Genomic DNA, 257544 nt, shown 5'->3' with positions numbered 1-257544 from the left:
CTCCGGGCACATAGGGTCATGTGACCAGAGCATGTGACAGCATGTGACCGGGGCTTGCCGCACTGTCTCTGAACTGTAAAGTACTGTAATGCCCTTGTGCCGGATCTGCGAGTGCGGCAGAATACCACTGATCTGAAACGGCCCTTACATTACACTAGTAACACTGGTCAACAACAAAACAAATTTCTTTCTGTATCTGGTTTGAAAATGGGTGGTTTTAACTAATTGTGGTGCTAATTTCAGTGGAAAAGTCTGATTCTTTCTATCACGTCACATTTAAGATACACAGCATTTTAAGAAACAATAAACTATTAGGCCTACTTAAAAGCTACACTATCAATGTCAAAGTCATAATGATGACTCAGTCATAATAGCAGTAGCGCTTAAATTATACACTTTCAGCTTAATTGCTATCAAAATCCAAATTCTAATCTGTCTCCCTACGCAACATCCAGCAGTAGTTGCCCATCGTTGCAGGATTCAAGTGTCCTATGTAGTGTTTCTCCATTGTAAGAATGTCTTGGTGAAAACGCTCACCTTGTTCGTCACTAACAGAATCCAAGTTTTCTGGAAAATAGTCAAGGTGCGAATGTAAAAAATGAATTTTCAATGACCTTCTACAGCCTATTTCTTTGTAGTTTTGCAATAACTCGGACTATGGAAGCAGTCATCATCTTCATTGTTACCCAAGAAGCCATCAACAATTGCCTTGAAGGGAGACCAAGCAGATGAGTCATGCTTCTTGAGTTTTGACTCGAACGTTTCATCTTTTAGCAATTTCCTGATTTGAGGTCCAATGAATATACCTTCCTTTAACTTAGCTGCACTCAATTTTGGAAACATAGCAACCAAACGATTGAAAGTGTGACCCACTTTATCAAGAGCTTTTACAAAGTTCTTGATCAACCTGAGCTTGATATGTAGAGGCGGCAGAATTATTTTGCTTGGATCAACCAGTGGGATATATTTGACGTTTTCTTTTCCAGGAATGTACAATTTCCTCATAGGCCATTTTTTGACACTAGTGTTTTTTTGGTGTCTCGACTGTTCCACAGACACAAAAAGCAGCATAATTTAGTAAAACCACCCTGTAAACCTAAAAACAGAGCAACAACTTTTAAATCACAGCAAATCTGCCATTCATGATCTTTATATTTCACAATTTTGTTTGTTTGCTTTTGTTGGAAACTTTCCACACAAAGCAGAAGTTATCAGGATGGTTTACGCAACAACGACATTGAGCACTTGCTGTTTTGCTGTAATTAAATAAGACAAGAATTGTAAAAGGGTCTCACCAATGCGAAGAATCTTAATACACTAGAACTCTGATTTCATTTATATACCGTTCAGACATTTCACTCATTCCCAAGCTTTACATATCGCGCAATACTATTTCATTGAGCAATAACTCGGAAGCCCGCTAAATCATATTACGCAATATCAATCATATACCGTATTTTTCGGACCATAAGACGCACTTTTTTTCCTCCAAATTTGGGAGGAAAGTGTGGGGTGCGTCTTACGGTCTGAAGCTGCGGGGTAGGGAGCTGTGGAGGAGTCAGCGCTATGCAGTGGGATCACAGGAGGCAGGGAGGGTCGCTGCTGCAGGATGCCGGCTGCTGGAGAAACCACGTGTGCCCGCTGCTTAAAGTCAGTGAATATTCATTAGCTGCTCCCCCGCCCACCTCTCTCTGCAGTCAGCGGGTGTGAGGAGCAGCTAATGAATACTTGTTTAATGTAAACAGCGGTCACACTTGGGTTCTCCAGCCCCCGACTTCCTGCAGCGGCTGGGGAGACTGTGTGTCCGCTGTGTAGCAGGCAGGAGCAGGGTGCCGCTGCACTCATGTATGGCCCCGGGGGAAGTGCAGATCACTGCAGTGTCCGGGGCCACAGCATGGCATACCTTCACAGCACAGCCGCAGTCTCTGTGCTGAGAGCTCAAATTACTTTCACTTTGCTCCTGCCTTTACACTAGAAACAGTCTCCCGTAGCTGACAAGGACCTACAGTGATGTAATGCAGAGGGGTGGGCCAGAGCAGCACAGAACAGCACAGTGCCCTGCCTCTTCATTACATCACTGCAGGTCCTTGAGATATGTGAGACTTTGTAATGCCAGGACCAAACTGAAGCATTGATGAGCAGCACAACAGTAAGGCTATGTGCGCACGTTGCGTAAATTCATGCAGTTACGCTGCGCTTTGTAGCGCAGCGTAACTGCATGCGTCCTGCGTCCCCTGCACAGTCTATGGAGATTGTGCAGGGGCCGTGCGCACGTGGCGTTTTAGAGCGCAGCGATTCGGCTACTGCTGAAGCGCTGCGCAAAAAGAAGTGACATGTCACTTCTTCCGTGCGCTTTGCCGGCAGCTCCTGCTCTGTCTATGGCAGGAGCTGCAGGTAGAGCGCACGTTCTCGCCGGCACCATGCGCTTCAGAACGGAGCTTTTCAGCTGCGCTCTGAAGCGCACCTTTTACGGTGCTGGGCTAGTACGCAACGTGCGCACATACCCTAAAAGTAAGGCAATAAATAGTATAGTATATAAAGGCATTACTGTACACCTGGATGGGATATGTGTGTGTATGTGTATATGTATGTATGTGTGTGTATGTGTATATGTATGTATGTATGTATGTATATGTATATATATAATATATATATATATATATTGTATATAATCTTTACACACACACACACACTATATAACTATATACACACAGACACACACACATATACACACACACACTATAACTATATACACACACACACAATCCAGATTGGAGGATCACACACATAATGATGGGGAACATGCATATTCCACGATGGGGGTCATATATACCTGGAAGGTACCCAGAATGGAGGATATGAGGACAGAATTTGGGGATATTATTACCTCAGTAACACTATCAGCAGTAAAATAACAGTGTGTCATGACCACATTCTTTCTTCGGCGCTCTATTGGGAGACCCAGACGATTGGGTGTATAGCACTGCCTCCGGAGGCCACACAAAGCAATTACACTAAAAAGTGTAAGGCCCCTCCCCTTCTGGCTATACACCCCCAGTGGGATCACTGGCTCACCAGTTTTCTGCTTTGTGCGAAGGAGGTCAGACATCCACGCATAGCTCCACTGTTTGTAGTCAGCAGTAGCTGCTGGCTCTATCGGATGGAAGAAAAGAGGGCCCATATGGGGCCCCCAGCATGCTCCCTTCTCACCCGCGGTTGGTGCTTGTAAGGTTGAGGTACCTATTGCTGGTACGGAGGCTGGAGCCCACATGCTGTTTTCCTTCCACATCCCCTGGGGGCTCTGTGGAAGTGGGATCTTGCCGGCCCCCAAGCCCTGGGGCCGGGCTCCATCCACAGACCCATAGAACCTGCTGGATGTGGAGCGGGAGTGCCGTTCAGGGACAAGGCCCTGCAACTGTCAGGTACTCTGTGTCCCCGGCAGGCACGGACACTCTCAGGGCTTGCTGAGCGTTGTAGTGCGCCGGGGACAGTGGCGCTGTACGCTGGGGGTTAGGTCACTGCAGCTTTGCTGAGTGACGTTGTGTATTGGGAACTACTGCGCCGACCGCTCCTGGAGCGGCGGCGCAGCTGCGACTTGTGGTGCGCCGGGGGCTTTGCGCCGACCGCGCTTTTACGGCGGCGGCGCTTCTAACTTTAGCCCCCGGCTTCTGCGGCCTAGCGCCGCTTCGTTCCCGCCCCCACCCTGTCAATCAGGGTAGGGGAGAGACGCTGCTCAATAGGCAGCGCCGAGGGCTGGAGCTTTATTTACATGCTCCAGCCCTCTCACTAGGCACAAGGGGAAGCAGACTTCCCGCTCTTCGTCGGTGTACGCCCAGGGCCCGCCCCCCCTCTCCACAAGGACGCCGGCAGCCATTACACATGCGATCTGGCTGGGGAGAGGCAGCAGGCTCTGGGAGACCCAGACTAGAGGGATTTCTGGCGTCCACACACCGCTCCTAAGCGGGCGGTAAGCTGCACAGTAGTGCTGGCCCCACTAGTGCCTCAGTGATATATAGTGTACTTTTGTCTTGGTACCATATATATATATATATATATATATATATATAGTTGCACTGTAGGTCGCTTCTTGGCTGGACACCCTGTACTGCTCTGAGGAGGCAGCAACATGTCATCCGCAAAACGCAAGGCTGCCAAGGCACGGGCTGTGTGCACTGTTTGTGCTGCATGTGGGGCTGATCTACCGGCAGGCTCCAATGATTCACATTGTGTGCAATGTTCAGTCCCAGTGGCACTTCGTCAGCCAGAGCCTATTGTGGTGGTAGCCCAGGCAGAGACGCCTGTGAACCCTGCCCCGGTGACGGGGACAGACTTTGCAGTGTTTGCTGGTAAAATGTCTGAGGCTATGACAAAAATCCTGGAGACCTTGCAGGCCAGGCCAGTTCCTCAGACCATAGACACTGCTGTGGCTATGCTCTCTGGTCCCCCTCAGTTGGAACTAATCCGTACTTCAAGGGGGTCTCAAGCATCACAAGCTGAAGTCTCTGACTCAGATGACAGTCCCAGGCAGCCTAAGCGAGCTCGCTGGGAAAGACCCTCCACGTCATCACACTGCTCAGGGTCTCAGCGAGAAGAATCTCTCTGTGATGAGACTGAGGAAGGTGACCAGGATTCTAATCCTGAGGCCCCTCTCAATCTGGATGCCCCTGATGGTGACGCCATGGTTAATGACCTTATATCGGCGATTAATAGACTGTTGGATATTTCTCCCCCAGCCCCTTCTGCAGAGGAGGCAGCTGCACAGCAGGAGAAGTTCCATTTCCTGTATCCCAAGCGTAAATTAAGTGCTTTTTTGGACCACTCTGACTTCAGAGAATCAATCCAGAAGCACGACGCTCATCCAGACAAGCGTTTCTCTAAACGTTCTAAGGATACCCGTTATCCTTTTCCCGCTGAAGTGGCCAAACGCTGGACCCAGTGCCCAAAGGTTGATCCCCCAATTTCCAAGCTTGCGGCTAGATCCATAGTCGCAGTAGAGGATGGCGCTTCACTTAAAGATGCCAACGACAGACAGATGGACCTTTGGTTGAAATCTGTCTATGAAGCTATCGGCGCGTCGTTTGCTCCATTCGCGGCCGTGTGGGCACTCCAAGCTATTTCAGCTGGTTTAGCACAGGTGGATGCTATCATACATCCAGCAGTGCCACAGGTGGCGTCCCTAACTTCGCAAATGTCTGCGTTTGCGACTTATGCTATCAATGCTGTCCTAGAATCTACGAGCCGTATGGCATGGAGTTTCATACTCTCTCAGCGATAGTGAAGCTTCCGCTGAGCAAGCAGCGGTCACTACAGACAGGGGTGCAGGCTCTCCTTCAAGGTCAGTCGCACTCCTTAAGACGCCTCATGCACTTCCTCGGGAAGATGGTGGCGGCAATAGAGGCGGTTCCGTTTGCGCAGTTTCATCTGCGTCCACTTCAATGGGACATTCTCCGCCAATGGGACGGGAAGTCGACATCCCTGGACAGGAAAGTCTCCCTTTCCCAGACGGCCAAGGACTCTCTGCAGTGGTGGCTCCTGTCCACCTCATTATCACAGGGAAGATCCTTCCTACCACCGTCCTGGGCGGTGGTCACGACAGACGCGAGTCTGTCAGGGTGGGGAGCAGTGTTTCTCCACCACAGGGCTCAGGGTACGTGGACTCAGCAGGAGTCCACCCTTCAGATCAATGTTCTGGAAATCAGAGCAGTGTTTCTTGCCCTACTAGCCTTCCAGCAGTGGCTGGAAGGGAAGCAGATCCGAATTCAATCGGACAACTCCACAGCGGTGGCATACATCAATCACCAAGGAGGGACTCGCAGTCGGCAAGCCTTCCAGGAAGTCCGGCGCATTTTGATGTGGGTGGAAGCCACGGCCTCCACCATATCCGCAGTTCACATCCCCGGCGTAGAAAACTGGGAAGCAGACTTCCTCAGTCGCCAGGGCATGGACGCAGGGGAATGGTCCCTTCACCCGGACGTGTTTCAGGAAATCTGTCGCCGATGGGGAAGGCCGGACGTCGACCTAATGGCGTCCCGGCACAACAACAAGGTCCCAACATTCATGGCACGGTCTCGCGATCAAAGAGCTCTAGCAGCAGACGCCCTAGTGCAAGATTGGTCGCAGTTCCGGCTCCCTTATGTGTTTCCACCTCTGGCACTCTTGCCCAGAGTGCTACGCAAGATCAGATCCGACTGCAGCCGCGTCATACTCGTCGCTCCAGACTGGCCGAGGAGGGCGTGGTATCCGGATCTGTGGCATCTCACGGTCGGCCAACCGTGGGCACTACCAGACCGACCAGACTTACTGTCCCAAGGGCCGTTTTTCCATCGGAATTCTGCGGCCCTCAACCTGACTGCGTGGCCATTGAGTCCTGGATCCTAGCGTCTTCAGGCTTATCCCAAGGGGTCGTTGCCACCATGAGACAGGCTAGGAAGCCCACGTCTGCTAAGATCTACCACAGAACGTGGAGGATATTCTTATCCTGGTGCTCTGCTCAGGGAGTGTCCCCCTGGCCATTTGCATTACCTACCCTTCTTTCTTTCCTCCAATCTGGGTTAGAAAAAGGTTTGTCGCTCGGCTCCCTTAAAGGGCAAGTCTCGGCGCTATCCGTCTTTTTTCAGAAGCGTCTAGCACGACTTTCTAAGGTGCGCACGTTCCTACAGGGGGTTTGCCATATAGTTCCCCCGTACAAGCGGCCGTTAGATCCATGGGATCTGAACAGGGTACTAGTTGCCCTCCAGAAGCCGCCCTTCGAGCCTCTGAAGGAGGTTTCACTTTCTAGACTTTCACAGAAAGTGGCTTTTCTGGTAGCGATCACATCTCTTCGGAGAGTGTCTGAGCTAGCAGCGTTGTCTTCCAAGGCTCCCTTCCTGGTCTTCCACCAGGACAAGGTAGTGCTGCGCCCCATTCAGGAGTTTCTCCCAAAGGTGGTATCCTCTTTTCATCTTAATCAGGATATCTTTTTGCCTTCGTTTTGTCCTCATGCAGTTCATCGGTATGAGAAGGATTTACATTTGTTAGATCTGGTGAGAGCACTCAGAATCTACATTTCCCGCACAGCGCCCCTGCGCCGTTCGGATGCACTCTTTGTCCTTGTCGCTGGTAAGCGCAAAGGGTCGCAGGCTTCTAAGGCCACCCTGGCTCGATGGATCAAAGAACCAATTCTTGAAGCCTACCGTTCTGCTGGGCTTCCGGTTCCATCAGGGCTGAAGGCCCATTCTACCAGAGCCGTGGGTGCGTCCTGGGCATTGCGACACCAGGCTACGGCTCAACAGGTGTGCCAGGCAGCTACCTGGTCGAGTCTGCACACTTTCACCAAACATTATCAGGTGCATACCTATGCTTCGGCGGACGCCAGCCTAGGTAGAAGAGTCCTGCAGGCGGCAGTTGCCTCCCCGTAGGGGAGGGCTGTCTTGCAGCTCTAACATGAGGTATTTCTTTACCCACCCAGGGACAGCTTTTGGACGTCCCAATCGTCTGGGTCTCCCAATAGAGCGCCGAAGAAGAAGGGAATTTTGTTACTTACCGTAAATTCCTTTTCTTCTAGCTCTTATTGGGAGACCCAGCACCCGCCCTGTTGTCCTTCGGGATTGTTGGTTTGTTTGCGGGTACACATGTTGTTCATGTTGAACGGTTTTCAGTTCTCCGATGTTACTCGGAGTGAATTTGTTTAAACCAGTTATTGGCTTTCCTCCTTCTTGCTTTTGCACTAAAACTGGTGAGCCAGTGATCCCACTGGGGGTGTATAGCCAGAAGGGGAGGGGCCTTACACTTTTTAGTGTAATTGCTTTGTGTGGCCTCCGGAGGCAGTGCTATACACCCAATCGTCTGGGTCTCCCAATAAGAGCTAGAAGAAAAGGAATTTACGGTAAGTAACAAAATTCCCTTCTTTACTTTAATTTTATTTTTTTTTCTATTTTTTCCTCCTCTAAAACAAGGGTGCGTCTTATAGTCCGGTGCGTCTTATAGTCCGAAAAATACAGTAATACGCCTGCCCTCTGGTGATGGTTTATAGCTTTTTACACTGGCTATTACACCAAAATGAATATGATCACATGCTTAGTTTGTGATTCAATCATTTCAAACAAAAAACAAAAGATGGATTGCGATGACAAAGCAAATATACAAAATACATTTAAAAAATCTACAATATCAGCAATATCTAAAACATCTTATGTGATACACCATTTCTTACAGTATATTTGGAATCTGGAGGCAAAAAATACATATGATTTGGTATATTACAAACCAAATGCAATTTTGTTGTTGACCTGTGTAATTTGCAACAGTATTTTGGAGCACATTACATTTCAGATACCTTATCACGTAAGTTGAGGACCATGTCGAAACATTACATACAAGATAAATTTGGTGCACATCATTTAGAAGTTTGTTTTATTAATGCAAATTGAGGCTGAAATTTGGGATGTTTTACATTTAGTAAATGCTTATAAATACTGAATTGTAAAATAAAAATTACTCATACCCCCCTATTTTCTAATAACTAGACCTGTGTGAATATAGTGGGCAGAAATTTACACACCCAGGCTACTTTTAGTTGTCTCTTGTATGAACTTGGGGTTCATCAGATTCATTTTTATGGATTTGTTTAGCAGCTACAAGGAATATGTCGATCTTCATAAAGATATTCAAGAACTGATTTATGCTTCCAGAACCAATACACTGCACCACTGCAGCCATGGACATCTCACTCTGAAACCTAAGCTGTCCAGGGAGAGTGACACTGGTTTCACATTAGCGGTATTCTGCTGCACTGCCGGATCCGGCACAAGTGCAGTACAGTTCACAGGCATCGCGGCAAGCTCTGGTCACATGCTCCAGTCTCATGACCGCATGTCACCGGAGCTTGCCCATTGTACTGCACTTGTCCCGGATCCCGCAGTGTGGCAGAATACCGCTAATGTGAAACCACCGTGACTTCTGCATCTGGCAACCATGCACCCCAGATGACAAGCCCAAGGACAGGCCACTCTGTAGCTCCCTTGTTTTCTCTGCCCAATAGGTCCTTCCTCTTACACACACACACACGCACGCACACACGCGAAGAGACCTTGCCAGCAATGGGATGTGTAGAAGCCACTGAGGATCTACTGTAGATAAGCCATCCCAGACCGAGAACCCAAACGCCCCCTGCAAAAGCTAATTTTCTCAGAAAATCTGCAGTTTCCCAGAGTACAATACATGACTGCAAAAATGCATCTGTTGCCAGATTTAGGCTGCCCCTGAGGCCATTGAAAAATTCTTTTATTTTTAAACTGATCTTTATTTAAGCGTTTGAAGACATTTAGGCCCTGTGCACACACTGCATTTTTCCCCGCGTTTATTTTGCATTTTTGCTGCAGAAATTACTTGAGAAAATGGTTGTAATCTTTCTGCAGACATTTCCCAGCAAAACCTATGGTCGAAAAAATTAGCTGTGTGCACACTGCGTTTTTCTTTGTCGCTCCATTGGGAGACCCAGACAATTAGGGTGTATAGCTTCTGCCTTCGGAGGCCACACAAAGTATTACACTTTAAAAAGTGTAACCCCTCCCCTCTGCCTATACACCCTCCCGTGGATCACGGGCTCCTCAGTTTTATGCTTTGTGTGGAAGGAGGCACACATCCACTCATGCATTCTCAACTTCGTTATGGCGGTTGGAAGAAAAGAGGGCCCCCACGGGGCCCTCGGCATGTTCCCTTCTCACCCCACTATGTCGGCGGTGTTGTTAAGGTTGAAGTATCCATTGCGGGTACAGAGGCTGGAGCCACATGCCGTCTCCTTCACCATCCCTTAAGCGGCTCTGGGAGAAGTGGGATCCTAAGCGGTCATCCATTTACTGGGACCGTGCTCCATCCGCAGCCCCTGTGGGAACCTGCCGGACCGGAGCCTCTTCAACCTCAGGGACCGGGCCCTGCAACTCAAAGGTACTCTGTGTCCCCATAGGGGACTGTGCAGGGAGCGCACCTTCTTCCCGGAAGCCGCGGCGGCTGCTGAATTCAGGAGGCCAGTGGACTTCCGCGCCGACCGTGCCTGCTTGTCGGGCGCGGTCTCAAATTTAGTCCCCGGCTTCATCGCGGCCTACTCGCAAAAATCCCGCCCCCGGGCCTGCCTGTCAGGGGTAAGGGCGGGATTACCGACCTGACGTCGGATGTGAGGGCTGGAGCATCCTGCATGTTTCCTCCCCCCTCACTGATCACTGTGGGGACCCCAGATTCCTGCACTTTGCTATCGCCGCCCACGGCTCCACTCCTCCCCTGAGAGCTCCGGCAGCCATTTTTTTTGGCATTCTGCCGGTGGAGGATTCTCAGTGAACAGCTCTGCAGCCCCGGGGGATCCAAGGCAGGGAATCTGGAGGACACACTCCGCTCGTTAGCGGTCGGTAAGCCACACCGGTCACCCGCTGCTGGTCCCCCTAGGGTGCCGGATTAGATACATATATATCTATAGCTATCTGTTCGGTGGGCTGTATACCCTTTCCCATATACCCTTTGTGATCACTCTCCTAGGAGACAACAGCATGTCGTCCACAAGGAGCAAAGCTGCTAAGGCACAGGGTTTTTTTGCGGCCTGTACCTCTTGTGGGGCTATGTTACCTGCGGGTTCCACCTACCCTCACTGTGAGCAATGCTCGACCCCTGTTTCGCTTGCTCAGCCGGAGCCTCGGACACTGGTGGGCCCCTTGGCTCATGTAGACCCCCCTGCTCCCCCTGACCAGGCTGCAGGGACAGAGTTCGCCTCTTTTGCTGAGAAACTCTGAGTCACTTTCTCAATCCATTGCACAGTCTATGGACAAATGGTCTTCTAAGCTGCTAGAGGTTTTGCAGTCCAGACCGGACCTTTCACAGGTCCAGGCCCCTCTCGGTCCGCGCCACAGCGCGCTCATAGGTTGGCCCCTCGGTCTCAGGCGGAAGACTCCTGCCCGGACTGTAGTCCTAGACCGGCTAAGCGGCCTCGCTGGGACTCTTCCCCGACTTCCTCTCGCTGCTCGGGATCCCAGCTTGAGGACTCTCTGGAGGACGAGGCGGACGTCGCAGCTCAGGGCTCTGACCTTGACGTCGCCCTTAACCTTGATACACCTGAGGGGGACGCCTGAGTAAATGATCTTATCTCGTCCATCAACCAGGTGTTAGATCTCTCTCCCCCGCCTCCTCCTGTAGAGGAGTCGGCGTCTCAGCAGGAGAAACACCAGTTTCGGTTCCCCAAACGTACACGCAATACGTTTTTTGATCACTCTAACTTCAGGGACGCTGTCCAGAAGCCCAGAGCGGTCCCGGACAAGCGCTTTACTAAGCGCCTCACTGACACGCGTTACCCCTTCCCATCTGAAGTCGTTAAGGGTTGGGCTCACTGTCCCAAGGTGGATCCTCCAGTCTAAAGATTGGCGGCTAGATCCGTGGTGTCGGTTGCTGATGGCTCATCGCTAAAGGATGCCACTGACAGATTGAGCTCCTGGTGAAGTCCATCTATGAGGCCACGGGCGCGTCTTTTGCCCCGGCCTTTGCAGCCGTGTGGGCACTCCAAGCTATCTCGGCTTGTCTGACTGAGATTAATGCTGTCACACGTAATTCTGCTCCGCAAGTTGTGTCTTTGACCTCTCAGGCGTCAGCCTTTTCATCCTCATTTCATCCTCAACACGTCAGACTATCCCCTACTCTTGCAAACTTGAAACGGAACCTGAAAACGCACCTGTTCAGAAATGCCTACAATCTACAATGAACTCGCTGCCGCCCGACCACCGTGCGCAGCTGCCGCCCGACCACCGTGCGCAGCTGCCGCCCGACCACCGTGCGCAGCTGCCGCCCGACCACCGTGCGCAGCTGCCGCCCGACCACCGTGCGGAGCTGCCGCCCGACCACCGTGCGGAGCTGCCGCCCGACCACCGCGCGGAGCTGCCGCCCGACCACCGTGCGGAGCTGCCGCCCGACCACCGTGCGGAGCTGCCGCCTGACCTACACCCCACCTATTGTCTCCTCCCCATAATCCTATAGAATGTAAGCCCGCAAGGGTAGGGCCCTCTTCCCTCTGTACTAGTCTGTCTACTGTAACTTGTATACGTATTTTGTATGTAACCCCCTTCTCATGTACAGCACCATGGAATTAATGGTGCTCTATAAATAAATAATAATAATAATAATAATAATCCTACGCCATGAACGCCGTCCTGGACTCTGCTAGCCGTACAGCTGTAGCATCCGCTAACTCTGTGGCAGTCCGCAGGGCCATGTGGCTGCGCGAATGGAAGGCAGATTCGGCTTCCAAGAGGTTCTTAACCGGTTTACCGTTTTCTGGCGACCGTTTGTTTGGCGAACGATTGGATGAGATTATTAAGGAATCCAAGGGAAAGGATTCCTCCTTACCCCAGGCCAAACCTAAGAGACCTCAACAGAGAAAGGTTCAATCGAGGTTTCGGTCCTTTCGTCCCTCCGCCAAGTCCCAATCCTCCGTTGTGGCGGTCCTGCATTCTCAGGGCCACTCGGTGATTCCCTACTTCAGTCAGGGCCCCGTCTCGGGTGGCGTGTCAACAAAGTCTATCAGTCGCTCTGGCGACTCTCCAGCAGTTCGGGTGGATCATCAACTTCCCGAAATCCAAGTTGACACCGACCCAATCACTGACGTACCTTGGGATGGAGTTTCATACCCAGCAAGCGTTAGTCAAGCTTCCGAGCGACAAACAGCTTTCTCTGCAGGCAGGGGTGCAATCCCTTCTTCGGAGTCAGTCACACCCCTTAAGGCGCCTCATGCACTTCCTGGGGAAGATGGTGGCAGCTATAGAGGCAGTCCCGTTCGCGCATTTCCATCTTCGGCCACTCCAATGGGACATTCTCCGCAAATGGGACAGGAGTTCGGCTTCCCTCGACAGGAACGTCTCTCTTTCCCTTGCAACCAAGACGTCACTTCAGTGGTGGCTCCTTCCCAACTCTCTGTCGCAGGGAAAATCCTTCCTACCCCCAACCTGGGCTGTGGTCACCACGGACGCGAGCCTGTCAGGGTGGGGAGCGGTTTTTCTCCACCACAGGGCTCAGGGAACCTGGACTCCGATAGTCATCCCTTCAGATCAATATTCTGGAGATAAGGGCAGTGTATCTAGCCCTATTGGCTTTTCATCGGTGGCTGGAGGGCAGGCAGATCCGTATCCAGTCTGACAACGCCACTGCCGTCGCATACATCAACCACCAAGGCGGCACTCGCAGTCGTCAAGCCTTCCAGGAAGTCCGACGGATTCTGCAGTGGGTGGAAGCCACAGCTTCCACCATCTCCGCAGTTCACATCCCGGGCGTAGAAAACTGGGAAGCAGATTTTCTCAGTCGTCAGGGCATGGACGCGGGGGAATGGTCTCTGCACCCAGACGTGTTTCGAGAGATCTGTCGCCGCTGGGGAACGCCGGACGTCGATCTCATGGCGTCACGGCACAACAACAAGGTCCCGGCATTCATGGCACGGTCTCAGGATCACAGAGCTCTGGCGGCGGACGCGTTAGTTCAGGATTGGTCGCAGTTTCGACTGCCTTATGTGTTTCCTCCTCTGGCGATGCTGCCCAGAGTGTTACGCAAGATCAGGTCCGACTGCCGTCGCGCCATTCTCGTCGCTCCATACTGGCCGAGGCGGTCGTGGTACCCGGATCTGTGGCATCTCACGGTGGGTCAACCGTGGGCGCTTCCAGACCGCCCAGACTTGCTGTCAAAGGCCCGTTTTTCCATCTGAATTCTGCGGCCCTCAACCTGACTGTGTGGCCATTGAGTCCTGGCTCCTAGCGTCTTCAGGGTTATCTCAGGATGTCATTGCCACCATGAGACAGGCCTGGAAGCCTACGTCCGCCAAGATCTATTATAGGTCTTGGCAAATCTTCCTATCCTGGTGCGCTAATAACGGTTTTACTCCATGGCCGTTTGCCTTACCCACTTTTCTTTCATTCCTTCAATCCGGAATGGACAAGGGTTTGTCACTTGGCTCTCTCAAGGGCCAAGTATCGGCGCTCTCCGTGTTTTTTCAAAAGCGCCTAGCCAGGCTTCCGCAGGTCCGCACGTTCCTGCAGGGAGTTTGCCACATAGTCCCACCTTACAAGCGTCTGCTGGAACCCTGGGATCTTAACAGGGTGCTAACGGCTCTTCAGAAACCACCTTTCGAGCCGCTGCGGGATGTCTCTCTATCACGTCTTTCGCAGAAGGTGGCTTTCCTAGTGGCAGTCACATCACTTCGGAGAGTGTCTGAGCTAGCAGCACTGTCATGCAAAGCCCCCTTCCTGGTGTTTCACCAGGATAAGGTGGTTCTGCGTCCGGTCCCGGAATTTCTCCCTAAGGTGGTGTCCCCTTTTCATCTCAATCAGGATATCTCCTTGCCTTCATTTTGCCCTAATCCAATTCACCAGTGTGAAAAGGATTTGCACTCTTTGGATCTTGTGAGAGCACTCCGGCTCTACGTGTCTCGCACGGCGCCCCTGCGTCGTTCAGATGCGCTCTTTGTCCTTGTCGCTGGCCAGCGTAAGGGCTCGCAGGCTTCCAAGTCAACCTTCGCTCGGTGGATCAAGGAACCGATTCTCGAAGCCTACCTTTTCTTTGTCGCTCCATTGGGAGACCCAGACAATTGGGTGTATAGCTTCTGCCTCCGGAGGCCACACAAAGTATTACACTGAAAAGTGTAACCCCTCCCCTCTGCCTATACACCCTCCCGTGCATCACGGGCTCCTCAGTTTTATGCTTTGTGTGGAAGGAGGCACACATCCACTCACACATCTCCATTTTAGTCAGCAGCAGCTGCTGATTGTATCGGTTGGAAGAAAAGAGGGCCCCCACGGGGCCCCCGGCATGCTCCCTTCTCACCCCACTAAGTCGGCGGTGCTGTTAAGGTTGAGGTACCCATTGCGGGTACGACGGCCGGAGCCTCATGCCGTGTTTCCTTCTCCATCCCTTAGGGCTCTGGTAGAAGTGGGATCCGAAGCGGTCATCCAGGTTCTGGGACCGTGCTCCCTCCGCAGCCCCTGAGGGAATCTGCTGGACAGGAGCTTATCTATCCTCAGGGACAGGGCCCTGCATCCACGAGGTACTCTGTGTCCCCATGGGGACTGTGTATGGAGCGCCTGGTTCCCGGACGCCGCAACTGGCTGCTGAATTGTGAAGACCGGGGACTACCGCGCCGACCGCGCCTGCTTGTCGGCCGCGGTATTAAATTTAGTCCCCGGCTTCATCGCGGCCTAGTGGCAAAACTCCCGGGCCTGTCTATCAGAGATAGGGGCGGGACAGCCGACCTGACGTCGGATGTGAGGGCCGGGGCATCCTGTATGCTCCCTCCCCCCTCACTGATCACTGTGGGGACCCCAGATTCCCGCACTTTTCCTAACGCCGCCCACGGCTTCACTCCTCCCCTGAGAGCTCCGGCAGCCATTTTTCGGACATTCTGCCGGTGGAGAATCACAGAGAACAGCTCTGCAGCTCTGGGAGACCAAGGCAGGGAATCTGGAGCACACACACCCCGCTTTTTAGTGGTCGGTAAGCCGCACCGGTCACTCGGTGTTGGTCCCCCTGGGTTGCCGGTATAGATACGTATATATATACTTATTTCTGTTCGGCCGGGCTGTATACCCTTTTTTTCTATATACCCTCAGTGATCACGCTCCTAGGACACAACAGCATGTCGTCCACAAGGAGCAAGGGCACTAAAGCACAGGGTTTTTTTTGCGACATGTACCTCTTGTGGGGCTATGTTACCTGCGGGTTCCACCTACCCTCACTGTGAGCAATGCTCGGCTCCTGTTACACTTGCTCAGCCGGAGCCTCGGTCACTTGTGGGCCCCTCGGCTCAGGCAGACCCCCCTGCTTCTACTGTCCAGGTGGCAGCGACAGAGTTTGCAGTTTTTGCTGAAAAGCTCTCAGAGTCACTCTCACAATCCATGGCTCAGTCTATGGACAAATGGTCTGCCAAGTTGCTAGAAGCCCTGCAGTCCAGACCGGTCCTTACACAGGCCCCGGACCCTGTTAGATCGGCGCCTCCAGGTCCCTCTCGGTCCACCCCGGCCGGGGTGGGCCCTAGGTCTCACGTGGAGGACTCCTCCACGGACCACAGTCCCAGACCAGCTAAGCGGGCTCGCTTGGAATCTTCCCCGACTTCCTCACGCTGCTCGGGATCCCAGCTTGAGGACTCTCTGGAGGACGAGGCGGAGGTTGCAGCTCAGGGCTCGGACCCTGATGTTGCTCTTAATCTTGATACACCTGAAGGGGACGCCTTAGTAAATGATCTTATCTCGTCCATCAATCAGGTGTTGGATCTATCTCCCCCGCCTCCACCTATAGAGGAGTCGGCCTCTCAGCAGGAGAAACACCAGTTTCGGTTTCCTAAACGTACACGGAGTGCATTTTTCTTCGGCGCTCCATTGGGAGACCCAGACGATTGGGTATATAGCTACTGCCTCCGGAGGCCACACAAAGTATTACACTAAAAAGTGTAAGGCCCCTCCCCTTCTGGCTATACACCCCCCGTGGGATCACGGGCTTGCTCAGTTTTCAAGCTTTGTGCGAAGGAGGTCAGACATCCACGCATAGCTCCACTGTTTTTAGTCAGCAGCAGCTGCTGACTGTCGGATGGAAGAAAAGTGGGCCCATATGGGGCCCCCAGCATGCTCCCTTCTCACCCCACTTTTGTCGGGTGTTTGTTAAGGTTGAGGTACCCATTGCGGGTACGGAGGCTGGAGCCCACATGCTGTTTTCCTTCCCCATCCCCCCTCAGGGCTCTGGGTGAAGTGGGATCTTACAGGTCTCCAGGCACTGAGACCGGGCTCCATCCACAGACCCAGAGAACCTGCTGGATATGGAGCTGAGTATCGTCAGGGACAGGGCCCTGCTACATTAAGTTACTCTGTGTCCCCGTACACATCGCGCACACACACACCAGCATTGCTGGGAGTGCTAGTGCGCCGGGGACAACAGCGCGGAGCGCTCGTGCTATTATTCACGGCAGCTTTGCTGTGTGAATTTATGTATTGGGAACTGCCGCGCCGGGCCGCTGCTGGGTGTTTTTTACACTGTGGCGCGGCTGGGACTTGTGGTGCGCCGGGGACTCCGCGCTGGCCGTGCATAGGACGGCCGCGCTTATTACTCGAGTCCCCGGCTTTGCGGCCTAGTTTTCGTTTTCGTTCCCGCCCCCAGCCCTGCCAGTCAGGGGAGAGGCGGGACGCTGTACAGAAAGTCAGCGCCGAGGGCTGGAGTCTGCTTTGCATTCTCCAGCCCCCTTCACTGGACACAGTGGGACGCCGGTTTCCCGCTCTTGCCTGGGGCACACCCACGGCCCGCCCCTCGTCACACGAGCTGGAGAAGGACGCCGGCAGCCATTCCTGCAGTCCGAGCTGGATGGGGGTGGAAGACCAAGCTCTGGGCAACCAGTCACAGGACTCTGGCGACCACACACCCGCTTATAGGCGGGCGGTAAGCAGCACCTGAAGTGCTGACCCCACTAAATACCGTTGTGTCCATTTGTATTTTATGCTTACACTGCACTGTAGGTCGCTATTTTTGGCTATATGCCCTCTTAGATGGCGAGACAACAGCAGCAAAAAAGCAAGGGTGCTAAGGCACAGGCTTTCTATGCTGCTTGTATTGCATGTGCTGAAGTGTTCATTTGTACTTATGCTTGTATGCTATACATTGCACTGTACGGTCGCTATTCTTGGCTATATTCTCCTAGAATGGCTAGACTACAGCAGCAAAAAAGCAAAGGTGCTAAGGCACAGTTTTTCTAGGCTGCTTGTATTGCATGTGCTGAAGGGTTCATTTGTACTTATGCTTGTATGCTATACATTGCACTGTACGGTCGCTATTCTTGGCGATATTCTCCTAGATGGCTAGTCTACAGCAGCAAAAAAGCAAGGGTGCCAAGGCACAGGCTTTCTAAGCTGCTCATATTGCATGTGCTGAAGTGCTCATTTGTACTTTATGCTTGTATGCTATACATTGCACTGTACGGTCGCTATTCTTGGCTATATGCTCCTAGATGGCTAGACTACAGCAGCAAAAAAGCAACACAGGCTTTCTATGCTGCTTTTACTGCATGTGATACTGTTCCACCGGCAGGTTCCACTGACCCCCGTTGTGTGCAATGCTCCCCTGTAGCACTTGGTCAGCCGGGGTCTCTACTAGAGGTGGCCAAAGGAACCACCTGTGAACCCTGTCCATGGACAGGGACGGTGTTGCAGTTTCGGCTGATAGATTGTCATGGGACAGTGACTTGCAGTCCAGGCAGGCCATGGGCAATCTTGATCATTGCTCCCTGGCCACCCTCATTTGGAACAAAATCAGTGCTCCGGGGGGGTCCCAGGCATTCCAGGGTGAAGGCTCTGACACGGACGACAGTCCCAGACAGCCTAAGCGAGCTCGCTGGGAGCGGCACTCGGCCTCATCACTAGTCAGGGTCACAGCAGAGGACTCTCTGTATGATGAGGCAGACGTCGCTGATCAGGACTTTGATCCTGACACCGCTCTCAATCCGGATACACCGGATGGTGACGCCATGGTGAATGATCTTATAGCGTCCAGCAATGGCATGTTGGATATTTCTCCCCCAGCTCCTTCAGTGGAGGAGTCAGCTTCACAGCAGGAGAAATCCCATTTCAGTATCTCAAGCGTACATTGAGTACTTTTCTGGCCACGCTGACTTCAGAGAAGCAGTTCAGAATCACCACGCTTACCAGATAAGCGTTTCTCCAAATGTATTAAGGATACATGTTATCCCTTTCCCCCTGACGTGGTCAGGCGCTGGACCCAGGGTCCAAAGGTGGATCCCCCAATCTCCAGGCTTGCGGCTAGATCCATAGTTGCAGTGGAGATGGGACTTCACTTAAAGATGCCATTGACAGACAGATGGACCTCTGGTTGAAATCTGTCTATGAAGCTATCGGCGTGTCGGTTGCTCCGGCATTCGCAGCCATATGGGCACTCTCAGCTATGTCAGCTGGTCTTGCGCAGCTGGTCTTGAGCACAGGTACATCTGTGCCGCAGGTAGCGTCCTTATCCTCGCAATGTCTGCATTGCGACTTACCCTATTAATGCTGTCCGAGAGAGACAGTCGAGGTTTCGGTCTTTCCCAGGCTCGGGCAGGTCCAAATTGTCCTAGTCCAAAAGGGCTCAAAAGGCTCAGAGGGGCTCAGATTCCAGGCGGGCTCAATCACGCCCAAGGAAGGCAGCCAGAGGAACCGCTTCCAAGGCGGTCTCCTCATGACTTTAAGCTCTCTCTCTCTCCGCATCCGCATCCGCGGTTGGTGGCAGACTCTCTCGCCTTGGCGACATTTAGCTGCCACAGGTCACAGACCGGTGGGTGAGAGACATTGTGTCTCACGTGTACAGGATAGAGTTCTGTTCTCGGCCTCCGGCTCGATTCTTCAGACCTTCCCCACCTACCCACCGAGCCGATGCTCTTCTGCAGGCAGAAGGAGTGGTAATTCCTGTTCCTCTTCAGGAACAAGACACGGTTTTTCCTCCAATCTGATTGTGGGGGACCTAAAACTGCTCAACAAGCACGTGAAGGCCAGGCAGTTCCGGATGGCATCCCTCCGCTCCGTCATTGCCTCAATGTCTCAAGGAGATTTCCTAGCATCAATAGACATCAGGATGCTTATCTCCACGTGCCTATTGCTCCAGAGCACCAACGTTTGCTACGTTTCGTTATTGAAGACGAGCATCTTCAGTTCGTAACCCTGCCCTTCGGTCTGGCGACAGCCCTACGGGTTTTCACCAAGTTCAGGGCAGCAGTGGGAGCAGTCCTGCACTCTCAGGGTCACTCGGTGATCCTTCCTTGGACGGTCGACTTGTCAAGGCACTCTCTCAAGAGGCATGCCAACACAGCCTGAGCGTAGCGCTGGAGACTCTCCAGAGTTTCGGGTGGATCATCAACTTCTCAAGGTTAAATCTGACACCGACCCAATCGCTGACATATCTGGGCATGGAGTGTCACGCTCCCTCAGCGATAGTGAAGCTTCCGCTGGACAAACAGCGTTCACTACAGACGGGGGTGCAGTCTCTCCTTCAAGGCCAGTCACACCCCTTAACACGCCTCATGCAGAGGCAGTCACTTTCGCGCAGTTTCATCTGCGTCCACTCCAATGTGGCATTCTTTGCCAATGGGATGGGAAGTCGACGTCCCTAGAAGGAACGTCCCCCTTCTCAGACGGTCATGGACTCTCTTCAGAGGAGTCCATCCTTCAAATCAATGTGCTGGAAATCTGGGCAGTGTATCTTGCCCTGCAAGCCTTCCAGCCGTGGCTGGAAAGCACACACGTCCGAATTCAGTCGGACAACTCCACAGCGGTGGCATACATCTACCACCAAGGCGGAACACGCAGTCGGCAAGCCTCCCAGGAAGTCCGGCGGAGTCTGATGGGGGTGGAAGACAGAGCATCCACCATATCCGCAGTTCACATCCCGGGCGCAGAAAACTGGGAAGCAGACTTCCTCAGTTGCCAGGGTATGGACGCAGGGGAAGGGTATCTTCACCCGGACGGTTTTCAGGAAATCTGTCAACGCTGGGGGATGCTGAACGTCGACCTAATAGCGTCTCGGCACAACAACAAGGTTCCGATTTTCATGGCGCGGTATCACGATCAAAGAGCTCTGGCGGCAGACGCCTTAGTTCAGGTTTGGTCGCAGTTCCAGCTACCTATGTGTTTCCCCCTCTGACACTGCTGCCCAGAGGGCTACGCAACATCAGGTCCGTTTGCCGCCGCGCCATCCTCATCGCCACAGACTGGCCGAGGAGGTCGTAGTCCCCGGATCTGTGGCATCTCACGGTCTGCCAACCGTGGGCACTACCAGCCCGGCCAGACTTACTGTCCCAAGGGCCGTTTTTTCCATCTGAATTCTACGGCCCTGAACCTGACGGTATGGCCTTTGAGTCCTGAATCCTAGCGTCTTCAGGATTATCTCAGGACGTCATTGTCACCATGAGACGGGCTAGGAAGCCGACGTCTGCCGAGATCTACCACAGGATGTGGAGGATATTCTTCTCTTAATGCTCTGCTCAGGGAGTGTCTCCCTGCCCATTTGCATTCCCTACTTTTCCTTCCGTCCTGCAATCTGGTTTGGAAAAAGGTTGTCACTCGGCTCCCTTAAAGGACAAGTCTCAGCGCTATCTGTATTCTTCAGAAGCGCCTAGCACCACTTCCTCAGGTACACACGTTCCTGCAGGAGGTTTGTCACATTGTCCCTCTGTACAAACGGCCGTTGGACCCATGGGATCTGAACAGGGTACTAATTGCTCTCCAGAAGCCGCCCTTCGAGCCTCTGAGAGATGTTTCACTCTCTCGACTTTCCCAGAAAGAGGCCTTTCTGGTAGCGGTCACGTCTCTTAGGAGAGTGTCCGAGCTAGCAGCGCTGTCATCCAAAAGCTTCCTTCCTGGTGTTTCACCAAGGCAAGGCAGTGCTGCGCCCGATTCCGGAGTTCTCCCTAAGGTGGTATCCCCCTTTCAACGGCTCAGCAGGTGTGCCAGGCAGCTACCTGGTCGAGTCTGCACACTTTCACCAAGCATTGTCAGGTGCATACCTACGCTTAGGCGGATGCCAGCTTAGGTAGAAGAGTCCTGCAGGCGGCGGTTGCCTCCTTGTAGGGAAGGGCTGTTTTACAGCTCTAACATGAGGTATTAATTTACCCACCCAGGGACTGCTTTTGGACGTCCCAATCGTCTGGGTCTCCCAATGGAGCGCCGAAGAAGAAGGGAATTTTGTTACTTACCGTAAATTCCTTTTCTTCTAGCTCCAATTGGGAGACCCAGCACCCGCCCTGTTTCCTTCGGGATTTTTGGTTGTTTTTCGGGTACACATGTTGTTCATGTTGAACGGTTTTCAGTTCTCCGATGTTACTTCGGATTGAATTTGTTTAAACCAGTTATTGGCTTTCCTCCTTCTTGCTTTAGCACTAAAACTGAGCAAGCCCGTGATCCCACGGGGGGTGTATAGCCAGAAGGGGAGGGGCCTTACACTTTTTAGTGTAATACTTTGTGTGGCCTCCGGAGGCAGTAGCTATACACCCAATCGTCTGGGTCTCCCAATTGGAGCTAGAAGAAAAGGAATTTACGGTAAGTAACAAAATTCCCTTCTTTGATCACTCTAACTTCAGGGATGCCATCCAGAAGCCCAGAGCGGTTCCGGACAAGCGCTTTACTAAGCGCCTTACTGACACACGTTACCCCTTCCCCGCTGACGTAGTTAAGGGTTGGGCTCAATGTCCCAAGGTGGATCCCCCAGTCTCCAGATTGGCGGCTAGATCTGTGGTTTCGGTTGCAGATGGCTCATCACTAAAAGATGCCACTGACAGGCAGATAGAACTCCTGGTGAAATCCATCTATGAGGCCACGGGAGCGTCTTTTGCCCCGGCTTTTGCAGCCGTGTAGGCACTCCAAGCTATCTCAGCTTGTCTGGCTGAGATTAATGCGGTCACACGTACGTCTGCCCCGCAGGTTGCGTCTTTAACCTCTCAGGCGTCGGCGTTTTCTTCCTACGCCATGAACGCAGTCCTAGACTCTGCTAGCCTACAGCGGTGGCATCCGCTAATTCTGTTGCAGTCCGCAGGGCCATGTGGCTGCGCGAATGGAAGGCAGACTCGGCTTCCAAGAGGTTCTTAACCGGTTTGCCGTTTTCTGGCGATAGATTGTTTGGCGAACGATTGGATGAGATTATTAAGGAATCCAAGGGAAAGGACTCCTCCTTACCCCAGTCCAAACCCAAGAGACCTCAGCAACGAAAAATACAATCTAGGTTTCGGTCCTTTCGTCCCTCCGCCAAGCCACAGTCCTCTTCGTCCAATAGACAGGACAAAGGCCAGAGGAACTCCTATGCGTGGCGGTCTAAGTCACGCCCCCAAAAGGCCGCCGGAGGCACTGCCCCCAAGGCGGCCTCCTCATGACTCACGGCATCCCCGAACCGCATCCTCGGTCGGTGGCAGGCTCTCCCGCTTTCGCGACGCCTGGTGGCCACATGTTCAAGACCGATGGGTGAGAGACATCCTGTCTCACGGTTACAGGATAGAGTTCAGCTCTCGTCCTCCGACTCGTTTCTTCAGAACCTCTCCGCCCCCCGCGCGGGCAGACGCACTTTTTCAAGCAGTGGACGCTCTGAAAAAAGAAGGAGTTGTGACCCCCGTTCCCACTCAGGAACAGGGTCGCGGTTTTTACTCCAACTTATTCGTGGTGCCAAAGAAAGACGGATCATTCCGTCCCGTTCTGGACCTCAAATTGCTCAACAAACACGTGAGCACCAGACGATTCCGGATGGAATCTCTCCGGTCATCGCCTCGATGTCACAAGGAGACTTCCTCGCATCGATCGACATCAAGGATGCTTATCTCCATGTGCCGATCGCACCAGAACATCAACGCTTCTTGCGTTTCGCCATCAGGGACGAACACCTTCAGTTCGTGGCATTGCCCTTCGGCCTGGCGACAGCCCCACGGGTTTTCACCAAAGTCATGGCATCCGTTGTGGCAGTCCTGCATTCTCAGGGGCACTCGGTGATTCCCTACTTAGACGATCTCCTAGTCAGGGCACCTTCTCGGGTGGCGTGTCAACACAGCCTTACCGTCGCTCTGGAGACCCTCCAGCAGTTCGGGTGGCTCATCAACTTCCCAAAATCCAAGTTGACACCGACCCAATCTCTGACTTATCTAGGGATGGAGTTTCATACACAGTCAGCGGTAGTCAAGCTACCGCTAGACAAACAGCTGTCACTGCAGGCAGGGGTGCAATCTCTGATTCAGACTCAGGCACACCCCTTGAGACGCCTCATGCACTTCCTGGGGAAGATGGTGGCAGCGATGGAAGCAGTGCCTTTCGCGCAATTCCATCTGCGCCCACTCCAGTGGGACATTCTCCACAAATGGGACAGGAGGTCGAACTCTCTCGACAAGAACGTCTCTCTTTCCCTTGCAACCAAGACGTCTCTTCAGTGGTGGCTTCTTCCCACTTCTCTATCATAGGGAAAATCCTTCCTGCCCCCAACCTGGGCTGTGGTCACCACGGACGCGAGCCTGTCAGGGTGGGGAGCGGTGTTCCTCCATCACAGGGCTCAGGGAACCTGGACTCCGTTAGAGTCTTCCCTTCAGATCAATGTCCTGGAGATAAGGGCAGTGTATCTGGCCCTATTGGCTTTCCAGCAGTTGCTGGAGGGCAGGCAGATCCGTATCCAGTCGGACAACGCCACTGCCGTCGCATACATCAACCACCAAGGCGGCACGCGGAGTCGTCAAGCCTTCCAAGAAGTCCGGCGAATTCTGCAGTGGGTGGAAGCCACAGCATCCACCATCTCCGCAGTTCACATACCGGGCGTAGAAAACTGGGAAGCAGATTTTCTCAGTCGTCAGGGCATGGATGCGGGGGAATGGTCCCTGCACCCAGAAGTGTTTCGAGAGATCTGTCGCCGCTGGGGAACGCCGGACGTCGATCTCATGGCGTCACGGCACAACAACAAGGTCCCGGCCTTCATGGCACGGTCTCAAGATCACAGAGCTCTGGCGGCGGACGCATTAGTTCAGGATTGGTCGCAGTTTCGACTGCCTTATGTATTTCCTCCTCTGGCGATGCTGCCCAGAGTACTACGCAAGATCAGGTCCGACTGCCGTCGCGCCATTCTCGTCGCTCCAGACTGGCCGAGGCGGTCATGGTACCCGGATCTGTGGCATCTCACGGTGGGTCAGCCGTGGGCGCTGCCAGACCGCCCAGACTTGCTGTCGCAAGGGCCGTTTTTCCATCTGAATTCTGCGGCCCTCAACCTGACTGTGTGGCCATTGAGTCCTGGCTTCTAGCGTCTTCAGGGTTGTCTCAGGATGTCATTGCCACTATGAGACAGGCCAGGAAACCGACGTCCGCCAAGATCTATTACAGGTCTTGGCGGATTTTCTTGTCCTGGTGTTCTGATAAAGGTTTTACCCCCTGGCCTTTTGCCTTACCCACTTTTCTTTCCTTCCTTCAATCCGGAATGGATAAGGGGTTGTCACTTAGTTCTCTCAAAGGACAAGTATCGGCACTCTCAATATTCTTTCAAGAGTGCCTGGCCAAGCTTTCGCAGGTCCGCACGTTCCTGCAGGGAGTTTGCCACATAGTCCCACCTTACAAGCGCCCGCTTGAACCCTGGGACCTTAACAGGGTGCTAACGGCTCTTCAGAAACCGCCCTTTGAGCCGCTGCGGGATGTCTCCTTATCACGTCTTTCACAGAAAGTGGCATTTCTAGTAGCAGTTACTTCACTCCGTAGAGTGTCGGAGCTTGCAGCGCTGTCATGCAAAGCCCCCTTCCTGGTTTTTCACCAGGATAAGGTGGTTCTCCGTCCTGTTCCGGAATTTCTCCCTAAGGTGGTATCGCCTTTTCATCTCAATCAGGATATCACCTTACCTTCATTTTGCCCTAATCCAATTCACCGCTTAGAAAAGGATTTGCACTCATTAGATCTAGTGAGAGCACTCCGATTCTACGTGTCTCGCACAGCGCCCCTGCGCCGTTCAGATGCGCTCTTTGTCCTTGTGGCTGGTCAGCGTAAGGGTTCGCAGGCTTCCAGGTCAACCTTGGCTCGGTGGATCAAGGAACCGATTCTTGAAGCTTACCGTTCTTCGGGGCTTCCGATTCCTTCGGGGGTGAAAGCCCATTCTACCAGAGCCGTGTGGGCGTCCTGGGCATTGCGGCACCAGGCAACGGCTCTACAAGTGTGTCAGGCAGCTACGTGGTCTAGTATGCACACTTTCACAAAGCACTATCAAGTGCATGCCTATGCTTCGGCAGATGCCAGTCTAGGTAGGCAAGTCCTTCAGGCGGCGGTGGCCCACCTGTAAGAGGGAGTCGTGTCGGCTCTTGTTATCGAGGTATTCTTTTACCCACCCAGGGACTGCTTTTGGACGTCCCAATTGTCTGGGTCTCCCAATGGAGCGACAAAGAAGGGAATTTTGTTTACTTACCGTAAATTCCTTTTCTTCTAGCTCCTATTGGGAGACCCAGCACCCGCCCCTGTTCCCTTCAGGCTAGTTGTTCTTTTGTGTACACATGTTGTTCATGTTCAATTGTTTCATGGTTTTCAGTTCTCCGAACATCCTTCGGATTGAATTTACCTTAAACCAATTTATAAGTTTCCTCCTTCCTGCTTTTGCACCAAAACTGAGGAGCCCGTGATGCACGGGAGGGTGTATAGGCAGAGGGGAGGGGTTACACTTTTCAGTGTAATACTTTGTGTGGCCTCCGGAGGCAGAAGCTATACACCCAATTGTCTGGGTCTCCCAATAGGAGCTAGAAGAAAAGGAATTTACGGTAAGTAAACAAAATTCCCTTCTTTTCTGGGCTTCCGCTTCCTTCAGGGCTGAAAGCCCATTCTACCAGAGCCGTGGGTGCGTCCTGGGCATTGCGGAACCGGGCTACGGCTCAGCAGGTGTGTCAGGCAGCTACGTGGTCTAGTCTGCACACTTTCACGAAACACTATCAAGTGCATACCTATGCTTCGGCAGACGCCAGTCTAGGTAGGCGAGTCCTTCAGGCGGCGGTTGCCCACCTGTAAGAGGGGGCCGTTTTTTCGGCTCTTTTTATTGAGGTATTCTTTTACCCACCCAGGGACTGCTCTTGGACGTCTCAATTGTCTGGGTCTCCCAATGGAGCGACAAAGAAGAAGGGAATTTTGTTTACTTACCGTAAATTCCTTTTCTTCTAGCTCCTATTGGGAGACCCAGCACCCGCCCCTGTACCCTTCGGGCTGGTTGTTTTTTTGTGTACACATGTTCATGTTGAATTGTTCTTTTGGTTCATGGTTTGCAGTTCTCCGAACATCCTTCGGATTGCATTTACCCTAGACCAATTTATAAGTTTTCTCCTTCCTGCTTTTGCACCAAAACTGAGGAGCCCGTGATCCACGGGAGGGTGTATAGGCAGAGGGGAGGGGTTACACTTTTTAAAGTGTAATACTTTGTGTGGCCTCCAGAGGCAGATATTTAATTGTCTGGGTCTCCCAATAGGAGCTAGAAGAAAAGGAATTTACGGTAAGTAAACAAAATTCCCTTCTTTTCTCAAGAAAATTCTGCAGAATTTCTTGAGAAAAAGAATGAGCATGTCACTTCTTTTCTGCAGATACCTGTGTTGTTTTTTTTTTGTTTTACCATCGATAATGGTAAAAAAAAACCTCAGGGACCAACCTGCGGAAAAAAACGCATCAGAAATGTGGTAAAAACGCAGATGCGTTATTGGTGCGTTTTTTTCAACGCAAGTGCGCTAATCTTTCAGACTAAAGAAATTTCTTGAGAAAAATCCTTTTTTTCGGGCTCATTGACTGCTTATTTTTTTCGTCTTGAGCTGACGTTTTTAATGATACCATTTTTGTACAGATGCTACCCAGACCATGGGTGTTTAGCTTCTGCCTCCGGAGGAGACACAAAGTACTACACTTAAAAGTGTAGCTCCTCCCTCTGAGCTTATACACCCCCTGGTAGCCAGTCCTAGCCAGTTTATCGCTTTGTGTTCAGGAGGTCATACATCCACACATGCATTCTCATCTGATTTGTTTGACTTTTGGAAAGAGTTTGAAGAAAAGCGGGTCCATGTCTGGACTCCCGGCATGTCCCTTCTCACCCCACTGTGTCGGCGGTGTTGTTAAGGTTGATTTACAAGGCTGAAGCCTTACATGCCGCGCTCCTTCACCATCCCTTCTGGGCTCTGGCTTGAAGTGGGAGCCAGCACGGTCTCCATGCCTGGCAGGAGTCCGGTCTCCATCCACAGCCCCTTGAGGATTCTGTTGGACCGGAGCACTCATCCCCAGGGACATGGCCCTGTGTCTCAGCAGCTAAGTACCTGAGACGTTTATGTTGGGGGTCCCGGTTCTTTATTGTATGGGGAGAGTATGCTGTATGTGATTGTTTTTAACTTTTCCGGCGGGTTCTCCAGCTTTTGCCAGAGAACCGCACCGATGGTGCCTGCTTGTCGGCCTCGCCGATTAAATTTAGGCCCCGGCTTCGCCGGAGGCCTAGTTTTGTTTTCCTGCCCTCGCATGGCACTCATGCAGAGGGACAGGTTCGGCTCCTCCCGGCGGCCGTTCTACACAGGGGAGGGACACTCCCCACTGCTGGGGCGTCCCTCCTTCCCTGCAGGTCTCTATAGCCCTCCAGTTCCCGCTCTTTTATAGGAACGCCCCATTTCTCAGACAGAGTTCACTCTGCTCTGGGACATTCTGCATCTCTGCTGAGGTGCTGCGCACTGGGGGCCGGGCTTCGGGATCTGGAGGGCACACAACACCGCGCTCAGCGGTCTGGTAAGCCAGCCGGTCTCCGGTTGTGGACCTCTGTATATTCTCCCTGGGGTTCATTCTCTGCAAAGCCCCCACTCCAGCAGCATGTCTCACACAAGGAGCAAGGCTCCAAAGCTTTATGCTGCATGCACTGCATGTAAGCTCATGCTGCCTGAGCCGAGCATTTATCCACACTGTGATGGTTGCTCTAACTTGGCGGTGCCACAGCCTGGAGTCTCACCCCCAGTGGTCTCTCAGGCTGCTGCTGCTGCACCTGTGACTGAACCCCCGGCCTGGGTAGAGTCCTTTTCTAGGTCCATATCCCAGTCATTTGCTGAGTCCATGGGACTTTTGTCCAGGACTTTGATGAATATGCATCAGCCCCCCTCACAGGGTGCCTCTAATACTCTTAACAGAGGACTCCTATCCTCTGACCTCCGTCCATCAGAGCTCACGGAGGATTCATCATCTGATCCCAGACCCCGTCCTTCTAAGAGAAGGTGCAGGGTTTCCTCCCCCTCCCCATCCCACGGCTCTCTCAAGAGCTGACTCTCAAGATGAGGAGGATGCCCTCACTGGGGGCTCGGAGGCTATGTATCCCATCGATTTCTCTGAGGGTGACTCAGACCTTAGTGATTTGATTGCTTCTATTAATTCTGTGCTGGATCTCAATCCGCCAGTGTCAGAGGAGCAACTCTCTTTGGCAGAAAAACATCAGTTTACCTCGCCTAAGAGAGTGAAGAGTGTGTTCTTTTAACCACTCCAGTTTTCAGACTGCTGTGACCAAACCCAGGGCCTGCCCTGACAAACGCTTTCCAAAGCGTGGTTCTGATGTCCGGTTTCCATTTCCACCTGAGGTGGTCAAGGAGTGGTCTCACTCCCCAAAGGTAGACCCCCCGGTGTCTAGGCTCTCAGCCCGGACCGTTGTGTCGGTGGCTGACGGCACCTCACTTAAGGATTCCACTGACCGTCAGATTGACCTTCTGGCCAAATCTGTGTATGAAGCTGCGGGGGCCGCGTTTTCCCTGACTTTTGCAGCAGTGTGGGCTCTCAAAGCCATCTCTGCTTCTCTAGAGGAGATGCATTCCCTCACCAAGGAATCTATGCCTGAGATGGTTACCTTAACTGCTCAGGCTTCAGCTTTTTCATCTTATGCCATGTCTGCCATGCTAGAGGCTGCTCACCGCACTGCGGTGGCTTCAGCTAATTCTCTTGTTATCCGCAGGATTTTGTGGCTTCGAGAGTGGAAGGCAGATGCTTCTTCCAAGAAGTTTCTTGCTGGGCTCCCTTTTGCTGGTTCACGGCTGTTTTGTGAACAGCTGGATGAAATCATTAAAGAAGCTACTGGCGGGAAGAGTACTTCCATGCCACAAACCAAGACCAGGAAACCCGCCCAGGGTAGGAATCAATCGAGGTTTCGTTCCTTTCGTTTTTCCAACTGGTCATCCTCTAAGCCTTTCGCATCGTCCGCTAACTCAGCCAAGGATCAGAAATCCAACTGGCGCCCAAAAGCGCGTCCGCAGAAGACCGCAGGAGGTTCTGCCACTAAGGCAGCTTCCTCATGACTCTCGGCCCGCTCCAACCACGTCCTTAGTCGGTGGCAGGCTCTCCCACTTTGGCGATGCTTGGTTAAAGCAAGTCTCCGATCAGTGGGTGAGAGACATCATATCTCACGGCTACAGGATAGAATTCTCTTCCAGCCCTCCAAACAGATTTTTTCTCTCAACTCCCCCCTGCTCCAAGGCTGCCGCCTTCTCGCAGGCCGTGGCGTCCTTGCAGGCAAACGGAGTGATTGTCCCAGTTCCCGCTCAGGAACGGTTCAGAGGTTTTTACTCAAATCTCTTCCTAGTTCCAAAAAAGGACGGTACCTTCCGGCCCATCCTGGATCTCAAGCTTCTTAACAAGCATGTTCGGGTGCGGCATTTTCGCATGGAGTCCCTGCGATCAGTCATTGCCTCTATGACCCAAGGGGAGTTCCTGGCGTCCATCGACATCAGAGATGCCTATATTCATGTGCCAATCGCAGTGTCACACCAGCGTTGGTTACGTTTTGCGATAGGAGAGGATCATTTCCAATTCGTGGCTCTCCCCTTCGGGATAGCCACGGCCCCTCGGGTATTCACCAAGGTCATGGCGGCAGTGATTGCGGTCCTGCACCTCCAGGGGTTGGCAGTGCTCCCTTACCTGGACGACCTTCTGGTCAAGGGTCCATCCAGCGCAGACTGTCAGCGGAGTGTTTCGCTCACTCTCGCCACCCTAGCCCAATTCGGGTGGAATGTCAATCTTCACAAATCCACTCTGACTCCGACTCAGAGTCTCACATACCTAGGGATGCAGTTCGAGACTTTGCCGGCACTTGTGAAGTTGCCCTTAATCAAACAGCAGTCTCTCCGGCTAGCGGTGCGCTCTCTCCTGAGGCCCCGCCGTTATTCCCTCAGGCGCTTGATGCAGGTGCTGGGTCAAATGGTGGCTTCCATGGAGGCGGTTCCCTTTGCCCAGTTCCATCTGCGTCCTCTGCAGCTGGACATCCTCAGCTGTTGGGACAAGCGGCCTTCCTCCTTACAGAGGTTAGTGGCTCTGTCGCCACGGACCAGGAGCTCTCTTCAAGGGTGGCTTTGACCCCTCTCCCTGTCCCAAGGGCGCTCCTTCCTGGCTCCGTCCTGGGTGATTCTCACCACGGATGCCAGCCTATCCGGCTGGGGAGCGGTACATCTCCACCACAGAGCTCAGGGCACTTGGACTCTGTCCGAGTCAGCCCTTTCAATCAATGTGCTGGAAACCAGAGCTGTGCTTCTAGCTCTCCTAGCCTTTCACCACCTGTTGGCAGGCAGGCACATTCGAGTCCAGTCAGACAACGCGACAGCGGTTGCCAACATCAATCACAAAGGCGGGACACGCAGCCGCCTGGCAATGTTGGAGGTCCAACGTATCCTTCAATGGGCGGAAGACTCCAAGTCCACCATATCCGCAGTCCACATCCCTGGCGTAGAAAACTGGGAGGCAGATTATCTCAGCCGTCAATCCGTGGACGGTGGCGAGTGGTCCCTGCACCCGGCAGTGTTTCAGTCAATCTGCCGCAAATGGGGCACTCCGGACGTGGACCTATTGGCATCCCGTCACAACAACAAGGTTCCGGTATTCCTCCTGAAGTCATCTCCATTATGACCAGGGCCCGTAAGTCTTCCTCCGTCAAGATCTATCACAGGACTTGGAAAATTTTCCTGTCCTGGTGTCGCTCTTCCGGCCATTCTCCTTGGCCATTCTCGTTGCCGACCCATCTGTCTTTTTTACAGTCCGGTCTGCAGCTAGGACTGTCCCTTAACTCTCTCGAGGGACAAGTCTCAGCTCTATCAGTGCTGATCCAGTGGCGTATCGCCTGGCTGGCTCAAATCCGCACCTTCATGCAAGGTGCGTCTCACATCATTCCGCCTTATCGGCGGCCCTTGGATCCCTGGGACCTTAGCTTGGTTCTCACGATATTGCAGAAACCCCCCTTTGAGCCTCTTAGGGAGGTTTCTTTGTATCGTCTTTCTCAAAAGGTGGCCTTTCTAGTTGCCATAACTTCTCTCAGGAGAGTCTCTGATTTGGCTGCGCTCTCCTCGGAGTCACCTTTTTTGGTTTTTCACCAAGACAAGGTAGTTCTCCGTCCGACCCCGGACTTTCTTCCTAAGGTGGTCTCTCCCTTCCACCTTAACCAGGATATTTCCTTGCCTTCCTTCTGTCCGGCCCCTGTTCATCGCTTTGAGAAAGCGCTGCATACTCTAGATCTGGTGCGTGCTCTCCGGATTTATGTGGCTCGCACCGCTGCGCTTAGGCGGTGCACCTCTTTTTGTGCTAACCACAGGGCGGCGCAAGGGTCTCTCTGCTTCTAAGCCGACCTTGGCCCGTTGGATTAGATCGACCATTTCGGACGCCTACCAGAGTACTCAGGTGCCTCCCCCGCCGGGGATCAAAGCACACTCGACCAGAGCTGTCGGTGCCTCTTGGGCTTTTAGGCACCAGGCTACGGCTCAACAAGTCTGTCAGGCTGCCACTTGGACTAGCCTGCATACCTTTTCGAAGCACTACCAAGTGCATGCTCATGCTTCGGCAGATGCGAGCTTGGGCAGACGCATCCTTCAGGCGACTGTCGCCCACTTGTGAAGTTAGGCTCCGCCTACTTCTTAGTTTTTTCTGTTTATTCCCACCCAGGGACAGCTTTGGAACGTCCCATGGTCTGGGTCTCCCAAAGGAACGATAAAGAAAAAGAGAATTTTGTTACTTACCGTAAATTCTTTTTCTTATAGTTCCGTATTGGGAGACCCAGCTCCCTCCCTGTTGCCTGTTGAAAAATTGTTTAAAAGAACAGAGAGTCCTCAGTGGTTGATACCTTTTAATGGCTAACTGAAAAGATGGTAATAATTGCAAGCTTTCGAGACTACTCAGGTCTCTTCATCAGGCATGGTATAACACAAAATCTGAAGAGTCACGTATTTATACACAACAGGACTTAGAATAGTGCAGAAACGCGCACAACTGGACAGCGACATATTTTTACTGCACTATTCTAAGTCCTGTTGTGTATAAATACGTGACTCTTCAGATTTTGTGTTATACCATGCCTGATGAAGAGACCTGAGTAGTCTCGAAAGCTTGCAATTATTACCATCTTTTCAGTTAGCCATTAAAAGGTATCAACCACTGAGGACTCTCTGTTCTTTTAAACAATTTTTTTTATCTCTACTGGCTAACACGGTACAAAGATATATTTTACTTGTTGCCTGTTGGCAATTTTCTTGTTCCGTGTGTTATCACCGGCTGTTGTCGTGGACAGAGTCTCCGGTTGTTCCGGTTCTTACTCGGTTCTACTTGTGGGTGGCTATTCTCCTTCAGCTTTTGCACTAAACTGGCTAGGACTGGCTACCAGGGGGTGTATAAGCTCAGAGGGAGGAGCTACACTTTTAAGTGTAGTACTTTGTGTGTCCTCCGGAGGCAGAAGCTAAACACCCATGGTCTGGGTCTCCCAATACGGAACTATAAGAAAAAGAATTTACGGTAAGTAACAAAATTCTCTTTTTTAGTCACAGTACACCTATAAGTGCCAACTCTAGTATTTGAGGTGACAGCCACAGTGTCCCATAGATGTTAACTATTTTGCCCCATAGCTACATCATCCCCATAACTGAATTTATAATAGTCTATCTCCATATACAGTGCGTTGAAAAAGTATTCATATCCTGTGAACTTTTCTACATTTTTTCACGTTACCCCCACAAACTGAAATGTATTTTATTGGTATTTTATGTTATATATCAACACAAAATAGCAAAGATTTGTAAAGTGTAAAGGAAATGTAACCTGATTTCTAAATGTTTTAAAAATCTAAATCTGAAAATTATGACGTGTATTTGTATTCAGACCCCTATAGACCGGTACTGTTAAGTAACCTAATTACTAAATTGAATCCATCTGTGTGTCATTTATTCTAGTAAAACTACATCTGTTCCGTGGAGGCATCAGAGGTTGTTTGAGAACATTAGGGATTAACAGGATCATGAAAACCAAGGAACACACAAAATGGCAAGGATAAAGTTGCAGAGAAGAGTAAAGCAGGGTTAGGTTATTTAAAAGATAGCCCAAGCTCTGATCATCTCAAAGAGCACTGTTCAATCCATCATCCAAAAATGGAAGGAGTTTGGCACAATTGCAAACTTACGACATGGCCGTCCACCTAAACTGACATCCCAAACAAAGGGAGTACTAGTTAGAAAAGCAGCCAAGAGGCTGATGGTCACTCTGGAAGAGCTGCAAAGATATACAGCTCATATAGGAGAATCTGTCCACAGGACAACTATTGGTCATATGCTCCACAAATCTAGCCTTTATGGAAAAGTGGCAAAAAGAGCGTTTTTAAATCAAGCCATAAGAAATCCTATTTAGAGTTTGCAAATATCCATGAAGGATACACAGATAGCAAGTGGCACAAGGTACTCTGGTCATATAAGACCAAAGTAAAACTTTTTGGGTAAAATACTATGTGTGGCAGAAAACAAACACTGCAAATCACCCTGAAAATGCCATTCCCACTGTAAAACATGGTGGTGGCAGTATCCTGGTGTGGCAATGCCTTTCTTCAGCAGGGACTGGAAAGCTAGTCAGAGTTGATGGGAAAAATGAATGGAGCTAAATACAGGGTAGTCCTGGAGAAAAACCTGTTAGAGGCTGCAAAAGTCTTGAAAATGGATCATAGGTTCATCTTCCAGCAGGACAAAGACACTAAACATACTGCCAGGGGCTACAATGGAATTATTTGGATCAAATTAAATTCATGTATTTGAATGGCCAAGTGACAGTCCAGATCTAAATCCCATTGATAATCTGTGGCAAAACTTGAAAATTGCTGTTCACAGATGCTCTCCATCCTATGTTGCTGAGCTCAAGTGCTTTTGTAAAGAAGAATGGGCACATATTTCAGCCTCTAGATGTGCAAAGCAGGTAGATACATACCTCAAAAGACTTGCAGCAATACTTGCAGCTAAAGGAGGTCCTACAAATAGTGACTCAGGGAGACATTGTACATAGAGAACTTGGTGTGGGCGGGGCTAACTTTCTCAGCTCTGCTGCATGCTAAATCTAAAAACTGTTACAACTGCTGCACTCAGCAAACTAAGTGATACATTATTGGAATCAGGATCTGTTTTTCTACATTATGCTGCTCTGAGACGTGGTAGCAAAAACCTGCTTCCAGAGTCTCTTTAAGTTTGTATGCATAATGTAAAAAAATCTGTGGAAAAGTTCATGGTCATGAATACTTTTTCAAGGCACTTTAGCTGGAATCTGCCTGCAGCTACAGCAGCAGTAGCACGCGCCAATCGCTAGAATTCAACCATTTTGACTCTAGCCTTGGCCCACATAAGGATCAATTAATCTAAGAACAGCTGATGGTATTATGGCTTTCTCTATTTATGATAGCCGGCAGTCATACACTGAGCGTACTATCAGTGGCAATGGATAGCACTTGTATAGTGTCTCTTCTAAAGGCCCAGTCACACACAACGACTTACCAGCGATCCCGAAAACGATGCGACCTGATAGGGATCGCAGGTAAGTCGCTGGGAGGTCGCAGGTGAGATGTCACACAGTCAGATCTTACCAGCGATGCAGGAACAATACAGGTCGCAGTAGCGACCTGTATAACGATTTCAGCAGTCACTGTGATCCTGTCACACAGTGTCAAACACAGCAATGTTTCCTGCCCAGCAGGACATCGCCTTTGAAGAAAATGGCCTGGACCATTCTGCAACGACTAGAGATCTCACTGCAGGGGCCTGATGGCTGGTAGGTGTCACACATAACGAGATCGCTAACGGGATCGCTACTGCGTCACAGACACCGTGACTCAGCTGCGATCTCGCTAGCAGTCTCGTTATGTGTGACGGTACCTTAACTCTGCTACCTGTCATTATTGCACAGCTGACAGCGCATTTATAGCATGTCTATCGTTAAGTGCTCATTAATGATTATTGATCCTGTGTCTTTCAATCTGTGTGATTGCCTATATAACATCTACACTTTAATGCTCATTTTGTGCTTAGTGTTCATAATGTCTGTTTATATTCAGCCTCAGACACAGTGATTAGTGTTGGACAGTGTGTTCATAGTGCACTCAAATTGTTATAATCTAATATTGAAATACTATATCAGTGACACATTAGTGATTGACAGTGCATTTATAGTGCACTAGAAACAGGAACATATCAGTAATATTGATGAGCAAGCACTAAAATCCTCAAGTGCATGTCCGGGTTGGAGGCTCGAATGGGCTCAACTTGAGTAATGAATGGAAGTCAATGGGAAACTCAAGTATTTTTCTGGCAGACCTTCCCAGGAGATCTGGCCAGCAGGAAAATCGCGAAATGGATAGAACCAGCACTCAAATGAAATGGGACAAGCATGGGGAAGACACCTGGATACATCTCTGACTCCCTGGTTGTTGCAGGGAACAATGTTGTCGGAGTATTACTCTACTTTTACAGAGTGACAATAAAACATACAAAACCGAAGACAAAATGGATTTTATAGGAAAAAAAATGTTAGGAAACATTATTTCCTGTATAATGACATGTATTTAGGGCAAAATAAAAAAGAGGGGAAAAAAACGCCTCCTCCACCTCCTAGGCTTATGTTCACACGTAGGATTTTTCTGCTGAAAAAAATGACTTGTTGCCTCTTTAAAAAACACAGCATTATATTTCTTAAATCTCTTAGTTTTTTGCTGGTACTGTAAAAATCAGCTTTTAATTTGTTTAAAACTCATAAAAAATGCACCAAAATTGCAACCTGTGACCATAGCCTTAATAGCCAAGGCATTATTCACTATATTTCACCATATTTATTTAAATGAGGGATTGTAATATACAACGGAAGACACATATCGGACGGCCGCAGAATATTTTTTTTTTTACAATTTAAAAAAAGTTAGACTCCCACACTGGTAAAGACTATGTACTAAGTGCACGGCCTAGCAAAAGGGAGGGATTCCAATACACCATGGAAGACATGTTAAGAGAGGCCATAGAATACATTTTTTACAATTCTAAAAAGAGTGGGACTCCTACACTTTAAAGCCTGTGCACTAAGTGCATGGCTTTGCAAAAATTTGAAGGTGGGATTGCAATACACCCAGAAGACACATAGAGGAGGGCATCAGAATAATTGTATTTACAATTTTAAAAGAGTGTCACTCCTACTCTGGTAAAGCCTATGCACCAAGTGCAATGCCTAGCAAAAATTGAAAGGTGGGATTGCAATATAACCTGGAAGAAATGTTGAGGAGGGTCACAAAATAATTTATTTTACAATTCTAAAAAGAGTGGGACTAGAGTGGGACTCCTACAATAGCAAATCCTATGCATTAAGTGCAAGGCTTAGCAAAAATTTAAAGGAGGGATAGCAATACACCGCTAAGACATATAGAGGAGGACCTCAGAATATTTTTTTTACAATTTTGAAAAGAGTGGGATTCCTACAGTGGTAAAGTCTATGCACTAAGTGCAAGTCTTTCGTGTTTGGGTCTGTGGGTGAGTGGCTGTGTATTTCTGCTTGTGTTTTAAGGCCTGAGGTAGCGAAAGCTGAACACTCACTGTGCTGGGACAAGAAAGTGGATGTAGTTGCTGATGGTTGCGAATGTGCAAGCAATCAGAATACATTTTTTTTACAGTTTTAAAAAGAGTGTGATTTCTACACTGGTAAAGCTTATGCACTAAGTGCAAGGCCTAGCAAAAATGTAAAGGAGGTACACCACTGCGCAACCAGCTCTGTCCTCACCTATTGTACCATCACCCATTCCCTGTAGACTGTGAGCCCTCGCGGGCAGGGTCCTCTCTCCTCCTATACCAGTCTGTCTTGTACTGTTAATGATTGTTGTACGTATACCCTCTTTCACTTGTAAAGCGCCATGGAATAAATGGCGCTATAATAATAAATAATAATAATAATAATTGCAATACACCATAGAATCATAGAAGGGTAGAGTTGGAAGGGACCTCAAGGGCCATCGGGTCCAACCACCTGTGAGTGGCAGGTTTTCCTAAATCATACCAGCTATATGGTTATCCAGCTTCCGCTTGAAGATTTCCATTTATGGAGAACTCACTATCTCCCCTGGTAGCCTGTTCCACTCTCTGACTGCCCTCGCTATCAGAAAGTTTTTCCTAATGTCTAATATGAATCTCCTCCCTTTTAGTTTCATCCCATTGCATCTTGTACTTCCTTGTGCTAATGAGAATAGGGTAGTTCCCTCTGCACTGTGACTTCCTTTCAGATATTTGTAGACAACTATTAAGTCTCCTCAGCCTTCTTTTTTCCAAACTAAACATTCTCCTAGTTCTTTGAGCTGATCTTTTAATTACATGGTTTGCAGACCTTCTACTATCTTGGTTGCTCTTCTCTGGACTTGCTCCAATATATATTGATGTCTTTTTTGAATTGAGGCGCCCAGAACTGTACACAGTATTCCAAGTGGGGTCTGACCAGGGCAGAGTATAGTGGAATAATTACCTCTTTTGAGCTTGATTCAATGCTTGTCTTAATATATTGGCCTTTTTAGGTGCAGCTTCGCACTGTTGGCTAATGTTGAATCTGGAATCTAAAAACTTAAGGGGAATCTAAAAACTAAAGGGGAGGGGCGGCTACTTAGCATAAGACATGCATGTCTTATGCTAAGCAGCGGCACCTCCCCTTTAGGGCTCATTCACATGACAGTTTGTCCTGGTCAGTTCCTGTTTATTTGCGGACCCACGGACAGGACCATCTTTTCAATGTCTTTTTGTGTAGTATCGGATGGTACACGGTAGCACTTCCGTGTGCATCCGCTCCTACAAAAAAACACATCAGATGCCATATGTCCGTTCCGTTATTATGGAACATGCCTTATTCTGTTCCGTAATAACGGACCGTGACTCAATACAAGTCAATGTGTCCGCAAAATCCCTGGAGCCGCACGGAACCACTTCCGTGTCACCTCCGTTGGGTGCCCGTGCAGTCTGTGTCCTTCTCCCTGCCAGCCCCGATGCTGCCTGCATTGCAGTATCAGCAGCTTCTCACACAGCAGTGCAGGCAGCCACGGGGATGACAAGCGCTGCTGTCAGGAGGTTAGATGAGATCATTACCTGCTGTGACGATCCCCTGAACTCGTGACATCAGTGCTCTCACTGCCTTCTATGCCCGCCACATTCTCAGATCATGTCTCGCGGGTGGCCCAAGACTGTCACTAGCGGTGACGTTACGGCTCCCGCGATACTGCTGAGAACGCGGCGGGCATAGAAGTCATTGACAGCGCTGACGTCAGGAGTGCAGGAGATCGTCACAGCTGGTAATCATCTCATCTAACCTCCTGACAGCAGTGCTCATCATCCCCTGCAGTGACCTGGGCTGATCTAATGATGTTAGCTCAGGTCACTGCACTGCTCTCCCAGCCAATGGGGAACACTCTGTTCTTCATTGACTGGGACAGTGGCTATGGTATGGATCATCGTGGGACCCCTTATTGGATTACGCCGAACCCGGATTTGATTGTTCTTTTCAATATATTGGTGAAAGAGGGAATGTTTTGGGGAGTGATTTTTGAAATAAAACTTTTTTGTTGTCTATTTTTTTTTTTATTACTGACTGGGTTGGTGATGTCGGGTATCTGATAGACGCCTGCACATCACTAACCCCAGGGCTTGATGCCAGGTGACATTACACATCTGGCATCAACCCCATATATTACCCTGTTTGCCACCGCACCAGGGCAACGGGATGAGTTGGGGCAAAGCGCCAGGATTGGAACATCTAATGGATGTGTGTCGCCCTGGGCAAGCCAGGGGACACAGGTCACAACACCACCACACCCCACACCCCAGGTAGGCACATCTGCTAACCAGAAATCCTTGTTGCCTTCCTCCAGGAGTCTGTTGATGCACACCAGGGGGTGGGCCAGGCGGTTAGCTCTACCCACCAAGGAGCTCACAACTCTGGAGGCAGGAAGTAACCAGGCAGTCCAGTCAGGGACATGAACGAGTGAACAGCAGATTAGCCCGGGTAGGGCAAGAGTGCAGTCTAGTCAGGGACAAGCTTAAGTAAACAGCAAGTGAAAGTAAGAGAAGTGAAAAAGGAGGAAAGCAAGAAGAGGTGACAGAGCAAAGAGTGAGCAAGCCTGAGAGCCCAGCTTTGTGTAGGGCTAGAACAGCAAGGTCAGCGACGGCGGTGACTGTCCGGAGGGGGACCGTTTGGAAGTTCCTGGAAGGACCCCGTTGGCTGTGTGCCCGGTGGTCTGGAGCAGTGTTCCGAAGGACAGTCAGCACCAGGGCAGGGGCCTCTCGGACCCCGGCAAGGCTAGGAGTCGCCAAATTTGCCGAATCCGTCAGTGAAGGGGACGTAGATCCCCCAGCAACCAAGTCCCGATTGACGGCAACAGCCCGACCATTACAGGGGAGACACCGCCACCGCCAGGGCACCAGTTTCCCCAGGGCCAGCGCCTGCGGGCAAAGTGTAGTGCTCCTCCGGCCCAGCTTGAAGCCGGGGAGCGGGTTACCGGTGGGGACCCATCGCAACCATCCGTACATACAGGTGCAAGGAAGAGGGACATCACCGTCACCTACCGGGAAAGCAAAGCAGCCGTCTGTGGGACCGTCCTACCAGCCGTTTGGTTTACCGTACAAACTGTGTCCAAGTCTCAGGCTGAGTGAGTACCATAGTGCCGCAAGGCACAGCGCTGCCCCCGCGTCCCTGCGCCCACCAGGCCCTGCACCTCACAAGCCATCACCGGGCCCCGGGATCACCAACCCCTACCCACGGAGGGGCAACACAACACCTGGCTGCTCCCCCATCACCATCCCCGGGATCCCCGCATTGAGCAGCGGTGGTGCAATCACCACAACCGTGGGTGGCGTCACGAACTATAACAATCCCATCACCCAACAAACACCCCCTTTCACTCACGGGCGAGGAGTGCCGCTCGAGGAAAAACCCCCGGGATCCGGCCTACGGCTCGAGCCACCACTGAGCAGCCGGACCCGAGCAGAAGGGGTGAGCGCGGTGTGCTGACACCCTCCTCCCCGCCCGCGACAACTTGGCGTCACGAACAGGATCTTACCGCTCTGCCGTCTGGTGGAGGTGCGCCTTGTTACCGCCGGAGGTATCCGGCAGAAAAATTTCAGAAGCCGCCATCTTTGGCGCGAAAAGTTCCCGCTCGAGCGTCTTCTCGAGCAGTAGAGGCGCGAAGGCCAAAACCCCGCCCCGAGAGAGGAGGGGCCGGAAAGAGCTAAGGGGGACGGAAACAAGATGTCTGCGCCCGACGGAGCCGCTGGAGGAGCGATGGTCGCAGCCGCAGCGGCACCCGCGGATGGGAATGGGCCTGCCCAGGTCCCGGCCGTACCGGCGGGAGGTGCCGCGGCCCCCGCGCTTGCTCAGGTCATGCCGTTTTCCTTGCCCTATGCGCCCGGAGCTGCCTGGCTACCGCAGTATGACGGGAAACCGGATGCCTTACAGGCCTTCCGGAAAAAGCTTAACCCGTTGCTAGAGCTGTACCCCCTGACTGATAAGCAACGTGCAGCGATAGTGCTAGGCCAGTTAACCGGTGCGGCGGAGCAGGAAGCGGAGACCTGGGCCGAGGGGGACCGGCTCTCTGTAGCCACCATCTTCGAGAAGCTACAGACTGCCTTCGAGACCCGGACTGAAGCTGAGCTGAGGATGCAGTTTTACCAGTGCCGGCAACGAGCTGGGGATAGCATTCGGGACTATGCTCTACGTCTGCAGACCGCCCTCCGCACGCTGAAGCGGGTGAACTCTATTAATGAGGCGGATAGCAACAAGATGTTAGTGGAGCAATTTGCGCAGGGGATGAGGTCCCCTGAGGATCGTAAACAACTCCGGCTGTGGGCCCTGGAACACCCTGATGTGGACTTTGCTGTGTTAAAGGAGCGGGCTATCAAAGCACTACAGCCCCCAGCTGCTGAAGTTCTGGAACCCGTCCCGTGGCCCGTCGAGACAGCTCCCGTTGTGGCGGCCCCAGCCAAACCAACCTCCTTAATACCTGCAGCCTCGAGCAGCACAGTGGAAGAACTGGCAGCCCAGGTCCGTCGCCTGGACGGAGACCTTGCCAAGATCCTTGCTGCGCTACAACCTCTGACCAGATCTCAGCCTCCAGCACAGATACAGCTTGCTGACAGTCCCGAAGATGTTCCCTGGATGCAGCGGAGAAGCGCTAACAACCCGCGGAGCAGACCTCCAATCTGCTACAAGTGCCGTAAGCCGGGCCATTATTACCGACAGTGCCCGTTAAACGAGCAACCCCTGGGGCCCCGGGCCAATCCTCAGGAGTAGAACACCGTGGCCCCCCGGACTGGCGAGACCGATATGTCGGGGCCCGCCCCATCATCCCCGTGGCTGTGGACGGCATACCAGTGATGGCTCTCTTGGACACTGGATCACAGGTAACTACCATCCCGTACACGTTGTATCAGCGATATTGGGCCACAGACGAGCTGGCGCCTCCAGACAATAGTATAAATTTGATTGCCGCTAATGGACTTCCATTGACCCAGGTGGGGTATAAACAGGTGGCTATGACAGTGGGGCAAGCTGAACTGCAACACCAGGGTATGATTGTGATCATGAATGAACCGAGTGATCATAACCCGAAAATAGTGCTGGGAACCAATGTGATGGAACACTGCATGGCTGATGTGTTGAACCTATTGCAACAGCTAGCCGCCACGGCGGCGGGGAGCCGGCAGAGGGCTGTGCAGCGTGAGATCCGCGCCCTGATGTACCGCCAGCATGTAAGCTCAACCGGAGGGGAGATTGGTGGAGTGCGAGTGATGGATGTTGCTCCATTGACTGTGCCCCCTAGGAGTGAGATGATGATCTGGTGTAGGGCAGCAGTAGGGCCTCAGGGACGTGACTACCCTGCGATGATGGAGCCCATGCCTTCCGAGCACTGGCCCACTGTAGTAGCCGCCCGAGGGGTGGTAGATGTGAAGAAGGGGAGAGTGCCTGTGAGAGTGTTGAACTGTGGGGAGGAAGAAGTCAGGCTCCCCCGGTATGCCACCATTGCCAAGCTGCTCACCCTGGACCCTCACACTATCCAGGAAGCCAGTCCATCCACACTCCCACCTACCACCAGCACTTCCCCACCCCAGGGGGACACCAAGGAGTGGCACCAACAGCTACATGTGGGCACTGATGATACCCCTACACATCACAGGGCAGGGGTACACAGGGTGGTGCAGGAGTACGAACAGGTTTTCAGTAAGCACCCCCTAGACTTTGGGCAGATCAAGGGGGTCCAACACCACATTCCCACGGGTGAACATCCCCCTATCAAAGAGAGGTATAGACCTATTCCCCCTGCACATTACCAGTGTGCCAAAGATATGTTAAAGAATATGAAGGAGGCAGGGGTTATTCGGGACAGTTGTAGTCCCTGGGCCGCTCCGTTGGTACTGGTCAAGAAGAAGGATGGTACCATGCGGATGTGTGTGGACTACCGGAAGATCAACCAGATAACCCATAAAGATGCCTATCCATTGCCTCGTATTGAAGAATCTTTGGCTGCACTGAGAACGGCAAACTACTTCTCGACCCTTGACCTCACCAGCGGATACTGGCAAGTGGCCGTGGCCCCAGAGGACCGGGAGAAGACCGCCTTCACCACCCCGATGGGGCTCTGCGAATTCAATAGCATGCCGTTTGGGTTGTGCAATGCCCCCGGGACCTTCCAACGGCTGATGGAGTGCTGTCTGGGACATTTAAACTTTGAGACCGTCCTGCTGTATTTGGATGATGTGATTGTTTATTCCCAGACGTATGAAGCCCATCTGGAACACCTGGCCGAGGTGTTCGCGTCCCTTGCCAAGTACGGGATGAAGTTGAAGCCCTCAAAATGCCACCTGCTGAAACCCAGGGTGCAATATCTAGGGCACGTGGTGAGTGCGGATGGTGTCGCCCCCGACCCTGAGAAGATCACTGCCATCCAAAGCTGGCCGAGGCCCACTACAGTGAGAGAAGTAAGGCAGTTTCTGGGTCTGGTGGGGTACTATCGACGCTTTATAAAGGGGTACACGAAGATGGCCGCCCCCATGCAAGATCTCCTCGTGGGACAGACCAAAGGTGGTAAACCCGTCGGAGCCCCACTGTCGTGGGAGGACAAGCAAAAGGAGTCCTTTTGCCAGCTGAAGGCGGCCCTGACCGGAGAAGAGGTCCTGGCGTACCCTGACTACGGGCGCCCATTCATCCTCCACACGGACGCCAGTAACGTGGGGCTAGGAGCGGTCCTCTCCCAGGTCCAGGATGGAAAGGAGAAGGTGATTGCCTACGCCAGCCGAAAACTCCGGCCGACCGAAAGGAACCCTGAGAACTATAGCTCTTTCAAGCTCGAGCTACTGGCGTTGGTGTGGGCTATCACGGAGCGGTTCCGGCACTATTTGGCGGCAGCAAAGTTCACCGCATTCACGGACAACAATCCGCTGACTCACCTGAACACGGCCAAGTTGGGCGCGCTGGAGCAGCGGTGGGTAGCCCGGTTAGCCAACTATGATTTCACCATAAAGTACCGAGCTGGTCGTGTCAAAATCAATGCAGATGCACTCTCCCGGATGCCCCATTTGTCAGAAGAGGGGTGTGAGGATGACGACCTCGAGGAGATTGAGTTGCCTGCGTTTCACCAGCCGCCTGCTGAGAGGGTACAAGTATGTCAGCAAAGGGTGGATCTGGACCCGCGGCCCAGTCAAGAGTGGCAGAACGCCCAGGACCAAGCGCCGGCTGTCCGCCTTGTCAAGACTCTGGTGGAACAGGGCGCCATGGGAATGGACCCTAGCGCTCCAGCCGAAGCTCAACGCTTGTGGAAAGAACGAAAACGGCTCTACCTACACCAAGGAAGGCTGTGCCGTGAGCTGATCAACCCAAAAACCCATGAGAAAATATGCCAGTTGATCGTCCCTCAAGCTGAGGTCGCTACTGTCCTGCGGGCATACCATGATGGTGCTGGCCACTTCGGGTGGAAAAAGCTGGAGATGCTGTTGAGGGAGCGGTTCTATTGGAGTGGGATGCGGGAATCGGTGGAAGCCTGGTGCCGAGGGTGCGGTCCTTGTACATTGAGGAGAAAGGACGAGACTAGCCAGAGGGCACCATTACATCCCATCGTTACCCATCAGCCGCTGGAGCTGGTCGCCCTGGACCATGTCAAGCTCACCCCTAGCCGAAGTGGGTACACCTATGCATTGACCATGGTAGACCACTATTCAAGATTTATGGTGGTCGTCCCTGTTAAGGACCTAACTGGTCGAACCGCTGCTCGAGCGTTCCAGGCTTATTTCTGCCGACCCCACGGGTACCCCGAGAAGGTGCTGACAGACCAAGGCCCGGCTTTTGAAGCAGAAGTGTTTCACGAATTCTGCCAGTTGTACGGCTGCAAGAAGATTCGGACCACCCCGTACCACGCCCAAACCAACGGCATGTGCGAGAAAATGAACCACTTGGTCCTGGGACTCCTCAAGACGCTGCCGCTGGAAGAACGGAACATGTGGCCAGAAAAGTTGCCCGACTTGGTCGACATGTACAATAATATCCCGTCCAGCTCGACGAAGTGCACCCCAGCATATCTGATGAGGGCTCGGCCTGGCCGCCTGCCGGTGGATCTGGAGATGGGGTTGGAGGCCCCGGAGGCACTCCCTTCAACGGCAGAGTGGGAAAGTCGGAGGAGGGCACAGTACCGGCAAATCCAGGAGTATGTGGAGAAAAACCTCAGTCGAAGTCGAGAACAGCAAGAGCACCGGTTCAATCAGAAGGCGCCCGCAGGTCCTTTCCAGCCAGGAGATGTGGTGCTGAAACGGAAGAGAAAAGCCCACAAGCTGGATGATCAGTGGGAGCAGGTCCCTTACGTCATACAACCCACAGCCTGGGAAGATGGGAAGACCTACCAGATCAGTCGTGACCAAGGGGGCACCCTGGCCACTGTTTCCCGGGACCATCTAAAAAAATGCCCCCCAGCGTTGAAGGCAGAGGCTGAAGTACCGGTTCCTCCACCCGTGGAGAAGGCAGCAGAGGTAATCCACACTGTAATGGGTGACTTCCCAGCAAACTGGCCTACACAAAACGGCGCGGTGATACTTCCAGTGATACTGTTCCCACAACCCGTGGATGAAGAAGTAGTGAAAGCGGTTAACCGTGAGCCAGAACCAGTGCCAGTGCCCAGGGATGAACCTGTACCCAGCCCCCCTATACCTCCGCCTGCCCCACACTATAGCAGGGAGGAGGAACCGATTGTTCCCTCTACCCCACTGTTTAGCAACACTGACACCGGGACCCGAAGGTCCACCCGTTCCAACCTAGGTAGACCCCCACTTAGGTACAGGGAGACCGTTCTATGAGTAAAAGGGGTCCGCAAATGTAAAAGAGTGTTGTGTGCCTGTTGAAAAAAGTTTGAAAGTTTGCCAAAGTTGAAAGATGATGAAAAATGATTATCCGAGTTTTCACCTGATTCACCGTGTGATTTGCAACCGGCTGGAGCCGGCACCGTTGTCCCCGTGGGGACCGTTAAAAGTTTATGCATGGGAACTAGCCATGGACAAGCCCGTGAACTCTGCAGGGCAACCACAAACGTTAGTGGCTTGTAAATATGTTGGGTACCGTTACCGTTTCCGCAATGCCGCCTCCGGAGAGGCAGGTTGGAGGGAGGGCCCTGAGCAGAGCAGGCCAGGGCCCAGCCACCAAAGGAACCGGTGGCTACCCTCTGGAGGGAAGGACAGATCCCGCTCGGGTACCGTGTGCTGGACTGTGGGTCAAGGGGTGCTGCCTGGGTTTTAAGGGCAGCATCAGGGCCAGGTTACTTGGGTGGGAGAGAGCGGAAACCGTGACCGTATACCGTTGAAACGTTAAAAGTAAATGTGCCTCCCGTCTTGGGAAGAGTTATTGAAATGTATATATGGTTAACCCTGTTATCCCCTTTTTACAGAAAAATAAAACCGGTGTAGGACGGCAGCCCGCGGACGGTCTGCGTTTTGCTAAGGGGGAATGTGTCGCCCTGGGCAAGCCAGGGGACACAGGTCACAACACCACCACACCCCACACCCCAGGTAGGCACATCTGCTAACCAGAAATCCTTGTTGCCTGCCTCCAGGAGTCTGTTGATGCACACCAGGGGGTGGGCCAGGCGGTTGGCTCCACCCACCAAGGAGCTCACAACTCTGGAGGCAGGAAGTAACCAGGCAGTCCAGTCAGGGACATGAACGAGTGAACAGCAGATTAGCCCGGGTAGGGCAAGAGTGCAGTCTAGTCAGGGACGAGCTTAAGTAAACAGCAAGTGAAAGTAAGAGAAGTGAAAAAGGAGGAAAGCAAGAAGAGGTGACAGAGCAAAGAGTGAGCAAGCCTGAGAGCCCAGCTTTGTGTAGGGCTAGAACAGCAAGGTCAGCGACGGCGGTGACTGTCCGGAGGGGGACCGTTTGGAAGTTCCTGGAAGGACCCCGTTGGCTGTGTGCCCGGTGGTCTGGAGCAGTGTTCCGAAGGACAGTCAGCACCAGGGCAGGGGCCTCTCGGACCCCGGCAAGGCTAGGAGTCGCCAAATTTGCCGAATCCGTCAGTGAAGGGGACGTAGATCCCCCAGCAACCAAGTCCCGATTGACGGCAACAGCCCGACCATTACAGGGGAGACACCGCCACCGCCAGGGCACCAGTTTCCCCAGGGCCAGCGCCTGCGGGCAAAGTGTAGTGCTCCTCCGGCCCAGCTTGAAGCCGGGGAGCGGGTTACCGGTGGGGACCCATCGCAACCATCCGTACATACAGGTGCAAGGAAGAGGGACATCACCATCACCTACCGGGAAAGCAAAGCAGCCGTCTGTGGGACCGTCCTACCAGCCGTTTGGTTTACCGTACAAACTGTGTCCAAGTCTCAGGCTGAGTGAGTACCATAGTGCCGCAAGGCACAGCGCTGCCCCCGCGTCCCTGCGCCCACCAGGCCCTGCACCTCACAAGCCATCACCGGGCCCCGGGATCACCAACCCCTACCCACGGAGGGGCAACACAACACCTGGCTGCTCCCCCATCACCATCCCCGGGATCCCCGCATTGAGCAGCGGTGGTGCAATCACCACAACCGTGGGTGGCGTCACGAACTATAACAATCCCATCACCCAACAAACACCCCCTTTCACTCACGGGCGAGGAGTGCCGCTCGAGGAAAAACCCCCGGGATCCGGCCTACGGCTCGAGCCACCACTGAGCAGCCGGACCCGAGCAGAAGGGGTGAGCGCGGTGTGCTGACACCCTCCTCCCCGCCCGCGACAGATGCGCCACTTCTGGGGTGGCTGCGGCCTGGTATTCTTAGGCTGGGGAGTGTCCAATAACGGTGGACCTCCCTAGTCTGAGAATACCAGACCACAGCTGCCCGCTTTACCTTGGCTGGTGATCCAATTTGGGGGGATCCCACGTTTTGTTTTTTTTTAAATTATTTATTTAATGTAAAATAACAGCGTGTGCTGCCCTCTGCTTTGGATTACCAGCCAAGGTGAAGCTGCCAGCTGTGGTCTGAAGACTGCAGCCGTCTGCTTTAACCTAGCTGGCTACAAAAGATAGGGGGGACCCCACGTCGGTTGTTTTTTTTTTTGGGCTAAATACAAGGCTAAGCACCCTTTAGTGCCACATGTAAGTCAATAAAGGTTGCCAGCTTAGAATATGCAGGGGGGTAGGACATTATATTTGTCTTTCTCATCTATCTATCCATCCCTCCATTCATTCATCCTTCAATCCCTCTATGTCTCTATATCTATCTATCCATTGCTATATCTACCCATCTATTTATCTTTGTAGCTGCTTCCATTTTTTGCGGTCCGCAAAAAAAACGGAAGGCACACAGATGACACACGGACCTATACGGAACAGATGTCATACGGATGCCACACGGATGCATCCGTGAAAAAAACAGACCATTTTTTGCGGACCGCAAAATCGGAACAGTCATGTGAATGTAGCCTTAGTGTGAAGGTTTGAGTGGCTGTTCATCAGCATCTTGCACCTGGCTGCAGCCATCTTTATGAGGAAGGCTCACCACATTCTGTGTGTGCATACATCATCTGTCTTGGCTCCTTTTGGTGAGTTTTTTTTTATATAGTTCTATGTGGTTTTTCTAACGAATCTGGAATCTATGATTATGCCCAAGTCCTTTTCCCCTGTGCTATTGCTTAGTTTAATTCCTCCCACACTATACTATATATGGATATTACATTTCTTTTACCCATATGTAGGACTTTGCATTTGTCCCTGTTAAACACCATTCTGTTATCCTCAGTCCATTGTTCGAGTGTGTCTAGATCCTTTTGAATACAAACTCTTTCCTCTCCAGTCAGGGCCACCACCAGGGGGGGACAAACAGGACTCTAGTCCGGAGCCCCAACAGAAGGGGGGCCCCTTCACGCTTCATTTATTGGCTTGTGTGTGAGGTGTTGAGGCGGAGCAAGGATGGAGGCGGGGCTGGGGTGGAGTCTCGAGGGGGCCCCAAAATTATGCCAATTAGGGGCCCTGAAATTCCTAGTGGCAGACCTGCTCTAGTGTTGGCTACTCCTCCTATCTTAGTATCATCTACAAATTTTATGAGTTCCCCAATAATTTCGTTATCCAGATCATTTATAAAGATATTAAACAACACTGGGCCGAGGATATGGCCTTGCAGCACCCGCTTTTGACTTTTCTCCAGTTTGATGTGTAGCCATTTAGTATTACTTGTTGTGCACGATCAGTAAGCCAGTTGTGAATCCTTCTAACTGATTTTTCATCGATTCCGTACTTGATCATTTTTTTCAATGAGGATGTTATGTGATACCTTATCGAATGTCTTACGGAAGTCAAGGCATACTATATCCACGGCATTCCCATGGTCCAACCATTCAGTGATTTTGTTATAGAAGGAAATCAGGTTGGTCTGACAAGATTTATTAGTAATAAGGCCTTTCTGGCTTTGGTTAATTAATGCCTTCTCATCCAGGTATCTAAGTAAATGTTCTTTGACAATTTGCTCAAAGATTTGTCCTGCGATGGAGGTCAGGCTTACTAGCCTGTAATTCCCTGGATCCTCCTCTTTCCCCTTTTTGTGGATAGGAATTACATTTGCCCTTTTCCAATCTAGAGGGACCACTCCTGTTTCACATGACTTATTGAAGATTATTATGGCAAGCGGTACTACGATTTCCTCAGCAATCACTTTCAAGATTCTAGAAGACATCCTGGATGAGTTACTGAGGAGGGCCACAGAATTTTTAATTTTACAATTCTAAAAGAGGGGTACTCCTACACTTGCAGAGCCTATGCACTAAGTGCATGGCTTAGTAAAAATGTAAAGTAGAGATAGCAATACACCCGGAAAGACACATAGAGGAGAGCTTCAGAATATTTTTTTTTTTTAAAGAGTTGGACTCCTACAGTGATAAAGCCTATGCACTAAGTGGAAGTGTTTAGTGTTTGGGCCTGTGGGTGAGTGGCTGTGTATTTCTGCTTGTGTTTCAAGGTCTGGGGTAGGGACAGCTGAACGCTCACTGTGCTGGGACAAGGAAGTGGACATGGTTGCTGATGGTGGTTGCAAATGTGCAGGAAATCCTAGCATGTTTAGTGGTTGAAAAACAGCTGTGAAACATAAGGGGCATGGACTTCAGCACGGCGCTTGAGCACCAGGGATTCTCAATCGAGTATCAAGCTTGCATGAGCACCCAGATGCTCAATCGAGTATCAAGCAGTGGCGAGCACGCTTGCCCATCAGTAATCGGTATCTATCTGAACACTAACGTGCACTGGCAACAATTAGCCATTAGATTCATGCACATGAATTGCTACAAATTTAGTTCTCCCTCTATAATAACATAATCGTAGCCAAACAATAAAACATTTCAAGGGTGGTCCGATACCAAAAATTATCTTTTCAAATATCTATTTTTACACCCTAATCACGCAGGTATACAAAATTTGGGTTTATGAAAATTGTTTCAAATCCAGTGACTGCCGTTTATTTTTTTTCTTATGCCCTGATTTAAAAAAAAAGGGCATGAAATAATGTACAAGCAAGATGAAAAATCTCGACATTGCTCGATACTCGATCAAGCATCAGGGTGCTCAAGACACTCGGTCATCGATCGAGTATCTTGTGGATGCTCGATATGCTTGATTCCCAGTCCGGTCTCTGTCTCCCTCTCTCTCTAGCAGCTCCGAGCATTCAACCTATTGGGTTGAGTACTGGGCACTCAAGCATTTTACAGATGTAGTAGCAGTTACAGCCACGGGGAGACTCTGTAAGTATGTTGGGCTTTAAGCCTTTTGCTTCCTTTTTTTTTTTTTTAAAACACTTACCGAATATTGCCAACTTTTGACCAAAGTGTTCAGTAAGCCAAGCCCGTACGAACTGGCCAAGGCTCGTACCAAATCTGAAATTGGTGAACATGAACCAAACAGATTCACTCATCTCTACTTGCAAATGGCGCTTCTTCCTTCTGACCCTTCTGGGTGTAAGGAGGGATTAGGAGCAGTTGGATGCTAGGATACCAAGGAATGAGCATCTCCTCTGTAACTGAAGCTAATATACCTACCTCAGTTACAGGGAAAAGCAAAGAACAGTAATTAAATGTTGAAATATTAAAAAAACCCACTGTCAATCCAAATCACTGGTATAACCCCTACATCTGTGCAGAAAAAAAAATGTTCAATATATATGCATGTAATTATTACAGAAGGGGGAACACATTTTAAAATGTATTTTAGTGGTAAAACAAATGTGAAAAACTCATATATCCTTTATTTTTTACATTGATATAACCCTATATTGTCAAAAAATAAAGAGTATGAAACTAACATTACAATTAAAGGACTTGTATCATGAAAAAATATGCAATAATTATTTGTATATCTGATCAAGAACATTTTTTACATCTCTTTAAACTACGTGTAATGAAAAATTCAGTAAATGAGTCATCAGATCCCTACTTCACCATTCAGTCGGGGTTGGGGTCCTTCTTAAGTCACATGACTAACAGCACAGTGTAGCTCAGCAGTACACAAAGGAAAGTGGAATGCTTGTATGGGGGACATACGATGTGTGTCACTTGACTAAGAACCAAGTGTTTGAAACGCGTCCTCTCTGTCTTGGGTTTGTTTCACCCCAACATGGACTTTTTAATATGTAAATAATAAAGAATCAACGTTTTAAAGAATTTCCTGTTTGGACTCAAGTTGCTGGAATATCTTCCTTCTCCATCCACTAGTGTATGCAGGAGAGAGAGGCAGGGGGAGCAGAACTACAAGTCTCAGCATACTCCATCCACTAGTGTATGCAGGAGAGAGAGGCAGGGGGAGCAGAACTACAAGACTCAGCATACTCCATCCACTAGTGTATGCAGGACAGCAGCTGCCGAACTACAAGGCTCAGCATCCTCCATCCAGGACTGTATGCAGGAGTTTTTTGTCCAAAAACGTAAAATGTAAAAAAAAAAAAAATGACGTGGGCTTCGCCATATTTACGTATGCTAGCCAGGTACAGCAGGCAGGTACGGGCTGCCCCCAACCCCCAGCTGCCTATTTGTACCTGGCTGGGAACCAAAACTATAGGGAAGCCATTTTTTTAATTATTTCATGACTTTCATTAAATAATTTAAGAAAAAAAAATTGATGTGGGCTTCGCACAATTTTTGTGTCCAGCCAGGTATAACTAGGCAACAAGCTTTCTGGGCACACCTGCTGCGAATTGCAGTCCGCATCCGCCCCAGAAAATGGCACTTTCATAGAAGTGCCATCTTCTGGCGCTGTATCCAACTCTTCCAGCTGCCCTGGTGACGGGTGGCTCGCTGGGTAATACGGGGTTAGGGCCAGCTGTTTATTATCAACTGGCCTTAAGCCCGAAATTCATGGTGTCACACCAATATTAGACATGGCCACCATGAATTTCTTGTAAAGATAAAAAAACACAGAAAAATATTTTTATTAGAAATAAAACACAACACAATTAGTGACTCCATCTTTATTGAAATAAAAGAACCCCCCTCCTGCGCCATAGTCATGGGTCAAGGGTCCCGCGCCGTCCAATCCGGATCCTATATCATCTGATCGGTCTGCTGGAAGGCAAAGCGATCAGATGATGTCAGGTTCAAGGGCCTGAATCACATCACACATCAGCTGATTGTATAAACGGCTTTTATACAATCAGCTGATGCATCAGTGCAAAAATAAACCCCTATACTCACCTGTCTGCAAACTCCCGACATGTCTGGTCGCTCCAGGAGCCGCCGGTAATCAGCTGGTGCAGTCACCTGAGAGCATCACCTGATCGCTTAAGCCAGCTGGGCGGTAAAAAGCCGGCCCCACCGCTGGACTTAGACTTTCAGCTGATGCCGTAGCATGACTGCATCAGCTGATTACCGGCAGGTCCTGAAGCCGATCAGACGTGACCCGGGAGGCTGCAGACCGGTAAGTGTGATATTTTGTTTTCTAGTGTACCCGCTTAGCAGCTGGGAGCGGACATGGCGCCGGACGGGAGGTGGAAGCAAGGGAAGGGGGGGGTAAGCACTGGAGGACCCGATCGCCGGCGGCAGGAGCAGCATAGTGATTGCAGGGCAGGTGGGAGGGAGCGGAAGTCGGTGGGGGGGTTTGAATCGGGCGACGGGGGGCAAAGGAAGTCAGGGGGGGAGCGGAAGACAGCAGAGAGGAGCAAATACCTTACCGGATGGCAGCAGATCGGGGTGACCGGCTGTGACCGCGATCTTCAGCGTCCATGAACATCCTGGAGAGGGCAGGCACCCACCGGTCCCACCGCCACTCCACATCTGATTGGAGGGATAGCGTCACATGGACGCAAGCTCCAATCAGATCGGAGAAGGAGGAGATGCACAGGTGCCAATGGCCGATGATGTAGCAAATTTACAAATTAGCCATGTGGACAGAGCCAGAGGTGCTGGCCCTCAGCACTCTTCAGATTTTCCGGTACGCCGTATCGGCACGTACCACCGCAAAAAAAGCACTGTTTAGCATAAGTATTATACAAATTACTCACTTTGTCTAGCAGGACCTGTGGTGAGGTCATAGCCATGTGACCAGAAGGAGCGGGGCCTCAGCCACCAAAGCTGGATACCAGGTCACATAGATATGACCTCACCACAGGTGCTGCTAGACAAAGTGAGTATTTTGTATAATATTTATGCTGATTCTAACAGAGGGAGGGGAAAATTATGAATATATGATCTGCTCCAGTGCAACTGTCACTCAAGAAGCTGCTCATTTTACAAACTTCACTTTCTTGGATTTCAAAACCTAAACATCCGAGCTGACCACTACAGGTATGTATGGACTGATAGTGCCTGTATAGCACTGGCTTTAGGTTATATACAAAAATCCTGGTGACTGGTTCCCTTTAATGCAATTTCTAAATGAATGCAATATCCACAAGATGGCAGACTGAGTCAAAATATCTCCATATTGTATTATACAGTGCCTTGCGAAAGTATTCGCCCCCCCTTGACTTTTTCAACATTTTGCCACATTTCAGGCTTCAAACATAAAAATAAAAATTTTAATGTTATGGTGAAGAATCAACAAGTGGGACACAATTGTGAAGTTGAACAAAATGTATTGCTTATTTTAAACTTTTATAAAAAATAATAAACTGAAAATTGGGGCATGCAATATTTTTCGGCCACTTTAAGTTAATACGTTGCAGAGCCACCTTTTGCTGCGATTACAACTGCAAGTCGCTTGGGGTATGTCTCTATCAGATTTGCACATCGAGAGACTGAAATTCTTGCCCATTCTTCCCTTGCAAACAGCTGGAGCTGAGTGAGGTTGGATGGAAAGCGTTTGTAAACAGCAGTTTTCAGCTCTTTCCACAGATTCTCGATTGGATTCAGGTCTGGATTTTGACTTGGCCATTCTAACACCTGGATATGTTTATTTGTGAACCATTCCTTGTTGATTTTGCTTTATGTTTGGGATCATTGTTTTGTTGAAAGACAAATCTCCGTCCCAGTCCCAGGTCTTTTACAGAGTCCAACAGGTTTTCTTCAAGAATGATCTTGTATTTGGCTCCATCCATCTTCCCATCAATTTTAACCATCTTCCCTGTCCCTGCTGAAGAAAAGCAGGGCCAAACCATGATGCTGCCACCACCATGTTTCACAGTGGGGATGGTGTGTTCAGGGTGATGAGCTGTGTTGCTTTTACGCCAAACATGTCGTTTGGCATTGTGCCCAAATAGTTCGATTTTGGGTTCATCTGACCAGAGCACCTTCTTCCATATGTTTGGTGTGTCTCCCAGGTGGCTTGTGACAAACTTTAAATGACAATTTTTATGGATATATTTGAGAAATGGCTTTCTCCTTGCCACTCTTCCATAAAGGCCAAATTTGTGCAGTGTACGACTGATTGTTGTCCTATGGACAGACTCTCCCACCTCAGCTGTAGATCTCTGCAGTTCATCCAGAGTGATCATGGGCCTCTTGGCTGCATCTCTGATCAGTCTTCTCCTTGTTTGAGATAAATGTTTGGATGGACGGCCGGGTCTTGGTAGATTTGCAGTGGTATGATACTCCTTCCATTTCAATATGATCGCTTGCACAGTGCTCCTTGGGATGTTTAAAGTTGTGGAAATCGTTTTGTAACCAAATCCAGCTTTAAACTTCTCCACAACAGTATCACGGACCTGCCTGTTGTGTTCCTTCGTCTTCATGATGCTCTCTGTGCTTTAAACAGAACACTGAGACCATCACAGAGCAGGTGCATTTATACGGAGACTTGATTATACACAGGTGGATTATATTTATAATCATCAATCATTTAGGACAACATTGGATCATTCAGAGATCCCCAATGAACTTCTGGAGTGACTTTGCTGCACTGAAAGTAATAAGGAGGAATAATATTGCACGCCCCACTTTTCAGTTTATTATTTTTTACAAAAGTTTAACCCCTTCACGACCGCGGGCAGTAAAATTACGTTCTATTTTAACGTGACTTAACGACCAGGGACGTAATTTTACTGCCTAAAGTTCATTTGATTGCTGTGGCCATAGCAACGGCTTTCAAATGATGTCCCCTGCTGTTTTTTACAGCAGGGGACCTTTGCTTCACCCTAGGGGGGGTGGCATCACCATCCCCCATCGACGATCGATGTGATTGGCTGTTCAAATCTGAACCGCCAACCACATCTTTCGCACTGATTTCGGTAAAAATAATGCCGGAAATAGTGCGATACTGTGAGATCCAGCTATGAGACACCGTAGCAGGTACAGCAGATCATAGGTGGATCTCAAACATGCCGCCCCCAGCCCCTGCAGCACTGATTGGAGCGATCGTGCTATGACGCGCAATCGCTCCAATCAGTGTGCAGTGGGGCGGTTTTATTTGCTGGTGGCCGCCCTCCCCAGGCCTGTGCTGGTCTGGGGACCCTCCCCCAACATGTCTGCAGTGTGCAGCACTGGCTGGTACTAGTGGTACCACGCCATCGCTGCTGCTGCCGCTGCTGTCACAGAGCAGGAGCGGTGAGTATTGTGCTCACCTTGCAGCCTCTGCGCGCTCCTGTGATTGCTCCTGCGCGCTCCCGTAATGGCCCCTGCCCGTGCCCCCCTGCGATCTGCCCCCGACATCCCGATCTGCCCCCCCGACATCCCGATCTGCCCCCCCCGACATCCCGATCTGCCCCTCCGACATCCCGATCTTCCCCTCCGACATCCCGATCTGCCCGCCCGACATCCCGATCTGCCCGCCCGACATCCCGATCTGCCCGCCCGACATCCCGATCTGCCCCTCCGACATCCCGATCTGCCCGCCCGACATCCCGATCTGCCCTCCGACATCCCGATCTGCCCCCCGCCATCCCAATCTGCCCCCCGACATCCCAATCTGCCGGCCTCCCCCGTGATCTCTATTCTGCAGCTCCTCCGGTATCTCCCTCCTCCTCTGCTCTCCCCCTCTGCTGTCCCCCTCTGCTGTCCCCCCCCCCCTCTGCTGTCCCCCCGACGTCCTCTTACCTGTCTTCACCGGCCGATCACATCTGCCTCCATCGCTGGGTCCTTCTTCCTGGGTCTTCTGCTGAGCTGTCCAACTTCCTGCCTGCTGGCTGCTGCTGTAAAGCTGTTCCTCCTGCTAATCCTCTGGGTACTGTAAGTATAACTTTTTTTTTTTTTTCCTTTTTTTTTTCCTCTATCCCCTGTCCATTTTTACACCTCATGCGTCCGTGCGTCCCGCTGATCAGGGATGCAGATAACGTATCTGCATCCGTGGTCAGTTTTCGGCGGGACTTTTTTTCCCGTATCCCTGACGCTTTTTGTATCGCATCAGTCCGTGCGTCCCGCCGAGCGCTGATCAGGGATGCACATAGCGGATCGGCATCCCTGCTCAATTTTTGGCGTGACAAAAAGCATCGGGGATACGGAAAAAAAAGTCACGCCAAAAATTGAGCAGGGATGCCGATCCGTTATGTGCATACCTGATCAGCGCTCGGCGGGACGCACAGACGGATGCGATACAAAAAACATCGGGGATACGGAAAAAAAAGTCACGCCAAAAATTGAGCAGGGATGCGGATCCGTTATGTGCATCCCTGATCAGCGCTCGGCGGGACGCACGGACGGATGCGATACAAAAAGCATCGGGGATACGGAAAAAAAAGTCACGCCAAAAATTGAGCAGGGCTGCCGATCCGTTATGTGCATCCCTGATCAGCGCTCGGCGGGACGCACAGACGGATGCGATACAAAAAGCATCGGGGATACGGAAAAAAAAGTCACGCCAAAAATTGAGCAGGGATGCCGATCCGTTATGTGCATCCCTGATCAGCGCTCGGCGGGACGCACGGACGGATGCGATACAAAAAGCATCGGGGATACGGAAAAAAAAAGTCACGCCAAAAATTGAGCAGGGATGCCGATCCGTTATGTGCATCCCTGATCAGCGCTCGGCGGGACGCAAGGACGGATGCGATACAAAAAGCGTCGGGGATACGGAAAAAAAAGTATCACATCTGTCCGTGCGTCCCGCTGAGCGCGGATCAGCATCCCTGCTCAATTTTTAGCGTGACTTTTTTTTTTTTTTTCTCCGTATCCCCAGCGCTTTTTGTATCTCATCCGACTGTGCCTCCTGCAGCGGCCGATCAGTGCACTGCGTCTGTGCGTTTGAAATGTCAAATGGCGTTCCTTGTCTTCTGAGCCCCGCCATGCACCCAAACAATTGATTTCCACCACATATGAGTTATCTGCGTACTCGGGAAAAATTGCACAATACGTTTTATGGTGCATTTTTTCCTGATACCGTTGTAAAGAGAAAAAAAAAAAGCTACGTTGTTGCTGTAAAAATTTAAAAAAAAATTAAAAAAAAAATAAATAATTTTCACAGTTCAACGTTATCAACTTTCAGTGGAGCCCCTGGGGGTACAAGGGGCTCACTAAACATCTAGATAAATTCCTTGAGGGGTCTAGTTCCAAAATGGGGTAATTTGTGGGGGTGCTCCACTGTTTAGGCACCATAAAACTCTGCGGCCCGCCTAATCCACCTCTCCCCTCGCTACTCCCCAGCCTCGCCACTCTGCCAATCCCTTCACTGGCTTCCCATCACCCAACGACTCCAGTTCAAAACACTAACCATGACATACAAAGCCATGCACAACCTGTCTCCTCCTTACATCTGTGACCTAGTCTCCCGGTACCTACCTGCACGCAACCTCAGATCCTCACAAGATCTCCTTCTCTGCCCCTCCCTTATCTCCTCTTCCCACAATCGCGTACAAGATTTCTCCCGTGCATCCCCCCTACTCTGGAACGCTCTACCTCAGCACATCAGACTCTCCCCTACCGTGGAAAGCTTCAAGAGGAACCTCAAGACCCATCTCTTCCAACAAGCCTACAACCTGCAATAGCCCTCAGTCCAGTAGACCACTGCGCAACCAGCTCTGTCCTCACCTATCGTACCATCACCCATTCCCTGTAGACTGTGAGCCCTCGCGGGCAGGGTCCTCTCTCCTCCTGTACCAGTCTGTTATGTACTGTTAATGATTGTTGTACGTATACCCTTTCACTTGTAAAGCGCCATGGAATAAATGGCGCTATAATAATAAATAATAATAATAATAAATAATAATAATAGGGGGGATCTAAAAACGTGACATGGCGTCCGCTAATGATTCCAACCAATTTTGCTTTTTTTTTTTAAATAGCCACTGGGTTAAATACACAGGTTATCAAATCAGGACAGCAATATTGCGCATCAGGGTCACCATATGCGAAAAAAATATTAAAATTTAACTTTTAATTAATTTATTCATAAAAAATGAGGATAATCCTCACTAGTACACAAACAATACAAAAAGGTTTGGCCCCTCCTATTTTTCAAGGGTTTAATGCAAACCATAAACAGGTTAGTACCGCTATATAAGGTGGAACTTTTTCACCCATAAACCAGGTGCCAGTTTCAGAAAGTCCACTGATGAATAAAGAAATGGATTTATCTCACCAAATTCTGATACACCACATAATAGATTCGAATGGGTTCAGGCATCCTCCTGGCGGAACCTCATGATTAAGAAAATGTACCTCCCAACGCGTTTCGTTAGAAAAGCAAACTCATCAGGGGAGCTTATAATTGTGGCAATTGCATCTCAGATCTCATAAAAAATGAGTCCAAAAATTCATCATATGCAATAAACATAGACTCAATAAGGAGTCATGTATGCGGTAAATCCAATTCAGGTCCCATAATCCATGGACCTCACTCCCAATGACATGCACGTGGCAGGAGCGGCCGTGCTTATCGCTCCTGCCACGCGATAAGCACGGCCGCTCCTGCCACGTGCATGTCATTGGGAGTGAGGTCCATGGATTATGGGACCTGAATTGGATTTACCGCATACATGACTCCTTATTGAGTCTATGTTTATTGCATATGATGAATTTTTGGACTCATTTTTTATGAGATCTGAGATGCAATTGCCACAATTATAAGCTCCCCTGATGAGTTTGCTTTTCTAACGAAACGCGTTGGGAGGTACATTTTCTTAATCATGAGGTTCCGCCAGGAGGATGCCTGAACCCATTCGAATCTATTATGTGGTGTATCAGAATTTGGTGAGATAAATCCATTTCTTTATTCATCAGTGGACTTTCTGAAACTGGCACCTGGTTTATGGGTGAAAAAGTTCCACCTTATATAGCGGTACTAACCTGTTTATGGTTTGCATTAAACCCTTGAAAAATAGGAGGGGCCAAACCTTTTTGTATTGTTTGTGTACTAGTGAGGATTATCCTCATTTTTTATGAATAAATTAATTAAAAGTTACATTTTAATATTTTTTTCGCATATGGTGACCCTGATGCGCAATATTGCTGTCCTGATTTGACAACCAATTTTGCTGTCAAATGGTGCCCTTCTCTTCTGAGCCACGCCATGCGCCCAACAATTACTTTCCACCACATGTGAGGTATCTGCGTACTCAGGAGAAATTGCACAATACGTTTTATGGTGCATTTTTTCCTGATACCCTTGTGAAAAAAAAAGCTACCTAGTTGAAGCAACAGTTTTGTGGTAAAAAATGTTTTTTTTTCTTTTCACGGCTCAACGTTATAAACTTCTGTGAAGCCCCCAGGTTTTCAAAGTGCTCATCAAACATCTAGAAAAATTATTTGAGGGCTCTAGTTTCCAAAATGGGGTCACTTGTGGGGGAGCTCCATTGTTTAGGCACCTCAGGGGGTCTTCAAACCTGACATGGCGTCCGCTAATGAGTGCAGCTAATTTTGCGTTCAAAAATTCAAATGGCGCTCCTTCCCTTTCGAGCTCTGCCGTGTGCCCAAACATTTGATTTCCACCACATATGAGGTATCTGCGTACTCAGGAGAAAATGGACAATACATTTTATGTTGCATTTTTTCCCGATACCCTTGTGAAAAAAAAAGCTACCTAGTTGAAGCAACAGTTTTGTGGTAAAAAAATTTTTTTTTTCTTTTCTTGGCTCAACGTTATAAACTTCTGTGAAGACCCCAGGTGTTCAAAGTGCTCACCAAACATCTAGAAAAATTATTTGAGGGCTCTAGTTTCCAAAATGGGGTCACTTGTGGGGGAGCTCCATTGTTTAGGTACCTCAGGGGGTCTTCAAACCTGACATGGCGTCCGCTAATGAGTGCAGCTAATTTTGCGTTCAAAAATTCAAATGGCGCTCCTTGCCTTTCGACCTCTGCCGTGCACCCAAACAATTGATTTTTACCCCATATGGGGTATCAGCGTACTCAGGAGAAAATGCACAATAAATTGTAGGGTGCACTTTCTCTTTTCTCCCTTGTAAAAATGAAAATTTTATGGCTAAAGTAACATTTTTGTGTTAAAAAGTAAAATTTTCATTTTTTCCTTCCACATTGCTTTGGTTCCTGTGAAGCACCTAAAGGGTTAATAAACTTCTTGGATGTGGGTTTTGAGCAGTGTGAGGGGTGCAGTTTTTAGAATGGGGTCACTATTGGGTATTTTCTGTCACCTCAGCCTCTCAAAGTCACTTCAAAGTGATGTGGTCCCTAAAAAAAAATTATTTTGTAAATTTTGTTGGAAAAATGAGAAATTGCTGATGAACTTTGACCCCTTCTAACTTCCTAACGAAAAAAAAATTTCTTTCGAAAATTGCGCTGATGTAAAGTAGACAAGTGGGAAAGTTTATTTAGTAACTATTTTGTGTGACATATCTCTCAGATTTATGGGCATAAATTTTCAAAGTTTGAAAATTGCAAAATTTTCAAAATTTTCGCACAATTTCCTAAATTTTCACAAATAAACGCAAAAAGTATCGGCCTAAATTTACAACTGACATGAAGTAAAATATGTCACGAAAAAACAATGTCAGAATCGCCAGGATCCGTTGAAGCGTTCCAGAGTTATAACCTGTCAAAGTGACACTGGTCAGAATTGCAAAAAATGGCCCGGTCATTAGGGTGTTTTAGTGGCCGGGGTTGAAGGGGTTAAAATAAGCAATAAATTTCGTTCAACTTCACAATTGTGTCCCACTTGTTGTTGATTCTTCACCATAAAAATAAAATTTTTTATCTTTATGTTTGCAGCCTGAAATGTGGGAAAAGGTTGAAAAATTCAAAGGGGCCGAATACGTTCGCAAAGCCCTGTATACACTGTGTGCAGAATTATTAGGCAAGTTAATAAAAACCAAATATATTCCCATCTCACTTGTTTATTTTCACCAGGTAAACCAATATAACTGCACACAATTTAGAAATAAACATTTCTGACATGCAAAAAACAAAACCCCAAAAAATTAGTGACCAATATAGCCACCTTTCTTTATTATCACACTCAACAGCCTACCATCCATAGATTCTGTCAGTTGCTTGATTTATTTATGATCAACATTGCATGCAGCAGCCACCACAGCCTGCCAGACACTGTTCCGAGAGGTGTACTGTTTTCCCTCCCTGTAGATCTTACATTTTATGAGGGACTACAGGTTTTCTATGGGGTTCAGATCAGGTGAACAAGGGGGCCATGTCATTATTTTTTCATCTTTTAGATCTTTACTGGCCAGCCACGCTGTGGAGTAGTTGGAAGCATGTGATGGAGCATTGTCCTGCATGAAAATCATGTTTTTCTTGAATGCTACCAACTTCTTCCTGTACCACTGCTTGAAGAAGTTGTCTTCCAGAAACTGGCAGTAGGTCTCGGAGTTGAGCTTCACTCCATCCTCAACCCGAAAAGGTCCCACAAGTTCATATTTGATGATACCAGCCCGTACCAGTACCCCACCTCCACCTTGCTGGCATCTGAGTCGGGGTGGAGCTCTCTGCCCTTTACTAATCCAGCCTCTGGCCCATCAAGAGTCACTCTCATTTCATCAGTCCATAAAACCTTTGAAAAATCAGTCATAAGATATTTCTTGGCCCAGTCTTGACGTTTTATCTTATGTTTCTTGTTCAAAGGTGGTCGTTTTTCAGCCTACCTTACCTTGGCCATGTCGCTGAGTATGGCACACCTTGTGCTTTTTGATACTCCAGTAACGTTGCAGCTCTGAAATATGGGCAAACTGGTGAAAAATGGCATATTGGCAGCTTCACGCTTGATTTTCTTCAATTCATGGGCAGTTATTTTGCGCCTTTTTTGCCCAACGCGCTTCTTGCGACCCTGATGGCTATTTGCCATGAAACGCTTGATTGTTTGGTGATCACGCTTCAAAAGTTTGTCAATTTCAAGACTGCTGCATCCCTCTGCAAGACATCTCACAATTTTGGACTTTTCAGAGCCCGTCAAATCTCTGTTCTGACTCATTTTGCCAAAGGAAAGGAAGTTGCCTAATAATTAAGCACACCTTATATAGGGTGTTGATGTCATTACACCACACCGCTCCTCATTACAGGGATGCACATCACCTGATTTACCTAATTGGTAGTTGGCTCTCAAGCCTATACAGCTTGGAGTAGGACAACATGTATAAAAAGTATCATGTGATCAAAATACTCATTTATTACATATATATGTAAAAATAAAATACTCATACTAATAATTCTGCACACAGTGTATACACTATTTTTGATTTTTAGTTTTGCAAATACTGTTTTATTACAGCAAATAGCATAAATATAAATCCAAAACAGTGAATTATTGTGTATATTTCAATTACTTAGTCCATTTAGGTAACTAACATAATGTAGGACATTTTTTAAAAACTAATGCAAAAGAAAACTTATGAAAGAGAATGCCTCTAGCAATCAGTCAGATTCCAGCTCATATTTTTAAAGGAACTATTCACAGTAGACATACAGTCCAATCTGTGGACAACAGGCTACATAACAGTAGGGACTGAGTAGATTGATATATGGCTGTGTAAGAAAAGATTAAGTATAACTTGTAATTCATTCTTTTATATTACTAACTGTCAATCAGTGAGCAAACAACCCACTGGACTCCTAGACCCAAAATGAACAAGAATTTATTTTAGTAAAGTACAACCTATACTGAATCGTTTCTCACACAATTATATATAAATCTGCTCGTCTCTCTTTAAAATAAGCTTCTTGCATATTGGACTGGGCTGCCTGTCAATGGACAGATTTGATTACATTAGAAACTAATCTGTCACTATAGGGATGTTCTCCAAACTTTATGCACTAATTTTAACACATTTCTCCTGTTTACATAGAAGGCACATGAAAGCAAAATTAATTATCACAATTTGTAAACAGATATACATAATTACACATAAAACAATGCAACTTATTTTCAAAATGTGTATCAAGCATTAACAATAGCTAATTGTTTGTAGGGAAGGGTAAATCAGTGGTGTGGCAGAGCAAAGTCCTGAATCGTGCATGCGCCGGCACTGACTTCATTCTATGTTCATAGATGAGGCTGCATTATAGAACTTTGCTCTGCCCTTAGTAGAGTAGAGTACAGAGTGCCTGCGCAGTCTGGTGCTTCACTTGTGCAGGTACAAGATTAACACTAATCTGTGGATGATGAAGGATATGTAATTCACATCAGAAAAGGATGGCAACTGCAGGGATTGAAGAGGTACTGAAAAAAGAAAAAAAGCCCATCGATCCCGACTGTGGCATATGCCACATATATAAGATATTTTTCTTCCATATGCAGGAAGAACTGGTAGCTTTGATACATGTTAATGGGGATGTCCACTACTTTTACATTGATTGCCTATCCTTAGGATAGGTCATGAATATCTCATCTGCCAGGGTCCAACAACCAGCACACCCGCCTATCATCAATGCTCAGTTCCGGAGCTGCCCCATCAACTGATAGTGGCCATGGCCGGGTATTCCACATCCTCCTCCCACCTCTGATCAGACATTGATGACCAATCCTAAGGATAGTTCATCAATGTAAAAGTAGTGGAAAACCTCTTTAATGGACTGTGGTAATAGAACAAATGAGAGTTTACATTGGGAAAACATGGTGACAGGTTAGCTTTAGCTCCAAATCTGCTATCATCAATCACTGCAAACAGCTGATTGGTGATGGTACCAGGTGTTGGACCCCCACCAATGTGGATTGGATAGGTCATCAATATAAAAGTAGTGGAGCAACCCTTAACTACATTAAGAGAACCAACTATGCTAAAGGGATGAAAAAAAAAGTCTTAAGGCCACTTTACATGCTACAATAAATCTTACGATGTGTCGGCCTGGTCATGTCGTAAGTGACGTACATCCGGCATCGTAAGTATGATTGTAGCGTGTAAAACCTCCGTACAATTGCGATTGAACGAACATCCGTTCATCGCATGCACGTCGTTCATTCCTCAAAGATTGAACGTGCGGTTGTGCAATGTTCCCGAGGCAGCACACATCACAGTGTGTGACACCCCGGGAACATTGAACGACAGCTTACCTCCGTCCGCGGCTCCCGCCGACAATGCAGAAGGAGGTTGGCGGGATGTTTACGTCCCGCTCATCTCCGCCCCTCCACTTCTATTGGCCGGCTGCCGCGTGACGTCGATGTGACGCCGAACGTTCCTCCCACTCCAGGAAGTGGACGTTCGCCGCCCACATCGAGGTCGTATGGACGGGTAAGTATGTGTGACGGGGGTTAATCGTTTGTGCGGCACGTTCAACAAATTGACCATGCCACACATACGATGGGGGCGTTGCAAATCGCATACGATATCGTATGCGAAATTGCAACGTGTAAAGCAGGCTTTAGTCAAGATAATGACGTGATCCCCTGCAAGTCCCATTACAATTATGACACTTTCATGACCACCATACAACATCAATATTTTTCTGTGGGGAACAAAGGCACAGGCAGCCTTGTGATAATAGCTAAAAGTCTGATTAATTTCTCTCTCATCTTGTTTTCCATAGGAAATGCAGCAGTTTCGCTGCTATGCTGCTTTTATTTTACCTTATCATTTTATCATGTAGTCCTAACCTCAGAATGCATTTGCAGATTTTGGGTAATATTGACTCAACTGTTGATGAAGCAACAGTATACCTTACATGACGTCACTGCTCTCGTCGAGTCTCGCAAAGGGCATCGCGAGACCCGCAATGTCTCACGAGTGGTGAGGTCATGTAAGGTTATTGGCATTACTGCTCAAGAGAAATGACTATGAGTGAAGTATGGAGCCCCGTTCACTTGAACCAGGCTCAATTGCTTTTATTTCAGAATCGCCAGGCGCTGTGGGATTGCTGTTCGCATTGGATTATGTCAGACCTGTGGGGTTTTTTGGGGAGCTTATAAAGTGGTGAACCGTGTCTTGTTTTTATTTAACCTCTCTCTTTTTATGTCTTTCAGGTTTCCTTTATTGGACTCTATGTGATTCCATGGATTACGTCGGATCTTCATGTTTTTTTGCTTTTCTTTTTTTTGTAAAATAAATTGATGAATAAGGGAGTTGGGGAGTGTTTTTTAAAAGAAAATATTTGTTCCTGTGTCTGTGTGTTTTTTAACTGTTTATTTGCCGGGTTAGTAATGGGGTTTCTGAAAGACACCTCTCCAATGCTAACCCCTAGTCTTGATGCCAGCTGTCATTTCACAGCTGTCATCAACCCCAATACTATCACCTGAATTGCCAATGCACCAGGGCAATAGAAAACAGTTGGGAAAAGCAGTAGCTGCTATTATTCGAGTGGGAAGATCCATGGGCCCTTCCCAACCAGATGTCAGCCTGCATCTGCTGCTTTAGCTTTGGCTGGTTAACAAAATAGGGGGGACCCCAAACATTTTTTTAAATTATTTATTTATTTTTACACTACAATACAGCAGACTGACTGCAATCAATCACAGATGCTGGCACAGAGAGTGGGTGGGTTAAGCAGTGAATATTCATTTTGTTTAAACAGGAGTTGGAGTGTATAGTAGGCTTACTGCAACCAATCACAGACGCTGGCACAGAGGGTGGGCAGGGTAAGCAGTGAATATTAATTTTGTTTAAACAGCGGTGGGAGTGCATAGCAGTCTGACTGCAACCAATCACAGACGCTGGCACAGCGGGAAGCAGTAAATATGCATTTTGGTTAAACATCGGGTGCGTAAGCAGTCTGACCACCATGTCATCTTTGGGTTTGTATAATTCTCCTGCTTTTACCCCCATTTGTTTTAATTTTCAGCCTCCTAGCCCTTACTAAGACCATTTTACAGCACTTAAATTCTGGTCTCCATTGACTTATTCAGGCTCAGGTTTGAGTCTGGGTAAAGTGGACTAAAGTCAAGCTGAACCCGAGCATCCACAGGTCCACATACCACTAGTAAAGTTTGGCACTACAAGAGTTCCTAAACTACAGCTCGAAAGGCCCTGACAGCCTGTGGCTGACCTCTTGTGCTATAAGAGGGTGAACTGTAGTCGCATTCCTCCCTGAATACACCATCTGCACTGGTGTATTGTAGTGTGTATTTCGGCATTGTAAATAATGTAATGTAATGTTTCTATGTATAAAGCATAGTGTAAGGTAAAATAAGATGTAAGAAATATTATGTTGTAATGTGTCATAAGATGTAATGTATAATGTAAGATGTAGCAGAGTTGTGTATAAGGTGCATATGACTTTCATAAGAATGTTATGCAACGAAATGGCAATATATAAGATAGGAATATTTGCTAATGTAACATATAATAATATAGGTGATAGATTAAAGGTCCAGTCACACTAAGCAACTTACCAGCGATCCCAACAACGATAGGGATCGCTGGTAAGTTGCTAGGAGGTTGCTGGTGAGATGTCACATTGCGACGCTCCAGCGATCCCACCAGCAACCTGATCTGGCAGGGATCGCTGGAGCGTTGCTACACAAGTTGCTGGTGAGCTCACCAGCAACCAGTGACCAGCCCCCTGCGCTGCGTGGAAGATGCTGCGCTTGGTAACTAAGGTAAATATCGGGTAACCAACCCGATATTTACCTTGGTTACCACCGCACGGAGCTACACGTGCAGAGAGCAGGGAGCAGCGCACACTGAGCGCTGGCTCCTTGCTCTCCTAGTTACAGCACACATCGGGTTAATTAACCCGATGTGTGCTGCAGCTAAATGTGCACAGAGCAGGGAGCAGCGCACAATGCTTAGCGCTGGCTCCCTGCTCTCCTAGTTACAGCACACATCGGGTTAATTAACCCGATGTGTGCTGCAGCTAAATGTGCACAGAGCAGGGAGCAGCGCACAATGCTTAGCGCTGGCTCCTTGCTCTCCTAGTTACAGCACACATCGGGTTAATTAACCCGATGTGTGCTGCAGCTACATGTGCACAGAGCAGGAGCCGGCACTGACAGTGAGAGGGGCGGAGGCTGGTAATGAAGGTAAATATCGGGTAACCAAGGACAGGGCTTCTTGGTTACCCGATGTTTACATTGGTTACCAGCCTCCGCAGAAGCCGGCTCCTGCTGCCTGCACATTTAGTTGTTGCTGTCTCGCTGTCACACACAGCGATCTGTGCTTTACAGCGGGACAGCAACAACTAAAAAATGGCCCAGGACATTCAGCAACAACCAACGACCTCACAGCAGGGGCCAGGTTGTTGCTGGATGTCACACACAGCAACATCGCTAGCAACGTCACAAAAGTTGTTCGTTAGCAGCGATGTTGCTAGCGATGTTGCTTAGTGTGACGGGGCCTTTAGTCTGCCCGGCAACAGACAGCAGGGACTAAATTAGATAAGTGTGGGACTAGCCCACAATGGGAGGGGTTAGCTCGTAGGGTAAGTGATTGTTTCCTCATAGAACATCAGATAGGGATCCACTAGTGGCTTGTGCGGATAGGCTAGTTATACAGGTCGATAAGGCCGCATGTAGTAGGTAACTCGTGACAACCGCAACTTTGAAACTGGAGTGAGATAGCGTGATCTCGTGAAGTGACTGTAGCATCAAACGGAACATCCAGAAGGCTAGAGACCTACCCTCGGACGAGTGTCTCTATTCTGAAGGAGCGAGAGTACGGACAAATGGCCAGGCCGCTTAGCGATAAGGTTCTGGGGTTATCACCACTGGTGTGTGATGAAGTTCGACTTTCCCCGGTAAGATCTCCTCTGGTGACTGCGAACCTAAAGCTCTTCACCGATACTATGGAGAATCCCCTAACCCCTCTCCTATGGGGAGAAGAAACCTTCTACTGTAAGTACCTTCTGCTCAATTCCTGCCTTAGTGTCCCGACCCCCTGGAGCCCTTACCATGTGAGGGAAGGAGATGTTGGCCTGCTAAATAGGAAGGTGATCGTGCTATATTGGGCTGGGTTGGGTTGGAGAACTTGAATCAAGAAAGATCAGGAACAACTCAATTAGAATTAAAACTGGACCTCATGATATATTGTGAAATGGAAAGTGTACTTAAAATATGACATAAGATACGTGCCTGCTATCTCACGTATGAAGTTGTGCTTGACGTACTGAGGAAACTGTTAAGTAAAGAACTCCTGGTTGAAGGGAACTGCTGGTCAATGTGTCAGTCTATACTGCTGTTTGGTCCTGGCCTGCCAAAGACATCAGTGACATGCAGCCTGCTAAGAGGTATGACCTGCACCACACAAGTCCACGCAGCCAGCCAGGACCACAGTTTTCTTGTAGCATACCGGGGCATCCAGAGTCAATCCCTCCCCCACTGCTACCGAATTGCACAACCCTACAGTGATTCCCTAATCTTGTGTGTGCATGGGTGAAATCAATGACTTGGTTATTTCCAAAATAACAAGTTATTCACTGTTGATTGGATTACTGGGGGTCCCAGTGATCAATAAGTTTAACAGACTCTGAAACCCTGTCTTGAATGCAGCAGAGGTGCGCTTACTCGACCTCTGCTTCATTCATTGTCTATGCGACTGCCACAAATAGTGAAACACCCTACTAGGCTTTTTCTGGCAGTCTAAGAATGAAAGAGTACTTCAAATTCAATGCTAATTGTAAGACCACCAAGATGACAGTGATTTGCTAATCTCTCAATATAAATTTTTAGCACGACTAAAGATTTGTGATATACTTCGTATACCAGACTATAAGTATTCAAATTAAATAGTCAAATTATCAAAGCATGTAACCTCATGATTGTCAAGGGGACACTGAAAAATTGTAAAGGCTGCATTGGGCAGCATTGCTTTTTAACAGAAAATGATTCTAAACATAATGGGCACCAATAATTAACAAACGAAAATGAATATTGCTAATGTTTTTTCTGTTTCCTCCTGGCTGGACGGCATTTTCTGCAGCAAAAGAAGAATATTTTCATTGTAATGTAGAGCATAACGAAGAGGCAGACAAGTAGGAACCCAATGACATCCAGGAGGTGGTACTGGTACCAGGCTAGTTCATGAGATGCTGGACGTAAGTGCTTTGCTCCCTTGTGACGCATAACAAATTCTATCCAAAAAACAGCTCTGTCAAGGGGTTTAAGTGGCTGGTCATGATGGATCTGTGATATCCTCATGGCATTTTCTTTATAACTAAAAGATAAAATGGTGGAACACTTATTTAGATTTTTTTTTTTTTGTGTTCCATTTCCCTTTATTAAACGTAAATTACCCCAGATGGGTAGTGGGTAGATCCACACGTCATTCTGCTGCAATGTAAACAAATACCAACAGGAACTACCGGGCTTGTAGTGGAGTTTTTGGAGAGTGTTTTTCGTTATGTTTTACAAATTCTTCCATTAAATTAATTTTCTTCAAGGCTCAGAAAACACCTTTAACACAATTTACTATTTATATATTGTAAGATATATATATATATATATATATATATATATATATATATATATATATATATATATATTCTTTAATAAGACCTTCTCTGTCTACATGTGCAAGCAATGTTTAAATTGCCTCTATGCATCTAAAATGAGAAATGAAGCAGCAGATCACAATAAAAAATATTTTACCATCTTGTTTATTTAAAGAGGTATTCCCATCTCCAAGATCCTATTCCAATATGTAGTAGGTGTAGTAATAATAATAATATTAGCAAATACCTCCAATTGTAGTATAGTTCGCTTGATAAGCTTCGTTACTTACCTAATGTGCAACGCATTGCAGTAGCTTAGGTTTCCTTTCTTATGACCACAACAGTTGCTCGTGGTCGTAATCATGGATACCCAAGCTATGGAAATGGCCTGCACATAAGGTATCAGGAGAACTATACTACATTTCTAATTGGAGGTATTTGTTAATTTTACTATTATTACACCTAATACATATTGGGATAGCATGTTGGAGAGGGGGATACCCCTTTAACTTCTAAATAGAACAATATGTTTCCATGGTAACAGACAACAAACAAACTCTGTGTAGTCAGGTCATGCAGTTGTATTCTTTTCCATCTTTACTTTCCTCCTTGGTAACCTACTAGACGTGTTTTAGGATAATGGATGAGACAAATGGAAAAAAATATAACTGTAGGTTTAAACCAAATAAAGGGTTTGTTTGCTGTTTGTTTTGGTAGGGACGCATTGCTGCATAGGAACTGCAGAATTGAAACTATAAACTAGAGATGATTTTTAAAGGGCACCTATCAGCTGATACATGCTACCCACGGTTTGGGTATGATCACAGCCAGTATGTTTCACTCTGAAACGCTGCAGCGTTTCAGAGACAAACATTTCCACCTGGAACCGAGCCACACTGTGCACTAGTTGTATACGCGGGTCCCTTACGTCTTCTCCTCGCCTGCTAACAGTGACTGACAGGTCTCTGCTATACACACATGTAGACTGAAGTTTAGACCTAAGCTTAACCTTTAAGCAAACTAGTCTACTGTCTGTTTTATGACCTTTTTTTTACTGAGGCCCGGGACTTAGATCATAATTGGTTCACCCATACTACTATGTTTTATGAACCATATTTTGCAGAATATTTTAATATAACATGTACTTCTGAAACTCTTACCTTGGATTGTTAATAACGGTGTTAACTGCATCCACTAAGTCTTGGCTCTGCATCTTGTTGATGTCTAGCATCACTGCCATGCCTTTGTTTTTCATATGAATAATATTATCTGGCTGGTCGGCAAATAGTGGAATTCCAACCATAGGCACTCCATGATAGATGGCTTCATAAATTCCATTAGTTCCTCCATGGGTAATAAAGGCTTTGGTCTTTGGATGACCTAAAAAAGGACAGTTGTAATCGTATATTATTATTACAACAATCTTTATTGATTATAACGTAGTAATATTCATGCCAATTTTTTTTTCTACACATTTGATTTACTAAGTAAAAACATCAACCCAAAAGTGAATCACTATGGATAAACGTAACTATCAAACCAAAAACGATAATTCACCAATATACATGTAATAGTATGCTAGTTCAGCCAACAACTATTTCATCACCCTTGTTCCAGTATCTGTTCCACAAGATCAAAAAAGCTAATGCAATACATGTATACGCTCAAGACTGGGTTATAAAGAGGGAGAAGAAAAAGATAAACGTCTTTGGGCTCCAACTATTAACCCTAGACCGCTCTTTTCTGCTTGATAAATCTCTTATACCTGGCTTGCAAAGTGAGACCTAAAAATGGCCATACACAAGCTAGCTGTTGGACAAACATGCAATCGACTGACAACTGTCTTTCCTAAATCACTCATACAAAAAACTTATCTGATCAGTTGAGTATTGATGCGTTTTCCCTCCAAAAAAAATAAAAGTATCATTTGTTGATATTCCAACTCCAGGATCCATCTCTCCCCGACATCATCTACTGGAGATGAGTAAGTAGGCCCTCATATAAATTAGATTGCTTGTTTTTTCAAAATGTATGAGGCATTTAAGTTTATAACTGTCATGTGGGCAGTGTGTGAGATGGCTTGGCCAGGGAAGCTGGCTGGAAAAGTGTGGTCAGGGAGCAGCATGAAATCTAAGATAACTAAAATAGCAGCAGAAATGTCAGGTACAGTGCTGGCCAAAAGTATTGGCACCCCTGCAATTCTGTCAGATAATACTCAGTTTCTTCTTGAAAATGTTTGCAATCACAAATTCTTTATTATTATCTTCATTTATTTTGCTTGCAATGAAAAAACACAAAAGAGAATGAAACAAAAATCAAACATTGATCATTTCACACAAAACTCCAAAAATGGGCCAGACAAATGTATTGGCACCCTTAGCCTAATACTTGGTTGCACAACCTTTAGCCAAAATAACTGCGAACAACTGCTTCCATTAACCATCAATGAGTTTCTTACAATGCTCTGCTGGAATTTTAGACCATTCTTCTTTGGCAAACTGCTCCAGGTCCCTGAGATGTGAAGGGTGCCTTCTCCAAACTGCCATTTTGAGATCTCTCCACAGGTGTTCTATGGGATTCAGGTCTGGACTCATTACTGGCCACTTTAGTAGTCTCCAGTGCTTTCTATCAAACCATTTTCTAATGCTTTTTGAAGTGTGTTTTGGGTCATTGTCCTGCTGGAAGACCCGTGAGGAAGCTTTCTCACACTGGGCCCTAGATTATGCTGCAAAATTTGTTGGTAGTCTTCAGACTTCATAATGCCATGCACACAGTCAAGCAGTCCAGTGCCAGAGGCAGCAAAGCAACCTCCGCAATGTTTGACTGTAGGGACCGTGTTCTTTTCTTTGAATGCCTCTTTTTTTTCCTATAAACTCTATGTTGATGGCTTTTCCCAAAAAGCTCTACTTTTGTCTCATCTGACCAGAGAACATTCTTCCAAAACGTTTTAGGCTTTCTCAGGTAAGTTTTGGCAAACTCCAGCCTGGCTTTTTTATGTCTCGGGGTAAGAAGTGGGGTCTTCCTGGGTATCCTACCTTACAGTCCCTTTTCATTCAGATGCCGACGGATAGTACGGGTTGACACTGTTGTACCCTCAGACTGCAGGGCAGCTTGAACTTGTTTGAATGTTAGTCGAGGTTCTTTATCCACCATCCGCACAATCTTGCTTTCAAATCTCTCGTCAATTTTTCTTTTTCTTTTCCGTCCACATCTAGAGAGGTTAGCTACAGTGCCATGGGCTTTAAACGTCTTGATGACACTGCGCACCGTAGACACAGGAACTTTCAGGTCTTTGGAGATGGACTTGTAGCCTTGAGATTGCTCATGCTTCCTCACAATTTGGATTCTCAAGTCCTCAGACAGTTCTTTGGTCTTCTTTCTTTTCTCCATGATCAATGTGGTACACACAAGGATACAGGACAGAGGTTGAGTCAACTTTAATCCATGTCAACTGGCTGTAAGTGTGATTTAGTTATTGCCAACACCTGTTAGGTGCCACCGATAAGTTACAGGTGCTGTTAATTACACAAATTGGAGAAGCATCACATGATTTTTCAAACAGTGCCAATACTTTTGTCCATCCCCTTTTTTATGTTTGGTGTGGAATTATATCCAATTTGGCTTTATGACATTTTTTTTTTTCATTGAAGACAAATTAAATGAAGATAATAATACCAAAGAATTTGTGATTGCAATCATTTTCAAGAAGAAACTGAGTATTATCTGACAGAATTGTAGGGGTGCCAATACTTTTGGCCAGCACTGTAGATGAATGCCAAAAAACAGGCCAAGGTCAACAACTGGAGACTACTAAAAAAACAAAAGTGGATAGACACGTGAGAACCAGATCAAGCAAAACTATAACTGGCAATAGTAACTAGTATTCAGGATCTTAGACAACAGCTCCATCCTGGGTCTACAGCAGGAACCTAATGAGATAAGTTTAACCCTAGAGCTCCTTGCCAGGACAGTCTTAAGGTACCGTCACACTTAGCGACGCTCCAGCGATTCCACCAGCGATCTGACCTGGCAGGGATCGCTGGAGCATCGCTACATATTCGCTGGTGAGCTGTCAATCAGGCAGATCTCCACAGCGATCATAGTTCAGCCACCAGCGACCCATGTAACGACGCTGTGCTTGGTAAGCATAGTACACATCGGGTTACTAAGCAAAGCGCTTTGCTTATAGTTACCCGATGTGTACCTTGGCTGCGTGTGCAGGGAGCAGGGAGCCGGCTTCTAGAAGCTGCGGACGCTGATAACCAAGGTAAATATTGGGTAACCAAGCAAAGCGCTTTGCTTGGTTACCCGATGTGTACCTTGGTTACCAGCGTCCGCAGAAGCCAGCTCGCTGCTCCCTGCACATTCAGATCATTGCTCTCTCGCTGTCAAACACAGCGATGTGCGCTTCACAGCAGGAGAGCAACGATCAAAAAATGGTCACAAAAAACGTGACTCAGCAGCGATGTCGCTTAGTGAGACGTGGCCTTTAGAATAACACAGGATCATCACTACAGAAGGTAGCGCACCGCACTTTATCACCTGCATATGCATTTGCTCTTCTCTTCATCCTTGCAATCATTTTGTGCTCCTTCCTGCCAAGTATTAATCCCTAGGAATTTAGCTCATAGCTCTTAGTGAGTATTTGTTCTCCCCCCCCCATCCCCTTGGGGAATCATACTTTTCAGACCCTGGACATCTGTGTCACTCCCAGCTCCTCCCGCGATCTTCCTGCAATCCACAGTGGGCACTTCCAGCTGGTCCTTGTGTGCTCCACAGCAGTCATCCCCTGCTTCTGGCCGACATTCACACACACACACACACACAGACACACATCAGATTGCAGGACCATCATATATACACAGACACACACATAGAAACATCTGGTGATACAGTACTGCTTCCAGCTGGCAGCTCTGTGATATACAAAGACCTGCAGTGGAACGCATCAATGCATTCCATTGCAGGTCCTCGATGCATTCCATTGCAGGTGTTCGCTTTCCACTGTGTCCCAAGTCCCCGGAGCAGTACAGTATCACTGGTGTGTGCGCGCATTCCACCGCATGTCCTTCTTCAGGGTCTGGAGAGTATGATTGCGGGGTCTGTCTTCTCTCTTTTGGGTGTGTTAATTTTGTGTTCTGCAGTATTTTTAACTTTTTTAGCTACATGGACACTTCATTATTGGACCACAACTAGAGCTTATTTTCGGGATAGAGCTTATATTTTAGCCTAATGCGGGCTTTACACCAGACGATAGATTGTGCGATATGTCGTCGGGGTCACAGTTTTCGTGACGCACATCCAGCATAGCGCACGATGTTGTCTCGTGTGACACCTCTGAACGACGCAGTATCGCTCACAAATCGTGAGTCGTGTACTCGTCGTTAACTTTCATAATCTCGTTTATTTTCATGGGTGCAGGTTGTTCATCGTTTCCGTGGCATCACACGTTGCTCCGTGTGACACCATGGGAACAATGAACACTGGGCAAGCCAGGGGTCACAGGTCACAACACCACCACACCCCACACTCCAGGTAGGCACATCACAGCTAACCAAAAATCCTTGTTGCCTTCCTCCAGAGGCTGATGATTCACACCAGGGGGTGGGCCAGGCGGTTGGCTCCGCCCACCAAGGAGATCACAGCTCTGGAGGCAGGAAGTACCAGGCAGATTAGCCCAGGCAGGGCAAGAGTGCAGTCAGCTAAGGGACGAGCTTGAGTAAACAGAGAGAGTAGCCCGGGCAGGGCAAGAGAACAGTCAGGGAGGAGGAAGTGGAAGGAGTAGCCCAGGCTGGGCTAAAGTAAACAGCAAGTGACAGTAAGAAAAGTGAAAGTGGAAAAGGAGGAAAGCAGGAAGTGGTGACAGAGCGGAGAGTGTGCAAAGCCTGAAGGGTCCAGCTTTGTGTAGGGCCAGAACAGCAAGGTCAGCGACGGCGGTGACTGTCTGGAGGGGGACCGTTTGGAAGTTCCTGGAAGGACCCCGTTGGCTGTGTGCCCGGTGGTCTGGAGCAGTGTTCCGAAGGACAGTCAGCACCAGGGCAGGGGCCTCTCGGACCCCGGCAAGGCTAGGAGTCGCCAAATTTGCCGAATCCGTCAGTGAAGGGGACGTAGATCCCCCAACAACCAAGTCCCGATTGACGGCAACAGCCCAACCTGAAGCAGAGAGACACCGCCACCGCCAAGGCACCAGTTTCTCAGGGCCAGCACCTGCGGGCAAAGTGTAGAGCTCCTCCGGCCCAGATTGTAGTCGGGGAGCGGGTAACCGGAGGGAATCCACCGCTACCATCAGTCAAACATAGGTGCAAGGAAGAGGGACATCACCGTCAACTACCGGGAGTGCAGGTGCAGCCGTCTGTGGGACCGTCCTACCAGCCGTTTGGTTTACCGTACAAACTGTGTCCAAGTCTCAGGCTGAGTGAGTACCACAGTGCCGCAAGGCACAGCGCTGCCCCCGCGTCCCTGCTCCCACCAGGCCCCGCACCTCACCACCCATTACCGGGCCCCGGGATCACCAACCCCTACCCACGGAGGGGCAACACAACACCTGGCTGCTCCCCATCACCATCCCCGGGATCCCCATCCAGAGCAGCGGTGGTGCAATCACCATAACCGTGGGTGGCGTCACGAACTATAACAATCCCCACACCCAACCACAATCCCCTTTCACTCACGGGCGAGGAGTGTCGCTCGAGAAACCCTGGGATCCGGCCCACAGCTCGAGCCACCACTGAGCAGCTGCCGGACCCGAGCAGAGGGGGTGAGCGCGGTGTGCTGACACCCTCCTCCCCGCCCGCGACAACTTGGCGTCACGAACAGGATCTTACCGCTCTGCCGTCTGGTAGAGGTGCGCCTTGTTACCGCCGGAGGTATCCGGCAGAAAAATTTCAGAAGCCGCCATCTTTGACGCGAAGAGTTCCCGCTCGAGCGTCTTCTCGAGCAGTAGAGGCGCGAAGGCCAAAACCCCGCCCCGAGAGAGGAGGGGCCGGAAAGAGCTAGGGGGGACGCGATGGCGGCTGGCCGCATGTAGCTGCGGCTATAAAAGCAGGGACGCCAGGACTCTGCAAACATACCGTTCCTGGAAGCAAAGAGAGAAGCCATCATGTGGATGCCGTCCCGCGACACCGTAGCCCCCGCGCCTGGAACCGCGGCGTGGGTGGAAATCCGAACCGCGCAGCTCTACCAAAGGCTGCAGGTCAGGATGCAGCTCCTCATGGAGGAGTGGGAGGCCAACATGGCGGACATTGTAGCCACCGTGCGGAGACGCGAGGAGGAGGCGGAGAAAGGGAGGGTGAGTGACCCACGTCCCGATGCCCTTGAAGGGCCGGTCATCGCGGCTGTGGGGCCCAGTCCAAGCCCTCTCCCCCCGTTGCCTCCCTCGCCACCCGTCCCGGAGGCCGTGACCCCGCCACTAGGCCTGCTACCACCGCAACCGGTAGCAGTACCCAGCGTCCCCGCCCAAGCGGGCCGACCTGTAACCGGAGCCCGCGGCACACCGGAGGTGTTACCGTGGAAGACGCCGAAAGTAGAACCGGAGGCATCCCTTGAAAGACTCCCCGAGCCGGAGCCGATGACCCGAACCGACCCGAACCGAGCCGAAGGCCCGGCAGCGGAAAGCCCCTATGCCCATCCCCCACACCTCGGCTGAGGTAGCGCCGGGTTGTTGCTGCAAGGCAGCGCCCAAGGCCAAGACACCGCGGGACATGCCACCCGTAGTCCTGACAGTGGGTAACGTCAAGGATGTCCCGCGGGGCCCGACCCGTGCGCCGGCGCTGGCAGCAGCGCCGTACTGGGATAGGGAGCCGGTACCGCTGGGCCTGGAGATCGCCGAGAGGGAGCGGAAGAAGGCCGAACTGGTGGCCAGAGCGATCCGGGAGAAGGAACACCTCCGGCAGGCAACCTCCCGTGCCCGAGGACCGTTGTACGTGGGGCAGGTGAGGCGGTTTGATGTCCGCCGGGGCTACGGATTCATATACGAACCGGGCCTGGAGGCCGACGTTTTTGTAGCCCGGCGGGATGTGAATGCCCACTTGCCCGAGGAGCATCCCGGCCGCAATCTGATGCCGGGTGATATCGTCCAGTACACTCGGTTCTTTGGGGAGCGAGGGTGGTTTGCGCTGGACGCTAGATTGAGGGGCAGCCCAGAGGCCCCAGCAAGCGCCGCGCCCCCTCCCTTGGAAGGAGCACTGGAGCCTGGAAGTCCGGAGTAGGGCAGCAGATGCCCGTAGCACCGTCCCCGTTGGGACCACCACTGTTTGTTTGTTGAAAGTTTGAAAAATGAAAATGATGATTACCGAGTTTTCACCAGATTGTCTGTTGTGATTGAACCGGCCGGAGCCGGCACCGTTGTCCCCGTGGGGACCGTTTAAAATGCATGGGAACTATCCATGGACAAGCCCGTGAACTTGCAGGGCAACCACAGACGTTAGTGGCTTGTAAATATGTTGGTTACCGTTACCGTTTTCCGCAATGCCGCCTCCGGAGAGGCAGGTTGGAGGGAGGGCCCTGAGCAGAGCAGGCCAGGGCCCAGCCGCCAAGGAACCGGTGGCTACCCTCTGGAGGGAAGGACAGATCCCGCTCGGGTACCGTGTGCTGGACTGTGGGTCAAGGGGTGCTGCCTGGGTTTTAGGGGCAGCATCAGGGCCAGGTTGCTTGGGTGGGAGAGAGCGGAAACCGTAACCGTAAACCGTTGCAACGTTAAAAGTAAATGTGCCTCCCGTCTTGGGAAGAAGTTATTAAAAATGTTATTATGTTATGTTTAACCCTGTTATCCCCTTTTTCCAGAAAAATAAAACCGGTGTAGGACGGCAGCCCGCGGACGGTCTGCATTTTGCTAAGGGGGAATGTGTCGCCCTGGGCAAGCCAGGGGTCACAGGTCACAACACCACCACACCCCACACTCCAGGTAGGCACATCACAGCTAACCAAAAATCCTTGTTGCCTTCCTCCAGAGGCTGATGATTCACACCAGGGGGTGGGCCAGGCGGTTGGCTCCGCCCACCAAGGAGATCACAGCTCTGGAGGCAGGAAGTACCAGGCAGATTAGCCCAGGCAGGGCAAGAGTGCAGTCAGCTCAGGGACGAGCTTGAGTAAACAGAGAGAGTAGCCCGGGCAGGGCAAGAGAACAGTCAGGGAGGAGGAAGTGGAAGGAGTAGCCCAGGCTGGGCTAAAGTAAACAGCAAGTGACAGTAAGAAAAGTGAAAGTGGAAAAGGAGGAAAGTAAGAAGTGGTGACAGAGCGGAGAGTGTGCAAAGCCTGAAGGGTCCAGCTTTGTGTAGGGCCAGAACAGCAAGGTCAGCGACGGCGGTGACTGTCTGGAGGGGGACCGTTTGGAAGTTCCTGGAAGGACCCCGTTGGCTGTGTGCCCGGTGGTCTGGAGCAGTGTTCCGAAGGACAGTCAGCACCAGGGCAGGGGCCTCTCGGACCCCGGCAAGGCTAGGAGTCGCCAAATTTGCCGAATCCGTCAGTGAAGGGGACGTAGATCCCCCAACAACCAAGTCCCGATTGACGGCAACAGCCCAACCTGAAGCAGAGAGACACCGCCACCGCCAAGGCACCAGTTTCTCAGGGCCAGCGCCTGCGGGCAAAGTGTAGAGCTCCTCCGGCCCAGATTGTAGTCGGGGAGCGGGTAACCGGAGGGAATCCACCGCTACCATCAGTCAAACATAGGTGCAAGGAAGAGGGACATCACCGTCAACTACCGGGAGTGCAGGTGCTGCCGTCTGTGGGACCGTCCTACCAGCCGTTTGGTTTACCGTACAAACTGTGTCCAAGTCTCAGGCTGAGTGAGTACCACAGTGCCGCAAGGCACAGCGCTGCCCCCGCATCCCTGCTCCCACCAGGCCCCGCACCTCACCACCCATTACCGGGCCCCGGGATCACCAACCCCTACCCACGGAGGGGCAACACAACACCTGGCTGCTCCCCATCACCATCCCCGGGATCCCCATCCAGAGCAGCGGTGGTGCAATCACCATAACCGTGGGTGGCGTCACGAACTATAACAATCCCCACACCCAACCACAATCCCCTTTCACTCACGGGCGAGGAGTGTCGCTCGAGAAACCCTGGGATCCGGCCCACAGCTCGAGCCACCACTGAGCAGCTGCCGGACCCGAGCAGAGGGGGTGAGCGCGGTGTGCTGACACCCTCCTCCCCGCCCGCGACACCTGCGTCCCACGGCACCCGCCAGCTTAATTGAAGGAAGAAGGTGGGCAGGATGTTTACATCCTGCTCATCTCCGCCCCTCCGCTTCTATTGGCCGGCTGCCGTGTGACGTCGCTGTGACGCCGAACGTCCCTCCCACTTCAGGAATTAGATGTTCGTCGCCCACAGCGAGGTCGTCCGGAAGGTAAGTGCGAGTGACGGGGGTTAAACGAGTTTGTGCGCCACGGGCATCGATTTGCCCGTGACGCAAAAACTACGGGGGCGGGTACGATCGATTGTGAAATCGCACAATCGGTCGTCCCGTATAAAGCAGGCTTTACTCCTAAAAGGCTGAAAATTCCTGCACGGGCTTATTTTTGGGGTAGTGCTTATTTTCGGGGAAACATACTATATACGGTCTATCCTACATTTGCCTATATACATGTGGTTGTCATATTCTTGTTACTCATAAAGTGCAAGTACTTTTTTTTGGAGCCACTATTCCAGGGATAGACTATTGGTGTAATCTGTTCAGCCACACAGGGGCTCAAGAGATACCTACAAAATAGGTGAGATTGTGCATTATGAGGAGCTACTGGACTGCAAAGGGCCCGTTTATTGTTCTGGTCCAGGGGCGCTCTTCTGCGTGTGCCTGCTATAACTAAGTTTTTAATTTCTTCAGTATGAGCAGAAGCAGATTTTTTCTTTATGTCTGCCTGTTTTTCAACAAGAAACATATCCTAGAAGTGGAATAAGTCATCACAAGACGAATTGCAAAACTTTGAACGGCCCAGTCAAACTTTCCATCTGCCTCTCCCTGTTATTCACCAACCGTCCCCTACTCTGACAATGACTCATCATTACTGTAACATTTCTTAAAATTAAATAAAAATAATCTGCTTCACGGAATTCAGTGTTTTCATTACTGAGGCATATAACAACTAGTTCTTCTGCTGCAATAGAAAGCGGTTTGTGATAATATGTAGAAATTAGATGAAATAATGTTAATACAAAAAAATCCGTGAGAACTGTCAGATCAAACCTCTGAAAGCATTTAGTACTTGTATACTGTATATTTCACACATATATATCTAGATGGTATGTGCCTTTAAGACTTACCCAAGAGATCATTCTGTGGTATCCAGTCATACAGCACCGTGTTCTCCCCTAATGTAACTGGTCTGTTGCCACTGTACCTCCAGATTACCTGCATGAATTAGCAATAAGAATAATAAGGTTCTGTTCACATGAATTTCTCACCAGATGTCGGTAACAACCAATCCAATCCACACAGGCAAAGAAATCAAAATCATATACAGTATATCAATTTAATTCACCAACTTGGTAATTAGCATAATGAGAAAAAAAAATCTAAATGCCAGAATTACGATTTTTCAACTGCAAAAAATACAATAAGAAGCAATCAAAAAAAGCCCTCACACAGCATATTGACAGAATTCTTTTTTTTTTTTTTTTGTGTAAATCAGATTTTATTCGAATAAAGAACATGTTTACAACTTATAGGATGGGCAACATATGATATACAGTAGGATAACTCAAATCTTGGAGGTAATAAGTAATACAACACTTTTCTACTTGGATAATAATTCCTTTTTTTTACACACTTCAGGTCAGACCATCATCACCCATGTAATAGCTTTACTTTGGAGATGGTGCCCACTGGGTGACCAACAATCCGACCCCATACAAAAATGTATGCAGCCTCGTTTAGAAACGGGAGGCAACGTAGATACACAAAGTCCCTGGGATGACAATCCTTTATAACAATGTAAACATAACATAAAATGTACAAAGAGGAAAGAAAGATGAGAAAAGAGGAAATGTAGGGGGAGAGAGAAAAGAAAAGAAGGACGAAGAAGATGTCTCGTCTGGGTCGTGTGCAGCCCCCGGCACTTTTGTTTTGTGGAATGGACAATCACAGAGGTCTCACGCCCCCAACTGAAGCTTGAAGCCATAGTACCAGGTCTGGTGTCTCTCTATACATAATCCACTGCGCCCACAGCCTGAACACTCGCTCCCCCGAGTCAGATACCTGGCCGACCAGCTCCTCCATCCTATAGATCTGGCTCATCACGGCCACCAGTTCAGCCCGCGAGGGCACTTTGGTCTGCAGAATTCTTTTTTTATTTTTATAAATTTCTGAGTTTTTTCACTGGTTAAATAAAAAAAACTATGTATGTGACTTTAATTTTAGTGAACCAAAAAATATATTGCCATTTTACCATATTCTGAATGTTGTAAAAAAAAAACATAAAAATATGTGGCATTGCACTTTTTTACAATTTTGGTGCACTCTGAATTTTTTTCACACTTTCCAATACATGAGAAAATGAATAGTGTCATTAAAAATTACAACTCATGCCGCAATGTGGTTGGAGAAATAAAAAATTATGACTCTTGGAAGACGTAAAATAAAAAACATAAATGCAAAAAAGGAAAATTGTCATGTTTGGAAGGGGTAAGGTCTATATGGACTGTAGAAAATCTCCCAAGACATGGCCAGAAGAAGAAAATTGATGACAAATTGGATAGACTGATTGCCAATGTATGTGAAGCGCTGTGGAATTAATAGCGCTATATAAATGAATAAAATTATTATTATTATTTCAAGGGGTGTTTTACACGCTGCGACATCGCTAGCGATTGCTAGCGATGTTGCGAGCGATAGCACTTGCCCCCGTCGTTCGTGCGACATTTGGTGATCGCTGCCGTAGCGAACAATATCGCTACAGCAGCGTCACACGCACATAGCTGTTCAGCGACGTCGCTGTGACCGCCGAACAATCCCTCCTTCAAGGGGGAAGTGCGTTCGGTGTCACAGTGGCGTCACTAAGCGGCCGCCCAATAGCAGAGGAGGGGCGGAGATGAGCGTCTGGAACATGCCGCCCACCTCCTTCCTTCCTCATTGCCGGTGGACGCAGGTAAGGAGATGTTCGTCGTTCCTGCGGTGTCACACATAGCGATGTGTGATGCAGCAGGAACGATGAACAACCAGCGGCATGCACCACCAATCATATTATGAAAAGGAGCGACGTGTCAATGATCAACGATTTTTGACGTTTTTGCCATCGTTGATCGTCGCTCCTAGCTGTTACACGCTGTGATGTCGCTAACGACGCCGGACGAGCGTCACAAACACAGTGACCCCAACGATATATCGTTAGCGATGTCGCAGCGTGTAAAGCACCCTATAATGCGAATGTTAACCAAAGAGCCCAGAGTAACTTCCAAAGAGATTAAAGGTGAACCCCATCGTCAAGATACATCAGTGTGGGATCACGCCATTCGTTGGTGTCTTGTTCAAAGTGGATGTCATGGAAGACAACCGAAGAGGAAGGAAAACATTTTTGATAGCAAATCAGACAAAAAGCGTAACTGAAATTTGCCAAAATGCAGATTGACAAGCCACAAAGCTTCTGGGAGAATGTCCTTTAGACAGATCGGGCAAAACTGAAGCTTTCTGGCAAGTCACGTCAGATCTATGATCACAGACACAAAATTGAAGCTGTGATGCTAGTGACTTACGGGCAGGACTAAAGGCAGGCTAGTGAGATAATCCATGGTCAGGTACCACGAGTGCTTGACATGGATACAGAAAGTAAACTGAGATGGGGTCAGAGGGATTCCATGGCATCTTACCCCATGATTTATGAACAACTTGGAAAATGTTTTGGCATTAGGTACCCCTGCCAATGAAATGAAGTGTGCTTATTTACTGAATCAGTTGTTGACTACCATTGGTTGAATAATTCTGATACTGTAGTGGTCAGTAAAAGTGGCATTTTGTGTTCAATTTGCATAGACCACTTGCTATATCAGTTAAGTTGAGCTTTTTAAATTGTTAATTTCATACGTTTATTGCAAACAAAAAATATTTGTAAATTTTGCTAATAATTCTAATTTGTAAGGAATGTTGAATAATTTTGATTGCGACTGTATTGCATTTGTAACAACAGTGTCATTTTAAAGACATTTATGAGTTTTAATAAGAATAGTGATCATTACCTTCTGAGGTAGTTGGCTCAGAGCAGAGGCAATCACATTACTTCTTTCATCTGTCAGGTTTTTCACCAAAGAGCCGAGAGAGAATACAACAATACCATGTTCTCCTGAGCTTTCTGCAATCTTTTCCAGATCCTTAAATAAAGAAAATGCATTCAGTTATTTTTTATATTTCTGTAAATATGTTGATTAATCAGGAAGCTAAGCTCAGAGGCTTATCAATTGTGGTCGCAACAACGACCGGGCCTGAGGCTCGAGGGGGCCCGCCAACCCCAGAGCCTAACCTTTAATTGGGTTATTAAAATGAAATATATACAAACTGTGATCCAAACACCAATTAAAACCTGAAAATGGTGAGGCCAATGAACGGTTCATGTGTTTATGGCGCCATCATTTTCAAAGAGAGGGGAACAGGTATCGTTCACCTTTTATAAACAACACAGGATGGGTAGAGAATTCTTATACACAGATAGCTAATATAGCACCGCTGATTAGATGGATGCTGGGTAAATGCAGCTTTCAAAAATGTATGTGATCACAAAAAGTGGCATGCCATTCAACCACATAGTATTAGCGCTGAGTGACAACATCTATCAGGCTAAGACAATATAGTTGCCCAGCTATAGAGTTATGCTGGTGTGATACACTCTATCAGGGGACAATTAAACAAATGCACCATAAAATATAGTATCCAGGAGACAATAACTCCCCAATACATGTACCATGCTGTATACCAACTATGTCTATAGGCAAAAAGCATGAGATATATCAAATACAGTGCAGTGTTAAGGCCACTTGAAGTGGAACAATCTCACCCAGTCTTTTCGTCCCAATGATGGATCGTCGTTCTCCCGTGTTGCTTAGTCCATATACCGGCACGGTGGGAGTAGTGGCTTGGTCATTAGCCCTGTCAGGGATAAAGCTGACCCTTTAATTATCCACAATGACTCCCGCCCTTACAAGGGCAGTCCACAGCTGGCCCTGTTGTGGCTGACCCTAGTATCCAAAATACAGGTGATGCCCGACGCGTTTCACAACAACTGCTCATCAGGGGAGGCATAGAACACCTGAGAATCGCGGTAGTGGCTCAACACAGAGCTCAAACCTACGTGGCCTGGATACTATATTTTATGGTGCATTTGTTTAATTGTCCCCTGATAGAGTGTATCACACCAGCATAACTCTATAGCTGGGCAACTATATTGTCTTAGCCTGATAGTATTAGCGCTGAGTGACAACATCTTTGTGGTTGAATGGCATGCCACTTTTTGTGATCACATACATTTTTGAAAGCTGCATTTACCCAGCATCCATCTAATCAGCGGTGCTATATTAGCTATCTGTGTATAAGAATTCTCTACCCATCCTGTGTTGTTTATAAAAGGTGAACGATACCTGTTCCCCTATCTTTGAAAATGATGGCGCCATAAACACATGAACCGTTCATTGGCCTCACCATTTTCAGGTTTTAATTGGTGTTTGGATCACAGTTTGTATATATTTCATTTTAATACCCAATTAAAGGTTAAGTTTTAATATCACATGTTGCTATATCTATGAAAGTTGTACATGTTGGAATTCTATTCTAATACCTACTGGTTTTGAATCGGTGCTATTTTCAACCCCAGAGCCTATTTCAGATGAATGTGTGTCAGAGGACACACATCCAGTAGAAAGCATTGCTGTGCATCGGGTTCCTGCACTGCAATACACGTTGGTGGCTAAATAGAAGCAAGCAGCTGATGTCACCATATCAGTGACTGGGAGCACATGACAGTGACATCAATCGTCACCATAACAGGCACGCCGATGTCAGCTGTCGGTCACTATGCTGGCTACAGAGGAAGCCACCACACGACTTTGGAGCAGAGGAAGATAAGTAGAATGTTTTGGGGCTTTTTATGTGTTAGATGCAGAATACTATATATGATTGATATATATATATATATATATATATATCAAATCAATCAGGAATAGGCGGAGTATAAGGTCATATGTACCAGGATGGGGAACATGTACACCAGGATAAGGACCTATATGGCAGTAAAGGGGACATATATATAAGCATGGGGGACATATTTACCAGGAAGGGGCGTAGGATGGCGGACATATTTACCATGTGCGGGCTCAGAATGGAGGACATATATACCAGCATGGGGGACACATATACCAGGAAGGGGCCCAGGATAACGACATATATGTCAGGATGGGGGACTTAAATGCCAGAATGGGGAACATATATACCAGGATGGGGGACATATTTACAAGGAAGGTGTCCATAATTGGGGACATATTTACTATGAAGAGGCTGCATATAGGGACATATATGCCAAGAGGGGGGATATATTTTCCAGGCAGGGCTCAGGATGGGGACATATATACTTTGTGAGGAACATAATTACCAGGAAGGAACCCAAGATGGGAGACATTTATACCAGGATAGGCACATATATACCAGGATAAGGACATACAGTATATGTCAGGATGGGGGACAAATTTACTAGGATATGGCCCACAATGGCAACATATATGCTAGAATAGGGTACATATATTCCAAAGTAGAGGACATATTTACTAGGAAGGGGCCCGGGATGGGGGACATTAGTACATAAGAATTGGGAGGGAGCACTATACATGTCTTTATAGAATTTATAACACTACAAGAGCCCCTACATCTGACCAACATGTGGGGCAGTAGCTCAGGTCCCAACTTTGCACTGAGGTCCATTGGACTCTAGTTACGCCACTGGCTAAGCTGTAACATATCCAATGTCACTACAAGTTTTCAGTTTATGATTCTGTTTTGAGTGTTTTAATATGATAAATTTATTTATTTGCTCGGTTATTTAGTTACTTTTTTCTGTTGAATATGGAAAGCTCAGAGAAGAAGTCATGTACTGTACCTTCGACCTTTGTTTGCTGAGATATTTGCAAAACGTTTTCTCTGTTATTACTTAAAAAGTAACCATCATTTGAATTTTTATGTTATAAATCAATAGTACACATGAGAATAGGCAACTTTGTAATATACACTATTTTATAAGAGAAATCTGCTTCTTTCTCCACCAGAGCTGATCTTTTACTCTCAAAATTCCCAATTTATGGGTAAAATCTAAGTAAAAGGGAAGAAAGAGTAGCTCTGACTTAGGCTCCTCCATCCTACTCCTCTACCTTGAACCCTATCAGATACAACTGTCATCTCCTATCTCAGTAGTGTAGAAATATGATTTTACTGAAGACAGATTCTACCTGTAAATTGAGAATTTTAAGAGTAAAGATCAGTCTTGGCAGAGAAATAAGTAGATTTTTTTGCTAAGTTATTTTACGAAGTTGCTTATTTTCATGCACACTGATTTATAAAATGAAAAGTAACCTGATAGCTACTCTTTAAGTTTAAATAATGACTAAGAAGGCGAGGGATGAGGTGCTACGCCAGATGACCTGGCCTCCACAGTCACCAGACCTGAACCCTATCGAGATGGTTTGGGGTGAGCTGGACCGCAGAGTGAAGGCCAAAGGGCTAACAAGTGTTAAGCATCTCTGGGAACTCCTTCAAGACTGTTGGAAAATCATTTCCGTTGACTACCTCTTGAAGCTCATCAAGAGAATGCCAAGAGTGTGCAAAGCAGTAATCAAAGCAAAAGGTGGCTACTTTGAAGAACCTAGAATATAAGACATATTTTCAGTTGTTTCACACTTTTGTGTTAAGTATTTCATTCCACATGTGTTAATTCATAGTTTTGATGCCTTATATATATATATATATATATATACAGTTAGGTCCAGAAATATTTGGACAGTGACACAATTTTCGCGAGTTGGGCTCTGCATGCCACCACATTGGATTTTAAATGAAACCTCTACAACAGAATTCAAGTGCAGATTGTAACGTTTAATTTGAAGGTTTGAACAAAAATATCTGATAGGAATTGTACACATTTCTTTACAAACACTCCACATTTTAGGAGGTCAAAAGTAATTGGACAAATAAACCAAACCCAAACAAAATATTTTTATTTTCAATATTTTGTTGCGAATCCTTTGGAGGCAATCACTGCCTTAAGTCTGGAACCCATGGACATCACCAAACGCTGGGTTTCCTCCTTCTTAATGCTTTGCCAGGCCTTTACAGCCGCAGCCTTCAGGTCTTGCTTGTTTGTGGGTCTTTCTGTCTTAAGTCTGGATTTGAGCAAGTGAAATGCATGCTCAATTGGGTTAAGATCTGGTGATTGACTTGGCCATTGCAGAATGTTCCACTTTTTTGCACTCATGAACTCCTGGGTAGCTTTGGCTGTATGCTTGGGGTCATTGTCCATCTGTACTATGAAGCGCCGTCCGATCAACTTTGCGGCATTTGGCTGAATCTGGGCTGAAAGTATATCCCGGTACACTTCAGAATTCATCCGGCTACTCTTGTCTGCTGTTATGTCATCAATAAACACAAGTGACCCAGTGCCATTGAAAGCCATGCATGCCCATGCCATCACGTTGCCTCCACCATGTTTTACAGAGGATGTGGTGTGCCTTGGATCATGTGCCATTCCCTTTCTTCTCCAAACTTTTTTTCTTCCCATCATTCTGGTACAGGTTGATCTTTGTCTCATCTGTCCATAGAATACTTTTCCAGAACTGAGCTGGCTTCATGAGGTGTTTTTCAGCAAATTTAACTCTGGCCTGTCTATTTTTGGAATTGATGAATGGTTTGCATCTAGATGTGAACCCTTTGTATTTACTTTCATGGAGTATTCTCTTTACTGTTGACTTAGAGACAGCCTACTTCACTGAGAGTGTTCTGGAGTGTTCTGGACTTCAGTTGATGTTGTGAACGGGTTCTTCTTCACCAAAGAAAGTATGCGGCGATCATCCACCACTGTTGTCATCCGTGGACGCCCAGGCCTTTTTGAGTTCCCAAGCTCACCAGTCAATTCCTTTTTTCTCAGAATGTACCCGACTGTTGATTTTGCTACTCCAAGCATGTCTGCATTTCAGAGCTATGATTCCTAAACCCTTTCTCCGATTTGGATGTGAAAACTCTCATATTGCAGCCGGGAGTGTGCACTTTCAGCCCATATTATATATATAATTGTATTTCTGAACATGTTTTTGTAAACAGCTAAAATAACAAAACTTGTGTCACTGTCCAAATATTTCTGGACCTAACTGTATATATATATATATATATATATATATATATATATATATATATATAAAAATATATATGTATGTATGGGATGTGGGCCTGCATATAGGGTGATATGTGAATGTACCCTATATATTATTGAAAGTGTGCTCCAGAAAACAGACTAGAAACTGTTCGGGTGAGCCCACACTGACATATATGTGCCCACTGAATTAACTGTTTATTTGCTGTGATACCTTTGTGTCCAGAAGGCTGTTTTGGTTGTTGAATCCCTGTGAGTTTTATTAAAATTAATAAAACTGCTCATTTGAACAAAACCACATTGCCTGTGTGAACACTATCTAATGCCTAGTGGAGAGCGTGAATCCCTACAATTTGGAAAATCTGGTGACAGGTTCCTTTTAAAGGGAATCTGTCAGCAGGTTTTTGGTAGCTCATCTGAGAGCAGCATGATGTAGGGAAAGAGGCCCTGAGTTCAAAAATGTATCCTTTAGTTTATTGGGTGCAGCAGTTAACTGAGAAAGTTAGCCCACACACCAGGCTTTCTATTTAAGGTCTGTAGACAGAGAGGTGGAGGGGGCATGGTTGAACTGATGTAGTTTGGCAATGTTAATTCCAGATGATTAAACTTTTACTATAAGTACACAACAGCACAGCAGGGTAATGAATGACACATCTTTGAACTCTGTGTCAGAATCTATCTCCTGTTGTTTTCAGATTACATACCAAAAACCTGCTGACAGATTCTGTGCACTCAGTGGGTTTTTGAAGCATTTTTTTTTGTGCAGTTTTGTCACAAATCTGCATGTCTATCCTTTTGCCAATGAGAATCCTAAGTCTTCTCTAAATACAGAAGGGGAGCAGAAAACATCTCAAAAGCTAATTCATCTATTAGTTGGGAAACAGGCGAATTTCACAAACAGAACAATAGGGGTTAATTCACAAGTCAGTTTTTTTAACGTCTGAGTTTCATCAGAATTTGTTTTTTTTACAATGTGCCTAAACACTAACATGCAGATAGTTACTAACTACCTGTCTGTCGTGCCTGATGCTTATCTATGCCGGCATAGAGTGGTCACTGATCGCTCCTGCTGGCTCCTTCCGCTCATGTCACTATGACAGAGCAGCAGCTTCTTTTTCACTCTGCTCTGTTAATGGGGCATTACTGCCGACGTCATGCTGATTGACTGCATATCTGTGGGAAGCATGTATCAATCAGCATAACGCCAGCAATCATGCCCCATCAACAGAGCAACACCATTGACAGAAGAAGAAGAGCTACTCTGTTGACATGGAGCAGCTAAATCGAGGGCCAGTTGCAGTCAATGTCCGGTCTGAGTCGGTGCTGGTTACAACAGGTCGCCTCTGTTAGCAACTACCTGCCTGTTAGTTTTTAGGCACATAGTGAAAAAAATCCTGGATAACCTCTTTAGTTTACTACAGAATGGTACTGTTTGCCTGAGCTGGGAGTGAAGCCTGAGGCTCCTGGGACCTAATTATAATAATGATGTCTTCTGATGGTGCAAGGAGTCCTGTGGGACCCATTAGGCAGAGAGGCACAAGTGCTATTATTTCCTCTACAATACTAAAGCACCCTTACTGACTGCAATTTAGTAAGAAATCCAACACTGTGTAAGGTGAAATTGTACACTGTGTTGCCGTCGATACTGGTTGCCCTATTACACAACCCTTATGTCCATGAGATTTAATTCTTTACAGTTATTAAATTATGTAATGACTTAGACTGGCAATTTACTTTTATCTCTTACTATATCAGTTTGCTGTTCTGATCTGTTCCCTAAATTTTTTTGCATTAATTAAATAGTGGTATGTGTGATTGATGTGTGGCGCCCCTGTGGCTTCAGGCGCCATAGGGTATTACACCACTAATACGGGGTAATATCTATCCCAGGTCAGGAGGGGGTTAACTGCCGGTGTCTTCACAAAACCACACATATACAACAATAAGGTGCTTTCTCACAGGGGGTTGGACTAGGGCAGACAGGATGGTTAGCCATCACAAAGCATGGGACTTCCCCAGTTGCTAGGACAACCACTGAGGGGCGGCACCACTTGGGGTAAAAGTAGGCGCAACCATCACACTTGAGCAGACCTTCCCGGGCACAGCTTAGTATAACATCTAGCACTGACAACGGGAGTTAGTGTTGCTCTTTTCTTCGTGCGCCCATGGCTTGGAGCAGGAGGCTCGGCCCGGGTTCCGGATAGCTACTGAGGGACACTTCACTAAAAGACTTTTATGGGCACTGGCGGTGACCGATGACTATCCGGGATTGGCTGGAGCCCATCATGGCAGAGAACGGTACTGTGGGGCAGCGCCTGAACTACTTGTGAGTAAAAGACCTGGAACCGCAGCCCCTGCCTCTGCCTCTCCTCTACCAGCGCCCAGCGCTTTGGCGACATCTGGGACTGCCACAACCCCCGTCCGTCCTCCATCATCCTCCCCGTGGTAATCCCACTCCACCTGTGGGGAGCGACACCATCCCGGCTGCGACCCTCACCATCAGCCCCGGAGAGCAGCACCAGCAGCGGCGGCCCATCCCTGGCCGCGTACCCTCCCTGGTCGCGTACCACAGATGGCATCACGATCATAAAAGACTTTCCTAACCGTCACTACCACCTCCATCCTGCCTCCTGTCCACAGCCTTTCCTCCCCTCCTGTACGTCTCGAGGTCCCGAAACTGGGCCAGGCCAGCCCGTGATGACGCAGAGCATCTGCACCCCCAGCCCGGCGACGTGTCGGGTGTAAACCCCTCTGCCCCGGGGTATTACAGATGTATGTTGTCACGTGTGAAAAGTATAATGGACTAACATGTACATTTACGATGACCATTTGGCTTAGTAGTCAGACACTAACTAAAAGAGTATGCTGGCAGGTACATATCACTGTAAAGTAGTTTTTTAAGATACTCACAGAATTTTTGTTTGAATTATTTTTATTAATTTTTCTGTGTTCAAGACATACTACTACAAATGCAATTGAACAATCCACCCTTTGTGTCCCTGTGCACTAAAAAGTCCCTACGTTTTCCCTATATACCTGTAGCTACCTATTTGTAGGGGTCGGCACCCTAGGTTAAAATAGATTGGTGCCCCCACTCGGCGGCGACTTTCTCTTCCTGTTTTTTCCCTATTGCTGTCTTATAGGGGATTGAAATAGGTATAGACACCTGTGTGAGGAATAGATATAGGTGTTTGAAAAGTACTGGATAGATATAGCTTTTCACCAGTCTGAACGGGAAATATAGGGCAATATTAAAATTGTGTTGACCCACTTGATGGACTGACCCAAATTTTAACGACGGTTGTTAAAATTAGTAAATAGTAATCCACGCAACACCAGAGTGCATTTAGCAACCAAACTTGTTCAGTTTATTCTTCACACCATTATGACATACAAGTGCAGTGTAGCCTACTGAACCACACTAAGGGACCATTTTATACACTTAGGAAGCCTTTCTCGTGTTTTGTTGTAATTCTAATTTTCTGAGATAATGACTTTTGGGTTTTCATTAGCTGTAAGCCATAATCATCAACATTAACAGAAATAAACACTTGAAATTGATCACTCTGTATAATAAATGTGTTTGCCTTTTTGTATTGAATTACTGAAATAAATTAACTTTTTGATGATATTCTAATTTATTGAGATGCACTTGTATATGGCCTCACTCCTCATGGTTCTGATTCTATTGTTTCTGGGGGGACTCTTTCTCGACCTGTCCGCTGCTATCTTGAAACTCGTCCTCAAGCTGACTGTGTCTCTATTCTCCGCTCTTCCTTGCCCCAACAGCTCTCTAGACATACAATTTTGTACGCTTGCCAGGGGGAGCCGTAGACTCCGGACCTCTTGAGGTTGCCTCGGGTTTCCCTGAAAGCCCTGACACCATGGCCACGTCTTCTCTTGCTCAAACCCTATCCAGAACTGGCACCCCACGAGGCCCGCACTACTAGCCAACTCAATGGGCACCTGTCACGCCTCTTCTATGTTGACTCAACCCTATCCTATATGATATCTTATCTACCACTGCTACAGCCCGCTAGGTGGTGTCCACTGATAAACAGCCTGAGCTCTGCTACATCGAGAACCTACATTCATTCTCGAACCTACATTCATACTCTGCTAGCAGTATTTACATGTTAACCCACATTTATAACAATCAACACCATATAATATGTTTAGTATAAATTACTTTTTGCAATACACGTAGATCACATAGAGCATAAAACAGCGTAGGGACTTGACCACTTCTACATATATGTAAGAAGTTTTTCTTGGCATATAGTCTAAATGTAACAAAAAAATGTGATATGAACAGGTGTCTACTTACCTCTGACAGAGGCTTTGCTGGTTTACAGTGAAGGCCCCCTACAAACTCAAAGTTAGGTAGAAGTGGCCGTGGATATTCAAAGTCCCAGTATGTCCGAATGAGCCAAATTTCAGCTTTCCCCATTATTTCACATAATGTTGTTGGCCGACCTAATAAAGCCAAATTCATAATAGTGATGACGTATTACATAATTATAGGATCATAGACTTTAATAATACTTATTCTGCAAGACATTTTACGTATACCTTGTTATACCTTGTTGAATGTAAAGGTCCCCATACACACTGGAATGTGTAAAGATTGTAGACGGTTGAACAATTGTTAAATAAATGCACATAATGCAAACGCAGCCATACATAATTTAGTCCATAATCCCCTTTATCAGCCTGGCCATATATTTTCAATTACACTGGACAATGATCATTCTGGGAATATTCTTTGAACAGATACAGCAAAGAATAATGTTGGTACAACTTATGCTTAGCTGCTCCTTCATGCACGGTGCTTATCTCTGGCTAAGTGCAGAACTGAATTCTAAAAAAGGAAAAGGTGCAGCTTGTGGCCTGATTACACACATTTTATCAAGTTTAAGTATAAATCGCTGGAATTTCTCCAGTTCTGGGCCTATTTGGAGATAAGTTAACAGTGGAAGTTCGGTTCGGTGGGTGCCGCCGTAGTTTAGATAAAGTTTGCTTTGGGACCCAGACTTGACCTGAACCCCAATGGAAGTCACTAATTGGGCAGTTCAGGCCTCCTCCCACATGCAGCCAGCCATATTCAGATCACTTCAGGGGAAGGGTTGGCAGAGTTTTTCCATTTTTTTGTGCATACTACATCCGATCACGCAACCCAGTGTGAGACGTTCAAACACTGCAATCATCTTGCACTGGGCTGAGCACCAAGCATACCCAAGCACAGTGATGCTCACATGAGTGGTTTGCATGTGTAAAGAACCCGAAACCCGAACTCTGTTTTTTTTGTAAAGTCTGTGTTTGGTACGAACACCGAACCACAGGTTCGCTCATCTCTAGACCTATTCCATAGGAATGAGCTGATTCATGGACGTTCAGGGTCGCAGAGTTTGACCAAACCTTAGTTAAAAATTTGGTTTGGTACCCATACTTGACCTCGAACCCTAAATTCCATTGAAGTCAATGTGGACGCAAAATTTGATGCTTTATATGGTCACAGGAAGGGTAGGGGGCAGCAAAAAGTAAGTAAAATTTGGTAAGAGCAGGACAATTGCCCTGCAAACAAATATGGATACGGAATAAATAAATACTGTAAATAAATAGCTGAAAGAACACATGTGCTCACTGGGTCTGGTTTGGATAGGAAAGTGTGTTTGTAAGGGATGTTTTGGATTAGGGGTATGTACAAAAAAAAATAATATTATTATTAGGTTTAATTAAAATATTTGAAAAATAAAGTCTCTATATATGTATGTGAATGAGAAAGGATGCCTGAATCTCAGAATAAATCATTTTAAAAAATGGAATGTGATCTCCCTTATTTTTGATAACAAGACAAGGTAAAGCCTTTAATAAATTTTATTCAGCATCTGACAAGATTTCAAACTCTGTGAGAAGTTCTCGTTTTTAGTTTGAGCATCGGATACTAGATGTCCGGTACGAATCCCGAACTTTACAGTTCGGGTTTGCTCATCCCTACAGGTCTTGTGAATTTTCTTTCACTGACAGATCATATACAGTTGAGCGATCTTTCCTTAAATGAAAGATCTTTCATCCCACATTCGAGTAAGAGAAGATGTGGCTACGGTGTCAGGACCAGTCACGGAACCTTATGAGGATCCGCAGCCTATGGCTCACCCCGGCTGGTTCAGGGAAGCCATGCGACTAGACTGATGTTGGGGCCCAGAAGTGGAGAAGGTGTAAGGAAGAGAAAGAATGGAGACTCAGATCCAGCAGCTTGAGAATGAGTTCAAGACAGCGAGGAACAGGTCAAGAAAGAGTACTCCCGGAAACAGTGGAACTAAAACCGTGAGGAGTAAGGCCATGTCTGTCATAACGGTGTGAAGTATAAACTAAACAAGTTTGGTTGCCAATTGAACTCTGTTGTTGCGTGGGTTATTGTTTTGTCTATGATGAGAACTGGCAGCGGGATGATGTAGACTGGCCTGAATAAACCAATAAGTGTCACGCACCCCAATTGAAGTCACACCCATACAAGGAGTCTCTTTGGTGAAGGAGTCTGGCACCCATATGGCCTGGCATCCGTGGTTTCCTTCACACTAATGAGGCTGAAAAGAGCCACACGTATACACAAGATTTCTAGGAGCTGGTGATTGCACCGACTAGTGAAAATTATGTTATCACGCCCAAAGGGGAATGAAAACATGGAAAAAATGCCGACTAGTTTGGGGAACTAACCCCTTTTTGACTAGTCAAAGTCCTAATTAGTATAGGGAAAGCAAGGTTTGTAAGTCATTTTTTTAACCATTCATATTAGTGAATAGCATTATACAGGGCTGGTTAGGCAGAGAATTTAGTTATATAAGTATCAATGCTACTGGGTTAGAGGGCATAGGATACCTGACAGGTTCCCTTTAATCTCAGAGAGGTAGTTATCAGATTTAAAGTAGAGAGAAACTTTGAACAGAAAATATACCGTAGCTCTTGAAATATTGATTTCTGAGGTTACCTCAGCAGCTTCTGTTGCACTTTGTATTTCTATAACTAAGCACTCTTAGCAATCCGACATTTTTTTGATTTTGTGACCTGTTTCATGGAGACCTTTGTCTAATAAGTATTGTTTTTAATTATTCTTTTGCGGTGATGTGCTACAATATTTCCTATCACTTTGTTAAAGAAGGCGTATACCTCTGCTTCTACCTAGCTTTGTTATCTGTCTCTTTAATTTTGCTGCCATGGGTTCCGACTATTCCAATATTTGATTAGCACACAGGTGAGGCCAGTGACAGGTACACATAAGGATTCAATGTGCTACACTTGACCCTGTTTCAGTCCACACCAGCACATCACATTCTCAAGAGCTCAAGAGCTTTAAAAACTAATTAGAACTTTTAGGCCGGGGCCACACGGCGATCTACTGCGATCCTCGCATGACACTCACGCTGGCAGCACAGCAGGAGCCGAGTGTCATGCGAGTGTCACTGCGACTGAGGTCCGATCATGCGATCAGCTGCGGGGGGGGCGGCCCGGCTCTGAGGAGGGGAGGGCCAGTGCTGAGGAGGGGCGGGCAGGCGCTGCAGAGGAGAGGGATGGATTTATCTCCCCCTCTCCTCCGTTACCGGCTATTGCCATTCTTGCTCTGCACTCGCAGCACACCGGTGTACTGCGTTTGCAGTGCGATTTTTCTATCGCCCCATAGACTTGAATGGGTGCGAGAGAAACAAGACTCGCATTTCAATCGAAGCATGCTGCGATTGTTTTCTCGGTCCGATGAGAAAATAATCGCTCATGGGTGCTGACATATAGGCTAATATTGGTCCAAGTGGAGTGCGAGAAAACATCGCATTCAACTCGCTCCGATTTTCATGCCGTGTGGCTTAGGCCTTAGAGTAATTAAAACCTTACTTTTATTGCATAAATGCAAGAGGAAAAGTAATTACCGTAATCAAAATACCAATAATTATTTCATATTTTCAATATTTAAAAGGTTTGCAAATTTATTATATTATTGTAAAGTAATTAATACAAATTACGGTGTTACATGAAGACATACATATATATATATATATATATATATATATATATATGTGAGACAGAGAAGATTAGTGTGTATGATACTTACCCAGTGCTTCACTGTAATATTGATTCCAGATTGGTGAAATAAAAAATTGAAATATGACATCTTGAGATAAATAGAAAATTGTATTTCTCAATCTTTCTACAAAAGACATTTTATCATTGAGCTCGGTCATTGTCCCTGGCACATATGAATATGGTGTTGGGATGTGACTGCAATGTCTTTCTATCACATTACCTATTGAGAACCTAAAGGAATAGATAAATGGGACTCCAATGAGCTCAGCAATAAGTTCACCGCAGGGAGCCAAGGGGTCAGCAACGAGGATGTCAAACTTCTCCTCTTTTAGTCTATTAAGTAATACCTTGTTCTTTATAATACCATCACACACAAGCCGTTCTATCTCCACCGAGTCCATTATTCCCTTATATATGCGTGTAAAGGATTCCCAGTATGACATATTAGGCAGGCCATAAATCCATATGTGCAGAAATTCCTCCAGAAGCTCCTCATTTCTTTCTTTCTCAAATGAAACCGGAAACACTTCAAACTTTAAAACGGATGTTGTATTGATGTCCATGATTATGTTGGCTGAATGAACCAGCACAGTGACCTCATGGCCATTGTGTGCGAGTTTCTCAAGGATGTTGTTTAGATTTATAAAATGACTACCATCTGTCGGCCATGCTAGAATTTTTCCTGGGGACGCTGTGCTGAAGAAGCTAATGTGCATAACTAATAAAATACCTGCCAAGAACATGTTGAAATCCAAGCACAGTTTACGGAGAAACACGAGCCCGATATCACTCGGCTGCAGTGCACTTTGTCCTCTGTGTATATCAGGAAATCACAGGGCAGCACAGACTTTTCTGTTCCATGCCATAATTCAGTTCCTTCCAAGCTTCCTGGTTTTGATGCTCCACCTACAACCCAACTTATTTTTTATATTTTAATTAATTAAACAAGTGATCCAAGTCTACTATTTTCAATATAGATTGGTACATAATCTACCCTCTATATTTCTGTCTAGTCACTGTTGTAATTGTTTAAAGAAGTTTTACAGGACACAAAATATTTCTTTTTCTATGCTGTATTGTAATTTAAAACTCCCCTATATTATTTTGTTTTTTGCTTCTAACTTTTGTTCCTCTTGAATTATCACTTTATTCTCTGAAGCCACTTTATTTACCTGCAGCTCAACCAAACATGAAATCTTCCTATGCATGACTGCCGAACTTCACAGTCAGTGCTGGCACTGCCCAGCCTCAGTGCCCAGCACTGCCCTGCCTCCCCTCTGCATACTCATTGACTGTCAGTATTCTGCCCCAGCACCCGATAAATGAATATTATGTAATGAAAATTATATATAGCCCCTAATGTGAGTTTATAGTAGATACATACACCATGTGTGTATGTGTGTGTGTGTGTGTGTACATGTGTGTATATATATATATATATATATATATATATATATACACACTGTACATATATATATATATATATATATATACAGTTAGGTCCCGAAATATTTGGACAGTGACACAAATTTTCGCGAGTTGGGCTCTGCATGCCACCACATTGGATTTGAAATGAAACCTCTACAACAGAATTCAAGTGCAGATTGTAACGTTTAATTTGAAGGTTTGAACAAAAATATCTGATAGAAATTGTAGGAATTGTACACATTTCTTTACAAACACTCCACATTTTAGGAGGTCAAAAGTAATTGGACAAATAAACCAGGTTACAGGTTAACGAGGGAGACGCCTTCAGAGTTATTTGCAGCCCTTAGAGTCCCTTGTCCAATTACTTTTGGTCCCTTGAAAAAGAGGAGGCTATGCATTACAGAGCTATGATTCCTAAACCCTTTCTCCGATTTGGATATGAAAACTCTCATATTGCAGCTGGGAGTGTGCACTTTCAGCCCATATTATATATATAATTGTATTTCTGAACATGTTTTTGTAAACAGCTAAAATAACAAAACTTGTGTCACTGTCCAAATATTTCTGGACCTAACTGTATATATATATATATATATATATATATATATATATATGGACTAGAATACTCTCCAAAGCATATACTGCATCTCCCTTGTCTTCAATGTTGCCTAAATGTGGAGGTCAGTGCAGCTCTCACCTGCATTCGGTAGAGTCCGTCCCAAAGCCAGCCCTAATTTCAGCAGAAACTCTATTCAGTTATAGCAGCAAACCACAGGAGTCTACTTGGGTACAGAAAATGTGTTAATTCAAATATATCAACTTCAAGTGAAAATAAAATTCATAAGGACAATGCAGAGCAGGCAAGACCAGGGAAAAAGTATAATATGGTCATCGTAAATTACCTAAAAGCCAATAGGCTCACAAGATAAATAGATAATACATGTGATTATGGTGATGCATAATCCACATAATATGTTACTGTAGCACCCCTGATGCCATCAGGGAGCTACAAGGTACTGCATTCCCACCAGGATGCAGGGCCTACCCCCAGGGACCCAGAAGACCAATGCTGGTAACAACAAAAACATTCAAGATAATCCCTGTTTTTCCCCAAGTTCCCCATAGACTGGTACAAGACTAGGGTTGGACCTAATGGATGGCCACTTAGAGGTGGAGCTAATCCAGTCCACTAGATAACCAGGTGGGAGGGGCAGACAGACAGAGAGGGAGTGTCATAGAGAGTCGTCAGTGATGGACGGACGGACGGAGAGTAGTGGAAGCACTGACAGGAGTGTGACGGTGACCTGAGGGCCCAGGCGTGTGGTTGCCGGTGGAGTACGGTGGAGTGCTCCCGGAACCATAGCACCAATAGGGTACAGAATCCTAGGTCAGGTAAACGCTCCAGGCATACCTGATAAAATCTGCACAGTGAGGAGACCATCAAGGACCTCACTGACCTTAAAGTTTGGGACTCAGTAGCAACGGGAGAACCGGGGAAAAGGACCAGAGACCAGCCCCAGTAGTGAGAACTGTGCAGCTGCGGCTCCATCCATATAGCCGCAACCCACAATTGGCGTCACGTTATAAACTTTCATTAAAAATCCTCTGTAAATATACTCCTTTTAAAAAGCGTCCCCAGGACACGGTACCGGGCAATGGCCACCAAGTGACACCATGCCGGCGTCTCTGATTGGTTGCCCTGACAGTAGCTGTCTGTTTGCCTGAGTAAAGTGCAAAAATAAATAAAATGACTTAGGGTCCCCCATATATAGATACCCAGTGCAGATAAAGCATACACCTACAGGCTGAAACCCCAAGCTGTACGCAATATCTTTTTAAAAATGGCATGCGGTCTCCCCCAATTTTGATACTCTGCCAAGAGAAAGCTGAAGTTGGGGAATGGTATTCTTGGCCTGGAGAGGCCCATGGTTATTGGGCCCTCCCCAACCTAAAAATAGCAGCCCACAGCCACCCAGAATTGTCGCATCCATTACATGCAACAATTCCGGTGCTTTACCCAGCTCATCCCAAATGCCCTGGTGTGGTATCAATCAGGGTAATATAAGAGATTAATGACAGCTCACAGCTGCCATAAAGCCCTAGATTAGTAATGGGTATGGGTATGGGTCTATGAGATCCCCCATTACTAATCCTGCAAGTAAAAAAGAAATAAATACAAACACCGAAAAAATATTTATTTGAACTAAAATACAAAAAACACACCCTCTTCATGTGTGCATAGATGTGCTGTGTTGAGGAACACGCTCAGTGCACAGATGCCACACAATTGCAAATGACAAACAGATGGCTTTGGTCATCACTAGAAGGCTGCGTCTGTGCCCTCTGGTCTTCTATTCCTAAGCGATGTCCAAGTACTATAACAGATATTACCCACTTACAAGATCTGTACTATGATGTGGTGATTGGAGGCTTTGGTCATGTCCAGGAGACTATACCCTATGTTCCTTCATAATACTAATAGACCATAAATGCTAAAAAGATATAAGACCAGTAACACATTAAAATCAGTTTAGAACAGTGGGAACGATACACAATTCTTAGAGAATTACTCATATATTTATATAAAGTTATCGTTGATGCTCTCATGTATAGATCACACAGGATGAAAATGTCTACTACCTGAGTCCAGTGATATCTTTAGAAAGTGGGAAAAAGTGTATAGATATAATTGATATTGACGGTTAGAAATCACAGATATGTGGTCTAATCACAATATGATTGTTCATAAACAAGTGAAGGGCAGTATGTCTGTATACTGTTTTATTTCCTCCACTGCCCAGGAGATATGGCATGCTCAGACCATGTCCCTCGACGGCAGGGGTGGGGAACCTTTTTACTGTCGGGGGCCATTTGGAAATTTCTACCAACCTGCGGGGGCCGCACACAATTATCAATGTGAAAATGACCCTGCTATATTTGGTCAAACAATTAATTACATCACCCTTACTCTGGCGTCTGGAGCTGCTTCTCTTTGGTGAGGCTGTGATGTTAGATGATACTAATCATGTTTCTTCTCACAGCTGCTTTTTCAGGTTTGTTTCGGTCTGGAGCACAGTCAACTCCTTGTGATAATAAGATTGGTATATCATATACATCACATAACAGATACTGTATATACATCTCAGGAGATGCTGGAGGCACAGACATCACATAGGAAACACTGGAACTGCAGTATATACATCACAGGAGACGTTGAAGGCACATACATCACTGGAGGGGCTGGGGGCATATACATCACATAGGAGACACTGGGACTGACATATAGACATCAGACAGGAGACGCTGGGACTGCTGTATATACATCACAGGAGACACTGGGGGCACATACATCGCATAAGAGAATAGGGACATATATATGCCCCCAGCCCCTCCTGTGATGTAAATGCTCACAGTCCATCCTGTGATGTATATGCCCCCAGCCCCTCCTCTGTTGTGTATGTCCCCAGTGTCTCCTGTGATGTATATGCCCCCACCATCTCCAATGTGATGTTTAAGTCACAGGAGACGCTGGGGCATGCACATCACAGGAGACACTGGAGGCAAACACAAGCGAGGCTGAGGGTCATACACATCACAAGAGACACTAGGGGCATATACAGCACAAGAGGTGCTGGGGGGCATACACAACGCAAGAGGGGCTGGGGTCGCAGATATAACAAGAGGGCTGAGGGCACAGACATCACTGGGGGCACAGACATCACAAGAAGGGCTGGGGTATACACAACGTAAGAGGGGCTGGGGGCACAGACATCACAAAAAGGAGCTGGGGCACAGACATCACAAGAGAGGCTGGGGGCACAGACATCACAAGAGGGGCTGGGGCACAGATATCACTGGGGGGGCACAGACATTACTGGGGGCACAGACATCACAAGAGGGGCTAGGGCACAGACATCACTGGAGAGCCACAGACATCACTGGGAGGACTGGGGGCACAGACAGCACTTTCAGAGCACATACATCACTACTAGGGGCATGGACATCCCCGGGGGAACACACCACTGGGGGTAATACACAGCATTGGGAGAGCACAGGGCACAGGGGGCTGCACAGCACTGGAGGGCTGCACACAGCACTTGCAGAGCCCTGACATCACTAGGGGAACACAAACCTGGGGTGATACACAGCATGGGTGGGGGGAACACAGCACTGAGCATTGCACACAACTTTGGGGGGTGGTACGCAGAACTGGAAGGCCACAAAGCACTGAACGAGCCATAGAGTGCACAGACGGCCGGCACCGTACACACAGCCTTGGAGAGCAGGAGCCGGACACTCAGCGCCGGAAGGTAGAGGGGCGGGCACACTGCTCGGGGGGCAGAGGGGGCGAGCACACCGCTCAGAGAGCAGAGGGGTGGGCACACACACCGCTCGGAGTGCAGAGGGGCGGGCACACCGCTCGGAGGTCAATGGGGCGGGCACACACCGCTCGGAGCACAGAGTGGCAGGCACACACCGATTGGAGCGCAGAGGGCCTGGCACACTGCTCGAAGCGCATAGGGGCGGGCACACACCGCTTGGAGGGCAGACGGGCGGGCACACCGCTCGGAGGGAAGAGGGGCGGGCACACCGCTCGGAGGGCAGAGGGGCGGGCACACATCGCTGAGCACACTGACACTGGACAGCGGGAGAGCCCATTGGTTTGCACAAGCAGCGCATGTGGTGATTTAAAGGGCCAGTGGCTCCAGCACTGCAGTCCCTGGGAATCTGCCCAAGGGCCGCATAAAGGGTCATCACGGGCCATATGCGGCCTGTGGGTCAGAGGTTCCCCACCCCTGCTCTACGGTCAGACATGGCCATTACACAGTACATAGCAGGGACAAACTTATATGTCAGCACAAATAGAAAGAAAACAGTCAGCTCCCTATTAGAAGTCTATCTGGCTGGAAACACACCCTACACCTGGAGCTGCCCTGGCTGGGGTTGGAAACAATAATGTGGCAAAGAAAGAAAATCTCCTGCGATGAAGGCAAGGATAATTGCACTGTAGCTAAAATACAATTTATTTGTGAATATCCATTAAAAAACACATATAGCACAGTTTTACCACCAGACCTTGAGGAGTTTTCTAATGTGACCACTCACTGCGACCTCAGGATGTAGCAGAGCCTGGATCATTGTGGGACATCGTGTCTGTGGATTCGTCGGACCTGCAGGGGTGTTTTGGGAGTTAGTAAATTGGAGAAAGAAGGTGCTTTTTTTAAAGTGTTTTTCTCTGTGTTTTGTGTTTATTTCTTTTTGCTTACACGATTCGTAATGGTCGCATATTGATGTGTTAGATGCCCTGCTCCAAATAGTCTGCCAGATCCGTAGTAATAGCTCCCTCCCCAAGAAGGACTCCCACTTAAGCATATATGAATGCCTGGGATAGGAGTTGCCCCAAGGAGCACTTATAAGTTTATAGATGATGGAGATCAATCCCTTGGTAGAGACAACTTTTCTACAAAACCTTTCAAACTCAGTTGCTCTGGATACTTTCACGAAGCTAATAAGAGAATTTGCAAAGGGTTTAATCTGCATGTATTGGAAAAATTAAAGAATAGATAAAGAAAAATAAGATTTAATATACTTAAAAGAGTGAATCTCCAGAGAGCTCCCATCAACCAAGTCAGCAAATATGAAAAGTCCAAATTAAATCCAAGGATGAGCCATGAGAGAGTCTAGACTATTTGGAATTAAAGGTTTGTAAATAAAGGATATCATATTCAAGTTAGGTGACGCCCATCCAAACCTAGTCACACATTAATGCCAAATGTCTATTGCAAACTGGATATGACCTAGCAATGGAATTGAGGGTTTAAAATAATGCTCAATCCACAACAAAGAGTTTGGGTGAATGGGAGCCAGCCACAATTTCTCTATTTCTGTCATTTGTTGCATGCCCACAAGAAGGCCAAGTAAGGGATCCTTCTTATATGAGTAGCCCAATAATGTTTTATAACGTCCGGCATTGAAAGACCACCCTGAAGTTTTTGAGCAGTTAGAATATGTTTGGAAATTCTATGTTGTTTGTCATTCTATATGAATCCCATTAAACTGTCCTGAAGTGATAACCGGCACTACTGTATATGGCATGCAATCACCGAATGTTGGTTGGCTGTCTAACAGCTGTGAAACATGCAGTATGGGGACTCCGCATCCGTGATTCTCGGTCGAGTAACTAACGTACCCGAGCACCCTAAAGTCAATTGAGTATCGAACAGTGGCGAACATGCTCGCTCATCACTACTAGAAATCATATATAGATAAGGGTGCTTCAGTAAAAGATGGCATATACAGTTAGGTCCAGAAATATTTGGACAGTGACACAAGTTTTGTTATTTTAGCTGTTTACAAAAACATGTTCAGAAATACAATTCGATATATAATATGGGCTGAAAGTGCACACTCCCAGCTGCAATATGAGAGTTTTCACATCCAAATCGGAGAAAGGGTTTAGGAATCATAGCTCTGTAATGCATAGCCTCCTCTTTTTCAAGGGACCAAAAGTAATTGGACAAGGGACTCTAAGGGCTGCAATTAACTCTGAAGGCGTCTCCCTCGTTAACCTGTAATCAATGAAGTAGTTAAAAGGTCTGGGGTTCATTACAGGTGTGTGGTTTTGCATTTGGAAGCTGTTGCTGTGACCAGACAACATGCGGTCTAAGGAACTCTCAATTTTCATCCTGAGGCTGAAAAAAAGGAAAAATCCATCAGAGAGATAGCAGACATGCTTGGAGTAGCAAAATCAACAGTCGGGTACATTCTGAGAAAAAAGGAATTGACTGGTGAGCTTGGGAACTCAAAAAGGCCTGGGCGTCCACGGATGACAACAGTGGTGGATGATCGACGCATACTTTCTTTGGTGAAGAAGAACCCGTTCACAACATCAACTGAAGTCCAGAACACTCTCAGTGAAGTAGGTGTATCTGTCTCTAAGTCAACAGTAAAGAGAAGACTCCATGAAAGTAAATACAAAGGGTTCACATCTAGATGCAAACCATTCATCAATTCCAAAAATAGACAGGCCAGAGTTACATTTGCTGAAAAACACCTCATGAAGCCAGCTCAGTTCTGGAAAAGTATTCTATGGACAGATGAGACAAAGATCAACCTGTACCAGAATGATGGGAAGAAAAAAGTTTGGAGAAGAAAGGGAACGGCACATGATCCAAGGCACACCACATCCTCTGTAAAACATGGTGGAGGCAACGTGATGGCATGGGCATGCATGGCTTTCAATGGCACTGGGTCACTTGTGTTTATTGATGACATAACAGCAGACAAGAGTAGCCGGATGAATTCTGAAGTGTACCGGGATATACTTTCAGCCCAGATTCAGCCAAATGCCGCAAAGTTGATCGGACGGCGCTTCATAGTACAGATGGACAATGACCCCAAGCATACAGCCAAAGCTACCCAGGAGTTCACGAGTGCAAAAAAGTGGAACATTCTGCAATGGCCAAGTCAATCACCAGATCTTAACCCAATTGAGCATGCATTTCACTTGCTCAAATCCAGACTTAAGACGGAAAGACCCACAAACAAGCAAGACCTGAAGGCTGCGGCTGTAAAGGCCTGGCAAAGCATTAAGAAGGCGGAAACCCAGCGTTTGGTGATGTCCATGGGTTCCAGACTTAAGGCAGTGATTGCCTCCAAAGGATTCGCAACAAAATATTGAAAATAAAAATATTTTGTTTGGGTTTGGTTTATTTGTCCAATTACTTTTGACCTCCTAAAATGTGGAGTGTTTGTAAAGAAATGTGTACAATTCCTATCAGATATTTTTGTTCAAACCTTCAAATTAAACGTTACAATCTGCACTTGAATTCTGTTGTAGAGGTTTCATTTAAAATCCAATGTGGTGGCATGCAGAGCCCAACTCGCGAAAATTGTGTCACTGTCCAAATATTTCTGGACCTAACTGTATGTATATGTGCAGAGATAGTCAATCCTACTGACGCGCCCATGGGGTCTTGGGGGGAGAGTTACTCATCAGCCGGTTTGGGATGTCACAGCGGCCTAGCCCGGCTTTGTGATCCCGCTGTGTCAACCAAATGATGGGGGATTGGGAGATGGAAATGATGGGGGTAGTAGTTATTCATGACACCACCTGTGGTATGCAGCTAGGTATTAGCCACCGCTGCGGGAGGCCTTTTCCAGGGCAGATGATAACGCAGATCAGATGGCATAGCTCTCCACAAGCAGAGCTTAGGCCCCGGGGATGTTGTTGGGAGTAGAAGTCCACTCTAACGAAGGAGTGCGGGGCGCGGGAAGGATCACACGACACAGCAGTTGCAGTTTAGGTTCTTTACTCACTGAGATGTCACCACCTTTGGACTGCCGGACTCCGCTGTCATGGGCCCCAGCCGATCTCAGATAGCTCAAAGATCAGAACCGGTGTTTCTTTCAATGAGCCCTTGATCCCTGCGCCGTATTGTGCGAGTCCCTGTGGCTTGAAGCTATGCTGGGACTTGAGTCCTGGGGTTGTTCTATTCCCCGTCCCGTATAGAGGGCAGTGCAAGTCCGTAGATGGAGCCACCCTATGGTCACGACTCCTGGCTCTATATGGGAACGAAGAAAGAAAAATTCAGCTCACCCGTATATGTATCCATTCAGTTCAGATGGGATGCAGGATGTCCACCGGATAGTCAGGTCCGTAGAGGCAATAGCAAGGAGAAAGGACGGGACTCAGCACCAATTCCAGGATAGGAAAAATATAAATCCAATGAAAAATATATAAAAGTGTAGAAACTTTATTCAACGATTAAAAATCCAAGAAAAACATCATCGGTTCCATGAAAACATCATGGCCTGACGCATTTCGGACAGTTGGAATGTAGATAAGTCCTTAATCATAAGCATCTCATCTACATTCCAACTGTCCGAAACGCGTCAAGCCATGATGTTTTCATGGAACTGATGATGTTTTTCTTGGATTTTTAATCGTTGAATAAAGTTTCTACACTTTTATATATTTTTCGTTGGATTTATATTTTTCCTATCCTGGAATTGGTGCTGAGTCCCGTCCTTTCTCCTTGCTCCTGGCTCTATATTCTGCTTTGCCCCAGGCACTGTGTGTGGGCCAGAAGAAATCCTCTGCCAGGCGGATTCTGCTGGTGGGACTTTCAGTGCCCACCAGCCTAGGGCTCCGCACCCTGAAGTGGGCACCGGTCGCAAGGGAGCTATCAGCTCTCCCCTCAGCGATTGTGTCCTCCAGCGTCTCACTTGTTTCCTGTCCTGGACTAGACTCTTTGTAAGTGTGTGTGTGTCGCCTTGCTCCCCGGTGTCTAGTTCCTCCCCCCAGGTTCCTGAACTAGTGAGCAGAGGGTCCACTACATTAGTGATGGCCACCCTCCAATGTCTCTACCCTAGCCCAGTCCCAGTGGGAGGGCATCTGTGTGTTTTGGTGGATTGTTGTGGTTTCACTGGTGGTGACCTCCTCCGTATCCGAGATGAATACTGCAACCCGGATGAGGTGTAGTACCCTGTGGCGACTGAAGCCACACTACCAAGTAATCTATTTAGATATGCCGCTACATTGAGCATGGAATAAACCATGTGTCAACAGGAGGGATGGTAGGAAACATATCTAAAGTATTCACATCATATGAATTCAAGACCTACGCAAAAAAATGTTTAGCCTAGCATGCCATATTAATATTAAATATAATTCCCAGGGGGATTTGATAGCAATACCCACACCCACAATCCTCATTCTAACATGCATGCATAGATTTCCTAAAATTAAACACATGCAAAGGAAGAACTATTGCCTAGTACTAATCAATGCATTAACAAAATGGATAGATCTCTTTCCAGTGCTAAACTAGATGCTGAAACAGTATCACAAGTACTAGTGAAAGAAATCATACCAATGTTCGGGATGCCTCAGAGAATATATGGAGATAACGGTCCACATTTTGTAAATAAAATCATTATAGTAGTTTGACAAAGTTTTAAGATAGAGCTGAAAAATAATTTCTAGTTGGCGGGGCTGGTAGAAGGTTACCCAGCTCAGATCTTTTTGTAAAACACAATGAGAAAGCTGATCAAATTTAGCAGAAATATATCTTGGGGAAGCATGGTTGGGGGAAAGTTTACCCCCCCAAATAATGCAGATCGCCCTTCCCAGGATCGTCATACTTACCAGATCTCGGACGTCTGTATGGCTCCCAGGTCCTCCTGCGATCTCCGGCTGCACGTCGTCCTCGCCTCCTTCTGGCTGACACTCACACATCAGATCGCATACCCATACTCATACACATACACACACACTCATGCGATTGCACATAAAATCGCACGCACACAGTTACCACATCCACTGATACCATTGCTTCCAGCCAGCAGGGGACTCTCTGCTCTCTTGTCTCTATGATGTGTTCCATCGCTGGATCCTCCATGCATTCCACCCGCAGGTCCTGGCACTCCATTGCACAGCGTTCGAGGTCCTTATGCTGCCCAGAAGCAATCAATATCGTTGGATATCAATATGTGTGTGCGATCTCATGTGTGTGCGATCTCATGTGTGTGCGCACAATCTGATGTGTGAATGTGTGTGTGTGTGTGTGTGTGTATGAACTGATTTGTGTGGGTGTGCATTACACAGCAGGTCCTTGATGCATTCCACTGCTCCTGTTGAGCATCTGGTGAGTATGATTGCGAGGTCTTCTGTCTTCTCTCTTTTGGGGGGTGTCTGCTTTCTATAATGAAATGTCATGCAGTATCTTTAACTTTTTTAGCTGCATGAACCCTTCATTATTGAATCATTACTAAGTCTTATTTTCAGGGTAGGTCTTATATTTAAGCTTTGCTGAAAAATCCTGCTAGGCCTTATTTTCGGTGTAGGTCTTATTTTCGGGGAAAAATGGTAATAAAGAGATCTCTGTTTCCAACTCTATTCCAGGACAAGCTGTTCCTCAAAAATTAGTAGTGGAATTTAGAGATTGAGTTCTGATTAAAGTGATTAAAAATTAGTATTATCATAATCCCAAATGGTATGGACCATTACAAATGTTACAAACTACTCCAACTGCGGTAAAGGGGGCTGAGAAGAGCTCACGGATTTACCTTTCTCACTGTAAATTGGTAAAAGGTCTTCAGAGGGAGGAGTAAAGGGACAGATAGAGAGTCACCATCATCTCTGGAGGTAGAAATCTGACTACAAATGAGGGTCCTCTTAAAAAGGAGAGGGTCCGTTTTAACTCAGTGAAGAAACCAATGGCCAAAATAGAGAAAGGGTAATGGGAAGTAAGGGAATTGAAGTAATAATATTGAGAACAATATTGGGGATTCAAGGGAAATATTTTCCAGATCCATAGTTATAAGGTGACTTTGGGTTGGACTATCCGGTAACAAATTTAACCTTTTACCAGAGAGAGATATCTATCGCAGAGATGGACTTCTATTAGCTCGTAAAACACAAATATGAAACGAAAGATAAGGCAGCTAAATTAACATGGGTGAATTTGTATGAATTTGTATATAATGTATGTCTCCCAATCATATAAACCCTGGCTTCCGTCTGTTAAAAATCCTAGAAAATCACTATATGGAATACTGGGCCAGATTATATATTGCGGTGGTACTAATCACAGGGTTACACAATAGGTCAAAAATGATAAAAAGGGCTAATTCAGAATGTACCACCAAGGTCAATTGCAATAAACTCCTAATCATTGTAGAGAAACCAGTCAGCAGAGACCAACAAATAACTATATGTTATAGGAGCTGACGTGTCAAGGAAAGGTCTTATTGGACACTTTTTATAGAAGGATAACCTAGCCTTAAAATAGGATATACAGTGAGAAACAAATGGACAGAATGGATGCAATATAAAGCCAAAACAATAGAAAGAACTGACTGTGTAGCATGTGCAAGAGCTAGGGCTGGTTCACACTAAGCGACAGCGACAACGAGGTCGCTGTTACGTCACCATTTTCTGTGACGTAACAGCGACCTTGTAAGTCGCTGTTATGATCGCTGCTTAGCTGTCAAACACAGCAGCCGAAGCAGCGATCATAACCGCGAGAGCAGGGAGCCGCGCACACTGCTTAGCGCTGGCTCCTTGCTCTCCTAGCTACAGTACACATCGGGTTAATTAACCCGATGTGTACTGCAGCTACATGTGCAGAGAGCCGGAGCCGGCAGCACAGGCAGCGTGAGAGCTGCGGAGGCTGGTAACTAAGGTAAATATCGGGTAACCACCTTGGTTACCCGATGTTTACCCTGGTTACAGCTTACCGCAGGCTGCCAGATGCCGGCTCCTGCTCCCTGCTCGCTTCATTTCGTCGCTCTCTCGCTGTCACACACAGCGATCTGTGTGTCACAGCGGGAGAGCGCCTTTGAAGAAAACGAACCAGGGCTGTGTGTAACGAGCAGCGATCTCGCAGCAGGGGCCAGATCGCTGCTCAGTGTTACACACAGCGAGATCGCTAATGAGGTCACTGTTGCGTCACCAAAACCGTGCCGTAGCAGCGATTTCGGTAGCGATCTCGCTGTGTGTGAAGCACCCCCTAGACTTCAGCTGGGAACTGCACCATTTAAACGTACAAATGACAATGATCTGGAAGGGCTGCAATGCATTTTACGGCTATTTAATTCCAGATAAGTGTAAAACACTTTCGGTATTGTATTCCCCGTAAAAGGAAGCCCCCACTTTTTACAGCACAACCAGGAAACTACACATGCTTCATCAGAGAAAAGGACGGAAAAAATGGAAAAACACTTGGAAAGAACTTCTGTGCTTATACCATAAAGCTCACAGAAATGGGAGGTAACTATTCTGCTGCTAGCTCGGTTGAGAACCAGACCACCTCGAAGGCAGATTTACGGTGGCTGTGCGGGGACAGGAAACAAAGACCCATTTTCCCGACCAAATGGAAAGAGAGGGTGTGCCTTGGTATAATTCGTGATACCCTTCCACTTGCTCTTACTGGCCCTGTTGAAATATGGGCACAGGTCCGAAAGAATCATCCCTGGTAGGTTTGTCGATGCATAGATTACATAGATGAGCTAGGGGTCTCCAGAGGTGTTCCAAATGAGTTTAAGGCTAGAAACTAAATAGCTGCGGTGTTTGAATTTCTCTGGTTCTGCTGGGCTACAATAAAAAAGGAAAAATGGGGATTAGATTAATTACATATATTATTTATAACTAATAGAGTTTGTTATGTATACACAAGATTCAATAAAAGGCATTGCAGAACAATTGGATCCAAATTGCCTAATGGCCTGTCAGAATCAAATGGCGCTTGAGATGTTACTGATAAGAACAGGTGGTATATGTAAAATGTTTGGAACTTACTATTGTACTTTTATACCCAACAATACAGTATGGTAGCATAACCAAAGCCCTGGAAGGCCTGATATTCCTGTCTGAAGAACTAGAGAAAAATTCAGGGATAAATGATCCATTTACAAACCTGTTGGAAGGATGGTTCAGGAGATGGAGCAGACTAATTGCTTCACTACAAAGGAAATTAGAAAATCCTGCATTCCATTCTTCTAAAATTTCAAACCTTTATTGAGTCATTAAAATCCTCTTAAAATACATGTTCCGGGCTTCTTGCCCCTCCTTATTAATTGCCTCTCTACTGATGTCTCCTTGTGTGATGACAACCATATTGCTGACCTGCAGATGTTTTTCTGTACCTTGTAGAAGAGAACTTCTCCAGAGATTGATTGACGTTACTATAACTAAAAACCATGTATCAGGATGAGGAACAATTTGAGAGACCAATTATAACTGATGAGACTTCCAATCACGAGTATTCCAGCTATCAAGATGTTGGCAAACCCTGAAAAAAAGCCGTATGATTTACGTTTGGGATACATTATATGTAAACAGGAGGGAAATTTTAGGAAACTCTAGAGTTAAAACTTTTAAGTAAAATTTATTACCCAAAAAGATGTTCTCATGACAGGGATAAAAGAATATTTATAGATTTGTACTTATCAAATACTTGTTTCTGAGATGGCAATGGATTGTGACTGAGACCTTACAGTACCGTCACACTTAGCGACACTCCAGCGATCCAAGCAGCGATTTGACCTGGCAGGGATCGCTGAAGCGTCGCTACATGGTCGCTGGTGAGTTGTCAAACAGGCAGATCTCCACAGCGATCAGAGATCAGCCATCAGCCACCAGCCACCAGTGACCCGTGTAACGACGCTGTGCTTGGTAACCATAGTACATATCGGGTTACGAAGCAAAGCGCTTTGCTTAGTAACCCTATGTGTACCTTGGCAATATGTGCAGGGAGCAGGGAGTCGGCTTCTAGAAGCTGCGGACTCTGGAAACCAAGGTAAATATCGGGTAACCAAGCAGCGCCTTTGCTTGGTTACCCGATGTGTACTTTGGTTGCCAGTGTCCGCAGAAGCCGGCTCCCTGCTCCCTGCACATTCAGATCGTTGCTCTCTCGCTATCAAACACAGCGATGTGTGCTTCATAGCAGGAGAGCAACAACCAAAAAATGGTCCAGGACATTCAGCAACGACCGACGTCCTCACAGCAGGGGCCAGGTCGTTGCTGGATATCACACATAGCGACATCACTAGCAAGATCGCTGTTGCGTCACAAAAACCGTGACTCAGCAGCGATGTCGCTAGCAATGTCTCTTAGTGAGATGTGGCATCTTGTGTTACTATCATCTGTGAATTAGGTAAGCAGCCATATTTGGTCATAACAGTTCAAGATAGCATAGTCACTTTAAGGCTACATGCGCACGCTGCTTTTTTTGCCGCTTTTTTGCTGCTTTTTTGGCTGCAGTTTTGTCAGCAGAACTTTCTCACATTTGACTTTCCAGCAAAGTCTATGAGAAGTCAGATTTGTCATGCGCACATTGCAGTTTATTTGTCAGCGTTTTTTTTGTCAAAAGTTTGTGACAAAAAAAATGCAGCATGTTCATTCTTCCTGCGTTTTTGTCAACATTTGTCACCCATTGAAATCAATGAGGGCATCAAAAACGCAGGAAAAATGCATGCTATCAAAAGTGGTGCATTTTACCTGCCTTTTACCTGCGTTTTTTGTACCAAAAACGCAGGTGATTTGTCAAGAAGTGAGGTAAAAGGCAAGTGGAAACCCCATTGTTCCATGCTAAATAGTGTAGGAGCAGTACTTTGGAGTGCAGCAGAAGACATGACCTGGTATCAACGTATGCAGATTAATGTAAGGAAGCTGATTGAATTGGTAAGTATATTTCCAAAATTTCCACTGATAGTCCCATCCTCCACGTGTTCCCCGAAGTACCGCTGTTCCCAGCGTGCACGCACAGGGGGATGATGTGGAGGACGTGACTATCAGCGGCGGCAGCAGCGATTGGGGAAAATCAATGTTTTCAGCTGCCAGAGCCACCAAATGAGATGAGCTGTCACTGAGGTTACTCGCGGCCACCGCTGGATTCAGAAGTGGCCGTGGGTAACCTCAGTGACATCATTAGCTGATCGCGCGGCTGTCTTCATTTGCTGCGTGGAGCTGACAGGAGCGGCGGTGTCTGCTGCTGCTCCGGTCACCTCCATGCAGCAGAGCTGGAAGCGACGCTGGACCATCCTAGATTACGCCGAACATGGAGGGCTCTGTCGGGCTTATTAAATGGGAGAACGAGGGAATTTGTTAGTGTTTTTTTATTTCTAATAAAGGATTTTTTCAAGTGTGTGTTTATTTACTGTAACTTACAGATTAATCATGGAAGGTATCTCGGGGAGATGCCTGACATGATTAATCTAGGACTTATTGGCAGCTATGGGCTGCCAATAACTCCTTATTACCCCGATTTGCCAACGCACCAGGGCAAATCGGGAAGAGCCGGGTACTGTCCCAGAACAGCCGCATCTAATGGATGCAGCCATTCTGGGCGGCTGCTGACTGATATTGTTAGGCTGGGGGCTCCCCATAACGTGGAGCTCCCCATCCTGAGAATACCAGCCATCAGCCGTATGGCTTTATCTGGCATGAAATTGAAATTGGGGGGGACCGCGCGCCGTTTTTTAAAATTATTTATTTATTTCTATGCGCCATAGTGACACGCCCACCGGCTGCTGTGATTGGGTGCAGTGAGACACCTGTCACTCAGGGGGGGGGCATGTCTCACTGCAACCGATCATAGGCGCCTGTGGGCGGGGGAAGCAGGGAAAATGTGATGGAATAATGAGCAGCCGGCATTCTCAAAAGAGGAGAAGCCGCCAGAGCAGTGTGACAACCGTACAGCGCCGCGCCCGTGATTGAGGAGTATAAAGGAGGGAGGGAGGGAGAGACTGACTGACAGAGAGAGAGACCGACCGACAGAGAGACTATTTACACTCAGTCTGGGCATGCCCAAAAACGAAACCGGCGCCGGCTTCCGACATATGATCCGGCGTCCATAGGCTATCATTATAAAACACCCCACCAGATCCGCATTTTTGCCGGGTACAAAAACGTTCCCCTCCACGTTCCATCCGGCCGCCGGACAAGCAAATTTTGCCGGATCAAGACGAGCATTATGGGCTTGTTTGAACTGAAAAATACATGAAACAATTGTTGACAAAACTGCAGCCAAAAACGCACCAAAAAAGCAGCAAAAACGCACCAAAAAAGCACCTACATTTTTTGTGACATTTCCAGGCTCTCTCTGACAAGGTGCAGTTTTGGCTGCAGTTTGTGAACACGAAACAGAAGCAGCGTGCACATGTAGCCTAAGTATCTTTTGTATGATAACTAAAATTGCAAGAAGTTAATTACACAAATAGATTTTAGTCAATAAGAAATAGACAAGTATAGCTGAGTGACTACTGTATTTTATATAACTATAAGGACAATATTCTAATATCCCCACCTAGTGTACCCTAACCCATCCCCTGCAGACTGTGAGCCCTCACAGGCAGGGCCCTCTCTCCTTCTGTACGAGTTTTGGTCATGATTATTGTACTTATTTTTTATGTATACCTTTTCACTTGTAAAGTGTCATGGAATAATTGGCACTATAATAATAAAAAATAACAATAATAATAATGTCAGAACAAGGTTCTATAACTGTATTAGTTTGAAAGTGTTATGAAACCTGACAGGTTCCTTTAATTTTCCATTTTGAGAAGAGCACAATATGAGTTGCATTTAGAGTCAGGGCAACCATAATGGCACTGGATTGTAATGAAATAACATTCTGCAAAACCATATATCCATTTCCCAATCTGAGGACGCACAAAACTCCTCCTTTTTGCCTTATCCTAAGGGTATGTGCGCACGCTGCGTTCTGTCAAGTGCAGAAAAAAAATGCACCATCTGGCAGACTGGACAACTGTAAACACTGCGTTTGACAAAAAAATATAACTCCAAAACGCATGTATTTTGGTTGCATTTTGAATGCGTTTTGAATGCATTTTGGATGCATTTTTGACAGTACGGTCCCACTCCGCTCTGCTATATCCCCATAGAGCATGGCTGGCTGCGAGACAGAGCCGCGCGATCAAAATGAACTTGTATGAACTTCACCCGACTTCATTATCATCATGCAGCTCTGTCTGTGTGCCGCGGAATGATTTGTGGTCACCGGTGAAGGACTCATAGGTGAACCCAAATCCCCTGAGCGACTGAAGTGAGCCATGCTATCAGCTGTGCTGTCACTCAGGTTACCCGCGGCCAGCTGGAGTCCTCCACCCGAGACCGCAAATCACCTGAGTGAGGGCAAAGCTGATCACTTCAGTCACTCGGGCGACGCTGTCACAGTTGGAGAATCCAGTGGTGGCCGCGGGTAACCTGAGTGACGTCATCGCTGATAGCGCATCTCACTTCAGTTGTTCCGGGGAGCTGACAGATAGCGGTCGTGGTCTGTGGCCCCTCGCTGTCAGCTTCCTGATGTGGCAGAACTGAAAGGATCGTGGGACCTCGTGTGGACTATGTCGGACCTGGAGGGCTGTTTGGGGATTCATATAAAGGTGAAAGAGGGTGGGTTTTTTTGTCTTTTAATCCAAATAAGGATTTTTTGGGTGTATGTGTTTCCTTTCTTTAACTTACAAATTGATCATGGGGGTGTCTCATAGACACCTGCCTTGATTAACCTAGGACTTAGTGGCAGCTATGGGCTGCCATTAACTCTTTATTACCCCGATTGCCACCGCACCAGGGCAATTCGGGATGAGCCGGGTAGAGTCCCAGGACTGTCGCATCTAATGGATGCGGCAATTCCGGGCGGCTGCTGGCTGATATTTTTGGGCTGGGGGGCTCCCAATAACTTGGGGCTCCCCATCCTGAGAATACCAGCCGTGTGGCTTTACCTTGGCTGGTATCAAAATTGGGGGGGGACCGCACGTAGTTTTTTTTAAATCATTTATTTATTTTACCGGCGGCTGTGATTGGTTGCAGTAAGGCAGCTGTCACTCAGGGTGGCGGCTCGTCTGAATGCAACCAATCATAGGCGCTGGTGGGCAGGGAAGCAGTGAATACGAGATGGAATAATAAGCGGCTGGCATTTTCAAAGCAGGAAAAGCTGCTAGAGCTTTGTGACAGCTGTGCAGTGCTGGTGATCGTTGATCGGTGAGTATGAGAGAGGGGGTGAGAGGGAGAGACAGACCGACAGACAGAGACTGACCGACATCGACAGAGAGACAGAGAGACCGACATCGACAGAGAGAGACTGACACCGACAGAGAGAGCCCGACACCAACAAGGAGAGAGACCAAAAGACTTGCGTTTTGTTCGTCAAAAAAGCATGCAGAATGCAACAAAAATGCAATGCAAGTGCACCGCTAAACATTTTGGTTGCGTTTTGACACACCTCATTGATTTCAATGGGTGGAAAATGCAACCAAAACGCATAAAAGAAGTGACATGCTGCTTTTTGAAACGCATTGATTTTGTCAAATATTTGGCATCCAAAACCCAGCGTTTAAAAAAGCAACGTGCGCATGGAATTTGCTGACTTTTCATAGACTTTGCTGGGGACGTACAACGCATGCATTTTGACAATGACACGCTGCAGTTTTAAACGCTGCCAAAACGCAAGCAAAAATGCAACGTGTGCACATAGCCTTAAGATCAACTGACTGTTACACCATAATAGTTCTATTGTATCACTTTGGTTCCACACTTAGCATATATAGTAGTAGTTCTCCTGATGTATACACCAGAGAGCGAATAGACTTTTATAGTCATATGTTTGCCAACAGATTTCACGTTTATTTTTTACGATAGGAGCCATTAGCAAATTTATTCAACTGTACAGGCATATATTCGCTTATATTTAGCATATACGTTTTGCAGACTTTATATGTGTCCTGGATTGCAGTATGAACAAAACTCTAAATGATAATCATGCACTCATCCCACAATCTCCATTCAAACTTACCTAATGCCTCACTGAAGTAACCGTCCCATTGTCCTGCAAAGAGTAGATGAAATACGATATCTTGAAATATGTAAAAGTTTGTATTTTTTAGTCTTTCTACAAAAGACATTTTGTCAGTAAGTTCAACCATAGAGCCTGGAACATAGGAAAATGGAGCTGGAAGTTGTCCACATAGTCTTTCCATTGAGTTGCCCATCGAAAATCTAAAGGAGTAGATAAAGGGCACTCCAAGAATCTCAGCTATTAGTTCCCCACATGGAGTCAGTGGATCTGAAACCACAACATCAAATTTCTTCTCTTTCAGCTTTTTTAGCAGTGACTCATTCTTCACTACACCATTACATATGTGTTCTACCATTTTTAGCTGTTTTTGTGAGGCCTTCTTAACCTCTTCATAAAACTTCCAGTAAGACATTTTCGGCACATCATAAATCCAAAAAGTTATAAATTCATCCAAAAACTTTTCACTCTTCTCTTTCGTAAATGGAACAGTGAAATTTTCAAATTTCAAAGGTGACGCATTGTCAGTGTCCATAATCAGAATAGCTGAGTGAGCTAATACAGTAACTTCATGGCCTTTTTGTGCTAGTTCATCAAGGATTATTTTCATATTTAAAAAATGACTGCTGTCTGATGGCCAAGCTAAAACGTTCCCAGCAGAAACTGTGTAAAGGAAAAATATTGGCGGCAGCAAGAAAAAGACACCAGGACGGCACATGTTGATGATTCAGTGTGGTGTAAGGTTGTCAGAAGCAGTCCAAAAAGTACAAACTGCACAGGAGTGGCTAAACGTACACGTCACTAGAGAGAAAAATGATTCTTCAATCCCCTGCATGTGTTTCAACATTAGCAGCCATGTTCCCTAGTGTCTCTTCCTCCTCATACAATGTTTCTTCTGCTGAGTCTATTGGCTTGCACACAAATAAATCGTTATGTTTTTTTCTAATATTTAGAGCAAATAGAACAATTCAGTTTCCCTTCCCTGGAATGTGCATGTCAGGACAACTTGGTTATGAATCAACTCATCCAGGGAGCTGTGTCCCTTATAGACAATGATTTATTTAATAGGATTTAGAAAGTTATATTATCTCTTATTACATAATGTGTGACAGTGAGAATTAAGAGGTACTTTGCACGTTGCAACATCGCTACTGCGATATCGTTGGGGTCAAATCGAAAGTGACGCACATCCGGCGCCGGTAACGACGTTGCAACGTGTAAAGCCTAGATGCGCCGATAAACGATCGCAAAAGCGTAGAAAATCTGTGATCTGTGTAGCGTCGGTCATTTTCATAATGTCGCACCAATAGGAGATACGATGTTGTTCCTCGTTCCTGCAGCAGCACACATCGCTGTGTGTGAAGCCGCAGGAGAGAGGAACATCTCCTTACCTGCCTCCACCAGCTATGCGGAAGGAAGGAGGTGGGTGGGATATTTACGTCCCGCTCATCTCCACCCCTCCGTTTCTATTGGCCGCCTGCCGTGTGACGTCTCTGTGACGCCGCACGACCTGCCCCCTTAGGAAGGAGGCAGGTCGCCAGCCAGAGCGATGTCGCAGGGCAGGTAAGTGGGTGTGACGCTGCCGTAACGATAATGTTTGCTACGGCAGCTATCACAAGATATCGCATGTGCGACGGGGGCGGGTACTATCTCGCTCGGCATCGCTAGCCAATGCTAGTGATGTCGCAACGTGCAAAATACCCCTAACTATTACTCTAACAGAAATTAAAATTATTGCTGAGGGGGCATGTCCTGGCTATGGAGGAGTGATGACGTGTTTGTCTCAGCTCGTGCCACCGGACTACATTAGGCTACTTTCACACATCCGGTTTTTGCTCTGCGGCACAATATGACGTTCTGCAGAAAAACCGCAACCGTTTTTTTTTACGCCGGTTGCGTTTTTTTTTTTGCATAGACTTACATTAGTGCCGTATTGTGCCGCAGGGGCTTGCGTTCGGTCCGGTTTTTGCCGCATCCGGCAGATTTAGCCGATGCCGCGGCCGGATAGAACGATCCCTGCAACGTTTTTTGCTCCGGCAAAAAAATCCGCATCGCGCCGCATCCGGCCACTGCGGCGCATTTTTCAATGCATGCCTATGGACCCTGGATGCGGCGCGATGCGGAAAAAAATAGCATCCGGCCGCCGCATGCGGTTTCTTCCACTGCGCATGCTCAGTAGCGTGCCGCAACCGGAAAAAAACGGACCGGCCGCATGTAAAAACTTATGCAAAGGATGCGGTGTTTTCGCCGCATCCGTTGCATAGGTTTCACAGCCGGATTGAGCCGCACGGCTCAAACCGGATGTGTGAAAGTAGCCTTACTGACAATTAAACCAGCCCAAGAGCCTGGAAGAAAAGGATATGCAGCGGAGGAGAAGGGAGAGCTCCCAGGGGCCCAGCAGAGGAGCGTCACGGACAGAGGAGAAGGGAATTAGAGGCTTCCTTACCGGGCCGAAGCAGAGGACAGCACCGCAGACATCTTCCAAGATGGAGAGGCAGGGGAAGCCCCAGCAGCAGCAGAGACAGAGGGAGGAAACCACCCAGGCAGTGGAAGAGAGGCAGCTGATAACCCCAGACAGCCAGCGTGCAAGGTCTCAGGTACAGGGGATCCCTGGAGCAGGGAGCATGGGTACAACCCCCACCATTGCTGATTGCAGACCTGCAGTGGGGAAGCCTCAGGAAGGGGGAGAGGTGCCCTTACCCCTGTCACAGAAGGAGGACAATAATAAATCTCAAGCAGAGGCTGTTAATGCTGCAAATGGGGAACAAGGGCCCTGCTAGTGGAAATCTCCTATCTTCAGTGAGACACAGCCTGAGTCAAAGTGTGTATGATATGGAAATGCAAGCAGAGTTAGAGCCTGCCACAAGTACAATAAGATCACATGAACTAGGAGTGCTGACAGAACTTAATGAAATCCGGGCACACATCTCTTCTATGCCCACCAGAGACGATATGGAGACATATATAGCAAGGCTGGAACAGGTATACCGCACAGAGCTGTCGGCCCTGAGGGGGGAGGTGGAAAGAGTGGACACTCAGAACCAAATACAGACAGCTAAAATACAGAATATAGAAGACACCACTCAGGCACAAGGGGCCATTTTGGATCAACACTCCCGCCAAATACAATATATGGTGGAAGCAATGGACGATGCTGAAAACAGAGGCCGGAGAAACAATTTAAGGGTCCGGGGTTTACCAGAGTCTGTTGAACCTAAGGATCTCCAGAGAGCCCTCCAAGTGATGTTTAATGAGATCCTGGGTGAACCATCAAGCCAACCCCTGGAGCTAGACAGAGTGCATAGAGCGCTTGGCCCTAGACCTACACAGAATGTCAGACCTCGAGATGTGATTTGCAGGGTCCACCGTTATGTCCTTAAAGAGGCCATCCTGTTTAAGCTGTACAGTGGAGTTTCACCAGCATACGAGGGGAGCCAAGTCCAGATTCTGCAGGACTTATGCTGTTTCACTTTACAAAGAAGGAGAGCACTGAAACCTCTCCTGGACATGCTCTGTTCGTATGAGTTTAAATACAGCTGGGGATTTCCCTTCCGCCTGCAGGTCCGACACGTGGGAAGAATGCATGTTCTTAGGAACCCGACTGATATGCCATTGTTTTCTGCAGCCCTGGACATTCCGTTGGTGCCTATAGAGGAATGGCCGGTGTTTCCAATGGGGGGATGGGGTGCTGCCCCAGATGGTGATCGGATGCGTGGCCCTCGAAGAGGAAGACCAGTCTGATGTTTAAGGAGTTATTGGTTTATAATCAAAAATTCATTGGGTTGTTTCTCAATAGAATGTCCCTCCCAGTTTTGCCATAATTTTTTTGCTTTGATTAAGTCTTTCTGATTATGAGGGAGGGGGGTTCCCTCCCGCCTTCCTGGAAAAGGAGGGCGGGGGGGCACCCATTGACGGTTTATAACACAATATTCTCTCTAGACCTTGTGTCCTCACATTATATAGGGCTCTGGCTGACAAACTAAGTTGAATAATTGCTTATTGTTAGTCCGGGGCAGGGGGCTCCTTTGTAGAAAGTTCCCTCCCTGATTGGGATAACACGCCATAAAGGAGTGGCGTAGTCTCACCATCCCTAGGTTAGACAGTTTGGTATTCTCTTATACCTATACAGTTACTTTTAGTCTTTTTAGACCCGATGTTAGGGTCTTGTTGTGACCTTGCAGGCGGGAGGCACTCTGACGTCCTTGCCTTTGGTTTCTACTGCTTTGTTGGTAGTTTCTTTTGTATTCTCGACCTTCTTACCTCTTCTCTTTTATTTCCTCTTCTCTTTCCCTGCTCTTCCTATCCTACTTGCCTGCACATCTCTCTCTCTCCCTAATCCCCGAACCTATCCCTAGAGTCCCCACCGTTCCTCCGCATTGGAATGATGCAGATTAATTGGGGTTCACTAAATGTGAGTGGACTTAATGTCCCTCAACAACGCTCCCAGATATTTTTTGACATGCACAAAAAAAGAGTCCAAATACTATTGATCCAAGAAACACATTTTAAAACGGGCCACCTCCCCATCTTTAGAGACAGATATTACACTAACTGGATCCACAGTTCCAACCCAGAGTCAAAATACAAGGGAGTGTCCATAGCCATCCATAAATCCCTAGTGCACACAGTTCTAGATACACGTGTGGACACGGAGGGAAGATTTATATTCCTGAAAATTAATGTTAACTCATCCATTTTTACCATTGTCAATTGGTATCTACCGAATAGAGATCCGGCGACAACCTGCTCCTCTCTCCTGTCATCACTGGATAAATTCGCAGAAGGGACCGTGATCGTGGGCGGTGACTTAAACTTCACTTTGGACCCGAAGGTAGACACAACGTCGGGACATAATTTTCTCTCAATAAGGAAACTAACGAAGGTTAAACGTTGTATACAGGAACTCAGATTAGTGGATGCATGGAGAACACTACACCCAGTAAACCGTAACTACACATATTTTTCCCCGGCTCACTCTTCGTACAGCCGCATAGACCTATTCCTTGTAAGTCAGAAGGCCCTGACATGGCAGATACAGGCCTCTATAGGCAGTATCTCTTGGTCAGATCATGCCCCCATATTTTTGACCCTCACTATCCCGGATGGGCCTGTGAGGGCGTGGTCTTGGCGGTTGAATGATAGTCTGCTGAGGGACCAGGGATGCTTGAAAGACCTGCAGAACACAATAGATGAATTCTTGGAGATACACTCAGGAGACACTACTACCCTACCTGTTCAATGGGAGGCACTCAAGTGTGTGTTGAGAGGGATTCTGATCAAACATGGGGCTAGGATTAAGAGGGAGAGAGCCCAAACCATTCTGTCTCTACTTCAGAATATTTCAGACCTAGAGAAGATCCATAAGCAGACATTATCCCCGGTGACACTGAAAGAGCTAGTTAAAAACAGAGAGGAACTTAAATCCATTCTGGACCGACAATACGAGCGCCACAGGAATAGACTAAAAAGATTTATGTATGAATATGCGGACAAATGTGGCAGACCACTAGCTAGGTTATTACATCCGAGGGGGGACCCCAGTCACATCCCTACGATCAAAAAATCGGACAGCCTTTTGACTCAGAACCCAATCCACATAGCGGAGCAGTTTCAAAAATATTATAGTGACCTTTACGACATAAGGGGCAAATTTGGGGATATGCCACAAGAAGCTTTGGAGACTAAAATAAATGATTACATACTTAAAACAGCCCTGCCGACTATACCCAATACTGAGGTTGAAAACCTAGAAGCAGACATTACAGAGACAGAAGTGGCATCTATTATCAAGGATTCTCCCTCAGGCAAAAGCCCAGGTCCGACGGGTTTACCCCTAAGTTCTATAAAAATTTTCAGACTCAGTTATCCCCGTTCATGACCAAAGTATTTAACTCCATATCTGAAAACTCCCAGTGGGTAGCACAGTCTCTTGAAGCACACATATGTGTTAGGCTAAGTTCACATTTCCGCTAAAATCTATCAGTCACAATCCGCTGCTCTTGTAAACAGCGGAATCTGTTTAGCGGATTCCGCTGCTCCCATAGACTTGTATGAGCAGCGGATTGTGACTGATGATGCTGCGTTGCACCCTCCGCCCGACTGATCAGTCGTGGAACGACTGACCGCCGGGCGGGGGGAACGCAGCATGTAACGTTTTTTGAGCAGCGAGATCCGTCGGATTTCGCTGCGCATGCTCTCTGGCTCCCTGCACACGTCACCAGCTTTGGTTGGTTACCCGATATTTACCCTGGTTACGGTGCAAGGAGCCAGCGCTAAGTGGTGTAGGCCCGTAACCAAGGTAAATATCGGGTAACCAAGGTAAACATCGGGTGCTTTGCTGTTACCCGATATTTAGGCTGGTTACGTGTGCAGGGAGGCCGACACTTCCCCGCTCGGCCCCGCCCCCTCCCGCACTCCGCACATGTATGTACACACACACACACACACACACACACCTGTCCCCAGCCATGCAGACAAGCACTGACACCCTCGTCTGGCCCCGCCCCCTGCTCGGCTCCGCCCCCTCCCGCACTTTGCATGTGCACACACACACATACATACATACATACATGCACATACACACACTCACTCACACATACACTCACCTGTCCCCAGCCATGCAGACCGCAGCACTTCTACTGACATCCTCAGCGCCTGGCCCCGCCCCCCGCTCGGCTCCGCCCCCTCCCGCACTTTGCATGTGCACACACATACATACATACATACATACATACATACATGCACATACACACACTCACTCACTCACAGATACACTCACCTGTCCCCAGCCATGCAGACCGCAGCACTTCCACTGACATCCTCAGCGCCTGGCCCCGCCCCCCGCTCGGCTCTGCCCCCGAACTCCGCCCCCCACACACAACGGAATCCGACAAAGAATTCTGTTCTTTGTCATCCGTTGTACAGCGTTGAACAGCGCATCAGTCACCCTGAAACGGCTGTCTGTGGATGGATACCATGTTTGGCATAGGTGGTCTCCTTGACTGGAGACTGCCCTTCCCGTGGTTGTTCCTTCCCGGTGAAAGACCTGGCTAGTTTCCTGCCAGCGTTGAGAAACATGTGATGGTGTCTCCGCAGGCCTTCTTGCTTTGAATATTTCCCAGGGTGCATTGCTCTAGAATCACTGCGTTGAGAAACACGTGATGGTGTCTCCGCAGTGGTGGATGTTGATCTCCCTAAGGTCAACCATCCTTGCTCACATAGTCTTTTACTAGGCAATGCTCCCACTAGCCAGATTCCTACTCCACACTGATGAGGGGCAAATACCCTGAAACGGCTGTCTGTGGATGGATACCATGTTTGGCATAGGTGGTCTCCTTGACTGGAGACTGCCCTTCCCGTGGTTGTTCCTTCCCGGTGAAAGACCTGGTAGTTTCCTGCCAGCGTTGAGAAACATGTGATGGTGTCTCCGCAGGCCTTCTTGCTTTGAATATTTCCCAGGGTGCATTGCTCTAGAATCACTGCGTTGAGAAACACGTGATGGTGTCTCCGCAGTGGTGGATGTTGATCTCCCTAAGGTCAACCATCCTTGCTCACATAGTCTTATACGTCATAGTCATGGAGCACCTTGCGGTCGCCCTGAGAAACAATACAAGCATCCACGGGATAGAGGCGGTGGGGAGAACCGTAAGCTGGCTCTATTCGCGGATGACCTTCTCATGTTCATATCCCAACCACACATATCCTTCCCGTCCTTGCTCAAGGAGTTCGAAGAGTTTGGCAACTTAAGCAACTTCAAAGTAAATTTTTCCAAATCAGAGGCCATGAACGTGACTTTATCGGCAGAAGACCTTGCTAGAGTATCACAAAACTTCCCTTTTAAATGGCAACCGTCAGTTTTAAAATATCTGGGAGTTATGGTACCTAGGGATCCAGCAAAAATTGTACATCACAATTTTTTCCCCTTATTAGAAAGGACAATCAGGGACTTAAAGAAATATGACAAAAAGAGATTGACGTGGTTTGGGCATATAAACGCGATAAAAATGGATGTGTTACCGAGGTTCCTGTTTCAGACAATACCCATACAGCTACCGCTAAGTTACTTCTCCAAGATCCGGACAGCCTTGTCTGGGTTTGTCTGGGGGAACAGGAGACCCCGAACAGGAATTAAAACTCTGACCAGACACAAAAGTGACGGGGGGCGGGGCTCCCAAATTTTCAGTTATATTACAATGAACGAGAAAGCTGTGGACAAACAAGCGCAAATAGGGTCTTACCCCAAAGAGTGTAGGGTGGGGAGGGGGGAGTAATGCTACTCACCAGATGTGGTTGTGAGAGTCACAACCACTGTATTAGCATGTACAATCGATCCACGGCTGCAGCCACCCAGTGGCAGAGTACAGAGAACAATAGAGAGGGGTGTTTAAATGCCGCGCCAACAGATCACTCGCTCAGATAGTCAGACCAATGTCACTTTATTTTCATCCAGGTCTACGCGTTTCAGGAGCACCTGCTCCCTTCCTCAGGACCGTCAGTATACAAATAACATCAAATCTGTCTCACAAAAGACCAGACATACAATAAATAGTCATAGTGACGTCATAGGGCCATCCCTCTAAAGAAAAAAACAGGCGGGAAAGAGGTGCCACGTTGTCAGTTATGACGTGTTAAGAAAATTCTATGGATATATAAATAAAACATAAAATTTAGAACAGTAGGAAAATCGTAAACATAAACATCTCTCATAGAAGAAAAAACAACGAAAAAAAACTAAAATAGAACAACGAGAATATGCAACAAAAAAAACCACAAAATGTGTATTAAATAAAGTTTACATCAACGAACGAATATCCGTTAATTTACAATTGATCATGCACATACTGAATGTGAAATACACCAGGATCAAACCAGGGGTAGTGAGGGCGCAAAGGAACATACCAATAGGTGTGTGTTGAATTTAACATCGAGGGGGAAGCACTGTATTAGTGTGTGTCGCCACCCGGGAGTACATGGTTTTAATCAAAAAGGGTGTTCATTTACAATATCAGCACAAAGTGCAGGTGAGATCGTGGAACAAGCAAACCAAGAAACACCACCAAAGGGATTATACAAGAATCAAGATTCAAGACAGCAGTTTACTATCGGGCAGAAGCGTGGGAAAAAAACGATCCACGCATGCGTCCCAGGTCTGTATCTGGAACCGAAGGTTAAACAAGTTCAAGACCGTGGGAACCAGCTCATAGCGCATGCGTGACGATCAAAAAGACCCAGCACTCGCCTGAGACAGCCAAAAGGGGACAGCAGAAAAATAGGAAACGAATAGGCAGCCGTACAGGGCCAAGGCATACCCTGAAAACTTATGATAAGCAAAGGCATAGAATTAGAGAAGTGTACGGAAAAAATCACAAAACAGAGGTGTGGGAAATGTATCGCGGCTAGTTACACCGAAAAAAGTCATGATCCACATCCAAAAAAAGGGGGGGGTTTGGAAAGGAAAAGATAGGTATGGAACAAAGGAGAGTGGGAAGGGGTCCTCATAAACCCAAAACCAGTAGTAGAAATATAAAACAAAAAGTGAAATAATAAGCATATGAAGCATATGAGAACATATATAGATCCGGACATGTGATAGTGACTACCCCGAAAAAACAATTGAAACCAATCGTTATATGTGCACACAAAGGGTAAAAGTGTGTGCAGAATATACACACACAATCAAAATGACATACATTGAACAATAAAGCAATATACATATATATAAATGCATATGTATAAAGGTGAGTCAAAGGCTCAAATGACCGACGGTGAGAGGGAAATATAAATCCATAATAAACTAAAAACATCAGACCTGGTGTAAAATCATGTAAAAATGTGATTCAACAATTAAGTTGATCATAATAAGTAAAAGCATACAATTAAAACCAATGACATGTAAAAAATATATATATATGTATATAAAAAAAATATATATATATATATAAAAAAATATATATATATATAAAAAATATATAAAAAAGAGGAGGTGGTGTTCCCCATAAAACACTAAAAACACAATAAAAATATCAATGAAATAAATCCGTCACCTCATTTAAGCCCCGAGGTTTTAGGGTGTTAAGCCTATAAATCCAATAGGTTTCTTTTCTACCCAGAACTTCCAACCTGTTAGCATTATGTGCAGGTATCTGCTCGATAGGGGTGACTTTTAATTTAATTTTTTTATTATGATAAATGGTAGTATGACGGGACAACCCATGAAGCATGTACCCCACCTTAATATTGTGCCTGTGGGAGTTGATTCTGTTATGTAGGGCTTGAATCGTTCTCCCTACATAACGCTTCTTGCAGTCGCACTCAATCAAATAAATGACATAATCCGATTGACAATTCAGGTGACCCTGTATTGGAAAATCCATGTCCCCCGAGTCAGACCCAAAAGAGACCCTTCCATGTTGGATCGATTTACAGCACAAGCAATTTTTGGTCAGACATCTATAAGACCCGAAAGGTTTATTAGTACTAATAGTACTGGAGGAACTCTTCAGTCTGCTCGGGGCCAGCTGATTCTTTAGGTTGGAAGCCCTACGAAAAGTAATCCCAGGATGAGTGGGTAAAACATCTTTGAGAAAAGGGTCATTGCGTAATATAGACCAATGTTTCCTTAATATCCCTCTGATGGCATCCCCATCACTACTAAACGTAGTTAGGAAATTGGATGCAAAATTATTCTTGGGGACAGATTTACTATCTGAAACAACAACTGTAGGGGAAGGGGCACCTTGCACCTGATGTCTATTAGCCTGGTACGCTTTTTTTATAACAGTCAAAGGGTATTTTTTACATAGGAATCTTTCTTTTAGAACCAAAGATTGCTCCTTGAAATCATTATCTAATGTACAATTTCTCCTGATTCTTTGGTACTGATTTTTAGGAACGTTGAGCAACCACTTATCATAATGATTACTATTAAAATCAATATATCCGTTGCAGTCTACTTTTTTAAAAAAGGTTTTTGTCAGGATGGAGCCTTCGGTGTGTGAAATGGTCAGATCCAGAAAATTAATGGAAGTATGATCCACAGTGGGTGAAAATCTCAAACCCCAAGTATTGTTCTCTATACCCTCTAGAAGATATATTTTTTATATATATATATTTTTATATATATATATATATTTTTTTTTTATATACATATATATATTTTTTACATGTCATTGGTTTTAATTGTATGCTTTTACTTATTATGATCAACTTAATTGTTGAATCACATTTTTACATGATTTTACACCAGGTCTGATGTTTTTAGTTTATTATGGATTTATATTTCCCTCTCACCGTCGGTCATTTGAGCCTTTGACTCACCTTTATACATATGCATTTATATATATGTATATTGCTTTATTGTTCAATGTATGTCATTTTGATTGTGTGTGTATATTCTGCACACACTTTTACCCTTTGTGTGCACATATAACGATTGGTTTCAATTGTTTTTTCGGGGTAGTCACTATCACATGTCCGGATCTATATATGTTCTCATATGCTTCATATGCTTATTATTTCACTTTTTGTTTTATATTTCTACTACTGGTTTTGGGTTTATGAGGACCCCTTCCCACTCTCCTTTGTTCCATACCTATCTTTTCCTTTACAAACCCCCCCCCTTTTTTTGGATGTGGATCATGACTTTTTTCGGTGTAACTAGCCGCGATACATTTCCCACACCTCTGTTTTGTGATTTTTTTCCGTACACTTCTCTAATTCTATGCCTTTGCTTATCATAAGTTTTCAGGGTATGCCTTGGCCCTGTACGGCTGCCTATTCGTTTCCTATTTTTCGGCTGTCCCCTTTTGGCTGTCTCAGGCGAGTGCTGGGTCTTTTTGATCGTCACGCATGCGCTATGAGCTGGTTCCCACGGTCTTGAACTTGTTTAACCTTCGGTTCCAGATACAGACCTGGGACGCATGCGTGGATCGTTTTTTTCCCACGCTTCTGCCCGATAGTAAACTGCTGTCTTGAATCTTGATTCTTGTATAATCCCTTTGGTGGTGTTTCTTGGTTTGCTTGTTCCACGATCTCACCTGCACTTTGTGCTGATATTGTAAATGAACACCCTTTTTGATTAAAACCATGTACTCCCGGGTGGCGACACACACTAATACAGTGCTTCCCCCTCGATGTTAAATTCAACACACACCTATTGGTATGTTCCTTTGCGCCCTCACTACCCCTGGTTTGATCCTGGTGTATTTCACATTCAGTATGTGCATGATCAATTGTAAATTAACGGATATTCGTTCGTTGATGTAAACTTTATTTAATACACATTTTGTGGTTTTTTTTGTTGCATATTCTCGTTGTTCTATTTTAGTTTTTTTTCGTTGTTTTTTCTTCTATGAGAGATGTTTATGTTTACGATTTTCCTACTGTTCTAAATTTTATGTTTTATTTATATATCCATAGAATTTTCTTAACACGTCATAACTGACAACGTGGCACCTCTTTCCCGCCTGTTTTTTTCTTTAGAGGGATGGCCCTATGACGTCACTATGACTATTTATTGTATGTCTGGTCTTTTGTGAGACAGATTTGATGTTATTTGTATACTGACGGTCCTGAGGAAGGGAGCAGGTGCTCCTGAAATGCGTAGACCTGGATGAAAATAAAGTGACATTGGTCTGACTATCTGAGCGAGTGATCTGTTGGCGCGGCATTTAAACACCCCTCTCTATTGTTCTCTGTTCAGTTATATTACAAGGCAGCTATCGTAACGAGATTACTGGACTGGCATTTTCATGGTAATTCGAAACAATGGGTGGTGATCGAACAGGATATGCTGAGAACTCCCTTACATTTACTTCCATGGTTAGAGAAAGAAAGTAGGATCCAGATAGCGAAGGGAATGGAGTTCACGCGGACAGCGATGGGGATGTGGGATGGAGAGATAAAAAAGGGATCTCTCTCTCAGGAGCAGGGCCCACTTACCCCCGTATTCGGTAATAAGACGTTCCCCCCAGGACTCCACTCCCATAGCTTCAGGGGATTTACTCGGGCGGATGATACTCGTTTTTGTCACGTGCTCCAGGGACACACCCTACCAACTTATAATTCCATGCAAGCCACAGGGAGAGAGATTTCCTGGATGGAATATATGCAGTTGAAATCTTTCCTCTCGTACCAGGACAGGAAGAGAAGGATGAGGACACCCCCTTCTCCTTTTGAGATAGTATTTTTACAGGGGTCATCACCTGGACATGGCATCTCACTCATTTATAAAATGCTGAACCAGAGAAATAGGGTGGATAAACCTCACTTTGTCTGTAGGTGGGGAGAGGAACTGGGAGAGGATATTCCAGAGGACGAATGGAGCAGAGCGTACCTGTGGACCCACAAGCTTTCCTTGGCGTGCGCCGCTCAAGAGAAAAGTTCTAAAATTCTCTCAAGGTGGTACCATTACCCGACTAAATTACATGCTATATTTCCCTCTGTGTCTGATGTGTGCTGGAGGTGTGGCACAGACACAGGTACAATGCTACACATATGGTGGAGCTGTACTAAGCTGCAACCCTTTTGGGACTCAGTGTTCTACCTGTACAACAAGATGAGCGGAGGTGAAATAGAAAAGTCCCCCCTTGGTTGCCCTTCTTTCTATGCTCCCAGGAGCTATTAAAACACAAAAAAGGGACATGTTGCGATTTTGCTTAGCGGCTGCCCGTATAATTATCCCACGATTTTGGAAACCAACTAGATGCCCTACGGTGCTGGATTGGTTGGAGGAGATGACAAACCTCCAGAGAATGGAGGAGCTGACAGCAGAACTAAATGGGAACACAGAAAAATGTACTACAGTTTGGGGACCATGGATTATGTTCATGGAGTCCCCAGAGTTTGTGGAGAGTTTGGCGAGCTTTTTGAACTGAGAAACGGTGGGGAGTCTCATTCCTTCACCCCCTTTTTTCTTTTCTTTTCTTGCTTTCCCCCCTCTCCCCCCTTCTCTCTAATTTCCTCTTCTTTATGATTGTATCTTTCCTCTTCTTTCTTTCTTTTCTGAACATTAATCTGCATTTTTCTAGTTTCATTTTTTATATGAAAAGATTTATCACTAATTCATAAGACAATAGACATACAAGGAGAATGAGTATATTAGGATACAGGAAGTCAAAAGAAGTGGGAATTCTGACCTATAATTTATAAGTGGTTGTATGGTAATAGCACAAAGATAATTTGAAGAATTCCAAGAAATTTAGTAATGTAACAATTTCTGGATGTTATCCCGGCATTGAGAAAATGATGTTTATGTATTGTAATTGCACAAATGATATGTTTGTATGTTGACAACAGTTTCATCAATAAAACAGATTTGAAATAAAATTATTGCTGAACACATTCATCTCTCTATAGTATTTTGTGGAGAAGGAATAATAGGTCAGGATTATGGTTCCTTATTTCTCAAAGAGAAATATGTGTCCTGTTTATTATAGATTTAAGGAGCAATCTTGGCCTGGATAGTTTTCAAACTTGATCTTCTCTTAAGGGTACTTTAAACGCTGCGACATCGCTAACGATATATCGTCGGGGTCACGGTGTTTGTGACGCACATCCGGCGTTGTTAGTGACATCGCAGCGTGTGACAGCTAGGAGCAACGATCAACGATTGCAAAAATGTCAAAAATCGTTGATCGTTGACACGTCGCTCCTTTTCATAATATCGTTGGTGGTGCATGCCGCTGGTTGTTCGTCGTTCCTGCGGCATCACACATCGCTGTGTGTGACACCGCAAGAACGACAAACATCTCCTTACCTGTGTCCACCAGAAAGGAGGAAGGAAGGAGGTGGGCGGCATGTTCCAGCCGCTCATCTCCACCCCTCCTCTGCTATTGGGCGGCCGCTTAGTGACGCCGCTGTGACGTTGCTGTGACGCCGAATGCACCTCCCCCTTGATGGAGGGATTGTTCGGCGGTCACAGCGACGACGCTGAACAGGTATATTTGGTGACGCTGCCATAGCGACATTGTTCGCTACGGCAGCGATCACCAAATGTCGCACAAACGACGGGGTGGGTGCTATCGCTCGCAACATCGCTAGCAATTGCTAGCGATGTCGCAGCGTGTAAAACACCCTCTAATATTCCTTATGAGTACCCGATTACACTCCCTTATCCATGTTATGTAAATAAAAGCTTATAACCTGACTTTAAATTCATCCATTGGTTTTATAAATTACTCTTTTGAAAGCTAAAACCCTCCCAAATTTGGTTTAGGTTATGAAAATAAAGTTGCTGAAATATTGATCATTTAATGAAGACAAAAAGGTCGAATTTGGCAAGACAAACGTTTTGTCGCCTTGTCATATAATGCACCCAATGCTAGTTTATATCCTCACCTGTGCTCACTAAATGATCGGTTAATTATTGGGTGTGTATAAAAAGAAACCCAGCACCCCAGACCTTCACTTGAACTGCAACTTGACCTCTGACAACATGCCAAAAATCCACCCTGCGACCAAAGCCTTGATTATCAAGAGGCTGAAGACCAGATACACTGGAAAGATCATGGTCTGGGGTTACATTCAGTATGGGGGTGTGCTAAACATTTGCAAAGTGGAAGGCAATATCAATAGTTTAAAATATCAAGAAGTATTAGTTACCTCTTACATTCCCAATCATAAAAGGGGTCAAATTCTGCAGCAGGATGGTGTTCCATCTCATACATCCATCTCTACAACAAATTTCCTCCTGGCAAAGAAGATCAAGGTGCTCAAGGACTGGCCAGCTCAGTCACCAGACATGAACGTCATTGAGCATGTTTGGGGTAGGATAAAAGAGGAAGCTTGGAAGTCAAAACCAAAGAATCTAGATGAACTCTGGGAGGCATGTAAGACTGCATTCTTTGCTATTCCTGATGACTTTATCAATATGCATGGATGCAGTAGTTCAAGCTCATGGAAGTCACACAAAATATTAAATAACACCACAACTTTGTTAAGCAACATATCTTTGTATTATAAGTTAATTATTTGTTTGAATTTCACATTACTTTCTGTGGGCGACAAAACTTTTGTCTTGCCAAAATCTGACCTTTCTGTGGTCATTAAATGATCAATATTTCAGCTTTGCAGCAACTTTATTTTCATAACCTAAACCAAATTTGGAAGGGTTTCAGCTTTCAAAAGAGTAATTTATAAAACCAATGGATGAATTTAAAGTCAGGTTATAAGCTTTTATTTACATAACATGGATAAGTGACAGAACTTCTGTCAGGGGGTGTATTTATATATATATATATATATATATATATATATATCCTTCCCTCGGCATTCATGTTTCCCATGATCTGAAATCCTGATTTTTATCAGCACTCTGCTTTCCTATGTTCTGATATCCATCTTGTCCTCAGCCTGCACCTTCACCATGCTCTGCTATACATCTTTCCCTCAGCACACAGCTTTCTCATGCTCTGATATACATTTTTCAACCAGCACCCAGCTTTTCCATGATATCAGAGCATGGAAAGCTGGGTGTTGAGGGAAAGATGTATATCAGAGCATGGGAAAGAGCCTCTTTTCCTCAGCACAAAAAGTTCCCATCCCATGCTTTTATCTTTGTCCACCCTCGTATATAGCTCTCCAAATACTATAACTGCCTCCACGTAGCCTTCCATATACAGTACCTTGCGAAAGTATTCGGCCCCCTTGCATTTTTCAACCTTTTCCCACATTTCAGGCTTCAATCATAAAGATAAAAATTTTAATGTTATGTTGAAGAATCAACAACAAGTGGGACACAATTGTGAAGTTGAACGAAATTTATTGCTTATATTAACATTTTGTAAAAAAGAATAAACTGAAAAGTGGGTCGTGCAATATTATTCGGCCCTTTACTTTCAGTGCAAACTCACTCCAGAAGTTCATTGAGGATCTCTGAATGATCCAATGTTGTCCTAAATGACTGATGATGATAAATATAAGCCACCTGTGTGTAATCAAGTCTCCGTATAAATGCACCTGCTCTGTGATAGTCTCAGTGTTCTGTTTAAAGCACAGAGAGCATCATGAAGACCAAGGAACACACTAGGCAGGTCCGTGATACTGTTGTGAAGACGTTTAAAGTTGGATTTGGTTACAAAAAGATTTCCACAACTTTAAACATCCCAAGAAGCACTGAGCAAGCGATCCTATTGAAATGGAAGGAGTAATTATATTAATTACTGATTAATAGGTATAGGAGTTTGGGGTCCTCTTTTCTGATGGAAATCCCCTTTAAATCAAATTACAAACCTTAAATAAAGGTGTCCAGAATGATAGTCACAAACCTCAAATAAAAAAGCACAGGATATTTTATAAAAAGGTTACAATAAACTTTTGGATATAAGTCAAACGCTAAAATGAAACAGATCCTAAAAACTACAAAGTCTATAAAACACCAGTCAGACATCATGAAACTATTGTACATAAATTGTCACATACTGCTAATTGTGAGTAATTCCTTACAAAGATACAGGATGAAGTAAAGGAGCATGTGTCCACAGATCTGGAAACTGACAGGTAGAATAATTAAAGTCAGAGTGGATAAAACATTATACAGTTAAAGGCTCTCTAATGTGCTCAATAGAAAGGACTACCTGAATATACAGGTCCGTAACATGGCTTAGGGGCTGCAAAAAATGTAATTGTGGGCCATTATACACCACAGCTTTAATGCATTCAAAGAAATATAAGATGTCTTTTGACATCACTGAAATGTTGGGCAAATCATCTTTATTCAGCTTTAGACTTTAACTATTGCTATAACAATATAGAAGATGCAGCTAGTGGCTGGAGTAAGGGGTACTTTGCACGCTGCGACATCGCTAGCCGATGCTTGCGATGCCGAGCGCGATAGTACCCGCCCCCGTCGCACATGCGATTTCTTGTGATAGCTGCCGTAGCGAACATTATCGCTACAGCAACTTCACACGCACTTACCTGCTCTGCAACGTCGCTCTGGCCGGCGACCCGCCTCCTTCCTAAGAGGGCGGGTCGTGCGGCGTCACAGCGACGTCACACGGCAGGCGGCCAATAGAAGCGAAGGGGTGGAGATGATCGGGATGTAAACATCCCGCCCACCTCCTTCCTTCCGCATAGCCGGTGGAGGCAGGTAAGGAGATGTTCCTCGCTCCTGCAGCTTCACACACAGCGATGTGTGCTGCTGCAGCAACGACGAACTACATCGTATCCCCTATTGGTTTCGACATTATGGAAATGTCCGACGCTACACATATCACCGATTTACGACGCTTTTGCAATTGTTTATCGGTGCATCTAGGCTTTACACGTTGCGACGTCGTTACTGGCGCCGGATGTGCGTCACTTTCGATTTGACCCCAACGATATCGCAGTAGCGATGTCGCAGCGTGCAAAGTACCCCTAAGATTTCTGGCATAATGAATGCTGTAGCTCATTATAACTTAAATAAGCTGAGGCGTCACGCCCCAATACTGGTGTGAAATCGATAAAAGTCTCTAAAATTTTGTGCCACTCAAAAGGTAAGGAAAATGTTTTGCGCCTTTTCAAAGTGTTTTTCTTTCAAGACAGTTGTCTGACATAAGAGCTTTAATGAATCGGGGCCTGGGTGTTTTTGCTGAGGGTTTGGAGCAGAAACTCCAAGTTTTTGAAGAGTTGAGTTTTTGAGGAGGATTTGGAGAGTTTCCGTTCAGTTTCTGTTCTGAAAAACTCAGCAACAACAACAACAACACTCAGTGTGTACATAGCCTAAATTTCTTTAACAAAAGCATTATTTATACAAACTTGCTGTTTGTACCAGATTTGACTTATTACACTACCTATCTTACTATATGATTTACGAATTGAAAGAAGGAAAACAAAAAGATAATAAGACAATAAAGGCCACTTTACACGCTACGACATCACTAAAGCGATCTCGTTGGGGTCACGGATTTTGTGATGCACATCCAGCCGCGTTAGCGATGTCGTTGCGTGTTACACCTATTAGTGATTTTGAATCATTGCAAAAACGTTCAAAATCGCTAATCGGTGACATCCCCCCCTAATCTCAATTATCGTTGCTGCTGCAGTAACGATGTCGTTCCTCGTTCCTGCGGCAGCACACATCGCTGCGTGTGACACCGCAGGAACGAGGAACCTCACCTTACCTGCATCCCGCCAGCAATGAGGAAGGTAGGAGGTGGGCGGGATGTTCGTCCCGCTCATCTCCGCCCCTCTGCTTTGATTGGGCGGCCGCTTAGTGACGTCGCTGTGACGCCGAACTAACTGCCCCCTTAGAAAGGAGGCAGTTTGCCGATCACAGCGACGTCGCTATGCAGGTAAGTGCGTGTGACGGGTCCGCGCGATGTTGTGCGCCACGGGAAGCAATTTGCCCGTGTCGCACAACCGATGGGGGCGGGTATGCACGCTAGCGATATCAGTAACGATATCGCAGCGTGTAAAGCGGCCTATAGAATGAGATACAGCTTGTCCTGCAGTTAGCTTGTCCTGCAGTTATGCACAGGAGATAATAAATTGTTTGGGAGTGTTTAGCTAGTAAGATACCAAAGGAATCCCATTTCCATTATTCGTAATATACAGTTAGGTCCATAAATATTGAGAGAGTAACACACGTTTTGGCATTTTAGTTTTTTGCTAGTGATGAGTGAGTGTAGTACCCAGGGATATGGGGTACTCGGTTCCAGGCAGTGTCTCTATTGGGAATGTCACGATGGTGGCCGTTACCCAGTTCCGTGCCCTGGGCCCTTTTTGTAATGGGGATATTTACAGTGGATTTGTGAATAAAGTTATTTGTGACGCCACTTGCGGCTATAGGTAGGGAGCCTCCGCTGCAGAATGTCTCCACTGGGGCTGATAGTATTGCAGCTAATATGGTGGTCTCTCCGAAAGTAGGGTATTGCCCCAGCGGAGGAGCCCAGCCAGGTATTCAGTGCAACTGGTTTACTCACTTTTAGGGTGTTAACTGGTTGACCGAGGCCGGCTGGTTTCGCCTCCAGGTCCCCTTCATCCCAGTGCCAGTCTGGTTCTCTGGTACCTTCTTCCCTTGCACCTGTCTCTGGTAAGTGGGTCCCCGTGGTATAGAACACTGGGGGTCCCCGGTCTGTGGTTTGTCCACTTCTGTCCCCCTGATGGTAGCGTGAACCCTGTGGGGTTGGAGTTTCTGGTCCTGTCCCCGGCTCTCTCTTTGCTATTGAGTCTTCAGATTTTTTAGGGTCAGAAAGGTCCTTGATGGTCCCCTTTGCTGTGCAGGTGTTAACAGGTTGGCTTGAAGCTCTTTCCTGTCCTAGGGTCCTGTACACCATCGGTGCATAGTTCCGGGAGTGCTCCACCATACTCCACCGGCAACCACCTCTCCTGGGTACCAGGTCACCGTCAATCCGAGTCAGGGTGTCACTTCACTTCCACTGTCAACACTGAACTGAGTACTGTCTTCCTGTGTCCCGACTACTGTCCACAGTCTACCCCTCCCACTTGGTCAACTAGTGGACTGGAGTGGCTCCACCTCTAGGCAGCCATCCATGGTCCCACCCTAGCTAAATACCATTGAATGGGGGATTGTTGAGGAAAACTGGGATTACCTGGGTTTTTGTTGGTACCGGCACTGGGGTCCTGGGTACCTAACGGGGTAGGCCCTGCATCCTGGTGGGGATGCAGAACCTTGTAGCACCCTGAGGGTCTCAGGGGCGCTACATGAGCACTACCATATTCGCATGCTCAGTACTCGAAATGAGAAGGTCAGATGCTTGGACGGGCTCGATTCGCGTACCAAGCATAATGGAAGACAATAGGAAATGCAAGCATTTTTCCAGATCTTCCAGAAAAATACACAAGTACTGAGCACCTGAGCAGGGTAGTGCTCTCTCATCAGTACTGTTTACAAAATTATATTCAACATACAGCTATATAATAAATATATGCTTACAGTACAGACTCTCAGCTTTAGTTTGAGGGTGTTCACATCCTAGTTGGAGTAAGAGTTTAGAAATAATTGCTCTTTAATATTTAGTTGTCTCTTTTTCAAGGGACCAAAAGTAATTGGACAATAATCTCAAAATTAGTGATGAGGGAGAACTACCTTGCTTTGGTGCTCGGTACTTGAAACAAGCAGGTCGGATGCTCGGATGAGCTTGACTCGACTACCAAGAAAAAGGGAAGTGAATGGGAAACTGGAGCATTTTTCCAGAAGATGTTCTGGAAAAATACTTGAGTTTCCCATTGACTTCCATTATTCTTGGTACTATACTCAAGCCCATCTGAGTATCCGACCTGCCTCTTTTGAGTACCAAGCACCAGAGCATGGTGGTGCTTGCTCATCACTACTCAAAAGTTCTTTAATGGGCTGCATGGGCTATTCCCTTAATAATCCTTCCTAAATTAAGCAGATAAAAGGTCTGGAGCTGACTCCAGCTGTGGCATTTGGATTGTGAAGTTGTTGCTGTGAACCCATAGCAAGTAGTCAAATGAGCTCTCAATGGAAAAGAAACAGACCATCATTAGGTTAAAAAGAAAAAAGAAAAAATCCATCAGAGAGATAGCAGAGTTGTTAGGAGTGCCCAAATCCACAGTTTGGTACATTCTGCAAAATATACTGGTGAGCTCAGGAACTCAATAACCCCTGGACATTTATGGAAGACAACAGTGGTGGATGAACGCAGAATTCTTTCCATGGAGAAGAAATCCCCCTTCACAACATACATCCAGGTAAAGAACACTCTATAGGAAGTAGTTGTTTCAGTAGCTAAGTTTACCATAAAGAGAAAACTTCATGAGAGCAAAAACAGGGGGTTCACTGTAAGGTGCAAACCATTAATCAGCTTTAAAAATAAAAAGGGTCGGGGGGCCGGGCACCGCAGCTGCAAATGCTTTTATTATGTTACTTACAGACCGGAGTCGGTAACCAGCAGATGATTTCCTGCGGTCCAACATGGTGCTCAGTCAGCACAAGAGTCAACTATAAATGTTCCCAGAAGAAGATGAAGATGGCACTCATGATGGGAATCTTTATTAGCGGCTTTATTATCTGTAAGGGGCACTTTGCACTTTGCAGGTGCGATGTCGGTGGGGTCAAATTGAAAGTGACGCACATCCGGCGTCGCAGGCAATATCGTAGTGTATAAAGCCTTTTTGATACGATTAACGAGCGCAAAATTGTCGTAATCGTATCATTGGTGTAGCGTCGGTCATTTCCATAATTTGGAAATTACCGATGTTACGATGTTGTTCCTCGTTCCAGCGGCATCACACATCGCTGTGTGTGAAGTCGCAGGAGCGAGGAACATCTCCTACCTGCGTCCTGCGGCTCACGCCAGCTATGCGGAAGGAAGGAGGTGGGCGGGATGTTTACGTCCTGCTCATCTCCGCCACTCCGCTTCTATTGGCCGCCTGCAGTGTGACGTCGCTATGACGCCGCATGACCCGCCCCCTTAATAAGCAGGCGGATCGCCGGCCAGAGCGACGTCGCAGGGCAGGTTAGTGCATGTGAAGCTGTCGTAGCGATAATGTTCGCTACGCCAACTATCACCATGATATCGCAGCTGCGACGGGGGCGGGTACTATCGCGCCCGGCATCGCAAGCATCGGCTTGCGATGTCGTAGTGTGCAAAGTGCCCCTAAGAGTACAGGTTACAGCATGTGGGGAGAGGTAGGTGTGCGGGCACACCTACCTCTCCCCACATGCTGTCTTCATCTTCTTCTGGCAGCCTTAAAAATAAGATTAGACTATGGCAAAAAATACCTAAAGAAGTGTAACGGCTGGTGGGTGTGGACCCACTGTGTCATGGGCAGAGCTTACCCTGGAAGGGAATAACTAAGTGGCTAGACGGTTCTCGCTAGGGCATCTGATAGTGAAGATAGGCTTGAGCCACAGGTAGTCACCAGGTGCTGTTATAAAAAATTCAGCAAGCTGGTCAGGCACAGAGTGGTGCCTGCAGTGATTATAATGGCACATACCATCCGTGCAAGACACAGGGGTGACAAGAAGCCAGTCCAGTCCTGGAAAAGCATTATTTGGACAGATGAAACTAAGATCAACCTGTACTAGAATAATGGGAAGAAGAAAATATGGAGAAGGCTTGGAATTGTTCATGATCCTATTTAGACACATAATGTTTAGACCAGATCATGTTTAGACACACCACATCCTCTGTAAAACATAGTGGAGGCAGTGTGATGGCATTGGGATGCATGGCTTTCAATGGTACTGGGTCACTAGTGTCTATTGATGATATGACTGAAGACAGAAGTAGCCGGATAAATTCTAATGTGTACAGGGATATACTTTCTGCTCAGATTCAACCAACTGGTTGATTGGACATCACTTCATAGTACAGATAGACAATGACCCAAAACATACTGCGAAAGCAACTCAGGAGTTTTTAAAGCAAAGAAGTGGAATATACTGCAATAGCCAAGTCAATCAACAGATTATTATAATTATTATTATTTATTATTGTAGCGCCATTTATTCCATGGCACTTTACTTGTGAAATCAGCCCCATTGAGCAGCATTTCACATGCTTAAGACAAAACTTGAAGGGGTATTCCCATCTCCAAGATCCTATCCTAATATGTAGTAGATGTAGTAATAAGAATATTAGCAAATACTCCAACTAGAAATGTAGTATAGTTCTCCTGATAAGCTATGGCACTTACCTCATGTGCAGGCATCGCAGTATCTTAGGTATCCATTGTTATGACCACTAGCAACTAACTGTCCCTAAATGCGTGGCCATAACCTTGGATACCTAAGCAACTGTAATGCCCTGCACATAACATAAATTACATAGTTTTTCAGAAGAACTATACTACATTTCTAATTGGAGGTATTTGCTAATATTATTATTACACCTACTACATATTGAGGAATTCCCCATTAAAGGGGTGGTCCACCCATTTTTTTTTTTCCCCCAATGATTTTCACTTACCAATGTATGCATCTTCTCCATTGTCTTCTGTTTCCATTTCTGGCACTGAGCGGCGCTATCCTGCACGCTCAGTGCCTGTCACATGACCCCCTGGAGCTGTGGCCGCCGGCATCCTCTGACGTCCCGGCATTTCCGGGCTCTCAAACAAGACGGGTACGTCAGAGGAGGCTGGCACCACTCACACTGAGTGACAGGGCTGTGGGCGGTGACTACCGCACGTCACAGCTCAGCATCGAGGGGAGGAGCCGGAGGACGTCACTGTGGAGCCGGCGTCCTGCAGTGTGCAGTACAGGGGGGGAGGGTTCTTATTAAGCTGAATCCCCCCCTGCACGTAAGTATGTGATCACACTGTCCACCCGCCCGCTCTGCTGCGATGTCAGGAGAGCGGCCGATGTCGGGCAGTGTGATCATCTGCTCCTCCCAGCAGCACAGCAGGACGCAGCAAGACACTGACAGGCATGTCACCGCTGTGCTCTGCCATCTGTCTTGCTGCATGGGAGCAACTGTCTGCACTCTGTCACCTGCACCACAAGTCACAGAGTGGAGACAGTTGGTGACAGAGCACCTCTGCCCCTGACCCCCCCCCCCCCCCTTCTTTCCCCACTCTCTTCGGATGTCTGTGTGATTTCTGTGTGATTTGAAGAGGCAGGGAGGAGGCTTTGTGTGGAGATCTGAGGGGGGTGTGTTAGATAAGCTATAGACACCTCCCTAGAGCCACAAAGAATTCTGGAACTTGTAGGAACTGAGCACAGGAAGTCAGAGGAGAGATTAACCCCATCAGAGCTGGAGCCAGCAATGAGCATGTGCTGTTAGTGCACAATAAAACCTAATTTTGCTGAAAAAACATAATAGATGTGTTGAGGGGCACACATTAGCAAGATTTATCAGAAAAAAAAAATCAGTTTTGGTAACTGGACAACTTCTTTAAGGCAGAAAGACCCACAAACAAGCAACAGCTGAAATCAGGTGCAGGAGCCGGCAGAGCATCACAAAAGAGGAAACCCAGGGTATGGTGAAGTCCATGCCTTCCAGATTAGCAGTTATCGCCTGTAATGGATTCATTCTTTATTTGAAAAATATACCATATGACGTTGCTGGTAACAGAAGGTTGCCCTCAGGGCCAGATTAAGGTTGGTGGGGGCCCCTGGGCAGAAAATCTGGTGGGGGTCCCATAACGTTAACATTTTTAGCCATAACACTAGAGTGCGAACTGTAGCATTTAGTTATAAATCCAATGAACATTTATCTTATCCTGTTCTGCCACATTCAGATTTACATTACTACAATACAGATACAGCCCAGGATCACTCACAGCCGTCACTTATACACAGAAAGTAGAGTTACTCACATATTTTTTATTGATCCCAATGTTAAAGGGAACCTGTCATCAGGAATTTGGCTTTCAACCTAAACGTTTCCCCCTCTGCAGCTCCTGGGCTGCATTCTAGGAAGGTTTTTGTACTTTTTGTGCCCCTTTTTAAACCAAAATAAACACTTTATAAACTTGTACCTTTCTGTTTGAAAATCTTGTTAATTTTCCATGGGGGCGGGCCGTGTGGCGTCCGTTGCTGTAGCTTACGCCGTCCCCCATGCTCCAAATCATGCCTCAGAACGCCGCCCACTGCGCCGAGGTCCCGTGCACGCCGGGACACCTAGTGACGTGGTCGCATGCACGAGAGTATGGGCGGCGCTGTGATTGCATCGCAAGTGCCCGCCCATACTCTCGTGTGCGTGCTCTCCCCTCTGTACGTCGCTCAGATCCTCTGCTTCTCCTGTGCTCCGCTCCTCCCATCTATTTCCTGCTGCAGGGTACGATGGGAAGGAGGTGACGTCGGGCCGGCGCAGAACGCTGGAGGCAGTGGGGAAAGGGCGGGCACGAGAGTATGGGCGGGCACTTGCGATGCAATCACAGCGCCGCCCATACTCTCGTGCATGCGACCACGTCACTAGGTGTCCCGGCGTGCACGGGACCTCGGCGCAGTGGGCGGCGTTATGAGGCATGATTTGGAGCATGGGGGACGGCGTAAGCTACAGCAACGGACGCCACACGGCCCGCCCCCATGGAAAATTAACAAGATTTTCAAACAGAAAGGTACAAGTTTATAAAGTGTTTATTTTGGTTTAAAAAGGGGCACAAAAAGTACAAAAACCTTCCTAGAATGCAGCCCAGGAGCTGCAGAGGGGGAAACGTTTAGGTTGAAAGCCAAATTCCTGATGACAGGTTCCCTTTAAGGCAGCCAGGGTCGGCTCCAGGTTTTTGAGGCCTCTGGGTGAAAGAGTCTCAGTGGACCCCATCCACACACAGACACGCACATACACATACAGGCATACGTACATATACATATTTGAAGACAAATTCAGAAAAATACATATAAACAGACAAATATATGCACAGTCATATACACTGACATTCATGCAGACACAGACGCATTAGGGCTCATATTGGGGGGTGCTACTGCTATGGACAATAAGAAACACTCTGCCACTTTAAGAGACAGAAACCTCCCCGTGTTGAGGGGTAATGGAATGTTCTGCTCCCCCTGCAGAAAGTGTGCTAGTGGACAGCCCGAGTGTAAGAAGAGAAGTGAGTTTCTGTTTTGATTTTAGAAGCATGTGAAGGAACACACAGCCGGTGTGTCTCGGAGGAATGGAGTTTTTCTACTGAATAGAGAGAGAGACTTGCAGATAACAGAGAACAAGCGAGGAATCTGAAGCAAGAAGAAGATTTTGATCTCCTTAACCCGGCCCAGGAGAAGTGCGCACCTCCAGATGAGACTGTTGTTGGGGGGCCCCCGGGACTGGATCCACGTCCCCAGCATCACTGTGAGTTGAATATTGTGCACATACTAGGGACTAAAGTAGGCTTCAGTAGGTAGAACACAGCATCCGTGTGGCCCGTTTAGCAGAGGCCAGAGAGGTTACGTGCAGAGTAGCATTGTACCTGACTGTTTTTTGTGTTTCTTGAACCTGTAATAGTTGGAGCACCGTGCTATTGAGCGGACCAGCTAGAGAATACAAAAGTGTTGTTAAATCACGTTTTGCCACTGTATACCCCGTGCCTGAACCTGCCTTCTCCACATCTTTCCCCGCCTGTTAATAAATACACCCTTGTTGTTCGCACCTCGTCTTGTGTAGTGTAACCTACTCTGCACTGCGGTGGTCCTATCGGCCATCGCTTCACTCATGCGCATGTTGCGTACTTACATGCATTTACGCTGCGTATAGCACTGCAGTGTAAATGCATGTGTCCTGCGTCCCCTGCACAATCTATGAAGATTGTGCATGATACGTGCGCACGTTGCTTTTATGAATGCAGCGATTTGGGTGCTAAAATATTGACCCAAATCTGTGCGTTCATAAAATGAGCATGCAATTATTCCGTGCGCTATGGATGCAGCTCCCGCTCTGTCTATGGTGAGGGAACAGCTATAGCGCATGAAATCGGCTTTTTTTGTACAGAAAAACTGCATCCATTACGCAGTGTTTCTGCAGCGATTTGACGCGCACATGTGCTGTCAAATCGCTGCAGAATATTCAGCAGTTACGTGCGCATGAGCCCTAACAGGTATTAATATGGGGAAGTCGCCAGCAGCCTCACTCACCTCTCCCGCTTGTTTACGTCCAGCTCCTTCAGGACATGTGGCTGTGTTTCACAATGGCTGTCACTAACAGACAAGACTGTGTCGCGGGCGGCAGGGCGCTGCGCTCGCCAACGCTCGGGTCCGGCGCTGCTGCTGCTCAGTGGCTCGAGCGGTGGGCTGGATCCAGGGACTTGAGCGGCGCTCCTCGCCCATGAGTGAAAAGGGGGATGGTTTGGTTTGGGGATCGTGTCCGTAACGCCACCCATGGTTGTGGTGAGGTTGAGACACCACCGCTGCTCTGGACGGGGATCCCAGGAGCGATGACAGGGAGCAGCCGAGATGTTTCTCTCCCCTCCGTGGGTAGGGGGTTTTGGTGGTCCCGGGGCCCGGTGATGGTGACTGAAAGGTGGATAGCAGGGTTTGGCGAGGTGCAGGGTCGCGGGAGGGCAGCGCGGTGCCAGATGGCACGATGGTACTCACTCAGCCAATGACGTAGATGGAGTCTCTGGTAAAACAAACGGCTGGATGGACGGGTCCCGCAGCCGGCTGCGATGGTCACTCCCCGTAGGTTGGCGGTGACTGTCTCTCCCTGCACCTGTGTTGTGCTGTCGGCTCCGATGGCTTCCCACCGGTAACCCGCTCCCCAGCGGTGTATTTGCCAGAGGAACCCCTTTATGCCCGCAGGCTCTGGCACCGGGAACTCTAGCTGTGGCGGTAGCTGTATTTCCCTTCACAGTTGAGCGGTTGCCTTCAGTCGGGTCTTTGCTGCTGGGAAACCCTGGAGGTTCCCGTCGCTGACGGATTTGACTGGTTTAACGGCGACTCCAAGCCTGGTCGGGGTCCGTAGGCCCTGCCGAATGGTGCTGGCTTCTCTTCGCTCCCCGGTCCGGTACCGGCGGGCCACCGCCCATCCACGGTCCTTACGGTTGTGCGTCAATCGGCCTCGCCTGCAGACGGTCACCACCGTCTGCCAACCTTGCTGTTTGTGCCCGGGCCACATACCCGGACACGGTCAGTCTCCTCCACTACCACTTCCCTCAACTCTCAAACTGTTCTGCTTTCTTTTCCCGCCTCCAGGACTGTGAACTCCTCGGTGGGTGGGGCCAACCACCTGGCTCCACCCCACCTGGTGTGGACATCAGCCCCTGGAGGGAGGCAACAAGGATTTGTGTGTGTGACTGATGTGCCTAACCGTGGTGTGGGGTGTGTTGTTGTAGTACCTGTGACGTCCTGGCTTGTCCAGGGCGCCACATTCCCCCTTGGGGCCCAGTCCCGGCGCACTGTTCAAATGTATTTAAGTCTGAAAGAGGCAAATACATTTGAATAGGAAGGAGAAAGCTGCGGTCACCAACACCTACTCTAATGCGCTCCTCTGCAGTGTGTACATGACGGGCACACAGCAGCACACAGCAGAGCCGGCACAGCACGCTGCCTCCTGCTCCTGCTGCAGCTAGTGTGCCCAGCATGTACACAATGCTGAAGAGCGCGGTGGGGACAGCAGATACAGTGGCCCACTACACCGTGCCCCTGATTCTAGGGGGGGCAGCTGCCCCCCTCCTGCCCCTCGGTGGGTACGCCCATGACGGCCGCAGCACATAGCAGGGAGCTCATTGGCACCCCTCTAACACCGGAAGTGCAAGCGCTGGTACTTCCGGGGTCAATCAGCGTCCTGTGCCCGCAGTTTGTTTTTGCGTCCCTGAAAACACAGCTGATTTATTAGACTTTACGGAGGGGGAGAGGGTGTGAAGAAAAAAAAATGCTGACTGGTGCCTAGTGGCAAGTATGGCCCTGATGGTGGGGCCCCCTTAGAAGCTCTTTTGATGGGGGCCCCGGGGCTGGAGCCCCACCTGCCCCGCCTATAATCTGGCCCTAGTTGCCCTGATAGTTCTGGTGAAGGTTGTCTTGATAGTTCTGGTGAAGGTTGCCCAGATAGTTCTGGTGAAGGCTGTCCTGATAGTTCTGGTGAAGGTTGTCCTGATAGTTCTGGTGAGCAAGCCTTTCCAATACCACAAATATTATACTCATTACACAATGCCAAATAATCTGAAAATTAATTTTGAGAATCTTGTTCAATATGAAATTTCAGATGAGAGTGTAGAACTATATTATTCACACCACATTCCTAAAAAGGTTTTTATGGAATACTCTGCTGTGTATAAACAGATTAAAAGTATTAAACGTATCATAGTTGTGTAATGTAATTATATGCTATCCAGTTCATGTGTGTACAAGCTAAAATGCATTTAGGGTTATTGCACAACTTACTTTCATTTCAATTGCATCAGATACACAATTCGATAAAACCCACACCTGTAGTGTATGTATCTATTATCCCAACATCCATATTTATTAAAGCAACACTCCAGTTTTTTTTTTATTATTATTTCATTGTTGGATTGGTGCTTTAAATCTAAGTCCCCTGCCCCTCTCTTATATTCACCTTTCTTCATCAGTTTCCAGGGTCGCCTTGGTCAGTCTCCAGAGGTTTGTGACCTGCTAGCAGTGTTTCATGCAGTGCACCAGCGGTTACAAATCAATACTACTCTATAACAGCCTCATTCTGGCTCTCATAGACTTGCATTGAGTGCTTGTGACGTAACTTCTGACATCCAGACAGTGAGAAGTTAAGGGCACAAGATGGAGCCGTGAGTCTGGAGCAGCACTGAAAAAGGATGAAAATTCCAGAGGGTAAGGCTATGTGCCCATGTTGCGTTCTGTCCCTGCAAAAATTTCTGCAGCAATTTGAACAGCACATGTGCGCTTCAAATCGCTGCAGAAACAGTGCGTACTGAAAAGCCAATTTCATGCGCTCTGGATGCAGCCTCTCCCATAGACAGAACAAGGGCTGCATACAAAGTGCACGAAAGAAGTGACATGTCACTTCTTAGAACGCAGCGCTTCAGCAGCAGCCGAAGTGCTGCGTTCTAATACGCCACGTGGGCATGGATTAGGCATAATCTTCATAGATTGTGCTGGGGACGCAGGACGCATGCAGTTATGCTGCGGTGCAGAACGCAGCGTAGCTGCATGAAAATACGCTACGTGGGCACATAGCTTAAGTATAAGACCAGGGACTTAGAAAGACCCACCTACAAGATCCTATCCTAATATGTAGAAGGTGTAATAATAATAATATTAGCAAATGCCTCCAATTAGAAATGTAATAGAGTTCTTCTGATTCACTGTGTTGTTACCTCATGTTCAGGGAACTGCAGGATCTTAAGTATCGATGGTTATGACCACGCATATAGTCACAGCCACTTAGTTGCTAGTGGTCATAACCCTGGATACCTAAGGTCCTGTAATGCCCTGAACATTAAGTAAGCGACATAGTGAATCAGAAGACCTAAACTACACTTCTAATTTGAGATATTTGCTAATATTATTATTATCACACCTACTACATATTTGGATATAATTTTGGTGGATGAGAATACCCCTTTAAAGCACCACTCCACTAGTGAAAAATAAAAAAGCTGCTTTAACCCATAGTGCCAAGTAATTATTAAAAATAAATATCACTTGTGTGTATATCAGGGATTACATTATTCCAGGTCATCTAACACTTTTCATTAGTTTTCCTCTTCTCCTCCTCCTATCCTCCCCCCCCCAAGTTCCATAGACTTCAATAGGCTGCTGTTATCTGGTCTCTCAGTGAGTTGTCAGAACATTTCTTGTATACATAGATATTAGCAGTATTTCATGATAAATGATGAGTTTAGGCGTCTGGGGGGGTAAAATAAGTGAGGAACAGGTAGATTTCTATATTTTCCAAAGTTTATTAGATTTGTCTGAACTGCGGTATTAGTTCGGGCAACGTATGTTGAAACCAGTATGACAATAAGGCTGGACTCACACGAGCGTATGGCATCCGATGCGAGAGCATCGGATGCGATATGCTAATGTCCCCCGGCTCAGGCTCTGTTGCGAGCGTGAGCCGGGTGTCATGCGACTGTAACCCGATCTTGCGATCGGGTCACAGCTGTGAAGGTGAGTGCAGGCGCTGCGGAGGAGAGGGAGGGGTTAATCCCCCATCTCCTCCATTGTCAGCCTGTGCGTAGATCGCACTGCACTGGGATAACATCCGAGTGCAGTCCGATGTATCTCTCGCATCCATTCACTTGAATGGGTGCGAGGGATACGGCTCTCGCAGACAATCACAGCATGCTGCCGCTTTTCTCGCATCCAGAATCTGGATGCGAGAAAAGCTGACCAACAGCTCAACCTCATTGCCTAACATTGGTCAGAGTGCAATGCGAGAATTTCTCGCATTGCACTCGTCCGATTTTCACGCTCGTGTGAGCGTACCCTAATAATGAATGTCACAACCTGCACTTCAGTAGAAGTTTACAAATATATTATATTTTACTTATTTAACAGACATTCTAGTCAATTTCTTAGAAATACAGTAACACTAACAAATATGTGGGAGCGGGGGGAGAATTTCGTGCAGAATTGCAGAGAATTTTACCACTTTCAATTAAAAATTTGACATCAAATCAGCAACATTTTAAAAACTCATCAGTAGCTAAAGTTTCAATAACTCTTGCCATGTCTGAACATGGTTATTGGGATTTTTTTTAATAAATAATGGGAAATTACTATTTAAAGGGAAGGTTCATCTTTAAAGAAGACTTATCACCAAGTCAAACGTGGACAGTATTTTTTATTCCCATTGCACCCCTGAGTATTATGACTTGTGTATTTTTAAAATCGCCATACAGTTCTAGAAATATTGGCTTTTTTATTTGGTACAAAATGTTAGAGTCTTTACCGATGAGGTGTGGCTTACTGGGTTCTTTGGGGATGTGTCATTAGGCTACTTTGCATTATTACCCTATAAGCCCCACCTCATTAGAAAAAGACCAAAAACAATTAGCACTTAAAAAAAGCCCATATTTTGGAACTGTATGGTAGATTAGAAAAAAAAAAGAGAATACTCGGAAGAGCAGCAGGAATAACATAAGAGCAAAATAATTGTCCAATTTTGTCCTGATGACAGGTGCTCTTTTACCATCTTCTGACAGGTCATTGAGACATGTTAGAAGATGTTATTTATGGAGGCTTGTGCCTTCTCATCTTCATGAAATATCCTACTTTATGTGCATGTATATATTTTATCTCATACATTGATCAAATATCACTGATGTGTTGTACAAGTAACAACTTAAATATAATAGGTCACTTCAAAATGCCTTACCTAAAATTTCACTGTAGTATGAATCCCATTCACCCCACAAGGAGTAGAATATGTAGTCTTGCACCATGTAGGAGATGATATTGGATATCCGTTCTGAAAAATTCATTCTATCACTCAGTTCTGACAGGAATGCTGGGGTGTATGATGGAATTGATGGCAATTTCCCACAATGTCTTTCTGCTGCTGATGCAGGTGTGAATCTCAATGAGAAAATGAATGGTATCCCCAAGGTCACTGCTATGAGGTCTCCGCACATGGTGACTGGGTCAGTTAACACAATATTGTATTGGCTTGCCTTAAGTTTTGTCATTAAGTCTTGGTCTTTAAGAACAGAATCACAGTTTTCCTTTATCATCACATTGATTTCACTAACCAGACTGCTGAAACGCTCATAGAATTGAAAAAAGTTCATATATACCTTTTCATACATCCAGAGCTTCACAAAGTCATCAATTATAGATAGAAGTTTACTCTTATTATAGGGGACGTTATAGGTCTCATAATTCACCAACGAGGACTTATCATTTGCACTAATGTAAGCTGCACCTGTAGATATCAATGCTGTCACAGTATGGTTTCTGTTTATTAGCTCTTCCATGATAACTTTGATGTTCAACCAGTGACTGGCTTCAGTTGGCCAGATCAAAATATTTCCGCAGAATATGGTCCCGGTAAGAAAAATATGGGCAATCAGTAATTGTGTAAGTGCAGCCATTGTTAATCTAGTGGAAGATAACGCAATGTTAGGATTCCTGCACCATGTAAAGTAAATCGTGATCTCCAGCCAAGATAACAATCTGAAATATAAAAAGAAAAACCTAAAAAAAAAAGAAATATGGGTACCTAGACAGACAGAGACAGAAAGGCAGATAGATTGATGGATAGATAATAGAGTGATAGATAGATAGATAGATCATAGATAGAGTGATAGATAGATAGATAGTTAATAGTAAATAATAGATAGATAGATAATAGATAGATAGATGATAGTTAATAGATAGATAATAGATAGATAATAGATAGATGATAGTTAATATTAGATAGATAGATAAATAGATAGTAAATAATAGATAGATATATGATAGTTAATATTAGATAGATAGATAAATAGATACATAGATGATAGCGAGTTACTAATAGATAGATAGATGTGACAGAGAAAATTGTTCCCATACCTTAATGTCTGTTTTTTATGCCAGTGACTAATCTGCCTTGTGAGCTTCAGACACATATGAACCTTTCCCTTATCAGAAGACAACACTAAATAGGCAAGAGATTTGTACCGTTTTCTACCCCGTCTTGCCCCCTCCCTATAGTGTGCGAACTTAAGACTGTAAAAAAAAAAGAAAATATATCACTTTACTCACTTTATGTGAGGTATTAAATCCTCTATCCTGTAAGAACTATAAATCCTATTGTCTGCAATAATCATTAGACAATGTTGACTTAATCAGGATTTCACAGGTATCTGAAACCATTGTGAGAATGGGCACTGCCTAAACTTCAACAATAATCCATGGAAACTGATCAAATTACCAGTTTATTTTCATCTTCTCTGCCTTAATATATGTATTTTTAGTAATGATCTAACCTAAATGTTTTGTACTTAATGAAAAATTAAATAATGGTTGTCACAAACCACCGGGGGGGTCACTCAAAAATCCCCCGCGCTGGCTACCAGTACGTCACAATCGGGGGGTAACAAGTGGGGGTCACCCCTCCTTTATACCTCCCGACCGACAGACAGAGCACGTGACGCGCTCTCTAGCGCCCCTCTTATAGTCAGGCCAATTATGGAATTGCCCGACCATAAGCAAGGAGGCCGCTATACTACTTATGCCGATTATTGAAGGGTCCCCGGTGAGAGTAAGGTATATATTCCCCCGACCTCCGCGGGCGGAATATATAAAATCTCCCCGAATCTCACTGGCCTCCCCACAATAATCCTTGGCACAATTCGCTGCCACCAACCGATTTACGGTAACTATTAGCCGAACACACAGACGTGGGATTCAAGATCGAGATAACAGAACAGCCCAAGATTAATTATATAATTTAATCAGCCTAAAGCACACTAGAAACTACAATATATACAATAGGGAATCTACAGAATATACATATGTCAGAGTACAGTTACAATCAAAGCATGGGTTACAAACAGGCATACACAGTTCCAGCAGTTACCTTGTTGCGTCTGGCCACAGGGGGGCGCTGTACCCAGGTTTCTAGGATCCTTCCCACAGATGTTTCCTACACGTGCCCCCAGCGAAAAGACCACTGGAAAATGGCCGAAGTAGGGTTATCAACCTGGCCAAATCCAGGTCCCCTCCTACCTTCGTGACCTCACAGGGAGCACTGCTCCACCCCTGGCTTGAGTTATGGACAATATCCCAACATGGAATATGGGCCATAACTTTGCCTGGGAGCGTCGTAGGCGGACGCCAATGCTCTCATTGTGACAGTTATGAATTTAGCTACAGAACGAGGGGACTCATGACCTGTCTGCCAGTTCCCCATTGGCTGATATCACGCCTGGGGCATTTCCCAATGTCCTGCTCCCATAAAAAGGGTGTGCCGGCATCGTCCGCATGCAGAGACACCATTTTTATGGTTGCCATATTTATCGGAAATATGGCTTGCGAGATATGAACCATTTTTTACTGGAGTCGTTCTGTCTAGCTAGTTCCATAGCCTTGCTAATGAGATACAACTCTTGTTACAGGGTGACGGCAGGGAGTCATCCTGTGTCCATTGTTCCCACACCACCTCATTTCCATATCACAGGACATGGCCATGGAGGTGTAACACCTTCACAGATGCTGGACATTGAGAACAAGAAGGGAGGGGGCACTGCCAGGGAGTGATGAGAGATTATGACTGGAGTCATAATTCATCTTCATATCCCGGGATTTGCCTCACACCTCCCCCCTTTTGAGGGCGCTAGGGGGCAGCACACTCCGGTGTTCCCCCGTGCGCCCGTCCGCGACCTCTCCTTGTCGGGACAGCCCGTCTGCGTTACCGTGGTCACGGCCCCTTTTGTGGCGAATGGTGAAGTTGTATTGCTGGAGCGCAAGGCTCCATCGCAACAATCGCCCATTCGTCCCAGAGACGGTGTGCAACCAGCTGAGGGGATTGTGGTCCGTCTCCACGATGAAGTGGCGCCCGTATAGATAGGGTTGCAGACGCTGCAGGGCCCACACTATGGCCAGGCACTCCTTCTCCATCGTGGAATAGGCAACTTCCCTTGGTAACAGCTTCCTGCTCAGGTACAAGACTGGGTGCTCTTGGCTCGCAGAGTCCACCTGGCTGAGCACCGCACCGAGGCCGAAGTCACTGGCGTCGGTCTGTACTACAAACGGCCGCGTGAAGTCGGCTGCCTGTAGCACGGGCGGGCTGGACAGGGCGTCCTTTAGGGCCCGGAAGGCTGTCTCGCAGTCCATTGTCCAATCGACTGCAGAGGGCAGCTTCTTCTTGGTGAGGTCCGTCAAGGGCTTTGCCAGGCTACTATAGCGTGGAACAAACCTCCTATAGTACCCGGCAGTCCCCAAGAAGGACATCACCTGCTTCTTGGTCCTGGGGGTGGGCCAGGATGCGATGGCCTCCACTTTCTCAGGCTCGGGCTTCAGTGTTCTCCCGCCTACCCGGTGACCGAGGTACTGGACCTCGCTCATGGCCAGCTGACACTTTCCCGGCTTGATGGTCAAACCTGCCCGGTGGATCCGCCTGAGCACCTGTGCTAGATGCTCTAGGTGGTCCTCCCAGGTGGGACTGAAGACGGCAATGTCATCCAGGTACGCGGCCGCGTACCCTTCAAGTCCCTTGAGCAGGGTGTTGACCATCCGCTGGAAAGTGGCAGGGGTATTCCTCATCCCGAATGGCATCACCGTGGACTCGTACAGTCCAAATGGGGTAATAAAGGCAGAGCGTTCCCTGGCCTTGCGAGTCAGGGGGATCTGCCAATATCCCCGGCTCAGATCCATGATGGTCAGGTACGGAGCCCCGGCCAACTGATCGAGCAGGTCATCGATGCGTGGCATTGGGTACGCATCGGCGACCGTGACCGCATTGAGCCCCCTGTAGTCCACGCAGAACCGAGTGGTTCGGTCCTTCTTAGGGACGAGGACTACAGGCGAGGCCCAAGCGCTGTTGGATGCCTGGATCACCCCCAGCTTCAGCATCTCGTCAATCTCCTGGCGCATGTGTTGCTGCACCTCCAGGGAGACCCGATATGCTGAACGCCGGATCGGGGGATGATCCCCAGTGTCCACGTGATGGACAGCCAAGTCAGTCCTTCCGGGCTGGTTGGTAAACAACCCCCGGAAGGGGAGGAGGGTGGCCCACAGCTGGGACCGTTGGTCTTCCAAGAGCTGGTGGCCAACCTCCACATCCTCAATGGATCCGCCTGCCCTAACCTGGGCTAGCATATCCAAGAGGGTTTCCGCTTCTCCCTCCTCGGGCAGGTTGCACACGGGGAGCGCACATGCCTCCCGCTCATGATGTGCCTTCATCATGTTCACATGGAAGGGCTTCCGCCTTCCACGGGCAGGGTCCAGGGTGACCAGGTACGTTACAGGGTTGAGCTGCTGGTACACGAGGTATGGGCCTTCCCAGGCTGCCTGAAGCTTGTCCTGTGGTACGGGGACCAGTACCCACACCTTTTGACCCACTTGGTAGGTCCTCTCACAAGCGTTCTGGTCGTACCAACGCTTCTGATCGGCCTGGGCTTGAGCCATATTGTCGTGTACCAGTTGCGTCAAGGCCTGCATTTTGTCCCGGAAGCGCATGACATACTCGATAACCGACACTCCAGGGGTGGCCAAATCCCCTTCCCAAGCCTCTTTCACCAGAGCCAGGGGGCCCCGCACACGTCGCCCGTACAGGAGCTCAAACGGTGAGAATCCTGTTGAGGCCTGTGGAACCTCCCGGTAAGCAAATAACAGGTGTGGGAGATACCGCTCCCAGTCACGCCCATGGGAGTCGACCAACATCTTAAGCATCTGCTTTAAGGTGCCATTGAACCGCTCGCACAGGCCATTAGTCTGTGGATGGTACGGGCTGGCCACCAGATGTCGCACCTGGACTTGCTTACAGAGGGCCTCCATCAGCTGGGACATGAATTGGGTCCCCCGGTCAGTGAGCATTTCCTGGGGAAAACCCACTCGGGAGAAAATCTCCAGCAATGCGGTGGCCACCTTGTCAGCCCGAATGGACGACAAGGCCACTGCTTCTGGGTACCGGGTGGCATAGTCCACTACCGTCAGTATGAAGCGTTTCCCGGAGCTGCTGGGGATGGCCAGCGGGCCGACCAGATCCACAGCCACCCTCCTGAAAGGCTCATCGATGATGGGCAGAGATACCAGTGGGGCTTTGGGGCGTGGCCCCGCCTTCCCCACTCTCTGACAGGTTTCACACGAACGGCAGTAGGCAGCCACATCGGCCCCCATTTTTGGCCAGTAGAAATGCTGGTTCAACCTGGCCTTGGTCTTAGCGATCCCTAGGTGTCCGGCCATCGGAATCTCATGTGCGATCCGCAACAACTCCGTCCGGAACGGATAGGGTACCACCAACTGTCGGTCCCTGGGCCACGCCTCCGGTGAACCCTGCTGGACCGTGGCCCGGTACAGCCGTCCTTGGTCCCAGACCACTCGCTCCGGGTCCGAGTCCGAGGGAGGCTGGGCCGCCTGCTCCTTAAGAGCTTTCAGGCTGTCGTCAGCTTCTAACGCTGCCTGAAACCCCTGACTAGATGTGGCCAGAATCGACGAGACTGTCACATCTTCGGTCAGTACCCCGGGACCTGTGTCCTGGCCTCCACCTGACTCGGCTGCCACTTGGTCAGAAGGGGAAGAGCTATCGGACCTCCGGGAGGCCCCTTGGCTTCCAGCACTCCCACTGCGGGTGACAGCGGCCACAGCCGCTGCGACCGTGGGTCGTGCCTGCTCCTCCTCCGTTCCTGACCAAGTCGCCGGTTCAGGCAGACCTACCTGGCTTCCTGACACCCCGGTTGTGGGGGAACCATGCACCGAGATCTTACCTGGGAGCACTTCCGCTCCTGGACCGGCCCCAATCTCACCTGCCTGTTCCCCTCCTGCAGCAACAGAACCCCGCTGTGAAATCTCTGGGGACCCCACATTTGCTGTGGTAGCCCCCACCCCACACACTGGTCCTCCCCCTGCAGCACCCTGCTCTCTGCTTATCCCTGCAGAGGGCAACAGATCCCAGCTCACAGGCTGATTACTTGTAGAGGCATTGTCACACCTTTCTCTGACCCCCTCCCCTGTCACAGCTGCAGCTGTGTGTGTGTCTATGGTGTCTGTGCAAGCAGAAATATCAGAGTTCACTCCCTCCTCCCTTACATCATTCATAGATAACACATTAACATTGTCCGGAGGCATGTCAGTACGGGCTGAAGGTTCAGCCCTTGGTTGGGGCCCAAACTGGGAGGTTATCTGCCCCAAATCTGTCCCAAGTAGCACGTTTGCAGGGATCCGATCAGTTACCCCCACCTCCCTCACCCCTCGCCCTGCGCCCCAGTCCACATAAATGTCAGCAACAGGCAGCGCCGGGTCAGTGCCTCCAATCCCGGAGACAGCGAGGGTTTTTCCAGGGATCAAGTCTTGGGGGGACACCATCTCAGGCCGCACCAGAGTCACCTCCGAGGCGCTGTCTCGCAGTCCTATGGTCACAGACCGGCCGACGGTGACAGGTTGGAAGCTGTCCAGGGACCTACCACCACCCCCACCCACACAATACACCTTGGGCGGCCCTTGGGACGGGGACGGAGCCGGGGCCTTGGGACGCTGAGGGCACATGGCCTTGAAGTGTCCAGGTAGGTTGCACTGGTGGCACCGTCTTGGTTCCGCCACGGGCCTGGAGAGGGGAGTTGAGGGGGACACCCCCTGCAGTCTAGGGGCAGGTGGGGCAGTCGCAGAATTCATCTTACCCCCTCTCCAGGTGCTGCTGGTGGCCGCTCTCCTGGCCTCAGGGGCCCGGTTGTTGGTGTAGTCATCGGCAAGGGCAGCTGTAGCCGTGGACCCCTTTGGCTTCTGGTCTCGGATGAACTGGCGGAGATCCTCAGGGCAGTTCCACAAGAGTTGCTCCGTGATGAACAAGTCCAGGATCTCCGGTCCGGTGGAAAGCTGCAGGCCTTGGGTCCAGTGGTCGGCAGCTCGGGCAAGTGCCCGCCGGTGGTCAGCCCAGGAGTCCTTTGGTCCCTTCTGTAGGCTCCGGAACTTCTTGCGGTAGGACTCTGGAGTGAGGTTGTACTGTTGGATCAGGGCCCGCTTGATGGTGTCGTAGCCCTGATCTGCCTCAGCAGGCAAGTCCCCAAGGATATCCAGGGCCTTACCCCTTAAACGGGGGGTCAGGTATTTGGCCCACTGGTCCTTGTCCAGATGGTGCTGCAAGCAAGTCCGTTCAAAAGCAGTCAAGAAAGAGTCCAAGTCTCCATCCTTCTCCAGCACTGGGAAGTCCTCAACACGGACCTTTGGACGTTTGGTGTCTCGAAGGTCACGTGTGGCTGATGAGGGCCGGAGCTGAGCTAGCTGCAGCTGGTAGTCACGGTCTGCCTGTCGCTCTCGCTCTTCACGCGCTGCCTGCCGCTCTCGCTCCGCAGCCTCACGCTCTGCGTGCCGCTCTGCCCTGCGCTCTGCCAGGAGTTCCTTGTAGCCCTTCTGGTCTCCAGCCTGGAGAAGGGCCATAGCCATTTGAAGAAGGCTATCCGAGCCTCCCAGGCTCGGTGGAATGGCACGTGGTGATCTGCGGCCCGCTGCGGAGCCTGGTGATTCACTGTCCATTGCAGAGCGGAGGGCTGGCATCTGGCTCGTTGAGGACCCTTGGGTGAGCTGCTCCTCATCTTGTCCAGCAGTGCCAGGTTGCGCAATGTCCTCGGCAGAACGGTTTTCTGGCGTCGAGCTCCTGGAGGACTCGTGGGCAACCTCCTCATTGCTGTCCACAGCACCGTCCTCCCTCTCTCCGGCTCCTGCCTTAGCATTGGCCAGTTGCATAGCTCTGCTCCTGGTGCCATCAGCCATTCTTGCAGACTTTTGGTCACTGACACAGAACTGACACCTGATGCCTCCACACACCTTACAGTATCTGCACTCTGACACTCTAGTGTTGAGCTAGTCTGAAGACCCCAGCAGCCACAGCTGCTGCAGGCAGTCTTTAGTGTCTGGGAGTATGGGTCTCACACTCACACACACTATTATCTCGATCCCACCGCTATGCCACCAATATGTCACAAACCACCGGGGGGGTCACTCAAAAATCCCCCGCGCTGGCTACCAGTACGTCACAATCGGGGGGTAACAAGTGGGGGTCACCCCTCCTTTATACCTCCCGACCGACAGACAGAGCACGTGACGCGCTCTCTAGCGCCCCTCTTATAGTCAGGCCAATTATGGAATTGCCCGACCATAAGCAAGGAGGCCGCTATACTACTTATGCCGATTATTGAAGGGTCCCCGGTGAGAGTAAGGTATATATTCCCCCGACCTCCGCGGGCGGAATATATAAAATCTCCCCGAATCTCACTGGCCTCCCCACAATAATCCTTGGCACAATTCGCTGCCACCAACCGATTTACGGTAACTATTAGCCGAACACACAGACGTGGGATTAAAGATCGAGATAACAGAACAGCCCAAGATTAATTATATAATTTAATCAGCCTAAAGCACACTAGAAACTACAATATATACAATAGGGAATCTACAGAATATACATATGTCAGAGTACAGTTACAATCAAAGCATGGGTTACAAACAGGCATACACAGTTCCAGCAGTTACCTTGTTGCGTCTGGCCACAGGGGGGCGCTGTACCCAGGTTTCTAGGATCCTTCCCACAGATGTTTCCTACACGTGCCCCCAGCGAAAAGACCACTGGAAAATGGCCGAAGTAGGGTTATCAACCTGGCCAAATCCAGGTCCCCTCCTACCTTCGTGACCTCACAGGGAGCACTGCTCCACCCCTGGCTTGAGTTATGGACAATATCCCAACATGGAATATGGGCCATAACTTTGCCTGGGAGCGTCGTAGGCGGACGCCAATGCTCTCATTGTGACAGTTATGAATTTAGCTACAGAACGAGGGGACTCATGACCTGTCTGCCAGTTCCCCATTGGCTGATATCACGCCTGGGGCATTTCCCAATGTCCTGCTCCCATAAAAAGGGTGTGCCGGCATCGTCCGCATGCAGAGACACCATTTTTATGGTTGCCATATTTATCGGAAATATGGCTTGCGAGATATGAACCATTTTTTACTGGAGTCGTTCTGTCTAGCTAGTTCCATAGCCTTGCTAATGAGATACAACTCTTGTTACAGGGTGACGGCAGGGAGTCATCCTGTGTCCATTGTTCCCACACCACCTCATTTCCATATCACAGGACATGGCCATGGAGGTGTAACACCTTCACAGATGCTGGACATTGAGAACAAGAAGGGAGGGGGCACTGCCAGGGAGTGATGAGAGATTATGACTGGAGTCATAATTCATCTTCATATCCCGGGATTTGCCTCACAATGGTATTTTTGCAATCACTCGCAAGTGGTCTCACATACTCTTGGTAGTAAGAGAATGGCTTGAGCCGGAAAACTAGGCACATTTCTGTGTGAGACGTTACTGCAATTGAGGTCAAGATTAGAGATTAGCCAGCCCCCTAGAGTTCGCGTTCGTTTCGTCGAACGGTGCCCCGTTCGACAAGCCGTTCGACGAACCTCTCGAACCCCATTGAAAACAATGGGAGGCAATCACAAACACATAAAAACACATTATAAATGTATACATACAGTTAATAAACATTGCCATAACACTTACCGGTCCCCGCGATCCGTCCTGCACTCTGTCTCATGTCGCTATTCCTTCCGATCGCTGCGTCCTCCCGGTAACCAGAACTGACAGGACCTTCCGTGACGTTAAAATAACCATGTGACCAGTCACGTGTCTGTTATCTCATTCGCTACAGACTGGTCACATGACTATGACGCGTCATGTAAGACCTGTCAGTGCATCTCTTCAGTACGCGGTGATCGTTTGTGCATCCCCGTGTATCGGCGACATGCTCTGGCACATGGTTGGGTTCCCGGTCTGCTTCCCCGTTACGTTATAAACCGGCTGCCACAGCCGGTCAATAACGGAGATCACCATTGCTATAGCAACGCGCCTGTCAGTGGTGACGTCACCGCTTACAGGCAGCAGCTCCTTCTCACTCACGGAGTCAAAACACTGCACAGGGAACAGCGTCTTCCCCCATGCAGTGCTGCTGATGTAGCAGAGCTGCATGTGTTGAAGGAGAAAGAAGACAGAAGAGCCAGATCGTGGAGGGATAAGAGGGAGTAATGAACATGGAGTCTCTAAGTGTGTCTGTGTATTTATTTCTATTAAAGTATTTTTTCTCTGTGTGGTGACTTTTTTTTAACCCTTCATTGGAGATTCTTAATGGCCGGGTCAAACTTGCCTGACATTAAGAATCTCTGGCTTAATACTAGCTAGTAAAACAAAGCCAGTATTAACCCAATATTACCCAGCAAGCCACCGTCACCAGGGCTGTTGGAAAAGTTGGATACAGCGCCAGATGATGGCGCTTCTATGAAAGCGCCATTTTCTGGGGCGGCTGCGGATTACAATTCGCAGCAGAGGCGCCCAGAAACCTTGGGCTAACCTGTGCTGCGGATTCCAATCCCCAGCTGCCTAGTTGTACCTGGCTGGACCCAAAAATATGGCGAAGCCCACGTCATCTGTTTTTTAATTATTTCATGAAATAAGTGAAATAATTAAAAAAAAAATGGGCTTCCCTATATTTTTAGTTCCCAGCCGGGTACAAATAGGCAGCTGGGGGTTGGGGGCAGCCGTACCTGCCTGCTGTACCTGGCTAGCATACAAAAACATGGCAAAGCACACGTCATTTTTTGGTGGGCAAAAAACTTCTGCATACAGTCCTGGATGGAGTATGCTGAGCCTTGTAGTTCTGCAGCTGCTGTCTGCTCTCCTGCATATACTAGTGAATGGAGCATGCTGACTGAGCCTTGCCGTTCTGCAGCTGCTGTCTGCTCTCCTCCGTACAGACAGACAGCAGCTGCAGAACTACAAGGCTCAGCATACTCCATCCAGGACTGTATGCAGGACTTTTTGCCACCCAAAAAAATTATTTGGGCTTCACCATATTTTTGTATGCTAGCCAGGTACAGCAGGCAGCTACGGGCTGCCCCCAACCCCCAGCTGCCTATTTGTACCCGGCTGGAAACCAAAAATATAGGGAAGCCCTTTTTTTATTATTTCATGAAATAATTAAAAAACAAATGATGTGGACTTCGCCATATTTTTGTATGCTAGCCAGGTACAGCAGGCAGCTACGGGCTGCCCCCAACCCCCAGCTGCCTATTTGTACCCGGTTGGGAACCAAAAATATAGGAAAGCCCTTTTTTATTATTTCATGAATTTCATGAAATAATTAAAAAACAAATGACGTGGACTTCGTCATATTTTTGTGTCCAGCCAGGTACAACTAGGTAGCTGGGGATTGGAATCCACAGCACAGGTTGGCCTGAGCTTTCTGGGCCCCTCTGCTGCGAATTGCAGTCCGCAGCCGCCCCAGAAAATGGCGGTTTCATAGACGCGCCATCATCTGGCGCTGTATCCAACTCTTTCAACAGCCCTGGTGACGGTGGCTTGCTGGGTAATAATGGGGTTAGGGCTAGCTGTATATTATCAACTGTCCCTAAGCCCGAAATTCATGGTGGCACGCCAATATTAGACATGGCCACCATGAATTTCTAGTACCGATAAAAAGAACCACAACACACAGAAAAATATTTTTATTATAAATAAAACAACACAATTAGTGATTCCATCTTTATTGAAATAAGGAACCCCCCTCCGCAGTAATCCTGGGTCAAGGGTCCCGTGCCGTCCAATCCGGATCCAATATCATCTGATCGGTTTGCTGGAATGCAAAGCGATCAGATGATGTGTCAGGTTCAAGGGCCTGAATCACATGACACAGCAGCTGATTGTATAAACGGCTTTTATACAATCAGCTGATACATCAGTGCAAAAAAAACAAAACAAACTACACACTTCAGTGCAGACTCTTATCCGACAGCATAAGCTGATAGTTTAGCCGGCCGGGCGGTAAAAAGCCGGCCTCACCGCTCACCTTATAGTGTCAGCTGATTCCGTCAGGTGACCGCATCAGCTGATCATCGCCAGGTCTGAGAAAGAGAGAGAGAGAGAAAGAAAGAAGAGAGAGAGAGAGAAAGAAGAGAGAGAGAAAGAGAAAGAAACGAAAGAGTAGAAAGAAGGGAAAGAGAGAAGGAAGAGAGAGAGAAAGAGAGAAAGAAGAGAAAGTAGAGAAAGGAGAGAGAGGAGAAAGGAGAGAGAGAAAGGAGAGAGAAAGAGAGAGAGCGAAAGAACGGAGAGAGAGAGAAAGGAGAGAAAGAAAGGAGAGAGAGAGAAAGAAGAGAAAGAAAGAGGAGAAAGAAGAGAAAGAAAGGAGAGAGAAAAGAGAGAAAGAAAGGGGAGAGAGAGAAAGGAGAGAAAGGAGAGAGAGAAAGGAGAGAGAGAAAGGAGAGAGAGAAAGGAGAGATAGGAGGGAGAGATAGGAGAGAGAGAGAGAAAGGAGAGATAGGAGAGAGAGAGAAAGGAGAGATAGGAGAGAGAGGGAGAGAGAGAGAGAAAGGAGAGAGAGAGAGAAAGGAGAGAGGAAGGAGAGAGAGAGAGAGAGAAAGAAAGGAGATAGAAAGGAGAGAGAGAAAGGAGAGAGATAGAGAGAGAGAGAGCTCACAGCTGATGTCCGGCTCCTCCCCTCAGTGCATAATTAAATTATATTTATAAATAGTGCATAATTAAATTATATTTATAAATATACTAGCTGTACTACCTGGCTTCGCCCGGGTTAATTGCTGTTAACAAAATAGAATGTATTAACAAAAATGTATTTTGCACACAAAAACACAAAACAAATAGATAGAAATGTAATTGTTGCCTATATTAACCAATCAGAGCTCAGATTAATTAACTGTAGCAAAATAGAAGCTAAGCTGTGATTGGTTTCTATTGGCAGCCTGATAAATCTCCAGGCAATAGAAAGCCCTCCCCCATGACAGTATATATTAGCTCACACATACACATAATAGACAGGTCATGTGACTGACAGCTGCCATATTTCCTATGTGGTACATTTGTTGTTCTTGTAGTTTGGCTGCTTATTAATCAGATTTTTTTTTTTGAAGGATAATACCAGACTTGTGTGTGTTTTAGGGCGATTATGTGGCGAGGTTGGTGTATGTGTGGTGAGATGTGTGCTGAGGGTGGTATATGTGTTCAAGCACGTGGTAGTGTGTGGCGTATTGTGTGTGTGTGTGTTCATATCCCCGAGTGTGGTGAGTATCCCATGTCAGGGCCCCACCTTAGGAACTGTACGGTATATACTCTTTGGTGCCATCGCCTCATTTTTTAAGTCCCCCTTGTTCACATCTGGCAGCTGTCAATTTGCCCCCAATACTTTTCGTTTCACTTTTTCCCCATTATGTAAATAGGGGCCAAATTGATTGGTAAATTGGAACGCGCGGGGTTAAAATTTCGCCTCAAAACATAGCACCCGGCGCTGCCCGGGATAGTAACTGTCTCTCTGTTTCTCTCCCATTCTCTGTCTGTCTCCCCCTCTGTATATATCTCTCTGTCTCTCTCTCTCTCTTTCTCTCTCTCTTTGTCTGTCTATCTCTTTCCCTGTCTGTCTATCTATCTCTGTCACTTTCCCTGTCTGTCTCTTTCCCTCTTTCCCTCTGTCTCTTTCCCTGTGTCTTTCGCTTTGTCTGTCTCTTTACCTGTCTTTGTCTGTCTCTCTTACCCTGTCTGTCTCTTTCCCTCTCTTTCCCTGTCTGTCTGTTTCCCTTTGTCTGTCTCTGTCTCTTTGTCTGTGTCTGTCCCTTTCCTTGTCTCTCTCTTTCCCTCTCTTTCCCTGTCTGTCTCTTTCCCTGTCAGTCTGTCTCTTTGTCTGTCTCTTTGTGTTTGTCTCTTACCCTGTCTATGTCTGTTTCTTACTCTGTCTGTGTCTGCCTCTTTCCCTGTCTGTGTCTGTCTCTTTCCCTGGCTGCATTGTGACACGCCAACATTCCATATAAGGGCGTGGCTGCACATTCTTCTGAAGTTCTGGCTGCACTGTGGCTCCCAGCTCCATTCGCTTTAATGGAGGCAGGTTTTTTGGCGAATAACTGTAAAGAGCGGGGTTAAAATTTCCCCTCGAAACATAGCCTATGACGCTCTCGGGGTCCAGAAGTGTGAGTGTGCAAAATTTTGTGGCTGTAGCTGCGATGGTGCGGATGCCAATCCCGGACATACACACACACACACACACATACACACACACACACACATTCAGCTTTATATATTAGATTATAAATATAATTTAAAATGAAAAATAAAAAAATAAAAATTTTTACCGGGTCTGGAACTCGCAACCTTATGCTCCGTAGGTGAGCACTCTATCCACTCAGCTATCACCTCTAATGTGAATGATAGGCAGATTTCCTCATCTTGAAGTCTAGATTGCTGAAGTCTCAACTGACCACATGATTCACTTCATTGCTACGCGAAGCTCATGCAGAGCACTCGTGTTCTGTAGCAGAGATGACAGTGTCGTGTGGATTACGACGGACCTGGAGGGGTATTGGAGGATTTTAATAAAATGGTGAAGCTGTGTTTTTTTGTCTTTTATTCCAAATAAAGGATTTTTCGCGGTGTGTGTTTATTTACTTTCACTTTATAAATAGATGATAATTATAATTTAAAATTATAAATAAAAAAAAAAATAATTAAATTCTTTACCGGGACTAGAACTCCCAACGGGCGTTTTATCCACTAGTCTAGTGCCTCTTACGATATAGATAGGCAGATTTTGTAATCTTGAAGCCTGCTGTGCTGACTGAAGTCTCTGCTAACCGCATGAGTCACTTCAGTGCCACAACATCTTGAGGGAGCAGAGCTGACAGTGTCGTGTGGATTACTTCGGACCTGGAGGGGTATTTTTGGGATTAATAAAGGGGTGAACCAGGGTTGTTTTTTTGTCTTTTATTCCAAATAAAGGATTTTTCAGTGTGTGTGTTTCTTTACTTTAAGTTTAATCATGAAAGGTGTCTCGGGGAGACGCCTGCCATGATTAAACTCATTATTACCCCAATTGCCACCGCACCAGGGCAATTCGGGATGAGCCGGGTAGAGTCCCCTAGGACTGTCGCACCTAATGGATGCGGCAATTCTGGGCGGCTGCTGGGTGATATTGTTAGGCTGGAGGCCTCCCCATAACGTGGCGCTCTCCATCCTGACAATACCAGCCTCCAGCTGTGTGGCTTTATCCTGGCTGGTATCAAATATGGGGGGACCGCATTTTTTTTTTATTTATTTATTTAGTTTAATGCACGATATAGACCCACCCACCGGCGGCTGTGATTGGTTGCAGTGAGACAGCTGTCACTCAGTTTGGGGACATGGCTGACTGCAACCAATCATAAGCGTTGGTAGGCGGGGAAAGCACGGAATAACTAATTGATTAATGAAGCGGCAGCCATTTTCTAAAGAGAAAAAGAAGCTGCAGATTTGTGACAGCCGGGGAGCGAGACGCCCGTGATCGGTGAGTAGGAAAGGGAGAGGGATTGTGCTGGGGACGCAGGACACAAGCAGATAGCAACATGTGCACATAGCCTTACTGTGAAAAGCCACGTTTATGGTGATCGAACCTTTCTCGAACGTAACTCAAACTGTCGAGCTTTTAGCAAAAAGCTTGCGTTCGAGTTCGATCACCCCCAAAATCACTCGAACATGAAATTGGCGAACCTCGAACATCGCTCAACTCTAGTCAAGATTCAGTTTAATGTTCTGTATCTAAATGCTCTTGTTAAAGTATATTGGTTTGTGAATAGAACCTTGGCTCTTAGTAGCAAGGACACATTGCCCACAAACCCTCCTCTACAGGAACAGATAGATATATCATTGATGCAACCTGTGGAGCTGGAGAAGGGCCCAAGAGGTAAGGTGGCAATTACTACCTCTAAATCAAGTGGAATTGGCATTTTGATGAGCTATTAGACTGCAAAGGGCCCAAATATTGTTCTTGCACAGGGGCTTTTGTTAGCCAGTGCTCCTCCAGAGATGAATTATGCGTGAGTCTTAAGATGAAGACTTTCATCTCTTCGGGACCCAGGGTTATGTAATTTATTTATTGATTTTGCTATGGCACATTTTCCGACTTTCTAGGGCTCCAGTGTTCCTATAGCTGATTAGTGTCAGGGTTACCAAGTCATGTCACCTCCTCCCAGAGGCGAAACTAGGTTTTCTGGCACTCCGGGCAAGAATTCAGTTTAGTGGCCCCTCCAAGCAGTTTGAGTAGTTGTCATGTCTGCTCATTCATATGTGATTTATGCACTTACAATCATGTGTTGACTAGTTGCTCTTCTTAACTCTCTCACTGCTGCTTGAAAAACTGAAAGAAACAGGGAGAAAAGCTAGTTGCCACGTGACCATAGGTATGAAAATTCTATCTAAGTAGAGTGGCTGCTGGAACCATTAAACAGAATTGAATCCTGACAGTGAGTATATTGCACGCTGTTAGGATTGGGCATGCTACAGTGCTTATATTTATAATTATAGCTTCAAGAGGAACCTGAAGACCCATCTCTTCCAACAAGCCTACAACCTACAATAACTCTCAGTCCAGTAGACCACTGAGCAACCAGCTCTGTCCTCACCTATTGTACCATCACCCATTCCCTGTAGACTGAGCCCTCGTGGGCAGGGTTCTCTCTCCTCCTGTACCAGTCTGTTTTGTATTGTTAATGATTGTTGTACTTGTTTTTATGTATAACCTTTTCACTTGTAAAGTGTCATGGAATAAATGGCGCTATAGTAAATAATAATAGTTATTATTATAATTATTATTATTATTATTATTATTATTAAAGAGCTTCTCCAGATTTGTGATGAAAGTCTCCAGTCAGTCTAGGTGACTGCAGGCTTTTGAATTCTCACAGCAGGCGCAAAGCACAATTTTAGGATTCTCCTGTGCCAGCTGTAAAAGAGGCCAGTAATGTGAGCGCAACTATGCGGTTTGCAAATTTCTGGCCATATTCTGACTAGATGCGTCCAGCCTCGGTTAATACACTTATATTGAGTGAGGCCATGCATGTCTAGTCGACACATGGCCGAATGTATTCTAATCGCACACGTATAGATTGGGACCTCCTTGTAATACTCTGACTGCACCTGTCGTGCCAGGTCCGCAAATACATCCGGCAAGTGGCTTCCAACAAAGAGAACACCAGGGTAACAATACAACAGAGGGCAGCGGGGTCACCTCCTAACATTCACCTGAGGCTGATCAATGCCCTCCCTAACGTCCCTACACTGGTCCTTCCCCCTGTACGCCAATCACATGCCTAGGCCCTTGCTAGCCCTGAACTCAGCCTAACTAGTCAAGACCAGCAAGATGTTAAGGCCGCTTTACACAGTGCGACATCGCTAGCGATGTTGCTAACGATAGCACCCACCCCCGTCATTCGTGCGTCAGGGGCAAATCGCTGCCTGTGGCGAACGATATCGACAACACAAGGTAGGAAAGATAAATGGGTGGGAAAAGACACAACAAATAAACTCCAGCAGGAACTTCTTCGCTGCAACAGAAGCAACACCTCAGCTTTCTCCAGAGACTGGCCTCTTCCAATTGGACAGCATAGGTATGAGCTATAGCTAGCATAGGTATGAGCTATAGCTGGCATAGGAAGGAGTGAGGATTGAATAGTTATAGCAGAAGGGAGTGGCTGCAGCTGATATTACAACTATCTGTTAGATCACTGCAGGATAGAAATGAACCTCAACCACTTCAGTACCGGATGGAATGAAATACGCTCCAACTCAGGGTAAATGACGAGAGGGCACTAAAGCAGATCTGCGATCCACAATACTCTGTGAATAACCTACAAAAATTGTCAGGGACTGCAATTTAATAAGAAAGAGTAATTTTTTATTCAGTAAATAGTCACATATAAATATATTTGGATACTTCACCAGCAGGGGACAAACAAAAGGAGGAGGGGAGGGGAGATTAAAAACATGGAAACCATAGAAATCAGAGACTGAAAAAGCAGTGGCTAGATAGTGAGGTCCAACACCCAGCACTACAATTAACCCCAACAAATATAGAGGGCCAAAGGTTTAGTTACCTGTGCAATTTTATGTGTGGTTGTTAGGACTGAGCAGATCCAGGCTGTAAAAGTCCGGATCCGCGTGGTTTCAAAGATGTCTAGGTGCTGGACCTGGGCACGGGATTCCGGGTGCATGATCCGGATTCGAGAATTAAAGGTAGAATAAACAAAACAAGAAATAAGGAAGCGTTTTATACTTACCAAGACTTGGTGTCATGGAGGCAAACTGCTTCCGGGTCGCACATTCACTTCCTGTACTGTGCAAACACTCATCGCATACACACAGCTTTCTGTGTTTTCCCCGACCACCGGCCGTCCTCTCGTCTATGCTTGGTTGCAGGCAGACGTGCCCCCAGCGTGTGACAGCATCTGCCTGCAGTCATCGGCTCAGTCATTGTGTGGCGCCCTGGACAACACAGGACGTCACAGATACTGCAACAACACACCCCACACTCCGGCTAGGCACATCTAGGTCAAACAAAAATCCTTGTTGCCTCCCTCCGGGGGCTGATGTCCACACCAGGGGGTGGAGCCAGGCGGTTGGCCCCACCCACCGAGGAGTTCGCAGTCCTGGAGGTGGGAAAAGGAAGGAGTTGAGTTTTGGAGTTGGAGAAGTGAAGTGGTAGTGGAGGACACTGACTGTGTCCGGGTGCGTGGCCCGGGCACATACAGCAAGGTTGGCAGACGGTGGTGACCGTCTGCAGGAGAGGCTGATTGACGTGAACCGTAAGGACCGGGGACGGGCGGTGGCCCGCCGGTACCGGATCGGGGAGCGAAGAGAAGCCAGCACCATTCGGCAGGGCTTACGGACCCCGACCAGGCTAGGAGTCGCCGTAAAACCAGTCAAATCCGTTAGCGAAGGAAACCTCCGGGGTTTCCCAGCAGTCAAGACCCGATTGAAGGCAACAGCTCAAACCGTGAAGGGAAATACAGTCACCGCCAAGGCTACAGTTCCCAGGTTCCCAGGGCCAGAGCCTGCGGGCAAAAGGGGCTCCCTCAGCCTCCATCCAAGCTGGGGAGCGGGTTACCGGTGGGAAGCCACCAGAACCGAGAACATAACACAGGTGCAGGGAAAGGCAGTCACTACCAACCTACCGGGAGAAGAACAACCGCAGCCGTCTTTGGGACCCGTCCATCCAGCCGTTTGTTTTACCGGAGACTTTGCATTCATCATTGGCTGAGTGAGTACCACTGTGCCGTGCGGCACCGCGCTGCCCCCGCGACCCTGCACCTCACCAGGCCCCGTAACCAGCCTGCCATCCCTCCCTCACCGGGCCCCGGGACAACCAATCCCCCTACCCACGGAGGGGAAGAACAACTTCCAAGCTGCTCCCTGTCACCGCTCCCGGGAGCCCCGTCCAGAGCAGCGGTGGTATCACAACCTCACCACAACCGTGGGTGGCATCACGGACAATAAATCCCCAAAACCATTCCCCCTTTTCACTCACGGGCGAGGAGCGCCGCTCGAGTCCCCGGATCCGGCCCACCGCTCGAGCCACCGAGCAGCAGCAGCGCCGGACCCAAGGGTGGTGAGCGCAGCGTCCCCTCCCCGCCCGCGAAAACTGTCTACAGCCACAGCCTGCGGTCGTGCTCTATGGCCGCTAGCTGTGGGATGTAGCAAAGCTGAAGCGGCGTGGAACCTCATGTGGATTACACCGGACCTGTAGGGGTGTTTGGGGTTAATAAAGTGGTGAAGGAAGGTGTGTTTTGTACTTTATTCCAAATAAAGGATTTTTTCGGCGTTTGTGTTTGTTTACTTTCGTGTACAGGTTAGTGATATAGGTGTCTCATAGAAGCCTGTGCCATCACTAACTTAGGGTTTTCTTAGGTTTCTGTGCGCTTTTATTAACCCCTTATTACCCCAATTGCAACCACTCCAGGGCACTGGGAGGAGCCAGTAAAGCACCGGGATTGTCACATCAAACTGATGTGGCATTCCGGGCGGCTGCGGGCTGAAAATACCAATCCCCTAGCTGGCTTTATCTTGGCCGGGGATCAAAATTAGGGAGGGCTGCACGTCTTTTTTTTTTAAAATTATTTATTTAATGAAAAAAAAAAAATGCCACTTGCGGTTTCTCTTAGGCTGGAGTGTCACTTGTGAGGGACTCGCACGAGTCTAACATCGCATCACTGGCACAGCTGCGCACTCATCTGACATGAGCGTGTATGTGTTTGTAGATACATGCACACTCATGTTCAGAGAACGGCAGGCCATTCATGGTGATGTCATGCAAGACTTGAACGAGTCTGACATCGCATCACAGACACAGCTGCACACTCTGACTGGAGTGTGCACGTGTTTCTAGGTACATGCATGCTCAAGTTCAGAGAACGGCAGGCCGTTCCCGGTGATGTCATGCCAGACTTGTACAAGTCTAACATCGCATCACCGCCACAGCCGCACACTCTTCTGACAGGAGCATGCATGTGTTTCTAGGTACATGCACGCTCATGTTCAGTGAGAGGCAGGCCATGCCGGGTGATGTCATGCCAGACATGTATGAGTCTGACATCGCATCACCGGCACAGCCGCACACTCTTCTGACAGAAGCGTGCCGCATTTGTTTGTCTACATGCACGCTTACCAAACTGACACGTGGACACTTGCACTGCTTTCCCCACCCACCGGCCGTACTGGCGCCTGTGATTGGTTGCCGTCAGCTGACACACTGAACAACCACGGGAAGGGCAGTCTCCAGTCAAGGAAACCGTCTATACCGCCTATCAACATCCAACACCGTGGAGACACTAGAACAAGGCCCACTGGGAAAATATGCAAAACAAAAAATATTATATTTTCCTAGGGAGCCTTGCTCTAGTGTCACTGCGTTGAGAAACACGTGATGGTGTCTCTGCGGTGTTGGATGTTGATCTCCACGAGGTCAACCATCCTTACCTATGTAGTCTTCTACTAGGCATTGCTCCCACTAGACAGTTTCCTACTCCACACTGAGGGGCAAATACCCCAAAACAGCTGTCTGTGGATGGATACCATGTTTTGGTATAGGCGGTTTCCTTGACTGGAGACTGCCCTTCCTCGTGGTTGTTCCTTCCCGGTGAAAGACCTGGCTAGTTTCCTGCCAGCGTTGAGAAACATGTGATGGTGTCTCTGCGGCATTCTTGTTTTGGATATTACACAGCTGACATAAACCTCAAAAACTAATATCCTGACTTCCAACACAGAGCAAAACATTCGGGAAGAACTGGGGAGAAGCACCAATTTGCATCTAATGTGATGCGTCAAATCTGCGATGGCTGTGGGCTGCTATTTTTAGCCTCGGAAGGCGCCAATATCTGTGGGCCGTCCGAGCCTAATAATATCAGCTCCCAGCTGTTTGCTTTACCTTGGCTGGTGATCAAAATTAGGGAGGATCCCATGTTGTTTTTTTATTTATTTACTTATTAGGTTAAACAAGGCTAAAAACATCCTTTAGTGCCACATGAAAGCCAAAAAAAAGGTTCAAGTGTACAACACTGCCTATATGCCTGCGCTAAACTAAGCTCTCCTTCCTACCTGATCTCTCCCTAAACTAATTCCAGAGGACAGTGTGTTGACCATCGCACCCATGGGGCTCATATAAGCGATGCGGCTGACTGATCATAGCAATTCCAATACGTTATTACCATGATTGGCAGGCAATCCCTGCATGTTCATTGGCTAACAGCTGCAAAACATGCAGGGCAGGAACTAGAGCTTTTGCATGAGCACCCAAGATTCTCGATCGAGAAACAAGAGTGCCCTTGCACCGCAATGCTAGATAGAGTATTGACATTGGATCACATTTAATTTTTTTGTGAGGTAAAATCTGTTTAAAATTAGTCAATGAAATGTTTTACTTCACAGAATCAACTGTGATCCTCTGCTGTCCTGTCTGCATACTCTCTTTTACATCCTTCAGGCCATTTACCTGAACTCAGACATGGCCATTACACAGTGCGTAGCACAAGCACATTTATAAGACTATCCCAGCACAGGAACATTTTTATATATATATATATATATATATATATATATATATATATATATATTTTACATTTTTTAACACATTCACTTGTGGAACTTTTTATTATTCTAATAACTATTGATTAAAATGTGCTTTTAATAAATAGATATTCGGTCTGCTCTTTCTACTGTACAAATACAGGACAGATTTTTTCTGAAGGCTATGAAGACCCCCTCTGCGTTTTTTACTTGTACTTGCTAGGTAGAACAATGGAAAATGCAGACCGAAGAATTTGGTACTCGAATTCCTGAAAACAGAGAATGTTAGCATTACTGGCTGAGATGTGACAGTGGACTACAACAAGGAAAAATTTGAGCCAAGCTCTCTAAGTAAAAAAATGAAGAGGCGATGAGGTTTGTTTATGTATATTGCAACTGAGAAAATGTTGGAAATAAGACTCTTCAGTCTGCCTTAAGATGCAGGAGGTTCATTATGTAGTAATACAGCAATGCCTCTAAAGGGCAGCAGAACACTAAATATACGTAGGTTGAGCGCAGATTCAAATGTGGTATCTCATCTAGATTACGGAAAAGCAGTCTGAGCCCATTGGATAGCAGTCTAGCAAGGATCTCTGTTTCCCACTTGGACAGCTACTGTGCCAGGAACTGTATTAGAAAAAAGCTCCAAAAAGCCCAACGTACATTTTTGTGGAGACAACAGGACATAAAACCCCACAATTGGCACAAACTCAAAGGCATAATATATAGAGACGAGGACAAAGAGTTTTTGCGTGCAAAAAGTAGACAATTTTTATTAAATACAGTGGGTGAACATCCGTATTAAAAACACATAAAATCAGCAGAGTGACAGGACCATGGACTGGGTTCCATATTGCCTCAGTATAAGTGACAATCAGTGTATATATATAGAGCTACATATCCAAGCAGGTACATGTTTTTCAAGTACATTCTATCTCAATGCCAGCAGTATAAGGAACCCTTCAGGGTCACAACCACATTTCAGCATATATACAGGATCACAAAATATCTACCCGGAATGGATGGCAGCAAGGAGCCAGGCCAGGTCACAGGAGCAACCTCCAAACGCAGACGTACGTTTCGAAAAAGATTTCTTTATGTCTTCATCAGGGCAGAGGCATTCTAACCTTCTACCCCAACAAACCGGATTTTAAATGTTCGCGCCTATCAGCTGTCCGGAGGCTCCGGAACGGCGCATGCGCGGACTCCCAGGCAAGTCCCGGGAGACCACCGCCGCCACGTCAAATCGCGCATGCGCGGGAGCAGGGACGCGTCACCATGGCTCCCGCGCAGGCGCGGGACGGCAAGACGGCAGTTGTCCAGCAAGGACGAGCATGAGAGGCAGCGCGCGCACAGGAACCACCGGAACTCGCTGAAATTGTGACAGTACATAACAGTACAACAATACAGGTAACTGATCATTAATTTTCAAAGAGAGCGACGCTCTATATGGGAGTCGGGGTGTTTTCATGTGATGGGGGAGTCCATTGTATCTTTATTCATCCATGTGGACCACATATCACGCTCCCAATAATGGTGGATAATAACAGTTTAACCTATGAACACAAAGAGAGTGGATAAGTATCTCCGGTGTCAGGGATAGATGGGTAGACAAAAAGTGCATTATGTTAAGACCATTTAAAAGAGTTCTCTATATTTGACTGTGGCACTGTCTCTCTTCTTTAACCACCTGCATTCGTGACTCTTTTAAATGGTCTTAACATAATACATAGTACTAAGGACCAGGGGGCACTCACTGCGAGTGGAAGAAAAGCGATTCCGACACCTAAATAGGAAAGGGTTCTTTACAGTTAGAGCGGTCAGACTGTGGAATACACTACCACAAGAGGTAGTAATGGCAGATACTATAACAGCTTTTAAAAAAGGGCTGGATGATTTCCTCAGTACACAAAACATTGTTGGTTATAAATGACTTAGTGACTAAATGTAGAACTGGTGGAGGAAGGTTGAACTAGATGGACCTAGGTCTTTTTTCAACCTAAGTAACTATGTAACTATGTAACTATAATGCACTTTTTGTCTACCCATCTATCCCTGACACCGGAGATACTTATCCACTCTCTTTGTTCTGAAGGGTTCCTTATACTGCTGGTGTGACGCCCTGGGCAAGCCAGGGGTTACAGGTCATCACACCACCACACCCTACATCCCAGTTAGGAACACCAAGGCTACTAAAATCCTTGTTGCCTTCCTCCAGGGGCTGATGTTCACACCAGGGGGTGGGCCAGGCGGTTGGCTCCGCCCACCGAGGAGTACACAGCCCTGGAGGCGGGAGAAACCAGGCAGTGAAGTCAGGGAGGTGAAGGAGTAAACAACAGGAGAAGCTAAGTGAAGTGAAAGTGAAGTAGTAGTGGAGCAAAGAAGAAAAGAGTAAAAGTGAGAGCAGAAAGGCCTGAAGTTGGTCCGGCTAAGTGCAGAACAGTGTCAGCAAGGTCAGCAACAACGGTGATTGTCTGGAGGGGGAGTGCTCGGAGGTTGCTGGAAGGACTGCGGACGGGTAGTGGCCCGGCGGTCTGGAGCAGTATACGAAGGACAGTCAGCACCAAGGCAGGGGCCTCTCGGACCCCGGCAAGGCTAGGAGTCGCCATAATTTGCCAAATCCGTCAGTGAAGGGGACGTCTGTCTCCAAACAACCAAGTCCCGATTGAAGGCAAAAGTCCAACCATTAAGGAGGAACACCGCCACCGCCAGGGCACCAGTTCCTCGGGGCCAGCGTCTGCGGGCAAAGCAGGTCTCCTCCGGCCCATATCCAAGTCGGGGAGCGGGTTACCGGTGGGAACCCATCGCTACCAACATAGAGACAATAGGTGCAGGTCAAAGGGACATCACCGTTACCTACTGGGAGAGCAAGTGCAGCCGTCCGTGGGAACCGTCTTTCCAGCCGTGTGTTTACCGAGAACTGTGTCACCGTCTCAGGCTGAGTGAGTACCACAGTGCCGGAAGGCACAGCGCTGCCCCCGCGTCCCTGCGCCCACCAGGCCCTGCATCTCTCACCTCCTCACTGGGCCCCGGGATCACCAACCCCTACCCACGGAGGGGCAACACAACAACTGGCTGCTCCACATCACCACTCCCGGGATCCCCATATCGAGCAGCGGTGGTGCTAACAAATCACAACCGTGGGCGGCGTCACGGACAATATACTTTATCCCAAAACCCAATCCCTTTTCACTCACGGGCGAGGAGCGCCGCTCAAGAACCCCCGGGATCCGGCCCACCGCTCGAGCCACCACTGAGCAGCAGCAGCAGCCGGACCCGAGCAGAGGGGTGAGCGCAGTGCCGACACCCTCCTCCCCGACCGCGACACTGGCATTGAGATAGAATGTACTTGAAAAACATGTACCTGCTTGGATGTGTAGCTCTATATATATATACACTGATTGTCACTTATACTGAGGCAATATGGAACCCAGTCCATGGTCCTGTCACTCTGCTGATTTTATGTGTTTTTAATACGGATGTTCACCCACTGTATTTAATAAAAATTGTCTACTTTTTGCACGCAAAAACTCTGTGCCAGGAACTGGCAGTGTGAAGACAAGTATCCTACAAGTTCTTTGTCATTGCAGGCAATCAGGGGGTGTAGGTACCTTTCCACGATGTGTGTCGCCCAGGGCTATGAGGTACTCGGTCCTGGGCCGTACATGTATGGGGATGCTGTGTCACGGTTGTATAATGGCCGATGCCCGGTTCCGTGACCCTGGGGACGCTTTTTAATGGAGAGAATATACAGGGGAGTTGAAAGGGTTTGTATTGTGACGCCACTTGCGGGTTGCATTTATGGTGATGGAACCGCCACAGCACAGTCTATTACCTCTGAGGCTGATGGTGGTTGCAGGCCCTCAGCATGTAGGGCTGGGCCCCAGGAAGTGAATGTAGGGGTCCATCGCAGAAAGAAGGGAGACCACACGGTGGGGATGCAGTGCAACTCTTGTTTACTCACTGTAAGGTGGAGCTGTGACCCTGAGGATGGCTGGTTCAGACCCTTGGTCCCTTTTATCCCAGTGCCGGTGTGGTGACCTGGTAGTCTCTTTCCCCGGCACCTCTCGCTTGTGGTTGGGACCCCGTAGCCTGGAGCGTTTGTGAGTCCCTTACTGTCTTTTGGCAATCTCTAGTGCGTACAACAGGCAGTGCGAACCCTGTATGGTCGGTGTTCTGTTCCGGTCCCTGGATCAATCTTTACTGCTGGTGCCCCCGGATTCTTGGGTCAGTGAGATCCATGAAGGTCCCCTCACTGTGCAGGTATTTGTCAGGTTGCCTGAAGCTGTTGCCTGACCTAGGGCCCTGTGCCTCGTCGGTGCTCTGGTTCCAGAGGTACCTGGCTGTACCATCCCTGGCAACCACTCTCCTTGCCACCTGGGTCATCGTTACACGACCCCGTCTGGAGACACGCCCGTCCCCTTCAACTGTCACTACGGGACTCCCTCGTCTGAGTGTCTATCTGTGTCTGTTTATCCTCTCCCACCAGGCTGCCTTCTAGTGGACTGGACTGGCTCCGCCTCTAGGTGGCCATCCATTGGGTCCCGGACTAGTCAGTCATCCCTAATGGGGAGTGGTAAATTGGGGATGTTATGTGTGTTGGTGGTACTGACACTGGGCTTCCAGGTCCCTGGGGGTATGGGGGTAGGCCCTGCATCTTAGTCAGGATGCAGTACCTAGTAGTGCCCTGAGGGGTTTAAGGGCGCTACATTTCCCCTTAGTTAAACACAGCACTTCCTCGGGCTGCAAAAGAGTAATACAGGTTAAACATACACATTTTTATTTATTTCATAATAATTACATTCTTCACACGCAGGGGAGGCATTTCTTGAACCGTTGCAAGCTTGAGCACTCCCCTCGTCACCCACCACCAAAAAGGACCTGGTCCCCAAAACCCTCTAGGAGGAAGGTCACCGGTTTCCATGGTTACCAGGTCTCGGCTGACTCTACCGCAGACCCTTCTTGCGACCTTTTCCTCTCCTGGTGGTGGTGTTATTGAGTCTAGCAGGGTCGTACTCTGGTATGGACACAATTTGTGCAACTATTTACCAGGCCATTTCTTGTCACAACCAGTGTTGTGACTGTGGTCCATTTTTTTATATTATGTGAGCAAGGATGGTTGACCTTAGGGAGATCAACATCCACCACTGCGGAGACACCATCACGTGTTTCTCAACGCAGTGATTCTAGAGCAATGCCCCCTGGGAAATATTCAAAGCAAGAAGGCCTGCGGAGACACCATCACATGTTTCTCAACGCTGGCAAGAAACTAGCCAGGTCTTTCACCGGGAAGGAACAACCACGGGAAGGGCAGTCTCCAGTCAAGGAGACCACCTATGCCAAACATGGTATCCATCCACAGTCAGCCGTTTCGGGGTATTTGCCCCTCATCAGTGTGGAGTAGGAATCTGGCTAGTGGGAGCAATGCCTAGTAGAAGACTACATAGGTAAGGATGGTTGACCTCGGGGAGATCAACATCCAACACCGCAGAGACACCATCACGTGTTTCTCAACGCAGTGACACTAGAGCAAGGCTCCCTAGGAAAATATAATATAATATTTTTTGTTTTGCATATTTTCCCAGTGGGCCTTGTTCTAGTGTCTCCATGGTGTTGGATGTTGATAGGCAATATAGGCGGTTTCCTTGACTGGAGACTGCCCTTCCCGTGGTTGTTCAGCGTGTCAGCTGACAGCAACCAATCACAGGCGCCAGTACGGCCGGTGGGTGGGGAAAGCAGTTTTACTAGGCAATGTCCCACTAGCCAGATTCCTACTCCACACTGATGAGGGGCAAATACCCCGAAACGGCTGTCTGTGGATGGATACCATGTTTGGCATAGGTGGTCTCCTTGACTGGAGACTGCCCTTCCCGTGGTTGTTCCTTCCCGGTGAAAGACCTGGCTAGTTTCTTGCCAGCGTTGAGAAACATGTGATGGTGTCTCCGCAGGCCTTCTTGCTTTGAATATTTCCCAGGGGGCATTGCTCTAGAATCACTGCGTTGAGAAACACGTGATGGTGTCTCCGCAGTGGTGGATGTTGATCTCCCTAAGGTCAACCATCCTTGCTCACATAGTCTTTTACTAGGCAATGTCCCACTAGCCAGATTCCTACTCCACACTGATGAGGGGCAAATACCCCGAAACGGCTGTCTGTGGATGGATACCATGTTTGGCATAGGTGGTCTCCTTGACTGGAGACTGCCCTTCCCGTGGTTGTTCCTTCCCGGTGAAAGACCTGGCTAGTTTCTTGCCAGCGTTGAGAAACATGTGATGGTGTCTCCGCAGGCCTTCTTGCTTTGAACATTTTTTTTATATTGACTAGGCAAGGTTATGCAACATTTTTCACATGTTATAACTCTATTTAGATAAAGACATTGATTTACATTTTTTCGGTAAACACTTATTCTCTATATCTGAGTGGGGGCTGACCCAGGTTACTACGGGTTGATCTGCATAACCCTGGTGTCTCAGCTATTCCCTGATGTGTTTTAGTGTCTGCTACAAGTGTCTCACTACTGGTTGTAGCTGGACTAGGCAATTGTCTGCGTGTTCTTGGTCTTTCTGGAATTTGAACTGGTTCTTCCATGGGTTGTGGAATGTGATTATTGACACGATTATTGCTCCATTGTACTGAGGTCAATTTTCTGGAAAGTCTCCAAGTATTTTATGTATCAGTTTTTCTCTTCTCTGGTACTTGAGGTATACTTGGTGCTTCTTCTCTTGGTTTCAATGGTTCTGGGCATTTCTTCAATTGATCCCTTGAAACAGTTGATGAAGTTTTTCCTTGATCTTTGCTGATTAAGCAGGAATTCTTGTTGTCAAAGTTAGAAGATAGTATAGGGTTTCCCATTGATCATCAAGTTTGTGAACTTTCCTTTTCCTTTTTAGGACTACTTCTCCAGGTGTTGAAGGAACAGCTTGTGCTTTCTTGTTATAGTCCTTCTGTTTTTCTCGACTTTGGTTCAAACTCTGCTCAACATATTCTTAGATTCTTTTGTACTGAGCCTGACGATTAGTGTCCCAATCAGCATCTGATAAATTGTTTTCTGGAACTTCCACTTCCATTTCAAAATCTACTGGCAATCTTCCAGGTCTTGATATGCTGGTGTACATTTCGTGGAACTTACAGGAATGTTATTGTACATATCCACTAAGTCAGGTAACTTTTCTGGCCACATGTTCCTTTCTTCTAGTGGTAGTGTTTTCAACAGATTGATTACCAAATGGTTCATCTTTTCACACATACCATTTGTTTGTGCATGCTAGGGTGTAGTACGAATCTTTTTACATCGATACAGGTTGCAGAATTCTTGGAATATTTCGGCTTCAAAAGCTGGACCTTGATCCGTCAATACCTGTTCTGGGTATCCGTGAGGTCTACAAAAGTGAGCCTAAAAGGCTTTTGCTGCAGTTCTTGCTGTTAAGTCCCTTACAGGTACGACCAGTAAGAATCTGGAGTAGTGATACACCATGGTGAGAGCGTAGGTATAGCCTGTTTGGCTAGGTGTTAACTTTACATGGTCCGGGACGTCAATCTCCAAGGGCTGCTTGGTGACAATGGGTTGCAGTGGTGCTTTTTGACTGTTGTTATCTTTCCTCCTCAAAGCACAAGGACAACAGTTTCTGCACCATTCTTCTATTGTGGCTCTCATTCCGATCCAATAGAATCGATCTCGCAGCAATGTTTCCAGCTTCTTCTACTCGAAGTATCCTGCTCGATCATGGTACGCTTCCAAGACTAACTGGACATGTGCTTTAGGTATCACCACTTGACATACCCTTTCATGAGTTTTAGGGTTAGTAAGACTTCGGCACAATTTACCTCGATGGATATATAGCCTGCTTCTCTCCTTCCATAACCATTGGGCTTCCGGTGGAGCTTCAGGATCCAGGTACGAATCGGGTTGGGCTATCAACTCTTTGATCAGTCTCACTGCAGGGTCATTATCCTGTGCCTACTTCCAACCATGGTGAGGTAGCAGATCCAGCGTGTTTTTTTTGGCGCATGCTGTAAGGCTGGTGGGGAAGTAGATCACTGGGACAGTGAAATGCTGCTAACTCGATTTCCTCCAGTTTGTCCATGTCCTTTCCCTCATCTGACAGGTGAGGCATCCTGGATAACGCATTCGCATTGGCGTTCTTGCGACCAGCTCGATACTTGATGGTAAAGTCATAGTTTGCCAGTCGAGCCACCCAACGTTGTTCCAACACACCAAGCTTTGCCGTATCCTGATGAGTCAGGGGGTTGTTATCTGTGTAGACAGTGAACATCGCAGCTGCTAGGTAATGTTTAAACCTTTCCTTCACTGCCCAGACCAATGGCAGGAAATCCAACTTGATGGAGCTGTAGTTTTTGAGATTCCATTTAGTAGGACGGAGCTTACTGCTTGCGTAGGCAATCACTCTTTCCTTGCCATGCTGCACTTGTGACAGCACAGCTCCCAATCCAACGTTGCTGGCATCGGTATACAGCACAAAGGGGAGGTGATAGTCAGGATACGCCAGAATCTCATCTCCTGTCAGTGCCAACTTCATCTGTCTGAAGGAAGTTTCTTCTTCTTCAGCCCATTCAAATGGAGGACCAGAAGTCTTGCTCTCTTGGCCTGGCCTGCCAGGAGTTCTTGCAAGGGTGCTGCCATTTTTGTGTAGCCCTTTATGAATCTCTTGTAGTATCCTACCAAGCCCAGGAACTGATGTACCTCTTTCACGGTGGACGGTCTTGGCCAGTTCTTGATGGCAGTAACCTTTTTTGGGACCGGTGCCACTCCTTCTGCGTTGACCACGTGGCCGAGATAATGGACCTTAGGTTTCAACAGGTGACACTTAGACGGCTTCAACTTCATCCCATACTTTAACAACGCTTCAAATACCTCTGCTAGATGTTCAAGATGTACCTCGTAGGTCTTTGAGTATACGATCACATCATCCAGGTAGAGCAGTACGGTCTCGAAGTTGCGGTGTCCTAGGCATTATTCCATTAGCCTCTGCAACGTTCCTGTTGCATTACACAGTCCAAACGGCATGCTGTTGAATTCACACAGGCCCATGGGTGTGGCGAATGCAGTCTTCTCCCAATCTTCTTCAGCGACGGAGACCTGCCAATAGCCACTGGTGAGATCTAGGGTAGCCTTCAGCGCAGACTGCGACTCTTCTATACAGAGTAGCGGATAAGCATCCTTGTGGGTGATTCGACTGATTTGCCTATAGTCCATGCACATTCTCATGGTGCCATCCTTCTTTTTGACCAGAACCAGTTGAGCTGCCAAGGGGCTACAACTATCTCTAATAACCCCAGCCTCCTTCATGTTATTCAACATCTCCTTGGCACACTGATAGTGAGTGCTTGGTATAGGTCTGTATGTCTCTTTGATGGGTGGATAATTACCTGTCGGTATATGATGTTGTACCCCTTTATCCTCCCAAAGTCTAGTGAATGCTTACTGAAAACTTCTTCGTATTCCTGTACTACCTAGTAGACTCCATGTTCCAAGAATCTGCAAAAACATTAGTGCATGCCCTCATCATCTCCCGCCTCGACTACTGCAACCTCCTGCTCTCTGGCCTCCCTTCCAACACTCTTGCACCCCTCCAATCTATCCTAAACTCTGCGGCCCGCTTAATCCACCTCTCCCCTCGCTACTCCCCAGCCTCGCCACTCTGCCAATCCCTTCACTGGCTTCCCATCGCCCAACGACTCCAGTTCAAAACATTAACCATGACATACAAAGCCATGCACAACCTGTCTCCTCCCTACATCTGTGACCTAGTCTCCCGGTACCTACCTGCACGCAACCTCAGATCCTCACAAGATCTCCTTCTCTGCTCCTCTCTTATCTCCTCTTCCCACAATCGCGTACAAGATTTCTCCCATGCATCCCCCATACTCTGGAATGCTCTACCTCAGCACATCAGACTCTCCACTACCGTGGAAAGCTTCAAGAGGAACCTCAAGACCCACCTCTTCCAACAAGCTTACAACCTACAATAGCCCTCAGTCCAGTAGACCACTGCGCAACCAGCTCTGTCCTCACCTATTGTACCATCACCCATTCCCTGTAGACTGTGAGCCCTCGTGGGCAGGGTCCTCTCTCCTCCTATACCAGTCTGTCTTGTACTGTTAATGATTGTTGTACGTATACCCTCTCTCACTTGTAAAGCGCCATGGAATAAATGGCGCTATAATAATAAATAATAATAATAATAATGTTTCTGATGTGAAGGTGTGGAATCAGTACCTACATGCAGTTCCTGACACCAACCCTCTAATTGGTCTTGAGGACAGTCGTCTTTTGCCTGCTCTGGTGGGGTTAGTAATTCCACTGCCTGGATTGACTCGTCAGTGACAGTGAACAATTTGGCAATGGTGGCATACCTGGGCAATTTGGTTTCCTCTTCCCCATAATTTAACACTCACACGGGCACTCTCCTTTTGCAGACTTCAACTACGCCTCTGGCTGTCAGGACCGTGGGCCAATGTTCAGAGTGCATGGGTTCTACCACTGCCTGGTAATCTTGCCCATTGAGCCCTATGGCCGCCCAACACCATATCATCATTTCACTTCATGGGGGTTGTGCATGGGTTTTCGCACACAAGCTTCAGCTATATGAACCCATAAAAGGCCTAGGCAATCTAACGGAGAGGCAGTTGGAGTTTTGGCCAGTTGTAGTGCCTTCTAAGTCTCCCGCATCAGTTCTGGCACTTCTGGTAGTAGATGGGATGTGTTCCCAGCCCAGGGTGGAATAGACTACTTACAGAATCCTGTCCTTGCTGCACCAGCCAAGCAAGTCCACATCTTCACCACACCTGCGTTCTGAAATGGAGTCAGATCTGGTCCAAAATAGGCTTTTCGGCTTTCTCTAAGGCCTCCAACACACATCCGTTAAAAACACGTGTACCGCCCCGCGGCCTCGGCTGTGGCCGCCGAGCCGCTCGGATCCGTGCTCGTGTGCTGCGGGTGGTGGCTCGAGACTCTCATGGACCCGGGGGTCACGTCGCTCTTAAAGGGGGGGTCATGGCGGTGCGCGCAGGGGTTTGGTGGAATAGGTAATGTTCGTGACGCCACCCACGGGTTGTGGTGATTGTATGCTGGACACCACCACTGCTGTGAAGGTACGGGGCTCCCGGGAGCGGTATAGTGGGAGCAACTAGGTGTTGACCCCTCCATGGGTAGGGGGTGTTGGTCCCGGGGCCCGAGGGAGGTTGCAGGGCGCAGCGGGCCCCGGGACCAGCGGGCCACCACCTGGTCACAGTCCCTACGATTCCGCAGTTCTGTCCTCCCGGACTCCTGCAGGCGGCCACCACCGTCTGCCTGCCTGACTGATCGGGGGTCCTAGGCTCCAACCCAGGCCCCTCACAGAACTGTCCTCCTCCTAGCTCCTTTCTCTAGCCTCTCCAAACTTAATCTCCATCTGCTTGTGTTTTCCTGCCTCAGGCCAGCAGACTCCTCGGAGGGCGTGTCTCTCCGCCTGGCTCCGCCTACCTGGTGTGCCTGTCTGACCCTGAGGGAGGCAATCAGGTCTTTGTTGACTGATGGTACCTTACTGGGGTGGGGGTGTGTGTGGTGTGTGTAGTGACCTGTGACCCCTGGGGGTCCAGGGCGTCACATTCCCCCTTGGTTTAATGCAGACCGTCTGCGGGCTGCCCGACCAACACCGGTTTTATTTTCTGAAAAGATATAAACAGAAAAACAAACAAACGGTATGCATATTCAAGTCATCCCTTACGGGAGGCACATTACTTTCAACGTTGCAACAAATAAAACACATCAAGGGAACGGGTCCATGTCCTTCCGCTTTCCCACCCAAGCAACCTAGCCCTGATGCTGCCCCTAAGAAGTGGGCAGCACCCCTTTTCCCCCGTCCAGGAATGGGCCCAGGCTACCCAAGCGGGAACAGTTACAGTGCTTCGCACCCGGCAGTCATTCAGAGGCCCCACGTCCAAGGGGACCCCTGACCCGGAGGATGGTCACCGGTTCTGATGGTGACCGGACTCCAGCCTGCTCTGCTGCGGGTCCCTCCTCCAATCAGCCTCTCCGGAGACCGGCAGTTGCGGGAAGGGCAAATGGGGCATTATTTACAAACCCAAAAGTTATTGGGTGGCCTGCAAGTTCTCGGCCTTGCTCATGATTGCTCATGCAGTAATTAGGGGGTGTGAAACGGGGACAATATCAGTCCCAACAGGGACGGGCACTTCAGTAGCCAGGTCCAATAGCATAAAACAAAACTGTAGGGTCCCAACGGGGACTGCATCTTTTGCAACGGGGATCCGGGACGTTACGTCAACTTTTTCCATCAGGATAAAACTTCGCTGCCGACGCAGCCTCTTCCAGTCACATTCCCCTGTCCACCACAGGGCAGCACGGGTCCCCAATGCAACACTCACTCATGGTGGCACTGTCCATAAAGACCCCGTCTTCCACTGCCTGCGATGCGGGTACGGTGAACTGGGCTCCACTTACAGAACTGTCCTCGCTCCTTTAACTCCCTGCCGTCCTCCACCAGGGGCTCCGACCCCTGATGGCGCCCACCAAGGCTCCAACCCCGGCGGCGTTCAACAAGTCAGGCAGGGTCCGGCTCCTTCCACCCGGCGTACCGGATGGCGCCCCACGGGAACATGGGGGCGTTCAACAAAAGAAAGACAGTGATGCAGTAACGGGACTTTTAAAACTTCAACTTTAAAACGTTAACTTTGAACTTCAGGGGTTAATTCTTTGCGGAGCGCGTCTACCACCGCAGGGGACCGGACTGGCCGACGGTCTGACGATCGATCGGGCTCCCCATCCAGGTGCAGCGGGTTCCGGGGCTGTAGACCATTAATGGGAACGGCGGCGGGGGTAGCGTACACGGGACCCCCTCCTCCATAAGCTGCGCCAACTCGGGCTCACTGGTTGCGGTACTGGCGGGCTTCAGCTCCCAGCTGATAAGGGACGACATGGGGGTCTGCGTGGCCTGATCTCGGCATTGCACGGCTGCCACGCCCCCCTGCTCACGGGCCCACACCACGGCAACCAGTCTGCGGACCTCTGCCCTCCAATCGAGTAACTGCTGCAGACTCTGCCCCCTCGCCATCATGCAGAACCGACCCAGGTCCCGCTCCAACCAGGCAGCGGTTCCAGCGGGAAGCTCACCCGGGCGGCAGTACCCAAAGGCTACTTCTCCTCTGCTTCTTCTGGGCCCCGCCGCTCCAGCGACGGGCACCTCGTCGCTCCCGTCCGGGAACACCGACATTTTCCTTCTTCTTCTCCCGGGGGCATCAGTAGCAGCCGGCTCCACCGCTCCCCCTTGGTCTTTCTGCAGCACTTCTTCCTTTGGGGGCAGGGCTTTACTTTCGCACCTTCACTGCTCAAGGAAGACGACTCGAGCGGGAAACTTTCGCGCCCAAAATGGCGGATTTTCAGATTTTTCAACGGGTCACCGCTGACGGGGACTACAAGGCACACTTCTACTGGTAAGTAGACTGGATCAATCCTGTTTGTGACGCCAGAAGAGATGATGTGTACCGCCCCACGGCCTCGTCTGCAGCCGCCGAGCCGCTCGGATCCGTGCTCGTGTGCTGCGGGTGGTGGCTCGAGCCTCTCATGGACCCGGGGGTCACGTCGCTCTGAAAGGGGGGGGTCGTGGTGGTGCACGCAGGTGTTTGGTGGAATAGGTAATGTTCGTGACGCCACTCATCGGTTGTGGTAATTGTATGGTGGACACCACCACTGCTGTGAAGGTACGGGGCTCCTGGGAGCGGTGTAGTGGGAGCAGCTAGGTGTTGACCCCTCCGTGGGTAGGGGGGTGTTGGTCCCGGGGTCGGAGGGAAGTTGCAGGGTGTAGTGTCGCGGTGCGTTGCAGTGCGGTGTCGGATGACACTGTTGTACTCACGATTTAAACCACACAGAGTCACTGGTAAACCACATTCGGTGAAGATTGGTGCCCGCAGCCCGCTGCGTGAGTCTCCAGTAAGGGTGGTGATGTCGTCTTTCTCCTGCACCTCTAATTGTGTGTTTTGACTCCTATGCTTCAGCAACGGTAGTCCGCTCCCCGACTTTTAGATGCCGGAGGAGCCCCTTTTGCCAGCAGGCGCTGGCCCGTTGGATCTCTGGCCTCTGGCGGTGGCTCTTATCCGGAATCGGTGGGCTTTTGCCGTCAATCGGGACTTTGGGTGGGAATGAACCCCTGAGGTCCAGACCGCAGTCAGTAAATTTGACTACACCTAGTGGCTTCTAGGCTAGTTCGGGGTCTGAGTACCCTTCCTGGTGCTCCGGTAAACAAATTAGCTCCCCGGTTCGGGTCCGGCGGGCCACCACCCGGTCACGGTCCCTACGATTCCGCAGTTCTGTCCTCCCGGACTCCTGCAGGCGGCCACCACAGTCTGCCTGCCTGACTGATCGGGGGTCCTAGGCTCCAACCCAGGCCCGTCACAGAACTGTCCTCCTCCTAGCTCCTCTCTCTAGCCTCTCCAAACTTAATCTCCATCTGCTTGTGTTTTCCTGCCTCAGGCCAGCAGACTCCTCGGAGGGCGTGTCTCTCCGCCTGGCTCTGCCCACCTGGTGTGCCTGTCTGACCCTGAGGGAGGCAATCAGGTCTTTGTTGACTGATGGTACCTTACTAGGGTGGGGGTGTGTGTGGTGTGTGTAGTGACCTGTGACTCCTGGGGGTCCAGGATGTCACACACGCACGTGTGTTGCGTTCCGTTTTTTGGGTCCGTTTTCCATTTTTTAGTCCGTTTTTATGGTACGTGTGGCATCCGTGTGAATTGCGTATGCTAGCCGTGTGTGCGTGTTCAATGTCCGTGTGTGCGTGAGATACGTAAGTGACATGTCCGTGTGTTGTCCGTGTGTTGCCCGTGTGAAATGTTCCGTGTGTGATGCACAATGTCATTGATACATACCCGCTGACAGCAGACAGCGACGCGCGATGAGAATGAACTCGGGTGAACTTCACCCAACTTCATTGTCATGCCGCGGCTCTGTCTGTGTTGCATACTGATTAGCGGTCACCTGTGAAGGACTCACCGGTGACCGCTAATCCCCTGAGTCACTGAAGTGAGCAGCGCGATTAGCACTGCCATCACTCAGGTTACCCACGGGTAGCTGGATCCTCCACTCGTGAACGCAACTCACCTGTGACTTCATCGCTGTCACTCAGGCGACTTGCAGTCACAGTTGGAGGATCCAGCGGCGGCCATGAGTAACCTGAGTGACGTTATCGCTGATCGTGCGACTCTCTTCAGTTGCTATGTGGAGCTGACAGGAGTGGCGGGGTTCTTCTGCAGCTCTTGTCACCTTCATGTGGGAGAGCTGGAAGCATCGCGGGACCTCCATGGATTACGCCGGACATGGATGGCTTTTTCGGGCTTAATAAAGTGGTGAACGAGGGTATTTGTTAGTGTTTATTATTCAAAATAAAGGATTTCTTCGGGTGTATGTGTTTATTTACTGTAACTTACAGATTAATCATGGAAGGTATCTCGGGGAGAGGCCTGACATGATTAATCTTGGACTTAGTGGCAGCTATGGGCTGTTGCCATTAACTCCTTATTACCCCGATGCCAACGCACCAGGGCAAATCGGGAAGAGTCAGGTAGAGTTACAGAGCTGTCGCATCTAATGGATGCGGCTATTCTGGGCGGTTGCTGGCTGATATTGTTAGGCTGGGGGGCTCCCCATCCTGAGAATACCAGCCTTCAGCCGTTTGACTTTACCCTGGCTGGTATTAAAATGAGGGGAACCGCACGTTGTTTTTGTTAAATAAATAATTAATTTATTTTACTGCTCGATATTGACACGCCCAACGGCGGCTGTGATTGGTTGCAGTGAGACAGCTGTAACAAAGCATGGGGGCGTGTCTCACTGCAACCAATCATAGGTGCCAGGGGGCGGGGAAAGCAGGGAATACTAGATTGATTAATTAGCGGCCGGCTTTTTCAAAATAGTAAAAGCCACCGGAGATTTTTTAACAGCTGTGCAGCGCCGCGCCGGTGATCGGGGAACGGTGAGTATGAGAGAGGGGGGAGACTGACCGATATGGACAGAGAGAGAGAGTTACAGACAAGACAGAGAGACCGACCGACGGACTGAGGGAGATTGACCGACATACACAGAAAAAGAAAGAATGACCGTCATCGCTAGAAAAAAGCACAAAGCGTACACGGAGCATACGGAGATGCATCCGTGTCAGGTACGTGAGCTCACGGACCCATAGACTTCCATTGGGTCCGTGTGTGCGTGTTCTGTGCAGAAAACGGACATGCTTCCGTGCAAAACGGAAACACATACGTATCACGGACACGGACCATATGGAATAACGCACGTGTGACCTCAAACATAGCATAATATTGGTGCACGTTTGTCCGTGTCTCCGGTATATACGGAAACGGACCAAACACGCACGTGTTTCACGGATGTGTGTTGGAGGCCTAAGTGAGGATATTTGGGTTATGAGTTTTTTTGATTTTTTTTATCATAAAGGTTTTTATTGAGTTTTCAGAAAAATACAAACTTCTCATACAACAACATCAAGAACAGGAGCAGTGAGTAGCAAGAGGTGGAATAGCCTCGAACCATTATCAGAATATCAATCTGGGACATTAAATACCCCTTACAACAACAACTTGAACATAGGAGCAGGGAGGGAGGGGGGAAAGAGAGGGGGCAGGGGAAGCAGCTCTACATGGCATTCTTAGGCATAATCAATTTATTTATGGTGTAGGTGTCTGTATCTGGGGGAGGGCCGTTGCATAAAGGGAAGTGGCCCACGGGTGCCATTGTTTAAGTCTCACCGTTCTCTTCTCAAGGTTAGGGGCCAAGTTGGTTTCGTATAGCCAGTGTAGGTTGATCCTCTCAATTAGTTCTCTCTTTGTAGGCGGGCTCACCGACCTCCACTTGTATGCCACACAGTACCTGCCAGCTATGAGAATGTGAGAAATGATGTTTTTTAAAAGATCCGGGATCCCATCTAAGTCAATGTGTAGCACCGCTAAGGTTGGGTTTGGAGAAAGGCGGAGACTAGTAACCTCATGTATTAGATTGAACACCTCCTGCCAGAAGTTAGATAACTTAGGGCAAAACCACCACATATGACACAAGGTGCCCCTGTGGTTGCAGCCCCTCCAGCACAATGGTGACACATGTGGGGAAAAAGAAGCCAGTTTAGTAGGGGAGTTGTACCACCTCAGATGAACCTTTTTTAATTGCTCTATATGATTGAGACAAGAAGAGAATTTGTGGATCCATTTTGAGGCCGCGAACAATTCTTGCGACGGAAGCGGAGAAGCTACATCTTTTTCCTATTTGAGCATATACGGCAATTGTTTGTCCGGTTGTGGGGAGTTTAGCATATTATGGATATATGAAAGGCCTTTGATTTTGCTATTTTGAAAGAATGTTTTAATTGAGGCGTGGTCGGCTGTCGTGGGAGCCGGGAGATGAGGAGCGGACTGAAGAAAGTGACGTATTTGAAAAAACTGGAATAGACTGTGTCGGGGAAGGTTAAATTTATCACACATTTCTGAGTACGGGAGTAGAACGCCTTCTCTATAGAGATCTGCTAGGGTGATTGGACCTCCACGTGTCCAGGCGGCAAGATTCAAGCTCGGAATGAAGGCTTCTAGCGATCTAAGGGGAATGCTGGGACCTAAAGCATGTGACACTGGCTTGCTCCACAAGGACCAAGCTTTCTTTAGAGCTGCTGTGGTGGGTAGAAGATCGCCGGGGGGGCGAAGGGGTTAGGAGCAGGGAGTCTATGAATTGTTTAGGGGAGTGGACCTGTGCCCAGGTGTACTCAATCTGTAACCATCTTAAGTCTGAAGCATTCCTCCACCAATCTCGAGCCGGTTCCAGGATAGCGGCTCTGTGATATGTTAGAATATTAGGAATACCCATTCCTCCACCACTTAATGGGGCATGCATACATCTCAGGGCTATTCTAGTTTTTTCCCAGCCCATATAAATTTACTCATTAGCGAATGAATTTTGGTGAGATACCGTTGCGGAATTGTTAGGGGCAGGCACCGAAGTAAGTAGATAATTTTTGGAAGGCAGATCATTTTAAAGGTCTGCATTCTCGCCACCCAAGAGAGCGGGAGAAGAGAAAGGCGAGTAAGTTCTCTATCCAGTGAGGTGTGCAGGGTCAGCAGATTTTTCCGGATCATGGAGTGTAGCGGGGCCAGTATAATACCCAGGTAGGGGATACCCTCGTCTTCCCATTTGAAAGGGTAAAGATGAGAGAGTGGCTCTAGTTGAGGCGGGCAGGAAGAGCGGAAAAATTAAGGACTTGGTAATATTAAGCTTGTAATACGAGACTTGAGCGAAGGAGGACAGGATCTCCATTACGTGTTTTAGGGACACCTCTACATTAGTGCAGGATAAAATCACATCATCCGCATATAGACTGATCACATGGTTTGTACTCCCCACTCGAATCCCCGAGATCCGAGGGCATTCACGGATAGTCTGCGCCAGAGGCTCTATAGCAAGGGCATAGATGATAGGGGAGAGCGGACATCCCTGGCGTGTCCCATTGGTTAAATCAAAGCTTCGAGATATAAATCCGGATGCCAGAACTTTGGCTTTAGGGTTAGAGTATAGCGCCATTATGGCGGTAAGTATGGGGCCTTCAAATCCAAACTTGGCCAGAACAGATTTCAGATATCCCCAGTGCACCCTGTCAAACGCCTTCTCTGCGTCCAAGGACAGGAATACACTGGGGATTTTTCTCCCCTCAGCCACTGCAATCAGATCCAGCATACGTCTTGTCCCATCTTTCGCCTGCCTCCCCGCCACAAATCCCACTTGATCCGGGGAAATCAGTGATGGAAGGACTTTATGTATTCTAGCTGAGATTATTTTGGCGTATAATTTTAAGTCGCAGTTTAGGAGGGATATTGGCCTGAAGTTTCCTGGTGAAATAGGGGATTTTCCTGGTTTTGGCAGGGTAGTTATAATGGCCTCTAGGTTATTTGGTGAAATATCTGCTGTGGCTCGCCAAGAGGAGAAAAGTCTCAGGAGAAATGGAGACAAGGTTTCAGTGAATTGCCTATAATAGGAGTTAATGAGGCCGTCTGGCCCTGGAGCTGAATTTCTTTTGGCTGTGATCACCGCTTGGCGAACCTCTTCCAGGGAGAATGGGAATTTAGTTGCTCTAGCTGTACTGCAGATAACCGAGGAAGATTAATATTGTTTAAGAAGGAATTAATTGCCGTTTGGGTAGGCTTTGGGGCAGTGGGGTCATTTTTAAGGTTGTAGAGAGACTGATAAAAATCAGCGAATGCATTGGCTATTTCTGTTGGGTTGCGTATTGTGGCATTAGAACCCGTCACGAGGTATTCAATTTTATTTTGCATTTCTTGTTTTTTAACCCTCCTGGCTAGTAAGGCACGAGCCCTGTCACCCATCATATAGTACCGCTGTTTGAGGGATCTTAAATTTTTCTCATAGTCTACCATCAACAATTGGCGGAGCTGTGTTCTTAGTTTCCTGAGTTCGTCAGATGTTGACATGTTTGGGGCAGATTTATTGTGGGCTTCCAAAAGCGCTATGTGGGACAGTAGAGCTTTGGAAGTTGCCTGACGCCTCCTTTTCTCCCTAGTGGCAATTTTGATGAATGACCCCCTAATAAAGGCCTTGTGTGCAGACCATAGCGTTTCCTCTGTCACCTCCTTGTTGTCATTAAATTTAAAAAACTCTGCGAGGTCGGCTTGCAACTCCTCAGAGATTTGTCTACAGGCTAGGAGGGAGTCATTCATGCGCCACCGGGTAAAAACAGGCGTGCGGTTTTGCTCCTGGACTGTCAGGTATATGGGGGCTTGGTCTGACCAAGCTATAAGTCCAATTTTTGAATCTGAGCAATCCAAAATAAGTGAGCTTTCAACCAGAAAGTAATCCAATCTGCTATATGAGGTGAACCGAGATGAGAAGAATGTGTAGTCCCTCTCATTTGCATGTTGGTATCTCCATATATCATGGAGATGCCTTTCTGAAATTATTGTGCTCATCTCCTTCCTCTTTACAGCAGTATTGGATCAGTCCAGAGTGCTGGACATTAACATGTTAAAATCCCCACAGATTATTTGCTTACCCTCTGTAACAGATGAAAGCTTGGAAAGAAACCTCCGCAAAAAGCTGATCTGACCAGAGTTGGGGGCGTAAACGGTTGCAATAGTATACTTAGATCCATTTATGGAGCAATTAATAATGGCGTATCTACCTTCAGGGTCTAAATGTTGTGAATGTAGTGTGAACGCAACAGTATTTTTTACACAAATGAATACTCCAGCCTTTTTTTTTTTCCCCACAAGCCAACAGTATGAAAGGAAATTTAGCATTATTTAACCTGTGCGAGTCCCCCTGGAGGAGATGAGACTCTTGACCACATATCACATCACATTTGGATTTAACCACTTCCCGCCAAAACATGGATCTCTTGGCTGGCGAGTTCAGGCCCCTAACATTTATAGACATACAGTTCAGTACCATTGTACATGAAAAAAAATCTCTTGTCTAGAGCTGCGGGGGGAGAAAGGAAGGTTGGGCAGGAAAGAGATAACACCGACAACATTAACATCACTAACATTACTGATGTAGGGAGCATCAGTCCACATAGAAAAAAGCCCAAAAAGGGGGCCTGCGGTATAGTGGAAATGTACCGCCATGGGGGTTCAGGGTCCTGGTTGAACAGAACCAGCGGACCTTAAAAGTAGCAACTCTCAGCCGCGACTCAGACATATCACATAACTCACGCAACGGACCAATCTTCATTCACTTTATCCCTTTGGGATGATCCTGTGGCTCTTGGAGATCTGGCCGGGAGATTTGCCATGTTCCATGAGGATAGGAGCTTTGCCAACTATTGTGGGGAATGGCAGACGTGGGTGTTTCCTGCTCGGAAAAGCAGGATCTTTACAGGGAAACCCTATCTATAGGATATAGCTTCATCCCTGAGAATTTTGGTATAAGGGGCAAATTCCCTCCTTTTTCCCAGGGTTCCTGCAGACAGATCCGGAAAAATGGACAGGTGCCGTTATTGCTCAGACAGAGGCGGCCTCCTTCTCAGGGATAGCAGCAGGGCTTCTTTGGTCTTGTAAAAGTGCAGGCGAGCCAAAGTGTCCCGGGGGACATCAGCACTGAGGGATTTAGGTTTAGGGACTCTGTGTATTCTGTCCACCAAGAAATCAGTTGCAGACAGGTCTGGGAGCAGATCCTGCAGCAAGGAGCCTAGAAAGCTCTGCAGCCCCTTGTCTGGTATGGCCTCTGGAATTCCTCTGATTCTTATGTTGTTACGGCGGGACCTGTCCTCTAAATCCAAGACCTTGGTATGGAGCTTTTGCACTTGTTCCTCCAGTGCTGCATTGGCATCAATGAGGCTATTGTGTGACTTTGTCAGCTCCTCCATTTTAGTTTCAATGTGTGCTGTGCGACTGCCTGTGGCAGTGATATCTCCCCTCAGCTCAGCCACCATATCTTTCCAATCCTGCTGCAGTGATGAGCGGAGGCACTGAGCAGTTTCTGCATTGTACCTTTGGTAAGCGGTATATCTGCAGCGTCTGTGTCCAAGTCTGGGCCTGCTGTGGATCCCCTCCTGGATGAGCATGAGGAAGCTGTGGAGGAGGATGCCGCCACCATTTTCCCTCGTCCTGTGCTGGAGAAGAAGTCTGTAACTTTCGCCGGGGACGGCTTCTTCTGGGACTTTCCCCTTGGCATGCCACGTTCCTGGGTACCTCCGCAGCACTTTCCCCCCGTGTGCAGAGAAATTGGTGCCGCTGGTGAGCCGCAGTGAGCCGGTTAGGAGTCGAGGTGGCTGGAGCTCAGCAGCTAGGTGACCGGTGCCATTAGCAAGCAGGCCAGGGGTTATGAGTTCTGATTCTTGGGAACAGGTGCCACCACTGAGAATTTTATTAGAATTATGACAGGTTATAGATTAAAAAGGAGACAGCGCAATAAGGTCTAATCCAAGGACAATAGGTGTGTGTCAAGTATATGCTCAGCTGGTAGAACATAAGCACCAATAGAACATTGTGAGTTGCTGCAGATCCATGGGCTCAATGAAAAAGGATCTTTTTCCTTTCTCCTATAATGGATTTATAAGAGATAGCAGGGATTTAAGGACTCACTGAAGTTGGTTACTTCAGCTGCCAGACATGCCATCCCGTGAACTGGTATTTTACCCATATATTGGAAAGTATCAACTCTTTTTCAGTGATGTGTGGTGGATTTGAATTCCTTTTAGTCAATGACTTTTAGATTTCTATATATCTTTAATTTTATTACTTCATTCTAACAAATGGTTCCTTTCTCTTAAGAAATTGCTAAGTACAAAGGCAACTAAAAATTCAACAATAAATGGGCAAGGCACTTTTAGATAGTTCTGTGAAATTAGGTGTGTCTGATGCTATTTCACAGGCATAGTGGTGAAACCTTCATTTAAATAAATATAACCAGACGTAAAACATATAAAACCCAAGTTGAGACTCGCATTTATCCCGTAAGGTGAGGAGTGGAGACTTTAGTGAGCTAATCACAGCTTCCTAAACCTGCAATGAAAAGGGTGCAGTGAGGGATCAAATATATTTGGAATGATTATCCTGACATTATATATTCAAATAGTCACATGAAAAGGTTTGGATAGTGCTGGAAAGCTGGCTTCCTAACTTTATTGCCTTGAATTGAGTAGCTGCTATTGTGGCGCCCCTGACCTGGTCAGGCACCACTGAGTACTGCACCCATGCTGGGGACAGTACAATACAGGTAATCCAGAAGGCTGACAGGGGTGTGGAACACAGGCGCATAGTGATCAGGTCTCACACATGTACCCATGAGAGGACCCCTGGGGATCCCAGGAGGGGGCAAAGCCTTGACCTTCACTGGAATAGTGGAGGGGGCCAAAAGCCTCCATCTCCTCTCAAGGGGTGTGGTAAGAGAGTCTGGTTGCTAGGTGGCGTAGGCAAGAACAGGAGAGGAGGAGCAGTGAGTCAGTTAGAGCAGAGAACTCCAGAGGGCTCAGTGAGGAGCAGACCTGTGGGGCTGTTGCTGTCTAACAGCGCCCGCGCAGTGGCTACTGACGGGGGAGAACGGTCAACTAGGAGTGCTACCTGAAAGCCAGCTTCAGCTAGAGAGAAAGCACGGAGTGGGAAGTAAGGAGACTGCTAGAGAGCACCAGGCCCAACCGGGCGGCAGATCCCGAAGCAAAGATAGATCCAGCTTTCTTCTGCTAAACCTGCCGGTGTGGGGCTCTCAAAGCCCACACCACAACACCACAAAAGCCGCAGCCACGTAACCGCAGTGAGGGCCCATAGGTCACAGGAGGCAAGCAGCTGGAGTGGCCTGGTCCGGGGAACAAGCAAACGGCAAACAAAAGGGGGAGAGAGGCTGCAGCATCTTCCCTGGGTGACCCCCATAGGGACTCAAAGTCGGGGTCACCCCAAACCACCAAGGGCTAAGGAAGGCGAGTCAGTAGTCACCCTCATAAAGTCAGCCTGAAGGATACCTGGTTCCCATCTGGTTCATCCCAGCTACGCCCGGGCTACTCACCCTGCCATCAAATGTGAGTAAAGCCCTTGAAAGACAGTTCTGCCTGTGTGAGTCATTCTGCGACTTGTGGTACTACAAACCTACACCGGGCCCTGGGGCTTGCCTCACTCTCAGGAGGCTACTACATCTGACTGCACATATCATCAGCCCCAGGCACCCCTAACCTGCAGTGGCGGTCCCCACTGACCGCAATACTGAGAGTGGCGTCACGATCAAACAGAAGATTCCCTACCTGTGACCAGCACCAGCTACGTGGAGTCCCTGAAGGTAATGCACCGACACAACACCTGTGGGGCTTCACATCTGGCGTCACGAACAGGATAAGGACTAGACCTGTCCCGACAGGTGACCATGTGCCTGGGCGGTCCGCTTGAAAAATTGGAAGCGCCGCCATATTGCCACCATGAAAAGCGCGCTGAAAAACAACAGCAGCCCGCGCTGGAAGAAGTTACCGCCCACGAAGAGGTGTGGCTACCCAGAGATCCCCTGGAGAGTTCGGACCTTGCCAGCTATGAGAGTGGAAGCGTCCAGAGACGGCGGGAAGGAAAGAGAGCCACAAGCCTGCTGCTGGGAGAGGAGCTGCTGAAAGAGGCAGAGCAGAAACTGAACAGCTTGCTATCAGAGGCAACGGCGAGTCCACAGCTGGAGAGTCGTGCAGAAGAGGGCGCAGAAGAAATGGCGTCTGACCGCAGAAATCCAGAACCGGGCTCCGCTGCCTGGTGGTATCGGGAGCTGGCCCAGTTCTGCGACCGACTGGAGAACCGGGTTGTGGAGCAGATCCGGGAAGAACGAATGGAAATGCTGGAGATGACCGCGGCGGTTCGGGCCTATGAAAGGAGAGCCGCGCGCCGGGTGCCAGACAGGACGGCGATGACGCAGACCCCGATGCTGCCACCGGTGGGTGAGTCGAGTGATGCCCCGGCCAGCGCCAGTGCCCCGACTCCTGCTGCCACGCCCGCGGTCCCCAAAGAGGCGTCCGGTGCGGCGACGCTGAAGCAGGCCGCAGCCACGCCAGGTGCGGCCTTCCAAGCCCCAGCGGCCGCAGCGATGCCCTGCTCGGCCCACCAAGACCCGGTCCCTGCAGCAACGCCCAGTCCGGCCCGCAAAGAACCGGCTGCCACCGCGACCCTCATCCGCGTCGCAGGCGTAACGCTGACCCAGGCCGCCGCCCTGCTAGGCCCGGCCCGCCGAGACCCCACCGCCGCAGCAACGCTCGTCCGCGCCGCAAGTGAGGTGCTGAACCAGGCCGCAGCCACGCCAGGCGCGGCCCGCCAAGCCCAGACTGCTGCAGCGACGTCCAGCCCAGCCTGCACAGAGCCCCCTGCAACAGCGACACAGATCCAGGCCGCCGCCATGCCAGGCCCGGCCCGCCAAGACCAGGCCGCCGCCATCCAGGGCGCGGCCCGCCAAGCCCAGGCCGCCGCCATCCAGGGCGCGGCCCGCCAAGACCAGGCCGCCGCCATCCAGGGCGCGGCCCGCCAAGACCAGGCCGCCGCCATCCAGGGCGCGGCCCGCCAAGACCAGGCCGCCGCCATCCAGGGCGCGGCCCGCCAAGACCAGGCCGCCGCCATGCCAGGCGCGGCCCGCCAAGAAGAGATTACCTCATCATTTACCCCGGCCTGCAAGGCCAGAGCAGACACCGCTCCCCAGTCCAAAGAGGTCCCTGCTAGGAAGACCCTGATAGGGGAGGACCCCGAATACTGGAAGCTGAAGGCTGACCTAGAGGCCCAGTTCCCGCAAGAGATGGTGGATCGGTATCTGCTCCCTCCGCATACCCCCAAGGAGATTCAGGCAACCCCTGCAGCCGCGCCAGAGAGTCCACTGCCCAGACCAGCTGAGGACCACTCATCCCCAGCGCTGCCACAACCAGAGTGCAGCGAAGAACTAAGGGGGAGAGGAGGCCAGGAAGCTGAGGAGCTGACTCCGGAGCCACCAGCAGTGAATCCATACTCAGAGCCGGAGATGTTGCCCTATTCCCGTTGGGATGAGGAAGACCTGACACCGTCCGCTGACGAAGATCTGCCTAAAAGTCTCACCTGGGAGTTTGCAAGCTGTACCACGCAGAGTTCAGGCCGCAAGACAGGGCGTCGCAACAGGACAACGCTGTCCCCTGCACCACAGTCTCCAGAGCAGAGAGAAGTCACAGCCAGAGACCTACAGGAGAAAAGGTTACTGAGAAGGTCCAGAGCCCAGGTCAGAGGACCCCTTTGCAGAGGAGTAGTGGAGGATTTCAACTTGAAAAGCGGATACGGCTTTATTGTAGCCCCTGGTATCAAAGAAGGGATATTTGTCAACAGAAGAGATGTGAGCGCTCATCTGCCTAGAGGACACCCTGGCAGAAACCTAAAGATGGGGGATTCAGTACAATTCACTATGCATGAAGGCGAAAGAGGACTGTACGCGCTTGACGTAGCACTATGTACCAGCAAACCTTACAGCCACCCCATGCTACAAGAAAGAAAAGACAGAGATAAAGACACAGATGAAGATCAAGAAAGAAAAGACAAGGAACCTACAGATGAAACGACCACAGACGACGACAAAGAGCAAGAAAGCAGCAGGTGCCACCGCCATACAGGCTCAAGCCCTGGTAAAGAGGAGTAAAAGTAAAGTAAAGAAAGAAGTTACCAGTTGAAGTTTTGAAAAGTTTTGGTTTGCAACGTTCTCAAGTTCAAGCATGTGCCCACAAAAACTATTGTGAGAAAAACCATAAACCTTAAGGCTATGAACTGGCTATAGCCACAAACTCTCGCAGTGTAAATAGTTACACCAGAGGGCACCACCACCACCAGAGTCAGCCTGTTTAGGGGCTTGGCTCGTCTGCAACCAGGAGGAGCCCGTCCGTATATAGGGCCTTGGCTCACCTGCAACCAGAGAGCACGCCTGTTTATGGGGCCTTGGCTCACCACCACAAAGAGGGTACCTGGTCAGCACCAACTGTGGAGGCCGCCTCTGCATCCTGCCAGAAGAGGCTGAAGGCGCGGATCCACCAGGCCAGGTATACCCTGAAAACCACCAGCCCATGTAAGCCGCCTCTACATCCTGCCAGAAGTGGCTGAAGCCGCGGCCAACGTGAAAGGGTTTTGGGTGGGTTAACGGACTTGTGGGTGGAGGGTGGTGATGTATGGTACCTGGTGCTTTTAAATGTTTTACATGTTTTAATGTTTTATGCATTTTAAAATGTTGTCTTGCAGCCCGAGGACGTGCTGGTGATAACTAAGGGGGAATGTGGCGCCCCTGACCTGGTCAGGCACCACTGAGTACTGCACCCATGCTGGGGACAGTACAATACAGGTAATCCAGAAGGCTGACAGGGGTGTGGAACACAGGCGCATAGTGATCAGGTCTCACACATGTACCCATGAGAGGACCCCTGGGGATCCCAGGAGGGGGCAAAGCCTTGACCTTCACTGGAATAGTGGAGGGGGCCAAAAGCCTCCATCTCCTCTCAAGGGGTGTGGTAAGAGAGTCTGGTTGCTAGGTGGCGTAGGCAAGAACAGGAGAGGAGGAGCAGTGAGTCAGTTAGAGCAGAGAACTCCAGAGGGCTCAGTGAGGAGCAGACCTGTGGGGCTGTTGCTGTCTAACAGCGCCCGCGCAGTGGCTACTGACGGGGGAGAACGGTCAACTAGGAGTGCTACCTGAAAGCCAGCTTCAGCTAGAGAGAAAGCACGGAGTGGGAAGTAAGGAGACTGCTAGAGAGCACCAGGCCCAACCGGGCGGCAGATCCCGAAGCAAAGATAGATCCAGCTTTCTTCTGCTAAACCTGCCGGTGTGGGGCTCTCAAAGCCCACACCACAACACCACAAAAGCCGCAGCCACGTAACCGCAGTGAGGGCCCATAGGTCACAGGAGGCAAGCAGCTGGAGTGGCCTGGTCCGGGGAACAAGCAAACGGCAAACAAAAGGGGGAGAGAGGCTGCAGCATCTTCCCTGGGTGACCCCCATAGGGACTCAAAGTCGGGGTCACCCCAAACCACCAAGGGCTAAGGAAGGCGAGTCAGTAGTCACCCTCATAAAGTCAGCCTGAAGGATACCTGGTTCCCATCTGGTTCATCCCAGCTACGCCCGGGCTACTCACCCTGCCATCAAATGTGAGTAAAGCCCTTGAAAGACAGTTCTGCCTGTGTGAGTCATTCTGCGACTTGTGGTACTACAAACCTACACCGGGCCCTGGGGCTTGCCTCACTCTCAGGAGGCTACTACATCTGACTGCACATATCATCAGCCCCAGGCACCCCTAACCTGCAGTGGCGGTCCCCACTGACCGCAATACTGAGAGTGGCGTCACGATCAAACAGAAGATTCCCTACCTGTGACCAGCACCAGCTACGTGGAGTCCCTGAAGGTAATGCACCGACACAACACCTGTGGGGCTTCACACTATCAGTGGTATTCTTCAATGATCTGTTGCTGTGTTTTTGGGCCCAAGTATACAGTCTAAGGCCCCTTTCACACGTCAGTGATTCTGGGACGTTTGTGCTTTTTTTTAAACGTACCAGAATCACTGACATACGCAGACCCATTATAATGAATGGGTCTGCTCACACGTCAGTGATTTTTCACTGCACGTGTCTCCGTGCAGCGTACCCGCGTGTGCGTGATTGCTGCACGGAGACATGTCCATTTTTTTCTGGCATCACTGATGTTCCACGGACCACGCAGTGGTGTGGTCCGTGAGACACGTGCCAGAAAAAAACGTGCATTTAAAATAATAAACATTTTAACTCACCCGGCGTCAAGTAATGTCCTCTGCAGCCCGTGCAGCCTGCTGCTTCTAAGCCGGCTGATTACTGTCGCACATATTCATTATGCGCGACACAGCCGACCCGGAAGCAGCTGCTGCGAAGGTCACCGCCGGCGGATGCTGCGTCGCGGGAGCGATCAGCACCATGGACAGCGGGAGAGGGCGCAGGTGAGTTGATTTCTAAGTGCAATCACGGGCCACGGATAACGGAGCCCGGATTGCACTTAGACAACCCACGTGTGCCGTGATTCACGGCACACGCAGAGACATGTGCGTGTTTTACACGCCAGTGAAAAACGTCACTGTTTTTCACTGACGTGTGAAACGGGCCTTATTACAAATATTTAATACAGTGCATATAGACTGCTATATGCCTATAAGTTACCTGTACACACAGTCTGTGTGTGACGCAGTCATGATTCCCCGGTATTGTCAAATGCGAGCAAGCGGGCATTTGAACACATGTATGCAATTTATATACATGCAGTCATGTGCCTACTGAACGCAATTGACTTCTCTCAATTAATTTCTATTAAGAGAAATCAGATAAGACTAGTTGGCATGTGACTGCATGCAGGGGCGTAACTACCGCGGTCGCAGCGGTCGCCATTGCGACCGGGCCCGGGAGGCTCGGGGCCCAGCGGCTGTCAGGCAGATCAGCAGCCAGCCCCTTTCAGTGAGAGAGGAGCTGCGCTGATCTGTCACAGACCACGCAGCAGCTTTATGACCCGGTGCCACCACCGACACTGGGCCCCCCGGCCTGGTGTCAGCGGCGGCACCGGGGCCTGGTGTCAGCGGCTGCGGCGGCTCCCCTGTCACCGCGCACAGTAATGATGAAGCATAGCGCGGCCGGTGCCGCGCTATGCATCATCATTCTCCCCCTGTGCCTGCACGGTGACGTCACTCCCGTGCGACTGCTGTGCTGAGTGCACAGAGCGCAGGACGGGAGGACGCCGACCGGAGCATCGGGAGAACGAGCAGAGGTGAGGACAGAGCAGCGGCTGGGGAACAAGTAAAGAGGTGAGGATAGCAGCGGTGGAAGAGGAAAGCGCTGAGGACAGAGCAGCGGCTGGGGAACAAGGAGAGAGGTGAGGACAGCAGCGGTGGAAGAGAGAGGGTGAGTACTTGTTTTTGTTGTTTTTTTTGTTTTTTTATTAATATAAATTAGTGAGTACACGGTGGCCAGAGGCTTGGAAAGGCTGAATTATATATGGAGGCCTGGAGAGGCTGCATTATACATGGAGGCCTGAAGAGGCTGCATTATACATGGAGGCCTGAAGAGGCTGCATTATACATGGAGGCCTGGAGAGGTTGCATTATACATGGAGGTCTGGGGAGGCTGCATTATTATACATGGAGGCCTGGAGAGGCTGCATTATACAAGGAGGCCTGGAGAGGCTGCATTATACATGGAGGCCTGGAGAGGCTGCATTATACAGGGAGGTCTGGGGAGGCTGCATTATTATACATGGAGGCCTGGAGAGGCTGCATTATACATGGAGGTCTGGGGAGGCTGCATTATTATACATCGAGGTCTGGGGAGGCTGCATTATTATACATGGAGGCCTGGAGAGGCTGCATTATACATTGAGGTCTGGGGAGGCTGCATTTATTATACATGGAGGCCTGGAGAGGCTGCATTATACATGGAGGCCTGGAGAGGCTGCATTATACATGGAGGCCTGGAGAGGCTGCATTATACATGGAGGTCTGGAGAGGCTGCATTATTGTACATGGAGGCCTGGAGAGACTGCATTATTATACATGGAGGCCTAGAGAGGCTGCATTATACATGCAGGACTGGGGAGGCTGCATTATTATACTTGGAAGCCTGGATAGGCTGCATTATTATACATGGAGGCCTGGAGAGGTTGCATTATACATGGAGGTCTGGGAAGGCTGCATTATTATACATGGAGGCCTGGAGAGGCTGCATTATACATGGAGGCCTGGGGAGGCTGCATTATACATGGAGGTCTGGGGAGGCTGCATTATTATACATGGAGGCCTGGAGAGGCTGCATTATTATACATGGAGGTCTGTGGAGGCTGCATTATTATACATGGAGGCCTGGAGAGGCTGCATTATACATGGAGGTCTGGGAAGGCTGCATTATTATACATGGAGGCCTGGAGAGGCTGCATTATACATGGAGGCCTGGGGAGGCTGCATTATACATGGAGGTCTGGGGAGGCTGCATTATTATACATGGAGGCCTGGAGAGGCTGCATTATTATACATGGAGGTCTGTGGAGGCTGCATTATTATACATGGAGGCCTGGAGAGGTTGCATTATACATGGAGGTCTGGGAAGGCTGCATTATTATACATGGAGGCCTGGAGAGGCTGCATTATACATGGAGGCCTGGGGAGGCTGCATTATACATGGAGGTCTGGGGAGGCTGCATTATTATACATGGAGGCCTGGAGAGGCTGCATTATTATACATGGAGGTCTGTGGAGGCTGCATTATTATACATGGAGGCCTGGAGAGGCTGCATTATACATGGAGGTCTGGGAAGGCTGCATTATTATACATGGAGGCCTGGAGAGGCTGCATTATACATGGAGGCCTGGGGAGGCTGCATTATACATGGAGGTCTGGGGAGGCTGCATTATTATACATGGAGGCCTGGAGAGGCTGCATTATTATACATGGAGGTCTGTGGAGGCTGCATTATTATACATGGAGGCCTGGAGAGGCTGCATTATACATGGAGGCCTGAAGAGGCTGCATTATACATGGAGGTCTGGGGAGGCTGCATTATACATGAGGTATGGGGAGACTGCATTATTATACATGGAGGCCTGGGGAGGCTGCATTATACATGGAGGTCTGGGGAGGCTGCATTATGATACATGGAGGCCTGGAGAGGCTGCATTATACATGGAGGTCTGGGGAGGCTGCATTATTATACATGGAGGCCTGGAGAGGCTGCATTATACATGGAGGTCTGGGGAGGCTGCATTATTATACATGGAGGCCTGGAGAGGCTGCATTATACATGGAGGTCTGGGGAGGCTGGCTGATATATTATACATGGAGGCCTGGAGAGGCTGCATTATACATGGAGGCCTGGAGAGGCTGGCTGCTATATTATACATTGAGTCCTGGAGAGGCTGGCTGCATTATACATGGAGGCCTGGGGAGGCTGCATTATACATGGAGGCCTGGGGAGGCTGGCTGCTATATTATACATGGACGCCTGGGGAGGCTGGCTGTATTATTATACATGGAGGACTGGGGAGGCTGGATGTATTATTATACATGGAGGACTGGGGAGGCTGGCTGCATTATTATAGATGGATGGCGGTCTTGAAGGCTGGCTGCTATATTATACATGGAGGCCTGGGGAGGCTGGGTGCATTGTTATACATGGAGGCCTGGAGAGGCTGGCTGCTACATTATACATGGAGGCCTGGAGAGGCTGGCTGCATTATTATACATAGAGGACTGGGGAGGCTGGCTGCATTATTATATATGGAGGTCTGGGGGGGCTGCATAATACAAAATGAAGGACACCTTATACATGGAATATAGGGGTGCATTATACATGGAGGAGTATGGGGCTGCATAATACAATATGAAGTTTTATGGGGTTGCGTTATATTACATATAGGACTATGCGGGCTACATTATAATATATGGAGGACTATGGAGGCTACCTTGTACATGGACTATCGGAGTGCATTATAAAACATTGAGGACTATGTGGTGCAGTATAATATATGGAGTACTATGGCGTGAATTATATGGAGAACTATGAGAAATTAATTATAATAATTGAAGGGCTACTTTATACATGGAGGATTATGGGGGTGCATTATAATATATGGAGGCCTATGTTGTGCAGTATTATATATTGAGTACTATGGGGTGAATTATAATGCATGGAGAACTATGGGAAATTCATTATAATACATGGAGGACTATGGAAGTGTATTCTAATATATGAAGGGTTATGTGGGACCCTTTATACTATATGGAAGGCTGTGTGGGGGCCATTATTGTATTTGGAGAACTATATACAAGGGGGGACAAAGATACAATCAGGGGATGGGAACATTTTGTGCTGAGGGAAAAAGGCTCTTTCCCTCAGCACCCAGCTTTCCAATGCTCTGATATGGGAAATCTGGGTGCTGAGGGAAAGATGTATAGCAGAGCATGGGGAAGCAGTGTGCCGAGGACAAGATGGATATCAGAACATAGGAAAGCTGGGTGCTGATAGAGGGATTTAAGATCATGGGAAATCTGGGTGCTGTGGGTAAGAGACAAGTGTCATCATCATTATCCTGTACCCCGAGTGTCAGTGTCATTATCCCGTACCCCAAGTGTCGGTGTATGTGGAGGGGGGCCGGGTCTGAACTTTGCACCGGGGTCCATCAAACTCTAGTTACGCCACTGACTGCATGTATTCAAATCACATACATGTGGTCATGTGACTGCTTGCTCTCACTAGCAATATCAGAAAATTGTGACATCTGACACAACATTCTGCCATGATTCAGAAGTCTTCAGTCACACAGAGTGACTGCAGACCTTGGTCTCAAACATGAACAATCCCTTTAACCCCTTCACTCCTGGGCGATTGATCGTTTTTCATCCCCTTCTTTTAAGGGCCGTAACTTTCTATTTTTCCATCAATATTGCCATATAAGGGCTTATTTTTTGCGGGAAGAGTTGTACTTTTGAATTAAACCATTAGTTTTCCCATATAGTGTACTGGATAATTGGAAAAAAAATCCATGTGCGGTGAAATGGCAAAAAAAAGTGCAAATGCACAATTGTTTTGGGGGTCTTTTATTTACCACGTTCACGATATGGTAAAACAGTGGTGTCCATATGATGCTTCACGCCAGGACGAGTCATAGATACCACTGAATAAGATAACTGAAGTGAGCACTAATATATATATATATATTATGAGTGCAAGCCAAAAATTACATACTATACAAGGATAAGGCTGCACATCAAACATAGATAATGGTATAATGCCTCAAGCATATGGAAAAATATTGGAATATACAATGAAAAATGCTACTTGCTAATTTGAACATGTGAATAATGAATTGCATACCTGCCATGAATATTAGGAAAAAGGAGATATTTAGCAATCGCATTGATCAATGTAACTGAGCCCCAAGACCTCGTCAAGGTATATCTCTATATTGGGGTCCCTAGCTCTGTGACCCTAACTGTGTGTCATCTCATTGCAATTAAAAACTGCTATGGGTGGAGAGGGGTAACTAAGGACTTTCTTATATGGGAGATGGAAAAAACATGGCCGAAAGGGGCGGAGCTGTGTTCACATTCAGAAAAAAAAACAAACAAAAAAAAAAAACTACATATAACTGAATAGGATAACTGAAGTGAGCACTAATATATATATATATATATATATATATATAATGAGTGCAAGCCAAAAATTACATACTATACAAGGATAAGGCTGCACATCAAACATAGATAATGGTATAATGCCTCAAGCATATGGAAAAATATTGGAATATACAATGAAAAATGCTACTTGCTAATTTGAACATGTGAATAATGAATTGCATACCTGCCATGAATATTAGGAAAAAGGAGATATTTAGCAATCGCATTAATCAATGTAACTGAGCCCCAAGACCTCGCCATATGCTTGAGGCATTATACCATTATCTATGTTTGATGTGCAGCCTTATCCTTGTATAGTATGTAATTTTTGGCTTGCACTCATAATATATATATATATATATATTAGTGCTCACTTCAGTTATCCTATTCAGTTATATGTAGTTTTTTTTTTTTCTGAATCTGAACACAGCTCCGCCCCTTTTGGCCATGTTATTTCCATCTCCTATATAAGAAAGTCCTTAGTTACCCCTCTCCACCCATAGCAGTTTTTAATTGCAATGAGATGACACACAGTTAGGGTCACAGAGCTAGGGACCCCAATATAGAGATATACCTTGACGAGGTCTTGGGGCTCAGTTACATTGATCAATGCAATTGCTAAATATCTCCTTTTTCCTAATATTCATGGCAGGTATGCAATTCATTATTCACATGTTCAAGTTAGCAAGTAGCATTTTTCATTGTATATTCCAATATTTTTCCATATGCTTGAGGCATTATACCATTATCTATGTTTGATGTGCAGCCTTATCCTTGTAGAGTCATAGATACCAAACATGTATATTTTTACCAATTGTAGAAGAGAATGGCACTCACCAGATATATGCTGTGTGAAAACGCATTTATTCGGATCTGGAGGTTACATGTGCAGGGCAGGTAGGTGGGGAGGGAGAGCTAAACACGTCCGATGACGGCCGTTTCGCACTTACAAAGTGCTTCAGCTGGTCTTCAGCTGGTCTCTGAGACCAGCTGAAGCACTTTGTAAGTGCGAAACGGCCGTCGTCGGACGTGTTTAGCTCTCCCTCCCCACCTACCTGCCCTGCACATGTAACCTCCAGATCCGAATAAATACGTTTTCACACAGCATATATCTGGTGAGTGCCATTCTCTTCTACAATTGGATTTCATATCGTCTTTTTCATGTGCACCCCAGAGCTGTTCTGATTCATACTGTCATATGGACTTGACATTATTTGTTTATAGTGCGGAGTGGTGCCCCGGCTTTCTCTCTTTATACATTGATGTATATTTTTACTTTTATGAAGTGGTGAAAAAAAAATTCAGAAGTTTGTCCCAAAAAAATAGTGCTCTTGTCGCCATTTTCTGAGACCCGTAGCGTTCTCATTTTTTGGGATCTGGGGCTCAGTGATGACTTATTTTTTGCATCTCGAGCTGGGGTTTTTAATAATACCATTTTGTGTAGAATGTACATTTTGATCGCCTGTTACTGCATTTTTTAAAAATGTTGCACCAACAAAAAAAAAACGTGATTTTTGTGTTTGGAATTTTTTCTCGCTGTATACGATCAGATTAATTGATTTTATATTTTGATAGATCTGGTATTTTGGAACACGGCAATACTAATAAATGTGTGTGTTTTATTTTTTGAACAGGTTTATGTTCAATGGGGCAAAAGGGGAGTGAATTGAACTTTTAGCTGTTCTTTTTTAGTTTTCCATATTTTGAAAACTTTTTTTAACATTTTTTATTTATTTTATTAGTCACCTTCGGGACTTTATCATTGCACAGCCTAATCGCCGGTGAATTTCTGCTGATCCGAGCCATATCGCTCTGATCAGCAGAAATGCTCATCTCCTGTGAGTGCCAGCACTCTGTTGGTTCTCACAGGAAATGAGTCATGGCAGCGTCAGGGGTCATTGGCTGACCCTGCGCTACCATGGCAACACATTAGCGTCCCGTGAATGATTGCATCACTGGGCCACCGAGGGTGGCGGAGAACGGCTCAATCCCCGCTGCGGCCATTTAAATTGTGTTGTCAGTGTTTGCAGACGCAATCTAAGGGCTTATGCCCACCCTGTGTCCTGTCCATTGCAGAAATAAATGCATCCTCTGGCAGTTTCTGATTTTGACAATTTTGCTTTTGTCAAAAAAAAGCAAGAAATACGCATGCATTTTGAGCGCATTTTCCGTGCGTTTTTTGTGCGTTTTCAGCGCTTTTCGAATGCATTTTCAATGCTTAAATTTTGATGCATTTACAAAACTTTGTCAATGGAACATAAAGTTTCTTCAATCAAACACCATGAGAAAAAATCCTACTGATGACATTTCCTGATTCTACTCATTCACTGTAATGTGAATATTTAGAAAAAGTATATTAAGTAATAATATTTATTAAAATTAATATTAAATATAGTACAACTCTCATTTTATTTAGGGCTGGATGTGAGGTCAACAGTAAACCTCTTGACCTCACATCCAGGCCAAAATGCATGCTTTTTTTTATGTAAAGAAAGCATGCGGATTGCAACATAAATGCAGGAAAAACACAATGCTTAGGATTTTGGCTGCGTTTTCAAACATCTCTTTGATTTCAATGGTTGATAAACGCTGCCAAAACGCACTGAAGAAGTGACATGCTGCACTTTTAAACGCAGAGACTTTGTCAAATTTTTGACACTCAAAACGCTGCATTTAAAAAAGCATCGTGCGCACTAATTTTGCATAATTCACATAGACTTTGCTTGGAAAGCAAAACTCATGCATTTTGACAATGAGACGCTGCAGCTTAAAACACTGCAGAAACGCTAGAAAAAACGCAACGTGCGCACAAGCCCTAAGAGGTTAACAGGCATGGGTGGATCTCCAATCCACCTATGCTTGTTGGCCACACGTCTGCTAATCAGATCAGCAGACATATGTGGGGATTACCGTGGGCTCGCTGCTGGATCCCTGGAGGGAGGTGACGTACTTGTATGTCCTTGGTCGTAAAGGGGTTAACACTAGAAGTCCCAGAGAGGGGTCATTTAACATTTCTACCATTGGAACCCTATGGAGCTCGAAATTCCTGGGACTTCTAGTGTTAAAGGGTTTTTTCACTACAAAGAAATTAATAACCTGATCTTCAGTGCCACAAATTAAAACTCTAAATTTCTTTAAAAGGAATCTATCACAAGGTTTTTGCCATCTAATCTGCAGCATAACGTAGGGGTAAAGATCCTGATTCCAGTGGTTGGTATACAGAATAGCATAAAGCCAGCTTACCTCCTATGATCGTTCGTGTATGTAGCTGTGTGCTGGGAGGACTCTGCACAGAAAAATGGGTGGAAGCCCACCGCACTTAAACAAGTAACCAAAGAAAAAGTTTCAAGTCCAAAGATCCAGATTCTCATTAAAATGTAACTTTTTTTCAGCATTTAATATGACTTACCATGTTAAATAACAGCAGTACATTATAAGCGGTCATCATGACACTCAAATCACCTTTATGCACTCAAATCACCTTTAGACCCACATTGTAAGATTAGAATTTCCGAAGGGTGCTATTAAATAGTTAGTTCACTTTTAAGTACTCAGACCATGATAAAGGTGAGATAGGTCACCGAAAAATGTAGTCTGTCATGACCACCTATAATGTACTATTGTTATTTAACATGGTAGCTTGTTGTAAATGCTGAAAATAAAAGTTACATTTTAATGACAATCTTGATCTTTGGACTTTACGCTGGACTAGAATTTTTTCCTGTGGTTACTTGATTCCAGCAATGTGTCACTTACTGGGCTGTTTAGTGTAGTTTTGATAAAATCACTGTTTAACCCCTTCACGACCTTGGACGGATCTATCCGTCCAGGATCGTGTCCCGTTAAGCCCCGCCCCCTGCCGCGGGCAGGTGGCGTGGATCGGCACACATATCAGCTATTTTCAACAGCTGACATGTGTGCCTGCTAGCCGCGGGTGGAATCGCTTCCACCCGCGGCCATTAACCCCTTAAATCTTGCTGCCAAAGTCTGGCAGCAAGATTTAAATGCGCGCGGCCATGTTTTTTACTTACCGCCGCCCCCACCGGAAGTCACGTGTGTTATCACGTGACTATCGGTGGTTCCCATCGTAGCACAGGGTCATGTGATGACGCCTACTGCTATGATGTTTCACTTTCATTTTCCCTCGGCCGAGAGAAAATCAAAGTGACTGAATCTGCTGTTTACAGCTGTATTGCTGTGATCAGCAGATAGATAATAGCGATCGGATTGCTGATCGCTATAGCCCCCTAGCGGGACTAGTAAAATAAAAAAAAAAGTAAAAAGAAAAGTTTTAAAAATAAAAAAAAAAACAAAAAACCTAAAAGTTCAAATCACCCCCATTTCCCCCCATTGAAAATTAAAGGGTTAAAAAATAAATAAATATACACATATTTGGTATGGAAATGCCCGATCTATCAAAATATAACATGAATTAATCTGATTGGTAAACGGCATAGTGGCAAAAAAATTCCAAAAGCCAAAATTACGTTTTTTGGTCGCCGCACGTTTTACGCAAAATACAATAACAGGCGATCAAAACGTAGCATCTGCGCAAAAATGGTACCATTATAAACGTCAGCTCGAGTTGCAAAAAATAAGCCATCACTGAGCCATAGATCCCAAAAAATAAGAACGCTACGTGTTTTGGAAAATGGCGCAAAACGTGCGCCACTTTTATTGGACAAACTTGTGAATTTTTTTTAACCCCTTAGATACAAGTAAACCTATACATGTTTGGTGTCTACAAACTCGCACAGACCTGAGGCATCACATAGATACATCAGTTTTATCATATAGTGAACACGGTGAATAAAACATCCCAAAAACTATTGTGCGATCACACTTTTTTTGCAGTTTTTCCACACTTGGAATTTTTTTGCTGTTTTCCAGTACAATATATGGTAAAACCTATGGTTTCATTTAAGAGTACAACTCGTCCCGCAAAAAACAAGCCCTCATATGGCAAGATTGACAGAATAATAAAAAAGTTACGGCTGTCAGAAGAAAAGGAGCAAAAAACAAAAATGCAAAAACGGAAAGTGCACGGGGGCTGAAGGGGTTAAACAGCAGTAGATTATCATTACAGGGCTACTTGGCGTGATGCCAGGTAGTCCAGTATATTCATGAGTTCTGTATAACTGCTAGATCTGGAGCAGAGAAAACAATGATTTTAACAAAATGACAGCAAACAGCTCAGTAAGTGACACATCACTGGAATCAGAATCTCTGTCTCTACAATATGCTGCTCTCAGATGGAGGTGCAAAAACCTGGTGACAAATTTCCTTTAAAGTTTAAGAGGTGACAATCATTGTTGAAATCCATCAATACCACAAGGCCAAGGAAAACGATTTATTATACTCACAAGCATATAGTTAAAATGAATTAAATTAAAATAATGCAATATGCCGCACAATGGCCCCAACAGTGGGTTTCGCTCTCATAAGCTTCTTCCAGCGCTTGAAGTCGTCTATGCACACTTCAGCTGGAAGACAAGGGAATGTAACAAAGAGGGTCACTTGGAATCTGAACATAGTTCACATTGAGTGGTGAACCAGTATATTTGTTTTTATGTGTGACATTTACGTAAAAAAAATATTTTCCTTAGGCATTTAGTTACGTCCCAAATTATTGTTTTACGTGTGCTTATACACATGCAGTTTAAAGTATGGTGGAGGTATACAGTAGTGTTCTGCGCTACTAAAGAGACAGAAAATTTTTTTTTTTTTACAACTTCCTTTGCAGTACAAACCATAGTTGTCCCTTAAGCTGGGTTCACACATAGCGACAGCGACAACGACGTCGCTGTTACGTCACCATTTTCGGTGACGTAACAGCGACCTTGTAAGTCGCTGTTATGATCGCTGCTTTGCTGTCAAACACAGCAGAAGCAGCGATCATAACGTCGCTGTGCTACTTGTTCAGAGAGCAGAGAGCCGCGCTTAGCGCTGGCTCCTTGCTCTCCTGCAGCACACATCGGGTTAATTAACCCGATGTGTGCTGCAGCTACATGTCACAGTTCAGAGAGCAGGGAGCCGCGCGCACTGCTTAGCGCTGGCTCCTTGCTCTCCTAGGTACAGTACACATCGGGTTAATTAACCCGATGTGTGCTGCAGCTACATGTCACAGTGCAGAGAGCCGCGCGCACTGCTTAGCGCTGGCTCCTTGCTCTCCTTGCTACAGTATACATCGGGTTAATTACCCGATGCATACTGCAGCCACATGTCACAGTGCAGGAGCTGGCACTGGCAGCAAGAGCGGAGGCTGGTAACCAGCGTAAACATCGGGTAACCAGGGAAAGGTCTTCCCTTGGTTACCCGATGTTTACGCTGGTTACAGCTTACCGCAGCTGCCAGTGCCGGCTCCTGCTCGCTTCATTTCGTCGCTCTCTCGCTGTCACACACAGCGATGTGTGTGTCACAGCGGGAGAGTGACGACCAAAAAATGAAGCAGGACATTCAGCAACGACCGGCGACCTCACAGCAGGGGCCAGGTCGTTGCTGGATGTCACACACAGCGACAGCGACGGGACGTCGCTGCAACGTCACAGAAAATGGTGACGTAGCAGCGACGTCGTTGTCGTTGTCGCTGTGTGTGACACCAGCTTTAAAGAAGCAGCTGAGCCAGGCAGAGAGTAGCTGTTTGGGATCTGCTAAGCCTATGGTCTGGGGGGAGGACACACGGACTTCGAGCATTGGAGCAGCTCTTCTTATAGGCCACATGTAAACAAGGACTTGGACTATCTGGATTTTCAGGAGCAGTCAAACACATGTATTGGAACCCGACAGGGGTGTATGCCAGTCGAAACCACAGCAGGTAATGGAGCAAACCAAATATGGAACACAAAAGTCTCAATCCTAAAACACAGCTGTGTGTCATAATGTTCATTAAATGGGATTAGGGAGCTGACGTCACTGAGCCAGGCTCGGCAAGCTACAAAACCCGATGTGGAGAACAAAAGAAGGTAGCAGATTGAGGTAAAGGAAGCAGAGCTGGGGATATCTGGGACAGGTGAGATAACAACATCTTGTTCTGTTTCAGACTTGTTTTTTTAAAAACATAATTTTTCTACAAATTTTTTAACATAACAGAGAGAAAAAACAAATACCGTACCATTGGATGATGCCTCTCTCATGATCCAGGACCGGTATTCTCCGCTCCAGAGTTTCCCAGACCCGGCCTGGTCATGTCAGGGGTTAACTCCTATCAGCCTCATTCTAGTTTCAGGAGACACTATATATGGTCTCTGAACCTGCATTCCTGTGCTGGTTATAGTTTTGCTCTGCAGCCTGTGCCTTGCTGTGGTGAGAATTCCTGGTTTATCTGACTCGTTGTTGTGTCCTGACCTGTACCCCCCCCCCCCCCTTCCCCGTTCGTCCATCTGTCCCGTTCCCTGATTTCCCTCTCCTGTCTTTTGTTTGTGTTTCCCTCTGCATACCTGATCTCCTGACTTCTGACTCGGTTCTGTTTTCTGAACTGATTTTGATCCTCCCTCTGCACTGACTTGACTTTCTTGCTATACCCTGACTGCTTGACTACTCTATTGCCCACTGGTGGTTCGCCTGTTAACTGCCAGCTGAAGTTACTCTGCTGTACTTCAGCTGTCATTCTGTTACAGTGTAACTTTGACTCTCCTTCACTACTCTGCTGCCACCTAGTGGGGAATACGCTGTACTACGTTTTAGTAGCCCTTTGTACAGTGTGACAGCCTCATTTTCTACAAGGGTCACCTGTCAAGCAACTTGTCTAAATAGTTATCAGGATATTACATATGCCTGAACTTCAACCAACAACCAATACCCTGTACAGGAAAGGTAGAAAATATAGAAAAACACACAGGAAAGAAAATGTTCGAGAATTAAGGGATAATTGCCTCTCCTTCGGTTATATTGTATCTAATATGCTTAATCCAGAATATCATCTCATGATGATTTATGCCGCTCGTTGACCATTTTACATAATTCCCAAGACTCCCAGCGTTCCACCAAGATCCTCCAAGCAGTACCATTCTGTATGGCGAAAAGGGCTAATTATTTTCAATATTTCGTGAGGACCATAGTGAAAATCAATACATTTTTTTTCCACAACGGAAAGACTTTACTTGCAGATTTTGCTTTGCTTCTCTTTGCCTTTATTAGTTCGATTCCTAGTATGTTTTATCTGAGGTTTTACCGACTCCATTGACGGCATGTTTGGTTTAAGCCACTTGTTAAACAAGCTCCGCAGGGCCACATGTTGTGAATACATTTGGACTAGGTTTCAGTTTGAGGCTCCCTCTTGTGGTCAGTGCTGGTAGTGAATTTTGCTTGCTGAATAGAAACCAGACAGCTGGGGATGATTGGCAATCAGGTTGTTCTGACTGTGCCTATATAACTGAGTAGTGTTCTCTTGTTCCTGGCCGGTGCGCAATGTTGTTCCCTGTGTGCTAAGGAAATTCTAAAGCCAACCCTGCCTTCTGTGTCTACCAGAACTCCTTTCAGATAAGTTTGGTCCTTGTACCTCTGCTGGTGGTTTCCACCTTCTTGTTGTTTTTCTGTTTAGGTACCAAGGCTTATTTCCTTTTGCCTGTGTGGAGTTCTGGGAGGAGATGGATCATTCCCTGCTGGGAATGTCTGTTTACCTTGCTCCATATTCTATGTGTTTTGTTTTGTCATTCTTGGTACTAATTTCAGTCTCTCCACTATATTAGTGTTTTGTTTGGATCCCAGTGACACCAGAGTACTGATATAGTGGGGGAGAGTCCGTGTGGGCTCAGTATTTTTCCATATCAGGCGCGTTGGTTCTTTTTCTAGGGTATTGCACGGCTGCAGACAGTGCGCTTTTCTGTCCTTTCCTATTTAGATGCTTTGGGCCTCATCTTTGATGAATCTGTTTTCTACCTGTGTATTGTGTTTTCCTACATCACTGTTATCTTCATATGTGGGGGGGCTATCTATATCTTTAAGGACTGCTCCGAGGCAGATTAGCCTTTCCTGTATTTCTCTCTGTAGGAATAATTAGTTTTCTGGCTGTGTCGAGGCGACCAGGTCATCGTAGGCACGTCCTACGGCTACTTCTACTTGTGTGTTAGTGTTAGGTCTGCAGTTCGCTGAGATTCTAACCACTCTGGTAACATTCTGGGTTTCCTAGTTTTTTTTTTGTCCTTTTTCGGATCCTCCTCGGTCACTGAATCATAACAGCTACAGCTAAAAATATGTGGATGTTCTTAGGGAAAAACTTTTCTCCTTGCGGAGACTGACAAACCAATCTGGCTGTCAGTGGTGAGCAGTCTTATACCTGCAATGCTCCTTTGGGTAATATTCAATTGTCTCTTCAGGGAGGAAGAAGACAAACTCTAGTGTCACCTATTGAGATCCGCAGGATGCAGCTAATCCCGCACAAAAAAACTTTTTTTTATACAGAATGCAGCCAGGCCCCTTTTCTGTTAGGCCTTGCATATTACAGTTCCTGTCCCTGTATGGTGCAAAGATGGAGTACAGCTTGGCAGACCGCCTGATCTAATAGTATGGGTGTCGCCTAATAGGCTGTGGGCTTGTGTTTGTGCATCTGCATGTGTGAATAGCGCTCTATGCAAGCCATCAGTGTGCAGTTTTATCATCTAGCAATCGTCCCCTTATGTTCTGGAAGTGTGTGTGTGATTTGCTTCTCCTGCACCTGTGATGCCTCCCCTTAGTGGGGATTTATCTGCATCCTGCTAGAGTATTAGTTTTTGGAATGGGTGGTTTACAACTTCTGCCCATCTTTGCTGTAAGTAAATGCTTAATTTTTGGAGGATTTTCATTCCTCTTTATGTTGCTATTTTTTATACATAGTGTAGGGACCTACAAACATGTGGTCCCATGACGAGGGTTGTAGGCTTCCGTATTTTGGCCATAATACCAACTACACCATGTGCAGAATTATTAGGCAAGTTGTATTTTAGAAGATTTTTTTTTATTATTGATCAACAACTATGTTCTCAATCAACCCAAAAGACTCCTAAATATCAAAGCTTAATATTTTTGGAAGTTGGAGTGGGTTTTTTTTAGTTTTCGCTATCTTAGGAGGATATCTGTTTTTGCAGGTAACTATTACTGTGCAGAATTATTAGGCAACTTAATAAAAAACAAATATATTCCCATCTCACGTGTTTATTTTCACCATGTAAACCAATATAACTGCACAAAATTTAGAAATAAACATTTCTGACATGCAAAAACACAACCCCAAAAAATTAGTGACCAGTATAGCCACCTTTCTTTATGATGACACTCAACAGCCTACCATTCATAGATTCTGTCACTTCCTTGATCTGTTTACGATCAACATTGCGTTCAGCAGCCACCACAGCCTCCCAGACACTGTTCCGAGAGGTGTACTGTTTTCCCTCCCTGTAGATCTCACATTTTATGAGGGACCACAGGTTCTCTATGGGGTTCAGATCAGGTAAACAAGGGGGCCATGTCATTATATTTTTCCCTTTTAGACCTTCACTGGCCAGCCACGCCGTGGAGTAGTTGGATGTATGTGATGGAGCATTTTCCTGCATGAAAATCATGTTTTTCTTGAACGATACCAACTTCTTCCTGTACCACTGCTTGAAGAAGTTGTCTTCCAGAAACTGGCAGTAGGTCTGGGAGTTGAGCTTCACTTCATCCTCAACCCGAAAAGGTCCCACAAGTTCATCTTTGATGACACCAGCCCATACCAGTACCCCACCGGAGTGGAGCTCTCTGCCCTTTACTGATCAGCCTCTGGCCCATCCATCTGGCCCATCAAGAGTCACTCTCATTTGATCAGTCCATAAAACCTTTGAAAAATCAGTCTTAACATATTTTTTGGCCCAGTCTTGACGTTTTATCTTATGTTTCTTGTTCAAAGGTGGTCGTTTTTCAGCCTTCCTTACCTTGGCCATGTCCCTGAGTATGGCACACCTTGTGCTTTTTGATACTCCAGTAACGTTGCACCTCTGAAATATGGCCAAACTGGTGGCAAATGGCATCTTGGCAGCTTCACGCTTGATTGTCCTCAGTTCATGGGCAATTATTTTCCCAACACGCTTCTTGCGACCCTGTTGGCTATTTTCCATGAACAGCTTGATTGTTCGGTGATCACGCTTCCAAAGTTTGGCAATTTCAAGACTGCTGCATTCCTCTGCAAGATATCTCACAATTTTGGACTTTTCAGAGCTCATCAAATCTCTCTTCTGACCTATTTTGCCAAAGAAAATGAAGTTGCCTAATAATTAAGCACACCTTATATACGGTGTTGATGTCATTACACCACACCCCTCCTCATTACAGAGATGCATATCACCTGATTTACTTAATTGGTAGTTGGCTCTCAAGCCTATACAACTTGGAGTAGGACAACATGTATAAAAATTATCATGTGATCAAAATACTCATTTGCCTAATAATTCTGCACATGATGTAAAGCCTCATATTTTTTGTACAGGATGCAGCCAGGCCCCTTTCTGTTAGTCCTTGCATATTAGAGTTCCAGTCCCTGTATGGTGTACAGATAGAGTACGGCTTGGCAGCCCGCCTGATGTAATAGTATGGGCGTCACCTAATAGGCTGCGGGCTTGTGTTTGTGCATCTTCATGTGTGAACAGCGCTCTGTGTGCCGCGCACAGCAGCAGTTGAACTGCTCGGATCCGGGGTTGCTATGGCTTGAGGGTCTCCGGGGTCGGGGGCTTGCGGCTACTTCAAATGTAAGGGGATATTTACAGGGGATGAATGTTCGTGACGCCACCTGCAGGTTGCGGTAAAGGGGAGTACCGCCGCTGCCGATGGGAGTACCAGGGCAGACTGTGTGGGGCAGCCAGTTGTCAGTCCCTCCGCAGGTAGGGAAGGCCCTGGATAGTGGGGATTTGGTGAATGGGTGGCTTTGCCTTGGGAAGCAGGGTGCAGGGGTCAGATTACTAACTATGGTAGTCGTGGTGTTGGATCAGGTGGATTAAGCAGACACTCACACAGATGGTAAACCAAGGTCTCTAGGCACCGCAGTCTCTACGGGGGGAGCCCATCCAGATCACGCTCCCACCAGTGTCACTTGGTAAGTCCGGAAGCCCTGCCTCCGTGCAGAAATTGTTTGACAGTTGTGGCCCCTTGGGTTGAAGCTTTCGGGGCCCCACTACCCGTGTGTATGGCAGATGTGCTCTTGGTGGCTAGCAGTTGGGATTCAGTGGGTTGTGTATTTTGGAGTACCCTATCCCCCGCATTGCGCTGATGCCTCCAATCTCTGAGCTCTTGGGGAAAGTTCATAAAGAGACTATCCTCCACAGGTTAATTATCAGGTTGCTTGAAGCTACTGACTGATCTAGGGTCCAGTACCTCGCCGTGCTCGGTACCGGTAAGGTGGCTGGGCTTTCTGGTGCCAACAGTCCTCCCTGACTGTGTCCGTTACATTCCTGTCCAGTGTTTCGAATACCGGTCCCTGACTCCTGTGGTCCTGGACCACCGTTTGCGACCCAACCTGTTGCCTCCCTGGGATCTCCAACTCCCCTGCTCCTCACTCTTTGAGGGCTAACTCTCTACTACTTGTCTCCCCTCCCACCAGTCTGCCTGACCCCTAGGTGGGCGGCTGTGCTCCAACTTGACCAACCCACTGGTGTGTCTGTCCAGCCCTGGTGTGAGGTGTGGTTGGGATTTGTAGTGCGGATGTCTGTGACACTGTTGATGGGAACCTGGAACCATGGGGCGGTAAGCCCTGCACCCTGGAGTACAGGATGCAGTTCCCTGTAGCACCATGATATAGTCAGGGGGGCTATATATGGAAGCCATCAGTGTGCAGTTTTATCATCTAGCAATCGCCCCCTCCATGTTTTGGAAGTGTGTGTGATTTGCTCCTCCTGCACCTGTGATGCCTCCACTTAAAGGGACTGTATCGTGTTTTTTTATTTTTGTATTAAAAATAGTGATTCTGAAATCAAGTATTTTTAATACAAAATGAAAATCGTAGCTTATTTACTTTTTCTGTTATTCTAATTTTACTGGAGGCACTGGGGGCCATGTTGGATTTGCTGTGTGTGTAACGACAGCAGCAGCCCCTGTGCATAGAGAATAGTGGTCGCTATCCGACCCTATGTGTAACGTTACAGTGGGCGTATGCTGTGACCTGGGCTGTCCAGATCACAGCAGACGGAGGAAAGCAAGCGCCATTTTTGTGGAGATTCAAGCCATGCTTTTTTCTCCACTTTACACCTGTCAACCGCCGGGATGTGAGTCCTGGCTGCCTCCCCTCCCCCCGTTACCGATGACACCCCCTCCCTCTGTTCTCACCAGCCCCCGCCCCCTGCCATTATCGTCTGTAATAAAAGCCCCTCCCTCCGCTGTCCCCAGCCCCGTTCTGGCGGTCGCCGGTGTGTGTGTGTGTGTCCTCTCTGCTCTCACCAGCCCCCTGCCATTACCGTCTGTAATGAAAGCACCTCCTTCCGCTATCCCCGTCCACGTTCGTGTGTGTGTGTGTGTTACAGTGCTAACTACAGAGCCACCGTACAGTGCTAACTACAGAGCCACCATACAGAGCCACCATACAGTGCCAACTACTGAGCCACCATACAGTGCCAACTACTGAGCCACCGTACAGTGCCAACTACTGAGCCACCATACAGTGCCAACTACTGAGCCACCATACAGTGCCAACTACTGAGCCACCATACAGTGCTAACTACTGAGCCACCATACAGAGCCACCGTACAGTGCCAACTACTGAGCCACCGTACAGTGCCAACTACTGAGCCACCATACAGTGCCAACTACTGAGCCACCATACAGAGCTAACTACTGAGCCACCATACAGTGCTAACTACTGAGCCACCATACAGAGCCACCGTACAGTGCCAACTACTGAGCCACCGTACAGTGCCAACTACTGAGCCACCATACAGTGCCAACTACTGAGCCACCGTACAGAGCTAACTACTGAGCCACCATACAGAGCTAACTACTGAGCCACCATACAGAGCCAACTACTGAGCCACCGTACAGTGCTAACTACTGAGCCACCATACAGAGCCACCATACAGTGCCAACTACTGAGCCACCATACAGTGCCATACAGCGTATACTGTATGTATAACAGTCAGTGTATATATGTGGGTGCGATGACCGCAGTCTGTATATATATATGTGTAACAGTCACTGTATATATGTGTAGGGCTCTGTGTGCACTTGCCGGTTTTTACCGCAGATTTCCTGCGGATTTGCTGTATGTTTCGCTGCAGAAAATGTTCATAACACCTCTGCAGTGATTCACCAGCAAAACCTATGGGGAAAAAATGCTGTGCGCACTATGCGGATTTTGACAGCTGCAGAACTACAAGGCTCAGCATGCTTCATCCAATAGTGTATGCAGTAGAGCAGACAGCAGCTGCATAACTATAAGGCTCAGCATCCTCCATCCAGGACTGTATGCAGGAGTTTTTTGTCCCCCAAAAAAATGACATGGGCTTCGCCTTATTTTTGTATGCTAGCCAGGTACAGCAGGCAGGTACGGACTGCCCTCAACCCCCCGCTGCCAATTTGTACCCGGTTGTGAACCAAAAATATAGCGAAGCCCTTTTTTTTAATTATTTCATGACTTTCATGAAATAATTAAAATAAAAGAAAGACGTGGGCTTCGCTCAATTTTTGAGTCCAGCCAGGTTACAACTAGGCAGCTGGGGATTGGAATATGCAGTACAGAGTGCCCAAGCTTTCTGGGCACCCACGCTGCATATTGCAGTCCGCAGCCACCCCAGAAAATGGCGCTTTCATAGAAGAGCCATCTTCTGGCGCTGTATCCAACTCTTCCAGCTGCCCTGGTGATGGGTGGCTCGCTGGGTAATTATGGGGTTAGGGATAGCTGTGTATTATCAGCTGGCCCTAAGCCCGAAATTCATGGTGTCACGCCAATATTAGACATGGCCACCATGAATTTCTAGCAAAGATAAAATAAAAAAAACACAACACAGAAAAATATATTTTTATTAGAAATAAAACACAACACAATTAGTGACTCCATCTTTATTGAAATAAAGAACCCCACTCCGCAGTAATCCTGGGTCAAGGGTCCCGCGCCGTCCAATATCATCTGATCGGTTTGCTGGAAGGCATACCGATCAGATGTTGTGTCAGGTTCACGGGCCGGAATCACATGACACAGCAGCTGATTGTATAAACGGCTTTTATACAATCAGCTGATGCATCAGTGAAAGAAAAACCCTGCACACTCACGTGCTGGCTCCTGTCCGATCGCTGCAGGAGCTGCCGGTGATCAGCTGATAGTCTTCTGACGGCATCAGCTGATAGCCGGGCGGTAAAAAGCCAGCATCACCGCGGGCGTCAGGTGACTGCATCAGGTGATCCTCCGCCAGGTCCTGCATCCATCGGACGAACCTTGGAGCCGGCACACAGCTGGAGCAGCGGTACCGGAAGAGGTGCTGGGAGCTGGCATGGCACCGGGAGTCTGCAGACAGGTGAGTATTTTTTTTTTTTTTCTACTGTTCACTTTTGATTTCGCAGCTGCTTCATCTCCCGCACAGGAGCGGGCCTGCCGCCGCACGGGAGCGGGCCTGCCGCCGCACGGGAGCGGGCCTGCCGCCGCACGGGAGATTGAAGCATCGGTGGCGGTACCGGGAGGATCCGATGACCGCAGTCTGTATGTATATATGTATATGTGTATATATATTATGTATATATGTATAAATGTGTTTCCACTTTACTTCCGGGTGGAGCTGTACAATTCATATACAGTCACCCAGAAAATGGCGACACATTACTATGAAATACACCTCCTCCCCTTTTGGGTGCAATGTAACACCCAAAAGGGGATGAGAATAGGCATGTCATCTAGTGACTGCCCAAATTTGCAGCTATCGTAATTGTACGAAGGATTACTATAGCTTTTTGATGTGTACACAGGAAGATGCTCCCACTACTGGCAATTATAAGTATTTTTTATATAAAAGTTTTATTTTACATCTTTAAAAGTTGAATTACATTAAGAAAATAGTTGTTACACGATTAGAATAATATTTAGCTACATCCTGCTAGAGTATTAGTTTTGGCCTGGACGGTTTACAACTTCTGCCCAACCAGTCTCAGATATGGCTTTTTCTTTGCCACTCTACCCTAAAGGCCAGCATTCCAAAGTCACCTCTTCACTGTAGACCAGGACACTGGCGTTTTGAGGGTACTATTTAAAGAAGCTGCCAGTTGAGGACCTGTGAGGCGTCAATTTCTCAAACTAGAGACTCTAATGTACTTGTCTTGTTGCTCAATTGTGCAGCGGGCCTCCCACTTCTTTTTGTACTCTGGTTAGAGCCTGTTTGTGCTGTCCTCTGAAGGGAGTAGTACACACGTTGTAGGAAATATTCAGTTTCTTGGCAATTTCTCGCATGGAATATCCTTCATTTCTAAGAACAAAAATAGACTGTTAAGCTTCACATGAAAGTTATTTTTTTTATGGCCATTTTGAGAGTTTAATGGAACCAAGAAATGTAATACTCCAGATTCTCAACTAGCTCGAAGGAAGGTCAGTTTTATAGCATCTCAAATCAGCAAAACTGTTTTCAGCTGTGCTAACATACTTACACATGTGTTTTCAAGGGATTTCTAAACATCCATTAGCCTTCTTACACAGTTAGCAAACACAATGTACCATTAGAACACTGGAGTGGTGGTTGTTGGAAATGGACCTCTATATACCTATGTAGATAGTGCATTCAAAACCAGACGTTTGCAAATAGAATAGTCATTTACCACATTAAAAATGTATAGAGTGTATTTCTGTTTAATTTAATGTTGGCCTCATTGAAATAAAATGTACTTTTTCTTTCAAAAATAAGGAAATATCTAAGTGACCCTAAACTTTTGAACTGTAGTGTACATTATGTAGAAAAACGCATGACAATTCACATAACGCTACAGTGCTATTAGTGTCTTAAGGGAGGAATCTATCAGTCCAACTCCTTAAACTAGCTAAATATAATGAAACTAGCATAACTATGACTTCTTACTTTTACTTGATTTATGTGGGTGATACACTTTGTGTGTCTGTCCTTTTTTTTTTTTTTTTTTTATAACACTATGTGCACACGGCGTTATTTAAGCAATAATGCATCTGCCAAGTTTTCCCAGGTGAAGCCGCTTCAGCCTTACCATTCTTCTTGTGCCAGCTCAGATGTTGGCAGCTTTGAAGTAAAGAGAGTAGGCCGCTTGCACTAGGAAGAAAGAGCATGTCACATCTTTTATCGAGCATGTTTCCGAACCCTGAAGAGGTTAAAAGATTTGACATAAGATGGAACATGTGTAACATACATCACACCCAGGTAGTAGGTGCAGGCGGCACTATTAGGCACAGAAGTAAGTGCCGCAGTGGAGTGGCTTTTCTGTGGTGTTCTGCAGTTTCGGGTCTCATGGTGCTCCTTCCTGATTCCTGTCGCTCCAAATCGATTCCCAGGGTACATCTATATGAGGTAGGTATAATCCAGATCAGACCTTGGCATGAACAGTTCATATGGTTTTCTGGATAACACAATGAGGATTTACATTTTCTGAAGCACTTAGCCGACGCTGTTTTCAATACAGGTTTTGGTTGGTTGGGAACTGAACTGGTACTCTGCTATGGGAAATGTATAATTGAGGTTTGACCTTATCTGATGGGCTCTGATAAGATTTAGTGATGAGAGAGTACTAAAATGCTCGGGAGCTCGAGGCTCGGGCCGAGCATCTCAAAATACTCGTGTACTCGGCCCGAGCACCGAGCCCAATGTTATCCTATGGGAGACCCGAGTATTATTCTGAAATGACCCCCGGCAGCATGTAGAAACCATAAAACTGTAAATTAAAAAAAAAAACGTGCGTGTGTGTGTAAGCGTGCATATATATATATATATATATATATATATATATATATATATATATATATATATATATATATATATATATATATATATATATATATATATATATACAGGCGGAGTGGAGTGCGGGAGGGGCCGTAGCTGAGCGGGGAAGTGTCGGGCTAAAGGCACGGTCACGCTGTGCGGACTGGCCAATCACTGCAATTCCACAACAGGGCTGTGGCATTGCAGTGGTCTGCCAGCCAATCCCTGCATAAGGGATGGCTGTAAAAAGAGCGCCAACATGAAGACCACGAGTACAGCACGAGTATCGCGAGATTACTCGGTCCCCGCCGAGTAGCCCGAGTACATTGATACTCGTGCGAGTACTGAGTAGTAACAAGCATACTCGCTCATCACTAATAAGATTGTCTGGAGAGGTACATGTCATTGGCCACCCTTGTAACCTGCTCATCACCTCAGGTTTGGCTTGTCTCAACTGCCAACTGCTTACTATAGTGACCAAGCTATAGAGGATATTGATCAGACATCCTCCAATACAATCCCTTGCCGACACCTGCTGGTCTCCAGTAGTATTACAGAGCAACAACTTACATTTAATTTGACAGACTGACACCAGGCAATACATCAAATCATAAATTATTCTACATACTCCTATGAATACAGAAACTTTTGTAATAGTCCCTTTTGGGTCATTACACATGAACACAGCAATATAGTTTTGGGATTGCTGTGCACTAATTTTTTTTTTTTATGGGATGCTTTTCCAGGCACATTTTGGGCGGGATCCATCTGAAAAGACATGTGCACATACCTTTAGATTGCTCTTTATGTTTTCAAGACCCCAGCTGCCATTACAATCCATAGGCACCCAGCCATTGCGACACAGGAATGCTATTGGGCTGACAGAGGAAGCCCCTTGCCTTTGTCTTAGGCCTCTTTCACATGTACATGCCTCCGGTACGTGTTTGGCAGTTTTCTCACGTACCGGAGACACACGTAAACCTAGGTATTCCTATGGTTTTGGACACACGTAAGTATTTGCGCACGGAACGTGTGTCCGTTCCATACTTACGTGTGTCCGTGTGTATCTCACGCCGACATGTCCGTTTTCTCTCCGGCATCACGGGTGTCACACGGAACGCAACCGTGTTACACGTAACACACACGGACCACACGGATGTGTTCCATGTGACACGCACTGGAGAAAAGACATGTGTCTGTGGGAAAAAAACAAACCTTTACTCACCTTCTCCAGCCCTGCAGTCTCTGCCGCTGCTATCACTTGCTGCTGACCGCCGCTCATTATGCTAATTGAATATTCACTTCATTGCGGCCGGAAGCAGCAGCGGGGAGTCGGCAGGACTTGAGACTGAAGATCAGCACCACGAACAGCGACGCCAGGGACAGGTGAGTAGAAAGTTCCCGTTCTCCGTGTTTTATCAAGGATGACACACAGAGAACACACGTAGCCCATAAACACGGCTCAGGGAGGGCAAAACGCACCTCTGACACGTCCGTGAAAAACGTGCGTGGTTTTTCACGAACGTGTGAAAGAGGCCTTACCAATTAATCACTATTGACCGTGGCATTATATATGACAGGTATGTATACAAAAGGAACAACAAAATATAAGTACTATAAAATATCAAGGGGAGAAAGTACAACTTATTCTGCAAAAAATGTAGCGTACCACGGGGCCTTAGGGTACTCGTCACCGGGCCAGTGGTTCCTTGGGGTAGCTGTGACTAGCCTGACCCAGTTCTGTGACCCCGTCGGCTACATGAAAAACGAACAACAAACAAGTGTCCAGTACAGATGGGGATGGAAGGAGGGTGACTGGCCCCTGGGAAGCGTGTCAGCGGTTGCAGCGATGACTGGGGTCTCAGTCTCCTCCGCTGCCGACCCTTCCTGCGATTAGTCCTCTCCAAGGGGCAGTACTGGATGGGGAATGGGGATGCTTCGCAGCGCCACCCGTGGTATGCAGCCAGGAATTAGCCGCCGCTGCACAGTCTCTCTCCGGGGCAGGTGTTAGCTGCAGCCGGGATGGTATCGCTCCCCAAGGCGGAGCGGGAAACCCCAGGAGGTTGGTGAGAACGGGGGCAGCAGTCCACGGGAGCACCGGAGTGCAGGGCGGCGGTAGTTTCTCAGAGTCACCAGGTGCGGGTTCCAGTCACTTTATTTACTGGCTCAGATGGTATCACACCCGGGGTGCTGGTCTTCACCGTCAGACACTCCGGTTGGTCCCGGGCAGGTCAGAGGCTGGATCCAGTTTGGTAATATGAGGCCTTTCTCCTCCATGCACAACTCTGTACTCTCCCGGGTCCTGGCCCGTACAGGCTGGCAGCCTGGGCCTCTTATGGGTCGGACCTCTGTCCCATCTCCCAGGCTCCCTCTCTGCTGCCGCGCCGCGGCCACCCAAACTAGGGCTCTGTACCTCTCTTGTGCTCAGTCCCATGCTCTGGCGACTACTGTCTTTAAGTCCTCGATTACAGGTGCCGGGTCCCGTCTCTCTAGGTGTTACTGGCCCCGACTTGGCTGTGCTGTCTCTATGGTGTTACATCCAGACAGCTCTGTTCTGTCTCCCTGAGGGCCTGACAGCAACCCTCAGGGAGTTACACACTGTGCGTCTGCTCTGTCTCATGTCCAAGCTGTTCTGCCTGACTAAAAGTGAAACTGCTTTGTTTTCTACTTCTCACTGCCATGCACCCACCTTTGCAAGTTGCTATGGCAACCACTCTTGCTCTAACCAGTGGAGGCCACCTGACATCTGCCAGGAACTGTGTGTGTAGAAACATTGTTAACCCTTTCCTAGTCACTGCTTCTCCCTTCTGTATAGTGGTGTGAGGTGTGTGTAAAGTTACCGGACCAACCTCTCCCTGACTGGGAAGGATATAATGATATACCATGTAGCGACCAGGCTCAGGGGCGCTACAAAAATAATGACTCATATAGCAATGTCAATCTAAAAATAAAGCAAGGGAGCATGTCCAGGATGCTGAGCTGACCAGACCTGCATAAAAGAAGCTCATGCCAGAGGCCACTATTTCTCATCTTTTCCACACTGCACTGTCCAATTAAGAGATCTCCTGGTACGGGACCCCGGAGGTTGAAATCTTCTGAGTCTCCTGACTCCTCCATAGCTAGCCTCACCACAGCGCTGGGCATTTCGATCATCAAGAAGTTGATACATGTCGGCTTGCCTCTCTGATGCAGGTGCTGCAGGCGCCTCTGAGGTAGGAGAAGCTCTGGTTTCATTAGAAAAGGAGGATGAGGTCTCAGAGAGAGGCTATGCTCCTGTTCTGGCCTTGCAGCACTCACAGCCTGATCTGGGGATGTGTGCTTCTGGGTTTGCACTCCATGGTGATATCCTGTCAGCATCTGCAGGTATGGGTCACTCAACAAGAGAAGAGTCTGCTGGGTCTTTGCTGTGGGCCACTGTGCCTCTGACCCCATTGCCCCCATATAGGAGAAGGTTTGCCTTACTAAAAAGGCCTTCAGTGTTGGGACTCATAGAAATTATGCACTCAGACTACAACAGGAATGCAGGGGCTTGGACTGTGCCCTCTGTTTCATCAGCAGAAGAATTGATAGTACATAGTCCCCCACTATCCTCATATGAAAAAAGTTTTTGACTGGTCTGCCACCCAAAGGGGACTTAAGATCTTTAATTAGTTAAGTTAAAGGAGTGGTCCAACACCTAAAATGTATTTTCTAACTATCTATTTTTACTCCCTAACCACTTTTGTAATTATCTTTGTTATACAATTTGCTGTTTTTCTTTTTGGAAATCTGTTTAGTTTCGTACAACCCAACTGTGTCCATTGTCTGGTAGGAAGCTTTGAAGTGTATCCAGTTTTTATCTCTGTGTTTTTTTTGTTGTTTTTTTTTGTCTTCCCAGTGCCCTTGTGTATCTTTCCATTTCCTCTATAGCAGATCAATCATTATTTGTGAAAGAGAGCAAGATTGCTGAGGGAAGAGTAGGACGGCGGCCATCACGGAGGAGTCCTGGAGGGGTGTCTGTTGAGCGATTCAGGAGAGTGAGTATGGTAATAATATGAATTCTTTCTCTAACATTGAATAGTAATGTTTAAGGATAAGTGAGTAGTGAAATACTCGGACTCGCTATACTCGTAATGAGTAGGTCCTAATACTCGGGTACTTGTTACGAGTAGCGAGTCCAATGCAAGCCAATGGGAAATGCAAGTAATTGTCTGCTGGACCCTACAAAGCAGTCTGGAGGCTGAGTAAGAGGATAAAATGGATGCATGATTTTTTAAAAGGCGGGTGGCAACAAGCCGCCGACTTTTTTAAGCAATCAGCTGATGCATGCTCCCCACCCGGTTTCATTGCTCCCCGCTCCCCAGCACTGGGCAGTGGGGAGGGAAGCACCAGGCAGAGGAGCAAGGCAGCATGGAGGGAAGCATTGGACGGGAAAGCCGTCGGTGAAGTCTCTCTCTCTCTGTCGGTCTCTCTCTCTCTCTCTCGGTCAGTCGGTCTTTCTCTCTGTTGGTCGGTCTCTCCCTCTCATCCCCTCTCTCATACTCACCAATCCCCAGCACAGCGCTGCATGGCTATCACAAAGATCTGGCGGCTTCTCCGTCTTTTGAAAATACTGGCCGCTCTTTATTCCATCTCGTATTTACTGCTTCCCCTGCCCACCAACGCCTATGATTGGTTGCAGTCAGATGCGCCCCCACGCTGAGTGACAGCTGTCTCACTGCAACCAATCACAGCCGCCGGTGGGCGGGTCTATATCCTGCAGTACAATAAATAATTAAAAAAATAAAGGCGTGCGGTCCCCCTCAATTTTGATAGTCAGCTAAGATAAAACAGACAGCTGGGGGTTGGTATTCTTCCCCTGGGGGAGCACATAGTTATTGCCCCCCCCCAGGGTAAAAATAGCAACAGTTAGCCGCCCCAGATTTGGCGCATCCATTAGATGCGGCATATCTGGCGTTTATCCCGGCTCATCCCAATTGCCCTGGTGCGGTGGCAATCGGGGTAATTGAGGGGATTAATGTCACCTGAATTTTACAAGGTGACATTAAGTCCTGAATTAAAACAGTTCAGGGTTAATAATGGTTGGCTCTCTTTAAAGATCCCAATAAAAGAAAAATGCTAACTAATCAACTTAATGAATTTTTCCGGGATAATATCGGCTTGGAATCTTCACCAGTCGTCCTGTAGAAAGCTCACAAGGCGATGATGAGGGGTTGTTGCATTCCCGAAGGGTCCAGGTTAAAGAAAAATGCAAATTAGCTATACTCTAAACTTTCCTATCAGCTTAAGTATATGGAAAATAAACTTTCTACATCACCGTTCATGGATGTCCTGAGGAAGGTGTTAGCTACAAGAGATAAGTTGATGGACATACCAATGCGCAAGGTTGAAAAATTGCTTTTATATACTAAACAAATATTATGAAAAGGGCAATAAAGCCCACTCACTACTCGCTCTTCAGCCTAAAGACCACTCAGTGACTTCGATCCCGCAGACCCTTAAGGGGGCTTTACACGCTGCGATATCGCTAGCGATTTATCGTCGGGGTCACTGTGTTTGTGACGCACATCCGGCGCCGGTAGCGACATCGCAGCGTGTGACACCAAGGAGCGACGATCGCAAAATCGTTCAAATACGGTGATCATTGACACGTCGCTCCTTTCCTTAATATCACTGCTGCCACAGGTACGATGTTGTTCGTCGTTCCTGCGGCATCACACATCGCTATGTGTCACACTGCAGGAAAGACGAACATCTCCTTACCTGCATCCACCGGAAATGAGGAAGGAAGGAGGTGGGCGGGATGTTTCGTCCCGCTCATCTCCTTCCCTCCGCTTATATTGGACGCCGAACGCACCTTCCCCTTGAAGGAGGGATTGTTCGGCGGTCACAGCGACGTCGCTGACAAGGTATGTGCATGTGACGCTGCTGTAGCGATAATGTTCGCTACGGTGCAAGCACCAAATGTCGCACAAACGACGGGGGCGGGTGCTATGGCGCTCGACATCGCTAGCAATCGCTAGCGATGTCGCAGCGTGTAAACCACCCTTTAGTCTCCGTTTCGCCCTACTGCGCATACTACCTACTATTTAAAATATCTTCCTTAACTTCTATAAAAAGCTGTATAACTTCCAGGACGCCTTACCCTCGAACCATAATTGTCGGACTTCTTTGCTTAATAACTATTTGTCTAAGTTTTTTGATTAGAAGCAGCAAACTCTCTTAACAAACAGATTGTGGTGTGGGAGGTTTCTGATACTAAAGGTAACCCCCAATCTTGGTAAGTCCCCGGGACCTGACAGATCTGTACTATAAGACATTTACAGATCAATTAACGATACATATGGCTACATTGTTTAATTAATTTATGATGGGTTTCTTCATACCTGATACCCTTTCCCATTACTAATTAATTCTTACTCCTAAATATGGTATGGATTGCTCAAATTACAGGCCACTTGCTCTACTTAAACTCGGATGTGAAGATTTTTACTTGCCTCTTGCCCAAAAGGCTTAATATTTGGATACCGCAATTGATCTATAATGATCAGGTGGGCTTTGTTTCTTTCCGTCAGGGTAGGGACAACACCAGGTGGGTGGAAGACCTGATTGTTGTGGTTCATAGAAAAATAGAAAAACAAGCCCTTATCTTGAGTTTGAATGCCCAGAAGGCTTTTGACCACCTCAACTGGTTCTTCATGTTTGAGCAGTTGAGGGTTTTCAAAATATTGTGTCCCTTTTTGGTGGCTTTGAGGGGCCTGTATAAGTCTTCTTTGGACTCCATAAAACTCCCATATTAAATTTCCCCTAGTTTTACCATTTCAAATGGAACAAGACAAGTGTGCCCTTTATTGCTGCTACTATTTGCTATTCGTTTTGAACCATTGGCAGAGTGTTATGTCACCACCGGAGTCCGCTCCATCAACTTCTACTCCGATCGCCAGGTGACGCCGTGTTCCTGCCATGGATAGTGCTGGTGATGGGAGAGGAGTCGATGCCAGCGGCGCCGGTGGGCGCAGGCTCTGCTCATCCACTGGTCAGGGTTTCCTGAAGATCTGCAATGCCACTGGCTGACTGTAGGTGGCAGGTGTCTCCCAGCTATAGTACCATAATTCAGCTACAGCCTATGGGAAGACACCACACCCTTTTTAATGCCCCTCCTGTCTGCTGACCTCTGCCAGAGATAGTTCTGAAAATTCTGGCTCCTGTTTCGTCCTGTTCTGTGATTTTGTGTCCTGATTACCGCTTGTTTCCTGACTACCCTCCTGCCTGCTGTTTTCGTACCTCGCTGCCCGATCCGGTTTTAACCTCTGCTTGTTTCTGATTACGTCCTTGCCTGCCGATTCTGTCCCTGTTCCACAATTCCTGGTTTGACCCTGCCTGACGACTACTCTCTCAGACTGCAACCTTCCACAGGTAGTGATCTCCAGGGCCCTGTGTAATTCCAAATCCCTGTATAGGGGCTAAAGGGTTTCAGGGTTCTGGGGGTCCTGCTTGGTGAGTGGCTTCCCTCTAACCTGTCCATGACAGCCCGTCTGAGTCTGTGGATCCAGGCAGGCGTTACACAGAGGTCATTCATCAATACCCTGACATTTGAGGAGTAGAAGTGAGAGAAAAAATATTTAAAATTTCTCTATTTGCTGATGATGTTTTGTTAACCCTCACTAAACTGCGTATTACATTGCCTGATTTGTAAGTGGAACTTACACTTATGAGCTCCTGTCAGCGTATCAGATTATTGCTTCAAGGACAGAGGTTCTCCCTTTGACTATCCCTTCTGATGGATTGAATTACCTTAAAACAAACTACTGATCTCAATGGAAATGGGATGTGTCTGGGTCTTAATTTAACTTCTTCCTACAATACCTTCTAAATCTGGCAATTTTGCGTCCACTTTTAGAAACCTGGTGAATATGTTAGCAAAATGGAGGTCTCGTTCAATTTTGTTACTGGGTCATAAAGCTGCTGTGAAAATGACTCTCCTCCCTAAATTAACTTATTATTTTGACACCTTCTCTGTATTGATCACTTTAGAGGAACTCAAATCCCTTCAAGGAAATATTATCAGACTATATGGAATGAAAATCTCTAAACAAATACTCAATACCCACAAATTGCAGGGAGGCCTCTCAGTTCCAGACACTATTAAATATTACTGAGCTATGCATCTAAGGATGCCAACCTGGGCTTTGTTGTGGGCTTATAATAAGTATACGGAGATTGAAAGACTATCCTGGAGGTGCTACATTGGCATGCAAAAGTTTGGCCACACCAGGTCAAAATCACTGTTATTGTGAACAGTTAAGCAAGTTAAAGATGAAATGATCTTTAAAAGGCATAAAGTTAAAGATGACACATTTCCTTTATATTTTAGGCAAAAAAAGTCATGTTTTACATTTTTAAATTAACAAAAAAGGAAAAAGGGCCAATGTAAACATTTGGTATCTAGTAGCACACCCTTTGGAAAGTATCACAGCTAGTAAATGCTTTTTGTAGCCAGCCAACAGTCTTTCACTTCTTGTTTGAGGGATTTTCATCCATTCTTCCTTGGAAAAGTCTTCAGTTCTGTAAGATTCCTGGCTTGTCTTGCATACACTGCTCTTTTGAGGTCTAGCCACAGATTTTCAATGATGTTCAGATCAGAGGACTGTGAGGGCCATTGTAAAACCTTCAGCTTGCGCCTTTTGAGGTAGTCTATTGTGGATTTTGACGTGTGTTTAGGATCATTATCCATTTGTAAAAGCCATCCTTTTTTCAACTTCAGTTTTTTTACAGCAAAATTTCTGTGAGAGCTGCTTGTAGGATTGTAACAGAGGCAAATCAGGTGCCCCACGTAACTGCAAAAGACATAGTTACATAGGTTGAAAAAAGGCCTAGGCCCATCTAGTTCAACCTTCCTCCACCAATTCTACATTTTGTCAATAAGTCACTTATAACCAACAATGTTGTGTGTACTGAGAAAATCATTCAGCCCTTTTTAAAAGCTGTTATAGTATCTGCCATTACTACTTTTTGTGGTAGGGCATTCCACAGTCTGACTGCTCTAACTGTAAAGAACCCTTTCCTATTTAGCTGTCGTAATCACTTTTCTTCCACTTGCAGTGAATGCCCCCTGGTCCTTAGTATTGTCTTTCGAAGGAATAAGTCATGTGCCAGTGCTTTATATTGACCACACATGTATTCATACATTTAAATGAGATCTCCTCTGAGACGTCTTTTTATAAGGCCTGTTTCACACGTCAGTAAAAAAACACAGACATTCTTTACTGACGTGTAAAAACCACCTATGTTCCTCCGTGTGCCATGATTCATGGCACACGGTCGTTGTCCATGTGCAATCCATGATCCGTACTCTGTGATTGCACATGGACATTACTAACCTGTCCCGTTCCTGCTCTCCGTGGTGCTTAACTCCTCGGCTCTGCAGAATCCACCCACCGCTCTCTGCAGCTGCTTCCAGGTCGGCTCTGGTTGCATGCATGAATATGCATGAGACGGGCAGGAAGCTGCAGATAGCAGAGGCTAAACAGAGCGTCGCTGGAAAGGTGAGTTGAAAATGTTTTTTATTTTATATGGAAGTTTTTTTCAGGTACATGTTTCACGGATCATACCATAGTGTGGTCCGTGGGACATCAGTGATGCCAGAAAAAGACGGACATGTCTCCATGCGGCAATCACGGACACGCGTATACACCGCACGGAGACACAGTCAGTGAAAAATTACTGTGTGCCCAGATCCATTGATTATAATGGGTCTGCGTATGTCCGTGATTCTGGTACGTATAAAAAAAGCACATACGTACCAGAATCACTGACGTGTGAAACACGCCTAAGCTAAGGCTGCTTTCACACTACGTTTTTTTAACATGTGTCCTGAACGTTTTTTTAACACAAAAACGGATCCAGTGCAAATGCGTTTTCATTTCAATGCATTTGCAATGTGCTCGCGTCAACATGCGTTCACATGCGTTTGCGTGCGTTATAGTGAGGATCCAGCGAGTTGCAGTTTTTTAACATTTTTCAAAAACGCTACTTGTAGCGTTTTTGAGCTGCCTCCAAATACTGCAAATTGCTGGATCCTGACTATACTGCATACAAACGCATGTGAACGCTGGCATGCTGATAGACAGGATCCTGCTTGCTCTACTGAGCATGCACAGAAACCAGCCTCGGGTGATCAGTCCCTCTCTCCCCCTCCTTCTCTCCCCCTCTCTCTCTCCCCCTCTCTCTCTCCCCCTCTCTCTCTCCCCCCTCTCTCTCTCCCCCTCCCTCTCTGCCCCTCCCTCTCTGTTTCTCTCCCCCTCCCTCTCTGCCCCTCCCTCTCTGTCTCTCTCCCCCTCCCTCTCTCCCCCTCCCTCTCTGTGTCTCTCTCCCTCTGTGTCTCTCCTCTCCCTCTCTGTCTCTCCCCTCCCTCTCTGTCTCTCCCCTCCCTCTCTGTCTCTCCCCTCCCTCTCTGTCTCTCCCCTCCCTCTCTGCCTCTCCCCTCCCTCTCTGCCTCTCCCCTCCCTCTCTGCCTCTCTCTCTCCCCAGCCTGAGAGCTGCGGACACTCGTAACCAAGGTAAATATCGGGTAACCAAGCAAAGCACTTCTTTTAGTTACCCGATGTTTACATTGGTTACGTGTGCAGGGAGCAAGCATCCCGGCTCCTAGCAGCAGCAGCTGCGGATGCTCGTAACCAAGGTAAATATCGGGTAGCCAAGCAAGTTACCCGATGTTTACCTTGGTTACGAGCCTCCGTAGCTGTCAGAAGCCGGCTCCCAGTCTATCACGTTCAGTTCCACTGACTCCCGATCACATGACTCCAATGCCCGCCCATAAACTTAAAGTGACAGGATCTTGCAAAATAACACATGCGTTTTCATGCTTTTTTTGCTGTAAAAGCAGGATCCGCTTTTACAGCAAAAAAACGTTCATGACGCATGTTAAAAAAAACTTAGTGTGAAAGCAGCCTAAACAATCTAACTTTTTCAACCTCTCATCATATGGAAGGCCTTCCATTCCTTGTAGTAGTCTAGTTAGCCGCCTTTGAACTGACTCTAACTTCTGAATGTCCTTTTTAAAATGTGGAGCCTAAAACTGGATCCCATATTCTAGATGTGGCCTTATAAGTGATTTATAGAGGGGTAACAATACGTTGGGATCACAGGATCTAATCTCTCTTTTTATACACCCTAAAATCTTGTTTGCTTTAGTAGCTGCTGCTTGACATTGACTGCTGTTGCTCAGCTTATTTGTAATGAGAATACCCAACTCCTTCTCCTGTTTTATAGTCCTGAGTTTACTTCTATTTAATGTATACACAGCTATAGGATTACTTCGTCCTAGGTGCATTACTTTACATTTATCAACATTAAATCTCATTTGCCAAGTATCTGCCCATTGTCACATCTTATCCAGATCTTTTTGTAATATTGTACTATCACGGTCAGTTTTGAATATCCTACATAGTTTGGTTTCATCAGCAAAGACTGACACTTTACTATCAATCCCATTCACAAGGTCATTAATAAAGAGATTAAAAAGAATCGGTCCTAGCACAGATCCCTGCGGTACCCCACTGCTAACTATACCTTATTTAGAGAATGTACCATTTATGACTACTCTTTGTTTCCTATCTTTTAGCCAATTCCTTAGGGGTGCTTCACACATAGCGAGATCGCTACCGAAATCGCTGCTACGTCACGGTTTTGGTGACGCAACAGTGACCTCATTAGCGATCTCGCTGTGTGTGACACTGAGCAGCGATCTGGCCCCTGCTGTGAGATCGCTGCTCGTTACACACAGCCCTGGTTCGTTTTCTTCAAAGGCGCTCTCCCGCTGTGACGCACACATCGCTGTGTGTGACAGCGAGAAAGCGATGAAATGAAGCGAGCAGGGAGCAGGAGCCGGCATCTGGCAGCTGCGGTAAGCTGTAACCAGGGTAAACATCGGGTAACCAAGGGAAGCCCTTTCCCTGGTTATCCCATATTTACCTTTGTTACCAGCCTCCGCCACTCTCGCTGCCCGTGCCGGCTCCCTGCTCTCTGCACATGTAGCTGCAGTACACATCGGGTTAATTAACCCGATGTGTACTGTAGCTAGGAGAGCAAGGAGCCAGCGCTAAGCAGTGTGCGCGGCTCCCTGCTCTCTGCACATGTAGCGACGTTATGATCGCTGCTGCTTCTGCTGTGTTTGACAGCTAAGCAGCGATCATAACAGCGACTTACAAGGTCGCTGTTACGTCACAGAAAATTGTGACGTAATAGCGACGTCGTTGTCGCTGTCGCTATGTGTGAACCCAGCCTTACCCAGTTGCATATAGTTTCCCCTAGTCCTTGCTTCTGGAGCTTTAGTATAAGACTATTTTGTGGTACAGTATCAAATGCCTTTGCAAAGTCCAAATAAATCACATCAGCTGCATTGCCAATATCCAGATTTGCACTTACCCCCTCATAGAACCCCCAACAGGTTGGTTAGACACAACTTATCTTTGATGAATCCATGCTGTCTGTCAGTTATTATATTATTTTCTTCAGTATATTTTTGCATGTCATCCCTTAAAATGCCCTCACAAACTTTGCATACTACTGATGTCAGGCTTACTGGATGGTAGTTGCCTGGATCCACCCTCTTACCTTTCTTAAATATCTGTGCCACATCAGCAATCCTCCAATCCTGAGGCACCAACCCTGTTACAATCGAGTATAAGAAGATGAGATACAGCGGTCTGTGATTACTGAGCTCAATTCCCTCAATATTCGTGAATGAATGCCATCTTGGCTGGGGGATTTGTCAATGTTTAATTTACTCAGATGCAGTTGTACTTCTTCTTGTGTTAAATTAATTGTATGGGGTGGTGAACTTTGATTTTTGACTTGTTGAATCATCCCTGGAACAGTCAGTTCCTTGGTGAACACGGATGAGAAGTGCCTGTTTAATATCTCAGTCTTTACTTTGTCCTCTATAACTAACTTGTTTGTTATGATCCGGAACTATGGAAGACCACCATAAATCATTGGTAAAAGGTGACAAGAGCATTGGCAACTAATCTGGCCGCCATCCCCTTACTAACCATCAACACTAGAAGTAGCCGAGGGGTGAACTAACATCCTGTGCACTGTGAACCCAGCCGGAGAAGCTAGCTATCCTAAAGGAAGGAAAGATGAATAACTCTCTGCCTCAGAAAATGGATAAAGAATAGCAAGCCGGGGGCATGTCCTTGACATGGCGGCGTGAGGACGCTGGTTAACAGAGCTCCTGCGCCCGCAGCTAATCTTCTTCAGATCCCGCGGACCCCGCTTACCCAGGATGGCCCCTAAGAAGAGACCGGGTGCCGGGCCCGCTCCTACCTCCCCGGTGGCAAGTCTGAGGCCCCAGGGAAGCTTGACAAAGTTTCTGACGGCTGCGGGACCCGAGCCTCCTCTGTCGGCCCAGAGCAAGATAGCGCTCGGCACTCCCCTACAGCTACGACGCAGCACGCGAGATCAGCACTGGTGAGCAACAGGGGAAAGAGGCGGCGGTAAGACCGGAGGGAGCGGGCCCAGGCATGGAGGGCTGGAGGAGGGGGGGGAGCAGTTATGTCTGCCTCACAGCTCGCAGCTGTAGATGCAGCAGGGACCCCGGGCATGGAGGGAGCACTGGACCTGGGTGTGCCTGCCATATTTCACACGCAGGGGACCCCTCCACCCCCGGGGCACACAGAATCCCTATCCTTATCACATGCCCTGCCCTCTGGCCCTCCACAGGAGGACATACATGCCCTGAGAGAACTCATCCTGGCCCTCCCCAGCAAGAAAGACCTGGAGGATGTGGTAGCCAGAATTGAATCTTCCCAGCAGATGGTGCTGTCCACCCTAAGGGAGGAGTTGGAAGTGCTGGAGGACAGAATTGAGGCTACGGAACAGGCTCAGGAGTCCCTGGAGAGTAGAATGGAGAGGACTGAAAGAGACTGTGAATCTTCCAATGCCCGTGTCAGAGATCTTGCTTTGCTTATGGACGATCAGGAGAACAGAAGCAGAAGAAACAATATCAGGCTGAAGGGTATACCTGAGGACTGGCCCCAGGATCTCCTGCGCACTAATGTCCTAACCATCTTCAAATCGGGTCACTGATCGGCCTCCGGAGGCTACCTACCTCTTTGATAGAATTCACAGAGTCGCAAGGCCGGGCCTCAGATCTGCCTCCTCCTCTAGGGATGTGTTATGTCGCTTGCATTATTATGAAGACAGAGAAAGGATCCTACAGGGAGCTTGGGCACACGGCCCGGTGGAGCTGGATGGGGTCATGGTGAAGCTTTTTCCAGATGTCTCCAGCCATACACTATACATGAGATGCCTGCTTCACCCTCTCCTGCTCAGCATCAAAGAAGCACATGCCTCATACAGATGGGGCCACCCCTTTCACTTGATTGTACGCAAGGGGGACTCTGTGTTCTTGTTAAGGAGGCACTCTGAGCTTCCGGATCTCTTTGCCTTCCTAGGAATACCAGACTGTTCAATTCTGGATTGGATGGAGTGGGAACCCCAGGCACCCATGGGGCAGCGGAGGAGGAGGAGTGTTGCTCGTCGTACCCAGGGTGGGGAAACTTGAGGGGCAAGGCACACAGGCGGGAGTTGCCGGGTTGGAGGCGAGCCTCCGGAGGAGGTGTTGTTGGCGTGAGACTGAGTTAAGGAGCTGGGAGTTGGGAGGTTCGTCCACGCCTCCACGTCCTCGAAGCAAGTGCCCTAGCCATGAAACCAGGTTGTTCGGACATAGTATATTGACCTATATATATGAACACAGTGTATTGCCTTAAGTATATGCCAATTTCATTTTCATGGTAATGGCTTGCAGGGGGTGGGGGGGTAATGCTCCCCTTTATTTTGCTTGTCCTGGGTGGGGGGGTTCGGGGGAGGATAGTTGGTTGACCCTCCCCGGTTGTTGGGGAATGGGGTCACTTAGTATTAATAAGAGGGGCGCGGGCCAGCGCTCTGGCCGCGTGTCAGTTCTTGTCCCTACTTTTTCCTAAGCAGTCCCTGGGCTGGTTCCCGGTACTGCGTGCGGCAGTCTTGCTGCTTTTCCACTTTCTTGTGCTCTTTTCTGAATTTTCTTTTTTCTTTCTCCCTTTCCCCTTCTAAAGGTTCTCCACTTCTCCCCCTCTCTCTCACATACCTTCTCCCCTCTCTCCCTCCCCACCGACCTCCCCCCAATCTCTTTTTTTCTTTCCCCCTCCCTGATTGTTTCTCTGGGGTCTCGCAATGGAGAATGGCGAAGCAGAGGCAGTCTACACTACGGGTGGGCTCCCTAAACGTTAAGGGCCTTCATAGTCCGGAGAAACGGTCTATCCTTTTGAACTTACTGTGGAAAAATCGAGTCCAGGTTGCTTTCCTCCAAGAAACCCACTACTGCAAAGCCAAACCCTATAAACTCTCGGACAGAAGGTACTCCGTAGTGCATCACTCACCCTCCCCTGATCCTAGATCTCGGGGCACGAGCATCATATTATCTAGCACGCTCCCCTGGGAATTGTTAGATTCTCGGTCAGACGATCAGGGAAGGCTTATGATGCTCAAGGGTCGTATTGCAACTCAGACATTTACATTTGCGGCAGTCTACTTACCTAATACGGGTTAATGCCCCACCTTGCTGCAATACCTTGAGCAGATAGAGGAATTCACTGAGGGCACTTTGGTTCTCGGGGGGGGGGACTTTAATGTTGCGTTGGAGCCGGCAAGGGACAGTTCAAAAGTTCACTGGCCCAGATGGGTTCCCCTTGCTTTATTACAAGAAGATGAACTCCCTACTGCTCTCCCCATTTCTTTCAGCCTTTAATAATATCCCACTTTCCGAAAAGGCCCCCATAGTAGTTATCCCCAAAGAGGGTAAAGACCCTACCTCCTGTTCCAGCTACCGACCCATTTCCCTTCTTAACACAGATTTGAAGCTTTTTACCAAAATCCTTTCAGATAGACTCTCTCCTCTGCTGGGGGGGATCGTTCACCCTGACCAGGCTGGGTTCATGATGGGAAACGAAGCGAGAGACAACACCACTAAAGGCATTGAACTTAATACACAAGGCTAAATCTGATGGGTTGCCTTTGATAGTCCTGTCGACCGACGCAGAAAAAGCATTCGACAGAGTTAATTGGGCATTTATGGAAGAGGTTCTGCGGGCAGTGGGACTGCGGAGGATGATGCTCAAGTGGATATGCTCGTTGTACAGTAATCCCTCGGCAGCGGTTAGGGTGAACGGTCTTTCCTCAGATAGCTTCCCCATTCTTAATGGTACCAGGCAGGTCTGCCCTTTCTCGCCCTTGATCTTCATTCTGACTCTGGAACCTCTGCTTAGCCGAATTAGAGGTAACCTTAACATCTCTGGCCCTAAAGCTGCTGATTCCACCTACAAAATCGCGGCGTATGCTGATGACTTACTTTTCTTTTTAACTAACCCTCGGGTCTCCCTCCCCAATCTTCTGAGAGAACTAGAAACATACTCCCTTCTCTCTAATTTTAAAATTAACATGTCAAAATCAGAGGCTCTGAATGTATCACTCCCCCAGGAACAGGTTATCTCGTTGTAATCTGCGTTCGGGTTTAGGTAGGCCAGTCAATCTTTGAAGTACCTAGGGGTTCAGCTGGCCGCGGACAACAGTCAACTATATAAGCTGAACTATCTCCCCCTCCTGCAGTCCATTAGAACAGACTGCGCAAATTGGAACAGGGGCCTTTTCACTTGGTTTGGGAGATGTGCAATATTGAAGATGAATATATTGCCACGTCTCCTATACCTTTTTCAGTCCCTACCGATCAAGATTCCAAGCTCCTTCTTCAAGGAACTGGCTTCACTACATACCAGATTCATCTGGGCGAATAAGTCGGCGAGACTCTCCCGTTCCCTTTTGTGCAGACCTAAGAGCAGGGGTGGTCTGGGGATGCCAGATATGAAAAAGTATTATTGGGCTACACACATGGTCAGGGTTCTGGATTGGTGCCACCATGCTAGGATAAAGCCGTGGGTCGCCCTGGAACAGAGTTTTTCGGACATCCCTCTTCCGACCGCTCCTTGGCTCTCGAGTTTGCCCCTTTCCTCTCTGAGATCTCATCCAACTATTAGCACTACCTTGGAATGTTGCTCGAGAGGTGAGGTTCGTTGCCTCCTCTTGCCGTTGCCTTCCCCCATGTCCCCCATACTAGGCGATCCGGATTTCCGTCCTAGCCTTTCAGATCCTGTGTTTCGGAGCTGGGTTCAGGAGGGTAGATTCAGAGCCTGTCACTTGGGGGGAGAGGGAGATTGGCCATTTCTGTCAGCTCTTAGTGGTCTCCTGCCTTTGGACACGTTGGGGAGATGGAGGGCTATGCAGTTAAGGCACTTTATGTGTTCCCTTCCCTGCTTCACTCGGTACTCCGGGCCTCTTACGAGATTCGAGAAGTTGTGTCTGGGGGAGGGAGCCCTGCGTCACTCACTTTCCCTGACGTATGACTTGTTATCGGGGGATGTCATTGGACTGGTGACCATCGTTACCAAGTTACATCGGGCCCGGAATTGTTTCTATTACAGTTATCGGAACTTCCGGCCCCTAAGTACAAGCACTCCTTGCTGAGATTTCTGGTCATGGCTGCCAGGTCTTGCATTCCGCTTGGCTGGATGTCCACTCCCCCCCCCCCACACTGACACAGTGGGTCTCTAGGATGAACGATCCCATGCATATGGAGGACCTGACATCTTCTATCAATGACCATCAGGACGAGTTCCATAGGACTTGGTTTCCCTGGTTGGAGTTCACCTATTTGGTGGATTACACTAGACTGTTCTCTGTTCTGCGGCAGTCGTGAGGCTCCAGAGAAACACTCCTTTCCCCCCCCTTCCTCCCATCTCCGCAACTCCTTCTACCCCACCCCCTCTTTACTTTTATCCTTTGTCTTCTCTCTTTCTTCGCTTTATGCTTTTTTCTGGCTTTGCTATCTTCTTTATGTTGGGCTGGATTATAAAAAGTTTAAAATGGGTCAGACTCGAGCAGATGCGGGGTAGCGAGTTGTGTTTGCGAGCAGACTGATACTATGCATGTCAATGTTAAATGTTAATTTTTCTATAATGATTATTTGCTGCCCGGTGTGGAGCAGGAGATACTCTGTAATGATTTGAGTTTGGCTTTAAAATAAAGAATTTAAAAAAAAAGAATAGCAAGCCCCCCACATTCAAAGACTGCGGTGATATAGGAAAACACAATACACAGATGATAGGATTAGCAAAAGGTGAGGCCCTACTGACTAAATAGGACAGGATAGGAAAGGGACTGATGGTGGCCAGAGAAAAACCCTACAAAAATCCAAAAACCTGATAGTGCAAAAAGCCCTCAGATCGCTAGATCTGAACTCCGTCCTATATGGCGCTCTTGTCATACCAATGAACAGAAAGCAGGAACCATTACAAATTCAAGAAGCAACAAACAAATGGACTTATAGGAGCAATACTCCAAACATAGCTGCAGGGAGCTTCCCAGCTAAGCAACTGAGAGGGAAGATCCCTGCATGCAAATAAACGGACAATAACCACAGCAAATGACAAACTCAGATAAGAGCAAAAAGAACCAAACAACAAATAAAGAGCCAAACACTTATCTGGGGTAGATGTGGTCTGGAGCAGGCTGAAGCAGGCTGGTGAACAAAGAACTGACATCCGACATAGCCTTCCAGCAGACCAGGGTTTAAATAGGCAGAGAGTTAGCAATGGAAACGCCCATTGCTCAACACACCTGGTCTCTGTTCAAACCATTCCTGGCCACAAGAGGGACTCTCACAGCAGCAAAAGCATAACTGACATTCACAACACTTGTTGTTATATTTTAAGGGGCCAATATTATACTTTGTTTTCCTTTTGACATTGATGTATTTCTAAAACATTTTGGTATTTAATTTAATGTTCTTGGCGATTTTTGTTTCAGTAGCTAATTTTGCTTGCTTGATTTCTTTTTTACATTTCCTGTTGATATCTTTATACTTCTAAAATGCTATTTCTGTATTCTCAGCCTTCAAGATTTTAAACGCCCTTTGTTTTTGTTTTATTATACTTTGTACAGTCTTGTTTCATGAAGATTTATTATACTTTGTACAGTCTTATATCAAAAAGATTTAGCAGACTCTGGAGTTGTGGTTCATTGGTCCACTGTTCAGAGACACCTGCACAAATATGGCCTTAATGGAAGAGTAATCAGAAGAAAACCTCTCCTGCTAGAGGCCTAGTTAAAATTACAAGGAGTCATTGCAATACAGCCAGCAAGATACGTAGAGGAGGGACTGTGATTCAATTCTGGCACAATTTTAAAAATAATCTGACTCCGAGACTGGGAAAGTCTATGTGTTGTGAATGTTAGTTATGTCTTGGCTGCTGGGAGGCTCCCTCTGGTGGCCAGGAAGGGTTTGGACAGAGACCAGGTGTGTTGTGCAGTGGGTGTTTCCTTTCCTAACACTCTGCTTATTTAAGTCCTGGTCTGATTGCAGGCTGTTGCCGGATGTCAGTTGTTCTTTGTATCTCTAGCCTGCTTAATCCTGCTCTACACCACATCCACTCCAGATAAGTTCTTGCTCTTTATTTATTGTCTGGTTCTTTGCTTATCTGGGTTTGTCATTTGTTGTGGTCAGGGGGATAAACCTGAGAGATGTCCTACAGGGAAACTGTTTGTCCCAGACTAATGGAGAGACCGAGTTGTCTCTGAGGTTCATTGCTCTGTTTTGGCGGGTCATCCTGGCATTTTTGGTACTCTGGATCTTGTGAGACGCTCTTTTTGGTGGCCTTCCCTGTCCTGAGATGTCCGTCGTTTTGTGCAGTCGTGTGGAGTTTGTTCTAGGTCCAAGCCCTGTTGTTCACGTTCTAGTGGGCTATTATTGCCTTTGCCTGTACCTAAGAAACCTTGGACGCACATCTCTATGGATTTTATTTCAGAACTTCCTGTCTCTCAGAAAATGACTGTGATTTGGGTGATCTGTGACAGATTCTCCAAGATGGTCCACTTGGTTCCCCTATCTAAGTTGCCGTCTTCATCAGAGTTGGTGCCTTTGTTTTTGCAACATGTTGTCCGTTTGCATGGTATTCCCAAAAACATTGTTTCTGATAGAGGGGTGCAGTTTGTATCCAGGTTTTGGAGGATTTTTTGCTCCAAATTGGGTGTTCAGCTGTCTTTCTCCTCGGCGTTTCATCCTCAGACCAACGGTCAGACTGAAAGGGCTAACCAGACCCTGGAGACCTATTTACGGTGTTTTGTTTCTGCGGATCAGGATGACTGGGTTTCGTTTTTGCCTTTGGCTGAATTTGCCCTTAACAATAGAGCTAGCTCTACCATGTTGGTGTCCCCCTTTTTCTGCAATTTTGGGTATCACCCTAGGTTCCTCTCAGGGCAGCTTGAGGCGTCTGACTGTCCGGGGGTAGATTCGGTGGTCAACAGAATGCAGAAGATTTGGGGGCAGGTAGTGGATAAATTGTTTCAGTCCCAAGAAACTGCCCAAAAGTTTGCCAACCGGCGTCGGACTGTTGGTCCCCGGTTTAAAGTAGGGGACATGGTGTGGTTGTCCTCTAAAAATATTCCTATGAGAGTTCCGTCTCCTAAATTTAAGCCCAGATTTATTGGGCCTTATAAGATTTCGGAGATTATTAATCCTGTATCTTTCCATTTGACTTTGCCTGCGTCATTTAAGATTCACAATGTCTTCCATAAGTCCTTGTTGAAGAAACATGTGGAGCCGGCAGTTCCTGCAGCAGCGCCTCCTGACCCTGTTTTGGTACAAGGGGATCTGGAGTATGAGGTTGAAAAAATTCTGGATTCCCGTCGCAGTAGGCGTCAGCTTCAGTACCTTGTGAAATGGAAGGGTTATGGGCAGGAGGATAACTCTTGGGTTGTGGCTTCTGACATTCATGCGGACAGGTTGGTTCGCGCCTTCCATCATGCTCATCCCGAGCGACCCGGTGGCGTGGGTGAGGGTTCGGTAACCCCCTCCTCAAGGGGGGGTACTGTTGTGAATGTTAGTTATGTCTTGGCTGCTGGGAGGCTCCCTCTGGTGGCCAGGAAGGGTTTGGACAGAGACCAGGTGTGTTGTGCAGTGGGTGTTTCCTTTCCTAACGCTCGGCTTATTTAAGTCTTGGTCTGATTGCAGGCTGTTGCCGGATGTCAGTTGTTCTTTGTATCTCTAGCCTGCTTAATCCTGCTCTACACCACATCCACTCAAGATAAGTTCTTGCTCTTTTATTTATTGTCTGGTTCTTTGCTTATCTGGGTTTGTCATTTGTTGTGGTTGGTTTTAGTTTATTTCCTTCCAGGGATTTCCCCCTCAGTGGATTGTTGAGGAACTCCCTGCAGTTCTGTGTGGAGCATAGCTCCTTTGGGTCCTTGTGTTTGTGGCTTGTTGAATGTTATAATTCTTGTTTTCTGTTCATTGATATGACAAGGGCACCTGGTATAGGACGGAGTTCAGATCGAGCGATCTGAGAGCCTTTTTTGTACTATCAGGAAGTTGGTATTTTGCAGGGTTTTTCTCTGGCTACCATCAGTCCCTTTCCTGTCCTTTCCTATTTTAGTCAGCGGGGGCCTCACCTTTTGCTAATCCCATCATCTACCTGTGTATTGTGTTTTTCCTATATCACCGCAGTCTTTGAATGTGGGGGGCTTGCTATTCTTGTCTATTTTCTGAGGCAGAGAGTTATTCATCTTTCCTACCTTTAGGATAGTTAGTTCTCCGGCTGGGTTCGCGGTGCACAGGATGTTAGTTCACCCCTCGGCTACTTCTAGTTGTGTTGGTTAGTAAGGGGATGACGGCCAGATTAGTTGCCAATGTTCTTGTAACCTTTTTGCCAATGATTTGTGGTGGTCTTCCATGGTTCCGGATCATAACAGCTATGCACTCACACACACAGTGAGAGGCCTAGCTAAATTTACAAGGAGCATTGAATAGAGCCAGCAAGTAACTGTGATTCAATTCTGGTAAAACCTCAAAAAGATTGTGACCTCGAAACAGGGAAAGCCTATGCAATCAGTTAAAGATCTAGCTAAAATAACAAGGAGGCCTTGCAATACAACCAGCAAGATACATAAAGGAGGGACTCTGGCTCAATTCTATTACACTATTAAAACCATTCTGACTCCAAAACCTATGCACTCAGTGAGAGTCCCAACTAAAATTAGAAGGAGGCATTGCAATACTGTCAGCAAGAGATGTAGAGGAGGGACTCTGATTCAATACTGGTACACTATTAAAAAGATTCTGACTGGCGCATCATACACACCCTTGAAAAATTAAGAGTGAGGGTTGCATCATGACCCTATTGATATGGTGGAGGAGGAATCGGACACATAAACAGGAGAAAACAAAGACTGTGTTAAGGACGCGACTCAACCGGTCGCTCTTTGGATCTGACTGCTGTTCCAAATTATAATGTCGTGTGTGCACAACGAGAAAGAATAACAATTAATTGAATCAATTATGACTCTTCCTCTCACGACAGACGCTGGGCAAAACTGAAAAACTTTATTCTCAGACAAAGCCCCTAGATCAAGAAGTAAAGGGGTGTAAACAAATGTTTTAGTCCTATCAAGTATCGTAGGTCGGGCTTCAAGATATATAAAAATCTGCATATCCTCTTCCTGATTGGTCAGTCCAGACTCCAGGAATTTCTTTTGTTTATCACCTTGGGTATAGACAGGATAAGGCAGCCATCTTTAAAATTACATGTGCTAGTGTATACTGTGTTTAAGGAAAATACACTGAATATGCAATATACATATATACGTATTAGTAAAAAGAACAAAGACATACATAAATATGTGCGTTCGGTTACATCTACTAAACTATATACCTAAGTCTATGAAATGGCTGAATTAAGTATTTTTGGATACTCAATTCTTATCCTCAACAATTACATACCCTTGTTTGGGTGGTAAGCAGTGCATGGGAATACAACACAATAAAAGGAACATTACAATTGTCTTTAGGTTTGGCTGCTGTCATCCTGTGCGATTGACAAGTCTGGGTTAATCCACATGTTACGAGGGGGGCCGATTGGAGCAAAACTAAAACTTTGTCATCTGCCCTGAGCTCCTCCGGGCAGATGACAAGACCACAGAGAGACTGGCAGCCGGACGGCACAACTTCACAGGGATACAAAAATAAAAAACACAATCGGTGGTGTTTACAGCACACCACCGAGCACTGGACCGCTCCTGTTTACAGCACAGGGAGGCCTATAAAACACTGACGGTGTGCATAGGGGGCACACCTGGTCAACAGGAGCAGCTCAATTAGAGTCACTGAGCTGCCGCAACACTACAGGAACGGTAGGACTGGAGCGGGGTAACTGGCCCTGGCTGTGCCTCGCTGCAAATCTTGGCGCGACGAGCCATGAACACCTAAGTCTGCCTACCACTCCTCGTAACACGTGCAACCCTGCCAGCGGCCGCCACATCACCAATGACGTCATCAACGGCCAATCAGGGCCGCCGTGTCACCGACGATGTCCGCGACAGCCAATCAGGAGCCACAGCATTACTGGTGTTGTCACACGCATGCGCAGTAGCGGGAATCCGCACTTAGAGCCTGGAGAGGCATGCGCAGTAGGGCGAAACGGGAACTTAGGCTCAGGATGACCCAAAACCTTTGACACCTGATGCCTAGCAGCCAAGTGCCTGGAGTGACGAACAGGTGGCGCAGATGAGTCAGACGACACCACTGTAGGAAGGGGCAGGAGCGACTCGAGGGAACCCCGAACTGTAACACCACGCTTTGTTCATTTTGATAAGAGTCAGAGTGTCAGCATTTTCAGTTGACAGGCAGATGCAGCACTAAATACTTGCTCACACAAAACGCTAGCTGTAAGGCAGGCCAGCATCTACAAAGCCTAAAGGGACAGTTCACGTCACATGTGTCCACCTTGGATGCACAATAGTTGTACGGTGCAGAGGAATCACAGAGGACAGTAGTATGGTCAGAAAGTTACTCCTTTACCATCTTCATAAACTTTTCCCTCCTTGTCAGAATACCCCGTATATTAGGGCCTGGGTGCTGGGATGGACTAATGAAACTGTCCTAGACTTTTGATAGTGTTTCCCTGCCTCTCTTGGTCTTGCTGTATGTCTCTCTCCTCTCTACTCCTTTGTTGTCCAAAGAACTTTGCCCTCTGCCGCCAGCGTTGTCAGATGAGAATTTTTTTTTTACTAATTCTTCAACTATGGCGTTCTGGAATCGCACCATTTTAGTAGCCCTCTCCGCCCCAGGAAGGATAGATGGAAAGTTCTCCTTATTGTGTCGTTCTTGAAAGGTGCACATCTAGTAATCGGTATTGGCCAAAATGCGTATAATGGAAGGGTCACGGGAAAGACTGCCGGACATGCAGTCCGCCAAGTGCCAAGTGTGGCAGACTCCCAACAGGCAAGACTTCCCTGTCCCCACCAGAAGGATGACTGTCCATCTCCTCCTCCTCTCTCTCCTCCTCCTGCTCCTTCTCTTCAGGCCATCAACACTTAACAGATGAGAAGCTGGTGTTGGTAGCACCCTTTGTAGTGTAGGCAACTGATAAGGATGACAATTCGCAGATGGAAAAGGAGGAAGGGTTGCAGAAACTGGAGTAGGAGGTGGGATAAACCCTAATGAAATGAAAGCCTAGATGTCGGTAACACATGTGCCATACCAAGGTCTAACTTGGTTCTGGCCTCTGCAATGTCCACCCAGTGTGCCGTCAGAAAACTGAAGTGTTTCTGGCCACAAGCACTTGTCCACGTGTTTGGTGGTTAAGTGGACCTTCCCAGTAGCTGTGTTGGTCAGGGCATGGGTGATGTTATGAGACACATACTTGTGTAAGGCGGGGATGGCACACTTGGAGAAATAGTGGTGGCTAGAGACCGAGTACTGATGGATCGCTGCCGCCATGAGGTTGCGGAAACCATCAATGTCCACAAAACTAAGCCCTTGACCACAAGGGCAACCAGTCTGGAAATGTGGCCATTTAGTGTTTGGGCCTGTGAGTTGGTGGCTTAGTATTTCCACTTGCGTTCAAAAGCCTTGGGAAGAGACAACTGAATGCTGCACTAGGACAAAGAAGTGGATGTGGTTGCGAATGTGCAATGACAGGTGCAGGATGGCAGGCATCATGCCAGTATCCTAGATAGGGGATTGCACATGACTTAGCACAGGGGAAGAGGCAGTGGTGTCACCGACAGAAAGTGATTGAGGACCTAGTCGGATACTTGGATGACATGTGCTTAAGCATGCTGGTGGGGGTCAGGCTGGTAGTGGTCTGGCCCCTGCTGAGGTTGGTATGGCACTGTACTTATTGTCTTCTACACTTTTTATAAAAAAGCGTCAGACTGGGGAATCCCTCCCCTCTGCACTGCTGTTGTTGTTGCCAGGTTGGGTGAGTGACTTCATCATCCACCACCTCATCTTCCACTTCCTCACTCTAGTTCTCCACCTGACTTATTGACTTAACATGACTTGTTGGCAACGGTGTCTCATCATCATCCACCTGTTGAGATAGTAATTGCCATTCCGCACCGTTGGCTTCTTCTGATTGTGGCTGCTCAAATATTTAGGCATCACCGCACATGATCTATTATGTCCCTTTTGAAATGTGCACAGTGAGAGGTCAAAATGAAGCCATAAATGGAAAGATAAACTTGTTTCCTACAACTCGCCATGTTGGAAAGAAGGAGGATCAGGGTTGTTGGAAGGTAGGAGGATCAGGGTGAGGATTATCTGGTCCAGATTCTTGGCTAGTGACACTGGACTGTGTGGAACACAGGGTTATGCTGCAAGTCAAATTGGAAGCATTATGTGCCATCCAACCCAGAACCTGCTCACGCTGTTCTAGCTTCAACATTTGTGTCCTGCAACCCCTTCCCTGCAATGTGGAACAGGAAACTAGGTCTAAATTATGCATGTGTTTGGTGTACTTCCGCAGCAGGACCAGTTTGCCCTGGCCCAGGGTCAAGGCCTCTGCATGCACCACATCAGTATGACATTCACTTCCCAGTACCTTACCGCTTTCCTTGCACATTTTAAATTATATACACAGCTAAGAGCGGTATTATTAGAGAATCGAGCATGGTGCCCAAGTACCAGGATACTTAGGCGGTCTTTGCACACTACGACATCGCAAGCCGATGCTGTGATGCCGAGCGCGATAGTCCCCGCCCCCGTTGCAGCTGCGATATCTTTGTGATAGCTGCCGTAGCGAATATTATCACTACGGCAGCTTCACATGCACTCACCTGCCGTGCGACGTCGCTGTGGCCGGCAAACCACCTCCTTATTAAGGGGGCGGATCGTACGGAGTCACTGCGACATCACACGGCAGGCGGCCAATAGGATCGGAGGGGCGGAGATGAGCCTCTGTCCTTCCGCATAGCAGACGGGAGCCGCAGTGACGCAGGTAGATGTTCCTCGCTCCTGCGACTTCACACAGAGTGAAGTGTGCTGCCGCAGGAGCGAGGAACAACATCGGACCATCGCGTCAGCGTAATTATGGAATTCGCTGACGCTACACCGATGATACGATTACGACGCTTTTGCGATCGTTAATCGTATCATCTAGGATTTACACACTACGATGTCGAGAGCGACGCAGGAAGTGCGTCACTTTGGACATGACCCCACCGACATCGCACCTGCGATGTCGTAGTGTGCAAAGCCCACCTTAAGCGAGTACTGAGCGTCTCGAGCACCAGGATGCTCGATCGAGTACCATGCAGTATTTTGGTTTACCATTTGATTTACAGTATATTCTTATGTCTCTCCTGAGGGGGATGGGTAAAAATTCCCCTAAATAACTCTGTCCTAAAAGCAGCTAAATGTTTGATAGCACTCCATTGGAAGAAAATTAATCTCCTCTTTTCAGGATTTGTTTAAGGGCCCATTTCACACGCACGTGTCTTTGGTACGTGTTAGGTCCATTCCTACACGTACCGGAGACACGGACACACGTACTCCAATGTTAATCAATGTATGGAGTTACACGTGCGTTATTCCATACGGTGCGTGTGTCTGTGTGCGTGATACGTTTGTTTGTCCGTAAAACACAGATGCATGTCAGTTTTCCTCACGGAACATGCAGATACGTACCCATTAAACTCAATGGGTCTTTGAGCACACATACGTGACACGGATGCATCTCCGTATGGTCAGTGTCCGTTTTGTGCTTTTTTGAAGCGATGTCGGTCAATCTTTTTTTTCTGTGTATGTCAGTCAATCTCCCTCAGTCCGTCGGTCAGTTTCTCCCCCTCTCTCATACTCACCGATCCCCGATCACCGGCGTGGCGCTGCACAGCTGTTAAAAAAGCTCTGGCGACTTTCACTATTTTGAAAATGCCGGCAGCTCATTATTCAATCTCGTATTCCCTGCTTTCCCCGCCCACCGGCGCCCATGATTGGTTGCAGTGAGACACGCCCCCACGCTGAGTGACAGCTGTCTCACTGCAACCAATCACAGCCTCCGGTGGGCGTGTCTATATTGAGCAGTAAAAAAAAAAAAAAAATTAAAAAACGACGTGCGGTCCCCCCCAATTTGGATACCAGCCAGGGTAAAGCCGCACGGCTAAAGGCAGGTATTCTCAGGATGGGGAGCTCCATGTTATGGGGAACCCAGCAGACTAACAATATCAACCAGCAGCCGCCGAGAATTGCCTCATCCATTAGATGCAACAGTCCCGGGACTCTACCCGACTCATCCCGAATTGCCCTGGTGCAGTGGCAATCGGGGTAATAAGGAGTTAATGGCAGCAACCCATAGCTGCCACTAAGTCCAAGATTAATCATGGCAGGAGTCTCCCTAAGACACCTTCCATGATTAACCTGTAAGTTAAAGTAAATAAACACAAACAACCAAAAAATCCTTTATTTTAAATAATAAACAATAACAAACACCCTCGTTCACCACTTTATTAAGCCCCAAAAACCCCTCCATGTCCGGTATAATCCACAGAGGTCCCGCGACGCTCTCAGCTCAGCTACATGAAGCTGACAAGAGCTGCAGTAGAACACCGCCGCTCCTGCCAGCACCACACAGCAACTGAAGTGAGTGGCGTGATCAGCGATGACGTCACTCGGGTTACTCGTGGCCACTGCTGGATCCTCCAACTGTGACAGCAAGTCGCACAAGTGACTGAAGTGAGCTGCGCGATCAGCGATGAAGTCACAGGTGAGTTGCGGTCTCGGGTGGAGGACTCCAGCTGGCCGCGGGTAGCCTGAGTGACAGCAGCGCTAATCGCGCAGCTCACTTCAGTCACTCAGGGGATTAGCGGTCACAAGTGAGTCCTTCACGGGTGACCGCTAATCAGTACGCGACACACAGACAGAGCCGCGGTATGACAATGAAGTCGAGTGAAGTTCACCCGAGTTCATTACCATCGCACGACGCTGTCTGCTGTCAGCGGGTATGTAGCAACGTCATTGTGCATCCCACACGGAACATTTCACACGGACAACAAACACGGACATTACACGTACGTATCTCACGCACACACGGACATTCCACACGCACACGGCTAGCATACGCCATCACATGGATGTCACACGTACCGGAGAAGTGGACATAAAATACGGAACACTGACCCGAAAAACGGAACGTAAGACACGCAAGTGCTTTTCACGTGCGTGTGAAGGGGGCCTAATAAAATATCTGATGTTAGGAGGATGGAATATTTGATGGCTACCCTAAGTGCAAGGCTTGATCCATTTTAGGCAAATTGGGCGCCTTGAGACTATTTTTGGCCTCAATATGATGAGTAATCTTTTCATACCCCTACCTTACCTCCATTTTCTTTGTGCGTTTGTATTTAGTCTATAGTTTGCCTTTGGCATTATTATAGTATTGATATGGTGGTATAACGTGAATAAGAAACAAATACGTTTTTCTTCTTAATATTACATCTGATATAAGATTAATCCTGTGTTATATTTGTGGCGCCCCTGACCTGGTCAGGCACCACTGTGTACTGCACCCATGCTGGGGACAGTACAATACAGGTAATCCAGAAGGCTGACCGAGGTGTGACTACACAGGCGCATAGTGATCAGGTCTCACACATGTACCTTTGAGAGGACCCCTGGGGATCCCAGGAGGGGGCGAAGCCTCCACCTCCACCCGAGGGGTGGAGGGGGCGAAGCCTCCATCTCCACTCAAGGGGTGTGGTAGAGAGCCTGGTTGCTAGGTGGCGTAGGCAGGCACAAGAGGGAAAAGAGGAAGGAGGAGGAGAAGTGGAGTCTGAAGCAGAGTGTGGAGGAGTGAGGAGCATGGAAGTGGAGCTCAGACAGGAGCAGCAGTGCAGGTCCCACGAGTGAGCCGGTTTAGTGTGCAGCTCAGGGAAAGCAGACGTGAGGAGCAGACCCTGGGGCTGTGGCAGTCTAACAGCGCCCGCGCAGTGACTACCGACGGGGGAGAACGGTCACCTTGGAGTGCTGCCCGAAATCCACACACAGCTAAAGAGAGAGCAACGGAGTGGAAAGTAAGGAGACTGTCAGGGAGAACCAGGCCCAAACGGGTAGCAGGTCCCAGTGCAGGGATAGATTCACCTTTCCTTTGCCAAACCTGCATGAGGGGGCACTTTACACCCCCAAGACAACACTACAGAGTCCGCAGCCACGTAGCCACAGTTAGGGCCCATAGTTCACAGGAGGCAAGCAGCCGGAGTGTCCTGGTCCAGGCTACAAGCAAACGGGCCAAAAAGAAGGGGAGAGAGGCACCAGCAACTTCCCTGGGCGACCCCAGCAGGGCTTCAAGCAGGGGTTACCCCAAAACGGAAAGGGCTAAGGAAGGCGAGTCGGTAGCCACCCTCATCAGTCAGCCTGAAGGACACCTGGTTCCAGCCTAGTTCATCCCAGCTACGCCCGGGTTACTCACCCTGCCATCAACAGTGAGTAAAACCCCTGAAAGACATTCTGCTTGTGTTGAGTTATTCTGCGCCTTGTGGTTCCACACACTTACACAGGGCCCTGGGGCTTGCCTCACTCTCAGGAGGCGATTACAACTGACTGCACCCACCATCAGCCCCAGGCACCCCTAACCTGCAGTGGCGGTCCCCACTGACCGCAATTCTGAGAGTGGCGTCACGACAATCCTAGATAGAAGATTCCCTACCTGTGACAGGATCCAGCTGCGTGGAGTCCCTGAAGGTAATGCACCGACACAATACTTGCGGGGCTTCACATCTGGCGTCACGAACAGGATAAGAACTAGACTTGTCCAGACAGGTGACCATGTGCCTGGGCGGTCCGCTTGAAAAATTGGAAGCGCCGCCATATTGCCACCATGGAAAGCGCGCTGAAAAACAACAGCAGCCCGCGCTGGGAGAAGTTACCGCCCACGAAGAGGTGTGGCTACCCAGAGATCCCCTGCAGAGTCCTGACCTCGCAAGTGATGAGAGCGGAGGCGTTCAGAGACGTCGGGAAGGAAAGGGAGCCAGAAGCCTGCTGTTAAAAGAAGGAGACGCAGAGGAAATGGCGTCTGGATGCAGAGACCCAGAGCCAGGCTCCGCTGCCTGGTGGTATCAAGAGCTTGCCCAGTTCTGCGACCAACTGGAGGCCAGGGTTATACGGCAGATCAGCGAGGGACGCACGGAGCTTCTGGAGATGGCTGCAGCGGTTCAGGCCTACGAGAGAAGAACCGCACGACGAGTGCCAGACCGAGCGGCGACGACTCAGACCCCGATGATGCTACCGATGGGTGAGTCCTGTATTGCCACTGCCAGCGCGAGTGCCCCGACCCCTGTTTCCACGCCCGCGGTCCCTGATGGGATGCCCGGCGCGGCGACGCTGAACCAGGCCGCAGCCACGCCAGGTGCGGCCCGCCAAGCCCAGGCCGCCGCAGCGATGCCCTGCCCGGCCCGCAAAGATCCGGCTGCCACCGCAACCCTCCTCCACGCCGCAGGTGCGACGCTGACCCAGGCCGCCGCCATGCTAGGCCCGGCCCGCCAAGACCCCACCGCAGCAGCGACGCTCGTCCGCGCCGCAAGTGAGGTGCTGAACCAGGCCGCAGCCACGTCAGGTGCGGCCCGCCAAGCCCAGATCGCTGCAGCGACGCCCAGTCCAGCCTGCACAGATCCCATCGCAGCTGCGACGCCAATTCAGGCCGCCGCAGCGATGCCCTGCCCGGCCCGCCAAGAACCGGCCACAGTAGCGATGCCCGCTAAGACTCCAGCTGCGACCCTGATTGGGACTGCGACAGCGACGCTGATCCAGGCCGCCGCCATGCCCGGCGCGGCCCGCCAAGACCAGGCCGCCGCCATGTCAGGCGCGGCCCGCCAAGACCAGGCCGCCGCCATGCAGGGCGCGGCCCGCCAAGACAAGACTGTACCACTATTTACCCCGGCCTGCAAGGCCAGAGCAGACACCGCTCCCCAGTCTAAGGAAGTCCCTGCTAGGAAGTCCCTGCTGGGAGAGGACCCCGAATACTGGAAGCTGAAGGCTGACCTAGAGGCCCAGTTCCCACAGGAGATGGTGGACCGGTATCTGCTCCCTCCGCACACCCCCAGGAGGATTCCGGCAATATCCACGCCAAAAAGTCCACTGCCCTGGCCGGCTGATGAACACCCATCCCCAGCGCTGCCACAACAGGAGTGCTCAGAAGAACTAAGGAGGAGAGGAGGACAGAAGGCTAAGGAGGAATCTGTGTAAAGCATGTAAAGTAAAGTAAAATACAGAAGTTAAAGTTTGAAGTTTTGCAACGTTTACATGTTCAAGAAATGTGCCCACATGAACTAATGTGAGAAACCCATGAACCTTAAGGCTATGAACTGGCTATAGCCACAAACTCTCGCAGTGCAAATAGTTACCCCAGAGGTACCACCACCAGAGCCAGCCTGTTTAGGGGCCTGGCTCGCCTGCAACCAGGGAGCATGCCTGTTTATGGGGCCTGGCTCTCCACCACAAACAGGGTACCTGGTCAGCACCAACTGTGGAGGCCGCCTCTACATCCTGCCAGAAGAGGCTGAAGGCACGGCTCCACCAGGCCAGGTATACCCTGAAACCACCAGACCATGAAAGCCGCCTCTACATCCTGCCAGAAGTGGCTGAAGGCGCGGCCAACGAGAGAGGGTTTAGGGTGGGTTAACGGACTTGTGGGTGGAGGGTGGTGATGTATGGTACCTGGTGGTTTTAAAACGTTTTACCATGTTTTAATGTTTTACGCATTTTAAAATGTTGTCTTGCAGCCCGAGGACGTGCTGGTGATAACTAAGGGGGAATGTGGCGCCCCTGACCTGGTCAGGCACCACTGTGTACTGCACCCATGCTGGGGACAGTACAATACAGGTAATCCAGAAGGCTGACCGAGGTGTGACTACACAGGCGCATAGTGATCAGGTCTCACACATGTACCTTTGAGAGGACCCCTGGGGATCCCAGGAGGGGGCGAAGCCTCCACCTCCACCCGAGGGGTGGAGGGGGCGAAGCCTCCATCTCCACTCAAGGGGTGTGGTAGAGAGCCTGGTTGCTAGGTGGCGTAGGCAGGCACAAGAGGGAAAAGAGGAAGGAGGAGGAGAAGTGGAGTCTGAAGCAGAGTGTGGAGGAGTGAGGAGCATGGAAGTGGAGCTCAGACAGGAGCAGCAGTGCAGGTCCCACGAGTGAGCCGGTTTAGTGTGCAGCTCAGGGAAAGCAGACGTGAGGAGCAGACCCTGGGGCTGTGGCAGTCTAACAGCATCCGCGCAGTGACTACCGACGGGGGAGAACGGTCACCTGGGAGTGCTGCCCGAAATCCACACACAGCTAAAGAGAGAGCAACGGAGTGGAAAGTAAG

At 47.7% G+C, this 257544-nt stretch overlaps 1 protein-coding gene across 12 annotated transcripts; it reads right to left on the bottom strand.

Moving 5' to 3' along the window:
• Positions 1-67852: 67852 nt before the first annotated feature.
• LOC142312699 (UDP-glucuronosyltransferase 2A2-like) lies at positions 67853-210277 on the bottom strand. 12 transcript variants are annotated; one of them, XM_075351703.1, is made up of 8 exons: positions 142400-142442; positions 118521-118553; positions 112832-112997; positions 94028-94176; positions 84542-84673; positions 81635-81722; positions 71533-71752; positions 67853-70095 (listed from the first exon to the last, which is right to left on the bottom strand). In XM_075351703.1, exons 3-8 carry the CDS (start codon positions 112905-112907, stop codon positions 69816-69818), a joined length of 945 nt encoding a protein of 314 aa, XP_075207818.1. In that variant the 5' UTR covers positions 112908-112997; positions 118521-118553; positions 142400-142442; the 3' UTR covers positions 67853-69815. The 12 variants fall into 12 exon arrangements, with proteins under 12 accessions (XP_075207818.1, XP_075207810.1, XP_075207824.1 ...); XM_075351695.1 differs by lacking the exons at positions 112832-112997; positions 118521-118553; positions 142400-142442 and adding exons at positions 151181-151977; positions 210234-210277; XM_075351709.1 differs by lacking the exon at positions 112832-112997 and having other exon boundaries at positions 142400-142634.
• Between the last annotated feature and the right edge of the window lie 47267 nt (positions 210278-257544).

The sequence above is a fragment of the Anomaloglossus baeobatrachus genome, chromosome 1, assembly GCF_048569485.1.
Source record: "Anomaloglossus baeobatrachus isolate aAnoBae1 chromosome 1, aAnoBae1.hap1, whole genome shotgun sequence".
NCBI lineage: Eukaryota > Metazoa > Chordata > Amphibia > Anura > Aromobatidae > Anomaloglossus > Anomaloglossus baeobatrachus.
This window is presented reverse-complemented; position numbering and strand designations above follow the sequence as displayed.

Excerpts from the sequence above, each read along its gene's own strand:
- LOC142312699 (XM_075351689.1), bottom strand. The coding sequence starts at position 119,238 with ATGTGCCGTCCTGGTGTCTTTTTCTTGCTGCCGCCAATATTTTTCCTT. Across the intron at positions 94,177-118,520 it reads TTACTTCAGTGAGGCATTAG|GTCGGCCAACAACATTATGT; the intron begins GTAAGTTTGAAT and ends TGGCTTTATTAG. Across the intron at positions 81,723-84,541 it reads TGAGCCAACTACCTCAGAAG|GTAATCTGGAGGTACAGTGG; the intron begins GTAATGATCACT and ends TAATTCATGCAG.